General features: G+C 40.8%; 3 protein-coding genes across 5 annotated transcripts; 1 reads left to right on the top strand and 2 right to left on the bottom strand.

The window, feature by feature from the left end:
• Positions 1-53,667: 53,667 nt before the first annotated feature.
• MRPS31 (mitochondrial ribosomal protein S31) lies at positions 53,668-89,400 on the bottom strand. Of its 3 annotated transcripts, none has more exons than XM_066236414.1 (8): positions 89,167-89,400; positions 83,107-83,391; positions 79,433-79,588; positions 77,959-78,099; positions 73,100-73,179; positions 69,330-69,473; positions 54,217-56,252; positions 53,668-53,834 (listed from the first exon to the last, which is right to left on the bottom strand). In XM_066236414.1, exons 1-7 carry the CDS (start codon positions 89,292-89,294, stop codon positions 56,023-56,025), a joined length of 1,164 nt encoding a protein of 387 aa, XP_066092511.1. In that variant the 5' UTR covers positions 89,295-89,400; the 3' UTR covers positions 53,668-53,834; positions 54,217-56,022. The 3 variants fall into 3 exon arrangements, with proteins under 3 accessions (XP_066092511.1, XP_066092512.1, XP_066092510.1); XM_066236413.1 differs by having other exon boundaries at positions 53,670-53,834; positions 79,433-79,591; positions 89,167-89,398; XM_066236415.1 differs by lacking the exon at positions 83,107-83,391 and having other exon boundaries at positions 79,433-79,591.
• A 31,185-nt stretch (positions 89,401-120,585) lies between these two features.
• Positions 120,586-139,880, top strand: SLC25A15 (solute carrier family 25 member 15). Its single transcript, XM_066235007.1, has 7 exons — positions 120,586-120,738; positions 123,251-123,375; positions 127,834-128,092; positions 132,773-132,910; positions 134,967-135,136; positions 136,306-136,464; positions 138,093-139,880. Exons 2-7 carry the CDS (start codon positions 123,321-123,323, stop codon positions 138,215-138,217), a joined length of 906 nt encoding a protein of 301 aa, XP_066091104.1. The 5' UTR covers positions 120,586-120,738; positions 123,251-123,320; the 3' UTR covers positions 138,218-139,880.
• Positions 139,881-144,403: 4,523 nt separating this feature from the next.
• LOC136309361 (phosphatidylinositol 3,4,5-trisphosphate 3-phosphatase TPTE2-like) lies at positions 144,404-249,939 on the bottom strand. The gene is made up of 17 exons (XM_066237532.1): positions 249,925-249,939; positions 247,371-247,642; positions 197,048-197,209; positions 195,638-195,757; positions 194,199-194,298; positions 194,002-194,065; positions 192,821-192,885; positions 187,257-187,317; positions 186,393-186,474; positions 186,198-186,286; positions 174,230-174,291; positions 171,465-171,545; positions 168,836-168,941; positions 156,078-156,169; positions 148,556-148,651; positions 147,212-147,282; positions 144,404-144,518 (listed from the first exon to the last, which is right to left on the bottom strand). Exons 1-17 carry the CDS (start codon positions 249,937-249,939, stop codon positions 144,404-144,406), a joined length of 1,653 nt encoding a protein of 550 aa, XP_066093629.1.
• Between the last annotated feature and the right edge of the window lie 38,419 nt (positions 249,940-288,358).

Genomic DNA, 288,358 nt, shown 5'->3' with positions numbered 1-288,358 from the left:
TATGAGAGATTGTGTCAGACCTACAGAATGTATATCCCTTTTGACCCAGAGAGTCCAGAGAACCAAAGAAGGTTAATATGGCCTTTGTCAGCCAGAGTGCAGGAGATATAATAAAAAAGAAATACCAGAAATTAGAAGGCTTTGCAGGAATGAATATATCCCAGCTCCTAGAAGTAGCCAATAAAGTCTATGTGAACAGGGAGATTACAAGCAGAAAGGAAGATGAGTGCCAAATGCAGAAAAAGGCAGAATTCATAGCCGCAGCTCTTCAGCAGAAGGGAAAAGGAAAATCTCCCCTGTTCGAAAATGGAAAGAAGACAGGCAAGGGCAAGAAAGGGCAGTCAGGCAGAGCTCCCCTGCGACATGATCAGTGTGCCATCTGCTGGGGAACCGGTCATTGGAAAAATGGACGTCCCAACAGGGACAAGGGGGAGGCGTGCTTGCCAGCACCCTGTTCAACATAGCTGGGGGTCCCTCTTGGACTGAGGGCAACCCCACTGAGTCTATGGTCTGCATGGAGGTAGGGGCCAGAAGATAGACTTCCTGATGGGTACAGGGGCTGATCACTCAGTGGTGACACGGCCAGTAGTGCTGCTCCCCACCAGTAAATGGACATTATAGGAGCTACAGGAAACAGGCCGAACAGGCGTTCTATCTGCCCCATAAATGTACAATAGGAGGTCTTGAAGTTATACATCAGTTTTTATACATGCCTGACTGTCCAGTGCCCTATTAGGACATGATCTGCTGAGCAAATTAAGGGCAACTATATCTTTTGCTGACAATGGCCAGCTGGACTTACAGGTGCCTAAGCCCAGGCTTGTTCTAACTCTAACCGTCCCCAGAGAAGAAGAGTGGAGGAGTTTTACTGCCACATCTGGGAAGCCTCCAAGCCAAAAACTAATTCAAAAATACCCTGGAGTCTGGGGTGAAGAAAACCCCCCCAGGCTGGTAATAAACCAAGTGCCAGTACAGATAGAGTTAAAACCTGGGGCACTGCCTGTCAACCAGAAACAACACCCGATTCCTAGGGAGGCTGTGGAAGGGATCCAGGTATATTTATAAAGACTCAAGGAGTACAAAACCATTATCTCATGCCAGTCACCCTAAAATACTTTGCTCCCTGTCAGAAAACTGGGGACCAATGATTATTGGCCAGTACAGGATTTGAGAGTCATAAATGAGGCAGCAGTGACTTTGCACCCAATAGTACCAAATCCATATACACTCCTAAGCCTCCTCCCTGTTCAAGTCTCATGGTTCACTTGCTTGGACTTAAAAGATGCCTTCTTTACTATAAGACTGGCTCCTGAAAGCCGGAAGCTGTTTGCCTTCCAATGGGAGGACCCAGCTACAGGGACAAAGGTGCAGTATGCCTGGACTAGGCTCCCACAAGGGTTCAAGAACTCCCCTACCATCTTTGGGGAAGCCCTCGCTTGGGATCTCCAGAGGTTTCCTGCACAGGACATCGGCTGTGTCCTCCTTCAGTACATGGATGACCTGTTGCTGGGTCATGAGACTCTCCAAAGATGTGCTGGAGGAACGGAGGAGCTTCTGTGTCATCTAGAGGAGAATGGATACAAAGTCTCGAAGAAGAAGGCCCAGATCTGCCAAAGGCAAGTAAAATGCTTGGGATTCATTCTCCAACAGGGGGAAAGGAGGCTAGAGGTAGAATGGAAGCAGGTTATTCAGAACATCCCAACCCCCACCACGAGGAGACAAGTTAGAGAGTTCCTGGGTTCAGTAGGATTCTGCTGTTTGTGGACCCCCAACATTGCAGTACTGGCCAAACCCTTCTATGAAGTCACAAAGGGGGCAGAAAAGGAGCCTATTGACTGGGGGTCAGAACAGGACTGTGCCTTTCAGACTCTTAAAAAGGAGTTACCTGTTGCCACAGCACTAGGTCTTCCTACCCTAGCAAAACCTTTTGTGCTGTATTTCTCAGAGAGAGCAAGACCGCAGTGGGTGTATTAACCCAGGACTTGGGGTCATGGCCTACACTGGTAGCCTACCTCTCCAAGCAACTAGACGGGGTTGCAAAGGGCTGGCCACCATGCTTGAGAGCCCTAGCGGCCATGGCCATGCTGGTGCAAGAGGCAGACAAGCTAACTTTAGGACAAGACCTGAGAGTGCAGGTGCCACGTGCAGTTACTCTGATGAATGCCGAAGGACATCACTGGCTCACTAATGCCCACCTCACTAAGTACCAGAGCTTATTATGTGAAAACCCAAGACTAGTAATAGAGGTGTGTACCACTTTAAATCCAGCAACACTGTTCCCAGTGAAGGAGGGAAAGCCGCAGCATGATTACTTGGAAGTACCTGATGCAGCCGGACTTGCTAGATCAACCCCTAAGTGAGCCCGTCTGGGAGCTGTATGTAGACGGAAGCAGCTCCATCAACTCAAGAAGAGAAAGGCAGGCGGGATATTCAGTAGTGATTCTAACAGAGACTGTAGAGGCACAGCCTCTACCCCAAGGCACTTCTGCTCAGTGGGCAGAACTGATTGCCCTGACTCAAGCCTGAGAGCTCAGTGAAAGAAAAAGAGTGAATATCTTTACAGATTCCCGTTTTGCCTTTCTCACTTTCTAAGTGCATGGGGCAATTTTCAAAGAGAGAGAGGACTCTTAACTGCTGGCGGCAAAGAACTTAAATATCCAGGAGAAATTCTTCAACTGCTGGAAGCTGTCTGGAAGTCAAAATAGATAGCAGTGACCCACTGCCGAGGACTCCAGAAGGGAGGAATGGTAGAAGCCCAGGGAAATGCCAGAGCAGATGCAGAGGCAAAGAGGGCTTCTACCCTGCCCTACCACAAGGGTACTATAGCCCCTCTCATCCCGTGGGCCCCGGAACTTGCACTCAGATATTCCAAGGGAGAGAAAAGGTGGACAGAAAAAGAAGGGGCCAAAGAATTAAAGGCTGGCTGGCTGCAACTGCCAGATGGTAGAGCTGTTCCTCCCCTGTTGGGGCCAGCAGTAGTCCAGGCTTTGCATGCTGCCACCCATCTGGGACAAGAAAAGACAGAGACACTGCTAGGGAGATATTTCTATATCCCTCTCTTGGCATCCCTAGCCAAGAAAGTCAGTCTATGCTGCTCAACCTGCTGCAGAATAATGAGAAACAAGAACCTTCAGTAACCCCTGGTATTCAGTCCTATGGGGCAGCCCCCTTTGAGGATATACAGGTGGATTTCACCAAGATGCCCGAGTCAAGGTTACCAGTTCCTGTCAATGTTAGTGTGCACCTACTCAGGATGGGTAGAAGCCTACCCTACTCAGACTGAAAAGGCTAGAGAAGTAACAAGGGCATTGCTCAGAGAAGGAATTGCAAGGTTTGGACTGCCACGTTGGATAGGCTCTGAAAACGGTTCAGCCTTTGTGGCTAAGGTGGTACAAGGAACAGCTCAAGCATTGGACATCACCTGTAAGCTTTATGCAGCATACAGACCTCAGAGCCAAGGTAGAACGCATGAATAGGACTCTGAAGTTAGGGCTTAGCAAATTATGTCAGGAAACAGGTCTTAAATGGATACAAGCTTTGCCTCTAATATTGTTTAAAGTTTGGTGCACCCACTCCAAGAACACCAGGTATTTACCTTATGAGGTATTATACAATAGGCCTTTCCCCAATATTACATAGCTTACCAGGGACTCCTCGAGAATGAGGAGAAACAGAACTACATAGGCAATTAGAAGCTTTAGGCAAGGTAGCCGGTACCATATCTAAGTGGGTGCTAGATCGGGCTTCAATCAGTTTGTTTGCCCCTGCCCATTCTTTTCCCCCAGGAGACCAGGTGTGGGTCAAGGATTGGAATCCAGCTCCCCTCTGACCCAGGTGGAAGGGACCCTACACAGTGATCCTGATCACTCCCACTGCTGCCAAGGGAGAAGGCATATCCTCCTGGATTCACCATAGCCGCCTGAAGCCTGTGGCCCCAGTGGAGACACCACTGTGGACAGCAGAGACTGACCCTGCCAACCCTTGTAAGTTGACCCTGAGAAGGACAGCATGCCCTGCTCCAGCCACAAACAGGGAGCTGGCTGGTCCATGTATAACTGAAGCCTGAGGAATCTCACCGTGGGGCTCCTTATAATTGGACTCTGGGGAAGGAGGAGAAGTAGGCTCAGAGGACTGTGAACTGTGTATCCATGTCACCAAGGAAGGCCTAAAGGTCTCCAGCACCTTGCTTTTCTATGGCTTCTATGAGTGTGAGGGAACTCAGAGAGGAACCTGTACCTATAATCAGACTCAATATTCAGTGTGTGACACAGGGGATAACCAGCCCTATGTCTGTTATAATTTTACAGATCCTCCTACAACAATATTTGAAATAAAAATAGCAGCAGGAGGATGGGGGAAATGGATGGAAGGACCAACAATAGTCCAGACCAAAGTTAAAGGAAACCCCAGACAAGTCACACTGGGTTTTGATGCATGTGCAGCCATAAGCCAGGCGACATGGGGTGAAGGACAGACCTGTGGGTCTCTCCATTTGGAGAGAAGCTACAGGGTAGAAGAAAAGTATATATGCTCACAAAGTTTCACCTGTGAAACCAGCTGTGTATATTGGTCATGTGTTTTATGGGCAACCTGGGAAAAGGACAGTTCCAAGAAGAGGGAAGTATACCTGAGAAAGGAACATCCCTGTCAAATTGTACTAGCCATGGGTGCAGTCCCTTAGAGCTAGTTATAACCAATCCCCTGGATCCCCGCTGGAGGAAAAATGAGGTATTAACCCTTGGCATTACTGGAGTTGGCCCAAACCCCTATGCCCAACTCATCATCCGGGGCCAGATACAGAACCACCTGGTTTGAGCCTCCCAAGTATTTAAGTGCTTTTATGAAGAAGCAATTAGACACCTACCACCACTCCTGCCAACAACTAAGAACTTGTTCCTCAGGATGGCTGAGGGAATAGCCTATTCCCTAAATATCACTCTTCTATGTATGTGGAACTCTAACAGGGGACAGATGGCATGGGAAGCTAAGGAATTAGTTGCCACAGAGACTAGGCCAAATGTAAGACACCCCCCCCCCCCCGCACCTCTGAGGACAGCCAATGGATTTTAAAACACGCTATCATAGGGCAGTACTGCTTAGCCAGAGGAGGAAGAGATCTGACTAAATCAGTCCGGGAACTGACTTTCCTTGGGCAAGTATTATAATGCCACCTCCAAGCAGAGTGTGCGGTGGGGAAACCAGATGGGGAGAAATCCGTTGGCCAGATTCCCCAAGCTAACTGGAGCCTGGCAGGACCCAGGCAGGGCCAGAGACTGGAGAGCACCACGTGGACTTTACTGGATCTGTGGAAACAGGGCTTATACCCGTCTCCCCAAGAATTGGGAAGAAAGCTGTGTAATAGGTATGATAAAGCCCTCCTTTTTCTTCTTGCCTCTGGTAACGGGAACTGCTCGGCTCCCCAGCTCCCCAGCCCTTACAACGGGTAAAAAGAGAACTTCAGACAGGAGACTGGAAAGATGATGAGTGGCCCACAGAGTGGATAATCCAATACATGTACTATGGACCTGCCACCTGGGCAGAGGATGGATCTTGGGGATACTGTACCCCCATTTATATGTTAAACCAGATTATTCTATTGCAGGCAGTTTTAGAAATCATTACCAATGAGATTGAGAGATCCCTAACCCTCCTTGCACATCAGCAAACTCAGATGAGAAGTGCCATCTACCAAAACAGATTGGCACTAGATTATCTGCTAGCAGCAGAAGGAGGAGTGTGTGGGAAATCCAATCTCAGTAATTGTTGCCTGAAAATAATGACCAGGGCCAGACAGTTGTTTTGGAGCTACGATCCTCACATGCTCTGCCAACTTAATAAATTTTTCCTTTAATAATTGAGTTATCTGAGTGTCTATCCTCCATTGGGTTGCTTCCTACAAGGGAAGAAAGAACCCCTTCCTACTTTTGATATTAACACGGGCCTCTGAATGTGGAGAGAAGCACTCCTTTGAGAAGCTGCTTTTGAAATGGGCATTCCCCACATACACTCGCATTCCTTCAGCTCACATTACTCCAGCTGCAACCACACCCGCCAGATCTAAACCCAGCTCATCTCCTGTCCTGAGCAGCTGAGAGCTTGCAGAGAGCTTTCAACATCTTGGCAGGGACAGAGCACCAAGCCAATAGACACTAGCTGCCCTGGGTCCTGCATTTGATATAAATCTTAACATATTTAGAGACATATTTTCCCCATGCTGATGGTTTCTTCCTACACTACTAAAATTTGTAAAATAAAAAACAAAATGCCACAGGCCACGTTAGAGAAGTAAACGTTCTTTAGGTGTGCAGCATGGCCGAAGGGAAATGCATGGCCTTCCTTTCCCCTCTCATTCCTATGGAAATAAACAGTCTAAGAAACAGAGTACTCACTTTTTAGGACCAGGTGTTTATTTATCTCATGGTGCTGGTTGTAGAGAGCCAGGCCCCAAGAAGTCCAGCCTGCCAACATTAATGTGGCACCGACAGCCAAGAATGTCATCTGGGTATTGCTCACCATATACTCTTTTTTTTTTTTTTTTTGACAGAGACAGAGAGAGTCAGAGAGAAGAACAGACAGACAAGAAGGCAGAGAGATGAGAAGCATCAATTCTTTGTTGCAGCATCTTAGTTGTTCATTGATTGCTCTCTCATATGTGCCTTGACTGAGGGGCTACAGCAGAGTGAGTGACCCCTTGCACAAGCCAGTGACCTTGGGCTCAAGCCAGTGACCTTGGGCTCAATCTAGCAACCTTTGGGCTCAAGCTAGCAACCATGGGGTCAGTCTATGATCCCATGCTCAAGTCAGTGACCCCATGCTCAAGCTGGCAACCTTGGGGTTTCGAACTTGGGTCCTCTGTGTTTCAGTCTGGTGCTCTAACCACTGTGCCACTGCCTGGTCAGGCACTCACCATATACTCTTGCCAGGTCAAGTGGATGACTCAATGATCCATGCCCAGATTCTCAGCATTCAGAAAGCTATTATAATCTAGGATTTTAAAGTCACATATTCTAGAGCAGTGGTAGTCAACCTGGTCCCTACTGCCCACTAGTGGGCGTTCCAGCTTTCATGGTGGGCAGTAGTGGAGCAACCAAACTATAAATAAAAGGATAGATTTAACTATAGTAAGTTGTTTTATAAAGATTTATTCTGCCAAACTTAGCAAAAATCCGACATCAAGTAGTTGGTAAGTAATTATTATTATATGCTTTAACTTGCTGTAACTCTGCTTTATAAATTTTATAAAGTAAAGTTACTTCCCTACTTTATAAATCATCATTACTGTGGAACCGGTGGGCGGTTAGAAAATTTTACTACTAACAGAGATACAAAAGTGGACGGTAGGTATAAAAAGGTTGACTACCCCTGTTCTAGACCATCCAAGTGTACCCCTGACCACGTGCAATTGAGTTTTACCATTTGTTTCAGTTTGGAGGATTCCTACTAATAATTGTCCACAGTTGTTATAGAGTGTCAGAGTGCTAGCATGAATTGTGCCCATGAGACATTCACTGATATGAAACATCTTAAATATAGCTATCACACTGTATTTTTTTTTAATGTTTGATTCATTTTTATTTTTATTTTTTTAGAGAGAGAGGAAGGGAGAGAGCAATACAGAGAGATGGGAACATCGATCTATTTCTGTATGTGCCCTGACCAGGGATCAAAACAGCAACCTCTGCCTTTCTAGACCATGCTTTAACCAACAGAGCCATCCAGCTAGAGATGGAGCTTTCAACATCATGCTGGTTTTTACACAGAACATGTTTCTCTGCAAACTAAGTCATGGTAATTTGTTAGCTTTGATCTTCTAATTGAACTGTTTCTTTCATTTTCTATCATTTTCCTTATTCTTTCATCATTTTCTGATTAATGCTAAGGGGCAAGAGAAAAGACTTTTTTCAAAATATTTTGATAAATTTTTAATATTTAAAAGCAATGTTTTAGTGCCCCCTACTGGTATGTGGCATTAGTAACCATTTGTACAAGAGGTTCACTCATATAGAATAAACTAAAAAAAAAGGATTTGATGAGTCTTTAAAATTTGTTTACTTTTTATAATATCCTTATTTTATCCTTATTTAAGCTTAGAGAGAAGGAGGGAGAGAGAAAGAGAAGAGATAGAGAAATAGAAACATAAATCTGTTCCTGTATCTGCCCTGAGCTGGGATTAAACTTGCAACCCTTGCACAGAGATGATGCTTTAACCAAAGGAGCTATAAAACCAGGGCAATTTTTTTGTGTGTATTTTTTTGAAGTTGGAAATGGGGAGGCAGTCAGACAGACTCCCACATGCACCCAACCGGGATCCACCCAGCATGCCCACCAGGGGGCAATGCTCTGCCCATCTGGGGCGCTGCTCTGTTGCAACCAGAGCCATTCTAGCGCCTGAGGCAGAGGCCATAGAGCCATCCTCAGCACCTGTGCCAACTTTGCTCCAATGGAGCCTTGGCTGCAGGAGGGGAAGAGAGAGACAGAGAGGAAGGAAGGGGGGAGGGGTGGAGAAGCAGATGGGAGCCTCTCCTGTGTGCCCTGGCTGGGAATTGAACCCGGGACTCCTGCACACCAGGCTGACGCTCTACCACTGAGCCAACCGGCCAGGGCTAATTTTTTTTTTTTTACAGAGACAGAGAGAGAGAGAGAGGGACAGACAAACAGGAATGGAGAGAGAGATGAGAAGCATCAATCATCAGTTTTTCGTTGTGACACCTTAGTTGTTCATTGATTGCTTTCTCAAGTGTGCCTTGACTGTGGGGCTACAGCAGACCAAGTAACCCCGTCCTTGAGCCAGCGACCTTGGGGTCTCGAACCTGGGCCCTTCGCATCCTAGTCTGATGCTCTATCCACTGTGCCACCACCTGGTCAGACCAGGGCAATTTTTATAATATCTTAAAAGTAGTACCATATAGCCCTGGCCAGGTAACTCAGTTGGTTAGAGCATTGTCCCTCTGCGCCAAGGTTGCAGGTTCCATCCCCAGTCATGACACATAAAAGAATCAACCAATGAATGCATAAATAAGTGAAACAACAAATGTTTCTCTCTCTCTCTTTCCTCCTCTCCTTCTAAAATCAGTCAATAAATAAAAATTTTTAAAAGAACAAATATTTAAAAAAAAATAAGTAGTAGAGCCTGACAGGGCGGTGGCGCAGTGGATAGAGCGTCGAACTGGGATGCGGAGGACCCAGGTTCAAGACCCCGAGGTCGCCACTTTGAGCACGGGCTCATCTGGTTTGAGCAAAGCTTACCAGCTTGGACCCAAGGTCACTGGCTCGAGCAAGAAGTCATTTGCTCTGCTGTAGCCCCTGGTCAAGGCACATATGAGAAAGCAATCAATGAACAACTAAGGTGTCACAACGAAAAACTGATGATTGATGCTTCTCATCTCTCTTTGTTCCTGCCTGTCTGTCCCTATCTGTTCCTCTCTCTGACTCTCTGTCTCTGTAATAAAAAAAAAGTAATATGAATACTCTACCATTTTTATTATTGTTTATTATATATGCATACTTTAACATTAAATATCTTGACTTCTCAACATCTTTTATTCTATCTAATATTTAGTTTTGGTGGGAAAAAGCTATCAGTTGCATTTTGGAAAACTGGGTCATTTTTACTAAATAAATACACAGAGAGAGAATTTTCCTTAGGTCTTCACAGCCTCTCTGAAACAAAAAGTCTGAAATAAAAAAGTCTTTTTTCTTAGTCTAGAAATAGAATCTTTGTTTCACCTGAGAAAAAGGATAGAAGTAGGCTTTGGGAATGAATGAATCTTTAAAGAAAATTTATGCCTTGGATTTTCATAAACAATGATAAAAATTACAGAAGTGGAAGGATGAATAGCCATTATGACAAAAACCCAAAATCTCTATAAGGATAATAGACAAATACTCCATGCCACATGAGAGGCTAGTGAATGAAAGGACCATTACCATGGACAGGAACCGAGGCAGAAAGGTGGGGTGGGGGTAAGAGGTGGATGATTAATTAAATGTGGAGAAAGATTTTTTTTTTGTCCTTGATAAAGCCCTGCTTTAGACACTAAAATAATTTTTTTTTTGCAACATGGATTTGCACATTAAAATCTTTTTTTTTAAGTTTTTTTTTTAATTTTTATTTATTTATTTATTCATTTTAGAGAGGAGAGAGAGAGGGAGAGAGAGAGACAGGGGGGAGGAGCTGGAAGCATCAACTCCCATATGTGCCTTGACCAGGCAAGCCCAGGGTTTTGAACCGGCGACCTCAGCATTTCCAGGTCGACGCTTTATCCACTGCGCCACCACAGATCAGGCTGAAAATCTTTTTTTTTTTTCCTGTTGTTTGGGTACAATGTACAGCCAACCAGGGCAAAAGGAATCCCACATGGCTCTCTGTCTACTCTGAGCCAGAACTAAGGGGAGAAATATAAGTGAGCATCCAAGCAGCGGTCCACAGCCAGCGGGAGCCTAGCAGTTCCCAGGCCCTTATGGGGAAGACAGACTGAGCTCACTGATTCCAGGGTTTCAACGTGAGTCAGTGATGTGTGGACCAGTTTTTATAAAGCTAGAGGGAAACCAGAGATAGATTCATGTCGAAAATGGGCCCAGTGAAATCATTTCACAATTTTGTGCCAGATTTGCAAAGTTAGCCTTGACAGTAAAATATACTTTCAAAGTATTCACAACAAACAAAGCTTCCCAAGAAATTTTAAGTTGCCCTAAACACTCTTCTGTTAGTTCCTCCAGGAGTTTCTAAGCTGTTTCCAATCTGCATCTTCAATCATGCTTTCCCTCCCTTACTCCAACTTTAATTTTAAGATTCATTAGAGGACAAGCATTTAAAATATATTTGTCATACAGCTTTTATTTATGTCATTTTTTTTACCTTTTGCTTTTAAAATCTAAATGAGAAGTGAACATTTCATCAAGGCATATACTTAAAATGTCCAAAACTTAGGAATGTCAGCGTGTTCGGCCAAAATTTTAATTCTAGGGATTTTAGCTTTAGTTTTAATAACTGCCATTATCAATCATGTGTAACAAGAAAAAATTGCCTTAAGTGACAGCTCTTCTAAAACCAAACCTACCATTATAAGTTTGCAGGAGCTAGACAACCTGAAAACCCATCTTGCCCCAGGGTTCATTTCTCCTTTCTTTTCTTTTCATTTTTAAAAAATTTATTTTATTTTTAATTTTTAGTGAGAGGATGGGAGGCAGAGACATATTCCTCCATGTGCCCAAACTGGTATCCACCTGGCACGCCAACTAGGGGGCAATCCTCTGCCCATCTGGGGCCCTTGCTCTGTTACAACTGGAGCCATTTTTTAGCACCTGAGGCAGAGGCCATGGAGCCACCCTCAGCACCTGGGGCCAACTTGCTCCAATTAAGCCATAGCTGCAAGAGAGGAAGAGAAGAAAGAGAGAGAGAAGTGAGAGGGGAATGGGTGGAGAGGCAGATGGTCACTTCTTTTGTGTGCCTGACCATGAATTAAACCCGGGACACCCACACATCGGGCCAATGCTCTACCACTGAGCCAATATGCCAGGACCCCAGGGTTTATTTCTAATAAAGTCAAAGGCACATTATAAGTTTGACTCAACTTTATATCTCAGATCATAATCTAGGAAAAGGGAAGGGACAGGACAAATTTTTTAATAATTAAGACTATTAACAGCCCTGGCCAGTTGGCTCAGTGGTAGAGTGTCAGCCTGATTGTATGGATGTCCCAGGTTCGATTCCCAGTCAGGGCACACAGGAGAAGCGACCATCTGCTTCTCCACCACCAACCTCTTCCTCTCCTGCAACCATGGCTCAATTGGTTCGAGTGTATCAGGCTGGGCGCTGAAGATGGCTCTATGGAGCCTCCACCTCAGTCACTTAAAATAGCTCTGTTGTGAGCATGGCCCCAGATGAGGATCATTGTCCCAAACGGGAATTGCCAGATGGATCCTTGTTGGGGCACATGTGAGAGTCTGTCTCTCTATCTCCCCTCCTTTCACTTGGAAAAGAAGAAGAAGAAGAAGAAGAAGAAAAAGAAGAAGAAGGCGGAGGAGGAGGAGGAGGAGGAGGAGGAGAAGGAGAAGGAGAAGGAGAAGAAGAAGAAGAAGAAGGAGGAGGAGGAGGAGGAGGAGGGGGAGGAGGACTATTAACATGTAAATCATTCTTACGAAGGAGGAGCTCATATGTACCTGTATTCCATAGTTTGACTAAAATACCTATTCCAAAGGAAAAATAAAAATAGACTGTCACTCATGTCAACTAATGGTCCTTGGTACCAATTCAGTGTCAACAGGTATCCCAAATTTGGGATGTGGTGAAGAAGGAAATATTTTTTCAGTGCAAAATAGCTCAATTGTGGTACAATACAGCTATAAAGAGAGCCCGGCTTCTGTCATGGTTAGACAGATCTGCTCTGCTCCTTGCTGGGTCTGTTCTTCTCTGGCCTGTGCTGGTCTGTTCCATTCAGCTGCCATGGGACATCTTTGATGTTTCAGCTCCAGTCAGTACTGGAAGCAATCAGACAAGAAGAAGTAAAAGGTATCCAAATTGGAAAAGAAGAAGTAAAACTGTCATTATGTGCAGATGACATGATACTGTACATAGAAAACTGTAGAGACTCCATGAAAAAAACTACTAGATCTAATACATGAATTAGGGAAAGTAGCAGGATACAAAATTAATATTCAGAAACCAGTGGCATTCTTATACACCAATAATGAACTACCAGAAAGGGAAATTGAGAAAACAATCCCACCCTTGCCGGGTAGTTCACTTGGTTAGAGTATCATACCACTATGCCAGGGTTGCAGGTTTTATCCCTGACCAGGGCAAGTATAAGAACCAAACAATGAATGCTTAAATAAGTAAAACAACAAATCAGTGTTTCTATCTATCTATCTATCTATCTATCTATCTATCTATCTATCATCTATCTATCATCTATTATCTTCCTCATTAAAATAAATAAATAAATATTAAAATAAAAAAATTTAAATTTAGTTAGTGATTGATTTTAGAGAGAGAGGAAAGAAGGGACAGAGAGACAGGAAGATTGAGATCTCTTGTTTGTGCCCTGATCAGGGATCAAACTGGTAACCTCTGTGCTTCAGGACAATGTTCTAGCCAACCAACTATCTGGCCAGAGCTTAAATAAGACTTAAAATAAGAAAAACAATCCAATTTACTATTGCAACAACAACAAAAATACGGTACCTAGGAATAAATTTAACCAAGGAGGTAAAAGACCTGTACTTAGAAAATTATAAGATACTAAAGAAAGAAATTGAGAAAAATACAAATAAGTAGAAGCATATACCATGTTAATGGATTGGATGAATATAATTAAAATGTCCATACCACCCAAAGCAATCTATAGATTCAATGAAATGCATATTAAAATGGCAATGGCATATTTTATAGATATAAAATTAATATTTCAAAAAATGTATATAAAACCAAAAAGATCCTGAATAGCCTCAGCAATCTTGAGAAAGAAGAACAAAGTTGGAGGTATCATATTACCTGATATAAACTATACTACAAGTCCATTGTAGTGAAAACATCCTCATACTATCATAAGAAAAGGCATATAGCTTAATGCAGTTGTTCTCAAACTTTTTGAGGTCGGGGTGCATTTAAAATCCTACAAATAATTGTAGGTGCACTATATACAAATTTCTGAAAAATATGTTATAATAAGACAAATATTAAAGAAAAAAATAAAGTCCAAGTGTACTTTTATAGTAATTAAATGAAATAAATATAAAAAATTAAATTTATTTTGACATTAAAAACATTTTTATGTTACATTTTTGTTATACTTTTTAGAATTCGTAAAAAAGAGGGGTTAAAAATTTAAAAAACGACAAAAAAGTTATCTTTTTATACATATAGATCTATTCTTAATAAGATTTAGTAAATTTGGCAGGTCCCGGCATGAATGTGTTAAGTTTTTTCATTCTTATGTTTATGAGAAACATGAGCCTGATGTGTCCTAGTGATTTCTTCAATGTTTGGTCATATATTTGAAAGGCAAACTCTCATTTCCTCATTAATACATTGAAGAATTCCTCTTTTTTTACTCTTAATTGTGGTGAGCGCAGAAAACCCCTACCATACATATCATCTTAACTTTACACCAAACAAAGGATAGAAGAAACTTGCCTCCAGTCTTTCCCAGGAACATGGGGGGTAGTGTAAACAATCCAGCAGCACAGCTTAACAGCCTTTTGCAACCTAATCAGGCAAGTGAGGTGGGGGGGTTGGGCAGACTGTTAGCTTACAGCCAATTCCTCACACCTCTGTCCTCCAAAAATCTAAACTCCAAAAACCCTTTTGGTTTTTTGGTCCCCAACAGGCACATATTTCTCTGGAATGCCATAGGGCACACCTAGAAATCTTCTAAGGCACACCAGTGCGCCCTGGTGCACACTTTGAGAACCACTGGCTTAATGGAACAGAACAGAGAGACCAGAAATAAACCTACATCTTTATGGTCAATTAATATTTGACAAACGAGACAAAAGCATACAATGGAGTAAAGACAGTCTCTTTAATAAATAATGTTGGGAAAATTGGACAGCTACACGCACCAAAAAAAAAAAGAAAAAAAAAGATGAAACTAGATCACCAACTTATGCCATACACCAGAATAAAATCAAAATAGATAAAAGACTTAAATGTAAGTCATGAAGCCATAAACATCCTTAAAAACACCCCACAAAAACCAGACAATAAAATCTCAGACATCTTGCGGAGCAATGTTTTTGCCAGTATTTCTTCTGGGGCAAAGGAAACAAAGAAAAAATATAAATAAATATGACTACATCAAACTAAGAAGCTTTTACAAAGTAAAAGAAACCATCAACAAAATGGAAAGGGAACCCACTGAATGGGAAAATATATTTGCAAATTACACATCTGATAAGGAGTTAATTTACAAAATATATAAAGAATTTATAAAACGTAACACCAGGAAGACAAACAACCAATTAAAAAATGGGCAAAGGAGCCTGACCAGACAGTAGCAAAGTGGATAGAGTGTCGAACTGGGATGCAAACGACCCAGGTTCAAAACCCCAAGGTCACCGGCTTGAGCGCTGGCTCATCCAGCTTGAGCATGGCCTCATCAGCTTGAGCACTGGGTCGCTGGCTTGAGCATGCGGTTACTCACTCTGTTATAGTCCCCCCCACTTCCCTGGTCAAGGCACATGTGAGAAAGCAATCAATGAACAATTAAGGTGCCATCACAAAGACCTAATGCTTTTCATCTCTCTCCCTTCCTGTCTGTCTGTCCCTAACTGTCCTTCTCTCTGTCCATCTCTGTCACACACACACACACACACACACACACACACACACACACACACACACACAAAGGGCGAAAGAACCCTAGGGTGCTTAGTAGATAGAGCATCATCCTAACATTCCAAGCTTGTGGATTTGACCCCAGGTTTGATCCCAGGTTAGGGCTGGGATCAATCAATAAGTACACAACTAAGTGGAACAACGAGTTGATGCTTCTCTCTCTCTCTCTCTCTCTCTCTCTCTCTCTCTCTCTTTCAAATCAATAGGAATTTGTTTTTCAAAAAAATGGGCAAAAGACCTAAATAAACCTTTCTCCAAGGAGGACATACAGATGGCCAATAGATATATGAAAAAATTGCTCAACATCCCTAAGCATCAGAGAAATGCACATTTAAACCACAGCAAGATATCACTTCACACCTGTCAGAATGGCTGGCATCAATATATCAACAAACAAGTGCTGGCGAGGGTGTGGAGAAAAGAGAACCCACCTGCACTGCTGATGGAAATGCAGACTGGTGCAGCCACTGTGGTAAACAGTATGGAGATTCCTCAAAAACTTAATGATGGAACTGCCTTTTGATCCAGTGATCCCACTTCTGGGAATATATCCTAAGAAACCCATAACACTAATTTGAACAAATATATGCACCACCTATGTTCATTGCAGTGTTATTTACAATAGCCAAGATCTGAAACAGCCCAAGTGCTCTTCAGTGGATGAGTGGATAAAAGAGCTGTGGTACATATATACACAACAAAATACTACTCAGCTATAAAAAAAAAGTATGCCCTGGCCGGTTGGCTCAGTGGTAGAGCGTGCAGGAGTCCTGGGTTTGATTCCCGGCCAGGGCACACAGGAGAAGTGCCCATCTGCTTCTCCACCCCTCCCCCTCTCCTTTCTCTCTGTCTCTCTCTTCCCCTCCCGCAGCCCAGGCTCCATTGAAGCAAAGATGGCCCGGGTGCTGGCCCCGGCGCTGAGGATGGCTCTGTGGCTTCTGCCTCAGGTGCTAGGATGGCTCTGGATGCAACAGAGTGACGCCCCAGAAGGACAGAGCATCGCCCCCTGGTGGGCATGCCGGTTGGATCCCGGTCGGGTGCATGCAGGAGTCTGTCTGACTGCCTCCCCGTTTCCAGCTTCAGAAAAATGCAAAAAAAAAAAAAAGTAAAACTTACCTTTTGCAACAGTCTGAATAGACCTGAAGATTATTATGCTAAGTGAAATAAATTAGTCAGTGTAAGACAAATACAATATGATCTCACTTATATGTGGAATCTAATAAAATAATAAACTGATGAACAAAATAGAAACAGAGGCAGGGTCACAGGGAACAGACTGCCAGCTATCAGAGGGGAAGGGGTTGAGGGACTGGATGAAGGTGAAGGTATTAAGTCAAACAAACATATATAACACATGGCTGCTAGTGGTTTTTTTTTTAATTAAAGATTTTATTTTTATTTTTAAAAATTGAATTTATTGGGGTGATACAGGTTAACATAATTATACAGATTTCAGGTGCTCAGTTCTACAATGCATCTTTCTATACACATTTTACTGATGTTTATTCTATCCATGAACATGGTATATGCTTCCACTTGTTTGTATTTTCCTTGATTTCTTTTTTTTATAAATAAATTTTATTAATTTTAATGGGGTGACATCAATAAATCAGGGTACATATATTTAAAGAAAACATGTCCAGGTTATCTTGTCATTCAATTATGTTGCATACCCATCACCCAAAGTCAGAATGTCCTCCGTCACCTTCTATCTAGTTTTCTTTGTGCCCTTCCCCCTCTCCCTCCCCTCTTGCTCCTTCCCTCTTCTTCTATAACCACCACACTCTTGTCCATGTCTCTTAGTCTCGTTTTTATGTCCCACCAATGTATGAAATCATGCAGTTCTTGGTTTTTCTGATTTACTTAGTTCACTCAGTATAATGTTATCAAGATCCCACCATTTTGTTGTAGATGATTCGATGTTATCATTTCTTATGGCTGAATAGTATTCCATAGTGTATATGTGCCTTATCTTTTTTATCCAGCCTTCTCTCTATATATTTTTTACAGTGATTAAAGCCTTTAAGCAAACTCTTGGCCAATACAACAAGAATCCATAAAAGAGTAGTGTCCTTAACATGTTCACCAAGTCCAAGTTGGCCCCAACACCATTCCAGATCCCTGTGAATGCAACCCAACCCTAGTTCAGTATGTTAGGAGCTGTCACAAGGAGCAGGAGTCCAGGAAAAGTCCGCATGGCACTGGAATTGTTGTTACAATTCTATACTTTGCAGCTCACATCCAAGTCCCAGTGACCGCTGCTTCTAGCTGGTAATGATTTAGGTAGACTGGAAAAGCCATCTGCAGCATGTGTGGAGATAGAGCCTCTGTTCTCCTTTGCCTGGAGAGATGAGACCAGGTTGCTTTACCTGGAGCTCTGTGACTGTGGCTTGGTAAAGAGAACCTTGGGATACACTAAGCTGGGTGGCAAAGGTAAATTCACAATAGAAGTTGGCAAAAGGGGGAGAGAGAGCTCTAAATTAGGAGTAGGTCCTGGCCTGAAATATGAGTGGGGCATTGAGGTAGGAGGAATAAAGGAAACACTATATATTAAACAAAGCAGCAGAAAATAGGACTATCAACATCCACAACAGAGATTTTTGAGGGAAGAATAAAAAAACCTGACTATTCAGGCAAGACATAGTTAAGTGGCCCTTGTGCAAATGAGATCAGTTTACCTGCTTCTTGGAATAAATACCCTAGGCTCGTCCATGGTGTCGTAGATGGGGCTGACAGCCCTGGGCACCTTCAGCCTTCAGTGGCAAACCCCAGCATTCTGGGCAAGGTTAGGTCATAGGTGGCTGGAGCAGGGCTGGAAGAGACTGAACCCTTCCTTAGAGGAGCGAGGGGGAAGTCTACCTTCCAGTGTCCCTGTTTCCTCACAGCAAAGGCATGTAAGCCTGGTAGGCTTTAGCTCAATGACCTTATATTCACTATTGAAGCAGGACCCAGATGGATTCCTATGAGACCCCTTTGGGGCGTTGGAGCCTTTAAGGGCATATCCTAAAAGCTGGTAGTTCACCTGATCTCTATTGGGCTTTTCCTGCCTCTTGGTACCTTAAAAGCCATGCTCAGAAGATCTTGCTGAGGGGTTTGAGTATCCCCATTCACCTATATAAACCTTTTCCATATATCTGGAGCTATTTGGAAAAATACAAAACAGTGTTTTAGCTGGATCAAATAAAAGAAGGTAGAAGTTGGCAGGAGAAGAAGATTTGGCATCTTCTATTCATCGGCATTCAAAAGAAATTTAAACATTTTTAAGTAAAAAGCATGATATGGTAGACCCATAGGAGTTCCAGGATATGACTCCCCCTTTTAAATTTTTTTAAATTGACCTTAAAATATTTGCTGGGTATGCTTTAATAATACCTTGACTTTAAAGATTGTAAGAAATACCCATAATTTGAAAGGTTTGACAAGATACAGTAAATGCTTTTGCTACATATGCAGGAGCATTGTCAGTTTTAACCAGTTTAGGAAATCCAATAATAGAGAAATGCATACAGACAATGAGCTATAACCCGCTTAGCAGCCTCTTCTGTTCTGGCAGAGGTTACTATGTATATAAATCCAGAATAAGTATCCACTGTAATGTGGACATAGGGCTGTTTGCCAAATGAAGGTATATGAGTAACATCCATTTGCCAAAGTTGTCCTGGTAGGAGTCCTTGAGGGTTAACTCCAAATGAAGGGACAGATTGTGGTATAGGACCCCTTGGACAGGATTTACCAATCTGCTGTGCTGCTTCACAAGAAAGTTGAAGCTGTTAACACAGGGCTGCAGCGTTCTGGTGATGAATAGTATGAGACTGAATTATTTGACCTGTCATGGTTGCTCCAAATAAGTTTCTTTTGGGTAGCTTGATCAACAAGGGCATTCCCTTGTGCTAAGCTCCAGGGAGCATGGAGTGAGCTTGAGTATGTCCTATAAAACATGGAGCTCTATGTTGACATACAAGTCTTTGAAGAAGGAGGAACTGTTGGAATAGTTCATCCACAGTTGTTCCTAAGATAGCAGTCTTTATAGTGGAAACAACCATAAGTAAATATTTGCTGTCTGTATATAGATTAAAGGAGGAATATGGCAAATGCTGAAAAGCCATGATAATGGCGTATAATTCTAGTCTTTGAGCTGATTTTAAGTTGACTGTTTCAGTATAAAGTTGTCCATTGATTTGCAAAAGCGATTTGCCATTTAGTGGAAGTTTCCCAGAGCCATTGTTGTTGATCCTTTGAAAAAAGGAACAACAATAATTTTGAGGCTCAAAACCTATGAGCTGTAAGGGTCACCTATGCCCCTTGATAATCAAGGAGGCGACAAGATCAAAATATGGAAGTGTATTTCATGGGCTATTAGATGGTTCAATGTGCCCAAGCTGTAGCTGCTCTTGTACCAATCGAGCAGCTGCCCTAAGCTTCTCCTGAGAAAGGGGCCATTGATCTACCCATACAGGATTATCTGATTTCTAAGTAATTGGGTCTGCACAATGCATTATTGGGGTAGCAGGAGCTCCCAAGGCCCCTATGCTAAATTTTGATATCCTAATCCACACCTTCTGGTATTGGGTGCCATTTCTATGGGGGTGAGAATTCCTCGCTGTTCTTTCCCTAGTCCCTTAGTGGGCAAAAATTCCCGATCAGGCATCTGAGTACTGATTAAACCATTAGGACTGACAAGCAACACTCCCATATTTTTCAAAACATCTCTATCCCACAAATTAACTGGCCATCCAGGGAGCACATAAGGCTTAGAAAATCCAGAATGGCCTTCTTAATCTTCCCAATGTAAAAAACTAGAACTTTGTTGAGGGGATTTACTCTGCCCTATACCTTGTAATTCTGTGGCTGCTGTATGAATGGCCAGGAAGGAGGCCAATGTAGCTTAGCAATAACAGATACATCAGCTCCAGTATCTAAAAGTCCTTTAAATTTATGCCCTTGTATTGTTAGTTCCATTTCAGGGCATTCCTGACCTATTTTTTAAAATCCAATTGGCAAAATCAGAGGAGTCAAATCGCTAATTTTCTTGAGGCGCCTTTTGCAGGATGTGGCCTGAGAAGCAGAATTAGCATCCTTATACTATTCCTCTAACCGCCTGAATTAGTCCTGAGACAAATTCTTTTTTTTTTTTTTAATTAATTTTAATGGGGTGACATTGGGTAATCTGGGTACATATGTTCAGAGAAAACAGCTCTAGGTTATTTTGACATTTGCTTATGCTGCCTTCCATCACCAAAAATCCAATTGTCTTCTGTCACCTTCTAACTGGTTTTCTTTGTGCCCCTCCTCTCACCCAACCCCCTCCCTCTCCTTCCCCCAACTCCGTAACCCCCACACTCTTGTCCATGTCTCTGAGTCTCATTTTTATGTCCCACCTATGTATGGAATCATATAGTTCTTAGTTTTTTCTGATTTACTTATTTCGCTCAGTATAATGTTATCAAGGTCCATCCATGTTGTTATAAATGATCCGATGTAATCATTTCTTATGGCTGAGTAGTATTCCATAGTATATATGTACCAAAGCTTTTTAATCCACTCGTCCTCTGACGGACACTTGGGCTGTTTCCAGATCTTTACTATTGTGAACAATGCTGCCATAAACATGGGGGTGCATTTCTTCTTTTCAAACAGTGCTATGGTGTTCTTGGAGTATATTCCTAACAGTGGGATAGCTGGGTCAAAAGGAAGTTTGATTTTTAATTTCTTGAGGAATCTCCATACTGTTTTCCACAGAGGCTGCACCAGTCTGCATTCCCACCAGCAGTGCAGGAGGGTTCCCTTTTCTCCACATCCTTGCCAGCACTTATTCTGTGTTGTTTTGTTGATGTGCGCCATTCTGACTGCTGTGAGATGATATCTCATTATGGTTTTAATTTGCATTTCTCTAATGATTAGTGATGTTGAGCATTTTTTATATGCCTATTGGCCATCTGTATGTTCTCTTTGGAGAAGTGTTTATTCATTTCTTTTGCCCATTTTTGGATTGGATTGTTTGTGTTCCTGGTATTAAGTTTGACAAGTTCTTTATAAATTTTGGTTATTAACCCCTTCCCAGACGCATTGTCAAATATATTCTCCCACTGTGTAGTTTATCTTTTTATTCTGTTCTTATTGTCTTTAGCTGTGCAGAAGCTTTTCAGTTTGATATAGTCCCATTTGTTTATCCTGTCTTTTAGTTTACTTGCCTGTGGAGACAAATCAGCTGTGGAGACAAATATTGCTGCGAGAGATGTCGGTGAGCTTACTGCCTATGTTTTCTTCTAAGATGCTTATGGTTTCATGGCTTACATTTAAATCTTTTATCCGGTGACGTCACGGAAATGGCGCTGTGAGCAGCGCGTTCAACAGCTCTCCCCTAAATCACAACAAATTTATCAACTAGAAACAGAAAAATTTATCCTCGGAGCATTCCGGAGTTCCACACAAACTGATAGCGAAAGGACTGTTATCACTTGAATCTGAGAGACGAGGGTGTGGAGGAATCTACCACAGGGACGTTCTTTCAAACCGCAAGGAAGTCCGCCTGTGGTGAGTCAGCCCATATACTTGGGAACCGCGAGCCGCTGCGAGCGGCCGAAGCGAGCCGCCACCGCGAGCCCCCGCGAACAGCCGCAGCGAGCCGCCGCCGTGAGCCACCGCGAGCAGCCGCGCGCGCCCGGTCCAGTTGAGCACCGCTGACGTTCCCAGCGGCCCGCAGACTGTGAGTGGGGGTCGCCAGCCACCGGTGCCCGGAGCGCCCCATTCGCGCGCCCAGGGCGCCCTGCTGGCCCGCACACCCAGGGGCTCCATTATCCTGCGCCTGGTGCGGTCCAGCCGCCAGCGGCGAGCGGGAGAGGCTTGGGAGATTCTCTCCGTGGGCGGGGCACCTCACCCAGCCATTCAAGCTAACAATCAAGCGTTGGGGGAGGGGCGCGCGCAGGCAGCCTAAAATACCTTCGGAAGCACAGCTGCAACCCAATCACTGAAATTAGCTTAACCCATAAAATCTGCGCACCCTCGGTTCTAATTGATAAGATCTCTCTCAATTCAGCGTTCCAAGACAAGAGGCATGATATTTTTTAGTGCCTCTCGCTAAAGGGGCGGGGGCAACTTCTGATTAATAGAGCCTCCATATTTAGGGATAAACGCTAACAAGAAGGACTTGGCAGATAATAAGGTCTATACTACACTAGTCGTAAGCAGAGACTAGTGCCTCTTCTTCCCTGCAAAAACAGGCTACAAAGTGTGGAAAGCCTGGGTTGAGAGGTCCAACTAAATGATAGGCGCTGAACAGTCACCTTGACAACAATTGACTCCCACCCCCGCCTGATTAAACTGGAGGCCCTGACTGTCAGAGCCTTTCCCAAAGCCTTGCACTGAGTGGGGATAGAGTGGGGATTTCCCAGCTCTTTGAGCCTCTTACTCCCCAGGCAGAAGCAGTTGCAGCCTTGTAGCTGGATCACCAGGCTGCTAATTCAGAAAGGAGGGACTAGGAGAGAGAATCCAGGAAAGCAAACTCTCTCATCGTTGGACCCTGCAAATGCCAACAAGCCTTTACTTCCAGCAAGACTAAAGCCAATTATATGACATTGCCATAGAATCCCATCAACTGCAAATCCCTACCTAAGAGTGACACAGGGGCAGAGCCTGGGGTACAGAGTCACCGACCAGGAAGAGGGAGAGAAAAGAAAAAGGAAGAAGTTAACCTCTCAAAATCAAGAAAAACCCACAGACTTTACAACTTGATCCACTATTTTTTTGTTGTTGTTGTTGTTTGTTTCTTCTATCTTTTTGCCTTTATTTCCTCCACCTCGGTCCTTCTATTCTCTGCCCATCTTATGCTTCCCCTTTCTTGAACTACACTACCCATGAGTGTTGCATTTTATTTTTCTTCTTCATCCTCACCCTCCTTTAAGGTTATACTCCAAAACACTTAACTCTCACTCTCTCCTCTTTTTTTTTTTGTCTTGCTTTATTTTGTTTTTTTCTCTTCCTATTTTATTTCTTCCTTCGTTTTTCTCTTTTTCTTATTTTTTCCTTTCTATTCGTTTTTTCTTTTCTCATTTTACTTTCCTCCCATATAATCCTCAATCACGAACAAATTAGTTAATTTGGGACTCAAGGCTTTTTTTTGGCTTTATTTCTCTTTTTTGCTTTTGTTTTTATTTTTTTTTTCTTGTTTGTTTATTTTTGTGGCATTTTGGGTCCTCCCAACCCAAGGTCTCCATTGTATTTAGTCTTCGCTCCACTTAATACAACAGATTTTTACTTATTATTTTTATTTCTTCTTCTTTATTATTCTTTTTTGGTCCTTTTTTCTGGTTCCCTCTTATCCCTCTCATTATATCTCTTAGTTGACCATCACATACAAGCAAATCATCTTATGCTTGTCTAAGATTTTCTTCCTTTTTTTTTTTTTGCATTTAGTAGGTCCCTACTCCCTTTTTTTTGCCCCTTGAACTCTTCACCCCAAATCAGGCCCTCCATTATAGGCACAATATTTCCCTGAGGAGGAGAGAGGAGGGAAAGAGAAGAGAGAAAAAAAGGGGGAAATAATAAATTATTACTGTTTTTTTTTTGTGGGGTGTTTTACCTTTTTTTTTTTTTTTTTTTTTACTTTTTACTCTTTATTAATTCTAATTAGTGCTATCAATAAGACCACCCTCAGATGCCGATAAGAAAGAGGAAATCGAATATTATGGATACAAAAGAAAGAGAGGTAACACAAATAGATGTGGAAAAATCTATGGAGAAAAGACTTAACATATTGGAAGCTTTGGAGCTAAATGACAGAGAATTTAAAATAGAAATCTTAAAAATACTCAGAGATATACAAGAAAACACAGAAAGGCAATATAGGGAGATCAGAAAATAACTCAATGAACACAAAGAATATATTACCAAGGAAATTGAAACTATAAAAACAAATCAAACAGAAATGAAAAACTCAATTCACGAGCTGAAAAACGAGGTAACAAGCTTAGCTAACAGAACAGCCCAGATTGAGGATAGGATTAGTGAAATAGAAGACAAACAACTTGAGGCACAACAGAGAGAAGAAGAAAGAGACTCAAAAATAATAAAAAATGAGAAAGCCCTACAGGAATTGTCTGACTCCATCAGAAAGAATAACATAAGAATAATAGGTATATCAGAGGGAGAAGAGAAAGAAAATGGAATGGAGAATATACTCAAACAAATAATAGACGAGAACTTCCCAAGCCTGTGGAAGGAACTAAAGCCTCAAATTCAAGAAGCAAACAGAACACCAAGTTTTCTTAACCCCAACAAACCCACTCCAAGGCACATCATAATAAAGATGACACAAACCAATGACAAAGAAAAAATTCTCAAGGCAGCCAGGGAAAAGAAGAGTACAACATATAAAGGAAGGCCTATTAGATTATCATCAGATTTCTCAGCAGAAACTCTACAAGCTAGAAGAGAGTGGACCCCAATATTTAAAGCCCTGAAAGAGAGGAACTTTCAGCCAAGAATACTATACCCATCAAAGCTATCCTTCAAGTATGAAGGAGATATAAAAACATTCACAAATACAGAAAAGATGAGAGAATTTATCAACAGAAAGCCCCCACTCCAGGAAATACTAAAGGGGGTTTTCCAACCAGATTCAAAGAACAGAAGAAAACAACACCACAAGTAACAGCTCCACCAAGAACACAATAAAACCAAACTTAAACTGTGACAACAAAGGAAAAAAAGGAGGGAGAGGATGGAGATTAACAGTAGCAAAGGATGATGAAGTGCAGAAATACTTATAAGATAGGGTACTACAATGAATATGGTAGGTACCCTTTTCATTACTTAATGCTAACCACCCTTAAAAAAACCACCACAAAAACACTTGACTTAAAAAAGGTAGCAACAGAGGAAAGAAGTATGGAACACAAACAAACAAAAACAAATGATAGAAAAACAAAAGAGAAGAATCAAACTAGATACAAAACTAACAGAAAGCAATTTATAAAATGGCAGTAGGGAACCCACAAGTGTCAATAATTACACTAAATGTAAATGGATTAAACTTACCAATAAAAAGACACAGAGTAGCAGAATGGATTAAAAAAGAAAATCCAACTATATGCTGCCTACAAGAAACACATCTAAGCAACAAGGATAAAAACAAATTCAAAGTGAAAGGCTGGAAAACAATACTCCAAGCAAACAACACCCCAAAAAAAGCAGGCGTAGCAATACTCATATCTAATAATGCTGACTACAAGACAGAAAAAGTACTCAGAGACAAAAATGGTCATTTCATAATGATTAAGGGGAAGTTGAATCAAGAAGACATAACAATCCTTAATATATATGCACCAAACCAAGGAGCACCAAAATATATAAGACAGCTACTTATTGACCTTAAAACAAAAACTAACAAAAATACAATCATACTTGGAGACCTCAATACACCGCTGACGGCTCTAGATCGGTCATCCAAACAGAGAATCAATAAAGATATAGTGGCCTTAAACGAAATACTAGAACACCTGGATATGATAGACATCTACAGGACACTTCATCCCAAAGCGACAGAGTATACATTTTTCTCTAGTGTACATGGAACATTCTCAAGAATTGACCATATGTTGGGCCACAAAGACAATATCAGCAAATTTAGAAAAATTGAAATTGTACCAAGCATATTTTCTGATCATAAAGCCTTGAAACTAGAATTCAACTGCAAAAAAGAGGGGGAAAAACCCACAAAAATGTGGAAACTAAACAACATACTTCTAAAAAATGAATGGGTCAAAGAAGAAATAAGCGCAGAAATCAAAAGATATATACAGACAAATGAAAATGAAAATACGACATATTAGAATCTCTGGGATGCAGCAAAAGCAGTAATAAGAGGAAAGTTCATATCACTTCAGGCCTATATGAGCAAACAAGAGAGAGCCGAAGTAAACCACTTAACTTCACACCTTAAGGAACTAGAAAAAGAAGAACAAAGACAACCCAAAACCAGCCGAAGAAAGGAGATAATAAAAATCAGAGCAGAAATAAATGAAATAGAGAACAGAAAAACTATAGAAAAAATCAATAAAACAAGGAGCTGGTTCTTTGAAAAGATCAACAAAATTGACAAACCCTTGGCAAGACTCACCAAGGAAAAAAGACACAGGACTCAAATAAATAAAATCCAAAATGAAAGAGGAGAGATCACCACAGACATCATAGATATACAAAGAATTATTGTAGAATACTATGAAAAATTATATGCCACCAAATACAACAATCTAGAAGAAATGGATAAATTCCTAGAACAATACAACCTTCCTAGACTGAGTCATGAAGAAGCAGAAAGCCTAAACAGACCAATCAGCAGGGAGGAAATAGAAAAAACTATTAAAAATCTCCCCAAAAATAAAAGTCCAGGCCCAGACGGTTATACTAGTGAATTCTATCAAACATTCAAAGAAGACTTGGTTCCTATTCTACTCAAAGTCTTCCAAAAAATTGAAGAAGAAGCAATACTTCCAAACACATTTTATGAGGCCAACATAACCCTCATACCAAAACCTGGCAAGGATGGCACAAAGAAAGAAAACTACAGACCAATATCTCTAATGAATACAGATGCTAAAATACTAAACAAAATACTGGCAAACCGAATACAACAACATATTAAAAAAATAATACATCATGACCAAGTGGGATTCATCCCAGAATCTCAAGGATGGTTCAACATACGCAAAACGGTTAACGTAATACACCATATCAACAAAACAAAGAACAAAAACCACATGATCTTATCAATAGATGCAGAAAAGGCTTTTGATAAAATACAACACAATTTTATGTTTAAGACTCTCAACAAAATGGGTATAGAAGGAAAATATCTCAACATGATAAAGGCCATATATGATAAACCATCAGCCAACATCCTATTAAACGGCATAAAACTGAGGACTTTCTACCTTAAATCAGGAACAAGACAGGGTTGTCCACTCTCTCCACTCTTATTCAACGTGGTGCTAGAAGTTCTGGCCAGAGCAATCAGACAAGCAAAGAAATAAAAGGCATCCATATCGGAAAAGAAGAAGTAAAGCTATCACTTTTTGCTGATGATATGATCCTATACATCGAAAACCCGAAGGACTCCACAAAAAGATTATTAGAAACAATAAACCAATACAGTAAGGTCGCAGGATACAAAATTAACATACAAAAGTCCATAGCCTTTCTATATGCCAACAATGAAATATTAGAAAACGAACTCAAAAAAATAATCCCCTTCACGATTGCAACAAAAAAAATAAAATACCTAGGAATAAGCATAACAAAGAACGTAAAGGACCTATATAATGAAAATTACAAAGCATTGTTAAGGGAAATCGAAAAAGATACAATGAGATGGAAAAATATTCCTTGTTCTTGGATAGGAAGAATAAATATAATCAAAATGGCCATATTACCCAAAGCAATATACAAATTTAATGCAATTCCCATCAAAATCCCTATGAGATTTTTTAAAGAAATGGAACAAAAAATCATCAGATTTATATGGAACTATAAAAAACCCCGAATAGCCAAAACAATCCTAAGGAAAAAGAATGAAGCTGAGGGCATTACAATACCTGACTTTAAACTATATTATAGGGCCACGATAATCAAAACAGCATGGTATTGGCAGAAAAATAGACACTCAGACCAATGGAACAGAATAGAAAGCCCAGAAATAAAACCACATATATATGGTCAAATAATCTTTGATAAAGGGGCCAACAACACACAATGGAGAAAAGAAAGCCTCTTCAACAAATGGTGTTGGGAAAACTGGAAAGCCACATGCAAAAGAATGAAACTCGACTACAGCCTGTCCCCGTGTGCTAAAATTAATTCAAAATGGATCAAAGACCTAAATATAAGACCTGAAACAATAAAGTACATAGAAGAAGACATAGGTACTAAAATCATGGACCTGGGTTTTAAAGAACATTTTATGAACTTGACTCCAATGGCAAGAGAAGTGAAGGCAAAGATAAATGAATGGGACTACATCAGAAGTAAAAGTTTTTGCTCAGCAAGAGAAACTGATATCAAAATAAACAGACAGCCAACTATATGGGAACTGATATTTTCAAACGACAGCTCAGATAAGGGCCTAATATCCAAAATTTACAAAGAACTCATAAAACTCAACAACAAACAAACAAGCAATCCAATAAAAAAAATGGGAAGAGGACATGAACAGACACTTCTCCCAGGAAGAGATACAAATGGCCAACAGATATATGAAAAGATGCTCAGCTTCATTAGTTATTAGAGAAATGCAAATCAAAACTACAATGAGATACCACCTCACTCCTGTTAGATTAGCTATTATCAACAAGACGGGTAATAGCAAATGTTGGAGAGGCTGTGGAGAAAAAGGAACCCTCATTCACTGTTGGTGGGACTGTAAAGTAGTACAACCATTATGGAGGAAAGTATGGTGGTTCCTCAAAAAACTGCAAATAGAACTACCTTATGACCCAGCAATCCCTCTACTGGGTATATACCCCAAAACCTCAGAAACATTGATACGTGAAGACACATGTAGCCCCATGTTCATTGCAGCACTGTTCACAGTGGCCAAGACATGGAAACAACCAAAAAGCCCTTCAATAGAAGACTGGATAAAGAAGATGTGGCACATATACACTATGGAATACTACTCAGCCATAAGAAATGATGACATCAGATCATTTACAGCAAAATGGTGGGATCTTGATAACATTATAAGGAGTGAAATAAGTAAATCAGAAAAAAACAAGAACTACATGATTCCATACATTGGTGGAACATAAAAATGAGACTAAGAGACATGGACAAGAGTGTGGTGGTTACCAAGGGTGGGGGGGGAGGGAGGACATGGGAGGGAGGGAGGGAGAGAGTTAGGGGTAGGGGGAGGGGCACAGAGAACTAAAAAAAAAATCTTTTATCCATTTTGAGTTGATTTTTGTGAATGGTGTAAGTTGGTGGTCTAGTTTCATTTTTTTGCAGGTAGCTGTCTAATTTTTCCAACACCATTTGTTGAAGAGGCTGTCTTTCCTCCAATGTATGCTCTTACCTCCTTTGTCAAATATCAGTTGTCCATAAAGGTGTGGGTTTATTTCTGGGTTCTCAGTTCTCTTCCATTGATCTATATGCCTGTTCTTATGCCAGTACCAGGCTGTTTTGAGTACAATGGCCTTGTAGTATAACTTGATATCAGAAAGTGTGATACCTCCCACTTTATTTTTCCTTTTCAAGATTGCTGAGGCTATTCGTGTTCTCTTTTGGTGCCATACAAATTTTTGGAATATGTGTTCCATATCTTTGAAGTGAGTCATTGGTATTTTAATAGGTATTGCATTGAATTTATAAATTGCTTTGGGTAATATGGACATTTTAATGATGTTTATTCTTCCTAACCATGAGCACAGTATATGTTTCCACTTGTTTATATCTTTCCTGATTTCTTTTATCAATGTTTTATAATTTTCTGAGTACAAGTCTTTAATCTCCCTGGTTAAATGTATTTCTAGGTGCTTTATTTTTTTGGTTGCAATGGTAAAGGGGATTGATTCCTTAATTTCTCTTTCTGACAGTTCATTGTTAATGTATAAAAATGCCTCTGATTTCTGAGTTTTAATTTTATATCCTGCCACCTTGCTGAATTCATTTAGCAGGTCTAGTAGTTTTTTTACTGTGACTTTAGGATTTTCTATATACAATATCATGTCATCTGCAAATAATGATAGTTTTACTTCTTCTTTTCCAATTTGGATGCCTTTTATTTCTTTTTCTTATCTGATTGCTGTGGCTAGGACTTCCAGAACTATGTTGAATAAGAGTGGTGAAAGGGGGTGCCCCTGCCTTGTTCCTGATCTTAAGGGGATTGCTTTTCATTTTTGCCCATTGAGAATGATGTTGGCTGTGGGTTTGTCATAGATGGCCTTTATCATGTTGAGGTATGTTCCCTGTATTCCCACTTTGCTGAGAGTTTTGATCATGAATGGGTGCTGGATTTTATCAAATGCTTTTTCTGCATCTATTAAAATTATCATGTGATTTTTCTCCTTCCTTTTGTTTATGTGATGAATCACATTGATTGATTTGCAAATATTGTACTAGCCTTGCCTCCCAAGAATAAATTCCACTTCATCCCGGTGTATGATTTTTTTCATATGTTGCTGGATCCGGTTTGCTAATATTTTGTTGAGGATTTTAGCATCTAAATTCATCAGGGATTTTGGCCTATAATTTTCTTTCTTTGTGTTGTCTTTGCCTGGTTTTGGAATCAGAATTATGCTCACCTCATAAAAGGAGTTTGGAAGTCTTCCTTCCTCTTGAATTTTTTGAAATAGCTTGAGAAGGATAGGAGTTAGTTCTTCTTTGAATATTTGGTAGAATTCACTTGTGAAGCCATCAGGCCCAGGACTTTTCTTTTTTGGGAGTTTTTGATAACTGTTTCAATCTCATTTGTTGTAATTGGTTTGTTTAGGTTTTCTTATTCTTCCAGATTAATTTTTGGAAGATTATATATTTCAAGGAATTTGTCCATTTTGTCTAGGTTGTCTAGTATTTTGGTGTACAGTTCTTCATAGTATTTTCTTACAATATTTTGTATTTCTGTTGTGTCAGTTGTTATTTCTCCACTCTCATTTCTAATTTTATTTATTTGAGTCCTCTCTCTTTTTTTCTTGGTGAGTCTGGTTAAAGGTTCATCGATATTCTTTACCTTTTCAAAGAACCAGCTCCTGGTTTCATTGATACTTTATATTGTTTCTTTAGCCTCTATTTCATTTATTTCTGCTCTGATCTTTATTATTTCCTTTCTTCTACTAGCTCTGGACTTTACTTGCTGTTCTTTTTCTAGTTCTTTTAGATGTAGGGTCAAGTTGTTTATTTGAGTTTTTTTCTAGCTTCTTGAGGTATTCCTGTAATGCTATGAACTTCCCTCTCAAGACTGCATTTGTTGTGTCCCATAAATTTTGAGTTATTGTATGTTCATTTTCATTTGTTTCAAGGAAATTTTTTATTTCTTCCTTGACCTTATTGTTAACCCATTTGTTATTTAATAACATGCTATTTAGTTTCCAAGTGCTTGAGTGTTTTTTAGTTTTTCTATTGTAGTTGATTTCTAGTTTCATGCCATTGTGATCTGAGAAGATGGTTGATATGATTTCAATCTTCTTAAATTTGTTCAGACTCGTTTTGTGTCATAGCATGTGGTCTATCCTAGAGAATGTACCATAAGCACTTGAAAGGTATGTATATTCTGCTGCTTTGGGGTAAAAGGTTCTGAAGATATCTATTAAATTCAGTTGATCTAGTGTGTCCTTTAAGTCTGCCGTTTCTTTGTTAATTTTCTTTCTTGAGATCTACCCAGTGATGTTAGTGGGGTATTAAAATCTCCTACAATTATAGTATTGTTGTTGATCTCGCACTTTATGTCCATCAAAGTCTGCTTTATATATTTAGGTGCTCCTATATTAGGTGCATAGATATTTATAAATATAATGGTTATATTTTCCTTTTGGATTGCTCCTTTTATCATTATATAGTGACCTTCTTTATCCCTTACTATAGTCTTTGTTTTAAAGTCTATTTTGTCAGATATAAGTATTGCTATCCCAGCTTTTTAAAAAATTTCATTTGCATGAAATATTTTTTTCCATTTGTTTACTTTCAGTCTATGTGTGTCTTTTGCTTTGAGGTGGATCTCTTGTACACAGCATATGTATAGGTCCTGTTTTCTTATCTATGTAGCTACCCTATGTCTTTTGATTGGAGCATTTAATCTATTTACATTTAAGTGTATTATTGATATGTTGTTGTTTACTGCCATTTTATTCTTTAATTCTACGTTATTCTTTTACTAGATCCCCCCCCCCTTTGTTCTGTTTACAACAGGCCACTTAACATTTCTTGCCCCATTGGTTTGTTTGTAATGAATTCCTTGAGTTTTTTGGGGAGTTTTTGGTCTGGGAGGCTTTTTATTTCTTTTTCAATTTTAAATGATAGCCTTGCTGGATAAAGAAGTCTTGATTGTAGGTTCTTGTTCTGCATTACTTTAAATATTTCTTGCCATTCCCTTCTGTCCTCTAATGTTTCTGTTGAGAAGTCAAATGTCATCTTTATGGGGGTTCCTTTTTAGGTGATTGAGTGCTTTTCTCTTGCAACTTTTAGTATTTTCTCTTAGCTTTGGTATTTTAATTATGATGTGTATTGGTGTAGGTCTCCTTGGGTTCCATTTTAATGGGATTCTCTGTACTTCTTAAACTTGTGTGACTTTTTCCTGCATCAATTTAGGGAAGTTTTCAGCTATGATTTTTTCAATCAGGTTCTCTATTCCTTGTTCTTTTTCTTCTTCAGGAACCCATATTATGCAGATGTTATTTCTCTTCATGTTGTTACAGAGCTCTCTTAGAGTTTCCTCAGACTTTTTGATCCTCTTTTCTTTTTGCTGTTCTGCTTCTGTGCCTTCGTTTGTCTTGTCCTCTAACTTGCTGATCTGATTCTCTGCTTCATCCAGCCTGCTTTTAATTCCTTCTAGCGTAGTCTTCATTTCTCATATTATGTTTGTCATTTCTGTCTGGTTCTTTTTTATTATTTCAAAGTCCTTTTGGATACCAGTTATCTCTTTATTTAGGTGCTCATTTTGTTCATCTATTGTTGCTCTAAGATCCTTGAACATCCTAACAATCATTATTCTAAACTCTTCTTCTGGTATCTTGTTTATTTCCATTTCTTTCAGTTCTTTTTCTGGGGATTTCTCTTGTTGATTCATTTGAATTGTACATTTTGTCTTCCCATTTTGTCTCTGTATAGATAGATACCACTCTAACTATGGTTGTTAGGTCCTGAACTGATGCTCTCTGTATCTGGCTGCTGGATGTACCAGCCCTGCACCTCCCTGGCTGGAACCTGGCACAGACCATTTGGGGTCACTGCTTTTGACTGACTTTTAGCAACCTTCTTGGAGCTACAGATGACCCAGAATTTGTGGTTGCCTCTGCTGGGCCCTGATGCTGTTGTAACTATCAGCTGCACTCTTAAGCTGGCTTTTATCTACTCTTGGCCAGTGTTTATAGCCTCTCTATTCCTGATGTGAGGTCTTTCCACCAGCCCCCCTCAGCCTCCACCTCCTCAGGCATTCGGGTACCAGCATGGGCTCTTGGGCCACAACTGGCATGAGGGACTCCTTGCCTCACTGGGCTCTGCCCCCCATGGGTGTGTGTGACCCCTCTTTCGGCTCTACCTCTCTTCTTCACAGAGCAGGCCACCAAGCTCCACCTTTTACGGGTGCTTGGGCTGCCCCTCTGGGCTCTGCCCCTCCCACCCCCACAGGCATGCAGGAAGCCTCTCTGGGCTCTGCCCCTCGCTATCTCCATGTGGACCACCTGGCTCCGCCCCCCCGCTGGCGTTCAGCACCCCTTCCCGGGCTCCACCTCCTGCAGGCGTGCAGTTTGCTACACTCTGCTGGGGTCCGCCCTGCGCAGGTGCAGGGGATGCCTCTCCCCATAGTGTTTCATCCTCATGGGGTGCAGGAGGCCTCTCTGGGCTCTGCCCCCCCCACCATGTGTGCTGCCTTGCTGGGCTCTGTCCTGACCACTGTGCGGGCCAAGTGCCGCTGCCTCAGCTAGGCCCTCCCACCCTTTGGAGGGTACTCAGCAGGTTGACGGGGACATGTAGCCTAGACCTCAGCACTCAAATTCTGTGTCCTTGATGAGCCCCTTGCTTCTAAGTGTCTCTCTGCACTGACTAGAGGAGAGCCTCTGTTGTGTGGGATCATTGCTTCCCTTTGCTGGCTTGGTTCTCCTAGGAAGAATGGGTACTTTAGGTTTGGGGAGTGACCCAGTACAGCCGTTAGGGTGGCTGTCCCCCACAATATCTCCCTCTGCCTTTGAGACTACACTCTCCTCTTGCAACTCCAGTCCTCTTGGCGCTCCCTGCTCCCAGAGCCCCGGGTAAGTGGCTGTGAACAAGGTTTTCTGTGCAATTTCTTTAAGATGGAGCCTGGGTCTAAGAGTTCTTTCTCCCTCTCGCAAACAGTAACTCAGCCCTTCTTTCAGCTAACTACTCTCTGTATACCTCCTCTAGTCTCTGGGGATCCAGGCTTGGGCTCCAGTCCTAGGGCTGAAGGTCCACAACTCTCTCGGAAATCCACCCTGCCATGAGAGACCCTCTGGGCTGCCGCTCACTCTTGGGAGTGGGACAGCCCTTTCTGTGTCTCTGCCTTTTCTGCCAGCTCAGTGTGGTTCCTTCAGTCATGCTTGGTTATAGATTTCTCTTAGTTTAGTCCAAAGTTGGTTTTTCAAAATGATTGTTTCTAAGTTAAGTTGTAATCCACTTTGGTTCTAGAAAGTGGGAATTGCAACATCCACCTACTCCATTGCCATTCCCCCCCCCAAGATTTTATTTATTGACTTCTAGAGAGAGGAGAGAGAGAGAGGAAAGGGGAGGATCAGGAAGCATCAACTTATAGTAGTAGTAGTTGCTTCTCATATATGCTTTGACTGGGTAAACCCAGGGATTTGAATCAGCCATCTCAGCATTCCAGGTTAATGCTTTATCTACTGTGCTACCACAGGTCAGGCATGGCTGCTAGAATTTTTAAAATTTTATTTATTTGGTTTAGAGAGAGAGAGAGAGACAGACAGACAGAAACATTGATCTTTTCCTGTATGTGTCCTGACCAGGGATCAAACCAGCAACCTTTTCACACTAGGACAATGTTCTAATTAACCAAGCTATCTGGCCAGGGCTGTTTTAGTTTGTTTTAATTTATCCCAGTTAGCCACAGGGAACCCTTTTTGGTAGGTGTCTTCTTTTTCAGAGTCCACACTTACAAACATATTATGGCTTATTCAGTCTTGAGTGGGGATATAGGAACTTGTTGTATTCTTATTATTTTTAAACAGGTGATAAGGCTTCTAATAAAAATTAAACTGGATGATGCTATAGGGCAGGGATTGTGAACCTATGGCTCGCGAACCAGATGTGGCTCTTTTGATGGCTGCATCTGGCTTGCAGACAAATCTTTAATAAAAAAAATAATAACGTTAAAAATATAAAACATTCTCATGTATTACAATCCACTCATTTCCTACCACTCATGTTCATGGTTGCAGGTGGCTAGCGCCAATCACAGCTGTCCTGCAGGACAACACCAAATTTTTATTGGATAATGCGTAATGTACACGGGTCGTTGTATGGCTCTCATGGAATTGCATTTTAAATATGTGACGTTCATGGCTCTCTCCACCAAAAAGTTCTCTGACCCCTGCTATAGGGGCTGAAAGGAGATTTCATTTTCTAGTTTTTTATTGATTTTTTTTTAGGAAGAGAAAAAAACATTGATTTGTTTTTCATTTATTTATGCATTCATTGGTTGATTCTTACAGGGGATGAAGCCTCAACCTTGGTGTATTGGGACAACACTCTAACCAACTGAGCTACTTAGCCAGAGCTGGAGAAATATTTTATTTTACTTATTTTTATTTTTTCCTGAATTTATTAGCGTGACTAGTTAATAAAATTGTATAGACTTAAGATGCAAAATTCTACAATACATCATCTGTATACTGTGTGTTCACCACCCCGTCAAAGTCTCATTTGATCACTGTTTATCCCCCTTTTACCCTTTTCCACGTCCCCCACCCCTTCTCTCTGGTAATCATCACACTGTTGTCTGTCTATAAATATTTTTTCTTTGCTTAATCCCTTCACTTTTTTCACCCAGTCCTCTAATACCATCTGGAACATTTTGTTTTAAAGCAGCTAGGAAAAGTCACAAACCCTGATGTAAGAAGCATTTTCCCTGACATTCTTCATGCTGAGTTCTACCACTGAGTTAGAGAAAACCCAGGGTTATATAGGTGTTCAACCAGAAACTCACTGAAGCTTGTTTACACAATGGTGAAGGCTATAGTAGAGAGATATAAGAGTTAACACTTAGTCCACACTTACTACGAGCCAGGCGTTGTCCTAAGGACTTTCTTTGTATTATACAACACATCAGAACATTCCTGCAGAGGAGCAATAAATTTACAATAATATCAAATGAGGAAAGTAAGGCAGAGAGGTGTTAAGTAATATATGTACAGTGACATGGCTTGTCATGGAGCCAGGCTTTCCATGTTGGTGACTGATCTAAGTGTAGTGTGGTGCACTGACACTTGTCACACCACCCTGTCCAAGCAGTGGGGAGGCCAAGGCCAGTCTGCAGGGAGCAACCAACACTAAGTTGTGCCTTTCAGGGAGTGGTAAAGAATTTCCCATTGAAAGAAGGGCAAGGCTTCCTGAACGGAGGGAACAACACATGGAAATGTACAAAAGTGTAAAGGCGCCATTAATCAATGCAGAGCTATGAAAAACTTTTATTTGGGGAGGGAAGAGGAACTTTTCTTTAAAATAGAAGATTATCAACAGTGTGTTTTTAAAAATGACCACTCTGGAGAAATAGCGTGATCTATTTTGGGCTCTTTTAGTTATGCATGTAGTTTAAGCAAATTTATCTTCACTGCTCTTGGGGAAGACAGGTGTGCTTCAGGAGGACGTGCAGCCTCCTGCTCTTATCTTCTTGTAGGACTGCGCTTCCATTAGGGAAGCCCTTCTTCCCTAAATCTGGATTTAGCCTGTTCTGTGTTTATAGATTGTAGGATGATCTTACAGACTTGAATGTGCTGGGCAGGTGTTTGTAAGGGTGGTGAGGACTCTGAGGGTGACCTGGAGGTCTGCTCCTGTCCTTACCTGGGCTGGAGGTGAGACTAGGAACAGGGTTGGGCAGCCCAGTATATACTGAGCTGATCTGTCAGTGTCCCTGCAGTGGGAGAATCAGGAAAACTGATCTGAAAGAGGGAAATATTTCAGGATGAGAAAGTAGGTGAAGGCTTACATATATTGTGATAGTTTAAGAAGATCTTATTCTGTTATAATTTCAACATTTATTGAATTTTAACTCTGCCAGCTAGTATGCTAGCTATTGAAATGAACAAGACACATTTTGGAGAGTTTTGCTAAGAAAAAAAAAAGTTAGTTCTTAGCTCTACTGTTCAGGCCACTGGTTTGGTAGTTATGGTTGAGGCCAAGAAACACCCAAGTATTGCTTCCTGGGAACTCCTCCTACAGATGATAAGTGGGAACCCGAAAGAATTTAAGAAAAAAATACAAAGGATGATGAGAAAGGGCTAGCACAAATGAACTTCTCTTAAAAAAATAAAATAAAATATTATATATATATATGGCTTGACCATTGATAGAGCAGTAGACATCACACCGAGGACCCAGGTTTGAAACCCCAAGGTTCCTGGCTTGAATGCAGGTTCACCAGCTTGAGTGTGGGGTTGCTGGCTTGAGCATGGAATCATAGATATGACCCCATGGTAGCTGACTTGAGCCCAAAAGTCACTGGCTTGAGCAAGGGGTCACTGGCTCAGCTGGAGCCTCCCAGTCAAGGCATATGTGAAAAAGTAATAAACAACTAAAGTGCTACAACTACAAGTTGATGCTTCTCTTCTCTCTCCCTTTCTGTCTGTCTCTGTCTCTCTCTCTCTAGAAAAAGAATAATAAGAATAAGAATAAACTTCATCTAAAGAGTAATTTTCATAGTACACATTAAAAACCACATCATCCTCTTAAGTATGGTGCCAGCTGGGTACTGGAAATATTGAGGGGAATACTTTGTAAAGTACATGACTATCTAAGCACGATGCTGTACACCTGAAACTAATACAAAATAATATTGAAGGTAAACTGTCATTGAAAAATAAAATAAAATAAATATATAAAAACTACATTATTTTTATTAAAGCAAGGCTGAGGACTTGAATATTTTTCAGAATTTCCCCTAATGATGGACTGCTTATCATGTAACTCAAGTGCTTTTATAAAATGTTGAACTGTTTTAAAAACTATTTGCATTCTATTTTTCTTCTTTCATCTTCTGAGTTGAAGATGAAATTGAATTCACTGTTGTTCATTCAGTAAATAATTCTTACCTGCTGAAGCTACTAACTGATGTAGAAGAGGAACATGAGACAGTGGAAGGGTCCTCGGTCTGATGTCCAAGGTCTGATCTCAGCTCAGCTATTAATGAACTATAAAACCATAAGCAAGTTACTCCCTTGGGCCTCAAGTTGCTCCAGCTATAAAATGAGAATTAGGAAAAGATATTTGTCTTTTTCAGTTTGGGGATTTTGTGGGACATACTTCATAATTCCTGACTCCTGTTAGTTGGGCCTTTACCTCCAAGTTAGGCTAACAGCTTTGATGTAGACATGACCCATGAATGTAAAGGCCAGTTTGTAGCTTAATATGTCAGTGCATTAATTAATCAAAGTCAATTTATGTGATGGAAGTAATTGGATTCTTAATTTTTTATATTTCATAAAGTTTAAAAAGATCTTAATCTTATTTAGATCTCTTGATTTTACAAAGTAATGAATTAGCAGCAAGCTGTTTGCATATAATGAAATTCAATTGATCTAAATCAGATACTTCATTTTAGGACATTTCAAACTCCCTTCCCATGTAAGCATTTTCAGCAGCCAAGGGTATGGCAAACCCGATTCCTCTCCTTCCTTTTCTTTTCCTGACCAGCTAGGTGATGGTATGGAAGATGGAGATATACCCAGTCAGACATCCATGGCCTATCTAAGTCACCAGTTCCAGGATTATTACAAGCTGACCTAGAGTCTACAATTTCTTTATGCTGGCAATGACACTGGAAAAATGACTTCTTGATTGCTCTTTCTTACTTACCAGCCCATTAAAAAAAACTTTTGATTTGTTGTTGTTATTGCTACTGTGACATTAGCTCCTCTGAGCGCTCTGGCTTTAATTCCCCAGCCCCATCAGTCCCAAATAGCTCCAATGAATTAGTCCCTCAAACTATTTGATTGTATTGTTATTTCTCCTTTTTTTTTATTTTTTTTATTTTTTATTTTTCCGAAGTTGGAAACGGGGAGGCAGTCAGACAGACTACTGCATGCGCCCGACTGGGATCCACCCGGCATGCCCACCAGGGGGCGATGCTCTGCCCATCCAGGGCATCGCTCTGCCGCAATCAGAGCCATTCTAGCGCCTGAGGCAGAGGCCACAGAGCCATCCCCAGCGCCCGGACAAACCTTGCTCCAATGGAGCCTTGGCTGCGGGAGGGGAAGAGAGAGACAGGGAAGAAAGAGAGGGGGAGGGGTGGAGAAGCAGATGGGCACTTCTCCTGTGTGCCCTGGCCGGGAATCGAACTCGGGACTCCCGCACGCCAGGCCGACGCTCTACCACTGAGCCAACCGGCCAGTTAAGCTCTAATGATTTGTCTTTTCTTTTTTTTTTCTTTTTTCTTTTTTTCATTTTCTGAAGCTGGAAACAGGGAGAGATAGACAGACTCCCGCATGCGCCCGACCGGGATCCACCCGGCACGCCCACCAGGGGCAACGCTCTGCCCACCAGGGGGTGATGCTCTGCCCATCCTGGGCATTGCCATGTTGTGACCAGAGCCACTCTAGCGCTTGAGGCAGAGGCCACAGAGCCATCCCCAGCGCCCGGGCCATCTTTGCTCCAGTGGAGCCTTGGCTGAGGGAGGGGAAGAGAGAGACAGAGAGGAAGGCGCGGCGGAGGGGTGGAGAAGCAAATGGGTGCTTCTCCTGTGTGCCCTGGCCGGGAATCGAACCCGGGTCCTCCGCACGCTAGGCCGACGCTCTACCGCTTAGCCAACCGGCCAGGGCCTTGTCTTTTCTTTTAAAAATTTTTTATTAGACTTAATGGGGTGTCACTAGTTAATAAAATGATATGTTTCAGGTGTACAATTCTATAACACATCATCTTCTATTACCATTTATTTCTCCTTTACCCTCTTCTACCTGTGCCCCACCCCCTTTCCCTCTGGTGATCACCATACTGTTGTTGTCTGTGTCTATGAGGGTTTTTTTGTTTGTCTGTTTGTTTAATCCTTTAATCTTTATCACCCAGCCCTCCAGCCCCCACCCCTCTGAAACTAATGATTTTTCATCTAAACATTATCACTCTGAATTTCCTATGTTTGTGGTCATCCCGTGAGCAGATCTCACTAAACTCAAATGAAGAAATTACTATTCTATTTACTCCAGATTATCCATATAATTGTTCCTAAAATCTATTCTTGAGGGCCACTGAAAAAAAAATACTTGGTTTTGGAGTTGTTCATCTAGGGTTTATATTATTTGCAACCTTGGGAAATGTATTCAATTCCTGTAAGTGGGAATAATACCTATTTTAGAGAATGTTCCAAAAATGCACATGAAGCACACAGCACCAGGCCGATCAGCAGAAAAGGACCCTGTCAGTAGTGGCTATGATGACGTGAGCCACGATGAAGGAGATGGTAGTTATTAGTGCAAGAGTGAGCATCCAGCGCCAGGGACAGCACCCTTTCCAGCTTTCCTGTGCCCTTGGCGAACATCTGATCTTTCCTGGGTGGTATGCAGTCCTCTGCTTTGCCTGAGAACAGAGCATTCCTCCTTCAAATGGCTGAAAGGTCTTTATTAAACACTTTATCATATTTTTAAAATGTATTATTGTGGTAACATATATAGAACATAAGATTCAGCATTTAACTACTTTCAGTGTCTAGTTCAGGGGCATGAAGTACCTTGACATTGTTGTGCAACCGTCAGCACCATCCATTCCCAGAACTTTTTCATCTTTCCAAACAGGAACTCTGGACCCAATAAATAATGACTCCCCATTCCTCCTCCTCTCAGCCCCTGGCAGCCACCATTCCACTTTTTATCTCTGTGGATTTCACTATGCCAGGTGCATCATATACATGGAATCAGATAATGTGTCCTTTTGTGACTACCTTACTTCACTCAAGCATCATGTCCTCAAGGTTCATCCATATTGCAGCACATGTCAGAACTTCCTTCTTAAGGTTGAACTGACATATGTAACACATTTTGTTTATCCATTCATTCGTTGATAGACATTGGGTTATTTCCCCTTGTTGGGTATTTTGACTTGATTATATTTTACATTCTGCAGCAATTTATACCTTTCTTTTCAGACATATTAAGTTTCATCAAACTAAAATACTGAATTCCAGGAAGAGAATTATTAAAGAATTTTTATTTTATTTTTGGCCATTTACTCATTTTTTGGGTGTCCACGAAGACTGGGATTTCTAATTCTGTGCTGTGATAAACAGACAATGTAAACCATTTTTTTCCGCTTTCCTTTTCCTAAAGAGAAAAATAGTATTTTTCAAAAAATATAATCATGTCAGTTTAACCTAATTTAATAAATAATAAGGAGAGCAGATTAAAGGATAACTCAAGAATTGGATATTTACCCTTAAAACTATGAGAAAGGATGATAAATAGTGTGCCTCATCTGTTCCCAACTTCTAAACCATTTACGAGACAGACAATAAAGAGTGTGGCATATAGAGAAAAGAATATTATTTTTATCATGAACAAAGCTGATTTTGGAGAATGTAGCTTAATTTATCTCTGTGAGCAAATAGCCCTTCGAATTCTGCACCCCAGAATGAAGCAGATCTACCCAGCCATTTACAGAAAGTTCTGGCCTGAGACAGTTTTCCTATAAGAGAGAAGCTAAGAATTTCAGCCATGTTCTGATGAAATGTTTGTCTTTTGTGCCCACAACCTACTTTTCTCCCTTGGTACTTGTCACAGTGTATAACAATGGAATCTTTAACTTTCTGTTTCCCATGAGCATGTTTTATTCCTCTTGCTTTTTACTCACTTAACTGGTTTTACTGAGCACCTATTTGGGGCCCAGCAATGTGCCAGGTTTGGAGCACATGGGCTCAGAAGGGTGACAGAAGCTGACACAACCCCTAACCTTAAGGAGATCAAGATAGGGAAATATTGTAAAGGAAACAGAGTGCTGTTAGACGATAAGAGGGAAGAACGATTTAACAATCAGGGAGAGAAGGCTTTTTTGGAGAAGTGACATTTAAGATGACACCCGAAGACCAGGGAATGCCTCTCCAGGGAGGCATTATGTCCACTAGAGGCCCAGTATGTGGCAGAGCTCAGGAACAGCTTAACGAATGAATGAATGTGATAGATTTGAAACATTTCACATGCTATACAAGTAGTGCACAAGTTTTAGTCATTATCAGTTTGTTGCTATGGGAGTATCTCCTTTCATTCTGTTTCTTTGGGACACCCAAAGGCAGAACATAGAGTAGTACATTCATTAAGGGCATCTGTTAATTTGGACAGAGCTGGGCTCCTTCTCTGCAGGAGTGAGCTTAAGCTGTGCTTAAGCACAGAGCCATCAGAGGGCAAGTCTCCCATTCCAACCTCTCCCTGTCCCCATTTCTGCCTGCAAAAGCAGGAGTACACTACATAGTGAGGAAAATAGTGAGGAAGGGACTGTTTATGGATATTGAATGACAAGAAAAATACTATCCATCATTAAAAAATGTTTTGTTTCAAGGTAATGATAACTAGATCTGAAACCATAAAAGGAGCCAGCTGCCATTCCCAAATAAATGTTGAGTTGTGAAAAAAATTGTGTGTCCTTCCTGACATTGGGGGCCTCGTAGGAGTACAGAGAAAGAAAACTGACATTATTTTTGCAGAATACACATTGGCTCAGCTCTAACACCTGCCTATAAATCCTGTGAGATGGGAATTATAATTATGATTTACAAAGGAGCAAACAGGCTAAGAGATTAAGTTGTGTTCTCCCAATCACCGCTCATAGTGACATGGAGATTTGAATTAAGTTTCTGACTTCAAAGCAGAGAAGAAAGCAGAAGACAGGAAAGAAAAATACAGGGAGGGTACTGTAGAATTGTCAAGTTAAGGACCAAGCAAAACAAGGTCAGAGCATTTCCCTTTGCTTCCTTGTCCTCTGAACTGTTCAACAAATAGTAGGGCACGCAAAACTAACAATTTATTTCAGACTGGCTATTGCATTCCGTTTTAAAAGCAAGACAGAAACATTACATTTGTCAGAATTAAAATTGGTAAAGGTAAACCACTATCAGATATACAAAATGCTCCCTCTTAGGGGAACTACTTCTGTTTTCTAACATTTTGAGAAAAAATATTGAATTTATTGGGGTTACATTGGTTTGCAAAGCCATACAGGTTTCAAGTGCACAACTCGACAAACCATGCTCTGCACACCGCGTCATGAGCCCGCTGCGCCTGGCGCTGTCTCTCTGTCCCCATTCCCCCCGCCTCTGCTTGCCTCCCTCTACCCCCACCCCCTTCCCCTCAGGCTATCATCACACTGTTGTCTGTGTCTCTGTGTTACGCATGTATGTTTTTGGCTCTAACATTCTGTACTATGTTCAAAAGGAGCATCCATATTCCATTCATCATAAAGATGCTACTGAGATCTTGGAAAACATTAGTCCTTCATTTCTTTTACAACTAACAGGATTTTCTTAGGAGGCACTAAATCACAAGCGTAATCCAGCAGCTATGTGCTTTCCCTAGTAATTGTTTAGTCTTTGGATTACTATATTCTAGAAAGCAGGTTTTCTTCAGACTCTTAATCCTTGGTTAGAATAAAATTTTCCTAATTTAATAGTCAATTTGCATACATGTATAAATGCATGAAATTTAAAAGCAACTTTAGGATTAAGAGGGTTTTGTTGTTTTTGCATAATTTAAAGCAAATCATTCAAGCAAATTTTAGAGCAATTTAAAGAATAGTAACAAGGCAAAAACCTAAGAATAATACTATTTAGAATGAAGTGTGTAAATGGCCAAATAAAGGTTGTTCTTAACATCATGGTCTCAACTATGGAGGTCATCTTTTAAAACTATGGCTAAACTCTGCAGATCTTTCAGTTAGCATTTTCATTCACTCTTTTAAATATTAGGAAATGTTGTTACATACAAAAAAATATCTGTAATATAATCTTTAAAGCAAAATAATAAAAGTCATTTGTAAACCTACCATGCAATTTGGGAGGTAGAATGTACCGTTAAAACTCCCTCTTCAACCCCATAGCCTATCTCCCTGCCTCCCTGAAATATAGCAACCCTATACTTTTCTTTATAATCACATTAATTGTTCTAAGCAATATATTCAAAATTCAGTGTTTGACCTTATATATAAATGGTATAATACTGCATGCATTGTTTTACAACTTTTCACTCAACATTTTCTGAAATTTGTTAGTGTATATAGTTAATTTTAATCATCTTAACTTCTATATAGTGTTCCAATGCGTGAATAAATAGCAATTAATTTTATTTAAAATTCTTTGTTTTAAATACAACTGACTTAAAATTATTTTTGTACAGTGTGAAGCAGAGAATCCACTTTTCTCCTTCTTAATAACCAATTGTGTTAACATTATTTATTAACTATTCAGTCTTTCCCTATGGATTCGCAATGCCACCTTTGTCATGCACCAGGTTTCGGTATACTAACAGGTCTATTTCTGTGTGCTCAGTTCTGTTCTATCCGTCTGTCCAGCTTTCCCTGTACAATGTCCTGCTGTTTAATTATTATAGATTCATGTCTTGATTGATAGCTCATGAGGCAAAGCAACTTTTTTTTCCTCATCTTGTCTTCTTTTTCAGGAGTATTTTGGTTCTTCTTTTTTTGTTTGTTTGTTTTTCTTTTTTCTATGATTTTATCAAAATTTGGGAAGTTGCATGAATAACCCCGCTGGCATTTTTAATGAAATTGCATTAAAGCTGTTGATAGATTTAGAAAGAATATATCTTTATGATAGTGAGTCTTCTTATCCATTATTTTTCATTTAAAAAGTATTGACGCCCTGGCCGGTTGGCTCAGCGGTAGAGCGTCGGCCTAGCGTGCGGAGGACCCGGTTCGATTCCCGGCCAGGGCACACAGGAGAAGCGCCCATTTGCTTCTCCACCCCTCCGCTGCGCTTTCCTCTCTGTCTCTCTCTTCCCCTCCCGCAGCCAAGGCTCCACTGGAGCAAGGATGGCCGGGGCACTGGGGATGGCTCTGTGGCCTCTGCCTCAGGCGCTAGAGTGGCTCTGGTCGCAACATGGCGACGCCCAGGATGGGCAGAGGATCGCCCCCTGGTGGGCAGAGCGTCGCCCCTGGTGGGCGTGCCGGGTGGATCCCGGTCGGGCGCATGCGGGAGTCTGTCTGACTGTCTCTCCCTGTTTCCAGCTTCAGAAAAATGAAAAAAAAAAAAGTATTGACTTTATTGGGGTGACATTGCTTAATAAACTTATGTAGGTTTCAGGTGTACAATTCTGTAACACATCATCTCTACACTGTGTGTTCACCACCCAAGTCAAGTCCCCTTCCATTACTATTTATTCCCCTTTACCAAACTTTTCTACCTCCTCCACCTCCTTTATTCATGATTTATGAACTTCTTATTCATCTTACTCAAATATTTCTTATCTACTATTTCACTAAAGTTTTAAAACATTTCCTTCGTAAAATTCTTACATATCTTTCATTAAGATTTTATTCATGAGGGATGACGTCAGAGTAATGGCGGAGTAGGAAGTGATACCGATAAATCTCCCCCAAAACTCAACAAGATCTTCAACCAGAAACAGAAAAACCTATACTTGGAGCTTCCAGATTCTTCGCAATACACCCAAAGGTATGATTGAGTGAAAAATTGGCTAAATATATAACCAAACCCCGAAGGAAATAGGGAGTAAGAAATGCTCCGCCTTCCTCACTAACCTAAACAGGGCGGCTCTCTCTGGTAACTGTGAATATAGAAACTGAGGCGGGCAAAGGGGGTGAATAGATCCAGGCCGCCGCAGCAAAAACGGCCGAACCAGGCTGTGGCTCAGAGATCCAAGCCGAGGAAAATCTGATCCTGTGGCAACCCGGGCAATACAAGCTAACACTCGCGCCAAACCCAAACAAAGAAAGACAAGCGGAGCGGCCATTTTACCCGGTCTCCTGGTCGGTGCGCAGTTAGTGGAAGAGAGATTTCTTCCTAAGCCGCGGAAGTGGGTGCCCGTGTTGCCCCGCGGAGAGGCAGGGTCAGAGGCCTTTCTGTGGGCTGAGGGCAGAGTCTCTGGGCAGCCCCAGCGCCCTGGGAAAGCCACGCACGGGAGGGAGTGAGAACTAATCCCAACGGTGGAGATTTTCCGTGCTGGAGGCTGTTTCACTCAGAGGGAACTGCGGCCGGCCTCATATCCTGGTGTGCGCGCGCAGATAAGGAGTGAGCGATTCCTCCGAGTGCCTCCGCAGTGCGCGCCCGTGTTATCGCACAGAGGGGCAGAGTCAGGGGCCTTTGTGTGGGCCAAAGCGGAATCTCGGGCCGCCCCAGCGCCTTGCAAAAGCCGCGCACGGGGATGGAGCGAGACTCAATTCCAACGCTGCAACTTTTCCCTGCGGTTGGGGGTTTCACTCAGAGCGTGAGACTGCTGGCCGGATATCCTGGTTGCAGACAGTGAGTGAGAGTTTCCTCCAAGCGCCCCGGAAGTGGGCGCCCACTTGTGTTACCGGATAGAGTGGCAGAGCCAGAGGTCTTCGAGTGGGCGGAAAGCCCGCCTGATTATGCTAGCAGCTCTGACTGACTGAGCCTTACCCAGAGCCCTGTGCTGAGTGGAAATAGAGTGGGGAGTTGCCAGCAATTTGAGCCTCTTACTATCCAGGCAGAGGCAGCAGCAACCCCATACCTGGACTATCAGGCTACTAATTGAGGAAGGAAAGACTAGGAGAAAGGCTCCAGGAACACGGACTCTCTCACTGTCGGAGCCTATAAATGCTAATGAGACTCGACTCCCAACGAGAATAAAGCACAATACATGACATTGCCATAGAGACTTATCAACTGCAAACCTCTACCTGAGCGTGCCAAAGGGGCAGAACCCGGGGTACAGAGTCACTGACCAGGAAGAGGGAGAGAAAAGAAAAAGCAAGAAGATAACCTCTCAAAATCAAGAATAATCTGCAGACTTTATAACCTATCCCATTTTATTATATTTGTTCGTTTGTTTCTCTTATCTTCATTCTTGAGACTTTTTTTTCCTCCTCCAATTTGGCCGATTAACTCTCTACCGGTCTTACTCTCTCCTCTCCTTGAACTACACTACCCATAAGTGTTACATCTCCCATTATCATTTCTCTTCTCTTCCTTTCTCTCTATGAGGGTTGCACTCCAAAACCCTTAACTCTCTCTCTCTCTCTCTCCTTTCTTTTTTCTTCTTTTAGTGGTTCCCTCTTTTTTTCTCTCTCTCTCTTTCTTTTCTCCCTCTATATTAGTTTCTTCCTTTCTCCTTTACATCTCCTCTCATTCAAACCTCAATAACAAACAAATTATCTTATCTGGGACTCAAACCTATGTTTGTGGCATTTTGGGGGGTTTTTACTTCACCTTTTTAACTCACTAGCAGTGCTCCCATCCCTGGCTCTCCATATTATCTAGTTCTTGTTCCACTAAATACAATAGTAAGTTTTTAATTTGTCCCCCCATTTTTCCATTTTCCTCTTATTCCTCTCATCATAACTCTTAGAAAACCAACACCTAAAAGCAAATCATTTTATTCTTGACCCAAATTTTTTCCTTATTTGCTTTTTGTGGGTCCATACACTCTATTTTTTTTCTTTTTCCCTTTTTTTTTTTTTTTTTCTTTCTCTCTTTTTTGCCCCTTTATTACTTTTCCCCAATTCAGGCCCTCCATCACAGGCATTGTTTGTTATAACTCACAGTCCACCACAAGATTTTCTCAAGAAAGAGGGGAGAGGAGAGGAGAGGAAAAAAAGAGGGGGGGAATAATTTCCTTTTTTAAAAAATTTTTATTTTATTTTATTTTTCTTTATTTCATTATTTTTTTTTTAAAAAAAACAACTCTTTTCGATTTGTTATTTTTTTATTTTTTTTTAACTTTTTATTCTTTATTAAATCTCATTAATACTATCAACAAAACCACCCTCAGATGCCATTAAGGAAGAGAAAATCGAATATAATGGATACAAAAGAAAGAGAGGTAACACAGCTAGATGAGGAAAAATCTATGGAGAAAAAATTTAATATATTGGAAACCTTGGAGCTAAATGACAGAGAATTCAAGATAGAAATCCTAAAAATCCTCCGAGATATACAAGAAAACACAGAAAGGCAATATAGGGAGCTCAGAAAACAACTCCATGAACCCAAAGAATATATGTCCAAGGAAATTGAAACTATAAAAACAAATCAAACAGAGATGAAAAACTCAATTCACGAGCTGAAAAACGAAGTAACAAGCTTAGCTAATAGAACAGGTCAGATAGAAGAGAGGATTAGTGAAATAGAAGACAAGCAACTTGAGGCACAACAGAGAGAAGAAGAAAGAGACTCAAAAATTAAAAAAAATGAGATAGCCCTACAAGAATTATCTGACTCCATCAAAAAGAATAACATAAGAATAATAGGTATATCAGAGGGAGAAGAGAGAGAAAATGGAATGGAGAACATACTTAAACAAATAATTGATGAGAACTTCCCAAGCCTGTGGAAAGAACTAAAGCCTCAAGTTCAAGAAGCAAACAGAACTCCAAGTTTTCTTAACCCCAACAAACCTACTCCAAGGCATATCATAATGAAATTGACACAAACCAACAGCAAAGAAAAAATTCTCAAGGCAGCCAGGGAAAAGAAGAATACAACATATAAAGGAAGGCCCATTAGATTATCATCAGATTTCTCAGCAGAAACTCTACAAGCTAGAAGAGAGTGGACCCCAATATTTAAAGTCCTGAAAGAGAAGAACTTTCAGCCACGAATACTATACCCATCAAAGCTATCCTTCAAATACGAAGGAGAAATAAAAACATTCACAGATACAGAAAAGATGAGGGAATTTATCATCAGAAAACCCCCACTCCAGGAATTACTAAAGGGGGTTCTCCAATCAGATACAAAGAACAAAAAAAAACAGAGCCACAAGTAAAAGCTCCAAGAAGAACACAATAAAACCAAATTTAAACTGTGACAACAACAAAAAGAAAGGGGGAGAAGACGGAGTTTAACAGTAGCAAAGGACGATGGAGTGCAAAAGTACTCACAAAATAGTTCGCTACAATGAACAGGGTAGGGACCCTTTTCATTACTCAAAGGTAACCACCATTGAAAAAACCACCACAGAAGCACATGAGATAAAAAAGATAGCAACAGAGGAAAGATGTATGGAATACAACCAAATAAAAACAAAAGATAGAAAAACAAAAGAGAAGGATCAAACAAGACACAAAACTAACAGAAAGCAAGATATAAAATGGCAATAGGGAACTCACAAGTATCAATAATTACACTAAATGTAAATGGATTAAACTCACCAATAAAAAGGCACAGAGTAGCAGAATGGATTAAAAAAGAAAATCCAACTATATGCTGCCTACAGGAAACTCATCTAAGTAACAAGGATAAAAACAAATTCAAAGTGAAAGGCTGGAAAACAATACTCCAAGCAAATAACATCCAAAAAAAAGCAGGTGTAGCAATACTCATATCGGATAATGCTGACTACAAGACAGGAAAAGTACTTAGAGACAAAAATGGCCATTTCATAATGGCTAAGGGGACACTGAATCAAGAAGACATAACAATTCTTAATATATATGCACCAAACCAAGGAGCACCAAAATATATAAGACAGCTACTTATTGATCTTAAAACAAAAACTGACAAAAATACAATCATACTTGGAGACCTCAATACACCGCTGACGGCTCTAGATCGGTCATCCAAACAGAGAATCAACAAAGACATAGTGGCCTTAAACAAAACACTAGAGCACCTGGATATGATAGACATCTACAGGACATTTCATCCCAAAGTGACTGAGTATACATTTTTCTCCAGTGTACATGGATCATTCTCAAGAATTGACCATATGTTGGGCCACAAAAACAATATCAGCAAATTCAGAAAAATTGAAGTTGCACCAAGCATATTTTCTGATCATAAAGCCTTGAAACTAGAATTCAACTGCAAAAAAGAGGAAAAAAATCCCACAAAAATGTGGAAACTAAACAACATACTTTTAAAAAATGAATGGGTCAAAGAAGAAATAAGTGCAGAGATCAAAAGATATATACAGACTAATGAAAATGACAATACGACATATCAGAATCTATGGGATGCAGCAAAAGCAGTGATAAGAGGGAAGTTCATATCGCTTCAGGCATATATGAACAAACAAGAGAGAGCCCAAGTGAACCACTTAACTTCACACCTTAAGGAACTAGAAAAAGAAGAACAAAGACAACCCAAAACCAGCCGAAGAAAGGAGATAATAAAAATCAGAGCAGAAATAAATGAATTAGAGAACAGAAAAACTATAGAAAAAATTAATAGAACAAGGAGCTGGTTCTTTGAAAAGATCAACAAAATTGACAAACCCTTGGCAAGACTTACCAAGGAAAAAAGAGAAAGAACTCATATAAACAAAATCCAAAATGAAAGAGGAGAAATCACCACGGACACCGTAGATATACAAAGAATTATTATAGAATACTATGAAAAACTTTATGCCACTAAATTCAACAACCTAGAAGAAATGGATAAATTTCTAGAACAATACAACCTTCCTAGACTGAGTCAAGAAGAAGCAGAAAGCCTAAACAGACCTATCAGTAGAGAAGAAATAGAAAAAACCATTAAAAACCTCCCCAAAAATAAAAGTCCAGGCCCTGACGGCTATACCAGCGAATTTTATCAAACATTCAAAGAAGACTTGGTTCCTATTCTACTCAAAGTCTTCCAAAAAATTGAAGAAGAAGCAATACTTCCAAACACATTTTATGAGGCCAACATAACCCTCATACCAAAAACAGGCAAGGATGGCACAAAAAAAGAAAACTACAGACCAATATCTCTAATGAATACAGATGCTAAAATACTAAACAAAATACTAGCAAATCGAATACAACAACATATTAAAAAAATAATACATCATGATCAAGTGGGATTCATCCCAGAATCTCAAGGATGGTTCAACATACGTAAAACGGTTAATGTAATACACCATATCAACAAAACAAAGAACAAAAACCACATGATCTTATCAATAGACGCAGAAAAGGCTTTCGATAAAATACAACACAATTTTATGTTTAAGACTCTCAACAAAATGGGTATAGAAGGAAAATATCTCAACATGATAAAGGCCATATATGATAAACCATCAGCTAACATCATATTAAATGGCACTAAACTGAAGGCTTTCCCCCTTAAATCAGGAACAAGACAGGGTTGTCCACTCTCTCCACTCTTATTTATTGTGGTACTAGAGGTTCTAGCCAGAGCAATCAGACAAGACAAAGAAATAAAAGGCATCCATATCGGAAAAGAAGAAGTAAAGGTATCACTTTTTGCAGATGATATGATCCTATACATCGAAAACCCCAAAGAATCCACAAAAAGACTACTAGAAACAATAAGCCAATACAGTAAGGTCGCAGGATACAAAATTAACATTCAGAAGTCAATAGCCTTTCTATATGCCAACAATGAAACAACTGAGAAGGAACTCAAAAGAATAATCCCCTTCACGATTGCAACAAAAAAAATAAAATACTTAGGAATAAACATAACAAAGAATGTAAAGGACTTATATAATGAAAACTATAAACCATTGTTAAGGGAAATCGAAAAAGATATAATGAGATGGAAGAATATACCTTGTTCTTGGCTAGGAAGAATAAATATAATCAAGATGGCTATATTATCCAAAGCAATATACAAATTTAATGCAATTCCCATCAAAATTCCAATGACATTTTTTAAAGAAATAGAGCAAAAAATCATCAGATTTATATGGAACTATAAAAAACCCCGAATAGCCAAAGCAATCCTAAAGAAAAAGAATGAAGCTGGGGGCATAACAATACCTGACTTCAAACTCTATTATAGGGCCACGACAATCAAAACAGCATGGTATTGGCAGAAAAATAGACACTCATACCAATGGAACAGAATAGAAAGTCCAGAAATAAAACCACATATATATAGTCAAATAATTTTTGATAAAGGGGCCAACAACACACAATGGAGAAAAGAAAGCCTCTTCAATAAATGGTGCTGGGAAAACTGGAAAGCCACATGCAAAAGAATGAAACTGGACTACAGTCTCTCCCCCTGTACAAAAATTAACTCAAAATGGATCAAAGATCTAAACATAAGACCTGAAACAATTAAGTACATAGAAGAAGACATAGGTACTCAACTCATGGACCTGGGTTTTAAAGAGCATTTTATGAATTTGACTCCAATGGCAAGAGAAGTGAAGGCAAAAATTAATGAATGGGACTACATCAGACTAAGAAGTTTTTGCTCAGCAAGGGAAACTGATAACAAAATAAACAGAAAGCCAACTAAATGGGAAATGATATTTTCAAACAACAGCTCAGATAAGGGCCTAATATCCAAAATATACAAAGAACTCATAAAACTCAACAACAAACAAACAAACAATCCAATAAAAAAATGGGAAGAGGATATGAATAGACACTTCTCCCAGGAAGAAATACAAATGGCCAACAGATATATGAAAAGATGCTCATCTTCTTTAGCTATTAGAGAAATGCAAATCAAAACGGCAATGAGATACCACCTCACACCTGTTCGATTAGCTGTTATTAGCAAGTCAGGTAATAGCAAATGTTGGAGAGGCTGTGGAGAAAAAGGAACCCTCATCCACTGTTGGTGGGAATGTAAAGTAGTACAACCATTATGGAAGAAAGTATGGTGGTTCCTCAAAAAACTGAAAATAGAACTACCTTATGACCCAGCAATCCCTCTACTGGGTATATATCCCCAAAACTCAGAAACATTGATACGTAAAGACACATGCAGCCCCATGTTTATTGCAGCATTGTTCACAGTGGCCAGGACATGGAAACAACCAAAAAGCCCATCAATAGATGACTGGATAAAGAAGATGTGGCACATATACACTATGGAATACTACTCAGCCATAAGAAATGATGACATCGGAACATTTACAGCAAAATGGTGGGATCTTGATAACATGATACGAAGCGAAATAAGTAAATCAGAAAAAAACAGGAACTGTATTATTCCATACGTAGGTGGGACATAATAGTGAAACTAAGAGACATTGATAAGAGTGTGGTGGTTACGGGGGGGAGGGGGGAATGGGAGAGGGATAGGGGGTGGGAGGGGCACAAAGAAAACAAGATAGAAGGTGACAGAGGACAATCTGACTTTGGGTGGTGGGTATGCAACATAATTGAACGACAAGATAACCTGGACTTGTTATCTTTGAATATATGTATCCTGATTTATTGATGTCACCCCATTAAAAAAATAAAATTATAAAAAATAAAAAAATAAAATAAAAAAAAAGATTTTATTCATTTATATTTTTCATGCTATTATCAATGACATTTTAATTATATTCTATCTGCTTTTTGCCAATATATAAAAATGCAACTACAAATTGCTAAATTCTTCTATTAATTCCTAAAATTTACAGATTTTTGTTTTCTACAAAGGCTAATAAGTTTTCTTTCTTTCTATATTAATTATCTGTTGGTACATAACAAATTACCTCAAATTTTGTGGCTTAAAATAACAGACCTTTAGCCTAGCGTGTGGAGGACCCGGGTTCGATTCCCGGCCAGGGCACACAGGAGAAGCGCCCATTTGCTTCTCCACCCCTCCGCCGTGCTTTCCTCTCTGTCTCTCTCTTCCCCTCCCGCAGCCAAGGCTCAATTGGAGCAGAGATGGCCCGGGCGCTGGGGATGGCTCTGTGGCCTCTGCCTCAGGCGCTAGAGTGGCTCTGGTCGCAATATGGCGACGCCCAGGATGGGCAGAGCATCGCCCCCTGGTGGGCAGAGCGTCGCCCCTGGTGGGCGTGCCGGGTGGATCCCGGTCGGGCGCATGCGGGAGTGTGTCTGACTGTCTCTCCCCGTTTCCAGCTTCAGAAAAATGAAAAAAAAAAAAAAATAAAATAACAGACCTTTATTATCTTCCGGTTTCTGTGTGTCACTTACCTGCACACCCTGTTCAGGGTCTCACAAGGCTGCAATCAAGGTATCAGCCAGGTTGTGGTCCTTTTTAATTTTAATTTTAATTTATTTTTTTACAGAGACAGAGAGAGTCAGAGTGAAGGATAGACAGGGACAGACAGACAGAAATGGAGAGATGAGAAGCATCAATCATTAGTTTTTCATTGCGCATTGCGACACCTTAGTTGTTCATTGATTGCTTTCTTATATGTGCCTTGACCATGGGCCTACAGCAGACCAAGTAACCCCTTGCTCGAGCCAGCGACCTTGGGTCCAAGCTGGTGAATTTTTGCTCAAACCAGATGAGCCCACGTTCAAGCTGGAGACCTCAGGGTCTCAAACCTGGGTCTTCCGCATCCCAGTCCGATGCTCTATCCACTGAGGCACCGCCTGGTCAGGTGGTTGTGGTCCTTTTTAGAGCTTATAGTCCTATTCCAAGAATCACATGGCTTTTGGTAGAAATTACTTATTTGAGGTAGTAGAACTGAGGTCCTTGTTTGTTGCTGGCTGTCAGTTAGCTGGTGGTCGCTCTCAGATCCTAGTAGTCCCTGTAGTTCCTTGCCGTGTGGCCCGTTCACAAGCCTTCTTACACCATGCCAGTCTACTTCTTCAAAGATGGAAGAATACTCACCCAAATCTTATATAACTCAATGTGATCACAAGACTGACTAAATAATTTCATTACTGTTGCCCAGAACATAACCCAATCAAAGGAGCAACTACAACCAACCTTGGCTATACTCTATCTGCTAGAAGCAAGTCTCAGGTTCAGCTCACACTCAGAGAGAAGATGTGATTCACTGGAGATTACCATAGAGTAAATTTTTAATACCAATAGCCCAACAGCTTCTTTATTTCTTTTTCTTGCTATACTGCACAGGCTAGACACATAATGTAGAAAATAAATTGTCTTATTTTAAAGAAAATGATCTAATGATTTACCATAAAGTGAGAGGAAGGGAGACATGTAAGTTTTTTTATAAATGTCACTTATTAGGTTAAGGAAGGTCTACTTCAAGTTTTCTAGTGTTTTGGTTTTTTTAAAGATTTTATTTATTGGCCCTGGCCAGTAGGTTCAGTGGATAGAGCACTGGCCAGACATGCGATGTCCTGAGTTCAATCCCTGGTCAGGGCACACATGAGAAGTGACCATCTACTTCTCTTCCCCATCTCATAGCCAGTGGCTTGATTGGTTTGAGTGTTGGCCCCATGTGCTGAGGATAGCTCGGTTGATTCAAGCATTGACCCCAGACAGGGGTTGTCAGGTGGATTCTGGTTCGATTCCCAGTCAGGGCACACAGGAGAAGAGACCATTTGCTTCTCTCCCCCTAACCTCTTCCCCTTTTCTCCCTCTTCCCCTCCAATAGCCAGTGGCTCGATTGGTTTGAGGGTTGGCCTGGGTGTTACGGATAAACTTTTGGTCCAAGCGTGGGCCTGAAGCACTAAAAATAGCTCAGCTGATTCGAGTATCAGTCCCAGATGAGGCTGCTGGGTGGATCCCGGTCAGGGTGCATGCAGGAGTCTGCCACACTGTCTCCCTTCCTCTCACTTAAAAAAAATTACTAGTTAAACCTATGAATGCTGATAATTCTTTTCATGCAAGAATATTTTTCAGTTGCCACTATATATTTTTAAACAATTTGACCATTCAAATCAGATGTAATAATTAATATAATATAGGTAAACTTTTAGTAAAATTTTTTTATTTGGTTATAATATCAATCTCCAACAGTTTGATATAAAAATTTCCATGGTCTTCAATTGAACTGTATGCCACTTTCTTTTAGAATGTCCTTTTTCTGATTAAAATAATTTTTAAACCACTCAATGTGTTCCACTTTCTGTTTAACACTCAGATACGGGTTTTTGGAAAGGCCACAGGTCACCAGCTCCATGAAGTGGCGAATTGGTCCTTGTTGTGGAAAATCTTCCAGGTGTTTATCCAGAAATATATGTTCATGAAATTCTGAACCATCATCATCAAAACCTAAAAAAATGAGACAAAATATATTACATTATATTTCTGAATGTAAAACCTACATTCAAATAATTCTTAGGTCATAGAGGAAATCTCAAAGAAAATTAAAAAATACCCCACAGGATTGAATGAAAATGTAAACACAACAAATCAAAATTTGTGGGACACAGCTAAAACAGCACTGAGCAGGAATTATATTATATAGCGCTAAAGGCACGCATAAGGAGAGAAGTCTCAAATAAATCATCTAAGTTCCCACCTCGAGCACCTAGTAAAGTCTAAAAGTTAACGTTTATGTAATGTAGAATTACAATTAAAGGCATAAACTTTGAAATCAGACCTAGATTTGCTTACCAATTTAATAACTGGGCAAAATAATTAACTTCTCTGAGCACCAGTTTCCTCAGGCATAAAATAAAGATTAAAACAGCATTCTTCTTCATGGTTTTTTGTAAATATGAACTAGACACAAAGCTTATACAACTCTTAGCATACTGTAAATATTCAAAGTGAAGCAGCCATTACTGCTAATACTATATTTTAATGTATAAAACCACCACTAAGGAAATAAAGCTGTACTTAAAAAATATTTAAATAAAACAAGATGGAATCCTAAAATATGTTCTAGCAGCCCACAGGAAGCCAAGATAAGACAGAGAAATGAGAATTTGAGAAAATGAACAGAAAACAAATAAAACTGGAGACTTACTTCTGAAAAACTCAATAGTTACTTTAAATTTAAATGAGCTAAATATACTAATCAAAGGACAGAGATTGGCAAAGTGGATATATGGTATCAACAAGAAACTCACTTCAACAGGAAGGTTGAAAGTAAAAGGATGGTGAAAGATACCATATTTATTCATGTATAAGACATTACCATGTATAAGATGCACTGTAATTTTGGGGCCCAAAATTTGAAAGAAAAAAAATACATAAAGTTATTGAACTCAAGTTTTATTCATCATAAAATTTATACAACTCCTCATCACTTTCAAAACTCTGATCCATTAGCTTGTCCTCATCTGTGTCTGATGATGAATCAGTCTTCAACAATGAGCCAAAAACAAGTGCAAAAAAATGGGAAACACAAGTAAAAAAATCTACAACCACTGTATAAGATGCACCCAGTTTTAAGACCCCCAATTTTTTTTTTTAAAAAAGGTGCATCTTATACATGGAAAAATACAGTGTATCTTGCTAGCATTACTTGAAAAAGAAAAAAGAAAAAAGAAAGCATGAGTGGCTATATGAATATTAGATAAAGTAGACTTCAGAGCAAAAAAAATTACTAGAGCAAAAGAGAAATATTACTTAATTAAAGGGTAAATCCACCAAGAAGAAATAGCATCTGAATTATTTATGTACCAAACAACAGAGTTTCTAAATATATGGAAAAAAAAGAATGGAAATAAAAATAGAAAAACTCACAATTATAGTTAGGTATTTCACTGTAAGCAATTTAGAAAACCACCAGGTAGGAAATTAGCAAAGATATAGAACTGAACAACCACCAGGATCAAATTGATGTCTACAGAACGTTCTACCAAACTATGGCAGAACAGAAATTCTTTTCAAGAGTCTAGGGAACACTCACCTAGCTAAACCATATCCAGAATCACAAAATAAACTTCAACACAGTTAACATAATTGAAATAATACATAGTAAGTACTCTGATCATAATGGAATCAAACTAAAAGTAAGTAACAGAAAAGAACAGAAAAATCTTCTACCAGTTGGGAATTAATACACATATAAATAATTCATGGGTCAAAGAGGAAATCTCAAAGGAAATTTTAAAAAATCACAGAATTGAATAAAAATGAAAACACAATGAATCAAAATTTGTGGGACACAGCTAAAACAGTGCTGAGGAGGAACTATATAGCACTAAATTAATGCATAATAGGAAAAGTCTCAAATTAATCATCTAAGCTCCCACCTCGAGCACCTAGTAAAAGAACAGCAAGATCATCCTGAAGTGAGCTAAAGGAAGAAAATAATTTAAAAAAACTGAGGATGGGGCACAAGATGGCAATGGAGCAGGTAGACATACAAACTTCCAGCTCCCAGAACCAAAGTGGATTACAACTTAATTTTAAGAACAATCATCTGGAAAAAAAACTGGACTAAACTAAGAGGACTCTTAAACCAAGGATCACTGAAGGAGCCACACTGAGACTGGTAGGAAAAACAGAAATGCAGAGAGGGCAGCCCAGCTTCCAGGAGCGAGCGGCAGCCTGGTGGGACTCAAGTGGCGGGAGCAATACTAGCAAAGGGAAGCAGGTCACCAGTCAAACAGAAGTTCTCCTGCTGCAGTCAGAGCAAAGAATCGCTTAGAAGTAGGGAGCCATCAGGGATATAATATTGAGTGCTAAGGTCTGAGCTGCAGCGCCACCCCCACACTGCTGAGTGGTCTCCGGAGGGCGGGTGGCAGCAGGACGCAAAAGCGTGGTCCCGTGGGGAGGGGTGAAAGCCGGGGCTGGCTGTCACTGCGGCCTCTGCGCGAGTGCAGTTCTGCCTGTGGGGGCAGAAGCCAGGGCGGCTGTGACATAGGCCCTACACAAGGGCAGTCCTGCCATGCAGGGGTGGAGGCCGGGGGCAGCCACGGCAGCGAAAGGGGCACATGAAAGCAGTCCAGCATGCTGTCCTGCCCACAGGGGCAAGGCGAAAGCCAGAGAAGAGCTGAGACTTGCGGCTGGACACAGGAGTGCAGTCCCGCCTGTGGGGGTGGGGGGTGGAGGCAGGGGGCTGGCCAGGGCTTGCAGCCCAAATGCATAAACATGGTCCCATCTGCGGGGGCTGGGCAAAGGCCGGGGGCCAGTCAGGGCTTGCAGCCCAGGCACACAAGTGCAGTCCCACCCTCGGGTGTGGTGCGGAAGCTGAGTCAGCCAAGGCTTGCAGCCCAGGCACACAAACACAGTCCCACCCATGGAGGCAAGGTGGAAGCCACAGCAACTGCCTCAGTGGGCCGATACCGGCAACGCCCATGCTCAAATGTCCAAGGCAGCTGAAGAGGGGGTGGTGGGCCTTCAGACAGACTACACCTAGGGAACACAGAGGCCATATCCATCAGACTCCTGTGGCCACACCATTCTTATACACAGACAAAATGGGAAGGCAGAGAAATGCAACCCAAATGAATCAACAAGAGAAATCCCTAGAAAAATAACTGAATGAAATGAAAATAACCAAATTACTGGATGCAGAGTTTAAAATAATGATTGTTAAGATGCTCAAAGATCTTAGAGCAACAATGGATGGACACAATGAGCACCTAAATAAAGAGATAGCAAGTATAAAAAAGGGCTTTGAAATAATAAAAAAGAATCAGTCAGAAATGACAAATACAATATCAGAAATGAAGACCACACTGGAAGAAATTAAAAGAAGGATGGATGAAAGCCTGACCTGTGGTGGCGCAGTGGATAAAGCGTCGACCTGGAAATGCTGAGGTCGCCGGTTCGAAACCCTGGGCTTGCCTGGGCAAGGCACATATGGGAGTTGATGCTTCCAGCTCCTCCCCCCCTTCAAAATAAAAAAAATTTAAAAAAAGCAGGATGGATGAAACTGAGGATTGAATCAGCGAGTTAGAGGACAAGATAAACTAAAGCACGGAAGCAGAGCAGCAAAAAGAAAAGAGGCTGAAAAAGTCTGAGGAAACTCTAAGAGAGCTCTGTGACAACATGAAGAGAAATAACATCCGCATCATAGGGGTTCCTGAAGGAGAAGAGAAAAAACAAGAAAGAGAGAATCTGATTGATGAAGGAAAAAAAATCATACAAGTTCAAGAAGCACAGAGAGTTCCATTAAGGATGAACCCAAAAAGGCCGACACCAAGACACATCATAATTAGAATGCAAAAATTAAGAGATAAAGAAAGAATACTAAAAGCTATAAGAGAAAAGCAGAGGAGCCCACATAAGGATAACATCTGACTTTTCAACAGAAACACTTGAGGCCAGAAGGGAATGGCAAGAAATATTCAAAGTAATGCAGAACAAGAGCCTACAATCGAGACATTCCTATCCAGCAGGCTATCACTTAAACTTGAAGGAGAAATAAAAAGCTTCCCAGACAAAAAAAAACCTCTAGGAATTCATTACAACCAAACCAATGCTACAAAGTAATGTTAAGGGGCCTGCTGTACACAGAACAAAGGGGGAAAAATCTAGTAAAAGAGGAATGTAGATTTAAAGAATAAAATGGCAGGATCTGGCTGGTTGGCTCAGGGGTAGAGTGTCGGCCTGGCGTGCAGGGGACCCGGGTTCGATTCCCGGCCAGGGCACATAGGAGAAGCGCCCATTTGCTTCTCCACCCCCCCCTCCTTCCTCTGTCTCTCTCTTCCCCTCCCGCAGCCAAGGCTCCATTGGAGCAAAGATGGCCCGGGCGCTGGGGATGGCTCCTTGGCCTCTGCCCCAGGCGCTAGAGCGGCTCTGGTCGCGGCAGAGCGATGCCCCGGAGGGCCAGAGCATCGCCCCCTGGTGGGCAGAGCGTCGCCCCTGGTGGGCGTGCCGGGTGGATCCGGGTCGGGCGCATGCCGGAGTCTGTCTAACTGTCTCTCCCTGTTTCCAGCTTAAAAAAAAAGAAAAGAAAAAAAAGAATAAAATGGCAATAAACAACTACATATCAACAATAACCTTAAATGTAAATGGATTAAATGTTCCAATCAAATGACATAGGGTAGCTGTGTGGATAAGAAAATAGGACTCGTACATATGCTGTCTACAAGAGACACACTTCAAAACAAAAGATACACACACACACTGAAAGTAAAGGGATGGAAAAAAGTATTTCATGCAAATGAAAAGGATAAAAAAGCTGGGGTAGCAATATTTATATCAAAATAGACTTTAAAACAAAGGCTATAGTAAGGGATAAAGAAGGTCACTACATAACAATAAAGGAAGCAATCCAAGAGGAAGATATAACAATTATAAAAATCTACGTACCTAACATAGGAGCACCTAAATATATAAAGCAGACTTTGATGGACGTAAAGTGCGAGATCAACAGCAGTAATATAATAGTAGGGGATTTTAATACTCCACTAACATCACTGAACAGATCCTCAAGAAAGAAAATTAACAAAGAAACGGCAGACTTAAAGGACATACTAGATCAACTGCATTTAATAGATATCTTCAGAACCTTTCACCCCAAAGCAGCAGAATACACATTCCTTTCAAGTGCTCATGGTACATTCTCTAGGATAGACCACATGCTAGGACACAAAACGAGTCTCAACAAATTTAAGAAGACTGAAATCATATCAAGCATCTTCTTGGAACACAATGGTATAAAAACAGAAATCAACTACAATAGAAAAACTGAAAATCACTCAAACACTTGGAAACTAAATAGCATGTTATTAAATAATGAATGGGTTAACAATGAGATCAAGGAAGAAATAAAAAATTTCCTTGAAACAAATGAAAATGAACATACAACAACTCAAAATTTATAGGACACAGCAAAAGCAGTCCAGAGAGGGAAGTTCATAGCACTACAGGCATGCCTGAGGAAGCTAGAAAAAGCTCAAATAAATAATTTAACCTTGCACACAAAAGAACTAGAAAAAGAACAGCAAGTAAAACCCAGAGGAAGTAGAAGGAAGGGAATAATAAAGATCAGAGCCGAAATAAATGACACAGAGGCTAAAAAAAAAACAATATAGAGGATCAATGAAACCAAGACCCATGTCCCGGCTTCCACCTGTACCTCCAGGTGACAACACCATGCATTCCCAAAGATTGGCAGTTTACTTTTTGGAGATATCAAAATGAAAAAAGAAATGTCACTGAATTGATCCCAGAGGAACTAAGTGAAGGTCTGTATGCTGAACGGTGAGAGAACCTCCTATGTCCTTCCCCCAGAATTCTCAGCGCACAGCCAGAGCCTGCTGTAGCCTCGCCTCAGGTCAGGTGTTGAAAGACTTCTCACTACTAGAAATACGGAGTTGTGATGGTCTCCAGATTGGTTCCTTCCAGTCCTCTGAAATGAAGGCCAGGGATTAACAAGTCCCAACCCCACACACATATCCAATAAACAGCGTTTTATGTCTTATTCTAAAGTAAAAATAAACATCCTAAGGACAGCAGACATTTTAGGAAAGCCTCTAATATAAGTGAGAAATACCTTGGCAGAAACTGACACTGACCTACCCAAATTCCATTTTACCTTTTTTTCATAGTAGGAGAACTAAAAACTTGTGCACATCTATTCAGCAACATTACTTTTCCAGCCCCTTTTGGATTAGGCATGGCTACATAATTATATTTTCAGCAATGAAATATGAACAGAAATGACATGTGACATTTCAGCTAGAGCCTTTAAGTTAGTGGAATTGCTTATACTGCACCCTTTCCCCCTTCTTGTGAGCCTGAGCACAACGCTCCTGTAAATATCTTTAATCACACATGAGGACAATACCCTACGGGAGGGAAAAGAAATAAAATGGAAGAAACCTGGAACCTTGGATAACACTGTGGAGCATGGCTGCTTACTGACCTGGAACTTGAACTATTAGATCAAATTTCTATCCATTCCATACATGGTATCTCAATGAAATAGCAGCTACACCTAATCAAACTCTGAAACAAACAAAAACCCTTTGAGGAAACTAAAAGCATGTGGACAGGAATAAAACAAAAATCTAATATGAAGAATAATAGCAATTTTTTTAAAAAGGGAGTTTAGATATATGATAGCAAAAAACAAAAACCCCAGAGAAAGGTTGAACACTGAAGTTAAGGAATGTTCTCAGAGCATAGAACAAAAAGAGAAATAGAAAAGAGAGAGACTGGGAGGCTTGAATCATCAAATAACAAAAGAAAAAATTTAAAATATCTACAATTGAAAAATAAAGTTCCTAGGTTAAAGAATCCCATGGTGTCAGGAAACATGATTTTAAACAAACAGAATCCCTTACCAAGGATTGTTCTGAAGCTTATGAAATTATAGTTATACTGATATAAACAATGACTATAGATCTAACAGGAATTGTGAGACATCTATATTGAGAGGATGAGGAGAAGACACAACTCTAGGTAATATCTAAAACAGATAACAGAATTAAGCTCTTAATTTAGAAAAGCAAAGAATAAAACAGCCAAAAGATTGAAAGAGGTTGGCTCTGAGAATAGGAAAGTTATTACTTTATACAGTGTGTCCGTAAAGTCATGGTGCACTTTTGACCGATCACAGGAAAGCAACAAAAGATGACAGAAATGTGAAATCTGCACCAAATAAAAGGAAAACTCTCCCAGTTTCATACCTATTCAGTGCAGTTCTATGCGGGCTCATGCACAGAGTTTTTTAGGGCTCCTTAGGTAGCTATCCCGTACAGCCTCTACAGACTCATCACTGACTGATAGCCTACCAGAATGAGGTTTCTCCACCAAACTGTCGGTTTCCTTCAACTGCTTATCCCACCCAGTAATGTTATTCCTATGTGGTGACGCTTTGTTATTAACGCGCCAATATTCACGTTGCACTCTGGTCACGGATTCAAATTTAGCGAGCCACAGAACACATTGAACTTTCCTCTGTACTGTCTACATCTCGACTGGCATGGCCGTGGGCTGCTCCGCTGTATACACGGTGTTACGTCATCATCTGCGCATGGGCACATGCTGCCACATCATCCTACAGAAACTGGGAGGGTTTTCCTTTTATTTGGTGCAGATTTCACATCTTCTTTTGTTGCTTTTCTGTGACCGGTCAAAAGTGCACCATGACTTTACGATCACACCGTATTATAAATTTTATATTAAACTATAAAATTACTATCACTTAAAAAAATTAAAATTAAAAAGAAAAGAGACAGACTGGGAAACAATATTTCCAACTATGTAACAGATAAAGGATAAAAGTCCTTAATGTTTCAAGTTCCTACATCTTATAGAACAATCCAAAAGAAAAAGCCAAAGGATGTGAAGAGGTAAATCACAGAACAAATATAAAATAGCCAATAAATATACAGAAGGATGCACAATTTGGTTAGTAAATGGGAAATGCAAATAAAAACATCAACGATATCACTTTTTGCCCTGGACATCTATCTGAAAGAGTAATAAACAATCAGCACTATGTAGAGTATAAAGAAATAGGATTTTCAAATAGTTGGTTGGAGGGTCAATGGGTTCTTTCTAGAATAGAATGTGTCAATATTTATTGCAATTTAAAATCTATTATTTGACCCTTCTAGGAATTAAAGGTACTCAAACATGTACCGAAGAACAAATATAAAAGGATTCAGAACTATAGCTCCGTCTATCAACAGGAAAATTATAATAAATTTAGTGTATTCTTATAATGGCATACTATAGAACTATTAAATAAATGTGAAATAGTTCTACTTTATAGAACTATTAAAATGAATAAAGTTGATCTCCGTGTACTGACAAGAAATGTTTCCAAGACACACTGCTAAGTAAAAAAAAATGCTGCAGAACAATATATGCATAGGACTGTCCCATGTAGGTCAAAACAAAACAACAGGGAAGCATGCAACTGCCAGTTAAAGTGGACCAACGGGACACACACCAAACCACTGACAATGCTTGTTTCAGGAAGAGGAAAGAAGTAAGGTAAAGTATACTCCCTATTCTTTTATATTATTTGACTTTTTCACAAGTAAATTTTAATATCTTTATGAAATTTAAAATATCTTTTTAATAAAAAAGAAACATAGTAAAGAGAAAATGAGAGAATGGAAATTAAATACAGGAAAAAAATTCCATATGGTATACAATCAACTAAGGTGACAGGTTAATTCTTTGTCTAACTAACTTAATTCGGCTTTACATATTACCAAATGCATAAAATATTACTGAATACAGCTAAAAATAAGTTGTAACAAATAAAGTGTAAATCTAGTTAATAGCAATAACCAATTGGTTTTTTTGTTTGTTTGTTTGTTTTTAGTGAGAGGAGGGGAGGCAGAGACAGACTCCTGCATGGGCCCTGACCAGAATCTACCAGGCAAGCCTACTAGAGGGTGATGCTCAGCCCATCTGGAGCATTGCTCCTTTGCAACAGAAGCCATTTTTTAGCGCCTGAGGCAGAGGCCATGGAGCCATCCTCAGTGCCCCAGGCCAACTTGCTCCAATCAAGCCATAGCTGCAGGAGATGAGGAGGAGAGAGAAAGGAAGAGAGGAGAGGGGGAGGGGTGGAGAAGCAGATAGGTGCTTCTCCTGTGTGCCCTGACAGGGAATTGAACCCAGGACTTCCACACACCAGGCTGACACTCTACCACTGAGCCAACTGGCCAGGGCCAATTATTTTTGACAAGGCACAGAAGCAAATTCAGTCATTTTCACTATAAACTGTTTCCACTGCTACTTATTGTATGTTCTAATGCCAGTCTTTCCAAGTACTCAATAGGTCCTAAGTTGTATTGAGGGGAGTGACCAAAGTGAGAACCTTTCCACTGTTCCATTCATGTCTTTCCTTCAGATAACAACTGTCTTAAGGAGTTAGAAATGAGAGCCCTCCCCTTCCAACTCTGAAGCATCAATAACACTATATGTACAGTGTATATAGATACTTCTCACATTTATCTCCACAACCTGACCAAAAAACAGACCCCCCTCCCTTTTTTAGAAATTAAGCTCTGGCTGGGTAGCCTAGCTGGTTAGAGCATCATCCCAAAAAATCAAGGTTGTAGGTTTAAATCCTGGTCAGGGCACATACAAACAAGAATTAACCAATAAATGCATAAATCAACACTTCGATGTTTCTCAAAAATAAATAAAAATAAATAAAGTTTTTTAAAAATTAAGAAAAAAACTAAACATTTTCCGCCTGACCTGTGGTGGCGCAGTGGGTAAAAAGCATCAACCTGAAACGCTGAGGTCGCTGGTTTGAAACCCCAGACTTCCCTAGTCAAGGCACATATGGGAGTTGATGCTTTCTGCTTCTCCCCCCTTCTCTATCTGTCTCTGTCTCCTCTCTTTAAAATGAATAAAATAAATAAATAAACAAACAAAAAAAACCCTAAACATTCTCCAAAACCAGGTGAAAGTTAAGATAAATTCCTTTGGAGTTTGGGCACTCAAGACCTTAATGAATTTAAGCATTTTACTGTTGATCACAATATACCACCAATTCATGCTTTCCTATTATCTTTTTTGGTGGTTTCTAGAAAATACACAATATCCTTGCTAATATTTAATAATTTTTAAATGTTATGATAGAGCCTGGCCTGTGGAGGCGCAGTGGATAAAGCATCAATCTGGAATGCTGAGGTCACTGGATCAAAACCCTGGGCTTGCCTGGTCAAGTCACATATGTGAGTTGATGCTTCCTGCTCCTTCTCTCTCTCTCTCTCTCTCCCTCTCTCTCTCTCTTACACACACTCTCTCTCTTCTCTCTAAAATGAATAAAATCTTTTAAAAAAATGTTATTATAGTAGAGAACAGAAAATAGTTACAGCAGCAAATCCACTCACAATATTGTTGCTGTAGAAACCAGGATAATGATGGTGATGATGCTTTACTTGTATAATCCCACTTGTTTCTAAGAAGAATCCCATAAAAATCAGTTCTATTATTATTCCCATCATTTTATAGTTGAGGGAGGCAAGGCTTAGAGAGATTAAGTTTATAACTCATTCAGGAACTTGAACTCCTCTAACCACTACACTTCACTATCTCTCCTAAATACAGTCACACATGATTTTACCTCAGTGCTGGATTTTAAAATTATGTGTTTAAACATGAAGACTTAGAACACCCAAGTTTCATTAAATAATGAAATCGTTCCTTAATATCACACATTGTATTTTGCTAGTTTTTTGCTCCATTTAAAATACTATGATTATACAGCAGAGGAAAGGAGCTAATATTTATTCATATGTATTACAGGCCAAGAACTGTGCTGAGCAACTCAATTAATTTCTCTTACTTAACTCCTACATTCTCCCAATAAGGTATCTTTAATTTTACAGATGAGAAAATAAGGTTCAAAAGGTTAAATAGCTTCCTCAAAGGCAAATGGCTAATAATCTGCAGAGCTTGGATTTGTACTCAGGTTTGCATAACTGAGAAGTCCTCACTTATTTTTCTTTTCTTCTTTACTCTGATACCTTACAGAATATAGAAACCATAAAACTTTAAGAAATATAATTGTTGTGTAATGAAATACAGTATGCTATATTACCACATATATTATAAAATATACAAAATATAAGAATTTGCTGCCTGACCAGGTGGTGGCGCAGTGGATAGAGCATCGGACTGGGATGCGGAGGACCCAGGTTCAAGACCCCAAGGTTGCCAGCTTGAGCACGGGCTCATTGGTTTGAGAAAAGCTCACCAGCCTGGACCCAAGGTCACTGGCTTGAGCAAGGGATTACTCGGTCTGCTGAAGCCCCATGGTCAAGGCACATATGAGAAAGCAATCAATGAATAACTAAAGCGCCACAATGAAAAACTGATTATTGATGCTTCTCATCTCTTTATGTTCCTGTCTGTCCCTCTCTCTGACTCTCGCTCTGTCTCTAAAAAAAAAAAAAAAAAAGAATTTGCTAAAGAATTTGTCAGTCTCTATATTTATATGTCTTATATTTATCTTCGAAAAAATAAGTATTTCTGATATTCAAGATTCCATTCTACTTATTAATCCAAATAAGTGAAAGGTTATAAAAAAATTAAAATATTACAGTAAGAGCATAAAACTACAAATATGGATTACATTTTCCCAATAATTAATGAGATGTTTGCAACTTCTAATCTTAACATAAAAGCAAGTGAATCTCTTTTAATTGAAAAAACAACTATAGAATTCACTGAAACCAATGACAACATGGTTGCAATAAAAAATAAGTAGCACAGTAACAATGCCTTCCTTTTGATTGTAGAAGAGGTGACATCTCCAGAAAAATTTCCAGGAAAGTAGATAGTTATTTCATTACCACTTCAAAGCACCTATGCACAGCCAAAGAGTTCCAAAGAATTTCAAAGCCTCTTAACATTTTCACTTTGAGTGGCTTTGAGTACAAAAACCTTGTATTTCATCAATGCAATGGTTTTATAAATAAAAGATACCAGCATAAGACTTTAAGAGTTGTAATAGCCTGGCCTGTGGTGGCGCAGTGGATAAAGCGTCGACCTGGAAATGCTGAGGTCGCCGGTTCGAAACCCTGGGCTTGCCTGGTCAAGGCGCATATGGGAGTTGATGCTTCCAGCTCCTCCCCACTTCTCTCTCTCTGTCTCTCTCTCCCTCTCTGTCTCTCTCTCCTCTCTAAAAATGAATAAATAAAGTAAAAAAAAAAAATTAAAAAAAAAAAAAAGAATCAGAAAAAAAAAAAAAAAAAAAAAGAGTTGTAATAGTCTCCAGAATTGAAGTACAATCTCCTGCCAGTATTTAGTGTATCAGAAGATTTACCAGGCAATCTTTTGCATAGTAACTAGAAAACCATCAGCACTGACGGCTCTCAACACTTTTTTTTTTTTTTTTTTTTGCATTTTTCTGAAGCTGGAAACAGGGAGAGACAGTCAGACAGACTCCCGCATGCGCCCGACCGGGATCCACCCGGCACGCCCACCAGGGGGCGACGCTCTGCCCACCAGGGGGCGATGCTCTGCCCATCCTGGGCGTCGCCATGTTGCGACCCTCCTGGGTGTCGCCATGTTGCGACCAGAGCCACTCTAGCGCCTGGGGCAGAGGCCACAGAGCCATCCCCAGCACCCGGGCCATCTTTGCTCCAATGGAGCCTTGGCTGCAGGAGGGGAAGAGAGAGACAGAGAGGAAGGCACGGCGGAAGGGTGGAGAAGCAAATGGGCGCTTCTCCTGTGTGCCCTGGCCGGGAATCGAACCCGGGTCCTCCGCACGCTAGTCTCAACACTTTTTAGGCACAGAAATTCATGGCACATTTTAGACATATAATTTTACTACTTTATTTTTCTTACCAAACATTTAGAATTAACTGAAATTCTAACATTCTTTTCAAAAATACTGTCATTTCTTTGAAGACATTATGAAGATAATATCTACACAAAGTCTGAAATTCATGTAAACATCTAGACTCTATAACTGAACATCTGCCAGATTTAATTTCAATCTCTGGTGTTGAGACTTACCTGCTTCATTGTTAATCGGGAACTCCCACAGTTTCCCCTCTTTCGTCCACTGGATCATCTCTTCAAAACCATTTTGAAAGGGCTGTTCACTGACTGCAGCTAACTGCTTAGCAAATTCCACATCCCAAAGTGAAGGTGCTGTTTCTGTATAATAAAAATATTTCACACAAGCACAAGTCAATGTCAGTATCTTTCTTTTAAAAAATGTTATAATCAACTGAGTTGGTACAACATGGTCGTAACTTAAAGCTCATAATTAAACTCAAAGGTCACTCTCTGAGAGCTAAAACTGAAACAGAAATGATATATAAAAACTACAACTACAGTATTTGCAAGCCTTAACTTTTACTACAGTGCTATATAATGAATCAACCCCTAAAGTCTCACTGCCCCCTTCCACTGGAAAAAAGAAATGTGCATTTTGTTTAAAAATATTTTTATAAAGGTGAATATTTTTTATATATACAATGTGTAATTATGATCATTTTTTTTTTGTATTTTTCCAAAGTTAGAAGTGGGGAGGCAGTCAGACTCTCGCATGCACCCGACCAGTATCCACCTGGCATGCCCAACAGGGGGCAATGCTCTGCCCAAATAGGGCATTGCTCAGTTGCAGCTGGAGCCATTCTAGTGCCTGAGGCAGAGGCCATGGAGCCATCCTCAGCGCCCTGGTCAACTTTGCTCCAATGGAGCCTTGGCTGCGGGAGGGGAAAAGAGAGATAGAGAGGAAGGAGGGGGGAGGGGTGGAGAAGCAGATGGGTGCTTCTCCTGTGTGCCCTGGCCGGGAATCGAACCCAAGACTTCCACACACTGGGCCAACACTCTACCACTGAGCCAAATGGCCAGGGCATAATTATGATCTTTAAAATCCAGCCTGCTTATCTTTATTTTTAGTCTGTTAAGATTAGTCACTATAAAGACCAAAGAAAAATTAATATAATTATAATGATAATGATTATACTATCAATAGTTACTGAATGCTTACTCTGTGCTAAATGCTTTTGGTGCATTAATTCATCTAATCCTCATAACCAGCTCCTTATGAGTAAGGTAGTATAATATTAGCTTATAAGCATCATCATATTGCTTGTTTTGGAAATTTAAAACATCTTTCACGAATGAGTCATACTCCCACCAGTCACTGCGGGTGGGAATGTAAAATGGTATAACCACCTTGGAAAATAGTTTGGCAGTTTCTTAAAAAGTTAAGAGTACATGTATCATGCAACCATCTTCTGCCTAAATATTTACCCAAAAGAGAGCATATGTCCATACAAAGACTTATATATGAAAGGTCATGTATGACCATGCCTGACCACACACTGATACTAGATAATAAGCATGTTGACCTAGAACATCTGATACAGAGACAAGATCACAGTAGTTAGGCTTATCAGCCACATCTACAGAATAATCATAACAGTAAAATAATTATCATGGTCATATTTTTTAAATTCATTCAGTGGACACTGATCAACCTATGTCTTTCCCATGATGATCATCACCAGCATCATCATTATTATTAATGCTAACTGCTGCAACTATTTGTTGAATGGCCACTGTGATCCATCATTGTGCTTGACACTTTACCCCATAAAATCACTGAGATGTGTGTATTAGCCCTTTTTTATAAGTGGGGAAAGGGAAACTCAGAGAGGTTAGTATGGAGAATCTGAAGTTGAATAATCCAGATACCCAATACCAAATATCTTTCCATTAAGCTAAACTGCCTCTGAGCTCTAGATTACTCAAGGATAAGTATCAGAGTCTATGACTATATTCCTTTGTAGCACTGGTAAGAACTTAGTGGGGAACAAAATGTGGAAATCATGGGACACAAGGATTCATTCATTTGGTCAATAAATAATTACTGAATGCCAACTATAAGTCAGGCATTACTTTAGGAAGTAGGGAAACAACAGTAAATAAATGCTAAATTTATGTTTGCACATTATTGCTATTCTTGTACTTAACTGGGGACAAATGACATTCTTTAGACTCATGCAAGTATAGCTTATTAAAACAGTACCTTCCTTAGAGTAAATTGACATAAATCTGTGTATTGTTTTCCTTATTAAAATATAATTACTTTATATTGTTTTATAAACTACATATAACTTCAGTACTTCCTTGCTAGCTAATTTCAGTTTTAGGAATAAGATTTTTGATTTTAAAAAAGCAAGCTGTCTCTTTCAAGAGTCCAAGTGCCTCTTCTGGCTGTTCATTAGATCAGCAACAATGGTTGCCACGACAGCAGATTCCCTTTTTGAGGCAAGCTTAACAGTAGCCACTTCAACAGGGGAGAGGTGACACAGCCCCGTGCCTGTGTTTCTTTTTCGCCTCAAAGGACAGATGCAGTCTGTACAATACAAGGGGCAGGGAGTACTCTCTCAGCTCGCCCTCAATTACATGAACAAACACCGACTGAATTAACTTCTTCCCTCTGTGGATATATACTTTTAGCTTATTTGTTCAAAAAAGGATTTAGATTTAAGATAACTAATTCCTATTACCTATAAGCCATTTGGCTAGGTGTTGCTGGGTACAAAAAGATAATGAGACCTTGCTGCAAATAGCATGAGTTTATTGAACAGTGGGAAAATCAAATATTTATATAAGTAAATGACAGAAAGTTTAAATGAGCCATTGGAGGCTGGCCTAGGAACTTAAGCATCAAATATAAAATTATTGGCCCTGGCCAGTTGGCTCAGTGGTAGAGCGTCGGCTTGGCGTGCAGGAGTCCTGGGTTTGATTCCCGGCCAAGGCACACAGGAGAAGCACCTATCTTCTTCTCCACCCCTCCCCCTCTCCTTCCTCTCTGTCTCTCTCTTCCCCTCCCACAGCCAAGGCTCCATTGGAGCAAAGTTGGCCCAGGCACTGAGGATGGCTCCGTGGCCTCTGCCTCAGGCACTAGAATGGCTCTGGTTGCAACAGAGCAGCGCCCCAGATGGGCAAAGCATTGCCCCCTGGTTGGCATGCCGGTTGGATCCCAGACGGGCGCATGCAGAGGAGTCTGTCTGACTGCCTCCCCGTTTCCAACTTCAGAAAAATACCAAAAAAAAAAAAAAAAAAAAAAAAAAATTATATATATATAATTATTTCTACCAAGGTCTACAAAGCTAACTAACAATCTTTAGAAATGGAAGTTACTTGTAAGCTGAAGATCATCTATATTGAATTTCTTCATTTATCAGTATGTCAAATTTAATGCCAAGCAACAGGACACTATTGTTTTTCTTTTTATTAGACTTAAAATAGTAAATTTTAAAGATCTGACTAGTTGCTCAAACAAAAGAGAAAGAAAAGAGAACAGACTGTGTTAAGAAAAACGTACTACAAGTCTGCTAAATATATTCCCCAAACGCTTGTCTTCCTGTTTCCTAAGCAATCACTAAAGCAGTAAGTTACTCGTATAAATGCCATCTCCTTGTTCAGACAGTAAGTTACCTTAGGGCAGAAACCAGCTATGTTTCCGTAAGAGCACACAGGAAATGGTAGGAGATCATTAATGTCCTACCCTAAACTAATAGCCAATCTACGGCTCTGGATTCATATGGCCTCGTCTCCCACTGTCTCTCAGAATGCAACATTTCAAGAGGAAAATCTGACTGAGGCTAGACATGGCAACAAGTACATTCATAAGCAGGATCCAGGTCAATAACAGGAAGGAATATTCAAATACCTGATTATTATGCAATTAAACATTAAGGATGTTTTTGAAAGACAAAATTTTTCTATATCTGAGAAATAGTGCTTTTTACTTAACAAACCTGTTTCAGGTGCTTCTTCAGTAGCTGCCTGAAGATCAAAAATATTAAGTCTCTTCCCCTTGAATATATTTTTCCTAACACTAAAAAAGAAAAAAAAAATTAATGAATATTTTTATCACTGTCAATAAAATGTTTATGAGGAAAATTTTATATAAAATATTCAATGCAGATATTAAAAATAATTCCACTGACTGACACCAGACCTTTAAACTTGAGAACCCCCTGAAGACTAGCTGAACAGAACTCCTGTAACTAAGGATGTAAAGGAGCAGCCTTGGTGATACCACCAGCAGGAGTGGTGGAGATGAGAAACAGCTGATCTCACACCCATGTGTGTCAGTTAAGAATTCAGAGGGATGACTCGGATGCAGAGGTCCTCCCTGAGAGATGATGCGTTCCAACCCCACACTGGGGCCCCCAGCCTGGACCACTAGTGCCAAGAGGAGTGCGCACAACATCTGGCTGTGAAAATCAGCCAGGATTCTGTCCAGGTGAAGGGGAGGGCTGTTAAGGAAGAAATCCCAGGCACTCTTCTTAAAAGGTCCACGCACAAACTTACTCACTGAGGAACTCACTAGCTTTGTGCTCCAGTGTCAGGGACAAATGGGGAAGAATTGAATTGTCTGGCTTCAAGTTGTAGACTAGAGTTCTCTCCAGCCCTAAAAGTGCTGGCAGGTGCCACTGTCCCTTTGCTGAGCACTCTCCAACCCAGCCTGTAGGTGCAGGCTGGTGCCACGTATGAGTCTCCATCACACTCGCTCACTCTGGTGATTCCTTGTGAACCCACGCCACCCAACATGTGCATAGAGCAAAACCTCTTCCGTCACTCACAAGCAACCAGCCTCAGCCCTTGCTATGGACTTCCAGTCAATCTCTGAGAGGTCCCAACCAAACCCTAACCAGGGAGAGGCCAGTTTTGGTGTGCCCTGTACCTCTTCTAAGTGGCCCCCAGACTGGCAATAGCGGCAGCTAGCCTCGAGCTTCAGTTCACAGCATGGCGTCTCCCAGGCACCTCCAAGCCCAGCTCACTTTGTAGGTCCTACCAAGTAGCTTTGGGATTGGATACAGGTAAGAGCTGAGCTGGGCCTCCACCAGAGCCCTACCCAAGAGGCCCTAGAACCAACACACAGCTGGCTTCTGACCACACCAGAGCACCACCCAATTAGCTCCACAAATGACACATCCAAAGGGTGGGCACAGCAGACACCAGAGCCCTGCTATAGCAAATCCCACTCCATAGGGTCAGCCCCCAAACAACAGCTCATTCACTGTAGTCATGGCCAGTGCTCACAACCAGTCAGCCTGCGGGTCAATCCCACCCATCCACTGATATGCAACAGCAATGAAGGCTTACTTACCACAGAAGGGCACACAAAACTCACACAAGGCACATTTCTGAAGCACCTGGCTCAGGTGATCAGGAAGACTATGGCCAGTGGGACTCAAAGGACAGCTACGACATAAGGCCATGCTGCCAAGACTGGGTGATGAAGCAGATCTACCTAATACACAGAAACAAACAGAGGAGGCTGCCAAAATGAAGAGACAAAAAGAACATGTCCCAAGTGAAAGAAGAGAACAAAACTTCAGACAAAGAACTAAACAAAACAGAGACAACAATCTATCAGATGCAGAGTTCAAAACACTGGTTATAAAAATGATCAGTGAACTCGGGAAAACTAGGAAAACTCAGTGAGAACTTACACAAAAAGATAAAAGCCTTAAAAAAGAACCAGTCAGAAATGAAGAATACAAAAATGGAAACAAAGACTACATTAGATGAACTCAATAGCAAATCAGATAAAGCAGAAGATCAAATCAGTGATTTGGAATATAAAATAGCAGAAAACACTCAATAGAACAGTAGAAAAAAAAATTTTTTTAAAATAGAGTATAGCTTAAGGGACCTCTTGGACAACAAGAAGCAATACAACTTTTATATCAAAAGGATACCAGAAGAGAAGGGATTGAAAACCTATTAGAAAAAATAACGACCGAAAACATCCCTATCCTGGTAAAGCCAATAGACATACAAGTCCAAGAAGCAGAGTCCCAAACAAGATTAATTCAAACAGGCACACAAATACACACATATACACACACACACACACACAACTGTTAAAATCATCATCTGTATTAAAGGCAGAAAACACTTCATGTTTATTTACAAATTATAATTATAAACAACTGCACTGATAAGCAAAACATTTCCACCTACAAACCACTTGTTCTATAATTTTAAAATAATGATTAACTTTTTTTACAGAAGTATTTTTAACTCTTAAAATTAATGTCAGAGAGGTAACTTTTTCTTGTGTATTTTAATCAACTGCTTTATGCTTTAATCCACATGTATACTTGAGTACATTTACAGGCAGATTAAAACCAGTTTATGAAATTCCTGACCAGGCAGTGGCACAGCAGATAGAGCATCGGACTGGGACACCGAGGACCCAGGTTTGAGACCCCAAGGTCACCAGCTTGAGTGCAGACTCACCAGCTTGAGCACTGGGTCGCTGTTTGAGTGTGGGGTCACAGACATGATCCCATGGTTGTTGGCTTGAGCAAGGGGTCACTCACTCTGCTGTAGCTCCCCCCTCCATCAAGGCACATATGAGAAAGCAATCAATAAACAACTAAGGTGCTGCAATGAAGAATTGCCTCTTCTCATCTGTCTCCCTTCCTGTCTGTCTGTCCCTATCCGTCCCTCTCTCTGTCTCTGTCACAAAAAAACAAACAAACACACAAACAAACAAAAAAACAAAATCAGTTTATAAAGGGAACATTAGTTTTTAAAATAATTTTGAATTATTTTCTGGATCAAATTACTTTTTCTACTAAATTAAACTGAAAAATGCAAATACCATATTAAAATTAGACAAGGTGATCTCACATCGCACATTTTTCTCTAGCGGGTTCCCAAGTATTTGTAAGCAAAGGCATTTATTTTCCAGAACCATCCTCAGTGCTTTGCATTCTTTTCCCCATCCAGCAGTCCTTCAACTTCAAGTCAAGGAACAGGATGATAGATTAAATTATCTTTACTCACAGAAAAGAGGGAATGATTCAGCAAAGTATGGAATTTGAAAAGCAAATGTTAAAGAGGAAGGGAAAGAAATGCGTGTTTGCTGTGCCCCTGCTACACATACATGTTTCTTTCCTATTCGTCAAGAAAGACATTTAAGCTAGGCTTCACTTTCAGCATTTTATAGATGGGGAAACAGACTGATGGGGCTTTGAGGGTCCCCAGTCACAGAATTAGTCAATGGTATAGTGCCAAGATTTTGAGGTAGGCCAGGGTGACTCCAAAGCCAGTGCTCTGTGACTCACACCTCTCCATCTCTAACTAAAAACATCAGCCCAGGGTGGGATTGTCTCAGGCTATCACAGCCCAAGTCAGAGCAGGTGAACCACTTAGTACCAGTGCTTCCCCTTACTCTAGAGTCCTTCAGTCATTTATGTTGTTGTTGCTATTTTTGTTTGTTTGTTCTTAGCAAGAGTGAGCGAGCGAGAGATAGAGAGAGACAGAGACAGGAGAGAGAAGAGAAACATAAACTCATAGTTGCAGCACTTTAGTTGCTCACTGAATGCTTCTCCTCATACATGCCTGGACCAGGGGGATCCAGCCGAGCCAGTAACCCCTAGCTCAAGCCAGTGACCTTGGGTTTCAAGCCAGTGACCACGGGATCATGTCAATGATCTCACACTCAAGCCAGAAACCTCAGGGTTTTGAACCTGGGTCCTCAGCATCCCAGGTCGACTCTCTATCCACTGTGCCACCACCGGTCAGGCCTTTAGTCAGCTTTCTAACAGAGTCATTACATGCACATAAACCCCTTTCTTACATTTTTAGCTTCTCCCTTGCTGCCTTCTAGTTTTTAATGATAGCTAATACCATTAAAAATCAAACTATTATATAGTATTCTGATGTAGTTGCATGGAATTATCTCAAAAATGGATTCAAAGAAGATTCAACTTAAATATTCTTGAGAAATGTTAAGTAAAACTCTAATATACATTCTAGTTTATGTCATAGCTATAAAATCACTTTAAATTAGTAATCCAAATAATCTTCCAAAGTCACTGTAACCTCTTGAACTTCCTTTAATTGCTGACTATCTTTTCTGATCTTTTTGTACAAACTAGTTACCTGTAAGAACCTAACTGAAATTGCTGAGATATTTAAAATCCATAAAATATATATCAAAAACATTCTATTACTGAGCATATCTGCTCTAAAGTTGAGTTAGTTTTTGTCAGACAATGCTAAATATCTGGTCCTCATCCCCAATTATCACTTTATGGGCTTGGGAGAAAAAACAGAAACTTTATGTAAATATAAACAGCTTTCTATTATAAAATATGTAAGGCATAGCTTAGCATTTATAAGAACTGCAAATTGCTAAATTTAAATTGATATGAACAATCTGCCATTTTTTAATGGATGTTTTTTCTTTGATGGTGGGTTATTTCTCTAGGTATGCAGAAAGATAATTAGAGAGATGAAAAGGGTATATGAACATACATAGCTAGGCATAAATCAGAATGAATATATACGCTTTTCTCAAAATGTTCATTTGTTCAGAATACAGTCAGCTCTACTTATTTTAAATCAGGTGACCTCTGTTTCCCACAGGTAGAGGTAAGGCAGGGCCCATTTTGAATTTATGTTACAGAAAAGTATAGGAATGCTAATCTAAAAACACCTTTTCCTCTCTAGGAAATGGTACACGGAGAGTAAGGAGACGGATATAAACACATCCATAGTGCTTAGATACCTAACAGCAACAATATGCACAGAGATAAAACAAACCTATACTGAAGCAAACAAAACCAAATAGACTGCAAAGTTTCAATACCTTTTTCTAAGATCCATAGTCTTCTCTTGGTCAGCATAACTGTCAGATCCTTCATCAAACTGAATCTGATGAACTGGTCTTGTACTAACTCTAGCTGTGGTGGACTTGGCAACTTTCATATCTGATATTATGTTACTGAAACTGAAATAAAAAAATCAAGTGTATTACAAATTTTACCTATGGAATAGCAGAAACCACGATTCATATCACTTAACTTTTATTTCACTTCTATGCAGTTCTACAACATAAAAAGTTACACTTAAATAAAAGGTTATGTCACATACTAACATTTGCATTCCACAGACCACTAGACTTGTTTCCTTTTTTAAAGATGGTCTTCCAGTGTGTTCATTTCAAACCTAAATCAAGTGTCACTTATGTAAAACTACCAACATCTAGAGCAGTTGATAATCAATATCTATATACTTATAACATAGATTGAAAAACTAAAGTTAAAAGTTAGCCATATTTATTTGTTCAAATACAATAAATGACTTATCTGATGGACAATCTAGTCATCTGTATTTTTCTCACTTCCTGAGATAAATCTTGCACACATGCTCACTCAAGACCACTGACTTAGACTGCTCTGCGAGACAGAGCAGCGCCACCTCTGACTTCATTTCAGCAGCAGGGGGTTTAACCTGGCATAAAGCAATGAGAGACGAGAGAAGTGGAAAATGTCAGCTAAAACTTAATATTATGGGGGAAAAGATAACAGGTCTGAAGATGATCACACTGTGCATAAAACTGGAAAATCATCTAATTGAAAAGAAATAAATCTTCTCAGAGAAACAGTCTTATTATTTATTTACTTTCAATAACATTATTGAATTTGTCATTTCTTTTTCAGGAATAAGAAATAGGTAACTTCTGAAAAGAAAAATTTAACCACTCAGTTGGTTTTTTTTTGTTTTTTTTTTGTATTTTTCTGAAGCTGGAAATGGGGAGAGACAGTCAGTCAGACTCCTGCATGCGCCCGACCGGGATCCACCCGGCATGCCCACCAGGGGGCGACGCTCTGCCCCTCCGGGGCGTCGCTCTGCTAGGACCAGAGCCACTCTATCGCCTGGAGCAGAGGCCAAAGAGCCATCCCCAGCGCCCGGGCCATCTTTGCTCCAATGGAGCTTCGGCTGCGGGAGGGGAAGAGAGAGACAGAGAGGAAGGAGAGGGGGAGGGGTGGAGAAGCAGATGGGCGCTTCCCCTGTGTGCCCTGGCCGGGAATCGAACCCAGGACTTCTGCACACCAGGCCGACGCTCTACCACTGAGCCAACCGGCCAGGGCCTCAGTTGGTTTTTTAAAAACTGTAATCTTACTTAAGTTTAAAAAAATACAAAAAACCAAATTGCTACTATTCCATTTATGAGGCACATCTTACATATAAATGAATATATCATATAGATTCCTCATCAGTTACATAAAAAAGCCTATTTTGAGAAATTGGCATTACCGACATAACTCTGATTCACTGACCTAATTTTCGGTCTTTCCCCGTCTTTCTGTGCCCTTGAGTCCTCCTCATGCTGCTGGAGCTGCCTGAGCAGCTCTGACTTGGTCATCTGCTTGTCAAATGGGAGAGAATCTGCCACAGCAGATGCGGCAGCCACCAGTTCAGGACTCAAGGACTCACTTCTGAAAAAGAAAATAAAAACAAATGAGAAAGGAAACAGAGGCCTTACTTATTAGGCCACTAGTAAAATGATTTTTTCAGAGAAAATATTTTTTGTTTAAAAAAAAAAGTATCATTCAATTTCTGACAAAAATCAACCTTTTTTTTTTTTTTTTTTAATTTTTCTGAAGTTGAAAACGGAGGCAGTCAGAGACTCCCGCATGCACCCGACCGGGATCCACCCGGCATGCCCACCAGGGGCAATGCTCTGCCCCTCTGGGGCATCGCTCTGTTACAACCAGAGCCACTCTAGCGCCTGAGGCAGAGGCCACAGAGCCATCCTCAGCACCCGGGCCAACTTTGCTCCAGTGGAGCCTTGGCTGTGGGAGAGGAAGAGAGACACAGAGAGGAAGAAGAGGGGGAGGGGTGGAGAAGCAGATGGGCGCTTCTCCTGTGTGCCCTGGCCAGGAATCGAACCCAGGACTCCTGCATGCCAGTTCAACGCTCTACCACTGAGCCAACTGGCCGGGGCCAAGAATTCTTAAATATTAGGTGTCAGTTTTATATAAACTTAAATGTGGAATGAATAGTTGCTGAAGCACAACACTAACTTAAAAATCATATTAAGGTGGAGGCACTGTATTTATCACTATAATAAAATACTGCCATTTAAACTACACCGCAGCCCTGGCCGGTTGGCTCAGCGGTAGAGCGTCGGCCTAGCGTGCGGAGGACCCGGGTTCGATTCCCGGCCAGGGCACACAGGAGAAGCGCCCATTTGCTTCTCCACCCCTCCGCCGCGCTTTCCTCTCTGTCTCTCTCTTCCCCTCCCGCAGCCAAGGCTCCATTGGAGCAAAGATGGCCCGGGCACTGGGGATGGCTCTGTGGCCTCTGCCTCAGGCGCTAGAGTGGCTCTGGTCGCAACATGGCGACGCCCAGGATGGGCAGAGCATCGCCCCCTGGTGGGCAGAGCGTCGCCCCTGGTGGGCGTGCTGGGTGGATCCCGGTCAGGCGCATGCGGGAGTCTGTCTGACTGCCTCTCCCTGTTTCCAGCTTCAGAAAAATGAAAAAAAAAAAAAATAAAATAAAAAATAAACTACACCGCAAATGCTAAAATATCACTGATTGCACTTATAATTAGTGAAATATAATACTCTTAACAAGTACAAGTAATTACAATATTTTGAGGACACCACATAAGCTCAGAGCACTGATCAAAGGAAGTCAAATAAAATAGTTATAAACAACATGCTAAAAATTTATTCTAGGTGGAATTTCTCAAGTAATTATTACAGTCTCTGTTTAACTAAAAACTGATATTTAGCCCCCATTAATTCAGTATATCCCATATGTTCTATTTAAAACACTGTTTTAGGCCCTAGCCTTTGTCTCAGTGGATAGAGCATCAGTCCAGTGCATGGACATCCCAGGTTCAATTCCCAGTCAAGGCACACAGAAGAAGTGATCATCTGCTTCTTTCTCCTCTTTCTCTCCCTCTTCCCCTCAAGCAGCCCATGGGCTCAATTGGTTCAAGCGTTGCCCAGGCACTGAAGATAGCTCCATTGGAGCACATCATCCTCAGGCACTATAAATAGCTCAGTACTTGAGCATTGGCCTAACATGGGGTTGCTGGATGCCTCTTCTTGGCACAGGCATCTCCCCTTATCTTACCTAAAAATAAGTAAATAAAATTTTAAAAAGGTTTTTAAATTTTAAATTAAAAAATTCTGCCAGGATGTACAGAGCTATGATTCAAATCTAGGATATAATTATTGTTGACCACTGCCCACTACTTCCCCACACACCTGCACTGTTAAAATGAGTATACAAGTTTGCTGCAAGTCTGTCTAGCCTTCAGAAAATTCATCAAAAGAGCAGAACAATGGACAAAATCCACATACATAAAACAGATTACTGAACAGTGATCATTAAATGATGTAAACTTTGTAAATGATATCTAATCATATATAATAGTAATTGTTTCACTTTGTAAAGTTCCACTTTACAAAAGGCTTAGCATAGGTCTCACATACCCAGTTTTTAAATGCACTTAAGATGATCTGTTTGCAGATACTTAGTTTGTAGTTTTTCTAGAACTGTTTCATGTCTCTATTTTATAAATGGATGAATATTTTACATAATCGCAAATCTATGAATCCATTTTGTTCCCTGAGACACTGGTAATAGTAAAGCATAGCATTGTCTAACATTACTCCTTTAGCTCTGCTAAATCCTGGAAGAGAAGCAATGAGGCACACAAGTCCTTCTCTGAGAGGTATCTGTCCCGCAGGGAAGGTAAATCAAACAAGTGGAAAATTAAGTAAAAATGTAGTGTTTTTTTATTTTTTTCTTTTATTTTTTTTTCTTTTTTTTTATTTTTTGCATTTTTCTGAAGCTGGAAACAGAGAGAGACAGTCAGACAGACTCCCGCATGTGCCCGACCGGGATCCACCCGGCACGCCCACCAGGGGCGATGCTCTGCCCACCAGGGGGCGATGCTCTGCCCATCCTGGGCGTCGCCATGTTGCGACCAGAGCCACTCTAGCGCCTGAGGCATAGGCCACAGAGCCATCCCCAGCGCCCGGGCCATCTTTGCTCCAATGGAGCCTTGGCTGCAGGAGGGGAAGAGAGAGACAGGGAGGAAGGCGCAGCGGAGGGGTGGAGAAGCAAATGGGCGCTTCTCCTGTGTGCCCTGGCCGGGAATCGAACCCGGGTCCTCCGCACGCTAGGCCGACGCTCTACCGCTGAGCCAACCGGCCAGGGCCTGTAGTGTTTTTTTAAAATGTTAGTGACAATATAAAAAAGAGTAGAGAGAGATAAAGGTTTTAACAGACTAATTAGTGTTCAGTCGATATATAATCTATATACACAAAGGAGAAATGGGATCAGGGACAGGAGGGTTAGGAAAAGCTTTGCAGAACCAAAGCTGTTGTTGGATTCAGAAGGCAGACAAATGTAGACAGGTAAAAAGAAAATGGATTTATCAGGCTGCAACAAAAGTATAGAGGAAGATGAATTTAGGGAAGAGTAAGTGCTCTGATTTGAATTTGAAGAAACATTTGCAAATAGACTAAAGATTTAACATTTTTATTTTCTAAAAGAAAACTTACTAGAGTTTCAAAACTTTTTTTTTTTTTTGTATTTTTCTGAGGTTGGAAACGGGGAGGCAGTCAGACAGACTCCCGCATGCGCCCGACCGGGATCCACCCGGCATGCCCACCAGGGGACGATGCTCTGCCCATCTGGGGTGCTGCTCTGTTGCAACCAGAGCCATTCTAGTGCCTGAGGCAGAGGCCATAGAGCCATCCTCAGCGCCCGGCCAACCTTGCTCCAATGGAGCCTTGGCTGTGGGAGGGGAAGAGAGAGACAGAGAGGAAGGGGGTGGGGGAGAAGCAGATGGGTGCCTCTCCTGTGTGCCCTGGCTGGGAATCGAACCCGGGACACCTGCAGGCCAGGCCGACGCTCTACCACTGAGCCAACCGGCCAGGGCCAAAACTTACTTTCAAAAAACATTCAAATTGTAATATAATTTACTTACCTCCTCTTTGGGGGACCTTTTGTATCTTTTTGAAGCCTGCCAGTTGTATCCTCCAAATTTTTACTTGGTCTTCTGCCTGGTGGCTTTGTTGTTTGCACATTCACTGTGCTTACTTCAACTTTCATGCCCTTAATAATATTTAACAAGCTTTTTTTTGTAGTCTCCTTTACACTGTCTTGGCTCTCTGCCTGCTTGGAAATCTCAGGGGTAGGAATGGACTTCCCATCTTTCTTGCTATACGTCACATTGTTAGTGCCAAAATATCTTTGGGTGTTATTTCTTGTCCTGAAAAGATGTATTAAAGAAAAATTAAAAATACAATGCAAACTAATAAAGGACTCAAAAAAACTTTTCTTTTTTTGACAGAGGGAGGGACAGGGACAGACAGACAGGAAGAGAGAAACGAGAAGCATCAATTGCAGCTCCTTAGCTGTTCAGTGATTGCTTTCTCATGTATGCCTTGATGGAGGGGGCGGGCTACAGCAGAGCAAGTGCCCTCTTGCACAAGCCAACAACCTTGGGCTCAAGCCAATGACCTTGGACTTCAAGCCAGTGACCTTTGGGCTCAAGCTAGCGACCAGGGGGTCATGTCTATGATCCTACACTTAAGCTAGTGACCCCTTCCTCAAGCTGATGACCCTGTGCTCAAGCCGGAGAAGCCCATGCTCAAGCCAGTGACCTTGGGGTTTTGAACTTGGGTCCTCCGCGTCCCAGTCCAACGCTCTACCCACTGTGCCACCACCTGGTCAGGCAAAAAACCATTTCTATGTGTTTTTAAATTTTTCAATACAAGCCCTTCCCCTTTTCGTATTATTTTTATTTTTTGACACTTTTTTTTTTTTTTTTTTTACAGAGACAGAGAGAGTCAGAGAGAGGGATAGATAGGACAGACAGACAGAACGGAAAGAGATGAGAAACATCAATCATTAGTTTTTCATTGCGACACCTTAGTTGTTAATTGATTGCTTTCTCATATGTGCCTTGACTGTGGAGCTACAGCAGACTGAGTAACCCCTTGCTTGAGCCAGCGACCTTGGGTCCAAGCTAGTGAGCTTCGCTTAAACCAGATGAGCCTGTGCTCAAACTGGTGACCTTGGGGTCTCGAACCTGGATCCTCCGCATCCCAGTCCGACGCTCTATCCACTGCGCCACTGTCTGGTCAGGCTCGTATTATTTTTTTTTTTTTTTTTTTTTTTCTTTTTTCATTTTTCTGAAGCTGGAAACAGGGAGAGACAGTCAGACAGACTCCCGCATGCGCCCGACCGGGATCCACCCGGCACGCCCACCAGGGGCGACGCTCTGCCCACCAGGGGGCGATGCTCTGCCCATCCTGGGGGTCGCCATGTTGCGACCAGAGCCACTCTAGCGCCTGAGGCAGAGGCCACAGAGCCATCCCCAGCACCCGGGCCATCTTTGCTCCAATGGAGCCTTGGCTGCGGGAGGGGAAGAGAGAGACAGGGAGGAAAGCGCGGCGAAGGGGTGGAGAAGCAAATGGGCGCTTCTCCTGTGTGCCCTGGCCAGGAATCGAACCCGGGTCCTCCGCACGCTAGGCCGACGCTCTACCGCTGAGCCAACCGGCCAGGGCTCGTATTATTTTTAAACTGAGGTATAATTGACATTTAATGTCATATTAGTTTCAGGTGTACAACATAATTAAATATTTGTATATCACCATTATAGAACTAGTGCTTTTTATGATTGTTGTTAACCATAATGACAGCAATTTAACACATATTAAACATATACTATGTGCCATGATGGCAAACCTTTTTATAAAAACTGCCCACTTTTGCAGGGCTGGTCAACCTGGTCCCTCCCGCCCCAGGTTTCATAGTGGGCGGTAGCCCGGAGCAACCAAAGGTGCAGCACCACGACTGGCCCACCAGGAAAGCTGGAACACCCACTAGTGGGCAAGAGGGACCAGGTTGACCAGCACTGCAAAAATGGGCGGTTTTTATAAAAAGGTTCGCCATCGTGGACTATGTGTCTAGTCTTATACAACATTTTTTGGGTAAATTTTTTCATATCCACGTCAACTCCATAAAGGAGGTTTTTTTTTTTTTTACAGAGTCAGAGAGAGGGACAAACAGACAGGAACGAAGAGAGATGAGAAGCATCAATCATCAGTTTTTCATTGCGACACCTTAGTTGTTCATTGATTGCTTTCTTATATGTGCCTTGACCGTGGGCCTTCAGCAGACCGAGTGACCCCTTACTCGAGCCAGTGACCTTGGGTCCTAGCTGGTGAGCTTTTTTTTTTTTACCACATGAGCCTGCGTTCAAGCTGGCAACCTCGGGGTCTGGAACCTGGGTCCTTCCGCATCCCAGTCCAATGCTCTATCCACTGCACCACCGCCTGGTCAGGCCATAAAGAAGGTATTATCCCCACTTTGCAGGTGAGGGAACTGGAAACCAGAGAAGTGAAGTAACTTCCCAAGGTCATAAAGCTCAGAGCTCACTAAGGCCTATGACACATGGATGTGCCACAAATGGGTTGCCAATGTGCTGAGTCTGATCGCCCAGTCCTTGGGATGGCTGGGAGAGGTCTAGGACTGTGGGTGTTCCCATCTGTTGCCTCCTTCCATTCACCTCAGGGTTTGGTACAAATATAATTTTTTATGTGCTTCATGACATTTAAAAAATGTTGCAAAACACTGACATGATTAATAAATTTCAATTTATTATTCTCAAATTTGGCTGACTGCCAAGGCCCTGCTCTTAATATCATATAATAATACTTCTTTAAAAAGTCATAATTAAACAACATAAAAATAAAGAAACTATTATCTAAGAAAGGTTACTTTCTTTTAAAATAATTCTGAGTGTTATGCTAATCTGGTCAACTTTCTCAGGAGCTAGGTGCCATTTAACCAATCACCATTTGTAAACTAAATCTAAAATGAAACAGAAAAAAGAATATTTTGATATCCAATATTAAAGAACTTTAAAAACTAATGACTGTGTTAGTTTCAGTAAGAGATTAGTGTATAAAAAGTCATTCATTAAGTTAGTGAATATCTACTTTGTGCTGGGCACTATACTAGGCACTGATGATATATTAGTAAATAAGAATTTTTATTGTTCCTCTCTGGAAGCAAACAGGACAGAGCACTGTTTCTCAAACTTTAAAATGCATAGGAATTTCCCTAGAAAACTTGTTAAAACACAGATTCTTTGGCAACACCAAGGAATTGTGATTCAGTAGCTTTGGGAAAGGATTTGAGAATCTGCATTTCTAACAAGTTCAAAAATAATGTTGATGGTGCCTGTCAGAGGACCACATTTGAGTAGCTGTTACTGAAATCCTTAAAATCCAAACAGTTTTATTATTCCTCTTTTACAGAAGAGACTGCTGCTGAAAGAGGTTAAGTTGATTCTTAACCTTTAGAGGTCATCTGAATCACCTGTAGCAGTGGTCCCTAACCTTTTTTGGGCCACGGACCAGTTGAATGTCAGAAAATATTTTCACAGACCGGCCTTTAGGGTGGGACGGATAAATGTATCACATGACCGAGACAAGCGTCAAGAGTGAGTCTTAGATGGATGTAACAGAGGGAATCTGGTCATTTTTAAAAAATAAAACAGGCCCTGGCCGGTTGACTCAGCAGTAGAGCGTCGGCCTGGCGTGCGGGGGACCTAGGTTCAATTCCCGGCCAGGGCACATAGGAGAAGCGCCCATTTGCTTCTCCACGCCCCCCCTCCTTCCTCTCTGTCTCTCTCTTCCCCTCCCGCAGCCAAGGCTCCATTGGAGCAAAGATGGCCCGGGCGCTGGGGATGGCTCCTTGGCCTCTGCCCCAGGCGCTAGAGTGGCTCTGGTCGTGGCAGAGCAACGCCCCGGAGGGGCAGAGCATCGCCCCCTGGTGGGCAGAGCATCGCCCTGGTGGGCGTGCCGGGTGGATCCGGGTCGGGCGCATGCGGGAGTCTGTCTGACTGTCTCTCTCCATTTCCAGCTTCAGAAAAATACAATAAATAAATAAATAAATAAATAAATAAATAAATAAATAAAACATTGTTCAGACTTAAATATAAATAAAACGGAAATAATGTTAAGTTATTTATTCTTTCTCTGTAGACTGGTAACGGTCCGCAGCCCGGGGGTTGGGGACCACTGACCTATAGAGTTCATTTAAAACTTAGATCCCTAAGATTCTTAGTTGGTAAGTTTGGAATAGGGTCCAAGGATCTGTCTGCACTCAACCAAGACCCAGGTGGGTTCTGATGCAATTGATCTCAAAGACCCTGCATCAGCCCCTGGGTTAGATACTATATATCAGGTTTTCAAAGCCAGCAAATGGTAGTGCCAGGTTAGGGACCCCTTAACAAAAAGATTAAAATGGAGACTGACCTGTGGTGGCACCATGGATAAAGTAGTGATCTGGAATGCTGAGGTCACAGGTTTGCAACCCCAGGTTTGCCAGGTCAAGGTACATATGAGAAGTAACTACTTTGAGTTGTTGCTTCCTGCTCCCTACCCACCCCATCTCTTTCTCTGTCTCTAAAATCTTAAAAAAAATAAAAAAGAAAACGGCTATTTCCAAAAATGCTGAAACAAACTATTTGAGCTGCGTATAAAAATGCCAGAAGGTAATACATCAGACACTTAAAAATTAAAATGAAAAACTCATTGCATAACTAGTATCCTCATAATCAGTACGAAGGACCCTCATTATAATATTCAACATATGATATTACTCAACTTAGGAAAACGCTCTAATTATCATTTCACATGTGAACATTAAATTAAAGTAAGGGTAAACAGAAAGGTGGCAATCAGGAAAAAGAGTATCACTTATAGCCTGTATGTCAATGTTTCCTTCCAAGATTGCTATAGTACCATGGAATGTATATTTATACCAGAAAATATCATGTATAGGAAGTAACTCCTTAACACTAAAATAATAAAACTCTAGCTCTAACCTCCCACTTGAGCGTGTCTCCGAGAGCATCTCCTCAGCACTTCAAATGCCACACATCCAAAAACACACTCAAGAATTTCTCTCGCAGACTGACTTTCCCTTTTTCACCCTTCTGTATTGAACGGGCTCTTACTATAAATAGATATTATTGTATTCCAAAAACTAGGACATGTTTTAAAAGCTTTCTCAAAGCTGTTGCTCATTCCTCTGTTAACATTAGGTGTCCTAAGCCTTCAAGGCAGCCAGCTGAGATCTTTGCTCAGACTGTCCTACACTTATCTCATCGTATGCCACATCCTGTCACTTCTGCCTGAGCAATTTTGCTCCCCCATCCAGCTACAACTTCCCGTTCTTATTGCTACCTGCTTCAGTGCTGTGCTTACCAGAGTGACCCCACATCGTACTGCACGGATTATACACAGAATTAAGTTTTCACAATCATGAGGATTCTCAGAGAACAAATACCGACATCAAATAAGCCACAACTCCTTTTCTTGCCCGGCTAACTAACTCTAACGCTTGGTCCGCCTTCAGATTATTTCAGATTTCTTTTCCAGAAAGGATGCTCTGAAACTCTCCTACAATAGTTCAGTGTCCCTCTTTGCTCACCCAGCAACTACTTTTTCAAATTAATAGAGCATTCCGTGCTAGCTATACTATCTCGGCTATTACTCTGCTTGAATCGCAGCTTTGGTGCAAGGATAAGCTAGCTCCGTGATGGCAGGATTTTAACACTAGTGCTGCCACACCGTCAGCACTTTCGACAGTAAACGACAGAATAAATGGAGGCAGAAGTGGGATCATCACAGCCTTGGGAGGCAAAAAATTAAACCTCGGCCTGGAGCCTGTGTAAAACTAGCGGAGAAGTGGTAGGAGGACGAGGCGCGGTGTGTCGCAGACAGAGCACAAGACAGCAGACCGGGAAAGTGACCGGCGCTGCTTCCCACGGACACCATGACCTTGGGCAAGTCATTTTATCTTTCTGGGATTTCCCTTTCCTCAGATGTAAAGTAAGGCAAAGGCTTCTAGGACCCCGCGGGTTACAATAGCGGCCTCAGGAAGCCGGAGAACGGTAACTGAACAGACGGCCAGGGCGCGGAGTTGCAGGAAGACCCGTGAGGCCAACGGCGCTGAAAGGCGGTACCTGAACGGTCCGTGCAGGGCCCGGAGCAGCACAATCACAGCCGCTGACGACGCCTCCGGGCCTCCCGAGCACAAAGGGAGGCGGGAAAGGGGGCAAAGGGGTAGGATCGCAGAGACCGAAGGCAACATAACCCAGAAAGAAACTGAACTGTGAACGGCACTAACGTGTCATCGATTAAACACGTCCCCTGCCTCTCTCTCTTCCGGTCCTCCGCCAGACGCGTTCCTTCCGTCATGTTCCGGGTGGACAACACAGTCCAGAAAACTGTGTTCCGAGCTCGCCGGCGGCTCCATCCTCGCGGCGACACCCCTGGAGTCCGCGATGGGGTTCAGCCAGGGCACGGAGGCCGAGGCGGGACCCAGACCCGGGAGCCAGGGCAGTGGAACGAGCGATGGGCTGTGCGAACGCTGCAGACGGCGCCAGTTAGATGAGGCGGAGAACTGACGCTGGCGGGCAGTGTTTAGGGTCAAAAAGCGCTCTCCATAGTCTTAGTAGGATCATGGCCACCAAGGAGATTTAAAAAGGAAGTTACTAGTAGGACAAGCTGCCCGATAAATTAGTATATCTTTTAAGTCTATATTCTTGAGGTAGAGTCAACACGAGATATGTGTTTTATGTTTCAGAACTGGCTTTAGAGATAAAAAGATGCAAGAGAAAGGCTCGGCAGTATCCTGCCCCAGCACAGCGGCGAACACAGACCCAGAACGCAGACGGTGGGGTGGGGCGCTCAGGTCTGGGGCGCATGCGCACGGGCCCTGCCAGGGATGCGGGCGAACGCCCTGCCGCCGAACCTCTAGCCTAGGATGCCATGCCAGCGGTTGAATGTTGTCATCCACGTTTTCCCTGTCGTTTCAAACAACAGTCAATATTGCTAGTAACATTTCTGTGATGCTAAAAGCACAGTTTACATTGAGCCGATCTTGCTCAGACTCAACTGGTCCTGATAGAACCTTTGTGACAATTCTAAACACAGTACACTTTTTTTAAATTAAAGGATAACTTAAATACAGAAAAGTGCATAAGTCGTAAAGGTTTTGATGAAAACGTGCTAAATGAATCATCACAGAGTTAATCCGCCATCTTAAAACCACCACCCAGATCAAGACAAAAATCTTACCAAGGAATACAGTATGTACTTAGTTTGATATCACTTGATATCCAGTGGAAAATCCATCCTCAGTACAATAAAGTCCATCAAAATCACACTTAATACTTTGTGATTTTTGATTTCTTATATATTCCTCAAAAAAATTTTTTTTAAGTTGGAAAAGGACTCTGAAACTTCCATCTCAGTTCTACAGTTTCTCTGGGTAAGATCCTGTCCCAATCTTCATGATCTTAATCAACTTTAAGGCAGTGCGGACTCTGTAAATTGCCCACCTGCTGTATGAAAGAGGAGAGGCTGTACCCTATATGAGTGTGCCCAGCTGAGGGTCAGAAGGCGGAGACTGAAAATTGGCCTTGCCCTACTATCTGCCCCTTCAACTAGCCTTCATTGATTAGCCTGGTTAAAGTAGCCTCCTGGCAGGGGTTGCTGTTGACCACTAATATCCTTTATCCTTTCTTCTGGAATTTTAGCTGAACACATGGCCACAGCAGCAGAGACTACATTTTCCAGCCTCCTGTGCAGATAGTTATACCTGCATCTAATCAATAGAATGTGAATAGAAGTGCTGTACCTTAAAAATATATATATTGGCATGCATTCCCCACAAAATTTTTCTTCTCCTCTTCCTAGTTGGAATACAGACAAGATGATGGGAGCTAAAGCAGTTAGGGAATGAAGAGAGAAGAGATTGCAGAGATGAGGATGACGGAACCATCCTACCTCCTTCCTCACTACCTCCTCTAGACAGTTAAAAAGAAAAAAGGAGAAAACACTTCTGTCTTATTTAAAAGTAGTTTTTGTTACAAGTAGCCTACTTTGTATCTTAACTAAGGTACCTCAAAACTTTGTTTATTTTCTACAGACTGGTTATCTTGCTCTGCGTTCCATGAAGGATTGGACTTTGCCTTATTCGCTGCTGCAATCCTAGTTCCTAGAACTGTGCCTGTCATAATAGATGTTAAAAAATATTTGGTAAATAAATTATTTCCAAGTACAAAGGAAAAAAACCAGGTGCAGATAGTTTAAGTAATTTTCACAAGTTCATACAGTTAGTAAATAGCAGAGCTAGGTTCAAACTCACAAGGAGCTAACCTTCTTGTCCATTCCGGAATACCTGAGGGTTGTTTCTGCCTTCAGTAATGCATAAAAATCACATGCGGGTGGCTGCCAGCACAGTGTATTGAGTAGCTCAGACACTGACTCAGTAGGTCTGAATCTGAGAGATTAACAAGCACCCCGGTGTAGGTGGTCCTCAGACAAAGCTTTGAGAAACACTGAAATGACCGTAGGGCTTCTTGTTTGTTTGTTTTTAAAATTATTCCTAGCTATGCATACATATAAATGAAAAGTGAAAGAATTGGTGCAGGAACAGATTATTATTTGGGGTAATAGCAAAGGCAATATGTTAAGTAAAAGGAGACAAACCCAAGAGAATGTATGATTCCACTTACCGGTATACGACAATGTAAAGAAGACAGCTATAGGAACAGAAATCAGATCAGTAATTACCAGCGGCTGGGGATGGAAGAAGGTGACTGAGTATTTAGGAGTGTGAGGAATCTTTTGGGGCTTATTGAAATACTCTGTATCTTGACTCTGTGTATGGCCTTTCACGCTTATCAAAACTCACAGGCCTGTACATCTAAAAAGTGTAAATTTTTTTTTTTTTTTTCTGAAGCTGGAAACAGGGAGAGACAGACAGACTCCCGCATGCGCCGGACAGGGATCCACCCGGCACGCCCACCAGGGGGCGATGCTCTGCCCATCCTGGGAGTCGCCATGTTGCGACCAGAGCCACTCTAGCGCCTGAGGCAGAGGCCACAGAGCCATCCCCAGCGCCCGGGCCATCTTTGCTCCAATGGAGCCTTGGCTGCGGGAGGGGAAGAGAGAGACAGAGAGGAAAGCGCGGCGGAGGGGTGGAGAAGCAAATGGGCGCTTCTCCTGTGTGCCCTGGCCGGGAATCGTAAAAAGTGTAAATTTTATGTATGCAAATGATACCTCAACAAGCCTGACTTTAACAATAAAGATAATCATTAGAGTAGTTCTCACTGGCCACAAATTAAACCACAGGAGGACAATATATATATTTTAAAAATAATAAGTCTGTCTTTAGAAAAACTTGAACTTATGCAATTGTCCAGAATAGTAATTTATGGAAGGGACAAAAATGTAAAGTGAAGGTAGAAAATGTTTTCCTCCTCTTTTCCTTTTGTTTTTGTTTTTTTGACAGAGACAGAGAGAGTGGCAGATAGGGACAGACAGGAAGGGAGAGAGATGAGAAGCATCAATTCTTCATTGCTGCACCTTAGTTTCTCATTGATTGCTTTCTCATATGTGCCTTGACAGAGAGGGGCTGGGTGGCTACAGCAGAGCAAGTGACCCCTTTCTCAAGCCAGCGACCATGGGTCATGTCTATGATCCCATGCTTATGCCAGCGAGCCTGCGCTCAAGCCAGGTGAGCCCACGCTCAAGCTGGCAACCTTGGTTCGAGCCTGGTCCTCTGCGTCCCAGTCTGACGTTCTAGCCACAGAGCAACCACCTGGTCAGGCTGCTCCTTCTTTTCTTCAAGCATTAATTTACCAATCGTTATCTTCCCAGTGCCCCCTTGAAACATACTTTTTAGAACAATGTGTCTTTGGCAAGAGGCAGCAAATTCAATAAAATGGGTCCTGATATACATCAGTGACTTTGTCCTAAATGTCTTATGAAATTCAACACTAATTAACTTAAGCCTTCTGTGAAAATGAAAAAACAAAATCACTCTGTATTCCAGTTTATGTCTGTACCAATTGCTACGTAACAGATGGCTCTAAAACTTAGAGGCTCAAAACAACAATCTATTACCTCTTGTGGTTCTGGGTCTGACCGAACTTAGCCAAAGGCTCCTGCTGAGGGTCCCATATGGGGCTGCAGTCGGATAACAGCTAGTCTGAACTGGATGTCCAAGATAGTTTTTCCCTCACATAGCTGACAGCTTATCTGGAATGTCAGCGTAAATAGCCCCCCGCCCACAGCCTCTGAAGGGCAGCAAAATATGCGACCCAAAACATGCCACTTTGATATAAGGCTAATATTGAGATGTAAGCCTTTGAGAAGAAGCAAATACAGGGTAGAGGGAAAAGTAGGCTTACACTTGTTTGTATAGAAAATAATACAATAAATATGTATTCCCCCATGTATAAGACGCTCCCATATATAAGACGCAACTTAATTTGGGGGCCCAAAACTTGAAAAATGAATGTATTACATAAAGATACTGAACTCAAGTTTTATTTATCATAAAATTTATACAACTCATCACTGTCAAAACTCCCATCCATTAGCTTGTCCTCATCTGTGTCTGATGACGAATCACTGTCTTCAACAATGAGCACAAAAACAAGCACAAAAAAAGTGGGAAATGCAAGTAAAAAAAACTACAACCACGGTATAAGACTCACCCAGTGTTTAGGCCCAACATTTTTCATAAAAGGGTGCATGTTATATATGGGGAAATATGGTAATAAATAATACAAGAATAAATTGTGTTTCATGTACTCAGAACTGTAAACCTACTTTTGCCCAACCCTGTCTAGACAAGAAAAGCTCTCTCTGCCCTTCTACTATATGCCTAAAAGTGAAACATAAATTTATAAAGTTGTTCCCTCTCCCTTCTCTACCATAAAAAACAAAAGTAAATTACTGAAGACAAATTGAGAGCCTTATCAACCCAAAGATAGCACTAAAGGAATCTACATAACCAACTTTACTAACCAGCCTTATCTTAGTTGCCCCATACATTTGCCTTCCCATAGTTTGCTACCCTAGGAACTCCAAGTCCTTTGCCTTAGCCCTGTCACTTCTCTAAAAATGTATGGTTCTTTTGTTAAGATGCTATATAAACCCAGGTTCTAACTGCCTTTTTGAGTTACTCATCTCTGAGTGTGCCCATGAAGTTCAACTGACAACATACAGGTAGATATGTGTGTGTGTGATGCTTGTGTTAATATATTTTTATTTATTATTCTCTTGTTAATCTGTTTGTTGTCAGTCTAATGTACAGGGTTCTGATCAATGAACCTAAGATGGGTAGGGGGGAAAAAAGGTTTTCTTCTTTTGAACTTCTTTACCTGGTTTGCTTGGGCTTCCTAACAGCATAGCACCTTAGGGTATTTGGATTTATTACAAAGAAGCTAGTTGGCTTAGATAGAGTGAATGCTCTACAAGGCTCAGGCTAAAGCTTCAAAGCTTTCTGTGATCTAGCATAGAAAGTCATAGAACATCACTTCTGTGACATTCTATTTGTGAAAAAAGAGTCATAGGGACAGCCCAGATTCAAAGGAAGGGGACTCTACTTCCCTTCAAATACCAGGAGGAGTGGCTCATTGGGTACCATCTTTGGAGACTTACACATTCTAGAAAACTTTTAATCCTCTAGTCACTTTATCAGTCTACACTGCTGTCGCTGTTGTTGTTTTTAATTTTCAACCATTTTAATGATCTTTTAAAAAAATTTCATATTTCAGTTTGAATAAAATTTTTCAAAGAACTGCCACATACATTATTTAATTTCATCATCATGGTAACTATTGAGGCAGAGCAAGGATTTTTATCCTCAATTTACTAATGGGAAAAAAATGAGCTTCAGAGAAATTAGGTGAGTCAATCAAGTTGTATGACCAGTAAGTGTCAGCCCAGAAGCCTCCTGACTCCTCAGCAAGGTTCTCTCCCTGTCTTCTTGCCTGCTTAATGGCATGTTTGTGTTTCCATTGGCATCATTCCAGTCTGAATGTTGAAGTTCAGCTGACAACATACAGGTGCTGTTGTCACCAAAACCATGCTTCTGACATTAGTGTGGTAAGACAAATTAAAAAGAGCAAAGGAAACTTTAAAGACTTGTTAGAGAGATTTTTTCCTTTTTTAAAAATGTATTGGGGTGATACTGGTTAACAAATTTATACAGGTTTCAATTCTATAACACATCATCTGTACACTGCATTGTGTGTTCACCATCCCAAGTCAAGTCTCTATTCAGTACCATTTATCCCCCTGTACTCACCTTCACCTCTCCTCACCCCTTCCCCCTGGCAGTCACCACACTATTGACCTCGTCCATGATTTTAAAAAAATTATTTATTTAGTGAGCGGAGGGGAGGCAGAGACAGACTCCCACATGCACCCAGACGGGGATCCACCCTGCAAGCCCACTAGGGGGTGATGCTCTGCCCATCTGGGGCCCTTGCTCTGTTGCAACCAGAGCCATATTTTAGCACCTGAGGCAGAGGCTATGGAGCCACCCTCAGCACCTAGGGCCAACTTGCTCCAATTGAGCCATGGCTGCAGGAGGAGAGGAAAAGAGAGAGAGAGAGAAGCGAGAGGGAAAGGGGTGGAGCAGCAGCTGGGCGCTTCTCCTGTGTGCCCTGCCTGGGAAACCAGTCAGGGATCCCAGGACATCCATATGCCAAGCTGACGCTCTACCACTGAGCCAGCTGGCCAGGGCATGTCCATGATTTAAAAAAATATTTTCCACCGATTTGAAAGAAAAAGTGATAAAGGGAGAGAGAGAAAAGGAAGCATCAAGTGGTTGTTCCACTTAGCCGTTCCATTTACTTGTGCACTCATTGATTGTTTCTAGAACCTACCCTGACCAGAGATAGAACTGATGACCTCATCACACCAGGACAATGCTCTATTCACTGATTCACCTAGCCAAGGTCCATGAGATTTTTCTCTCCTTATTTTTCCTTTTTTGCTCAATACCTCCACCCTCCTCACCTAACATCTCCCCCCCTCAACAACTTGACAGCTCTCTATCAGTCTCTTTTTTGCTTATGAGTTCATTTTGTTCATTAGATTCCACATGTGAGTGAAATCATGTGGTACTTGTTTCTCTCTGAATGGCTTATTTCACTTAGTATAATGCCTTTCAGGTCCATCCAGGCTGTTGCAAAGGGTTAAAATTTCTTCTTTTATGTGGCCGATAGTATTCCACATGCCCAATTCTATAACACATTTCTGAACACTGCATCGTGTGTTCATGCCCCCAAGTCAAGTCCTCGTTCATCTTCGTTTATACTCCCGTACCCTCCTCCACTTTCCACTTCCAGGAATCAGCACACTGTTGTCCGTGTCCATAGTGTTTTTTTTGTCCTTTTTTGCCCTATCCCTCTACCTCTCTCTCCCACTTCACCCCTGACAGCTGTCAGCCTGCTCTCTATATGGGTCTGACTCTATTTTGCTCAACAGTTCATTTTGTTCATTAGATTCCACATACATGTGAGATCATGCACCTGTCTTTCTCTGACTGGCTTATTTCATATAGCATAATATTCTCCAAATCCACCTATGCTGTTGCAAAAGGTAAAACTTCCTTCTTTCTTTTCTTTTTTTTTTAATTATACTGTCACAGATCTTTTTTTTTTTTTAACAGGTACAGAGAGAGAGAGTCAGAGAGAGGGTTAGATAGGAACAGAGAGATAGGAAAGGAGAGAGATGAGAAGCATCAATCATCAGTTTTTTGTTGCGACACCTTAGTTGTTCATTGATTGTTTCTCATATGTGCCTTGACCGCAGGCCTTCAGTAGACCGAGTTACCCTTTGCTTGAGCCAGCGACCTTGGGCTCAAGCTGGTGAGCTCTTTGCTGAAGCCAGATGAGCCCGTGCTCAGACTGGCGACCTCAGGGTTTCGAACCTGGGTCCTCAGCATCCCAGTCCAACGCTCTATCCACTGCACCACCACCTGGTCAGGCTAGACTTCCTTCTTTCTTATGGCTGCGTTGCATTCCATTGTGTAAATGTACCAAAGCTTTTTTATACACTCATCTACTGATGGGCACTTGGGATAATTCCAAAACTTGGCTATTGTACATAACACTGCAATGAACACAGGGGTATATATGTATTTATTAATAAGTGTTTTCAAATTTTTCAGGTTGATAGCCAGAAGAGTGATTGCTGGGTCATATGAAAGCTCTATTCTCAATTTTTTGGGGAAATCTCCGTACTGTTTTACATAGAGGCTGTACAATTTGCATTCCTACCAGCGGTGCACAAGGTTCCCTTTTCTGCATATTTTCTACAATATTTATTATTTCTTGCCTTTTTTCTATTAGCTTTTCTAACAAGTGTGAGGTGGTATTTCATTGTAGTTTTGATTTGCATTTCCTTTGTAGCTAGCAAAGATGAGCATCTTTTCATATAGTTCTTGGTCATCTGTATGTCTTCTTGGGAAAAATATCTGTTCAAGTCCTCTGCCCATTTTTAAATTGTATTGTTTGTTTTTTTGCTCTTGAGTTGTAGGAGTTCTTTATATATTTTGGATATTAGTCACTTATCAGAGGTATCATTTGCAAATATCTTCTTCCATTTGGTTGGTTGCCTTTTTGTTTTGCTGTGCAGAAGCCTTTTAGTTTGATGTAGTTCCACTCATTTACTGTTTTGCCTTTACCTCCTTTACTTTTGGGGTCAGGTTCACAAAAACCGATCTGAGAGCAAGGTCTATAAGTTTAGTACTTATGTGTTCTTCCATGTATTTTATTGTTGTGGGTCTTTAATCCATTTGAGTTAACTTTTATCTTTTGTTTCTGATTGCTCTTTGTCTCCATTGTTTCTTTCCCCTTATATTTGTCTGCTATTTTAGTTTTTGTGGTATTCCATGATTTTCCTTATGTTTCCTCTTTTTTATTTTATGTGTCTCCGTTCCAGATTTTTGTTTTGTGGTTACCATTAGGTTTGTACAAAAGACACTTTTATGCATACAACAGTCTTTTTTCTTCTGACAGCATCTTATCTCTGTTTTCCTGTGCAAGTTTAGTCCTTTTCCTCTCCTCTTTTATGCATTTCTTGTCATAAATTATCCCTTTCAATGCTGTGCACTCATTTCCAAATTTTAGTAGCTATTGTCTTTTTTTTAAAGTGATATTTATCTCTTTTAATACTTATTCTATATTTAAGTGTTTAATAGCCTATTCTGAATAAAAATTGGGATTTTCTTTTTTAAAATAAAATGAATTTTATTGATACATAATTTATGTACAATAACTTACACACATTTTAAGGCTACAGACCAACAAGTTTTGACAAATAGAAACCCCCATAGAACCACCAGTGCCATCAAGACAGAATATTTCCATCACTCCCCACACTTCTTTTGTGACTCTTCTCGGTCAACTTCCATTTCTGAATTCCTCTCTGACCCGTCTGACTCATTTGCATTCTCCCATTATATATATATTAGATTTGTAATTTCTAGAGTGTACTATAATGAAGTATGCATTTTTAAAAATGGGGACAGAGAGAGAGAGAGAGAGAGAGAGTCAGAGAGAGGGATAGATAGGGACAGACAGACAGGAAAGGAGAGAGATGAGAAGCATCAATCATCAGTTTTTCATTGCGACACAGTTGTTCATTGATTGCTTTCTCATATGTGCCTTGACCGTGGGCCTTCAGCAGACTGAGTAATCCCTTGCTCGAGCCAGTGACCTCGGGTCCAAGCTGGTGAGCTTTTTGCTCAAGCCAGATGAGCCCATGCTCTAGCTGGCGACCTCGGGGTCTTGAACCTGGGTCCTCGGCATCCCAGTCCAACGCTCTATTCATTGCGCCACCACCTGGTCAGGCTGCAGTACTATGTTTTGCAGATATCAATAGTTCATCTGTTTTCATCAATGAGTAGTATTTTATTCTATGTATATACTATAACCTTTTTTCTTTTCTTTTCTTTTTTTTTTTTTCATTTTTTTGAAGCTGGAAACAGGAGAGACAGTGAGACAGTCAGACAGACTCCCACATGCGCCAGACTGGGATCCACCCGGCACGCCCACCAGGGGCGATGCTCTGCCCACCAGGGGGGCGATGCTCTGCCCATCCTGGGCGTCGCCATGTTGCGACCAGAGCTACTCTAGCGCCTGGGGCAGAGGCCACAGAGCCATCCCCAGCGCCCGGGCCATCATCTTTGCTCCAGTGGAGCCTTGGCTGCGGGAGGGGAAGAGAGAGACAGAGAGGAAAGCGCAGCGGAGGGGTGGAGAAGCAAATGGGTGCTTCTCCTGTGTGCCCTGGCCGGGAATCGAACCCGGGTCCTCCGCATGCTAGGCCGACGCTCTACCGCTGAGCCAACCGGCCAGGGCTATAACCTTTTTTCTTTAAAAATTTTTCCAGTTTTATTGAGGTATAATTAACAAATAAAAATTGTGTATGTTTCAGGTATACAACATGATTTTTTTTCCTTTTTTTACTTTATTAATTTTTAGAGAGGAGAGAGAGTGAAAGAGAGAGAGAGAGAGAGAGAGAGAGAGAGAAAGGGGAGGGAGGAGCAGGAAGCATCAACTCCCATATGTGCCTTGACCAGGCAAGCCCAGGGTTTTGAACTGGCAACCTCAGCATTCCAGGTCGACGCTTTATCCCCTGTGCCACCACAGGTCAGGCAACATGATTTTTTAAAATTAATTTTTTTATAGATTTCTCTCTTTTCCAGTTTTATTGAGAAATAATTGACATGCATCACTGTATGAGTTTAGAGTATACAGCATGCTGGTTTGATTTACATATATTGTGAAATGATTACTACAATAAGTTCAACTAACATTTAGCTTCTTTTGTATATACAATTTAAAAAAAGAAAAAGTGGCCTGACCTGTGGTGGCGCAGTGGATAAAGTGTCGACCTGGAAATGCTGAGGTTGCCGGTTTGAAACCCTGGGCTTGCCTGGTCAAGGCACATATGGGAGTTGATGCTTCCAGCTCCTCCCCACCTTCTCTCTCTGTCTCTCTCTCTCTCCCTTTCTCTCTCCTCTCTAAAATGAATAAATAAAATTTAAAAAAAAGAAAAAGGAAATAATTTTTTTTTGAGAACTCTTAAGATTGAACTCTTTACAACTTTCCTATATAGCATACAGCATTGCTAACTATAGTCATCATATTGTATATTACATTCCTAGTACTTATTTTTCTTATAACTGGAAATTGGTACCTTTGGAGTACCTAGGACTTAATTTCAATAGTAAATCAGGTATATTCATGGATTGCTTTCTCTCACTAAAATGCTTCTATCTCTGGTGTATTGACACTAAAACAATCTATAATTGCAAAAGGCTTGAATAAAAGGTACTATTTAAATTTTCCCTTTTGACATAAGCATTAGAGATGACCCTTGAATGACCCTAATACAGTGTTTCCTAACCTTTTTTGTGCCATGCCCCACCTTAACCTTTCTAAAGTTTTATGTCCCCCCCCCATGTAACATACATAATTTTTAACATTAAAAAATTGATTTGTTCACTTAATAAACATAAATGATAGGTTCTAGGAAGAAATCACTATGAAATTGTTAACAAAACACAGTAAGTAAAATTTCAAAACATATAATGAAAAACAGAAATTTAAATTCCAAATAATTTTAATACAGATTTTTCTATATTAATTTATTATTTTAATTTAGTGTGACCCTTGCGCTTGATGCTTGCTGCACAGAGATTTTATATTAGGTTCCAATTTGGTTAGCTTTAGTCTCAAGTCTTCACGTTGTGTTATATCCAGCCAATTTCTTTTTTTTAACCAGTAAATCATTTATAGCATTAAATCTACATTCAGCTAAAAATGAAGATGGAAACGGTAGCAATAGTTTTCTTGCACATTTGGTTGAATTTGGGTATTTGATTTCTGTTTCTTCACAAAGCCATGCCATCGCTCCTTTGATATTAAATAAAGCTTTAACTGAGTCATCATTTTGCAATTCTGCGAGTTCTTCTAGATACTGCATATTTGATATATCAGACAAATCCACTAACATTGGCTGCATCATCCATGTTGGGAAATCAATTTGTTTTAAATCAGAAAATCTTTCTTTTAAATCAGCCGATAGAATATTCAAATGATTGACAATAACAAGTAAAGCGGTATCAGTTACTTCACATTTTTGGAGCCAATGAAACTGTTTAAAGTTTTTGTTGTTAATATGTTTCTGACATAACTCAATATTGGTAATGAAACCAAATATCTTTGCTTTTGCATAGACAAGAGTTTTATTTGTTCCTTGAAGTTGCTTATTTAATATATTTAGTTTTTCAAAGATATCGGCTAAATAACTCACAAATGCTTTACCATCTATTGTTAACAGATACTTCATTTCAGGTTTGTCGCTTAAAAAATCACTAAGAGTATCAAACAGTTCCATAAATCTTTTCAAACAGTTTCCTTTAGATAGCCATCTTACTTCAGTATGAAGTAAAAGTCTCACATGGTCTTCATTTTGTTCTTCACAAAATAGCTTGAAAAGACGCTCACATTTGGCACTAGCTTTAATAGCATTAACACACTTTATTACTGTATGTAATACTTCATTCAGAACAGGCGAGATGTTTTTAGCTACCAAGTTTTCCCTATGAATAACACAATGCACAAGAACCATTTCTAGATTCGCATCTTTCATCAATTTTAAGCAGCCATTTTTCTTGCCTATCATATTGGGAGCACCATCTGCAGCACAAGATGTTATATTTTTCATTGGTATATCATTGACATCTAAGTAGTTTTTTAGCTTATTATATATATCTTTGGAGGTAGTGGTGCTTTCTAATCTTTTACAGAACAACATTTCTTCAGCAAAATGTCCTTTATCAATATATCTTATGTAAGTTATCAATACTGCTTCACTGTCTCTCAAAGTTGATTCATCCATTTGCAAGGAGAATTTTCTTGTTTTCAGCTTTTCAATAAGTTGTTTTTCAATATCCTCACTCATTTCGTCTATTCTTCTGCTAACAGAATTGTTACTGAGTGGCATAGCTTTTACATCTTTGTCATCTTTTTCAAGAACCGTTTTAAGAAATGCTGATATTGACGGTTTTATTAAATTCTCTCCTATAGTGTGATTTTCTTCAGTTTTAGCGACGAATAAAGAAATTTGATAACTAGCCTCAAGAACACAATTATTAGTTGAAGTATGAGCAGTAAATAGAGACTTTAATGTTGTTCTTTTTTCAAAATTTTTCTTTAAAGTTTTAAAGTAACTCAAATCTGAATTAATATGAGCACTATGTTTCGCCTTCAAATGCGCCTCAAGATGACGTCGTTTCATTGATTCGTTGGTCAAGCATTTCTGGCATAAAAGACAAAAAGGAATCCGCTCATCGTGAACAGCGGGTATGAACCCAAATTTTAAATATTCCTCCAAATATTGACGAGTTTTTTTTCTTGCTTGCACCACTCATTTTACTATGGGCTATAATAAAAATAAGATCAATTAAAAACTAATATTCAAATATGTGTTAAAATATATTCAATGTGACATAGAGTAAACGTATACTAAAAATTCATATTTATTTAAATGTATATAACACATTTACTACACTACCACCGCAAATCAAAAGGTATCTATATTTTTTCCACTTGACAAAATTTTCTGGAAAGTTATGCTTCTAAAATTAAAATTGTGCATGCACTATTATAGCCCCAATAATATTTATAAAATATTATTGCTTTCTAGCCCCGATGCAAGAAGTACTTAATAAGGAGTTTAATATTGATAAAAATAAAATCAAATACTTACCAATTATATCTATACAATAGATATATGTATATTTATTAAATCAACGAGCTTTTACAACAGTTTTGACTGACACTTATTTCAAATTAACACCAACTGAATGATGTGAAACACTACAGAAGTTGCGATGGGCCAATTAGGTGAGGATAACTGCATTGTTTAGCGAGTTTTTAAAACGTCCGGGGTTCCCTGTGGCAGACTGCATGCTCCACGGTGAACCCAGGATGAAGTTTACTTGACAATGCCAATCACCTAGTTGATATTTTGGCCTCGTCAAACGAAATTATACTTAATAATTATTTACCGCAATTATTTAAGGATTGCATTTTTTGTTAAATTTGGCACTGATATCTAGCACTGCATTTAAATGGCCCGGGGTGAAAGAGTTAAAGTCGTGTCGAGTCCATTTTCAAATTGCCCCCCTTAACTATCGAATTGCCCTCCTGTGGGGCATGGGTACCACGTTGGGAAACACCGCCCTAATATATAAGGACATGAGGGTAGTGTCCCTAATTCCATTCTGTCATTAACAAAAACTTGTTAAGCTCCTGGTATGTGCTATTAACTAAGACTATAAAGCTAAAGAGAAAATTAAATTTTCCTTACTCTTGAATAAGTATGAAAAATCACTATAATTTGATATGAATGTGCTTTGATAGCCATATATATGGTGGCAAAAAGGGTAACTAAAAGACTAAAAAATAATAATAATAAAAAATAAAAAAAAAATAAAAAAATAAAAGAAATGAGTAGGATCACAAAATGGTAATACTAGAGATAAAAGTTAACAAAATGTCCTCGATTTTTTTTCAAAGGGTAAAAAAAGAAAGCATGTCTGCTTATGTTTATGTTCATACTGAGGCTCATCATTGGCTCTCAATTATTATTATTATTTTTTGTATTTTTCTGAAGTGAGAGGTGGGGAGGCAGAGAGACAGACTCCTTCATGTGCCTGACTGGGATCCACCTGGCAAGCTCACCACGGGGCGATGCTCTGCCCATCCAGCGCATTGCTTTGTTGCAACCAGAGCCATTCTAGCGCCTGAGGTGGAGGCCATGGAGCCATCCTCAGCACCCAGGAGGCACAGCTCAGCCAACTTTGCTCCAATGGAGCCTTGGCTGCATGAGGGAAAGACAGAAATAGAAAGAAAGTAGAGGGGGAAGGATGGAGAAGCAGATGGGCGCTTCTCCTGTGTGCCCTGGCCGGAAATTGAACCTGGGACTTCCATACACTGGGCCAACGCTCTATTGCTGAGCTAGCCAGCCAGGGCTAAATGATTATTTCTTATTAGGAAATGATATTAAGCCTGACCAGGCGGTGGCAGTGGAGCCTCGGACTGGGATGCGGAGGACCCAGGTTTGAAACTCCTAGGTCACCAGCTTGAGCAAGACTCATCTGGTTTGAGCAAGGCTCACTCACCAGCTTAAGCCCAAGGTCTCTGGCTTGAGCAAGGGATCACTCACTCTGCTGTAGTCCCCCGGTCAAGGCACATATGAGAAAAACAATCAATGAACAACTAAGGAACCACAATGAAGAATATATTTAAAAAGTCTGTATGCTTACATCTTAATATGCATGACCAGGTTGGCTGACCAGGTAGGCTGCAGAAGTGTTTGGGTTTCTTTTGTGCAAGGTTATCTATAATTGTTTGTTTTAGCATGGAGGCAGGAGTGGAGAGCATACCTTCTGGATTCAAACAGAACAGATTCCTCTTTCACTGGTGAGCTCAGACTTGCATAATGAGCTCCAGTCTTCCATTCTCTGACACACATACTCCTAATACCATCAAACATTTTCATCTGATATGAATTCTACTCCCTTCCCTAACATTGTCTTTCTTCTTCAGATATGCACCAATATTTTTTGAATGTTCACAGTGAAACTGAGTACCCAACACTCAAATATATACAGGAGATAGCAGGACAGGTGACAGTAGCTTCATTTACATATTATTTTCTAATATAAGGTACCTCACTGAGAAGAAACAAAGATGCCAACACAGCCTAACTGGGCAAGATCTTTTCTTGTTATGGTTTGCCAAGTATTGTTCCCTTTCTTTCATCCTGTTTTTGTTGTTGTTGTTGTTGCTAGGAAGAAAAACCAACCATATTCCAGTGAAAGAATGCAAGTTTAGCATTGGAATAACCTGTTCATTTAATAGCATGTAATTTGAACTCCAGAACATTCCTTAGACTTCAGCTCTCTGACTGTAGTTTGTGCTCAGATAAGATTCAGAGGAAAGGAAACACTAAACACACAATGATTCCGTCTTTACTTTCCCATCTCCACAGTCTTCCGAGCCTGGTCTGAAGCAAGCTGACAGCCCTGCATGGACATGCTCCTAGAGACCATTTGCATCCTGAGCCTGGTCTTCTCCTTTTTCCTCATTGAGCCATTCTAGAGTCCCAAACATTTTCACCCTAAGATGCTATAGAATTCCTGTCTTTCTAGCATTGAGATAATCTTTGAGACTTTTCTAAATAGCACAAATAAAGTGTTACAACTTCTTATTCTCTCTAACAATCAAGAGCAGAACAAGTGATAAAAGGAGGTGCCACCGAGCTCTAAAATTTAGTGACTTCTGTGTTAATGCATATGAATGATGGATTACTATGTGTGTTTTTCTAATAATCTAGGTAGCCATGGTCACCACTGGAGACTATCATCAGTTATCTGGGGAGGACGTGAGGGCTTTTTTTCTCCATGCTACTATAGCTTGCTTTTGAAATTCAAGTGATTGGCCATATGTACATTCCTAGAGGTCAGTCATGTCTTATAAACTATGTTTGTATGTTATCCATTTAGTTATCTTTTGTGGTTCCCCAACTTCCAGATTAAGCTTTAAAAATGTAAATTCCCAACCTTGGCCTAACTGTTCACAGAAGGTCAGATTCTCACTTAGGCAAGGAAGTTCAAAGGAAAACAATACTGTACACCTATGTCATCATCAAGAAATTCACAAGAAACACACTAGAAGAAGGAATAACGCAGGCCCTTCAAGTGAACCTGGGACATGGATCTGGGCACAGAGTGGTAAGCACAGGCTCTTTAGGCATTTGTTTTAAAAATACATCTTTCTCACACCAACAGTGAAAAATACATAAAAATACTCCCACTAAATTCAATCTCAATATACTCAACCTAGCCACTAATTCTTTTTTAAGAGTTGCCATTTCCTCCTTGTCTGTCTGTCTTTCACCTTAATCACAGCTTTGTATCCTTTTGTCTTTTTGTTTCAATAAAAGAGCATCTTTTAGCATTTCTTATAATGTAGGTCTTATAGTGGTAAATTCTTTTAGCTTTTTTTGTCTGGAAAAGCCTTTATTTCTCCTTCATATCTAAAGCACAGCTTTTCTGGATATATAATTCTTACCAAATTTCTCTTTTCATATTTTGATTACACTTTCTCCTAGGGTAGCATTCCTTTTGACAAATCGGATGACAATCTAATGGGGTTTCTTTTATAGGTTACTATTTTCTTTCCCCTGCTTACCTAAATAATTCCTTTTTTTGTTTAATTTTTTATTTTTATTTTTTTACAGTGAGAGAGTCAGAGAGAGGGATAGATAGGGACAGACAGACAGGAACGGAGAGATGAGAAGCATCAATCATTAGTTTTTCGTTGCACATTGCAACACCTTAATTGTTCATTGATTGCTTTCTCATACGTGCCTTGATTGCGGGCCTTCAGCAGACCAAGTAACCCCTTGCTTGAGCTAGTGACCTTGGGCTCAAGCTGGTGAGCTTTTGCTCAAACCAGATGAGCCCGCACTCAAGCTGGTGACCTCAGGGTCTTGAACCTGGGTCTTCCGCATCCCAGTCTGATGCTCTGCCACTGCGCCACTGCCCGGTCAAGCTGTTTTAATTTTTGACAGATTCATATAACGTGCCTTGGAGAAAGCCTTTTTATATTGGGATAATGAGGTGTTCAATTAGCTTTTTGGATTAAACAGTCCAGTTCTTTATATAGGTTTGGGAAGTTCTGGTCATTATTTGTTCAAATAAGCTCTCTGTTCCTTTCTTCCTCTCTTTTCTTTCTGGCATACTCATTTTCCTTATAGTGCCCTTTCTAATAGAGTCAGAGAGTCCTCATAGAGTTTTTTCATTTATTCTTTAATCCTCTCTTCTTCTATCAGAGTCATTCCTAGACTTTTATCTTCAATATCACCTATTCTTTCCTCTATCTGATCTGTTCTATTTCCTAAGCTTGTTAATTCATTCTTTATCTCATTTATTGAGTTCTTCAGGTCCAGAATTTTTGTCTGGTTCTTTTTATAGTTTCAATCTTATTGGTGAAGTCCTCTTTTAGTTTGTTGATTTTTATTTCTGAGCTAATTGAAATGCTTTTCTGAGTTTTCTTGTATCTCATTTCTTCAGAGCTGCAATCTTGAATGTTATGGCATTTAAGTCACAACCTTACACGTCTTTATTTTCTGGAGGTTTTAAATTTTGTATCTGACCTCCCTTTTTTCTCCTTGGTTGTTCATTATGCTTGACGTAGTCTTTCTTTGCCTGGGAATTACTGTATTTCCCCATATAAGATGTACCCTTTTTCAAAAAATTTAGAGTTTAAAAACTGGGTGTGTCTTATACAGTGGCTGTAGATTTTTTTTAACTTGCATTTCCCTCTTTTTCACGCTTGTTTTGTGCTCATTGTTGAAGGCAGTGATTCGTCATCAGACACAGATGAGGACAAGCTAATGCAGGGGAGTTTTGACATTGATGAGGAGTTGTATGAATTTTTTGATGAATAAAATGAGTTCAATAACTTTATGTAATAGATTTTATTTCAAATTTTGGGCCCCAAAGTGAAGGTGCATCTTATACATGGGAGTGTCTTATACATGGGAAAATATGGTAATATATTGAACTCTTAAAGTACAGTACTGTTGTTTTGCTTTTAACGGTTTAGCAGGTTGATAAGTAGAGGTCTTTCTTTTGTTCTCCATTAGGTGGCGCTATTGTGCAAGTTTTTGTTTTCTCGTGCCTGCATTACTGGGACTTCTGGGATCTCAGTGGGGCAATGTCACCTGGGCCATAGAAAAATGCCCTATATCACCTGAGGATGTGGGTGTCCACTGTACAACCAGGTCACCTTTGTCTCAGGGCACCATCCTTGTGGTGGGGTGTGGTGGGAAATGGGGCTCTGGACCTGTAAGTTCCCAGTGCTACCTCCTTAAAACCAGAGGTTGCCAGCTGCTTTGTACTGTCTGAGGTGTCCCAGTTGCCTCTACTGAGTTCCAGCATAAGGGATTGGGGAGGGGTAAAATAAAGAATACTTTAGAAGAAATCAACAGAAAGTTAGATGAAGCAGTGATTTAGAAAACAAGGTAACAGTAACCACTCAAGCGGAGCATCACAAAGAAAAAAGACAAGAAAAATGAAGAAAGTCTAAGGAACTTCTGGGACAACATCAAGCATAACAACATCTCCATCATAGAGGTGCCATACGGAGAAGAGAGTGAACAAGGGATGGAGAATCTGTTTGAAGAGGTAATGGCTTAAAACTTTCCCAACTCTGTGAAAGAAAATGTCATACGAGTTCAGGAAGCACAGAGAGTTTCAATCAAGATGAATTCAAGAGACCCACACCAAGACATGTCATAATTAAAATGCCAAAGATTAAAGACAAAGAAAGAATCTTAAAAGCCAAAAAAGAAGAGCAAATAGTTACCTACACAGGAGCCCCCATAAGGTTGTCAGCTGATTTCTCATCAGAAACACTTCAGGCTGGCCATGGCTGGTTGGCTCAGTGGTAGAGCATTGACCCAGCATGTGAATGTCCGGGTTTGATTCCTGGTGAGGGCACACAGGAGAAGCAACTATCTGCTTCTCCACCCCCCCCTTCTCTCTCTTCCTCTCCCACAGCCATGACTTGATTGGTTCAAATGCATTGGCCCTGGGCACTGAGGATGGCTCCATGGAACTTCAGCCTCAGGCACTAAAAATAGCTCAGTTGCAAGCATGGCCCCAGTTGGGCAGGGCATTGGCTCCGATTGCCAGGTGGATCACAGTCAGGGTGCATGCAGGAGTCTGTCTACCTTCCCTCCTCTCACTTGGAAAAGAAGAAGAAAAAAAGAAAGACAAATACCATATTACTTTACTTATATGTAGACTCTGAAGAACAAAATAAATGAACAAATAAAATAAAAACAGATTCACAGATACAGAGAGCAAACTGATGGCTGCCAGAGGGGAGCAGGACTGCGGGGACTGGGTGAAAAAGGTGAAGAGATTGATTAGTACAAATTGGTAGTTAGAAAATAGTTACATGGATATAAAAGTAAAGCAGAGAGAATACAATCAATAATATTGTAGTAACTGTATATGAGGCCAGGTGGGAACTGGAAATGGGGGGAGGCACTTTGTAAAGTATATGATCATCTCACCACTATGCTGTACATCTGAAACTAATGCAAAATAATAGTGAATGTAATTGAAAAATAAAAATTTAAAAGGAATACAAAGAATGCCTTTAAATCCCAATAAGCAAAAGCTTCCTGTAGGGAGTCACCTATATGATTACCTCTATAACTTGGATTAATGAACTTTAATTAAAATGCCCTGAGTGTGAATGGTGATGTAAATGTAATCCTTGCTGCAAACATAGAGAAGCAGGTTTCTTTAATGAAAACACTAAGAAACTGTGTGAGTGACCTTTGTGCAAACACAAAGAAATGCATGTGAACAGGCTTTAGGAAATTAGCCTAGAGATTTATAGATTGCCCCTTCCTTTGTGCTTGTTAATTACTGTGCAGTGGTCCCTCACCTATCGCGGGGTTAGGTTCCAGAACCCCCCGTGATAGGCGAAAATACACTAAGTAGCAGCCTTATATTTATTATTTCTGTATATTTTAAGGTTTTACAAACCCCCCCCACACTCATAAACATTTCTCATACTGTTATTAACCTTTCCCACACTTATTTTGCTTATTTTACTGCAAAAATAATTAAAACAATAAATATAGAAAAATAACTATATACTGCAAAATCCCACGATATAGCAAAAAATCCGTGATACAGTGAGACCATGGAAAGGGAACCACGATATAGTGAGGGATGACTATATAGTCAAGGAGAAAGAATGTATTGACTGAAACTAGCCCTTTTTCTTTTTTTTAATAATTATTTTAAATTTTATTCATTTTAGAGAGAGAGACAAAGAGAAAGGGAGGAGGAGCAGGAATCATCAACTTCTGTATGTGCCTTGACCAGGCAAGCCTGGGGTTTCGAACTGGCGACCTCAGTGTTCCAGGTCCACGCTTTATTTACTGTGCCAGGCTCCCTCTTCTCCTGACAAGAGTTTGTGTCTTGAGCAGTTTTCCGCACAATGCTGGTAGTTCCCAGTGGGCTGGAGGACTACAACTGTCACCTTAGCTGAGATCATTTTCTTTTTGCTGCCTGCTCTCTCAAATTATGCCCTCAGGAAACTGCTTCTCCACCTGAATTAACGTGCAATGACCCTTGGAGGCACTTGTAATGTTCAAGTGTCCCTGGAGACAGAAATAATCTCATGTTGAATAAAATATTTTATTGTGTGCGCGCATGCACTGCCCCCTCCCACCCCACCAAAGACTACAAAGGATTGAAATCTGAATGTGCGATTCCGTCATACCTCTCCCCATCATTCAAGACCCCTATTCCAAGCCACCATTGTCTTGAGAATTGACTATTGTAATAGTCACCTAACTAGCTTCTGTCTCCTATTCTTAATCTCTTAAAATTGTTTCTTTACCTCGTTCCAAAATGATTGCAAATAATTCAGATCATCTTTTCACCTGTTTAAAATCCAAAACTGCACATAGAACCCTCTCCCACCCCCTGAGAGAGTAAGATTTCACAATCGCACCAATAAACCCAACATAGCCAGAAACACTGAGCAGATTAAGCGCCATTTCTGGTGATAGAAGGACAGAAGTATATAGTTTGTCTCCTTCATGACCCCAAACTGGGAAGACATTTCTATTACACAAGAGTGAGGGCAGCTGACATACTTGGCAATGCATTCTGTAGATGTTTTGAGCTAAGGAATACAAAATCTTTAAAGAGAGAGAGAGAGAGAGAGAGAAATCTTATCTAATGGGATTGATGCAGGGCAAAGAGCTAAGTCTAAATGCCTTGAATGGCCAGCCTCACCCACTGCTTTGACCTCCTTCTCTATCTCTCTCCTCACTTTGCTCACTGCATTCCAGCCACTTGGTTTTTCTGTCCTTTGCACAGGCACAACGCAGCCTCACTTTACGTCTTTCAGCTTTGCCGTGGAATATTCTTTTTGCCTGGAACACTCTTCTTCTTCTTTTTAATTTTTAGTGAGGGGAAGGGAGGCAGAGAGACAGACACCCGCATGCCCCCTGACTGAGATCCAACCTGCAAGTCCAGTAGAAGGCGATGCTCCGCCCATCTGGGGTGTTGCTCTGTTGCTTAGCAACCAAGCTCTTCTTAGCACCTGAGGCAGAGGTCGTGGAACCATCCTCAATGCCCCGGCCCAACTTGCTCTAATCAAGTCATGGCTGCAGGAGTGGAAGAGAGAGAGAGAGAGAGAGAAAGGAGAGGGAAAAGGGTGGAGAAACAGATGGTCCCTTCTTCTGTGTGCCCTGACCAGGAATTGATCCTGGGATATCCACATGACAGTCCAACACTTTACCATGGAGCCAACCAGCCAGGGCCAATACTCTTCTTTAAAATTGTCCCATGATTGGTTTTTCCCATCTTTCTAATTGAGCTCAACACTCCCACTCCATCACATTGCCAAGTTGTGTTGCCTTCCCAGCAGGCACCACTATCTGACATAACCTTCTTTCATTTTCATTCACTTAATACATACACTTGGGTTATAGAAGGGTACAGACAGACAAGCTTCCTGCCTCGTGGGGCTTGCAGATCTTGCCAATCCTGTTGTTTGCTTATTTATTGTCAACCTCCTTCATTAGAATATAAGCTGTGTGAGAGCAGGGGCCTTGTTCAGACTTTTTCACTGCCTTATTCCCAGAGTCTAGAACAATGCCTGGCATATTATTTATGGTCAGTCAATATTTGTTGAATAAATAAACAGATGCTTATATTTTTACTAGTGTGCACAGAACAATATATTAATTTTGTTTTGTTGTGACAAACTTAATTCATTTAGTTATTAACTATTGATATAAACAATGAGGCAAATAAGAAACTTATCAATTATTTGAATGAAGGTGGTAGAGTTGGGTAGTATGGGAGAGATTTAGAGCATCAATTGGTAGAACCATATTTTCCCCCCTTTCTCACTCCAGAAGACTTATTGTAATCATCCAGCATCAAGAAGACATGCTGGGATCTTCCCTGCAGGCATCGGACGCCAGAGTGAGCATGCCCTAATCTCTAGGTTATATTGCAAATATACTGGCCCTTTCAAAGAAGGGATGCATCCCCTTATTCTCCTATTTTTTTTCAGTGATCATATCTGTGTGTGCTTGCTCAGAATAATCAGTTTTGTAAATGTACCTTTTAAGTGTTTATAGATTACTAAGTGTCTAGTGGCATTTATAGAAAGACTAAGTAACTTACCTAAGTTTATACACCTACTAATAATAGAGCAATTTTCTTATAGACCTGTTCTCTTAACTGCTAAACTATCTTGTCTGAAAAAGAGCTCAGCCATTGAATTACTTGTTGAGCACCACACTGTGCCAGCACCTGTTCCAGACCAGTGATGTTCAGCAGGAATTTCAGTGATCCATTTCCGCCCGCCCAATATGGCAGCCACTGGCCACATGTGGCGACTGAGCAGTGAAATGTGGCTACTGCACGAACCACTGCATTTTAAATTTTATTTATTATATTTATTGTAATGAAATTAAAGAGTGATATGTAGCTAGGGGCTACCAAAGTGGACAGTATAAGTCTAGATCCAGGGAAATATGTTAAAAATAAAGATCCTTGCCTGACCAGGCGGTGGCGCTGTGAATAGAGTGTTGGACTGGAATGCTGGGGACCCAGGTTTGAAACCCCAAGGTTGCAGGCTTGAGCACAGGCTCACCAGCTTGAGCATAAGGTTGCTGGCTTGAGTGTGGGGTCATAGACATGACCTCATGGTCACTGGCTTGAGCCCAATGTCACTGGCTTGAAGCTCAAGGTCACTGGCTTGAGCAAGGGGTCACTGGCTCTGCTGTAGCCCCCTGGTTAAGGGACATATGAGAAAGCAATCAGTGAACAACTAAGGTACCACAATGAAGAATTGATGCTTCTCATCTCTCTTCCTTCTTGTCTGTCTGTCCCCGTGTGTGTGTGTATGTGTGTGTGTCTGTGTGTGTGTCACTTAAAACAAACAAACAAATATCCTTGCTGTTGTGGAGTTTACATTTGGGGGTGAAGGTAGAGGTGAGAGAGGAAGAGACAGAATAACAAGAGACATAATAAGTACATGATATAGTCTGTGATATGCTACAGAAAATGAAAAATACGGCAGAGTAAGGAGGAGCTAGGCCAGGGGTCCCCAAACTTTTTACACAGGGGGCCAATTCACTGTCCCTCAGACCATTGGAGGGCCGGACTATAAAGAAAACTATGAACAAATCCTTATGCACACTGCACATATCTTATTTTAAAGTAAAAAAAACAGAATGGGAACAAATACAATATTTTAAATAAAGAACAAGTAAATTTAAATCAACAAACTGACCAGTATTTCAATGGGAACTATGCTCCTCTCACTGACCACCAATGAAAGAGGTGCCCCTTCTGGAAGTGTGGTGGGGGCCGGATAAATGGCCTCAGGGGGCCACATGCGGCGGGCCGTAGTTTGGGGACCCCTGAGCTAGGCTGTAATTTAAAATAGGGTGGTCAGACCAACCCTTGAACTTTCAGATCCTTTCATTCTGATAATTCAGTTTGATCCAATTTCAACTCCAATGTCTCTCCTCCCCTACAGAGTTCAGTTTCTTGAGAACAGGGCAGGAAGAGGATAAGAAAGAAAAGATTGCCCTTTGAACTGGCCTTGCTCTGGGTCCAACTGATGCTGGTAGTCTCTGCCCACGTGAGACTCCTCAGAGACCATGGTGTGCAGTGTTCTAGAGGGGATGGTGTGCAGGTTTGCCCCAGCCCCACCCGCTCGGTGGAGGAGCAATCCCTCAGCCAAGGTCAGCCATGCTTCCAGGCTGCTGTCATTAGCTCACTCCGTGCCCTCTTCCGGGTATCACTTCCTCTGGCTCCCAGGAAAGCCCCAGGGCTCCTCCTCTTCCTGTAATGCAGTGGGTCTCAAACATTTTGAAGTCCGGGCACATTTAAAATCCTACAAATAATTGTAGGTGCACTATATACAAATTTCTGAGAAATACATTATAATAATTTAGTCAAATATTAAAGAAAAAAATATAAAGTCCGAGCATGCTTTTATGGTAATTAAACAAAATAAATACGACAAAATTAAATTTATTCTGACATTAAAAAACATTTTTGTTACAGTTTTTGAGTTATGCTTTTTAGAATTCTTAAAAAGCCTTTTGCAACCTAATCAGGCAAGTGAGGTGCGCAGTTGGGCAGACTGTCAGCTTACAGCCAATTCCCCATATCTCTGTCCCCCAAAATCTAAACTCCAAAGACCCTGTTAGTTTTTTGGCCCCCAACAGGCACATAGTTCTCTGGAATACCATAGTGCACACGTGTAAATCTTCTAGGGCTCACCAGTGCACCCTGGCGCACACTTTGAGAACCACTGCCGTGCCTGACCAGGCGGTGGTTTAGTGGATAGAGCGTCAGACTGGGATGCGGAAGACCCAGGTTCGAGACCCCGAGGTCGCCAGCTTGAGTGTGGGCTCATCTGGTTTGAGCAAAAATTCATCAGCTTGGACCCAAGGTCACTGGCTCAAGCAAGGGGTTACTCGGTCTGCTGAAGGCCCGCGGTCAAGGCACATATGAGAAAGCAATCAATGAACTAAGGTGTCACAATGTGCAACGAAAAGCTAATGATTGATGTTTCTCATCTCTCCGTTCCTGTCTGTCTGTCCCTGTCTATCCCTCACTCTGACTCTCTCTCTGTCTCTGTAAAAAAAAAAGAGAGAGAGAACTACTGTTGTAATGGATCTTCTCTTCCATGTAGAGCCACGGGAACTGCTGCGAGTCCCGCTGCCCTTCTCCAGGCCGCTGTCTCTTTAACCCAGCACTTCAGCTGTCCCAAGACACACACCATGCTCTCTCTAGAAACCCTCATCATGCTAAACTGCCTGGACAGTACACACAGCTGGAGAGAGAGCTAAACGTCTTCCCCTCAGTGTTTGGTGACTCCAACGATTTTGTGGAGAGGAACAGGCCTCTCGACACAAGCCCTGCACTGCTCCTGCCCCCTACAATTTGCTGCTGACTAATGAGAAAAATGTCCCCCAGCCACCTGATTGATTCCTCTGTCAGTTCAGGCTGTGAAACAGACCCTGGGCATGGAGGGTCAGGCTGACGGATGACTGGCCACAGGTTCCTCTTGGTTAACTCTACGAGGAGGTGTTATCAACCCACCTGTGGTGGCTTTCTCTAGAATGCATGGTGTTTAGGATCTCTTTCTCTGAGCTTTGAGCCTTCACACCAGTTTGGGACAAGAGAAGTCCTACTCAGCATCCTCTCACACTTTTTGGTGTAAAATAGCAAGTGTAATTTTTAACCATATATGAAATGATAGGATACAAAATCTATCATTTTAGATTTTGATACAATAGAAAGCCTTTCTTTATAATAGAAAGCCTTTCTTTGGCTGTCTTGTTGGGTTCATAGAAGGGGATTCTCTATAAGAGGACAGTGTGAAACTTCAAATCAACCACTTATCACAGTGACCAAAATACATGTGAGAAGAAGGCAGATTTAAGAACTGTACGGTACCTGACCTGTGGTGGCGCAGTGGATAGAGCTGAGGATGCTGGTTCAAGGCCCTGGGTTTGCCCGGTCAAAGCACATACAACAAGCAATTAATAAACAACTGAAGTGAAGCAACTATGAGTTGATACTTCTCGCTCTATCCTCACCTCCTCATAAAATCAATAACTAAAATCTTTAAAAAAACAAAACAAAACAAAACTGTAGGATTGAGACAGTCTAGCATGATGGTTCAAAGACAACTGCCCTGCCATCACTTGTGCTGCCTGCTCCCCTCTGGTTAACAGTGACAAACTATGAGCTGCTCCTCCAGACCTGATGGTCATGTCCCTGGGCCGAGGCAGCACTTCTTTGGCCGATCAAGCTGAATATGAGTGCATGTTGCTTCTGAAAACGCAGAGAGAGGTATCTGATTGTTTTCATGTGTGAAGATGAGAAATGAAAAAAATAACCTGAAGGAGAAAAGTTATTCATATGGTACTTCTGATAAGTTTGCATTTCTACTAAACAAACCATTACAAGGGATTTTGTAGCTTCAGAAGAGAAGGCAGACAGAAATGGCCTCCTAGTTTTTAAATGTTTAGGAAATGCTTGTCATGCCGACTTTGCATTATTAATCTGGTGAGTGTGAAAGGTGCACGAATTTGGTAATGTTTTTCACTTCTTTTATTGAGACATATTCTTGTTCATTCTATTTCTTAAGCCACATTTTATTACCAATTTCAAAACCAGTTTTGATATTACAGCTAAACGAAAGCATCATCTATAGGTGTGGATGTGGCTCTAAGAGTTAGTAACTGAATATTTCCTGTATTTAAAGCAAATTAGCCTTTAGAAAGTATCTACTGCAGATAGGCACAGTTGTAGGAAAAGATGCATGTGTGTGTGAGAGAGAGACGACTGCATATGCCTGCAATCATACTAGTAAACCACAAGAGTGATGCAACTCAACAGATTTATTCAATGATTCATTTCAACAGATAGTGCCTAAACACACCACAGGCAAGGCTCCTGGCCAGACAAGGAGTAACTCTCAGTAGGAGACAGTGAGTAGATCTAGTAGATTCAGGATCACTGGAGAACTCAGCCAGTGGCTCTTCCCTCACTCCAGTCCCCTGCCCCCTTTCCCAGCAGAGCCAGACTGCCACATCACCTGAATGTGCTGCTCTGCTCCACACCTCATGCCTTTTGCATCTGCCATTTCCTCGGAAAGGAATGTTTGGTCTGTCTACGGCCATACCACCCTGAACGCGCCCGATCTCGTCTGATCTCGGAAGCTAAGCAGGGTCGGGCCTGGTTAGTACTTGGATGGGAGGAATGCTTGGTCCTTCTGGTATGGGCATGTGTCCTGTTTTCTGGCTGCTTGCCCCTTCTGAAAACCTTGCCCATGATCAGAGAATTTCCTGACAAGTGAGTTCTGCCTCTACAAGCCGGAAGCCAGAAATCCCAGCCCCTTTGCAGGGTACAGGCAGGTGACCCTTGCTCCTTCTATCAGTTGCATCTACATATCAACTTGGAAATGAGCAACACAAGGCAGTGGGCATGGCATAGAAATGGCTTACCAGGGAAAGCTGGTGAGGAAGTGCCCTGCTTTGGAGGAGCAGTAGCTAAGAGGCAGGGACCCTCGTCCAGCAGGGACAGTGGCGCAGACTCTGCCATCTGGAACTCTGCAGGAGCTGCAGCCGTGGTTTCCACGGCTGACCTGTCCTGAGTGGGCTTGGGGACTTGTTTCGGGAGGTCATTCAGGGTGCTCCATTACTCATTCAGTGGTCATGAATATCACTCTGTGTCCTTCCGTGCTCCATCAGCCAGAATTAGCATCTGTTGGTTGCAACTAAGAGCCCTAAGTCGTACATCAACAGACCTTTTATCCCTTTCTAAAAAGGCCACTTACCTTTCAAAACTCACTGTGATATGGGGCTCTCTTGGGGGCCTCCTCTGAAACCCTCTTTTCCATCCTCTGCTCACACTCTTCTCTGGGAGGCCACACCACCCACACCCCTCTTGCCACATACCATCCCCAGATTGTAGCGATTTGTCTCCTCCTCCTCCACTGGACTGAGGTTTCTCTGAGGCCAGCCACTGTCTCTTTCATTTCTGTGTTTCCAGCACTTAGTTTGGGTCGACAGAGCCTCGTTCAATGAAAGTTACATCGGCTGCCAAGAATATTCTCTGGGAGTTGAAATTGTGTAATCAAAGCATTTTTCCTTCTTTTTCATCAATTAAAAGTACTCTTGAATCAGAGATTATTTGTTTTTAAATTATTTGTAACTCCAACTAGCACTTTGTTAAAAACACCCACACAGTCTGAGGGCCAAAATCCTTCAAGTGGTGAAATTATTTCTCCTTTCAGTATCATTAACCTGTGCATTGTGAAATTCTGTTGAAATAGCAAAGGCTCCTTCTAGCCACTCTGCCTGTCCCATCACCTTTGTCCTATGTCACACCCGCCCCTTCATCACAGAGCCAGCTGCAGTGATGCCCCTGGATTGTGTAATCCCAAGTGCAGCAAACAGCTACCCAGAGCAAAGAGACCAGGGCATTGATCTTTCTGCAGTTTTGAACCCAGACCTGAAATACTATTTGACCTTCCTACATTGAGAGCAGTGATTAATCTAAAATTCGGTTCTCAAGAGGACATCAGATTCCTGGGCAATCACCCTTAGGACAAGGTTTGCATGGACACTTTCATGACTCAGGGGCCACCAATCAGTTCTCTGAGCTGAGAGATGTTAAACTTTTTGACATTTGTCCATTTGTTTCTCTATTCCCAAAACAAAGAGAGCAGAGAGAGCCATTGCTGTAAGCAATTTCAAGCTGCTGAGGTGATTTTTATAAAATATTATGGAGAAAGATTTATTTCATGAGAAAGAACTTCTAGTTCTTGCTTCTAAGAGGAAGCCTTCTGGAAGGTATTATTGTATAGCGGAGTGCTTAAGAACGTGAACCTTGTTGAACAACTAGAATCGAACGAGAACTAGAATTGGAAAGAACTTGGATGAATCTCAACTCCTCCCTTTGTAGCTGTACAATGCTGGGCAAGGGCATTGTCCCTCTAAGCCTAGAGTCTAAGGCTATTTCTTCACCAGTATCATTCACAGAACAGCAAGCAAAACAGCAAGCACAGGAAAAACGCACGAGAGCTTGTGCTAAACAGTCAACTCCTGTAGAATAGGAATTAAAATTCCGCAGGGAAGTTTCCTGCTTGCTTCTCAGTTTACAGACTAAATTAAGGCTGAAGGTGATAGATACGTGAATTCCAAACTGCCCTCTTGATGTTCCGCTTATCTGCCTGACCTCACCCTTACTTACTGGATAATGGGCTCTGAGGCAGAAGAGTTCCAGAAAGCTGATCAACCTCCCCAAGAAGGAGCATTCCAGAAAGCTGAAATCATAAAACCATAAAAGGGAACATACCAGAACTTTTGACTCAGTATCCCCTCAGGCTCTCCCAAACGCTATAAAATTCGCCTCTAGTCTGTAACTGGCGCTCTTCTCCCCCGAGAAGTGCCCAGCAAGGTTCCTTTCTTCCTTTTAATAAAGCCTGTTACTCTGGTCTTTTCGGACTCCCATGGATTCCAACAGAAGGTTGTTGAGGAAAGATGAAGAGAAGAAATGTGGAAGGCCTGGGGGATGTGAACAGTTTGGGAACAGAGACAAGTGAAGTGTGGGCAGTGAGGGGATGACTGAGCCAACGGGGATCTGCAGTGGCAGGCAGCACACGAGGAACTGCTCCCAGAGCAGGCAGTTCAAAGGTAAGGTCGAGGGCTTTACTAGGTTAAATGACTCACTAAAGGTCACACAGGGGTGTTTAGGAAAATGTCCTGTCTCCAAGTACAGAGCTCCTTCTAATCTATTAACAGGAGATCTGGGTCTGTCTTTAATAAACCTTCCTCCAAGCCTTGTTTCCAGTTTGCAAAAGCCACCAGACCAGGTGACACTGTACATCCCTCAGGTCTCCAGGATGTTGTAACAGGAGGTTATGTTCCTGGATCTGCTTCCCACTAGGTGTGTTACATGTTACTTTGGGCAAGTCACTGAAATGCCCTGGCTTGCTTCTATAATTAAGTTTTGTTCTAGAAGCCCGAGTTCCCAAGTGCTGATGCTGTAATGACAGTTTTATGCCGTTTTGACACGAGCCCCCATTTATTGTGAGTGTGGAGTCTTTCATAGCACCTCCTCCCTTGGGGAGGTCTATCCAGTTGTGTAGCATGTCAGATATTCAAGCTCTCCCAAATCAGTTACACTGGTAATAGTCCAACACCACACACAAACAGGGCAGAAAACTAAAATAAAAAAACTCCCTCTCGTTTTAAGGAAGAAAATCCTATGTAGAAATGAAGCCTGAAGCAAAGCAGTCCGCAGGCTGTGACTGAGTGTGACACTGAGCAGCTCCAGAAACAGATCCGGACCCTTGACTGTGTCTTAGAGCCCTAAAAAAATTCCTTTACTCTGGCATGCAACACCTTCTTTGAGCAGTGCTCTCTAATACATGGCCAGAGCCACAGTAATAGCCTAAAGATCAGAGAGGCGGACTTGGACTTCTAGTTTTCATCAGTGGCAGAATGGAAAATGTTTTTTCCCCACCAGCAATAGTGAATTTATTTTTAATCACTTCCTTTCCTTTTGTACTCAATTACAATGTAAAATTAAGGCCTCCAGCCCCGAGTCCCAGCAAGGTTAGCCACCCTGAAGACTTGTCAGTTCTCCGACACCTTACACCTCCGGCCCCTTCCCCCGCCTGAGTTCTGCGGGAGCCGGCGCACAAAGGGCCTCCGGCAGCCTAGGGGACCGCAGGCCATTCGGCAGCCGAGGCCCGTGAGCGGCCACCCGGCGACCCCCAGCCCCGCCCGGGCCACGGCGCCCAGCAGCCCGCGGCCTGTGCGGGCTCCGCGCGCCCCCGCCCCGCCCCGACTTCCGCTTCCCGCGGCGCCGCCCGCCCGACCGCCGGAGCGCGGGCCGCCCCAAGGCCGCCCGCCTCGGGCACCCGGCGGGGCGGGGCGGGACGGGGCCGCCCCGTGGCCCACGTGGGGGTTAAGCGGCCACCCCCGTCGCAGAGCGGGAGGTGACTGCGGGCGGCCGGAGCCAGACAAGGACACGGTCGGCGGGCGCGGCGGTGAGCGCAGCCCGGCCTGGCGCTCGCGGGCTGCAGGGAGCCGGCGGGAAGCGGGGAGCGGGCGGGCCTCCGTGGCGGGGCGGGTGACCTCCCGGGGCCGCCGGGATGGCAGCCGGCCGGCGCACGTGCTCGCGGACCCGCGTGCACCCCGGGCGCGGCGGAGACGCGGGGGCTGCGCGGCCTCCTCCCTCCGGCGCTCACCTGCCGGAGGTGTTGCCCGTCCCTGCTCACGCAGAATCCTGTGGCCTCGGGGCTCCTGCCGTCTGCGCCCCTGCGCCCGGGACGACCCAGGCGCTAATGAATGAGAGGCCCTTACAGATTGCTGGGCAGAGCTCGCGAGCGTGTCAGAGCCGGGGACAGAAAGTTGAAACTCGTCTTCTTCGGCTGCCTCTCGTGCGGACGGGGAACCGAGGCCCCGGGGAAGAGTGCCTCGTTGGCGGCTCAGCGGCGAGGCTGGCTGGCATCCCAGCGCCCTTATGCCCCAGCCCCAGGAGCCGATGGACAGCGGCCTCTTGCTGTGCCATGTTGCACTGTCAGCGCTGCTGTCTCTCCTGAAGTCAGACCCTGGTGTCGTTTAAAGGAGAGTAAAAGGACCCTGAAAGGGTTCCGTTTTTATAGTCCAGGTGGTACTGAAGGCTTACCAATCAGTTTTAACTCCCGCTGATCAGTCTTGCTTCTGTCAAGCCGTCTTCTTCAAGCCAAAGCTACGCATGACTCGAATCCATTGCCCATATTTTCTGACTGAATGTGTTCATTCCTATCACTATTTACTAGCCTAATAATTCTACAAGTAGTTGTTTGTAGGATTTGATGTGTATGAATTCAGGTTACCTAAAGGGGTTGGAGTCACAGTGACATCGTACGATCTGCTGTGCCTTTCTTTACTTCTAAGAAAGCGATGTCCATTCTGAGAGGAAGGATTGCACTCAGAGGCCACACTGGATGTGCCCTGTTTGTGTGATTTCTCCTTGATACACATCCAAGTTATCTAACTCCGGCCTCAGTTTTCCATCTGGGAAAAGGGAGAGATTAGATTAGGACCTTGATATCCTTCTCCAGACACTGGATGGCCACCACCTTATCAATCTTAATAATTGGTACTGCCCCTCTGGGCCTATCAATAATGTTAAATGGTGTCTTGTGCTTCAAACCTTATTGCTTTAAGAACTATTTTGGTTGTTGCTGGTTTTAAATTTTTTTTGTAAAGAAAGTTAGATTCTTGGTGTCTGATTGTTGGCAACCTTCTTCAAGTGGTTGAAAAACATTTGGTGATTAAAATTACTTTCTGCTGACATTTTGAAGACATTGGTGTTCCATCAATAACCCAGCCAACCCACCCCCTCCTGAGGGGTGGCCTGTGTGGGACCACACACAGATCTTCAGTGTAGGGAAGGATGAAAACTGTTCCTTGTAGTTAACAGATACATCGCTTACATAGTTTAAAAACCATTCAGAATTGGTTGCTGAATTGATTATTTTTCATGTTAATGGGTCATCTTGCCTTTTTTAGTCCATATTAAGTTCATGCCTCAGCCATAGTTGATTTTTTTCTAAAGGTACAGGAGTAAATGCTAGTTTTTACACTGAATCAAATTTTCCAGGAGAGAGGCCTAGTTATTTGAATATTTCACAGGTGTCCCAGGTCATTTTTATTGAGCAAATTTGGGACACAAGGGAGCGGGTGTTGCTTCTCAAAGTGCGCTTGGTGGTCGGGAATTATCAGCATGTCGACTGGCAGCATTTTTGGTCTCATTGGAGGCCTAGCAGTCAGAATCTGCATTTCAGCAAGGGTCCCAGGTGAATCTTGTGCACTTTACAGTTGAGAACCTTGGTGGGGGCCGTGATGACTATAACTGATGTTTTCTGCTCTGCTTGGTAGTTGTTCATTCTAAGAATTTGTGGTGCATGGTCACAGATCAATATCACATCTGTCCATGTGGTTATTTGTATTATAATAATAATACTTTCATTATTCACCTTGTGTAGGTGGGGATCTCTCCGGCTTAGGGGCCCAAGGGGCCACCCTGCTGGCATTCAGACCCAGGCATGTGTCACTGGCAGAGCTCCTAACCTCTTTTTTTTTCCAGACTATCTGTTTTGTGACGTTCTCCAAGGGTCCCAGCACAGGCTGCTGTCTGAAATTAGAACTGAGCCTAGTTGAGTAATGGTTCAACTTAGGCTTCTGAAAACTAGTTTGATGTGGCTGGCTCACTTATTCGGCGTTTGTTTCTAGGTTTCTGAAAGATTATATTGAAGTGCCCTTCACTAGTGGCTGTAGCATTGATACTCAAGGAAGGCTTTTGATCTGTGAGCTTTTTGTGAGGATGCGGTAGGCGGGTTAAAAGGGAGGCCAGTCACTAAGCCACACTGACATCTTTAGCCTTCTCCCTTTGGAGCAACCCAGAGCTAATTTCCCAGCTCCCAGAAGTTCAGGTCCAGTAACGCAGCAGCGGGCCTGGAGAAAGGGAGGCTACCGAGGCCTGTCTGATGATGAACTCTTGTCTCTTCCCAGGGATATGAGGCACCTGTCATAAGCTTTAGGAAGTTGCCTTCCAGAGAGCCCAGCAGAGGTGTGGGCAAACATGAAGTCCAATCCTGCCATCCAAGCTGCCATTGACCTCACTGCCGGGGCTGCAGGTAATCCTGGACAAAGCTCTGTCCTCTCCTCCACAGGCACCTTCTACAGTGAGATCGAGAGAGGGCGTGGGGAAAATACTTCCTTTCTCACCCCAAAATCAGTATGGTGTAACTCAGAATGAATCCACTTAACGGAAGTGTAATTCTGAGTTCTAAGCACAGAGTAGTTCCCATTATATTTAAACTGTATGAGTTGGGTTACAGGGTAGGAAGGTCCCAGTTTATAGCTGGGAAACATCACACTTCAGAGCTGAAGTCCCTTGTCCTTTGTCACACAGCTGGGATATGCAGGTGACTTGGGATTCCACTCCAAGCCTGGCAGTCTTCAAAGCCCTTGTAGTGTAAAAATAACACTGTGACATCTCTTCACGGAATCCCGTTACTGTCCTTACTACCAGGGAAAGAGAAGAGGGCAGCCTTTAGAATTGCCTTCAGTAAATGAGACCGGCAGTCACTGTAGTGTTAAGCCCAGAAAGGTAATGTGAGGCCCTAGGATTTTCTGGGGAATGATGCAGACTGTGGCCCCACAGGGCACAGGTAAGTACTCCCCGGCATAGCTTGGAACAGGCCACTCTTTAGAAAGCTCACCTCTGCTAGGCCTGATGCAAAGGACAGAATGGGAAGCGGGTGGTCAGTAACTTGTTCTCCAGATCCGTTTTATGTTGGGGCTGGACGAGCACTCGAATGCTCAGACTCCTCAGATGAAAACATTGGTTTACCCTTGCCTCCCACACCGATTGTTGTACTGGGTCGCTGCTCCTAAAGCTGGAGAGGCCAGGGGGGTGGGTCGCCCACCATCCTCTTTCTCAGTGGAATTTGTGGCTCAACAGATCAAGTGCCTTCAGATGGCCACCTACTATTCTCATCCTGTCATTCTCTTCATTGCGAAAAAGAAATTGTGCTTAAGAGAAGAACAAAGTCTTTTCCCATGACCAGAAGGCCAGGGTAAGCTAACGAAGGCTAGAGACAGCATGTGGCAGGCACTGATAAGAAGTGCAGGGCGAGGTCACCAGCTCCCAGGTCAGAGACCCCAGGAGTGCCCCGCCCCCGCGCCCGCTGAGGGCCTGTTGCCTTTTGTGTGCCTTTGGGACAGCCCCTCGTGCTGCTGTGGAGTCCAGCTGCAGCCCCTAAGGCCCCGTGCCCACCCCCTTGCCCATCCAGACCGCATTCAGACACTGGCAGGGAAACAGTGGAACCACTTGGTCTCTGCAGTGGGCGGATATTTAACCACAAGAGAGATTCTCAGCTTTTGGAATTACTGCATTTCCCATGTATAAGACGCACCTTAATTTTGGGGCCCCAAATTAAAAAAAAAATCTATTACATAAAGTTGTTGAACTCAAGTTTTATTCATCATAAAATTCATACAACTCATCTCTGTCAAAACTCCCATCCATTAGCTTGTCCTCATCTGTGTCCTCAGCTGAAGATGAATCACTGTCTTCAACAATGAGCGTAAAAACAAGTGTAAAAAAGGGGGAAATGCAGGTAAAAAAACTACAGCCACTGTCTAAGACACATCCAGTTTTTAGACCCCCAATTTTTCAAAAAATGGTGTGTCTTATACATGGGGAAATAAGGTAAACGTCCTCTAGTCAGTCAGTCTATCAAAGATGTCAGATCTATTGTGATAGAGTTGAAAAGCTTACCTTTTCCTAGAAAGGCATTTGTGTGCCACATTTATAATTTACAGTGAATTTTAAAACTATAAATTGCAACCATATGGTAAGGAGTCTGGTGTGTAAGGCATTTGTGGTGCTGCCTTTTTACAATAGTGTGAACATGTATGGGCTTTTATGCATGGTAACACTTACTTTTCTTAGTCACTGTGGGTTGGTGTTTCTTCCTGCCCTGGAAACACAGCATCACTCTTCTGTGATATAGCACTGCCCTGGGCTGTGTGACTCCCTAGAGCAGGGGTCTCCAAACTCTTTACACAGGGGGCCAGTTCACTGTCCCTCAGACCATTGGAGGGCTGCCAAATACAGTGGTCCTCTCACTGACCACCAATGAAAGAGGTGCCCCTTCCAGAAGTGCAGTGGGGGCTGGATAAATGGCCTCAGGGCCTGTTAGAGCATGCTTCTCTGCAGATGTTCTGTGTTTTCTCAGCCTGATGAGGGACTCCTGGGCGATGAACAGAGGAGGTTCCCGTTAGTGACCTAAGAACTCCCTTTGAAGAATGCAAATAGCAAGCAACCACCCACTGGGGAGAGGTCTCAGTCTTCAAACAATGGAGCTAGAAGGGCCTTTAGAGACCAGGGCCTAACGCTCATTGTGTTTATAGAAAAGAGGCCGGATAGATTTGTTTGAGCTTGTACAACTTGATGGTGTAGACAAGGTGAGGACCTTAGCTGCTTGGTTCTTTGTCTGGTTCGGTGGCCTCTTTGAGTTAAGACTACGAGCGGGCCAGCAGTACTCCTGGAGGTGGGTTAGTTTGAAGCCTTCACCACCCCAGCTCTCTACATGGGCTTTGGGATTTCTGCTGGACAGGAGCAGAGGGCCCGAGTGTTTTTGTGGACACAGCCCACTCATGGAAGTGACTAGTGTGTAAGAGCAGAGCCACTCGAAGTCCCAGGTGATGTGGGTGCAACACACACAGGTTCTTCTGTGTCTCTTTTTTAAGCGAACCTCCCCTCCAAATAGATTTTTAGTCCAGCTCCTCAAATGGGAAGCTGGTACTGTTGCTGTGAGCAGTGACTGCGGGCTCAGATCCCAGACAGGCTCGAGAGCCCGGGCAGCTCGGATGGGGAAGGAGCTGAAGAAGATGGTAACTGGGTCCTTATTGCCATGAGGCAGCGTGCATCTCAGAGGTTTAGCTGCACCAAGGGCAAACCTGGGATAGCAGGTCTGAGAGCTATAGAAGTACGCATTCCCTACTTTGGCTGCTCTGTTGCAGTATGCCTTGTTTAACTAGCATAGTTGGGGGATGTGGCACTTTAGATCATGGAAGTTTATTCTCTCAAATGCCAACATTACAAACAAACCAAAAGCCTTTTTTGATTGGAATATTTTGAAAATGATACATTTCTCTGCCTCGTTAAGCTGAATTTTCACTGACTGCATCCAGAAGGGGTTGAGGTCCTCACCTCACTGTGGATGGCCCAGGTAATGCTGGCTGTTGAAAGTCTGCCCTCCCCGTGAGCTGTGTTCACTGCCCGATAGATTTCCTCAGCCCCTTGTTATTTGCTGCCGCAACTACATCAAGGACCAAAAAGCCACACCAGCAACCTTGGTAAAGTGTAGAGTACATCATGGTGTGAGTGTCTCTCCTGCAGAATAAAACTCAGGGCCAGTTGTGATGCCGAAGAGAAGATGCAGAGGCAATTTCCTTGTGTTTAAGGAGCATGAGATGATCAGAGGTCTGACTCTAAGCAAGTGGAGGACGATTTAATTCCTGTCAATTATTCATAGCTTCATCGACTTGGTAGGTGTCTGAGGACCTGCCAGGTCCTCATGGTTGGTGCTGGTGTTCAGAATAGTCGTCACCCACTGAAGCTGGGCCACCCGTTGGAGAAGGGCACCGTGAATGCCTCAGCAGTATCACTGGCGTGCTATTAACCACTTGTTGTGTAGCAGCCATTATGTGGCTTCTCATCCATTGTTATATTTGATCCTTACACCTACCCTCCTAGGAATTGAGACTGTCAGGTTTCATTAGTTATTGAGGATCTCAGCAGAGCCAGGCTTCAAGCCCAGATCCCTTTTGGCAGCACTGCTGGACACATGCCGCACCTTTGTGTCCAGTGGCTTTGATGCTGAGCATACAGCAGCCCCTCTACCATGGGAGCTCCTCACGGCTGCAGCTGGGTGGCATACAGCAGCCCCTCTACCATGGGAGCTCCTCACGGCTGCAGCTGGGTGGCATACAGCAGCCCCTCTACCATGGGAGCTCCTTCATGGCTGCAGCTGGGTGGCATACAGCAGCCCCTCTACCATGGGAGCTCCTCACGGCTGCAGCTGGGTGGCATACAGCAGCCCCTCTACCATGGGAGCTCCTCACGGCTGCAGCTGGGTGGCATACAGCAGCCCCTCTACCATGGGAGCTCCTTCATGGCTGCAGCTGGGTGGCATACAGCAGCCCCTCTACCATGGGAGCTCCTTCATGGCTGCAGCTGGGTGGCATACAGCAGCCCCTCTACCATGGGAGCTCCTCACGGCTGCAGCTGGGTGGCATACAGCAGCCCCTCTACCATGGGAGCTCCTTCATGGCTGCAGCTGGGTGGCATACAGCAGCCCCTCTACCATGGGAGCTCCTCACGGCTGCAGCTGGGTGCTGGGTGCGTGTGTTGTTTACTGGACCAGGTTAGAAGGTTTGGGGGAGCAAGAGGTCAGACTGAGCCAAGTCGGAGGTCAGTGCCGGGGTAGGCTGCCTGTCCCTCACGTCAGCGGGTAGTCAAGGCTGCACTCTGAAACACAGCTGTAGACTTGTGCTACAGAAGACTTCTGTGCTGTTGGCAGGGGGCACGGCATGTGTGTTGACCGGGCAGCCCTTCGACACGATGAAAGTGAAGATGCAGACGTTCCCCGACCTGTACAGGGGCCTCACTGACTGCTGCCTGAAGACCTACGCGCAGGTGGGCTTCCGGGGCTTCTACAAGGGGACCAGCCCGGCGCTCATCGCCAACATCGCCGAGAACTCGGTGCTCTTCATGTGCTACGGCTTCTGCCAGCAGGTGGTGCGCAAGGTGGTCGGACTGGACAAGCAGGCAAAGCTGAGGTGAGCTGAGGACACTGGCGCGCCTTCCTTAATAAACAACACTGCTCTGTCATCAAGATTTTTATGATACTTTATGGAGAAGAATGTTTCTTTTTTTTTTTTAAGACTTTATTTTTTATTTATTTTATAATTCTTTTTTAGATTTTATTCATTTTTAAAGGGGGGAGGGGAGGAGCAGGAAGCATCAACTCCCACATATGCTGCGACCAGGTAAGCCCAGGGTTTTGAACCAGGGACTTCAGCGGTCCAGGTCAATGCTTTATCCACTGGGCCACCACAGGTCAGGCCAATGTTCCTTTTACAAAAATAAGTACTCCTCACGCCCATTATGAATACTTTGTAACTGAATGGGAATTCTCACTTGCATTGCACCAGAGGAAGAGTGCCAGCCATCCATAGGGAGCGCCCCGAGGCAGGGGGAGTCTCGGAGACTGCTTTCCTCAGGCTGCGGGGGCGGGGCTGCTTCTCCTGGGGGCGGGAGCGCTGGACAAGAACCATGGCTGCAGCTGTGACCCACGCTCTTGGTTCTACTTTATTAGCAAAAAGAAGAGGCTTGGAAGAGGTCGCCTGAACCAAATAGGTTTGAGGAGGAACATGGAATTCTAGGAAGGGTCAGAGCATCTGAGAAAGGAACAGGTGAACCTTCTCTGACCAGGTCTGCCACAAACATCAAGACTGGCTTGTGTCCTGCCATCCTCGGTTACTGATTATACAAAGTCTATAAAGAACCTAGAGACCGCTGGTATGTTTAGCCATGCCTCCTTTGAATGTTGATACAGTTGAAATAAAACCGTTAGATCGGCCTCATGAAAGGGCAGGCCTATTGGTGGTTTTGGTAGGAATTTGAAATCCCGTTGTAACTACAGGTCCTAGATGACTAGAGTAGGTTTCTTCTGTACAGAAATGTTTTCCTGGATGTGCCTAGAAGCCTTAAGATATTCCCTTTTATATGCAGGAATTCTGTCTTGATGGTTGGAACCTGCTTTTTAGAAGTTAGGGGCTGGATGAACCCACCCAGGGCCAGAGTCTATGGGGGGCTGCATGCTGATCCTAGGGCCCTCCCACACAGAAGGGTCAGGAAAAAGAGGAAGTGATGAAATAAGCAGGGGATAAATGGGGAGAGTGAGGTTTCCCACAACAGAGACTACAACCTGTTGTGACTGTAGCTCCCCCCTCGAGGGAGGGCCCCTGTACTGAGGAGACCTGGGGCGGAGGCCTCCAGCGCCCTTAGGTGCCCACAGGGGGAAGACCAGGACACGGGAGCAGTTACGAGAGATGCGGGAGGAGCTCCACAGCAAAGCACCGTCCTGTCTCCCTTGGCCCCAACCGGCACTCTGTTCCTTTTTGAACTCAGAGTGTTCTTTTTCATCTTGGAAAACAATTTGCTTGGCACCTGATGGGGAAATGCCCTCTTAGAGTTGACAGAGCTCCGAGGGGCCCTCACCAAGGTCCTGGGAGAGGAGCAAAGCGGGTGTTATGTTTCACAGACGAGGGAGTGAGGGGCAGATACTGACATGCTCAAGCCCACTGCGTCAGGACGAGAAAGCTAGGACCCCAGCAGTGTCTTCTGAGCCCCCACCCAGCATCCCAGCATTCCCTCCGTAAGACTACAGCTGGGACTGTAGCTTGGGGGGTTTTGTATGGTTCAGATCTAGAGGAAAGATTAAGAAGTGGAGCAGCCAACATAAAGAACTGTTTGTGAGATTTTCTGCAGTAATTCTGTAAATATTTGTTCTAACTTTGAACACTGCCCGGAGTGGTTCTCCTTTGACTTTGTCTGGAGGGTGTCACAGCAGGCATGTTCGGGTACATTGTTTGTCCAACAGTTGATAAACAGTTGATTCTTACAAAATCCCATCCTATGCCTGTTGCTCTTTCAGTTCCAGCTCTAAATGCTTAGACCAGGGGTCTCCAAACTTTTTACACAGGGGGCCAGTTCACTGTCCCTCAGGCCATTGGAGGGCTGCCAAATACAGTGGTCCTCTCACTGACCACCAATGAAAGAGGTGCCCCTTCCAGAAGTGCAGTGGGGGCTGGATAAATGGCCTCGGGGGGCCGCAGTTTGGGGACGCCTGGTTTAGACCCTAGGCACAGCCTCCTTCAGGGTGCACTGGTAGAGGAGAGTGCTGATGAAAAGAAAGCCAAAGTCCACTGCTAATAGGATCTGGCCTTGTTACATTGTAACAGCACATCCAGTTGTTTGTGCAGGCTTGCCAGCCATTGCTGCACCTGAGCTGAATGGGCGGCTCCGTTTACCGATGCCACCTTTGTTCCAGTAAACTTGGCAAACTGGTTAATGACCTTGCTTGACTGTTGCCTGTCAGCAGGTTGACAGTCCTCATGGGAGGCCGAGTATGGGTCCGCCTGCTGGATGAAAGGCAGCAGAAACCATTTTTCAGGTTTGGTTTTGACAATCGGAAGCAGGAACGGAGCTGGAGGGGATGGAGAAATGGAGTGGCAGGCGGTTGGCGCACCCTGGAGCGCTGAGCGCTTGCACAGCCATGTGCTGGCCGCTCTCCTCTGGAAATGGTCTGATGTCCAGTTCTCTAACATCAGAAGGACGTTTGATTCCTCCGGAGACAGAGCCGCTCCACGCCAGCCTCTTGACACCTGACACCACTGTACACCCATCCAGGTGCCAAGGCCAGGCCACTAGGGGTTAGGATATCAGGGTGGGACTGAAGGTGGCCCTTGATTTGACACTAATGTTTGACATGAGTTTATCTGACCATTGGTTTATTGTAACTTTTAGGACAACTGAATGTGGTAGGTCTGGGAAGCCTTTGCTCCTGGTTTGGAGAAAGGTCATAAGGGGATCTCTATCCTTGGGGCAGTAAGCTGAGGGGCTACTACCCGTGGGCTTCGGGAAACCTGTGAGTGGTGCTGGTTGTCCCGTGAAAATAGGATTCTGGCTTTAAACGGGCGAGTGTCAGGAGCCAGTTGTCCTGCTGTGAGTCCTCCACGTGCCAGTGGTGCTCCCATGATGAAACACTGTCTCAGGGTTGGAAAGGGTCACCTTTTTGACCCATGAACTGTCAGAGAAATCTTCCTAACAGTGTGTTCCTTAGACGTTCCCCCATATTCTTTTTTTTTTTTTTTTTTTTTTTACAGAGACAGAGAGTCAGCAAGAGGGACAGATAGGGACAGACAGACAGGAACGGAGAGAGATGAGAAGCATCAATCATTAGGTGTCGTTTTTCGTTGCGACACCTTAGTTGTTCATGGATTGCTTTCTCTTATGTGCCTTGACCGTGGGGCTACAGCAGACTGAGTAAACCCTTGCTCAAGCCAGCGACCTTGGGTCCAAGCTGGTGAGCTTTGCTCAAATCAGATGAGCCCGTGCTCAAGCTGGTGACCTTGGGGTCTTGAACCTGGGTCCTCCGCATCCCAGTCCAATGCTCTATCTACTGTGCCACCACCTGGTCAGGCAACTTTCCCCCATATTCTTGAACTCTGTTGAATTCCAGTTTCACAATCCTGCTGGTGACAGTGGCTGGTGGTCCTAAACAAGAGGAGGAGGCGAATACTTCCCTGTTTGTATTCATGTGCATTCATTCACACCTCCATTTATACTTCCAGCTTAGCCACTTTCCCTGCAGCCGCCAAACTTGCTGACTCACACCGGCTTCACCTTCGCCTTTGTGCCCTCTGCATTGCTGAGGTCAAGAGGCCATCAGTTGACCTGGGAAATCTTTTTGGAATGAGCAACGTTTTGGTTAAAAATTTATTCTGGATTTTCATTTGTGGAAGTTATTATGTGTTGCTCCAGGTTGGATTTTGGGCTTGCAGGGATGGTCCTCAGAACCTAGACTTATTTAAAGCTCAGTGACAAATACACTGAAGCATTAATAGTGTGTGTTGTAGGGTGGTGGGACAATAGGAAATATTTTTCCTCCTGTCCATGTTTTGTTTTGTGTGTCACTGCGTGCCTTACTTCTGGCTGCTATAACTAAATACCATTGACTTGTTGGCTTAAACAACAAACATTTGTTTCTCAAAGTTCTGGAGGTGGGAAAGTCCAAGATCAAGGTGCTGGCTGATTCAGTGTCTAGTGAGGGCCTTCTTCTCGGCTTGCAGAGGGACAGCTCCTTCCTGTGTGCTGCATGGCAGAGACCGTGCAAGCCAGCTCTCTGGGCTCTACTGATACTGATAAGAGAACTAATCCCACCATAAGGGCTCCACCCTCATGACCTCATCTAAATGTAACCACTTCCCAAAGGCCCCTCCCACTTCAAATAGCATCACATTGGGTTAAGGCCTCAACATAGGAACTTGGGATGGGAGACACATTCAGTCCAAAGCACTGTGACCAATAAAAAGAGCATGGACTTCATAGTCAGCAGAACTGGGTTTGAATCCTAGCACTGCATGCGACTTCTCTGACCCCCGTCTCGCGGGCCAGAGAACATCGCCTGGGAAGCGTTCTGAATAAAGCTTTTATTATTCCACTTAGGAGCTATGTGACTAGGTACATTATCTTCCCCATATAGGCATTGGTATATTGCTGTCGACCTCCGAGGGTTGTGGAACCCTTAGATGAAACGGCGTGGGCAGACTCCCCGTGGGCACTCGTTTCTGACCTTTTGTGCTGCTCCCTCTGCCCCGGAGTGCCTCAGCGTGAGTACTGAACGAGTGGAGAATGGGCAGGTAACTGGTCTCCTGTGCTTGTGGTCCTTCCAGTGATCTGCAGAACGCCGCTGCCGGATCCTTTGCCTCCGCGTTTGCCGCACTGGTGCTCTGCCCCACCGAGCTCGTGAAGTGCCGGCTGCAGACCATGTATGAGATGGAGACGTCAGGAAGGATAGCCAAAAGCCAGAAGTAAGCACCCGAGGCACAAACAGTGGGTCTCTGTTGCCTTAGGGTATTGAGTATTTTGCAATTTTATACTGTACCAAAATTAAATAGTAGATAGAAAAACAGATTTATTTACTCCAAAATATGGTGTTTCTAGACCTTTTCCTCCCTACCAGTCAGAGGATAATTTTCTAAACAGACTGTGATGGTTGGACCCACTACCCCTCCCAACAGATATTTAACAGCTCCGAAAGGGAGAAGCCAGGAGTTATACCCCTTTCGGCCTGTCGTGTGCCTAAGGCATGATCCCCAACCACGCTGGAGAGCACATGCCAGGCAGCCTGGGCACTGAGAACTGAGCCTTCACAACTGCTCATTTGGACTCAGAGATGAGTATTTGATGCCCGTTCCCAGGATTCACATGGGTGTAAAGGCTGATCAGCCCAAGTCTTAGTGGTAATTTTCTTAACCTCCTCCCTACTCCTTCAGGTTTAACTACAAAGGGCCCAAGTTCTGAAAACTCTCTGAAACACTTGTAAGCATAGCTCTCTACAATGATCAAGTCACTCTCCAAGTCAGTTTTAAAAACAGAGTCTAGTTATTCTGAGACTAATATATACAATATGATTTACTTGAATTGAAAAGTAATTGATTATCTTTGTTAATCTCAAATTTTGCTTTTTAAAATCTTAACCCTGGTGGATGACAGTTCTGGTGGTAGGTATTGCTGTGGTTCACTCGGAGCCTGTCCATCTGCTGGGAAGAAACCGTAGACTCCCCCCCCCCCCCCCCCCCCAGTGAGGACAGGGTTGGTAACAGAACCCTGTATCCTGCAGCCTCGAGATTCATTACAGCCAATTTGAATCTAGTATTCATAGCCAGAGGTCCCAAAGTATAAGTCTTTAAAACGTTTCATTGAAATATATACACCCAAAAGTCATAAAGTAATCACAAATGAAATGTTTTTATAACCAGTGGCCAGATTAAGAAATAGACCATTAACGGCACCTATAAAGTTGCCCTTTTGTCCTTTGAAAGTAGTGTAAGGAATGTTAAAAGGTTAGACCCAAAGGACTTAGGTAAATGGACACCTTGCACAGAAGTAAATAGCGGGTGACTGTATTTTAGGCCTAGCTGGGCTTACACAGGGGCATGTGGTAGTTCGGGGTTGACTCAGATCGAAAGGCAGGCTAACTGTGTGCAATCGGATTGCTCTGTCATGTTTGCATTACAGAATGAGGGCGGGGTTGCTGGAAGAGACCTGGCTAAGGGGTGATGCCTGAGGAGCCTTCTGATGTCCTCAGAGGGAGATAATCGTGAGAAGAAGGTAGTCCTTACCACCTCTGGGCTCGATCCTGCACTGGCCCAAGCCAGGTCACTTGAGAACGCAGTGAGAGGCTGGGGGAGTGTGTGGGTTCTAGCTGTCACTGGAGGGAGAAAGCCCGCCATGGCCAGGCCATCAGGAAGAGAGGAGAGCCCTGCGTCCTCTGCTGCAGAACTCGGATCTACTTGAAATAAAAAGTGTTGCATACCTGCCTCTCTAAGAACTAAATTCTCCGTGTTTGCCTTATAGGAACTCGTAGCTCACTGCATAGAATTTCTTCGGTTTTGTCTTCAAGTAACATTTATTTCCTTGCTCATTTCTCTACATTAACACAAAACCAAACAACCCTAAAACACCTGAACAAATTTTCCCAAAATACCAGGTCCAAGATTGAGGGGATGGGAATCGGGGTAGGTAGACTACCATTCATTCTTGCTGGGTTTGGATACTCCTTACTGTAACTTCACTTACTCACTGTTATAAAAAGGGGGGTTCCAGCTCTTTTACATTGTTGATACTATGACTTCTAGAAATATAGTAACCATTTTAATAAAATTTCTTTACCATAGAAGAGTTCAGGTGATACAACTTGTCATAGAATAATTGCTCTCTAGACATAGTTCCTTCCCAAAGAAGTCTCTTATTCTCAGAGACTGCTTATAAAATCAGCGGGTTCCTTTCTAGAGCTTAATCTGGTCTGTTGATTGAGTGCTAATCCAGGTTGTCTTTTAACACACTCTCTCTGTCTGTCCCCAGTACAGTTTGGTCCGTCGTGAAGAGTATTCTTGGAAAGGATGGCCCATTGGGCTTCTACCATGGACTCTCAAGCACTTTGCTTCGAGAAGTACCAGGCTATTTCTTCTTTTTTGGAGGCTATGAACTGAGTCGATCGTTTTTTGCGTCAGGGAGATCCAAAGACGAACTAGGTACGTGTATTCACGCTGGGTTGATGGTGTCAGCTTTCCCCAAGTGCAGTTCCTGCGATTCCGCACACTCTGCCCACCTGTGGGGGTGTACCTGCCCTGGGTTTCCACATGCTGGGGAGCCACGTGGCCCTGCAGTTGCCGGCACCTTCCTCTGAGCTTGCTGATTTCCTCAGGACAGGCTGGAGCAGTCATCCCAAACCTCTGCACTGGAAGAACATTTGTTCATTTACTGGCTCCGTTTTGGGGGTGAGGAAATACAGCAATTCCTTCCCTATAGGGAGGGAATCAGCAATAAATGGGAAATCACCTATAAATTATCTTGTAATAAGCTTAAAACTTGGTAATAAACCTTGATAGTGTTTTGAGAGCAGTGAAATTTATAGTTCTTTTCCTTTTAGCTGCTTGACACAGTAAATCAGTGTTTGGCTTATATGAGTGGTATTCCTTTTTTTTTCTTTTTTCCGAAGCTGGAAACGGGAGGCAGTCAGAGCCTCGCTGTGGGAGGGGAAGAGAGAGACAGAGAGGAAGGAGGGGGGGAGGGGTGGAGAAGCAGATGGGCGCTTCTCCTGTGTGCCCTGGCTGGGAATCGAACCCGGGACTCCTGCACACCAGGCCGACGCTCTACCACTGAGCCAATTGGCCAGGGCCCCTTTTTTTTTTCTTAAATACCTCCCTTCAGTGGTTTGGAATTATTCTGGGATTAGTCAAGCTCCGAGACTTCACTATTGTGTTTAATAAGACAACTTTGGTTTTTCATAGTAAAGGAAGAATCAGGGATGTTTGGGCTTTAAAATATTAAAATACTTCAGGATAAGAAAGTTGAGAAAAAGACCTGTGTTTCAGTGGTCTCCAGCCTCACTCCCCCTGGCCGGGCACCTGCTAGCTCCATGCAGAACAGCCCTCTGGAGGAGGGGGCAGGATGGCCTCAGTGCCACAGTGCCCAGCCTAAGTGTGACCCTCACTGAGGCTCCGGTCCTGGCGCGATGGGGCAGACTCAGACCACCACACGGAATCTGTGTGCTCAGCGCCGTGATGGTTGCCTCAGAGAGCTGTGCTCCACAGCAAGAGCGGTTTTATTTGTACCTACCTGCAGCCACTGCCTCGACCTCTAAAAACATCACGTCAGCTGTTCTTGAGACAAAATGCTGTTTGCTGGTTTTCTTCCCTAGGCCCTGTCCCTTTGATGTTAAGTGGTGGAGTTGGTGGAATTTGCCTCTGGCTTGCCGTTTACCCAGTGGACTGTATCAAGTCTAGAATTCAAGTTCTTTCCATGTCCGGAAAGCAGGCAGGGTTTATCGGAACCTGTATCAGTGTTGCGAAAAATGAAGGTGAGTCTGCTCAGTGCACAGACGGAGTATGTGTGTACACAGTGCTTGGGCGTTTCGCTGCTGGTCTCGTTGAGGGGTAGCTGACGTATAACTGCCCTGCCTCCCCCCACTACCTCAGGCCCCTTTTCTAGCACTATATATTAACCCATGTTTGTGCATGTTTCCAACCCCCTTTCTTTAGCTTGCTTTTATTATTCTCGAGAATATTTAAAGTTCTTATTTCTAACCCCTGAGTCGGGTACCTGTCAGGATTCTTTGTTGTGAAAGCCTGGAGGGAATTATTAAAATATGGACGTTGTTGAGGGGACAGATGTTTTGAATTTAGCATGGCTTGTTTTATATAACACAGATATTTTCAGAAGATGACCCTAAGAGAACCACTAAAGGATTTAAAAGCATGTGCAACATCCTTAATCCTGACTTTCTGGAATTAAAAATGCAGTAAGCAACTTCTGAAGGTGATTTCCTGTAAATTTTTAGAGGGATATAGGAGGATGAAGATTTTTTACTTAATGTTTGTATAAAGCCAGTCTTATGCTACTAGTGAGTGAAGTCCTGTCCTTCCAACATCTACTATGCAACTTAAAGCTTCAGGTGCCAACTCCTCTATCTGGATTTTTAAAAAGAGAGAGAGCACAGTAACAGTATGCAGAACCTGTTCGATTTGTGTCCCAAACAGAGCACAGACATTTTTTTTTATTCATTATAGAGATGGGAGAGAGAGTGAGAGAGACAGAGAGAGAGAGAGAGAGAGAGAGAAGGGGGGAGGAGCAGGAAGCATCAACTCCCATATGTGCTTTGACCAGGCAAGCCTAGGGTTTCGAACCAGTGACCTCAGCGTTTCCAGGTTGACGCTTTATCCACTGCACCACCACAGGTCAGGCCCGAGCACAGACATCTTGTACGTATATTACTAACAGCAACCCTTCTTTAAATTTACATAATACTTCATAGTTTTACAAAGTACTTGTACCTCCCTCATCTAATTGGATAGGTTAATTCATAGCCACCCTGGGCAATGCTAAAACTAGCTGTGGGGCTTGAACTTCAGTGCTCTTTCCACTGTCCCTATGCCTTTTGGTCTTCGCACCCCAGGGGAAGCTGCAAGACTGCTCACTATGGCTCTGCTTGCCTTCTGTCTGCCTGTGTGAAGCCTCAGTTCTGCCAGCTCCATCTACCAGGAGCTGACCAGGCATGGGACTGGTGTCTGTTTCCTGAGCCTCAAACAGCTTTGCTGGGAGACCTGACATTGTTCAGTTTCCTGGAGTCTACTTAGTTCCATTAGTCCAAGGAAACCTGGAAATGAGTCCTTTCTTCAGTGTTGTTGTTTTTCCTATTGATTTGAGAGAGAGAGAGAGAGAGAGAGAGAGAGAGAGAGAGAGAGAAGCATCAACTCATTCTTCCACTTAGTTGTTTCATTTAGTTCCATTGGTTGCTTCTTGTTTGAGCCCATGACCTCAGCATGCCAGAACGATGCTCTATCCACTGACCCACCTCTCCAGGGCCACACATTAGTTTTTAATGCTATTGTATGGATTTGTAAGCATAAAAATATCTGTGCTATGCAGCTTCATGGGCTATCTGTAAGGAAGAGCGTCTCAGTCTTTGCTCATCATTCTGTCTTCTAGGAATCCTGGCCTTATATTCTGGACTGAAACCTACTATGATTCGCGCGTTCCCTGCCAATGGGGCACTATTTTTGGCCTATGAATACAGCAGGAAGTTGATGATGAGCCAGTTTGAAGCGGACTGAAGTGTTCTGGCGAACCTAGGTCCAAGTCCTAGTGTTTGAGGACGATCGTTCATCTCAGGGCTTCTTGGAGTACAAGACCAATGGAGAATTATTTTTATTTCAGAGCTTTTTCTTGTCTTCTGTTCTTTCACCCCAAATCCTAAACTTTATGGAAGGACCTCTATTATATATTATTTAATTTTTGCCCAATAATTGTATTGAAATATAATAGTTGCTGCTCTTATCCTCAGTCGGACATACAGGGTGAGCCTGTGGCCCTCGGTATCTAATCAGAAAAAGTTAAATATAGTTAGATCAGGGGTTTTGCATAAACCTGTATGTAGACATGTGGTTTCAATGGTTGTGTGTTGTGAATGAAGCACAATATTATTCTGTGTTTCAGATCACACCAGAAAAACAGAGGTAACTATATTTTGTGAAGATGATTATAGATGATTACTTAACCCCTCCTAGATATAGGGTCTCTTTTAAAATCAGCTTAACACAGAAAGTATACCAAGTGAAAACCAAAATACCCATCTAGATTTTAAAGAGAATATACCTGTATACTGATGTGTATACAGGTATTCCATGTTTCTGATTTAAGTTTCAGGGTGGGCATCTTGGATTTTTCCAAGATGCTCTACTGTTAAAATACAAGTGCCATTCATTTTTTGGGTGGGATCATTTTATACTTTCTGACATATTGTTGGGTGTGGCCAAAGTATCAGGCCCTTGGGAAGCTGTGTGGCATTCACCTGTGTGGCATTCACCTGTGCCAACTTCCATTATTCTCTCCCAAAGAGCTTCCCCTCGGCTGGTCGAGGAAGGGTCTGAGGACCACGCTGTGCTACTACACTTTGTGAGGATCTTGTGGTCGACAACAGCCCTTACCTCTGTCTCTGGGTCTTGGCCTGGGTGGGATTCCAGAGTCCTCTTTGGACAACGCTCTCAATTGCAAATCCATCCAGGGAGTCGAGTGCCAGGGCCCTAGAAGCCCTATTCCCTGTCTGGCGGCTGAGGGACAGTGCTTGTGCTGGAGCGCTCTCCTCAGCTCTAGACGGAATGCAGTGTTTGCTCTCCGCCGTGAGTCATGTCAGGGCTGCCCCCTGACCCAGTTTTTCCTGGGTCCATAACTCCGTCATGCTTCTTTCATGTTGCAGCCTCATATTTGGGTACTGGCTGTCTTTGAATTTTAATGACGGTATATGGGGTGTGACTTTATAAAGCAATGAACAAGAAAAACCATTTTTATTAAGCTATGCCCTGTGCAGGTATCTGACTGCCACAGACTTGGGGATGGCTGCTGTTCTTTGGCCGTCTGAGTGGTACTTCATTTGAATGGGCTAGAAATGGCCAAAAAGTGGGACTGACTTCCTGTAGGAAGCGAACAGGATCCGAGTTCACAGGGTATCTCACCCTGTGACAGTCGACCTCACATGTCCTCCTTTAATGGTTTAATAAAATATCTTCAATAGAAACAGTCTGAGGCAAGTAAGAGTGAGAGTAAGGAATGGAAAGTCAGAGGAATTTATTTTTCATTCTATTTAAATCATGGTTCAGTATCTGGGTATAATTTGTGCCATTTCAGATCTGTATGTACTCCAGACAAAAATATGGCAACTTGAAATACTGTGTTTAGAGAAATTCTAGTGTTCTATATCATTAAATTATTTGCCTAATATTTGAATATATGAGTTCTTTCTATACACTGTTATTATGAAACTTGGCTCACTAGAATCACTATCTCCTCCCACCAGGCTGTGGATGTGATATGTCTGATTTGGCAGGATGCCAATTCTTTTGTTAGAAAAGAGTTAAACTTCTTGCTATTAAGTTTTGGATAATTCTATTCCAGGTTATTGAATTCTGTTTAAGAAAACTAGTAGAATTCTGATACATTCTGATATAACTTTCTTGTGTTCGAATAATTGTTCACCTTGGGTGGTCAGAAAGCAGCCCCTGGGGGACCCTATGCTATGGCAACAGGAAGAGAACCCCAACTGTATCTCCTTATTTCAAAAAGCAAGATTCTTAAAAACTGGAGTTTGCCACTATTGAGAAACAGATCTCACTCCTCACTGAGCCAGCGAAGGATTTTCTCCCAATCAGTTAAGTGCCTGATTGGCACTCTGGATTATTGTGGCATGAATTTTAAAGGAAACAGTACCGCACTGGTTTCTGTAACACAGATTAACAAAATAGTGCAGTCACAGCATGGAAGGAAGTTGACAGCACGTCCTCAAAGAGGCCGCCTGCTGGCATGACCATGATAGCAGCTCCGGCAGTTCCGAGCTCTACTCCCACCTGTGCCACTTTGACACCCACCAGCCCTTCTCTGATTAAAGTATTGCCCTAGTTCCCCTTTTTTAAAAAAATACCTACTGTGGCAACCTCCAGGATTTCTGGGCTACCTTCTCGGTGGTTAGTGGTTAGTGTGCTGGTTACCACATTGCTTAGTTGGAATGCTCTGCCCCCAAACCCCAAACCCAATCTCCCCCATGCAGACCATTCTGTAGAGTGCAAGGTTTTTCAGGAATGAATATTGTGTGTTTTAGCAGAGGCACTGTTTATTACCCAGTGGACTGTATCAAGTCTAGAATTCAAGTTCTTTCCATGTCCGGAAAGCAGGCAGGGTTTATCGGAACCTGTATCAGTGTTGCGAAAGATGAAGGTGAGTCTGCTCAGTGCACAGATGGAGTATGTGTGTACACAGTGCTTGGGCGTTTCCTGCTGGTCTTGTTGGGGGGTAGCTGACGTATAACTGCCCTGCCTCCCCCCACTATCTCAGGCCCCTTTTCTAGCACTATATATTAACCCATGTTTGTGCATGTTTCCAACCCCCTTTCTTTAGCTTGCTTTTATTATTCTCGAGAATATTTAAAGTTCTTATTTCTAACCCCTGAGTCAGGTACCTGTCAGGATTCTTTGTTGTGAAAACCCGGAGGGAATTATTAAAATATGGACGTTGTTGAAGGGGACAAATGTTTTGAATTTAGCATGGTTTAGTTGATATCTTTGTTTCCTGATGAATTGAACTTGGTCTAGATTGTTGACAGCCTTGCCAATCAAATGAGGATAATTTCAATAAAGCCAAAATAGAAGTGTTGAAGGACAACTTTGGCCTTAAAGTACAGTGGCAGTTATAGAGAACATATGAGTTTGACCCCAAAGCAAGGGTGGTAAAGGCAAAAATAAATGAATAGGACTACGTCAAACTAAACAGCCTCGGCACAGCAAAAGGGACCCACAACAAAACAAAAAGGCAACCAATCAAACTAGATAAAGAACTCACAAAGCTCAGCAACAAACAAGCAAACAATCTAATTAAAAAATGGGGAGAGGACCTGAACATATACTTCTCCCATGAAGATATATAGACAACAAAGATATATGAGAAGATGCTCATCTTCATTAGCTATTAGAGAAATGTAAATCAAAATTATAGTGAGATACCACCTCACACCTGTTAGATAGGCTGTTATCAACAAAACAATCGCAAGTGCTGGAGAGGGTATGGAGAAAAGGAACCCTCATCCACTGCTGGTGGGAATGTAAACTGGTATGGCCATTATGGAAGAAGGTATGGTGGTTCCTCAAAAAATTAAGAATAGAACTACCATATGACCCAGCGATTCCTCTCCTGGGTATATACCCCCAAAACTCAAAATCATTGGTACGTAAAGACACATGCAGCCCCATGTTCACCCTATTATTCACAGTGGCCAAGACATGGAAATCAAAGTGTCCCTCAATAGAGGATTGGATAAAGAAGATGTGATACAGCCTGACCAGGCAGTGGCGCAGTGGCAGGGGTCCCCAAAATTTTTACACAGGGGGCCAGTTCACTGTCCCTCAGACCATTGGAGGGCCGCCACATACAGTGCTCCTCTCACTGACCATCAGTGAAAGAGGTGCCCCTTCTGGAAGTGCGGGGGGCTGGATAAATGGCCTCAGGGGGCCGCAGTTTGGGGATGCCTGGAGAGCATTGGCCTGGGACATAGAGGACCCAGGTTCAAAACCCCAAGGTCGCTGGCTTGAGTGCAGGGTCACTGGCTTGAGCATGGGATCATAGACATGATGACCCCATGGTCACTGGCTTGAGCCCAAAGGTTGCTGGCTTGAAGCCCAAGGTTGCTGGCTTGAGCAAGGGGTCACTTGCTCTTCTGTAGCCACCCAGTATATGAGAAAGCAATCAATGAACAACTAAAGTGCCGCAACAAAGACCTGATGCTGCTCATCTCTCCCTTCCTGTCTGTCTGTCCCTCTCTCTGTCGAAGAAGAAGGAGGAGGAGGAGGAGGAGGAGGAGGAGGAGGAGGAGGAGGAGATTTGGTACATATATACAATAGAATACTACTCAGCCATAAGAAATGATGCAATATTGCCATTTATAACAACATGGATGGACCTTGAGAACATTATACTAAGTGAAATAAGAAAATCAGAAAGAGTGAAGAACTATATGATTTCACACATAAGTGGGATAAAACTGGGACTCGTGGACATAGATAAAAGTGAAATAGTTATCAGGGAGTAGGTATAGGTGGGGAGGGGAATAAAGTGGGACAAATAAATGGTAATGGAAAATGATTTGACTTTGGGCCTGACCTGTGGCAGCACCGTGGATAGAGCATCAACCTGGAATGCTGAGATCGCCGGTTTGAAATCCTGGGCTTGCGTGATCAAGGTACATGCAACAAGCAATCAGTGAACAACTAAAATAAAGCAACTATGAGCTGATATTTCTTGTTCCCCCTGCCTCTGCCTTCTCTCTGTAAAATCAATTAATTAAAAGAAAAAGTGATTTGACTTTGGGTGATGGGCACACAATGCAATAAACTTACCTGAAACCTATGTACTCTTATTGATCAATGTCACTCCATTAAATTTAATTCCTAAAACAAAAAATAAAAGGTACAGTGGCAGTGAAGGTACTTATAATAAAACCATACCTGGTACCAAAGAGAAAATGATTCCCCATGAACACAGGACCAAGTGATGCTTATAATGAAAAGGTGACCTTTCTTCACAGAGTTCCCCAAGCTTAAATGAAGTCAGTTCTTAGTGGGGGAGGGGGTGGATTTTATTTTATTATTTTTATTAAGTGAGAGGAGGAGAGGCAGAGACAGACTCCCACTTGTGCCCTGACCAGGATCCACCTGGCAAGCCTCCAGGGGGTGATGCTGTGCCCATCTGCAGCATTGCTCTATTGCTTAGCAACCAAGCTATTTGTAGCATCTGAGGTGAGGCCACAGAGCCATCATCAGCACCCACGGCCAACTTGCTCCAATTGAGCCATGACTGTGGGAGGGGAAGGGAAAGAGAGGGAGAGAGAGAAAAATAAAGGGGGTGGGGTAGAGAAGCAGATGATCACTTCTTCTGTGTACCCTGACCAGGAATCGAACCTGGGACATCAACACACTTGGCTGACACTCTACCATTGATCCAACTGGCCAGGGCCAGGTGAATTTTAAAATAATCTAGATCCCCAGGAAAATACTTCAATACTTCCTTTGACTTCACTTGTGATGTTACACAAAAGCAGAAGTTCCTGAAGATTCTTTATTTTTCACATTTATAAGATCCTGCGCTCCCCAATGTCTGGGTGTGTGAGTGACTAAAGGAAGCTTGTCATGCCCGTGCAGTGCTAGGAGAGTAAGAGAAACAACTTGTGTTGGGGTGGGGGCTTCTCCCTTACTCTTCAACTTTTCTGGCTTGAAAGCAGTCTTTGTTGCCAATCTGTTATTTGTTAGATTGTGAATCAAATGGAAGAAGAAAATAGAAGTTACCATTCTTCTGAAATTGCAAATGTAAAACAAAGCAGGGAATAAATACTTGTCGGAAAATATATAAGTAAATGAAACAAACTAACAGTATTGGGGGAATCACAATTCTTAAATACCTCAATTATTTTGATAGAGTTTTCTTTAAAGTTTTTTTAAAGTGATAACTAATGTTCCCATGTACCGTGTCCAAATTTCTCAATACAGTTGAAAACTGTGTGAAGTATAATCCTTCAAAAAGGAAAAAGAAATCACCATTGACATTTTCCCTTCTATTAATATATATTTAATAGATTTTTCAAGAACATATGTACATATATGTAAATATAAGTATACCAGTAAGGGAATAGGTTTTGAAGATATAAACATGAAGCAGGGATTGGGAAGAATATGATTCCATCCTAACGGGGGAGCTACACTTGATCAGATACCAGCTACAACTTCATCAAAATATATTTCAACTGCAAAATCTGGACGATAAATTTTCCATGTTTTTGCTTTATGAGGATTATCCAATTTATCTCTTGAAAGATAAAGCCTAGAATAGAAAAAAAAATTACATTTTAGGGCTTACAAAAAAGCCGTTCAGTAAGGCACACTTGTTAAAAGTTTCTAAAAAGATTTCCTGGCCACGCCTAGTCTCCGCCCCCTTTCCTGTGTTTCAGCATTCCAGGAGCCGGTGCTCCCACTTTCCTAGTGAGATGCAAAAATCTTAATCTTCAGTAACAACATGTTACTTTTAAATTGCCCTTTATGGAATTAAAGACATCTGGGTTTAATAAAGTAAGTTTCTATATGTGTCAGAAGTCAGCCAGAGAGACTATATATGTGATAAACCAGTAATAAAATAGTGTCTTCTAAATCAGTGGTTTTCAACCTTTTTACACTTGGGGACCAGTGAAAATAGGAGAATTATTTCAGGGACCGCTAAGGCAGAAATCGCCCTGAGCATAAGCGAATTCAACTAAGACCACTGGGACTGTCATCTTCATACAACTTCAGGGTGGTTAACTCCTTCGCACCAGTGCGAGGACCAACCAGCACCAGTCCTCGGACCCGCAGTTGAAAAACACTGTTATAAATGATGAAGTTGGCATCTTCATGTGATTAAAAATCTTATAACTGCCCTGGCAGGTTGGCTCAGCGGTAGAGCGTCGGCCTAGCGTGCGGAGGACTCGGGTTCGATTCCCCGGCCAGGGCACACAGGAGAAGCGCCCATTTGCTTCTCCACCCCTCCGCCGCGCTTTCCTCTCTGTGTCTCTCTTCCCCTTCCGCAGCGAGGCTCCATTGGAGCAAAGATGGCCCGGGCGCTGGGGATGGCTCCTTAGCCTCTGCCCCAGGCGCTAGAGTGGCTCTGGTCGCAACATGGCGACGCCCAGGATGGGCAGAGCATCACCCCCTGGTGGGTGTTCCGGGTGGATCCTGGTCGGGCACATGTAGGAGTCTGTCTGACTGTCTCTCCCTGTTTCTAGCTTCAGAAAAATGGAAAAAAAAAATCTTATAACTAATAGAAACAGCTCTACCAAGTAGTATGGAAATTTGAATGTTGAAGAAATCTTTAGAAATGTGTAAAAGTGAGAAGGAGAGTGATCTAACTTTTGCCTCGCCAAAGGAAAAAATTTAGTTAGAACCACTTCTGAGAAGTATCACTCAATGAGTCTCCATCCAAATGTCTATTTGAGGGACTTTGCTCTGTCATGAGTCAAAGTTTATTGTTTGTATACATCCGGGTAAGAAAACTGGTAAGAAATTCTTAATCAATCCCAAGTTTACTCTTTCAAAATCCATTAAATGTGTATTATATGTGTGTAGGTTATATGTTCAACTTACCATTGCCTTACTGGACTTGATGCAAGATTAGATGCAGTTCAGATTTGAAGAATGGGTTAGGATTTATGTAACGAAAACTATCAACTCATACCACATGCAATCACAGACACTTCAAAACTCGCCTGCAGTGTGTGTGTGTGTGTGTGTGTGTGTGTATGTTTTGTATTTTTCTTAAGTGAGAAGTGGGGAGGCAGAGAGACAGAGTCCTGCATGCACCCGATGGGATCCACCTAGCAAGCCCACTAGAGGGCAATGCCCTGCCCATCCAGGACATTGCTTCATTGTAATGGGAGCCATTCTAGTGCCTGAGGTAGAGGCCATGGAACCATCCTCAGCACCCAGGCCAACTTTGCTCCAATGGAGCCTTGGCTGCGGGAGTGGAAGAGAGAGATAGAGAGAAAGCAGAGGGGAAGGGTGGTGAAGCAGATGGGAACCTCTCCTGTGTGCCCTGGCTGGTAATTGAACCTGGGACACCCACACGCTGGGCTGATGCTCTACCACTGAGCTAACTGGCCTGGGACCCTGCACAGTTTTTTTAATATTAACTTCTTTTGTATTGGGTGGTATGGTGATACTGATAGTCTCAATTTTTCAGCACCATTGAACAAATATGTAAAGTGGAGAACTTCTAAACTCAGGAATCTGAGTTTCCAGATATGGCAGAAGGTCCTTTGGAATAATAACCTTCAAATCAATTAATACTTACCTTTTTAAAAGTGGTTCCCAATTTAGTTATAAGTAATCATTTTTGAATGGGAGACTATTTATGAGGGTTTTTTTTTTAATTATAAGGGGAAGTTTATTTAGAAAGTTACAGAAATAGTAGAAAGGCCCTTTGAGCTAAGGAGAAAAGGGGAGAGAAATATGCACTGAGGGATGACAGAGGGGGGGGGGAGCCGGGTGTGCTCCAGAACAGAGAGTGTGTTACTGATGATTTTTAAGTTGTCTTCATGGATACTTACCATGTCTTATTACTTTTGCCCTAGATGTATATGTCTCAGTCAGCTCTTAAACTAGCTGAAGCGCTCTCAGATCATGCTTTAGTTTGGCACAGAATTTGTAGTGGTCAATCATCAGTAGATCAACACACACTGAGGACCTGTCATATTCAAGGTACTGAGCAGCCTCAAACTTCCCTGGGAGGCATTTCTTACCACACTCAGCATCTGATTACAATACATCTTAATTTATAACACAGTCATATGGCATAGACCTTAGGGATAATGCAACAGTTGGTCTCAAGAATAACCATATTTTTAATATAACCAGATTAAGATAAGTATGTGAATGAAGAATGAAGAATGGTGACTTAAGGATTTTTTGGTTTCTGTAAATTGAGCTTACACCTTACACAGACATTGAAGATAGGCTGTCTCTACTGGGTTATATCATAAACCATACCTGTTATTTTGTATAAAAGATGTGTGGAACCAAAAGAAAAATGGACAGTTGTCATAGTATTTAGGAAGACCCTAAAAATACATGGTTAAAAAAAAGGGTTATTTTTTCACAATAAAATTGATACCAAGAACTAATCATTCTAAAGGGATTAAAATCCCTTCATTTATAATTTATCAAACAACTATAGCCATTGAATGTGCAACACTGTAGTCTATAACATTACACTAAGGACACAAAGGAAAGGCTTTAATTGATTGCTGTTTCTATCAAAATTTTCAAGGAAATGTATTTTTTTCTATGATGGTTATTTATAAATTTTAATCTGGTTTAGATAGTGCTAAACAGAATCTGCTAAGGACCTATGTGTATTAATGCACAAATACATCATCCATTTCTACAAGGAGCTTCTATTATATAACTAACTGTCTATTGATGATGATGGAAATACCTAAAGTTTTTGAAAGTGATTTCATTTCACAGCCCTTGAAAATCATAAAGGCCAGATACTACCAGCATCCTCTGGGCCAGTGCCCCTCATCAGTGTGTAGAGGCCAATGATAGAGAGAGAGCTCAGACTGGCTCCATTATTCAAGGGGTAACTATCCAATATGGGGACTGCACAGGTCACTTGCTTCAACACATTTACCAACACAATACTTAGTAGATTCTTCTCCCAAAGGGAGTAGGCAGGTGCTAAAGGAGGGCCCGGGCATAAGTTTGAAAGTGATGGACATACTTTCTTATTGGACGTTTTGGTTTATGATTCAGTAAGAAAATGAACTGAAACTATTGAGAGTTAGAAATGTGTTAAATACAGCGTAATGCCCACACGTAACATTTTATGACTGGTTGATATAAATTATACTCGTGATACTCAGTAATGACAACAGCAGACATTCTTATTTTTCATAAAGTATTAGATTAAAAATACCATTTATAATGTAGTATATATCAATTCAAAGGAAAGTAAAATTTTCACATTGAAGTATTTTATACGTCATAGGGAACCATGTGTTTTAAAGAGATAAAAAAATGTGATCACTGCTATACAGTAAAACATACCTTTGTCTTTTTTTATATCTTAGTTTTTGTATTATTCATGTGAAAATCAATACATGAAAACTGTGCAGAATTTAGAAAAAACAAATGAGCAAAAGTGTTCAATTACATATGTTCTTTTTTTAAAAAAAAAGTTATGGATCTGACTTGTGTTTGTCTTCCTCCCTGGCTAAGCGTTGACATCTCTCGTTTCCCTTGTTGGAATATGAGGCAAAGGAAACTCCAAACCAGAATCATTCAACAGGCTAGACAGGAATAACAGTAGGTTGTTTCCTGGTTACTCACCGAGGAAGACAGGAACCGCACCTTCACATCATCACAGAGAGGAGGACAGTTGCTTAGATTAATTATTACGCTGTCTCTTTCGATATCATGAACTATCTGTGAATAAACACATGGAATTCAGAAAATGAGACAATGAGATAGCTGATAACGAAATAACTATAACAGTGAAGTTCATGTTTACTCTTTGCCAAGTACTCTCGGTCTCATAGCCCTATCGACCTGTATAAACAACTGTTAATCATTTCTATAAATGTGATACTGTTGTCTACATTTCTTTTTTTATTAAATTTTTAAATTTAGTGTGTTAATATGGATTCAAGTGTCCCACTCAATATGGATTCAAGTATCCCCTTACCCCCAAACTACACGCCCCCCATGACACCCTCCGCCCCTTAACTCCCTCCATCCCTTCTCTCTGGGATTTGCTGTCCTGTTATCTGTATCCCTGTGTTATGTATATATAATTTCACTAGTCCCTTCACCTTCTCTGATCTCATCCCCTCACCCCTTTTTTCTCTGACAGCTGTCCCTCTGCTCCCTGTGACCCTGCTTCTGCCTCTATTCTGTTCCCAGTTCACCTTGTTCATTTAGATTCCACATATGAGTGACATAATACAATATTTTTCTTTCTCTGCCTGGCTTATTTCACTTAGCATAATAATCTCTAGGTCCATCCACACCATCATAAAAGGTAAGATTTTCTTCTTTTTCACAGCTGTGTAGTATTCCGTTGTGTTATGTACCACAGCTTTTTTATCCACTCGTCCACTGGTGGACACTTGGGCTGTTTACAGATCTTGCTATTGTAAACAATGCTGCAATAAAGATGGGGGTGTATATCTTTTTTGAATCAGTGTTTTGGGATTCTTAGGATATATTCCTAATAGTGGGATAGCTGGATCAAAAGGCAGTTCCATTTTTTATTTTTTGAGGAAATGCCATACTGTTTTCCACAGTGGTTGTACAAGTCTGCATTCCCACCAACAGTGCAGGAGGGTTCCCTTTTCTCCACATCCTCACTAGCACTTATTCTGTGTTGTTGATTTAATGAGCACCATTCTGACAGGTGTGAAGTGGTATCTCATTGTAGTTTTAATTTGCATTTCTCTTATGATTAGTGATATTGAACATTTTTTCATGTCCCTATTGGCCACCTATATGTCCTCTTTGGATAAGTGTATATTCAGGTCCTTTGCCAGTTTTTTAATTGGATTGTTTACCTTCCTGGTGTTGAGTTTTAGAAGTTCTTTATAAATTTTGGTTATTAACCCCTTATCAGATGTATTGGCAAACATGTTCTCCCATTATGTGGGTTGTCGTTTTATTTTTTTAATGGTGTCCTTTGCTATGCAAAAGCTTTTTAGTTTGATATAGTCCCAATTGTTTATTTTGTCCTTTATTTCACTTGCACATGGAGATATATCAGCAAAGATATTGCTGTGAGAGATATTGGAGGGTTTACTGCCTATGTTTTCTTCCAAGACTTTTATGGTTTTGTGACTTACATTTAAGTCTTTTATCCATTTTGAGTTTAGTTTTGTGAATATTTTAAGTTCGTGGTCTAGTTTCATTTTTTTGCAAGTACCTGTCTAATTTTCCCAACACCATTTATTAAAGAGACTGTCTTTACTCCATTGTAGACTCTTAACTCCTTTGTCAAATATCAATTGACCATAAAGTCGAGGGTTTATTTCTGGGTTCTCTGTTCTGTTCCATTGATATGTATGCCTATTCTTCTGCCATACCAAGCTATTTTGAGTACAATGGCCTTGTAGTATAATAACTTTATATCAGGAAGTGTGATACTTCCCACTTTATTCTTCATTTTCAAGATTGCTGAGGCTATTTGTGTTCTTTTTTGGTTCCATATAAATTTTTGGAATATTTGTTCTATATCTGTGAAGTATGTCATTGGTATTTTAATAGAAATTACATTAAATATATAGATTACTTTGGGTAGTATAGACTTTTTTAAAAAAAGATTTATTCATTATAGAGAGGGGAGAGAGAGAGAGAGGGAGAAGGGGGAGTCGCAGGAAGCATCAACTTCCATATATGCCTTGACCAGGCAAGCCCAGGGTTTTGAACCAGCAACCTCAGCATTTCCAGGTTGACGCTTTATCCACTGCCCCACCACAGGTCAGGCATAGATGTTTTAATGATGTTTATTCTTCCTATCCATGAATATGATATATACTTCCACTTATTTGTATCTTGATTTCTTTTTTCTACATTTCTTAACAGGCCAATGTGTTTGAGCATTATGGTGGGGCACTGTTAAAAAGCAAAGTATTTAATTTTCTATCAGAGTTTCACCAAGTAAACATTACTGTCAAGTGTGTGCATCATCTGATTTTCATATGTTGAGAATACACTATGAAGCTCAATTTTAAAGCTGGCATTCACATTCAAAAAAAGCAATGCATAACTGGTCCTGTTTTTTGTCAAAATGTTATTTTTGGATGACATCACACATAGGCCTTGTTCATAGCAGCCTGAAAGATGAAATGACCAAATAGCCCAAGTTTCTGGAATGAACAACTTGAAGCTATACTAAGCTCTTCTTTGTTACTGATTCACCCTTGTGTATTAGTGCTACCCCAATGAGAGAGGTCTATGCTAGGCGCTGTGAAAAATACAAAAGAAGGTGAAGACTTGGTTGGTAATTCAGGGAGCTATACACTAAAGGAATGAGAGTAGAGCCCTGGCCAGTGAGCTCAGTCAGTTAAGAGCGTGGTCCCAAATTGACAAGGTTGCGGGTTCTATCCACGGTCAGGGCATTGAACAATGGGAAGCAACCAAAGAATGTATGACTGAGTGGGAGTGGAACAACAGATGGATACTTCCCTTCCCCCTCCCCTCTCTCTCTCTTCCTCTGTCTCTGAAAAGAAAAATTAAGCCCTGGCTGGATAGGTCAGTCAGTTGGAGCATCTCCCAGAGTGTGGAGTTGCTGGTTTGATTCCCTGGTTAGGGCACATACAGGAGCAGCTCAATGTTCCTGCCTCTCAAAAAAAAAAAAAAAAAAAAAGGTAAAATGGCACATAATTATGTGTGAAGCTGTATTATGAAGACTGAGTATGTTTCATAGAGGTTAACAGGAGGTGTAGAATGAGAAAGCTTCACTGAAGAGGCAGAAATTGAGTTGCACGTGAAAGGACTGTATAAATAGGCCCTGGCCGGTTGGCTCAGCGGTAGAGCGTCGGCCTAGCGTGCAGAGGACCCGGGTTCGATTCCCGGCCAGGGCACAAAGGAGAAGCGCCCATTTGCTTCTCCACCCCTCCGCCGTGCTTTCCTCTCTGTCTCTCTCTTCCCCTCCCGCAGCCAAGGCTCCATTGGAGCAAAGATGGCCCGGGAGCTGGGGATGGCTCTGTGGCCTCTTCCTCAGGCGCTAGAGTGGCTCTGGTCGCAACATGGCGACGCCCCGGATGGGCAGAGCATCGCCCCCTGGTGGGCAGAGCGTCGCCCCTGGTGGGCGTGCCGGGTGGATCCCGGTCGGGCGCATGCGGGAGTCTGTCTGACTGTCTCTCCCTATTTCCAGCTTCAGAAAAGTCAAAAAACAAAAAAAAAACAACAACAACAACAACAAAAAAAAAAGAAAGGACTGTATAAATCAGTGTTCTCAACTGCCAGTCTATGGACTGGTCCACCAGGAAATCCGTGCCAGTCTGTGAAAGAGGTAACCACTCTGATGTATGAAGATTATAGACCCAATGATCTTAGTTGAATTTGCTTATACTCAGGGTGATAGCAGTCTCCGAAATAGTTCTCATATTTTCACCAGTCCCCAAGTATAAATAGTTTGAAAACCACTGTTATAAATCAATAGGAGTTCTGAACAAAGAATCCAGTTCAAACAGGGGGTTGGGGAAGGGGGGTTGGGGGAAGAGGAAGAAAGACCAGCAAACACATGAAGCAGAAATTAGAAGGTTCTATTCCAAGGGCTATGGGGTCCCAGTCTGCTTGGAAGGCAGTCTGAAGGTCAAGTTACTGATGGAAATGAACTCAGGTATCATAGGGCTACATCTTGAGAAATCAAGAGCCAGGCAAATAAGAATAAAGTTTTTGAAGAGTATGGCAGGGTATTTCCTATGGGACAAGGTGGCCTGATAATTATTTTAGGTAACATTTACTTAGTAATTTATAGCTTACAAGGCAACTTTGCATATATTACCCAATTCTACTCTTATAATACTTGAAATGTTACCTTTATTTTACAGATAAGCATCTTGAGAGAAAGATATTAACTGTCTTTGACTATGGGTGTACAGTGTGTCTTCTGCTCTATCTACATCTTTCCTAATGAGAGCAGTATTCATGATGCATATTGTAGGACTCTGTATGCTGCATTGTATAAGGAGGAAAAAAAAGATAAGGAGATGATTGTGGAAGTCTAGGTATGAGCAAAAAATCCTGGACTAGGTAGCGGCAATAGGAACAGAGAGAAAGGGAGTGAAGAAAGCTTTCCAAGGTAAAATCAGCAGAATTTAGGAGGCCAAGACGAAGAGACTATCAAATGTAACACCAAATGTGGGGGGTCCCAGTGAGAGAATGCAGGTGCCATTTACAGAGGCAGAAGAAAAGCTCATTTGAATAATATTGATTGATTAGGTTTTTTCTTTTTATTGAATTTATTGGGGTGATTGGTTAACAAGATTATACAGATGTCAGGTGCACAATTCTACAATGCATCATCTGTACACTGTACTGTGTGTTTACCACCCCGTCTCTGTCCATCACCATTTATCCCCCTATACCCTCCTCTACCTTCCCCCACCTGTTCACCACACTGTTGTCCATGTCCATGAGTTTTTTCTCTTTCATTTTCCTTTTTTGCTCAATCCTTCCACCCCACCCTCCACCCCCAGCCCTTATCTTCGACAGCGGTCAGCCTGCTCACTTCTCTATATATTTGTCTCTGTTCTGCTTGTTAGTTCATTTTGTCCATTAGGTTCTGCATATAAGTGAAACATGGTATTTGGTACTTTCTCTAACTGGCTTATTTCACTTAGCATAATGCTTTTCATGTCTATCCATGCTGTTGCAAAGGTTAAGATTTTCTTTTTTCTGCAGAGAAGTAGTATCCCATTGTGTAAATGTGCCATAGCTTTTTTATCTACTCATCTACTGATGGCACTTTGCTTCCAAATCTTCGCTATTGTAAATAACACTGCAGTGAACATAAGGGCGCATATATTCTTTCAAATTCGTGTTTTGGGTTTCTTCGCATAAATTCCCAGAAGTGGAATTGTTAGGTCATGATGCAGTTCCATTTTTAACATTTTTTTTAACCTTTTTTTTTTATTTATTTATTATTCTTTTTTTTTTTTTTTTTTTTTTTTTTTTTTTTTTTAAGAGAGGAGAGAGACAGAGAGAGGAGAGAGAGACAGAGAGAGAGAAGGGGGAGGAGCAGGAAGCATCAACTCCCATATGTGCCTTGACCAGGCAAGCCCAGGGTTTCGAACCGGCGACCTCAGCATTTCCAGGTCGACGCTTTATCCACTGCGCCACCACAGGTCAGGCCCATTTTTAACATTTTGAGGTAACTCCTCACTACCTTCCACAGTGGCTGCATTGATCTGCATTCCCATCAATAGTGCACGAAGGTTCCCTTCCCTCTGCTTCCTTGCCAATACTTGTTTGTTGATTTATTGATGATAGCCATTCTAACAGGTGTGAGGTGATTTTGGTTTTAATTTGCATTTCTCTGATAACTAGTGACTGAGCATCTTTTCATGTCTATTGACCATCTGTATGTCCTCTTTAGAGACTTGTCTATTCAGGCCCTTTGTCCACTTTTTTATTGTAATGTTTGTTTTTTTGATGTTGAGTTTTATTAGTTCTTTATAAATTTTGGATATTAACCCCGTATAGATGTATCATTGGTGAATATGTTCTCCCATTCAATGGGTTGTCTTTTCATTTTGTTGATGGTTTCCTTTACGGTGCAAATAACTTTTTAGTTTGATGTAGTCCCATTTGTTTATTTTTTCTTTTGTTTTCCCTGCCCGAGGAGATGAATATGATGAATGTGTTTGAATTTAGGAGCAGAGACTATCCATGTTGTAGCTCTTACGTCTACCGCACATTTATGAGTGGGTGCTCATAAATGTGCTGAGTGAATAAAAGAAAACAATTATAGTTTAAAGCAGAGGAATGGATGAGTGGAATCAAGGAAGAGTATGTGCAGAGGTAAGAACAGAAAGCCAAGAATCAGGCCTTGGTGAGTGCCCTCAGTTGGGGAGGGGCAAAGAAGGGAAAGAAAAGGTGTTGGAGAGGTGATATGAGAACTAGAGACAAGCCTGAGATAGTTTTAAAAGTTTATATTTCCTAGACCCACAAAGGAAGCTTTCTTATTGTTTCAGAAAGTGTCTGTAGTCTTAGGTGTTTCTTCAATATTTAAGAAAACACTGATAACCCAGTCCCATTGCTTTGGGGTCTTTTGCAATGTCATTTTCTTTTCTCATAGTAGAGCATCTGAGTTAGAATCATTTTAAGCATTGCTAAGTCTAAAGATTCCTAGGTCTCATTCCAGATATCCTAAACCATACTTATGGGGTGCAACCTAGAAATTGGTATCTTTATAAGTTCCTAGGTCATTGTTATGCATATTAAACTTTCAGAATCAGTGTCATATAATAAAATTGACTGAGAAGAAAAGATATGGCTAAATATGACCAGACACATAAATTTAAAACTCTCATGGGTCCATGGAATAGGTGTGGCATGTAGAAAAGTGAAAACCAAAGCACCACTCTGAACTGAAAGTAAGTGTGTCTGTAAAGTCATGGTGCACTTTTGACCAGTCACAGGAAAGCAACAAAAGATGATAGAAATGTGAAATCTGCACCAAATAAAAGGAAAACTCTCCCAGTTTCATACCTATTCAGTGCAGTTCGATGTGGGCTCATGCACAGATTTTTTTAGGGCTCCTTAGGTAGCTATCCTGTATAGCCTCTACAGACTCGTCACTGACTGATGGCCTACCAGAACGGGGTTTCTCCACCAAACTGCTGCTTTCCTTCAACTGCTTATCTCACCGAGTAATGTTATTCCTATATAGTGGTGCTTTGTTATAAATGCACTGATATTCATGTTGCACTTTGGTCACGGATTCAGACTTAGCGAGCCACAGAACACACTGAACTTTCCTCTGTACATCTCGACTGGCATGGCCATGGGCTGCTCCACTGTATACATGGTGTTACATCATCATCTGCGCATGCGCACACGCTGCCACATCATTCCACAGAAACTGGGAGGGTTTTTCTTTTATTTGGTGCAGATTTCACATTTCTGTCATCTTTTGCTGCTTTCCTGTGACCGGTCAAAAGTGCACCATGACTTTACGGACACACTGTATATTCTGGAAAATGCTATGAAAACACTATTTTGAACAATGAGTTTAATTTAGCTCTGACTTGCATTCAAACCATGGCCTCTCTGTGGTGAGGGTTTGGGGAAGTCAACAAGCTGATTTGACATTGAACTTTAAAATAATGCTTTTTCACATGCTTTCCCTTACCCTACAGTTTTCAGAAGCAGAACAGAAAAAGACAATCTTTTGGTCTATTATTATTTGTACTTCTAGATCATTTCCGTTGCCTTTTCCAACACCTGAATGAAAAAAAAAAGAGCAAAGATCAAAATGTCTTACTTCTAACATTATGAATTAAAAAGAGAAGATATCCCAGCTAACAGTGTACAGTCGTCCCTTGCCATACCTTGGTTCACTTTTCACGGTTTCACTGTATCATGGATTTTTAAATCATATTTATCTAATTTTGTATTGTGGATTTTTTGCAATATCACAGGATTTTGCGGTGTATAGGTATTATTATATATTTATAATTTTTAATTATTTTTGCGGTAAAATAAGCATTTTTTAGCCTTAAAGATAAAAAACCGTATAAAATATAAAAATATTTATTAAACATATTAAAAGTGTGACGTCACGGAAATGGCGCCGTGAGCAGCGCGTCCGACAGATCTCCCCAAAATCACAACAAATTTATCAACTAGAAACAGAAAAATTTATCCTCGGAGCATTCTGGAGTTCCACACAAACTGAAAGCGAAAGGACTGTTATCACTTGAATCTGAGAGACGAGGGTGTGGAGGAAGCTAACTACCGCAGGGACGTTCATTCAAGCCGCGGAGGGAGTGTGCCTGTGTGCTATCAACAAGACCACCCTCAGATGCCAATAAGAAAGAGGAAATCAAATATTATGGATACAAAAGAAAGAGAGGTAACACAAATAGATGTGGAAAAATCTATGGAGAAAAGATTTAACATATTGGAAGCCTTGGAGCTAAATGACAGAGAATTTAAAATAGAAATCTTAAAAATACTCAGAGATATACAAGAAAACACAGAAAGGCAATTTAGGGAGATCAGAAAACAACTCAGCCTGACCTGTGGTGGCACAGTGGATAAAGCGTCGACCTGGAAATGCTGAGGTCACCGGTTCGAAACCCTGGGCTTGCCTGGTCAAGGCACATATGGGAGTTGATGCTTCCAGCTCCTCCCCCTTCTCTCTCTCTCTGTCTCTCTCTCCTCTCTCTACCTCTCTGTCTCTCTCTCCCTCTCTCTCTCCTCTCTAAAAGTGAATAAATTAAAAAAAAAAAAAAAAAAAAAAAAAAAAAGAAAACAACTCAATGAACACAAAGAATATATTACCAGGGAAATTGAAACTATAAAAACAAATCAAACAGAAATGAAAAACTCAATTCACGAGCTGAAAAACGAGGTAACAAGCTTAGCTAACAGAACAGCCCAGATAGAAGATAGGATTAGTGAAATAGAAGACAAACAACTTGAGGCACAACAGAGAGAAGAAGAAAGAGACTCAAAAATAATAAAAAACAAGAAATCCCTACAGGAATTGTCTGACTCCATCAGAAAGAATAACATAAGAATAATAGGTATATCAGAGGGAGAAGAGAAAGAAAATGGAATGGAGAATATACTCAAACAAATAATAGATGAGAACTTCCCAAGCCTGTGGAAAGAACTAAAGCCTCAAATTCAAGAAGCAAACAGAACACCGAGTTTTCTTAACCCCAACAAACCCACTCCAAGGCACATCATAATAAAGATGACACAAACCAATGACAAAGAAAAAATTCTCAAGGCAGCCAGGGAAAAGAAGAGTACAACATATAAAGGAAGGCCTATTAGATTATCATCAGATTTCTCAGCAGAAACTCTACAAGCTAGAAGAGAGTGGACCCCAATATTTAAAGCCCTGAAAGAGAGGAACTTTCAGCCAAGAATACTATACCCATCAAAGCTATCCTTCAAGTATGAAGGAGATATAAAAACATTCACAAATACAGAAAAGATGAGAGAATTTATCAGCAGAAAGCCCCCACTCCAGGAAATACTAAAGGGGGTTTTCCAACCAGATTCAAAGAACAGAAGAAAACAACACCACAAGTAACAGCTCCACCAAGAACACAATAAAACCAAACTTAAACTGTGACAACAAAGGAAAAAAAGGGGGGAGAGGATGGAGATTAACAGTAGCAAAGGACGATGAAGTGCAGAAATACTCATAAGATAGGGTACTACAATGAATATGGTAGGTACCCTTTTCATTACTTAATGGTAACCACCCTTGAAAAAAACACCACAAAAACACTTGACTTAAAAAAGGTAGCAACAGAGGAAAGAAGTATGGAACACAAACAAACAAAAACAAATGATAGAAAAACAAAAGAGAAGAATCAAACAAGATACAAAACTAACAGAAAGCAATTTATAAAATGGCAGTAGGGAACCCACAAGTGTCAATAATTACACTAAATGTAAATGGATTAAACTTACCAATAAAAAGACACAGAGTAGCAGAATGGATTAAAAAAGAAAATCCAACTATATGCTGCCTACAAGAAACACATTTAAGCAACAAGGATAAAAACAAATTCAAAGTGAAAGGCTGGAAAACAATACTCCAAGCAAACAACACCCAAAAAAAAAAGCAGGCGTAGCAATACTCATATCTAATAATGCTGACTACAAGACAGGAAAAGTACTCAGAGACAAAAATGGCCATTTCATAATGATTAAGGGGAAGTTGAATCAAGAAGACATAACAATCCTTAATATATATGTACCAAACCAAGGAGCACCAAAATATATAAGACAGCTACTTATTGACCTTAAAACAAAAACTAACAAAAATACAATCATACTTGGAGACCTCAATACACCGCTGACGGCTCTAGATCGGTCATCCAAACAGAGAATCAATAAAGATATAGTGGCCTTAAACGAAACACTAGAACACCTGGATATGATAGACATCTACAGGACACTTCATCCCAAAGCGACAGAGTATACATTTTTCTCTAGTGTACACGGAACATTCTCAAGAATTGACCATATGTTGGGCCACAAAGACAATATCAGCAAATTTAGAAAAATTGAAATTGTACCAAGCATATTTTCTGATTATAAAGCCTTGAAAGTAGAATTCAACTGCAAAAAAGAGGGGGAAAAACCCACAAAAATGTGGAAACTAAACAACATACTTCTAAAAAATGAATGGGTCAAAGAAGAAATAAGCGCAGAAATCAAAAGATATATACAGACAAATGAAAATGAAAATACGACATATCAGAATCTCTGGGATGCAGCAAAAGCAGTAATAAGAGGAAAGTTCATATCACTTCAGGCCCATATGAACAAACAAGAGAGAGCCGAAGTAAACCACTTAACTTCACACCTTAAGGAACTAGAAAAAGAAGAACAAAGACAACCCAAAACCAGCCGAAGAAAGGAGATAATAAAAATCAGAGCAGAAATAAATGAAATAGAGAACAGAAAAACTATAGAAAAAATCAATAAAACAAGGAGCTGGTTCTTTGAAAAGATCAACAAAATTGACAAACCCTTGGCAAGACTCACCAAGGAAAAAAGGCACAGGACTCAAATAAATAAAATCCAAAATGAAAGAGGAGAGATCACCACAGACATCATAGATATACAAAGAATTATTGTAGAATACTATGAAAAATTATATGCCACCAAATACAACAATCTAGAAGAAATGGATAAATTCCTAGAACAATACAACCTTCCTAGACTGACTCATGAAGAAGCAGAAAGCCTAAACAGATCAATCAGCAGGGAGGAAATAGAAAAAACTATTAAAAACCTCCCCAAAAATAAAAGTCCAGGCCCAGACGGTTATACTAGTGAATTCTATCAAACATTCAAAGAAGACTTGGTTCCTATTCTACTCAAAGTCTTCCAAAAAATTGAAGAAGAAGCAATACTTCCAAACACATTTTATGAGGCCAACATAACCCTCATACCAAAACCTGGCAAGGATGGCACAAAGAAAGAAAACTACAAACCAATATCTCTAATGAATACAGATGCTAAAATTCTAAACAAAATACTGGCAAACCGAATACAACAACATATTAAAAAAATAATACATCATGATCAAGTGGGATTCATCCCAGAATCTCAAGGATGGTTCAACATACGCAAAACGGTTAACGTAATACACCATATCAACAAAACAAAGAACAAGAACCACATGATCTTATCAATAGATGCAGAAAAGGCTTTTGATAAAATACAACACAATTTTATGTTTAAGACTCTCAACAAAATGGGTATAGAAGGAAAATATCTCAACATGATAAAGGCCATATATGATAAACCATCAGCCAACATCATATTAAATGGCATAAAACTGAGGACTTTCTACTTTAAATCAGGAACAAGACAGGGTTGTCCACTCTCTCCACTCTTATTTAACGTGGTGCTAGAAGTTCTGGCCAGAGCAATCAGACAAGACAAAGAAATAAAAGGCATCCATATCGGAAAAGAAGAAGTAAAGGTATCACTTTTTGCTGATGATATGATCCTATACATCGAAAACCCGAAGGACTCCACAAAAAGATTATTAGAAACAATAAACCAATACAGTAAGGTCACAGGATACAAAATTAACATACAAAAGTCCATAGCCTGTCTATATGCCAACAATGAAATATTAGAAAACGAACTCAAAAAAATAATCCCCTTCACGATTGCAACAAAAATAAATAAAATACCTAGGAATAAACATAACAAAGAATGTAAAGGACCTATATAACGAAAACTACAAGGCATTATTAAGAGAAATAGAAAAAGACACAATGAGATGAAAAAATATTCCTTGTTCTTGGATAGGAAGAATAAATATAATTAAAATGGCCATATTACTCAAAGCAATATATAAATTTAATGCAATTCCCATCAAAATTCTTATGAGATTTTTTTAAAGAAATGGAACAAAAAATCATCAGATTTATATGGAACTATAAAAAACCCCGAATAGCCAAAACAATCCTAAGGAAAAAGAATGAAGCTGGGGGCATTACAGTACCTGACTTTAAACTATATTATAGGGCCACGATAATCAAAACAGCATGGTATTGGCAGAAAAATAGACACTCAGACCAATGGAACAGAATAGAAAGCCCAGAAATAAAACCACATATATATGGTCAAATAATCTTTGATAAAGGAGCCAACAACACACAATGGAGAAAAGAAAGCCTCTTCAACAAATGGTGTTGGGAAAACTGGAAAGCCACATGCAAAAGAATGAAACTCGACTACAGCCTGTCCCCGTGTACTAAAATTAATTCAAAATGGATCAAAGACCTAAATATAAGACCTGAAACAATAAAGTACATAGAAGAAGACATAGGTACTAAAATCATGGACCTGGGTTTTAAAGAACATTTTATGAACTTGACTCCAATGGCAAGAGAAGTGAAGGCAAAGATAAATGAATGGGACTACATCAAAATAAAAAGTTTTGCTCAGCAAGAGAAACTGATATCAAAATAAACAGACAGCCAACTAAATGGGAAATGATATTTTCAAACAACAGCTCAGATAAGGGCCTAATATCCAAAATTTACAAAGAACTCATAAAACTCAACAACAAACAAACAAACAATCCAATAAAAAAATGGGAAGAGGACATGAACAGACACTTCTCCCAGGAAGAGATACAAATGGCCAACAGATATATGAAAAGATGCTCAGCTTCATTAGTTATTAGAGAAATGCAAATAAAAACTACAATGAGATACCACCTCACCCCTGTTAGATTAGCTATTATCAACAAGACAGGTAATAGCAAATGTTGGAGAGGCTGCGGAGAAAAGGGAACTCTCATCCACTGTTGGTGGGACTGTAAAGTAGTACAACCATTATGGAGGAAAGTATGGTGGTTCCTCAAAAAACTGCAAATAGAACTACCTTATGACCCAGCAATCCCTCTACTGGGTATATACCCCAAAACCTCAGAAACATTGATACGTGAAGACACATGTAGCCCCATGTTCATTGCAGCACTGTTCACAGTGGCCAAGACATGGAAACAACCAAAAAGCCCTTCAATAGAAGACTGGATAAAGAAGATGTGGCACATATACACTATGGAATACTACTCAGCCATAAGAAATGATGACATCAGATCATTTACAGCAAAATGGTGGGATCTTGATAACATTATTCGGAGTGAAATAAGTAAATCAGAAAAAAATAAGAACTACATGATTCCATACATTGGTGGAACATAAAAACGAGACTAAGAGACATGGACAAGAGTATGGTGGTTACCAGGGGTGGGGGGAGGGAGGACATGGGAGGGAGGGAGGGAGAGAGTTAGGGGGAGGGGGAGGGGCACAGAGAACTAGATAGAGGGTGGCGGAGGACAATCTGACTTTGGGCGAGGGGTATGCAACATAATATAATGACAAAATAACCTAGACATGTTTTCTTTGAATATATGTATCCTGATTTATTGTCATCCCATTACCATTAATAAAAATTTATTAAAAAAAAATAAATAAACATATTAAAAGTATATTAAACCAAAATAAAGCCTTAAAATATATATAAGTAATAAAATAAATATAAGGTCGGTACTTTGTAGATTTTGCCTATTGCATGGGGTTCTGGAACCTAGCACCTGTGAAAGACAAGAGACCACTGTATTAATATTGAATCATTTGGGTTTGCTTGAATTTTTTCTTTGAAAGACAAGGCTTCAAGCCCATTCTGTCTCCTAAAGCAAACTTGATGAGGCTGGAGGAAAGAAAAAAAAAAAGAATTATAGTTCAGTTTCTAAGCTTCACCTTTCTAGGAAAAAGAAATTTGGGAAAGTAAATTACAACTTTTCTTGCTAATGTGTTGCTTTCTTCAAACTTCAAATCATGATGTTTTATAGTAACAGTCTAAATTCCTTTCCCTAGCTCCCAGAGAGCAGTTTCTGTAAAAGTATAGGATACTCAAACATTTTTGTGGTGTTCATTCAGTATATAGTTACAGACAAATAGACAAATGGTTTCTTGTCCTTTTTTTTTTTTTTTTTTTGAGAGAGAGAGTGGGAAAGAGAGAGATAGAGAGGGACAGACACACAGGAAGGGAGAGAGATGAGAAGCATCAACTCATAGTTGAGGCACCTTAGTTGTTTGTCGATTGCTTTCTCATATGTGCCTTGACTGGGGGGCTGCAGCAGAATGAATGACCCTTTGTTCAAGCCAGTGACCTTGGGCTCAAGCCAGTGACCTTGGGTTCAAGCCAGCAACCATGGGGTCATGTCCATGATCCCATGCTCAAGCCAGTGACCTCACCCTCAAGCCAGATGAGCCCACGCTCAAGCTGGCAACCTTGGGGTTCTGAACCTGGGTCCTCAGCATCCCAGGCGAGGCCCTATCCACTGTGCCCCTACCTGGGAAGGCTCTTGTTCCTTTTTTCAATTCAAACGACCCACTTATTTTTAGCATTCTCTCAAAGAGCTAGTTTCTCAAGCCTCAAGTTAATTTTTATTGCCTTCCTCTCAACCCCACATACTTCAGTTAAATATGCACAGAACAGGCCCTGGCCGGTTGGCTCAGTGGTAGAGTGTCAGCCTGGCGTGCAGGAGTCCCGGGTTCGATTCCTGACCAGGGCACACAGGAGAAGCACCCATCTGCTTCTCAACCCCTCCCCCTCTCCTTTTTCTCTGTCTCTCTCTTCCCCTCCTGCAGCCAAGGCTCTATTGGAGCATAGTTGGCCCGGGCGCTGAGGATGGCTCTGTGGCCTCTGCCTCAGGCGCTAGAATGGCTCTGGTTGCAATGGTTGCAACAGAGTGACGCCCCAGATGGGCAGAGCATCGCCCCCTGGTGGGCATGCCGGGTGGATCCTGGTCAGGCGCATGCAGGAGTCTTTCTGACTGCCTCCTTGTTTCCAACTTCAGAAAAATCCAAAAAAAAAAAAAAAATGCACAGAACTAATGGTACAGAACTAAAACAAATAGTCTAATAAAGTTATATATTAATTATTCTTGGTCATTCACTCATATTATGTTTTTTTGTTTTCATTTGTTTCTACTAACAAGATTATTAAGCTTGTCATAGGAATCATGGTTTCTTTGCCTCAGTTCCCTCAGTACCATTCTGGCTGCAGAACTACTTTCTCCTGATGTCTACCAGAAATCAGTGAAATATAGAATTCAACGAAGTCAAATACTTGTCATGCGATAAGAAAAGGACATTTACTTACAAGCTTAAATTAATTCCCACACATTTAAAATTTTTTAATTGCATGATTTAAAAATTAAAGGTAGAAAAGACACGAAGTGAAAAGGCTCTGTCTCACTCATCCCACACCTATTTCTTCTCCACCCCCAAATAGATAACTACTGTTATTAATTTCTTGTTTTATTCATACGCCATCAAATATACAGAACCCACCCCAGGTTTTACAAACACGTATGCACACAAATATGAATACGTATTTATCTCCCCTGTTTACTGGACAGAAATTGTTGCATACCATAGCACTGTCCTGTACCTTGCATTTTTAAAACACGTCAAAAGTTGTTTAACTCATTTATTAAGAAAGAAACAGTATAATGTTATAGCTAGCTCTAAGTGCAGCACATTTATAGGCAGATAAGGAATGATGAAATGAATTTACAAATAGACACAAGTGGGTTGAAAATCAGTTGCATTCCACTGGATACTACTAATTTGCATTTTTTTTGTATTTTTCTGAAGTAAGAAGCGGGGGTGGGTGGATGGGTGGGTGAGAGGCAGACAGACAGACTCCCGCATGCGCCTGATCAGGATCCACCCGACATGCCCACCAGGGGGCGATGCTTGGCCCCTCTGGGCTATTGCTCTGCTGCAATCAGAGCCATTCTAGTGCCTGAGCCTTTGCTCCAATGGAGCCTTGGCTGTGGGAGGGGAAGAGAGAGATAGAAAGAAAGAAGAGGGGGAAGGGTAGAGAAGCAGATGGGTGCTTCTCCTGTATGCCCTGGCTGGGAATCAAACCTAGAACTTCCAAACACCAGGCCAACACTCTACCGCTGAGCCAACTGGCCAGGGCCAATCTGCATTTCTATGTACAAAAATTATGTACATGATTATCAGTTTTCTACCACTTACAGAATTGTAGAACAGCTCGAAGACGTGACCGGTGGGGTCAACCCAGAAGGGTGCCCTCAACACTGTCTATTTCAAAGTCTTCCACATGTTTCTCTTCCCACCCCCTTTCTGCCGTGGTCATAGCAATCTCAAAGGAGGGATATTCTTATTCCAAAAGAATGCCAATGCCATTAGGTTTGGCCTGAGTATTTTTATGGGTGCAGCAAGAACTTCAACTTACCCTGTAGGTCTTTTTACATTGGCTCTGTAAGCCTAGACCCCCATTACATTGAACAGCTGTGGTGGCCACAACACTCTACTTGGAAGTCTTTGAGTAACTGCAACCTGGACTTGTAAAATCCTCTATTTCCTGTTAGCCTGACAGTAGGAAACCAAACCCATGACCCTCTTCATTCGCTTTCACCCGCAGTACTTAGAAATGTGGGTGAGCTCTGCTGTTCTCCACTTCTGTGCCTTACATTTTAATTAAACAGTGTCTCCACAGAGTTTGAATAAAACTCAAAATAGTAAGAGAGAAGTTACAGTGATAGGATATGATAGCAGATTCAGACAGCAAATGAAATTCTGGAACTTATTAAAAACACTTTTTTTTTTTTTTTTTTCCATTTTTCTGAAGCTGGAAACAGGGAGAGACAGTCAGACAGACTCCCGCATGCGCCCGACCGGGATCCACCCGGCACGCCCACCAGGGGCGACGCTCTGCCCACCAGGGGGCGATGCTCTGCCCATCCTGGGCGTCGCCATGTTGCGACCAGAGCCACTCTAGCGCCTGAGGCAGAGGCCACAGAGCCATCCCCAGCGCCCGGGCCATCTTTGCTCCAATGGAGCCTTGGCTGCGGGAGGGGAAGAGAGAGACAGAGAGGAAAGCGCGGCGGAGGGGTGGAGAAGCAAATGGGCGCTTCTCCTGTGTGCCCTGGCCGGGAATCGAACCCGGGTCCTCCGCCCGCTAGGCCGACGCTCTACCACTGAGCCAACCGGCCAGGGCCAAAAACACTTTTAAGCTTAGGATTTAGAGAAACTGTTCCTGTTTTCATTGTTCATATTAGAGAAATGCATTAAAAGTCCATTAGACTAAATGCCTGTTTGCCTGACTGGAATAGTTTAATATGCATAGAATTTTGTATAGACACTGTTATTTCCATTATTAACAAAGAGGCAGAGTATAAATTCAAGTACAATATGGGTTCTCACACTACTAAGTTGGTTTTATATTTGGGCTATATTTCTGATTGGAAGAAACTGCTCCAACAGCCACCTCTGTTGCCTTCCTCACTGCAGAACCAAGCAGTCCAGCTCTATTTGCAGGGGGAGCAAGGTACTGGTGTTCCCTACTTTCTACCACCTGCTGGACAGCCTGCCTCATCCCTGAGGAGGCCTGACAGAGCTGGGTTTCCACGAGGCTCCCCTACAACTCTGTCCCTACATAAGTCCCATACACCCCGTGACTCTGTCATGACGGTCTTTGTAGAGGAATGCCATCTACAAAGCCTTTTCACAAACAGCTGTTCACATATACGAGTTGTATATAAATCCAAAATAGGCTGTGTTTCATGGGTCTGCCTGAACAGTGCTTGTTTAGAAATCTAGACCAAAATTTCCCACCCAGGCAATGCTACTGAGTTGAAATTGTTTTCAGAAGCCAGAAACCTGTGTAATCTGTTTTTGGTAATCTATTAAAATTCTTCACCACCAACAATTGGTGGTGATTTGGGTGTGTGTGTGTGGGGGGGTGTTTGTGTGTAAATAAAGTATTTTTTAAAGTATTTTATATTTTGACTACCAATTTTAATTCATTTTCTGACTTTGTAGTTTTATTTTTTATTTATTTATTTATTTATTTTTTGTATTTTTTTCTGAAGCTAGAAACGGGAAAGACAGTCAGACAGACTCCTGCATGCACCCGACCTGGTTCCACCCGGCACGCCCACCAGGGGCGCCGCTCTGCCCACCAGGGGGCGATGCTCTGCCCCTCCGGGGCGTCGCTCTGCCGACCAGAGCCACTCTAGCGCCTGGGGCAGAGGCCAAGGAGCCATCCCCAGCACCCGGGCCATCTTTGCTCCAATGGAGCCCTGGCTGCGGGAGGGGAAGAGAGAGACAGAGAGGAAGGAGGGGAGGGGGGTGGAGAAGCAAATGGGCGCTTCTCCTATGTGCCCTGGCTGGGAATCGAACCCGGGTCCCCCGCACACCAGGCCGACGCTCTACCGCTGAGCCAACCGGCCAGGGCTAGTTTTATTTATTTTTAAAGGATTCTTTTATTTCTGAAAAATTGAATGAAATGTTAAAAAACAGATGTTTAGATCTAATTTTTATGTGACTCCTCAAAAAGCTGAACACACTAGGCTGTCCGGGTGGATGCCAACTCCCAGGCATCAAAACGCTCATGAGAAGCCAGCACTCCACCCTCCCGTGGCCCACGGCCTGGCTGCTGTCTCATGGGCCTGCAAGCCCCGCCCTGAGTCGCCCCTCTGAGGGGAGAATGAGGTACAAACCTAACAGCATCCCTTCCATGTGGACAGGTCCCTGCTTTCCCACTTGCCCTCAGGGTGAGCTGTACAGGAATGCACAGTGGGTGACAGAGAAGTATGGACATGAGATTTGAGGCTAGCTTCCTCTCTACACCTCCTATCTTTTCTTCCCCAGAGATGGACAATCTGATGGATTTTCCGGCTTCCCTGGGTGATGGATCTATTAAAATCTTTTGAAGTTCATAAGGACTTTTATTCCTGGTAATAACTGGTAACAGCTAGGGAACTGAAAGAGTCCCGGTTTTTCCCAGTTCTTCCTGTATTTATGTAAATTCAGGTAAAGAAGACCTAAGTGGTGAACTCTAGAAAGCTTTACTTGACCCAGAGGCTGGACAGGGCCCGGCCTCTGTCTGCCTCTGACACTATGGTCAGCTCTTTATCTATATACTGATTCCTTTCCTCTGCTGACCACCCAGGGATTTCTTAAGGGCAAAGAAACACTAGCCTGAGTCTGGGTCCAAAGCAATTACTTGGTAGTTATTTGTAAAAAAAAAAAAATCGTGACAATCAAATTCATTAGTAGTTCAGGTATTTAAGCATCTCAATGGAGCTGCTGAAGGTGAAGGAGCTACATATAGGTGGAGGAGGAGGGAAAGGGAGACTGGGGTGCTAAGCAGAGGCGGATTAAGGTCGGTTGAGGCCCTGGGCACAGAAGAAAATATTGGGCCCCTTAAAAAAAGAGAGAGAGACAGAGAAAATAAAAATACATGTTAATCATATTTTTAAGTACATAAATAATATTTTGTACTATTAATGTTAAAATTGCACATATAAAACCAAACTTGGTATCATTAAAAAAAGTGTCAAGTTGGGGTTTTGCGGGGCACCTCAGAAGTCAGGCCCATGGCGCATGCCCAGTGTGCCCGCCATTAAATCCACCTCTGGATGAGGGAGGAAAAGTCTCTGAAAGGTGGTGATGTAAGAAAGGGATGTCTCTGCCAAGACACACTGGTCTAGAGGTAAGGGTGAGTAGGAAGTGGTCTCCAGGACTCACAGGTCCTTCTCTCCTCAGTCAGAGGTTCTACTTTGAAAAGCTCTACCCCCAGATATCAGTGAGAACATGAGAAGAGGGAAGGAGATGGAGCACCCCAGTGTAATGATGTTAAAGAGATGACATCTAAGGGTCAGTATACAGCCACAGCACCACTGGGCTGGCAGCAATCCCGGGCGGGGTTCATGTGTGAGGATACGAAACAAGGCAGCTCCGAGTTTGGGGTTGTCTATGTACAACTATAAGCAAAATTCTCCTAAATTGTAAGAACATTGGCCCCACTACCCAATCTTCCAACAATACATAGAGCACTTACCCTGAATTGAATAAATCACAAATTTTTTTATCGTAAGTAGTTTTCTTGGAGGGAGAGTCAAGTTATAGATATTTTTCACGTCTGCAAAATATCCAACATATCTATTCTGAGGGAAAAAAAAAACAAAAGCTTTAAGTGGAGATGAAAAGTCTAAATTCAACATGTCTGTGTTTTCTTTTCACACAGAATTTAAGGGGAGAAATTAAGTAAGGACACATTAATTGGTTGCCATTCTGTAACTATGGATTTTTGCGAATGCTGCCCGATGACTGAATAGCTACCTTAGAAAAAAGTGCTCTGGGGAGATAACAAGAAAGGGGCCAGGTGTCGCTGACAGGCTGCTGTGACTAAGAGTGCTGTGGATGAGAACCAACAAAACTGCTACATCTCAGCAGGACGCAGTTCACCGCTGCCTGGAACAAGCCTCTCTAAGGGAGGAAGTTCAGCTGTGGCCGAGTACAAGGAAAGGGTATAGCTTGGTGGCAAGTAGCCTCCCGGGCCTGTAAGGGTGGGCAGGTGGAGAACTCAGTGGAAAGCCCCCCATAGGCCTGCGGGGCTCCGTGTCCTCTTGTCTCTGCCAGCTAGCGTTTCTTCACTTTCCTCTTCCCCAGTTCCCATTTTGCAAGGCAACTCTGGGAAGTCTCTTAGAGTAAGGCACGCTGCTCACTCTGCTTAAAGAGTTCTGGCACTGAATCAACTGGACCAAAAAGTTCACCGACTCCTTGCCACCCATTGGAAGAGTTAATAAAGTTAACTGACGTACTCTCCACCAGAAAGGGCCAGTAAAGAAAGAGGCTCATGCAAGTTCTTAATTCAGCGGTGGGTGAAATGTCGTCCATATAGGATAGCCCGCAGTGCAGGGTCCAAACGTGACAGTGTCTGAGAATGACCACCTCACGCAGAAGGCTCGCTCCTGGGGCCTTGCCAACACAACTGCTGACACCAAGGCCCTGCACTGGATCAGAAGAGTTTCTGTTGTAGCTAGACTGTGCCAGTTCTGGACCGAAGTTACAGAAACTATGCAGAGATGCAGAGGAAATGGGGAAGGGAAGACGTACAGGGAGAGTCCTTGAAGGTTATAGCTAACCCCCCCCCCCCGCCCCCACACGCCCCTGGCTCCTGACAGTGACAGTCCTTCTTCCCCATAAGACTCAAACAGAGCAGGGCTCTCGTGCACTGTGCTGGCTCTCTTCCTTCTCCTGCCGCCCCAAACAACAGGGCCCACGGCAGGAGTTCATGCGGCCGGCATATATTTAGCAGGCACTTGCTCCAAACAGAAGAGGTGCTATATGGGGTACTTTGGGACACCAGGGTAGAAAGATGAGTAAGATATGAGCTTTGCCTGCAAAAGCAATAGAAGAGTCACCATTTCAAATAACTAGAGAATAATGTAAATTAGAGTAGTCCCGAAAAGAAACACCGAAGGCTAGAGGACCTGAAAGAGCAGGAGACTCCTTCAGGCTGGGAAGGAAAAGGGGCTCCAGGAAGGTCCCACATGAGCAATGGCACGAGGGTTTAAAGTGCTGACAGGTTACAGCTAGTGACATTGGTGCAGTAACCAAAACACTCCCAGCAAACAAAATCCTGGGCTCTGCGGCTTCCCAGCTGAATTTTACCATTCAAAGTAGAACTAATGCTTATCTTTCTCAAATGGTTCCAAAAAGTTCAAGAGGAGGGAAGACTCCCAAGCACATTTTACATAACCAGCATTATTCTCATTCCAAAAAAAGAGAAAGACACGACAAGGAAAAAAATTATAGGCCAACGTCCCTGATGAACATTGATGCTAAAAATTCTCAACAAAATATTATCAAACTGAATCCAGCAATACATGAAAGGATCATACACCATGATTAGAAACAACATATGCACCCTATGTTCACTGCAGTATTATTTACCACGGCCAAGGTTTGGAAGCTGTCCACGTGTCCATCAGTAGATGAGCGAATAGAAAAGCTATGATACATTATAAAATGGAATACTACTCAGCCATAAAGATGAGGGCAATCTTACCCTTTGCAACAGCATGGATTGACTTGAAAAGCATTACGCTAAGTGAAATAAACCAGCCACAGAAAGACAAGTACCATATGATTTCATTCATGTGTGGAATCTAATGAACAAAATTAACTAACAAGCAACAGAGAGACAGACTCATAGAGAGCAGGCTGACAGCTGTTGTCGGGTGTGGGGGAGTGACTGGGTGAAGGAGAGATAGGGATTGAGCAAAAAGAAAAGGAGAGAGAGAGAGAGAGAGAGAGAGAGAGAGAGAGAGAGAACACAAGGACGCAGACAACAGTGTGATGATTGCAAGGCGGGGGAAGGTAGAGGAGTTTATTGGAGATAAATGGTGATGGATAGAGACTTGACTTGGCAAAGGGAAAAAATAAAATAAAAACCTGAAGTAAACTGGGAAACTGTGCTCAGGGGAGAAGCTATGGCTACCTTGCAAAGCTCAGGCTGCAATGGAGGTGCTGCCCTTGGCCTCCGGGAGGGACCCTGGCATGTCACAGGGCACCCATGGGCTGCTGCCTGACCACTAAGGGAGAAGTCTAAGCTAAAACCAAATGACAGGTGTTGCTCTTAACCCACTTCCCCAGAGGACCCCTTTTTTAATAAGAAAAGTTACCTGAGAAGGAGTTTCTACTCCCTGAAATTTAGTACTGGTGGTTTTATCCGTTCGTCGTTTTCCAAAATAATGAAGGCTGTCCTGTAGAAATAGGGACAATCCAATCATGGCTCATCTATACTTGCCTCTCCTGTCTAGGGCATTCTTAAAATTTCTAAGTGTACATACTTTCCAGAGTCAGCAGTCCTTGGGCAGAGGCTACCCAAATGAGGAAATTAACCAAGCCACATCAAGGTCAGCACTCATTCAAAGATTCATAAAGATGTGTGATTTTAGAGCTGGAAAGACCTTAGAGATCAGATCACCTGGTTTGTCTTCCTATGTTTCCATTTTACATATGGAGAAGACTGAGACCCCCAAAAACCTAAGTGACCTGTCCTGGAGATGGAGGCAGCCACAGAGGGCCAGCCCAAGCCAGGCTCTCAGCCCAAGGCTCCAGGAAGATGGCTTTCAAACTCTTTATTGAAAAAGCTGCAATCCACATTAATCAAGTTAGGAGATGCACATGCGCGCGCGCGCACACACACACACACACACACACACACACACTCACACACACAACTAAAACAAAAATTTTTTTTTTTCATTTTTCTGAAGCTGGAAACAGGGAGAGACAGACAGACTCCCGCATGCGCCGGACCGGGATCCACCTGGCACGCCCACCAGGGGCGACGCTCTGCCCACCAGGGGGTGATGCTCTGCTCATCCTGGGCGTCGCCATATTGCGACCAGAGCCACTCTAGCGCCTGGGGCAGAGGCCAAGGAGCCATCCCCAGCGCCTGGGCCATCTTTGCTCCAATGGAGCCTTGGCTGCGGGAGGGGAAGAGAGAGACAGAGAGGAAAGCGTGGCGGAGGGGTGGAGAAGCAAATGGGCGTTTCTCCTGTGTGCCCTGGCCGGGAATCGAACCCAGGTCCTCCGCACGCTAGGCCGACTTTCTACCGCTGAGCCAACCGGCCAGGGCCTAAAACAAAATTTTACAAAACAACATTTACCTTTTATATTTCCTAATCTATTCCATAAGGTGCACTTTTTTTTTCTCCCAAAAGTGGAGGGGGAAATGCTCATGCATATTATGGAGCAAAAAATACGGTATTTTATTAAATATTAACTGTCCTCAAACAGTGATTTTCAACCTTTTTCATCTCACGGCACACATAAACTAAGTACTAAAATTCTGTGTCACACCATAGAATATTGTATAGGTTTTGCCGATCTGACAAAAAAAAAATTAGGTATAATTTTGATTCTTTCACACCAGATGGCTTTTGTTGTGTGGCTGTTGACCTGTTTTTATTTGAAAATCTAAGGGAAAAGAGGTCAGTGCTCCTGACTAAATAATCAGGTATTGCATGTTTTAAAAATTCTTGCAGCTAAAAAATAGAAATATTAAATATTTAAAAATTTAAAAAAAATTCTTGCGGCACACCGGTTGAAAATTGCTGTCCTAGAACATACATTTTCATAACCTGTGCTTCTCAAATTAGAAAAAAAGGTGATGATGGAATTAGAATGTTGGACATTGTGCATAACCCACAGCTTCTCTCTCTCTCTCTCTCTCTCTCTCTCTCTCTCTCTCTCTCTCTCTTTTTTGTATTTTTCTGAAGTGAGAGGTGGGGAGGCAGAAACAGACTCCCGCATGCACCTGTCCAGGATCCACCTGGCAAGCCCACCAGGGGGCAATACTCTGCCCATCTGGGGCATTGCCCTGTTGCAACCGGAGCCATTCTAGTGCCTGAGGTGGAGACAATGGAGCTGTCCTCAGATCCTGGGCCAACTCTGCTCCAGTAGAGCCTTGGCTGCAGGAGGGGAAGAGAGAGATAGAGAGGAAGGAGAGGGGGAGGGGTGGAGAAGCAGATGGGTGCTTCTCCTGTGCGCCCTGGCCGGGAATTGAACCAGGAACTTCCACACACCAGGCTGACACTCTGCCACTGAGTCAACCTGCCAGGGCCTCCCACAGCTTCTCTTAACTCGAATGTAGGCTAAATGAGGAGCAGAGCTATTGAGTGTGTGTCCTGTATATGGTTAACTTCTCAGCAAGATCATGGCAGAAAAAAGACTGATAACCCTGATTTAAGAAGTAGAAACAGCCCACTCTGTCTTCTTAGAAATTTCCAAAGGGCACAGAACTCACAGAGATTGACTAGGCAAATATAACACTGGGCAGAGACTTTGTTCTGTGTTGTTAAGCACCACCTCTTATCTACCTAGCACTTCTGAGGGTCAAGGTCCTTTAGAAAACTTACCTAATCAATCTTCATATTTTCTTGTGTGAAAGGAGGAAGTCCCATAATTGGTCAGAGTAGGGTCACACTGAAACAGGTGAAGCATCTTGATTGCTGAACTCTTTTGCACTTGCATAACTCAACCTTTCTAACCTCACCTTAATCTTGCCCTTGTTGGGTCTTGTCTTTATTTAAAATGTTGATATTGTATATACTTCATAGATTTTTTGCATTAATTTTGATATTGCACTAGAATCTTATGTATATTAACTGTGAGCATTTTGGCAGTCTTTTACATTTATGCCCAAGGTTGAGTGCCTCACTGACTTCACCCTAGTCCTGGCCCAGAGTAAGAGTTATCTTGATCAGCTATAACTAATGCAAGTCAAACAAAGAAATGCGAAAGAGGTTTTCTAATAGCCTCTCCAATTACAATTTTACTAAGTACCATGACTCAAAGAATCATCCTATCCTACCAGTGACATTTCAGAACTAGCAAATTCAGTCAGCATAAGATAAGTGTGTAATAAGATCTTTCATACCTCTGCAGTCCTGAATATTTCAAGGGCAATAAGGCAGGCACAAACCATAGTTCCAGTTCTTCCTAGAAAAGAAAATAAGTTAGCTCATGACCATTGTTCATGGTAGTACATGGTATAAAAATGCTCTCAGAAATATTCAGAGGTCATTTTGAATTGATTTTCTTTCATTCTTTCATTCAAGCACTTTTCATTGAAAGTGCTTGATAAGAAAATTGCAAGTCAGAAATAGTTGAAGCTGTGTCATTGCTCTGAGGTTCCCAGGACTTCTTCCTACCATGTACATACACGCACCTGTGCTCGTGTGTACTGTTCTTGAGTCGCTACTACTGGGACTGCAGTCATTGGCAGAGGCAATCAGCTCTGCTCTAGAACTCTGACACTAAAGGGTTACTCGTCAATTAGGAACTAAATACATACCCTGTTTTTCTAACATCAATAAAAGAACATGGTTAGAACACAAAATGCCAACCAGCATTTGCAATACCCATTATTCCTTCCATTTTAGTTAAAGTTTGTATGTTACAAAATATCTATAAAAGTAGAGAACAGTATAAGGAACCCTCATATACCTGCTCCTAAGATTCTATAATTATCATATTATATTGTTGTGTACTTGTTTAATTTCTCTCTCTTCTTTTTTCCATTCTTCCCTCTCTCCCTCCTCCATCTTTCTCCCTCCCCCACCCCACCAAAGCATTTTAAAACAAATCCTTGATTGCCTGACCAGGCGGTGGCGCAGTAGATAGAGCGTCAAACTGGGATGCAGAACACCCAGGTTCGAAACATGAGATCACCAGTTTGAGCACAGGCTCACCAGCTTGAGCCCAAGGTCGCTGGCTTGAACAAGGGGTCACTCGCTCTGCTGTAGCCCCCTGGTCAAGGCACATATGAGAATACAATCAATGAATAACTAAGGAGCCGCAGCAAAGAACTGATGGTTCTCATCTCTCTCCCTACCTGTCTGTCTCTGTCACAAAAAATAAAAAATAAAAATAAAACAAATCCTTGATTTCATGTCATTTTATCCTCAAAGCCCCTTATGTTTTATTCCAATTTACATTTTTGACCTGCCATACAAAATCTGAGTTAAAAAATATGTTGCTTTTTTATGTCTACAATATCGGTGGTAGCTCTTGTCTTACCAGTATATGTTGAACTTATTTTATATAATTCCAAACTTATCCTTTTACCTTAAGATGCACTCTATTTTCTAGTCTATCCTTTTTAAATGTACTACTAAACTTACTTTGCCAACCGTAGTTTGAAAATCACTGTTCTAAGTCAAGTACTTCCAAAGAGGACTTTGTACCACCCCATGCTATGATAAATAAAAGCTCCTTAAAAACTGGCTTTCAGTTGTGTGTAGATTGTTAATGTTTCAGTTTTGGAGGACATCTCTGGGTCTCTGTAATTCTGGTGTTGTCCCCGTGAAAACACTTTTGCAGATTTGTATTCTTGTGGCTATGGATAATACAACTGCAGACACAGTAAATGCCCTCTCATCTAGTCACATCAGGTATAGCAGAGAATCATAAAAATGATATTGCTGGCCCTGACCAGTTGACTCAGTAGTAGAGTGTTGACCTGGCGTGTGAAAGTCCTGGGTCCAATTCCTGGTGAGGGCACACAGGAGAGGCAACTATCTGCTTCTCTACCCCTTCTCTTCTCCCTAACTTCCCTCCAGCCTACCTCCACAGCCAGTGGCTCAATGGATTCAAGCATGTAGACTCCAGGTGCTGAGAATGGCTCTATTGAGCCTCTGCTTCATGCACTAAAAACAGCTCAGTGGCGAGGATTGGCCCCAGATGGGCAGAGGATCAGCCCCAGACAGGGGTTGCCTGGTGGATCCCGGCCGGGGTGCATATGGGAGTCTGTCTCTGTATCTCACCCTCCTCTCACTTAAAAAAAAGATATTGCTTATTTTCACTTAAAACTTAAATGTATATTTATTCACTGAACTTCTCCTATTGGACAAAGGTTTTGGAATTCTTTCTTGGAAAGGCCAGACCCATAGCATAAACCATGGCATCATCTATAATTTCTAGTTTCAGATCTTGAAAGCAATCTAGGTGCAGAACCTTCCAGATTTCACTACTGGAATTTTTCTCCCAATGTTTTACCTTAGTCTTACTTGCTATTAATCCAGGTGCAATTTTGGTTGTACTACTCAATTTCATTTAATTTTCTTGAAACATTTAACTTAGGTTTTATAAAACTATACCTTTTTCAAAATCTACATGATACTTGATTATCTGACATAAGTATAATAATAAGTAGAACAGGCAGACACTGGTAGAAGCACAAACACATAGGCTTACTAAAGAGAAGCTTACTAGCTGCCATTTGTTAACATGTTAATAGACACCAACAGGTGAGTTTACAAAGGGAATGGAGAGCATCATATAATCCAGCAAGTTGGTTAGATGGGAGTCGGTAGAGAGTTTTTGTCATCCTGAGGTCTAAAGAAGCATCTTGCACCTCTAAATGTAATGCAATTCTCGGCTTTCATAATGATAATAACTAAAATTCTGGTAATGCTTTAAAGATCTCATATAGTCTTTCCAACAACTCTGTGAGATAAATAACCCAGCATGAGAAAGGAGAAACTGAGGTTTTGCAAGTTTAAGAAACTTTCACATAGTCAGGTAGCAAAACATCTTAATGCCAGCTTATATGATGTTTCACAGCAATTCTTAAGCTTTACTTTTTCAGGCTATGTCCATTACCCCTGCCTGCTAAGTAGAATTTACATGCTCAATTCTTGAATCTGTAAGCAAAGCTACTGAGCTGATTTTCCAGACACGAAGACTGGTAAGTGTATGTGTATACGTTGCATGTATCACCATCTAATACATACCATTTTTTCTTTGTAAACAATAGACTGTGGTCTCCATGGGAGAAGTGCATATGTCTGCTCAGTACACTGTCATATACCCTGCATCAAGACAGTACCTGGTGTTCAATACATGAATGAATGAACATATCTGCCCTTTCAATTTATCATGACATCCAGTCCCACAACAATCCTTTTTCTCGTTATTCTTTTTTACTTCCTCATCCACTTAGGTGCACAATGAACAATATCACTATTGGCTTTACCAGTACTGAATAACACTGTTTCCCTTGCTTCTGGGCCTTTGACTGTATCCACTCTGTCAAAGCCTAACACTTGGGTTAATGTGGGCACCCACTTTCTTCATTCCTACATCAGAAAGATAAAGCCACCACATATACACAGACACTAGAGATGCAGATAACTACTGGAGAAAAAACACACAACTTTTCATATCGGTAATAACATCAATTAATAGTACAACATGTAAGCTGGGCCTCAATGCAGCCAAGACACGTCCATATGTTGTTTTCAGTTTCTTGTCCAAGTTCTCGTGGAATCTAGTTAAAATTTTCCCTGTATTCAACCCAACCACCTTCCCTCTGACTCTGTCTGTCTTCTATTTCTTTCTTTACAGAGGCGAGACCTCCCTTAACTTGTTGCTTCCCTGAGTCCCCCCTGTAGGCTTCCCATGGTTACATCTATCCTTACCCCTTCCCTTGAATCTCACATGGAAGGAGTTTCACCTCTTTAAAAAAAAAAATAAAAAAATTTTTGTTTTTACTGATTTCAGAGAGAGAGAGGGAGGAGAAAAATGAGAAGCATTAACTCATAGTTGTTTCACTTTAGTTGTTCATTGACTGCTTCTCATATGTTCCTTGACCAGGGGGCTCAAGCCAGTGTGACCTTGGGCTCAAACCAGCCACTTTGTGCTTCAAGCCAGTGACCTTTGGGCTATAGGTAGTGCCCTTCAGGTCATGTTGATGATCCCACGATCTAGCCAGCAACCTTGTGTTTAAGTTGGCAAGCCCACACTCAAGCCAGTGACCTCGGGGTTTTGAACAGAAAACCTCAGCATTCTAGGTAAAAAGTTCTATCCACCATGCCACCACTGGTCAGGCAGGAGCTTCTCCTCCTTAATCCAGCCAGATACTCCACTTGGGTTCTGGATCACATCCCCTTCTCTTGATCAGTGTCTTGACTTTATCAGTCTTCATTTTTCTGCTTCAGTCTCTCTCTCTCTCTCTAATTCCTTACCCTTGGTAAATAAACATAGGTCCCCTCACTCTATCTTATAAAAAACACTATCAGCCCCAAATGCTTAAACAACTAATTTTTCTCTGTTTTTTCACAGCAAGCTTTTTATTTTATTATTATTATTATTTTTTACAGAGACAGAGAGAGGGACAGACAGGAACAGAGAGAGATGAGAAGCATCAACATCAGTTTTTCGTTGGAAAAAAAACACCACGGGCCTTCAGCAGACCAAGTAACCCCTTGCTCGAGCCAGCAACCTTGGGTCCAAACTGGTGAGCTTTTACTCAAACCAGATGAGCCTGCGCTCAAGCTGGAGACCTCAGGGTCTTAAACCTGGGTCTTCTGTATCCCAGTCCGACACTCTATCCACTGCACCACCGCTGGTCAGGTGCATAGCCAAGCTTTTTGAATCCCTAGTCTACACTTGATATTGCCATTTCCTCCTTATTGATTCTGATACCTACCATTTATTCACTGTTTACTATGTATCACATGTTCTACTATACATTTTAATATGCATTAACTCATCTTAGTTTTATAATAATCCTTGAAGGCAGGTATTACAATTCCCATTTTACAGATGGGAAAACTGCGGCTTAGAATGATTCCAAGTGGTTTAAAAATAGTCTTAAGATCCAAATCAGGGACAATTTAATATTAATAATCCTGCTATGTCATAATAATATACAAACTTTGAAGAACACAGTTCTACAGCATTTGTACGTTTATTATGGCTTTTCAGTTTTATCTCAAAATTCTATCTTACAGATGTTACTATTTATCTCTTAAAAGTAGATTTCACAGTTGATATGTATAAATTTATGAAATCAATCAATCAATTTATATATCTTAGTTCTGAGCTCTTTTGTGTCTTTTTCCAGACACCTACAGGCTTGCTTGACTGCCCTGTTTTCTTCAGTATTTCTTCACTGTAACTGGGTCACTGTTTTTGGAGTTTCCTTTGCTGGAATTTATATTTTCTTCATTTCAGGTATTTTGGTATTTATCTGGCAAACTTGGCAAGGAAGTTTCTCTTCCACCATTTTTTTTATAAGTGAAAACTGTTTATTCTAGTAAATAAAAAATTCTAAAGACTTTGCCTATAAGTGTCCTGATAATAATAAATGGCCACGATTTGCATTAGAGTTTAGTAAATCTAACAAAGATGATTAAGTTAAAAAGACTATAACTCAAGATGGTGGTTTGAACACCAAAAGTAGATTGGAAAAACCCCAACCTACTCTTATTGATCAATGTTATCCTGTTAAAATTTAATTTTCTAAATAAAACTTTTTAAAAAAAATAATAAAGTTATTAAAAGGCAAAAAAAGAAAAAGGAAAAAAAAACCCAACCTCCATATCAAATACATGGAAATGATGGAGAAAGAAACATGGCTCAACTAAAAAAAAGGCAAGAAAGACTCAGAGGATCAGAAATGGGGAGAGGAACCAAACTGGTAAGTGGCAGTCAAAGTCAAGAAACTCAAAATAAACTATTATAAGGAAAAAAGGGATGACATAATCCACAAAATGCAGGAAAGGAGATAAAAAGAAGCACAGAAAAATTGTGACAAATATAAAAGACATAATTGAATGCCACAAATAAGTCCAAATATGTCTATAATCATAATAAATACATTAAAAATGTATAGATTCTGATATTGTATTTTTAATAATACAAATACATGCTGTTTCAAGAGACTTAAACCAAAATGATACAGAAAGATTGAATGCAAAATGATGAAAAATTTATAACACAACTTCCAATGAAGGTGCCAGAGCAGGTAAAAGCTGTGTTCACATACTCCCATAATTACATTAAAATTACAACTATAGACCAATCACCCTGAAGAATCATCTGAAGACTACCTGAACAGAACTTCTCTAACTAAGGATATAAAGAAAAAGCCACGTCAAGATTAGTAACAAGGATGGAAATGAGAAACAGATTGGCCCCACACTCATGTGTAGTGTTTGAGAATTGGGAAATGTACTTTAGCTGTAGAGCTACTGAAGAGCAAGGAGTTGCAGCCCTATACCAGGATCTTGGCCTGGAGCATCAGTACCAAGAGAAGAAGTCCCCACAATATCTGGCTGTGAAAAGCAGCAGGGTTTCCATCTAGATGAGATGGAGGGCTGCTGGAAACCCAAGCATTCTCTTAAAGGGCCCAAGCACAGACTCACTCTCCCACAAACACTCATCCTAAGCCCCAGAAAAGGGACAACAGCTTGAAAAGTGCCAGTGACATATATGTAGGAACTGAATTGTGTGGCTTCAGGGAGAGGACCAGAAGAGACTGAAGTGATGGCAGCTGCTGTTCTTGTTTTGAACCTGCCTCCCACCCAGCATGCCAGCAGAAGTAGGCACCAAATCTGAAACCACTTGAATCTGGTGAATACTCTTGCCCCACCTTGGTGACTCCTTCACAACACCCAATTTACACACTGTCTGAGCTCCTTCAGTGGCTAACCTTCATGGGAAGCCAGCCCGCGCCAGCGCTGCAGACTTATCTGAAGACTCTCAGGAGTCTACAGGCCCCAGGCAGGTAGCAGCTGGCCTTGGCATACCTCTTGCTGAGTATGCCTCAGCTGAGTGGTCCCAGGACCAGCACCAGTAGCAGCTGACCTTGGTTCACAGTGTGACCTCTCCCCTTATGCTGTACAACTATAAACAATCTGCATGATATGAATAAATTCCTAGAAACATACTATTCTCCCAAGACTGAATCAGGAAGAAACAGAAAGTCTGAGCAGATTGATAACTGCTAATAAAATCGAATCAGTAATAAAAAAAAAAAACACCCAACAAACCCTGGCCGGATGGCTCAGTGGTAGAGCGTCGGCCTGGCATGCAGGAGTCCCAGGTTCGATTCCTGGCCAGGGCACACAGGAGAAGCGCCTATCTGCTTCTCCACCCCTCCCCCTCTCCTTCCTCTCTGTCTCTCTCTTCCCCTCCCGCAGCCAAGGCTCCACTGGAGCAAAGTTGGCCCGGGTGCTCAGGATGGCTCCATGGCCTCTGCCTCAGGCGCTAGAATGGCTTTGGTTGCAGCGGAGCAACGCCCCAGATGGGCAGAGCATTGCCCCCTTGTGGGCATGCCGGGTGGATCTTGGTCGGGCACATGCGGGAGTCTGTCAGACTGCCTCCCCGTTTCCAACTTCAGAAAAATACAAAAAAACCACAAACAAACAAAAAAGAACACCCAACAAAGAAAAGCCCTGGATCAGATGGCCTCACAAGTGGACTTTACCAACCATTCAAAAGAAGAATTAATGTATTCTTTTCTAACTAGTCCAAAATATTGAAGAGGGAGAAGGCTCCTGAACTCATTTTACAAGACCAGTTTTACCTTGATATCAAAATCAGACAGAAAAATACAAAAAATTAAAATTACAGGCTAATATCCCTGATGTACATAGATCAAAAATCCAAACCAAACTATTAGCAAACTAAATTCAGCAATACAATAAAAAAGTCACATGCCATGATCAAGTGGAGTTTATTTCCAGGATGCAAGGTTGGTTTAATATTCACAAATCAATTAATGCTATATGCCACATAAACAAAGTGAAGGATCAAAATCATATGAACATATCAACAAATGCAGAAAAATCTAACATCCAATTATGATAAGAACCCTAAGAAAAGACCATATATAAAAAAACTGACAGCTAACATTATATTAAATGGCGAAAAGCTGAGAAATTTTTTCTTTCTATTTTAATTTTATCTTTTTCAATTACAGTTGACTTTCCCCATGCACCTTTTTTCTTTGCTGATTCGGTTGTATGTATACCCTCTTATTGTAATAATTCATAGGCATAACTATGACTACAGGCTGAGTCCTATGAGCGTTCCGGAAAATCACTGAATCTGGCAGATGTGTCTTGGGGACCTCTGATACAGATGGTGGCAGAAGTGTGATTTACTGAAATAACCTTGGCTCACTGAAGTACGGCGAAAGCACTGTTTGTGAAAATAAAGAAGGAATGAGTACAGAAGTATGACGCGTTTGTGGGAGGTCAAAGGTATCTGTGGAATTGAACATGATAGACCCAACTACGTGAGAGTCGTCTTGCTGGCTCTCCTGGCCAGTCTGGCAGGGCTGGCTGAACTGAGGAAAATGGGCCATGCAGGGGATGACATTAGTTTTTATTTCCTCCTCTAGGTAGAAGGAGAGAAGACTCAAACATGCCTAAAGGTTAGCTTTCAGTGGGCCCCCAATGCTAAAAGTTTGCATTTCTCTTTTTGCTACACTGGACAAAAATGGTTAAATCAGTTCCAGCGTGAAGCAGAGTTTTTATTAAACAGTGGAGGAAGAAATTAAAGGTAAAAAACTCTCTAGCTTTTACTGAGCAATCATATCCGTTGGTGTTTCTCAAACTTCAATAGCATATAACTCATCTGTGGATCTAATTAAAATGCAGATTCTAAAGCAGTAGGTTGGAAGTGATCATGAGGTTTTGCTCCACTAACTGGCTCCTAGTTGGTGCCCATGCTGCTGGCTAATAGACCATCCTCTGACTCTAGATCACTGTCTCAGAACCAACACAAAGAAAAATCAGTCATAAAATATGGCTGAAACTCTTAGATACTAGCTAATTTAAAATATAATTTAAAAATAATCCTGATTTTTTTAAAAAAAAATTACTTCTACATAATCTCTGTGTTTAAAAAATTGTGGGATATTTGGAATTACTTAAACAAACTAATAGAATCATCATAAATTATTCAAAACTAAAGAAAAACAAAAGCAGCACCTATAAAATAATTGCAAGTTAGCTAAAGCAGTATTAACAAGAAAATACATACTTTAAATGTATAGATAATAAAGTTTAAAAATTACAATTTGATTAGCAAAATTTTTCATTCAAGAAAGTAGTAAAAGAAAACAAGTACTGTATACTCAAAACAAGTAGAAAAATGATGTACATATTAAAGCAGAAATAAATGAAACATAAGTTAAAATAGAATGCTTAATAACATTAACCATCAGGGTATTTACCAAGAAACAAATATAAAATCTCTTATAAAACTGATTTTACAAGCCCTGGCTGGTAGGCTCAGTGGTAGAGCATCTGCCCAGTGTGTGGACGTTCTAGGTTCAATTCCTGGTCGGGGCGCAAAGGAGAAGTGCCCATCTATTTCTCCACCTCTCTACCTCTCCCCTTCTCCCTCTCTCTCCCTTTCTTCTCTCCTCCTGCAGCCATGGCTCAGTTGGAGCAACTTGGCCCCGGGCTCTGAGGATAGCTCCATGTCCTCTGCTTCAGATGCTTAAAAAAAAAAAAAAAAGGCTCCGGTTCCAACAGAACAAGGGCCCCAGATGGGCAGAGCATCCTTCCTAGTGGGCTTGCTGGGTGGATCCTGGTCAGGGTGCATGTGGGAGTCTGTCTCTGCCTTCCCATCCTCTCACTAAATTAAAAAACAACAAAATAAAAAAAAATACCCCCCTCAAAAAACACCTCCTGATTTTATAAAGGGAGACACAGATATTAGAAATAAAAATGAGGGCAAAATTACAAACATAATAGAAATATAAAAACACTGCAAGAACATTTGTATCATCATTTTAAAACTTAAATTTAAAAATTCAGATAAAAATTTTACTCTAGAAGGGAAAACCTGAATAGAACAATAACATTACATTAAAAATTATATTTAATTTCTCATCACCACCCCCCCAAAAGGACAAGATGAGATTTCTACCAAATCCATAAGGAAGGAATAATTTCTGTCTTTTATAATTTCTTAAAAACAGTAAACAAAAGAATATTCCCCAACTCATTTAATAACACTAGTATAATTGATCCTCAAAATGCACAAATATAAGGAAAGATAACTTTATACTACTCTCATTTGTGAATATAGATGTTAAAAATGAATTTTATATCTTCAGAGTGAATCCAGCAATATAAAAAATATATATCATAGAGTACCATTTTTCTCAGGAATGCAAGGATCATCTTATACCAGAAATCTATATTAATGCAATCTATCATATTCAAAGATTAAAAGACATACCTTGCAATCATCTCAAAAAGTGCAGGAGAAAGCATTCACTAAATTTCAGTATATATTCATAATTTGAAAAATAAAGAAAAACTAAGAAATTTCCTTAACTTGATTTGATGAAAGGAATCTACCAAAATAGCTACCAAGTACATTATATTATCTATTAAATATTGATAGTACTTCCTTTAAAGCCAAAAACTACAGAAAAATTTACACTATTCATTGCTTCTATTTAACACTGTATCAAAACGCTTTGTCAGTGTGTTAACATAAGTAGAAGAAACAAAATGTGGAGGGATAAAAACAGAAGAGACAAATATTCATTATTTTCAGAATAGAAAAATCCAATTAAATCTGAAGACTAACTCCTAAAACTAATAAAGGAGTTCAGGAAGATTACTAGATACAAGGTCAACATAAAAATTTTAAAAAAATCAATAGCTAAATAAATCTTTAGGGTAATTGCTAAAGTTTTAGAAAATGAGTATATGACTTCCAAGCTAATGATAGTGAGTGGGAAAAAGGACTTACATTGTAAAAAAATCAATCAAACCAAAATAAAATGACATTAAGTATATAGAAGATTTGAATAACACAATTAACCAATGACCTAATGGGTGTATTTAGAACACTGTTCATATCAATGCACAATAAATACTCTTTTCAAGTATACAGAAAACATTTGATAAAATTGACTAAATTCTGGGCCATAAAACTAGTCTAAACAAATTTCAGAGAACTAACAGAATACAAAGTGTTCTCTCTAACTACAATGCAATACACCTGGAAATCAATAACTAAAAGATAATTTAAAAATTCTCATATGTTTGAAAATAAAAGTACATTCCTATGTAACCCATGGGCAAGAGAAACAAATACAGTTGAAATTAGAAAATATTTTTAACTAAATAATAACAAAAACATATAAAAATGTATGGAATGTAGTTAAAGCAGTTCTAAAATTTATAGCTTTAAATATTAAACAGAAAAGAGAAAGGTTAAAAATCTATGAGTTAATTACTCAATTCAGCCCTGGTGGTTGGCTCAGTGGATAGAGTGTCAGTGGGGCATATGGATGTCCCAGGTTCAATTCTCAGTCAGGACACACAAGAGAAGTAACCATCTGTTTCTCTCCCCCCCTCTCTCTTCCCCTTCTTTCCCTTTCGTCCTCCCACAGCCAGTGGTTCCATTGGTTCCAGCATCAGCCCAGGGCACTGAGGATAGCTTGGTTGGTCTAAGTGCATCAGCCTCAGCACTAAAATAGCTCAGTTGTCAAGCAATGGAGCACCAACCCAGATGGGCAGAGCATCACCCTTAGGGGGGTTGCTGGGTGGATCCTGGATGGGGTACATGCAAGAGTCTGTCTCTCTGCCTCCCCTCCTCTCACTTAATAATAATAAAAAATTTGCCCTTACTGAAACCAACTTCTTTGTATCATTATACTATAAATATTTCAGATAGTTTTTGGTTTATGAAATAGCATTGCTATTGGCTCCTTTAACCTTAAAGGGGTCTTACAAAGTTGAAGAAAAATCTTAAGTAAAATTAAAGTGCTCTGACAGTTTCTAAAGTTAAACACAGTTTTTATTTTGACTGATAACTTTGGTAAATCAAAAATGAAAAAACCCAAATAGTCAATAATGAAGAAAAAATATGCTCAATCTTAATTTTTTATGCCTGTTTTCTTTCCTTCTTTCCTTTTTGTCTACATCCCTCTTTCATTGTTTTCCTTTAATTTTGAAGCCAATATTTTAAAATGTTAACAAATATTAATACTGATTAATAGCAGTGTGTACCTTGTTCTTGTACTTTAATATATTTTTCTAATTTCTTTAGAAAAAGAGAAATAAAAAGAAACATGTTTTTACCTTTGCCTCCTTTACAGTGAATCACCAGGATGTTTTTTTCATCTCGAGCCATCCAATCCTGTGCTTCTTTGGAAAACTCCACCATTTCACTGATTTCAAATGTAAGATTTTTTAGTTGAATTAAAAGACTTTCCAAAATAATCACGCCCAATGTATTTAGCTCTGTTTTAACAGCCAACTTGGCATAACTCTTACCTCAGAGTGGGGACATTGTGATCATCAATCATGATTCGATGTACTCTATAATGGAAATACTTAGGATCATAAGCTCTTTCACCTAAAATAAATGGTACATAGGTCATATCTCTATACCTAACATAGTAAATTGTCAAGCTATGAGTAAGTTACACTTTTCTATTAGAAATTTCTCAGTTGCCTTTAGAGGACTTTCTGACTGGCTCCTGCTACACTAAAAGAAGCTTAAGGGTCTCAAAAACATAAGGGGAGTAGTGGTTTGTCCATCTTGAGTAACTTAAGTCCAACTTATTTTGATTTGTTTAGTAGGCCTTTTTATTTTCTTGCAGACTACTTACTAATATTATGCTAGGGTAGACACCACAGAATAGAAGCAAATGTGGCCAACAAAAATACTTGTCTCCTGAAAATGTCTAATAAACAGGAAGAGGAAAAATCAAGAGAGACAGAGTAGTAAGTTGGAATGTAATGTTTTCTACAGGGTTTTGTTTTACTTTGTATAGAGCCCTACTCTCCTCACACCCCACTCCTAGTGGGTTCAAGAATACATTTGTTGAATTGTCTGTCTTCAATACACAAACTGGCAGGAAAAACAGAAATATTTTCCTAAACCTAATATCACTAGAGTAGATCCTTCCTAACACAGTTCTACCTCCACTCCAGCTTCCTGCCTGCTACACAGGGCATTTGTGTGGGTGAGCTATCTTTTCTTACCAAATAGGGCCAGCACAAGATGAAGATTTCTCAACTCACTTCCTACCATTACCAAATACTTATTAAATAAAATGTAAAAATGAATCATCCTCTTATGTACAGTGATCTGTTTTCTATATGTAGGAGCAAAGTATCTAGTCATGTACCTACTGCAAAGATTGTAGACTTGATAGTGGTTTCGATGCTTGGTATCCAGGAACCGCACAACTTCCTAAGAAAGGTGAACACATGTCACATGTCTTACATATATCCGCATGGCACCAACACACCCATTTTCTAGGAGTAACCTAAAATGGTTATTTCCTTTCATTCACTTGTCCTTTACTTAGCACTTTATATGGGGGAATCAGGAAATATGAGGTTATGTACATTCCAAGAAATATCTAACCCACTGATGATTGTTTTCAAATATCCCACAAAGTTGTGCTTGACCACTCTGACTGTCTCTACTATAGATATATATTGCTTAAGCTACTAGAAAAGGAAATTAGATGGTTAACTAGCAGTAAGTAAATTTGTTTCAAATCATTAATTCACAGTAATATATAGTTCTTATATATTATATATAGATCTAAATCTGAATCGACATTTCTTTTATTATTTATTTAGTTATTTTGTATTTTTCCAAAGTGAGAAGCAGTGAGTGGGGCAGGGGGTGGGAGGCAGACAGACAGACTCCTGCATGCACCCAGCTGGGATCCACCCAGCATGCCCACAAGGGTGGATACTCGGTCCCTCTGGGGCGTTGCTCTGCTGTAATCGAAGCCATTCTAGCGCCTGAGGCAGAGGCCATAGAGCCATCCTCAGCGCCCAGGCCAACTTTGGTCCACTGGAGCCCTAGCTGCAGGAGGGGAAGAGAGAGAGAGAGGAAGGAGAGGGGAAGGGGTGGAGAAGCAGATGGGCACTTCTCCTGTGTGCCTTGGCTGGGAATTTAACCTGGGACTTCCACATGCTGGGCTGATGCTCTACAGCTTAACTAACCGGCAAGGGTGAAGTTTCTTTTATTTATTTTTTGTCTTTTAATAATTTTCTTTAATTTTTCAGTAACAATTGTCATACAATATTATATTAGTTTTAAGTGTACAACCCAGTGATTGGACATTATACAAGTGATCATCCTGATAACTCTTGTGCCCATCTGACACCATACCTCTTTATTACAATATTATAGACTATATTACCTATGCCATTGTTTTTCAACCACTGGTTTGCAGACTGGTCTTCCAGAAATTTCGTGCCAGTCAGGAAAGAGTTAACCACCCTGATGTTGAATGAAGATTATAGATTCAGTGACCTTAGTCAAGTTCACTTATGCTCTAGGTGATTTCTGTCTTAGTGGTCACCTGAATAATTCTCCTGTTTTCACTGGTCCCAAGTGTAAAAAGGTTGAAACCACTGACCTATCCTGTACTTTACTTCCCCATGACAATTCTGTAATCTGTACTTCTAAATCACTTAACCATTTTCACCCACCCCTTCAACACTTCTCCCATCTGGCAATGGTCAAAATGTTTTCTGTAGCTATAAGTCTGTTTCTAAATAAACATGTCATTTACATAATTATCTGGATATTAAAATCTTCTTAAAAATTATTTAAATAAATAAATGCAAAAACAGGTATAATTATTTGTATATGCAAGATAGAAAAAGATAAACACAATATATTAAATTTTAGGTAAGTGGTGGTAATATGGAGACTTTTTTGGCTCCTTCATGATTTCTACTTTCCTAAAATGAATATGTAAGTGTGTACATGTATATACATATAATGTGTATATATGTATAACTTTTAAAATAATAAATAATAAATAGTGATTTATTTTTATTTATTGATTTTAGTGAAAGAGGAGGAGAGAGAGAGACAGGAACATCAATCTGTTCCTGTATGTGCCCTGACTGGGTATTGAACCAGAATCCTCTGTGCTTCAGGGTGATGCTCTAACCAATTGAGCTATTTGGCCAGGGCAACAGTGATTATTTTTTAAAATACAGTTACGATGACCACATTAATATATGTCAGAAAACTTATCCATCTGAAACACACATGCATGTGTCTCTATGCAACAAAAACAACTATCAAATGGTTCAAAAATTGATTAGTAGAGTAACCCTCAGAGCAATGTCTACTGCTGGCCCTACCCTGTTAAACTCAGCACCACAGGGAGAAGGAAGTGCTGCTCATAGCTGAGATCTTCAGAACATGTCTCTTGGGAGTCTCTTGTCTCTGATGGGTGCTGAGTGGTTTGGCTGGTTGTGAAGCAGGGCGGAGATGAAGTGCTTGACCTCCTCCTGCAGACTTAGCCAGCTCTACCTTCACCAATGAACCTTTTGATCTGTTCTCCCAAGCCCTGGTGGCTCTGCTTTCCTGAGCTTCCTCATACAGAGGGCATAGCTGGATGCATCCAACCTGAACCTGAGGCTTGCCCCTCCTGGGGGTGCTACAGTTGGATACTCTGACAAAGATTTAGTGGTATGGCTCTAGAGTAGGGGTCACATTGTCCTCATTGAGTGCCTGACCACAGGGTCCCCAAGTTGGGGGCCTGCTGATTTCTCAACAGAAACATTTCAGGCCAGAAAGGATGTGTATAAAATATTCAAAATGATGAAAAGCAAGGATTTACAACCAAGGCTGCTTTATCCAGCAAGGCTATTGAAGGCAAGTAAAGAGCTCCCCAAACAAACAAACAAATGAACAAACAAAGCTAAAGGAGTTCATTATCACCAAACCAGTATTGCAAGAAGGAAATATATATATAGAGAGAACTATAAGTATAAAGAATAAAATGGCAATAAATAAGTACGTACCGATAACCTTAAAAGTAAACAGAGTAAATACTCCAATCAAAAGATAGTTGATGGGTAAGAAAACATGACCTGTATATATACTGTCTACAAAGATCTATCTTAGAAAAAAGATAAACACAGACTAAAAGTGAAGGGATGGAAAAAAATATTCCATGTAAATGGAAACAAAAAATAAGGTGGGGTAGCAATACTTTTATATCAGACAAAGTAGACTTCAAAACGAAGTTCTGTAATGAGACAAAGAAGGTCACTACATAATACCAATGGGATCAATCCAACAGGAGGCTATAACCTTTGTAAACATTTATGTACCCAACATAGGAGCACCTAAACATATAAAGAAAATCTTCATGGACATTAAAGGGGAAATCGACAGCAACAGAGTCACAGTAGGGAGTTTTAACACACGGATAATCTTCCAGACAAGAAATCAACAAGACAACAATGACCTTAAGTGACACACCAAATTGGATGGAGTTAATTGATATTTACAGAACATTTAATCCCAAAGCAGCAGAACATACATTCTTCTCAATAATACATTGAACATTTTCAAAGATAGACCATATGTTAGGGCACAAAATGAGTCTTACCAAATTTAAGAAGATTGAAATTAAGTATCCTTTCTGACCACATGATATGAAACTAAAAATCAGTTACAGGTCTCTAACAAACAATCTGACTTTACACCTAAAGGAACCAAAAAAGAACAAACAGAATTTAATAAGTGAAAGGAAAAGAATTATAGAAACCAGAGGAGACATGAACAAAGTAGAGACATGAACAAAATAAAGTTCTTTTAAATCAATGAAACTAAGAGCTGGTTCTTTGAAAGGATAAAGTGGACAAACCAGCAAGACTAAACAAAACAAACAAGCAAAAAAAGAAACAAAAAGGAAATAAGAGAGAGCCCAAATAAATAAAATCAGAAATGAAAGAGAAGAAATTACGACGAACAACATGGAATACAAAAAAATTATTTAAAAATACTAAGAACATTTATATGCCCAAAAATTGGACAATCTAGAAGAACAAGATAAATTTATGGAAGCACACACTCTTCCAAGACTAAACCAGGAAAATCCAAACAACCAATTACTAGCAATAATAAAATTGATCTAGTAATAAAAAAAACTCCCAACAAACAAAAGCCCAGGAATGGACAGCTTCACAGGTGAATTTTACCAAACATTTAAAGAAGAATTAATATCTATCTTTCTCAAACTACTCCAAAAAACTGAAGAGGAAGAACCACTTCCAAACTCAATCTACCTGGATACCAAGTCCAGAAAAAGACGCTACCAAATAAATAAATAAATAATAAAAATTAAAAATTAAAAACCAATATCCCTGATGAATATACATGCAAATATACTAGAAAATTGAATTTAGTAATACATTAAAAAGATTATACAACATGATCAAGTGGGATTTATACCAACAATGCAGGAATGGTTTAATATCCACAGAACAATTAATGTGAAACATCATATCAACAAAAACAATATAAAATCATATGATAATCTCAATAGACGTAGAAAAAGCATTTGATAAAACTCAACATCCATTTATGGTGAAAACTCTTGGCATAATGGGTATAGAAAGCTGTATATGAAAATTCCACAGCTAACATCATATTTAACTATAAAAAGCTAAGTGCTTTTCCTCTAAGATCAGGAATAAGACAAGAATGCCACTTTCACCACTATTATTCAGTACAGCACTGGAAGTCCTAATCACAGCAATCAGATTGAAAAAGAAATAAAGACATACTAATTGGAAAGGGAAAAATAAAACTGTCATTATTTGTAGATGACATAACACTATATATAGAAAACCCTAAAGACTTCACCAGAAAACTATTAAAAGTAATAAATGAATTCAGTAAAGTTGCAAGACACAGATCCAATATATAGAAATCTGTTGCAGGTCTATATACCAAAAAAGAATGATCAGAAGGAAAAATTAAGAAAGCAGTCCCATTTACAACTGCATCAAAAAGAATAAAATACTGTACCTAGGAATACATTGAACTGAGGACATAAAAGACCTGTACTTGGAAAACTGTAAGACATTGAAGAAGGAAACTAAAGGGGACACAAACAAATGGAAGGATATATCATGCTCATGGATTGATAGGATTAATGTCATTAAAATGTCAACACTGCAGAAAGCAATCCTTACCAAAATACGAATGAAATAGTTTTCTCAGCACCAAAAAAGTAATCAAGTAATCCTAAAACTTATGTGGAATCACAAAAGACCCCGAATAGCCAAAGCAACCTTGAGAAAGAACCAACTTGGAAATATCACACTTCTCTGATAGCAAACTGTATGGTATGCCATTAAAAACAGACAGATCAATGGCACAAAATAGCCCAGAAATGAACTCTCACTTACATAGTCAATTAATCTACAACAAAGGAGGCAAGAATGTACAATGAGGGAATGACAGTCTCTTCAATAAATGGTATTGGGAAAACTGCTTGTGGGATCCTTGCCACCGCCACAGTGTGCAAAAGCCTGAACGAGGCTGCTGGAAATTGAGACATCACATGGAGCCATCCAACCCATCCTCAGATGCCCTGTTGGTGCCTGAAAGTAGATGAGTCAGCCCAGCTGAGATGAACTGAGCCTGTCTGCAATCACTAGGAGCACCCAGTTAAAGCCAACACAAATTCACAAACCATATGATCATGAGCTAAGCAAATGGTTGCTGTTATAAGTCACCAAGATTTTGGGTGGTGTGCAACACAGCGAAAGCTTATTTATATCAATCAATTATAATTTTTTACCTGGATGAATAAATTTTTAGGAGACTATTTCCATCTCTGGGCCAATTTAAACTTAAAATTCCTCTGTCTATGGTTACTGAGAAATATGAGCATTTGTCAGGTAAATATTCTTACCTGAATGGGGTTCCTATAGAAAGACTCCTTTCCAGAAGAGGGAAATGACATGGCAATGATACGTTCTGGAAGTCAGGAGAGTTACAACTGTGTCATCACAGATCATAAGTAATATACGAGAACTTAATTTACATACAATCAGATTTTTTTTTCACACACACACACACACACACACACACACACACACAAAACTTTCAGGGTTGAGAATGACAGAAAAAAAGCTAGCCAACCCTAAGAATAATCAAGATAATATATTAAATTACCCAATACAATGACCATTAAACTCCCCTGTGTTCCCAGCTCAATTGGTTCCAGCCGTAAGAAACAGATTTGTGCTGACCTCATTCTGGAGCTCCCCCTGTGGTGGGAATTAAAATACTGCCACTTGTGACAATATGGACGGACCTTGAGAATACTACACTAAGCGAAGTAAGTAAATCAGAAAAAGCTACGAGTGATATGATTTCACAGATAGGTGGGATATAAAACTAAGACTCATGGACATAAAGACAAAAGTGAAGTGGTTACCAGAGGGAGGGGTTAGGAGAGGAGGGGCATAAAGGGGGCCAAATATACATTAATGGAAAAGTATTTTGAATTTGGGTAATGGGCACACAATGCAATGAACAGTTCACATGCTATGGAAATGCATACTTTAAATCTATGTGTTCCTATGGACCAATGTCACCCCATTAAATTTGAAATAAATTTAAAAAAATAAACACCCCCAAAAAATTATAAAAAAGAGAGATCTGGGCTCCAGTGATGGCAAAAACTCCCAGGATGCTTTCCAGGACTCCTGGCTCAGAATCCTGATATCTACAAAGCAATGACATTATTCTCTGGAGTTCTGGGAAAAGAACAGATTTCCTTGGGATCCCTGGGACCTAGAATAACTACTAGAATTCAATAAATTCTAAATCAAACAAATGAAGTCAGCTGAAAACCATTCAACTTCCCGTACTGTAACCAAGTAGACCTAATTTGAGATGATAAAAATACTGTCAGGGTTAGAACTACAAATATGTCACACTACCACAGTGGCATCCCTCTTCATGGGTAAAGAATGCTTTGAAGGAACATGTCTTAGACAAGGCAAGAACAAAATAAATACATAATTACTCACATACAAGAAAAATGTGAAATTAATATACATAAGTCAACAGTTAAATTTCACAAACCAGTAACATAAGTCAGGTCTAAGTCAAATCCGTCTTTCTTGTATCGTTGTTTGTTTTCTGAAACCTGAGCATTTAAAACAACCATTAATTTGTAAAACATTAATCAGCACAAAAGTAGAGATCATTATATATAACACTTGCCAGTATTTCCTAAAACAACATTTTTTCTGAATCATAAACATGTTTTGCTCACTTACCATCTTTCTGGCCAGCTTTTCAAGATGTCTTTTTTGGTAAACCAGATGAAAAATTCTCATCAGAATGATAAGTCGTAGAGCTCGAAATAAAAATACCAATCTAACAATAAATTAGAACGATCAATTTTCGCTTCAGAAACAGGATCTGTCCATAGAAACTGAATTTAGAGCAGTGGTTCTTAACTGGGGGTAATTTGCAACCCCGACCTTCCCACCCGGGCACATGGGGGACATTTGGCAATGTCTTCAGACAGTTTTGGTTGTCACAACTGTGTGAAGAGGTGGCATGTGCACCAGTGGATAGAGTTCAGGAAAGCTGCTAACTACCTATGCACAGGACAGCCCCCATAACAAAGAACTTCTGATCCCAAATATTAACAGTGCTAGAGCTGAGAATCTCTCGTTTAAAGAAACAGTTGTATGATGGACACTCAGAATTGACGGATTTAACTTTTGTCGTTTAAGATGAGTATTTTTCAGTCTTTTCCCCATCTATACAAACTGAGGGTTCTTGTTACTTCCATCGGTAACAGAAGTTCACTGCAGCTGCGAACACATCAGGCAGGCAGCAGGCTGAGATACTTTCCAAGCGAGCTAGTGGCTATCTTTCCTGACATCAGAGAAAAACACAATGGCAGAGAACGAATGGTTGGACTAGTGCTTCCCTAACTTGACTGTGCATACTGATTCCGTAGGTCTAGAATGGGGACTGAGGTGCTTCTCTTGTTCAATTTTTGGAGAGCTCTTGGGCAATGCTGATGCTGCTGGTCAGACGACCCTTCTGGCTCCAGTTACTTTCAAACAACTTTAAAAGTCTATCAAATAATGTCAGGTCTCATTGAAACCTGGGAAGCTAGAGTGCAGAAAGAAGCAAGCTGTTTGAAGAATGAAGAAGCCCAGTGAGCCACCCAACATCTTCACCCCAGTGCACATTCACTCTTCTTTTCCTCATGCCAGAATAGGGAGAGGGAGAAGAAGAAAAAGCCGTCAGTGTCTCGTTCACCTTTTAGTTTCCTAATCCCTAACCATTCTAACTTCACCTCAGTTTTCTTCCTTGTAAATACACCACACTGCAAGTGTGTTGCTATTTGTGTCACTTAGTTTGATGTCCCGTTTGCTCCTTTCTAGAGAATTATCATTGGAATCACTCAAATTTCGAATATGCTCAAATCAATATTCTCTTGTAGAAAAACCTAGAAATTTCATGTGCAAGGAATTTGTGATTGAAGCTTCATTCAGCTAAAGGTACTTAGTGTATACACCCTTCGTGGAGCCACCAAGCCTATAATTTCCAAGTATGTAGAAATTTATCAGAATATTTCACTTTCAAGAAACTTACCTGACACAGAATCAGGAGCTAAAAAGATTACCCAGAATGACAGCCACAGAAAATGAAGGGGGGGGGAATATTTGAGAGAGATAAATCCTATGTTTCTTACCTGGGGATATCTTTTAAAAGCTCAAAGTCATTAAAAGCATAATTGAAATCAATTAGCAGAGTCATCACAATAATGACAGCATCTATGGAATTAAGTAAATCAGAAAAATATGGTTGGATCCTATAACACAAAACAAAAGAAATATAAGTTGATGCTTCCCAAAGAAGAGATAGGGATATTTTTTAAAACAAAAGTTATTTGATTAAATCCTCATAAAGAATTCTACTTTAATGAATGATTTAAAATTCATTTTCTAAACTAGACTAAGGGGACAATATTCATATTCATTATTTTATATATATATATATTATATATATAATATATATATATAACAAGAGCATCGACATGGCAATTTAAGCATAAGATATAGCCAACCATTGAACAAGAAGCAAGCACTGCCTTCACATAAGTGCAAGGGAAAGGGAGGACATTTGGCAGTACTATTGGGTAATGGAGGCTGAACACGACACAGTTTAGAGTCTTAGACCAATTAGAGCTGTGAAGTATGTAAAAGAGGAGCTGGAGAGAGAGAGAAGGGTCCACTGCTTTGACCTCCAAACTTATTGTCTGGCTTTGTACCCAGAGTAAAATCCCTGATGAAAGCTGAACTTCTGTCCACTGCACCTTCCTCCCCAAAACTGATACTCCAGCCAGCGTCAGGCACCGGTGCTCCAGGGAAAGCTTTTCCCAGTTCTGGGCAGCCCTTTTAGCCTCTGAGTTACTGGGCGTGGGCACTGTCCTTAACTCAAAGCATGAGGATAGATCAGCAGCAAGGGAGACTAAATGCCTTCTGAAATGCTCTGTGTGAAGCGAGCCTTGGGAATTTAGTCCCTGACCCCCACAGCAATCCAGCTCCAAGGCGTGGCTCATCCTATGAACCTTCTTAGAAAGCCAGCAAGCAGAGAAAATCAGCTGCTGCCTCAGTCTCAACACTCACTGATGCCTCAGATCTTTTGTCTACCTTGACAAAGGTTTTTTATTTCTTCTGAGGTAGGGGTTGTTCATGGTCTATTACCAGCTTTTATTTAGATTCAACTATTAATGAAATATTAACATCTATACAGACTTCATATATACATTTCTCTCAATACTTTGCATGTAGACACATTCCTGTCTGAACCCATTTTGCAAACCTTAAAGTGGTTTACCTGCTGAAAAAATCATCTATAATAGAATACATTGTCAGAGCGTGGAGTGCCAGTGGCAAAAATAATATTAAAGCACAATCTAGTAGAAGTTATGATTTGGGTTATTGTTTCTCTTGTGGACCATGCCTTCCAGGAGAATTATTTAAATAAAGAGGGACCCATTTGCCTGGATTGATTTGGATATTATTTGGGGGATATTATATGCTTTACATAGCAGTAAAAAATAGCTTTATGTGCTTATATAAATATTAATCAAACTTACCCTTCTATATATACTTGAAGAAGAATATCTATTAAAAAAAATAAAGCAACAGATAAAGAAATCAGACGATATTCCAAAGGAATATACTTTGTGCCATCGGTGACAAGTAGGTCAATAATGATTAGGGACACATCCACAAAGACCAGCAAAACGCCGAATACTCTACAACAAATAAATCAATCAATAGACTCAAGATAAAGCAGTTTTCACCTCTATAGTTAAACTACATTTAGGCCAATAATATGATTTTTAAAAATGTCATTGTTTAGGATTAAACCATGCAGTTGTAGGGGGGACTGTGTTGCCTTGGAATCTGAAAAATAGTTACTCAGTTTTCACTCAACAGAAGCAGTTGATAGGAAGACAAAATTTCCACCAAACCACTTCATATTATCACGTCCTTTCATCATAGACACACCAGGTCAACACTCCAAAATAGAATAGGTGAACTGAATTAAAATTAAATGTATCCACTTATAAACTATTCTTGAAATTTGAGAATTTTATAAGGAGTTTCTACCAATTTCTCATACTAATTAAAACCTTATTAATCTTGATAACTTAATAGAATTTACTAATAAAAACCAAGTAAAATCATGACTAATATAAGCCCATGACTAATAAAAGACTATTTTAGCCAATAAAATTTTTTTATCAGTGAGATTTCACATATTAAGAGATGCTTTTGGCCCTGGCCGGTTGGCTCAATAATAGAGCATTGACCTGGTGTGGATGTCCCAGGTTCAATTCCTGGTCAGGACACACAGAGAAGTGCCCATCTGCTTCTCTACCCCTTCCCCTCTCGCTTCTCTCTGTCTCTCTTCTCTTCCCCTTCTGCAGCCATGGCTCTATTGGAGCAGGTTGACCTCAGGTACTGAGTATAGCTCCATGGTCTCTTCCTCAAGTGCTAAAAAATGGCTCTGGTTGCAATGGAGCAAGGGTCCCTGATGAGCAGAGTATCTCCCCCTAGTGGGCATGCCAGGTGGATCCCAGTTGGGGCACATGCGAGAGTCTGTCTTTGCTTCCCTTCCTCTCACTAAAATTAAAAAAAGGAGAGAGATGCTTTTACATTGGTACATAAAGACACATGCACCCCCATTTCATCACAGTATTAGTCACAGTGGCCAAGACATAAAAACAACCAAAGTGTTCCTCGATAGATGATTGGATAAAGAAGATGTGGTACATATATACAATGGAATACTATTCAGCCATGAGAAATGATGATATATTGTGATATATTGCCATTCACAACAACATGGCTGGACCTTGAGAACATTATAGTGAGTGAAATAAGTAAATTAAGAAAAAGATAAGAATTATATGATTTCACACAAAGGTGGATATACCATATTTCCCCTTGTATAAAATGCTCCCATGTATAAGACACACCTTAATTTTGGGGCCTGAAATTTAAAAAAATGTACTATATAAAGTTATTGAACTCAAGTTTTATTCATACAACTCCTCATCACTGTCAAAACTCCTATCCATTAGCACGTCCTCATCTGTGTCTGATGACCAATCACTGTTTTCATCAACGAGCGTAAAAACAAGCACGAAAAAGTGGGAAATGTGAGTTAAAAAATCTACAACCACTGTATAAGATGCACCCAGTTTTTAGATCCCAAATGTTTTGGAAAAGGTGTATCTTATACATGGAAAATATGTTAAAAAGGAGACTCAAGGACGCAGATAAAAATGAAGTGGTTACCAGAGGGAGGGGTGGGGGAGCAGAGTAAAGAGGGACAAATATACAATGACAGAAAATGATTTGACTTTGAGTGATGGGCACACAATACCATCAACAGTTTAAATGCTATAAAGATGTTTACTTTAAATCTATGTACTCTTATTTATTTATTTATTTATTTATTTTTCCAAAGTTGGAAGCTGGGAGGCAGACAGACTCCCGCATGTGCTCTACTTGGATCCACCCGGCATGCCCACCAGAGGGTGATGCTCTGTCCTTCTGGGGCGATGTTCCATTGTGGCTGAGCCATTCTAGCACCTGAGGTGGAGGCCATGGAGCCATCCTCAGTGCTCAGGCCAACTTTGCTCCAATGGAGCCTTTGGCTGCAGGAGGGGAAGAGAGAGACAGAGAGGAAGGAGAAGGGGAAGGGTGGAGAAGCAGATGGGCACTTCTCCTGTGTGTCCTGACCAGGAATCGAACCTGGGACTTCCACACACCAGGCCGATGCTCTACCACTGAGCCAACCGGCCAGGGCCAACCTATGTACTCTTATTGACCAATGTCACCCCCATTAAATTTGATTTCTAAATAAATAAATTTTAAAGAGATGCTTTTAGAACAAGCCTGGGCACATGAGAAAAAATTCAATTTCATAAATACATACATGATTGAATACTAAAATACCTCCTAAGCCTTTCTATTACATTTTTTACTTTGAAGTCTTTGTGTTTTTATATTTTTACTTATTGAATTCATTGGGGTGACATTGGCTAATAAAATTACATAAATTTTAGGTGTGCAATTCTATCATACATCATCTGTATGTCGTATTGTGTGTTCACTACCCCAAGGCAAGTCTCCTTCCATCACCCTTTATCCCTGGTTACTCTCTCCCACCTCCCCCACCCCTCTTGCCCTCATGGAATCACCGTACTGTTGTCTGTGTCTATGAGTCACTGGGGGTTTCTGGTTAATCCCTTCACCTTCACCTTTTACATCCAGCATCCCTCCCCTCTGAGAGCTGTAGTCTATTCTTATATCTACGAGTCTCCATTTTGTATGTGTTTTTTTTTATTCATTAGATTCTACATATAAGTGAGATCATATGATACTTGTCCTTCTTTGACTGACTTATTTCACTTAGCATAATACTCTCCATGTTCATCCATGCTGTTGCAACAGGTAATATTGCTTTCTTTTTTATGGTTAAGAAATATTCCATTGTGTAAATGTACCACAGCTTTTTTAGTCACTCATCTGCTGATGGACACTTAGAATGCTTCAAAATCTTGGCTATGCAATAAACATAGAGGTGCATATATTCTTTCAAATTATATTTTAGGTTTCTTAGAACATATTCCCAGAAGTGGGATTGCTGGGTCATAAGACAGTTTTTAATTTTTTTTTTTTTTTTTTTTTTTTCTGAAGCTGGAAACAGGGAGAGACAGTCAGACAGACTCCCGCATGCGCCCGACCGGGATCCACCCGGCACGCCCACCAGGGGCGACGCTCTGCCCACCAGGGGGCGATGCTCTGCCCATCCTGGGCGTCGCCATGTTGCGACCAGAGCCACTCTAGCGCCTGGGGCAGAGGCCACAGAGCCATCCCCAGCGCCCGGGACATCTTTGTTCCAATGGAGCCTTGGCTGCGGGAGGGGAAGAGAGAGACAGAGAGGGAAAGCGCGGCGGAGGGGTGGAGAAGCAAATGGGTGCTTCTCCTGTGTGCCCTGGCCGGGAATCGAACCCGGGTCCTCCGCACGCTAGGCCGACGCTCTACCGCTAAGCCAACCGGCCAGGGCAGTTTTTAATTTTTTGAGGAAACTCCATACTGCGTTTACAGTGGCTGCGCCAGTCTGCGTTCCCACCAAGAGCGCACAGCATTCCCTTTTCTCCACATCTTCGTCAGCACTTGTTGTTTGTTGATTTACTGGTAGCCAAGTTGACAGGTGTGAGGTGACATCTGATCATGGTTTTAATTTGCATCTCTCTGATGATTGGTGACCTTAAGCATTTTTCATGTGTCTATTGACCATCTGTATGTCCTCAATGGATAACTGTCTATTCAGGTTCTTTGCTAATTTTTTTAATTGGATTGTTTGGTTTTCTTTTTTGTTGAAGTTCTTTGTATATTTTAGATGTATCATTGGTGAATATGTTCTCCCATTCAGTGGAATTTCTTTTTATTTTGTTGATGGTTTGTATTGCTGTGCATAAACATTTTACTTTGATGTAGTACCATTTGTTCATTTTTTCCTTTGTTTCCCTTGTTGGAGGAGAGACATAAAAAAATTTGATATGAGAAATATCCAAAATTTTATTGCCTATAATTTCTTCTAGGATTTTTTATTGGTTTTGGTCTAACATTTAAGTGTTTGATCTATTTTGAGTTTATTCTTGTGTACGGTATAAGAAGGTGGTCTAGTTACATTTTTTTGCACATATTTGTCCAGTTTTCCCAAGCCATTTATTGAGTTGATTATTTTTACCCCATTATATGTTCTTGCCTATTTTGTCAAATAATAATTTACCATTAAGGTACAGGTCTATTTCTTGACCCTCTATTTTTTTCTGTTGATCTACATGTCTATTTTTATGATTTGATTACTATGGCCTTGTAATACAGTTTGATATCAGGTAGCATGATTCCTCCAACTTTGGTCTTCTTTCTCAAGATTGCTGTGGCTATTCAGGGTCTTTGTGTTTCCAAATATATTTTTGGAATATTTGTTTTAGTTCTGTGGGATATACCATTGTTCTCTTGGTAGGAGTTGCACTGAATTTATAGATTCCTTTGGGTAGCAGGGACATTTTAATGATGTTAATTCTTCCTATCCAAGAACATGGTATATGCTTCTATTTATTTGTATCTTCATCAATTTCTTTCTTCAGTGTCTTATAATTTTTCATGTACAGGTCTTTTACATCCTTGGTTAAATTTGTTCCTATTCTTTTATGCAGCTATAAATAGGTTTTCTTAGTTTTAGTTTATAAGAGTCCACTACTGGTGTATAAAAATGCAATTAATTTCTAAATATTTATTTTGTATCCTGCTACCTTACTGAATCCTTTTATTAGTTCCAGTAGTTTTTTTGTTAGATTTTTAGGGTTTTCTATATACAGTATTATGTCATCTGTAAATAAAGACAGTTTTATTTCTTCCTTTCCAATTTGGATGCCTTTAATCTATTCTTCTTGTCTGATGGCTGTGGCTGGGACTTCCAGTACTACATTAAATTAAAAGTGGTAAAAGCACACAAAGAAAACCAGATAGAAGGTGACGGAGGACGATTTGACTTTGAGTGAGGGGTATGCAGCATAATCAAAGGTCAAAATAATCTGGAGATGTTTTCTCGGAACATAGGTACCCTGATTTATCAATGTCACTGCATTAAAATTAATAAAAATAAGATAAAAAAGAGTTGTGGGAAAAAAAGAGTGGTAAAGCGGACATTCCTGTCTAGTTCCCAATCTTAAGGGAAACGCTTGTTTACTGCTCACAAAAATTAGGAGATATTTTATAGCTTCATGTTCATTTTGAAATATCCCCTAATTTTTGTGAGCGGTATAGTTTTTGCCCATGTTAGCTGTGGGTTTTTCATATATAGCCTTTAATACGTTGAAGTATGCTCCCTCTATTCCCATTTTGCTGAGAATTTTTATCATAAGTTGGTGTTAGATTTTTATCAAATGTTCTTTCTGCACCTATTGGTATAACATTCAATTTTGTTTATGGGATGTATCACATTTATTGATTTGTGGATATTGTACCAATCTTGCATCCCCAGAATAAATCCTACTTGATCATAGCATAATGATCTTTTTATGTATTGCTGGATCCAATATTCCAATATTTTGTTGAGGATTTTAGCATCTGTGTTCATCAGAGATATTGGTGTATAATTTTTTTTCTTTGAAGTGTTTTTATCTGGTTTTGAAATTAAGATAATGTTAGCCTTGTAAAAGAGTTTGGGAATCTTCCCTTCTCTTGAGTTTTTTGAAAAAGTTTAAGAATAGGTGTTAGTTCTTCAGCTGTGAAGTCATAAGGTCCAGGACTTTTGTTTGTTGGGAATATTTTTATTATTGTTTCAATTTCACTATATGTACTCTGTCTATTTAGATTTTATGATTCTCCCTGATTCAGTTTTGAAAGATTGTATGTTTCTAGGAATTTATCTATTTCTTTCATATTGTCTATTGTTAGTATATAGTAGTTCATAATATTTTCTTAGAATCCTTTGTATTTCTTTGGTGTCAATTCTTATTTCTCTTTTATTTCTAATTTCAATTATTTGAGTCCTCTTCGTTTTTTTCTTGATGAGTCTTGTTATGTTTTCTTTTTCTTTTTTCCTTTTTAGCAAGAGAGACAGAGATACAGACAGAGAAACAGACAGCATCAATTCATAGTGCCTCACTTTTAGTTGTTCCTTTTCTTTTCATACATGCCCTGATGGTGGGGGAGGGGATCCAGCCCAGCCACTAACTCCTTTTTTTTTTTTTTTTTCTTTTTGTGACAGAGACAGAGAGAGGAACAGATAGGAACAGACAGGCAGAAAGGGAGAGAGATGAGAAGCATCAATTCTTTGTTGCAGCTCCTTAGTCTCCTAGTTGTTCATTGATTGCTTTCTTATATGTGCCTTGACTAGGGGGCTACAGCAGAGCAAGTGACCCCTTGCTCAAGCCAATGACCATGGGGTGATGTCTATGATCCCATGCTCAAGTCAGCAACCCGGTGCTCAAGCTGGTGAGCCCCCACTCAAGCCGGATGAGCCAGTGCTCAAGCCAGTGCCCTTGGGGCTCCAAACCTGGATCCTCAGCATCCCAGGTCAATGCTCTATCCATTGTACCACTATTGGTCAGGCTTGATGAATTTTGTTAAAGGTTTGTCAATCTTGTTTGTTTTCAAAGAACCAGTTCTTGCTTTCATGATCATTTGTATATTTGAAAGACTCTTTTATTATTTCTTTTTTTTCTTCTTTTTCAAGTGCGAGAAGGGGATGCGTGTATGCATCCCTCTTTCACTTATTTCTGTTCAGATCTTTATTTCCTTTCTTTTACTTTGTGCTTTGTTTGTTCTTTTTCTAGTCCCTGTAAGTGTCAAGTTAGATGATCTATTTTAGAATTTTTGTTGTTTTTCTTTTGAGGTAGGCCTGTAATGCTAGTTTTTTTTTCCCCTTTCAGGATTGCTTTTGCTGTGTCCCCTAAACTTTGGGTTATTGTGTTATTTTCATTTGTTTTAAGGTATCTTTGATTTCTTTCTTGACATATTATTAACCCATTTATTATTTAGTAACATGTAATTGAGCCTTCATATCTTGGTGTATTTTTCAGTTCTTTTCCCTTTGTAATTGATTTCTAGTTTCATACTATTATGGTGAGAGAAGATGTTTAATATAATTTCTATATATTAAAAAAATTTTAAATGAGAAGAAGTGAGACAGTGAGACAGACTCCTGCATGCCCCATGACCAGGGTCCACCCAGTAACCCCTGTCTAGGGCCAATACACTCCTATGTTGGGTGCATATATATTTACAAGGCTTATATCCTCTTGTTAGATTGCTCTCTTTATCATTATACTTTCTCTCTTACTATAGCCTTTGTTTTAAAGTCTGTTTTGTCAGATATAAGTATTGCTACCAGTTTTTTAAAAATTTCTATTTTCATGAAATATCTTTTTCCATCCCTTTACTTTTAGTCTGTGTGTATCATTCATTCTGAAGTGGACAGCATATATGGGAATCCTGCTTTCTTATCCATTCAGCAACCCTATGTCTTTTGATTGGTGCATTTACGCCACTGACACTTAAAGTGATTATTGATAGGTACATATTTATTGCCATTTTATTTTTTTTCCTCTGGTTTTGTTCTTTTTTCTTCTTTCTTCCTCCTCCTTCTTCTTCCTTCTCCTTCTGGCAGGTCCTTTAACATTTCTTATAATACTGGTTTGGTGGTAACAAACTCCTTTAGCTTTTTCAAGTCTGGAAAGCTTTTTATTTCTCCTTTAATTTTAAATGATATCACTGATGGATTAATTTTGTCTTTGTTTTAGGTCCTTGATTTTCATCACTTAGAATATTTCATATTAATCCCCCTGACCTAAAATTTTTCTGTTGAGAAATCTGCTGTTAGTCTTATGGGAACTCCCTTATAAGTAAGTAACTGTTTTTCTCTTGCTGCTTTTAAGATTCTCTCTTTTTCGTTAACCTTTGCCATTTTAATTATGATGTATCTTCTTGTGGGCCTCTTTGGGTTCATCTAGCTGGGGATTCGCTGCACTTCCTCAACTTGTATATCTTTTCTCTTCACCAGTTTAGGAAAGTTGTCAGTCATTAGTTCTTGATCATTTTCTCTCTCTCTTCTCTTTCTGATACCCCTACCATGTGGATGTTGTTACATTTCATTATTTCCCTGAATATCACTTAAACTATCCTCATTTCTGTAGATTGTTTTTCTGCTCTGATTGGGTGTTTTCTGCTACCTTCTGTTCCAAATCGCTGGTTCAATCCTGTTTTCATCCAACCCACTATTTATTTCTTCTAATTTATTCTTCATTTCTGACTGGGTCTTTTTTATGGTTTCTATATCCTTTTTGCTGTTGTAGTTCTAAGTTTCTTTCTTTTTTTTTTTTTTTTTACAGAGATAGAGAGAGGGATAGATAGGGACAGACAGACAGGGAGGGAGAGAGATGAGAAGCATCAACCATCAGTTTTTCGTTGCGACACCTTAGTTGTTCATTGATTGCTTTCTCATATATGCCTTGACCGTGGGCCTTCAGCAGACCAAGTAATCCCTTGCTCGAGCCAGTGACCTTGGGTCCAAACTAGTGAGCTTTGCTCAAACCAGATGAGCCCGCGCTCAATCTGGCGACCTCAGGGCCTTGAACCTGGGTCCTCCGCATCCCAGTCTGATGCTCTATCCACTGTGCCACTGTCTGGTCAGGCTCTAAGTTTCTTGAGCAACCTTATAACCAATTATTTTGTCTTTATATCTGAGAAATTGCTTACATTATTTCATTTAGCTCTTTTTCTAGAGATATCTCCTATTCTCTCATTTGGGGCATGTTATTTTGTCTTCACAGTTTGGCTGCCTCTTTGTGTTGGTTTCTATGTATTAAGTAGGTCTGTTACGACTCCCAGTCTTGGTCAGGTGGCCTTATATAGTAAGTGTCCTTTGAGACCCAGTGGCACAGTCTTTTTGATCACCTGAGCTGGGTGCTCTAGGAATGTCCCTTGTGTGGGTTAAGTGGGCCTTCCTGTTGTAATTGAGTCTTGATTATTATTGGCCCATTCATGCATGGACTGTGAGGATCAATCTGGATGACAGTGTATGAGTTGCTGTGCAGGTGCTGACCACACAAAGCAGAATTTGCCTCAGCAGGGTTTGATGCTGCCAAGACCTTCCTTTGCATATGCCACTGTGAAGCTAGTTGATTCATGCTCTGATGATGTTTAAAGCTGGCCACTGGGTGTTTTTTTTCTGGGCTTCAGGAATACCTCTGATGCAGGCCAATGTGAGATGTAGCCTTTGACAGGCCCTTGTCAACCTGTTAGGAGCTATGAACATTCCACTGTTTGTGACTGCCTCTTCTGGGCTTGCATGTGCTCAGGAAGAACAAAATTGAGCAACAAAGCTGGTTTTTACCAGTACTGGGCCCAGAGACAGGTCAGCAAAAGTCCCAAGGTGCCCCAAGATCTGCCTGCCAGCTGCACGTTAGGATCAGTCACTGAAAGAGCCTCTAGGGATAAATGGCATTCAACAGATTTGTCCAGATTCAAACTTGGTGCCAGTGCTGTGTCTGAGGTTACTCAACAAATGTCACAAGGTATACATTTGTGACAAGTCTAGCTGACACCTGTTGGATGCTCACTGACCTTTGTAGTGGGAGTCATCAGGATGAAGCCAGTAGTTTATCAGATCCAAACAGATCAAGATTTGCCCGTGTGAAGAGGGGATACTGCACTAGCCAAGTGTGAAAAAAAAATGTCCCCCATCTTAGAGTCACACAACTCAGTATGTCCCAGAGTCTGCCTGGCGACCAATCTCAGCAGAGCAGAGCCACCAAGAGTCAGAAGAATAGGGCTAGTGGATCTTCCATGAGGGGGAGGTGCCAGTCAAGCTTGGGAGTAGGTGGGATATGTGGACCCCATCCCAAAGCCATGCAACTCAATCCATCTTGGATTCTGTCCAGCCTTTGGCAAGGTGGAGCCACCAGGAGTTCAGAAGGTGGTACTATTGTGAGCCCAGAGATTGGGGCTAACAGATCTCTCAGGAGGGGAAGGTATTAGGTTCACAGGAAAGTGGTGGGGATGATTCCTGTCCCAAAGCTACACAGCTCAAGTCACTAACACCCCCTGAGTCTGCCCGGACTTCTACACCCCAATCCAGGCAGCTCCTCAGCAGGGCACAAGCTCTGTAGAATGGGAAAGCTGGGAATCAGAGGATGGGGCTTTTATTTTTTTAACTAAATGTAAAAATTTTAAATGAGTCTCCTGTATGTTTTAAACATGTTCTCTATAAATTGATTATACCATTTGTATAATCTATGAAAAGAAATTAATCTTCAAATTATTTTTAATTGCCATACAAATTAAAAAGCAAGTATATTATAGTATATAATATTACTATCATGTTGAGAATAATCCTAAGTAGAATGCTTCCATAATCAAGAAGTAATTCTAGACAAATAAATAAGCATTTAATAAAACACATAATTATAGAATTTTAAAATGCATGCTTCATTACTTTTACTTTTACAGATAAAATTTTTAAATGCATGCTTCATTACTTTTACTTTCCCAGAAAAAAAATGTTAATATATTACTTTTAGACTTAGGCAAATGTCATTTCTTCACAATACATTCAGCTTAAACTAAAACTCCAATATAAATTATATTAAGTTAAATGGGGCACAGGGACTATTTAGCAACACACTGACAGTGGACATTTTTTTTTCCTCCCAGATATTTTTGTTAAAAAATTGATATTTAATTACCTCCTTTCCTAGGGTCTCACATACCTCAACGTAAAGGATGATACAATTAAGCATATAATTTTCTTAATCTTGCTGCTGCAAAAAAAAATTAAAAATCAAATTCCAAAGTTTATAAATTTTTTCCAACAAGTAATATGAATTTACCTAGTAAACAAAGGCCTTTGTAAATATAATTCTTTAAAAATTCTCCAGAGGTTTCATAACAAATTGCTTTTTACTAATAACTAAATTTTTCACCTTTTTTCTCATGATACCTTTTTTCATATGTGAAATATTTATGAATAAAATACTAAACTTGGGATGTTTACTAACTTCTCTCCTGCCTGTAAAGCCCAACCCCAACTTGATGATAACATTAAAGTAATAATAAACTAAAGCAATATAGCATGGAGACAGAAGGCAATTGTAGGAAATATCTGTGTTCCAGCCCTCCCATCATTGAGCTGTGGGATCCTGGGCAATTCATCAAACCTTGCAGACCTGTGTCCACAGCAACAAAATAGGAACTTTAAGGATGAGTAGGAAGTAAATGATACTCTTTTCTTCTGATATTCATCTACTGAAACAAAATACCCCCAAGAATATCATAGTGAACAAGAGTCACATTTGAGGATGGAAGTACACTCTGGAGAGAAGGAATTTTAGTAAGATAATTTCAAAGGAGAAACATCCTAGCAACTGTATTCTATCTATTAACAGGAGAAGGAGAGAGAAATGGTGCTGTGAGGAGTGTGACCAACAAATCTCCCCAAAATTTCAACAAGTTCATCAACCAGAGACAGACAAATCTATCCTTGGAGCGTATGGAAGTTCCACACACTGAAGGCGAAGGTAGGATCGAGCGAAAAATTGACTAAATATATAATCAACTCTGAAGGAAATAAGTCGGACAAAGAAACACTCTGCCTTCCTCACTAACCTGAGCAAAGGCTGCTTTCACTTGGAACTGAGAGTCGGGGGTGGGGAGCTAAGGGTGTAGAGGAGGCTGGGCTGTGGCACGGACATTCGTTCAAGCCGAGGAAAGAGTGTGCCTGTGGTGAATCAGCCCACGCGCGCAACCACCTGTGCGCCAGGAGCAACCGCCTGCACCACGAGCAGAGGCTGCCAGCAGCACAGGGGGAGTGCGCAAAAGCAAACTTCCCTATGGCCAAGCTTCTCTAGGCAGGTGGGGCGCCTCACCCAGCCATTCAAGCTAACAATTAAGCATCGGGGGAGGGGTGCGTGGGCAGCTTGCAGTCCTTTCTGGAGCAGATCGGTGGATCCAATCGCTGAAATTAGCTTAACCCAGTCTACTCACCTCCCAACTGACCTACTCAGCTCTAATTGACAAGATCTCTTTCAGTTCAGCTATCCAAGATAAGAGGCGTGATATTTTTTAGTGCCTCTTGCTAAAGGGGTGGGGGCAACTTCTGATTGACAGAGCTTTCATACTCAAGGACATACGCTAAAAAGAGGGACTTGGCAGATGGTAAGACCGCCTGTACTGCAGGCAGCAACTAGGGCATCTTCTTCTCAGCCAAAACAGGCTACAAAGTGCGGAAAGCCTGGGGAGAGTGGTCCCACAGAGTGCTAGGCGTGCTGAACAGGCCTGGAGGCTCATAGAAAGTCACCTTGAAAGCAATTGGATCCCAGCCCCGCCTGATTACGCTGGCGGCTCTGACTGCCAGAGCCTTACCCAGAGCTCTGCATTGAGTGAGGATAGAGTCGGGATTTGCCAGCTCTTTGAGCCTCTTACTCCCCAGGCAGAGGCAGCGGCAGCCTCAAAGCTGGATCATCAGCCTGCTAATTCAGGAAGGAGAGACTAGGAGAGAGGCTCCGGGAAAACGGACTCTCTCATTGTCGGAGCCTGCAAACACTAACAAGCCTTGACTACCAATGAGACTGAAGCCAAATATATGACATTGCCGTAGAGTCTCATCAACTGCAAATCCCTACCTAAACGTGCCACAGGGGCAGAGCCTGGGGTACAGAGTCATCAACCAGGAAGAGGGAGAGGAAAGAAAAAGAAAGAAGTTAACCTCTCAAAATCAAGAAAAATCCACAGACTTTATAATTTGTTCCACTATTTTCTGGTTTCTTTCATCTTCTTAACTTTATTATTATTATTTCTATTTCCTCCACCTTGGTCCTTTTATTCTCTGCCTGTCTTACTCTTTCCTTTTCTTGAACTACACTGCCCATAAGTGTTACATTTTATTTCTTTTCTTCTTCCTTACTCTCCATGAGGGTTACACTCCAAAACACTTAACTCTCTCTCTTTTTGTTTTTTTTCTTTTTTCTTCCTTTTCTTTTCCCCTTTTTCTTATTTCTCCCTTTCTATTAGTTTCTTCTTTTCTCCTTTTACTTTTCCTCTCATTCAATCCTCAATCATGAACAAATTATTTAATTTGGGACTCAAGTTATTTTGGTTTTTTGTGGCATTTTGGGTGCTTTTTACTTCACTTTTTAACTCATTAGCATTCCTCCCAACCCAGGATCTCCATTCTATTCAGTCTTTGCTCCACTTAATACAATAGTTATTTTTTTCCTTTTTCCTATTTCCTTCTTATCCCTCTCATTATATCTCTTAGTCGACCATCACTTACAAGCAAATCATTTTATACTTGACTCAAATTTTTTCCTTTATTGCATTTTGTGGGTCCCTACTTCCTTTTTGCCCCTTGAACATTTCCCCCCAACTCAGGCCCTCCATTATAGGCAGTTTTTGTTCCATTTAGCATAATATAATTCACAGTTCATCACAATATTTTCCTAAGGAGGAAGGGAGAGGAGGGGAAGAGAAGAAATAAAAGGGAAGGAAATAATAAACTATTATTGGGGTTTTTTGCGTGTTTTTTTTCCAAATTTTTTTTACTTTTCTTTTTTACTTTTTTTTAAACTTTTTATTCTTTATTAATTCTCATTAGTGCTATCAACAAGACCATCCTCAGATGCCATTAAGAAAAAGGAAATCGAATATCATGGATACAAAAGATAGAGAAGTTACATAGATAGATGTGGAAAAATCTATGGAGAAAAAATTTAATATATTGGAAACCTTGGAGCTAAATGACAGAGAATTTAAAATAGAAATCCTAAAAATACTCAGAGATATATAAGAAAATACAGAAAGGCAATTTAGGGAGCTCAGAAAACAACTCAATGAACACAAAAAATATACTACCAAGGAAATTGAAATTATAAAAACAAATCAAACAGAGATGAAAAACTCAATTCATGAATTGAAAAACAAGGTAACAAGCTTAGCTAATAGAACAGGCCAGATAGAAGGTAGGATTAGTGACATAGAAGACAAGCAATTTCACGCACAACAGAGAGAAGAAGAGAGAGACTCAAAAATTTAAAAAAATGAGAAATCCCTATAGGAATTGTCTGACTCCATCAAAAAGAATAACATAAGAATAATAGGTAGCCTGACCAGCCGGTGGCGCAGTGGATAGAGCATCGGACTGGGATGCAGAGGACCCGGGTTCAAGACCCTTCATATCACTTCAGGCCTATATGAACAAACAAGAGAGAGCCCAAGTGAACCACTTAACTTCACACCTTAAGGAACTAGAAAAAGAAGAACAAAGACAACCCAAAACCAGCTGAAGAAAGGAAATAATAAAAATCAGAGCAGAAATAAATGAAATAGAGAACAGGAAAACTATAGAAAAAATTAATAAAACAAGGAGCTGGTTCTTTGAAAAGATCAACAAAATTGACAAACCCTTGGCAAGACTCACCAAGGAAAAAAGAGAAAGGACTCATATAAACAAAATAGAAAATGAAAGAGGAGAAATCACCATAGACATCATAGATATACAAAGAATTATTGTAGAATACTACAAAAAACTATATGCCACCAAATTTAACATTCTAGAAGAAACGGATAAATTCCTAGAATAATACAACCTTCCTAGACTGAGTCATGAAGAAGCAGAAAACCTAAACAGACCAATCAGCAGGGAGGAATAGAAAAAAATATTAAAAACCTCCCCCAAAATAAAAGTCCAGGCCCAGACAGTTACACTAGTGAATTCTATCAAACATTCAAAGAAGACTTGGTTTATATTCTACTGAAAGTCTTCCAAAAAGTTGAAGAAGAAGCAATACTTCCAAACACATTTTATGAGGCCAACATAACCCTCATACCAAAACCTGGCAAGGATGGCACAAAAAAAGAAAACTACAGACCAATATCTCTAATGAATACAGATGCTAAAATACTAAACAAAATACTAGCAAATCGAATACAACAACATATTAAAAAAATAATACATCATGACTAAGTGGGATTCATCCCAGAATCTCAAGGATGGTTCAACATACGTAAAACGGTTAATGTAATACACCATATCAACAAAACAAAGAACAAAAACCACATGATCTTATCAATAGATGCAAAAAAGGCTTTTGATAAAATACAACACAATTTTATGTTTACGACTCTCAACAAAATGGGTATAGAAGGAAAATATCTCAACATGATAAAGGCCATATATAATAAACCATCAGCTAACATCATATTAAATGGCACTAAACTGAAGGCTTTCCCCCTTAAATCAGGAACAAGACAGAGTTGTCCACTCTTATTTAATGTGGTACTAGAGGTTCTTGCCAGAGCAATCAGACAAGACAAAGAAATAAAAGGCATCCATATCAGAAAAGAAGAAGTAAAGGTATCACTTTTTGCAGATGATATGATCCTATACATCGAAAACCCCAAAGAATCCACAAGATACAATAAGCCAATACAGTAAGGTCGCAGGATACAAAATTAACATACAGAAGTCAATAGCCTTTCTATATGCCAACAATGAAACAACTGAGAACAAACTCAAAAGAATAATCCCCTTCATGATTGCAACAAAAAAAATAAAATAAAATACTTAGGAATAAACATAACAAAGAATGTAAAGGACTTATATAATGAAAACTATAAACCATTGTTAAGGGAAATCGAAAAAGATATAATGAGATGGAAGAATATACCTTGTTCTTGGTTAGGAAGAATAAATATAATCAAGATGGCCATATTACCCAAAGCAATATACAAACAATGCAATTCCCAGCAAAATTCCAATGACATTTTTTAAAGAAATAGAGCAAAAATCATCAGATTTATATGAAACTATAAAAAACCCCGAATAGCCAAAGCAATCTTAAAGAAAAAGAATGAAGGAGGGGGCATTACAATACCTGACTTCAAACTATATTATAGGGCCACGACAATCAAAACAGCATGGTATTGGCAGAAAAATAGACACTCAGACCAATGGAACAGAATAGAAAGTCCAGAAATAAAACCACATATATATAGTCAAATAATTTTTGATAAAAGGGGCCTACAACACACAATGGAGAAAAGAAAGCCTCTTCAATAAATGGTGCTGGGAAAACTGGAAAGCCACATGCAAAAGAATGAAACTGGACTACAGTCTGTCCCCCTGTACTAAAATTAATTCAAAATGGATCAAAGATCTAAACATAAGACCTGAAACAATTAAGTACATAGAAGAAGACATAGGTACTCAACTCATGGACCTGGGTTTTAAAGAGCATTTTATGAATTTGACTCCACAGGCAAGAGAAGTGAAGGCAAAAATTAATGAATGGGACTACATCAGACTAAGAAGTTTTTGCTCAGCAAGAGAAACTGATAACAAAATAAACAGAAAGCCAACTAAATGGGAAATGATATTTTCAAACAATAGCTCAGATAAGGGCCTAATATCCAAAATATACAATACAAAGAACTCATAAAACTCAACAACAAACAAACAAACAATCCCATAAAAAAATGGGAAGAGGACATGAACAGACACTTCTCCCAGGAAGAAATACAAATGGCCAACAGATATATGAAAAGATGCTCATATTCTTTAGCTATTAGAGAAATGCAAATCAAAACTACAATGAGATACCACCTCACACCTGTTCGATTAGCTATTATTAACAAGACAGGTAATAGCAAATGTTGGAGAGGCTGTGGAGAAAAAGGAACCCTCATACACTGTTGGTGGGAATGTAAAGTAGTACAACCATTATGGAAGAAAGTATGGTGGTTCCTCAAAAAACTGAAAATAGAACTACCTTATGACCCAGCAATCCCTCTACTGGGTATATACCCCCAAAACTCAGAAACATTGATACGTAAAGACACATGCAGCCCCATGTTCATTGCAGCATTGTTCACAGTGGCCAGGACATGGAAACAACCAAAAAGCCCATCAATAGATGACTGGATAAAGAAGATGTGGCACATATACACTATGGAATACTACTCAGCCATAAGAAATGATGACATCGGATCATTTACAGCAAAATGGTGGGATCTTGATAACATTATATGAAGCGAAATAAGTAAGTCAGAAAAAAACAGGAACTACATTATTCCATATGTAGCTGGGACATAAAAGTGAAACTAAGAGACATTGATAAGAGTGTGGTGGTTACGGGGGGAGGGGGAAAAGGTAGAGGAAAAGGGGGAGGGGGAGGGGCACAAAGAAAACTAGATAGAAGGTGATAGAGGACAATCTGACTTTGGGTGATGGGTATGCAACATAATTGAATGACAAGATAACCTGGACTTGTTATCTTTGAATATATGTATTCTGATTTATTGATGTTGCCCCATTAAAATAATAAAATTATTTTAAAAAAAAGGAAAAAAAATAAAAAAAAACAACAACAAATACCAGGATAAATTTAAATTGTAAATGTACTTAGGTGGGACATAAAAACGAGACTAAGAGACATGGACAAGAGTGTGGTGGTTACCAGGGGTGAGGGAGAAGAGGGAGGAAGAGGGGGGAGGGGAGGGGCACCAAGAAAACCTGATAGAAGGTGACAGAAGACAATTTGACTTTGGGTGATGGGTATGCAACATAATTGAATGACAAGATAACCTGGAGATATTTTCTTTGAACATATATACCCTGATTTATTAATGTCACCCTATTAAAATTAATAAAAAAAGAAAAGAAAACCAGTCTATACCCCTAAAAAAATAAAAATAAAAAAATAAATAAAAATAAATAAATAAATGTACTATATTCTGTACATGAGAGACTGAACTAAAATGAGAGTTTGAAAATAAAGAGATGGAAAAATATGTTAAATCTGAAAACATTAGAAGTTGTAATATAAATATCAAAATTAAATTCAAAGCAAAAATATTAACTAGGACCAAGACTTATTTTATATTCATAAAAGGCAGGCCCTACAGAACACTAACAAAGCCATGTTGAACATGGGTAGGATCTGTATTAAGGGCAAGTCCTGTCTTTCCCAATGGACACTTTTTTTTTTTGTACAAATGTTGAGGGCAGGCATGTGGTCATACTCAAAGCATAAAGGGCATTGGGATGATTCCTTGGTTTTTCTGCCCTCACCCTTGGGCTCTGGCTTTTCTCCCCAAACCATCCACAATACACAAAGCTACTACATTCCTGCATTCTAGGATAAGCTCAGGTTGAAGAGAGTCGAGTCAGGCTATAGCTGATTCCAACATAGGTTAGCTTATTTTCTACTGGGGTTTGGAAAAGAAACTCCAAGGTACCTTGGAGAATTCTTTACCTGGATTGGTCCTCAGGGAATATATTTCCCACAAGTGCAAAGTGATGATAACAAGCATAGGATCTGTGTGTCTCTGGTCAAATATTATCTGTTCTTAAAAATTTATATTGAAATAGTTTCTATTATGCAGAGAATACAGGTATTATAAAATTATATATAAAATATTTAAAGAAATTCATTCTGTAACAAAATACAAAACACTTTAACATACTCTAAAATATAAAAAATATTTAGGCTACATTTTCTAACTACTAAGTAATTAAATCATTATACCGGGAGATAATGACATACCAAGTATTCAATTGCATTTTATCACTACAGAAATTAAAAGGTACTGTACAATGTACAGCATACATAACAACTTAGATTCAATGGAGATATCACTTGAAAGATATAAACCAGTGGTCCCCAACTCCTGGGCCGCGGACCTGTACTGGTCTGTGGGCCATTTGGTACCAGTCCACAGAGAAAGAATAAATAACATGAAATGTTGTCAGAATAACAAACTTAAATACAGCCTGAATAATGAGGACATGCTCGTTCCTCCTTTAACTTAGTCCAATAAATATTGTAAGTTCGACAATTATATTTTAAAATGCCACAGTTTTTATGCCAGTCGCATAATTTTATTTTGTGCATTTATCCATCCCACCCTAAAGGCTGTTCCGTGAAAATATTTTCTGACATTAAACCGGTCTGTGGCCCAAAAAGGTTGGGGACCACTGATATAAACTACTAACATTTGTTCAAGAAACAGATAACCTGAATAGTTTAAAAGATAATATTTTTTAAAGAAATCAAACTTATAGTTTAAAAGTTTCCAACAACAGCAAAAGCAACAATATCCAATCCTAGGTGAATTAACTGGAGAATTCTACTAAGTTTTTATAGGAATAAATAGTGCCAATTCTAAACAAACTCTTTTAGATATGAGAAGAAAAAGGATTACTTCCAAACTCATTTTAGGAGACTGGCATTACTTTGATTCCAAAACCATTAACAACAATGCATGACAAGAAATTACCAACCAATATCTCTCATGAATATAGATGTAAAAATACTAAACAAAACATTAGCAAATTGAATCCAGCAATATAAAAAAAATACATTATGATTAAGTACAGTTGTTCCAGGAACTAAAGTATGGTTCAACATTCTAAACTGAATGTAACTGACAAAATTCTAAGATGGTGACGGAGTAGGTGGACATTCCAACTGCCACCTCCCAGGACCAAGTTGGATTACAACTAAATCGAACAATCGTCTTAAAAAACCGACTTCAGAGTAATGAAGAGGAGTCTATAACCAAGGAACACAGAAGAAGCCACACCAAGACTGTTAGGAAGGGCAGAGATGCAGAAAGAAATGAACACACTGAGGGTCCAGAGGGGCTCTCACTGCAGGGAGGGTCCCCCTGAGAGGTGTGGGTCTTAAGCTCCAGGCCTGGTGCCCCAGCCTAGAGCCCCTGAGCCTAGAAGAGGTGCCCACACAGCATTTGGTGGTGAAAAGAGCCGAGGTTTCTATCTGCAAGAAAGAGATGGAGCTCTCAGGGTTGTAGGTTCTGTCTTAAAGGGCCAGCACAGAAAATCTCATTCGCAGCCACTTACCCAGCACTCTGGTAGAGGGAGGGCTGAGAAGACTTGAGTCACATGAGGAGAGTGTGAAGTTGGTGGCCTAGGGAGAGACACTGTGGGGAACGGCCACCGGAACCCCTATGCTGAGTCATTCTCCAATACTGCAGGTGCCATATTTCTTGGGTGGAGCAGTCCCCTCCCTGAGGCATCAGCCTGGGGGACAGCAACTGCCCCACCCTCAGAAGTCTCTCCTGTCCCAGTCTAAGGAGACTGAGCCATTCTGAGAAGTCAGCCAGGAAGCAGGGGATGCATCAGTGACTCAGTTTTCTGGTGTTGAGGTCAGAGCTTTCCCCTGCATGCTCCCAAGTCTATGCCTGGTGTTTCCACCTCATGGGAGACTCAGTAGAAACTTTCCAGACTGAGGGAAGAACACACCTCTGGATCTCAGAGGCCACACCCACTAGACTCCTGGGGCCACAACCTATTGAGGTCTGTGAAAAAATTCTGGACAGACTGACACCTGAGGCCACCACACCCACCACCCTGCCTAATCCCTGAATTGCCCTAGGCTTTGGACTCCACCAGAGGTTTTATTTCAGTGGCTGAGCCTAACAAGCAGCTAGCAGACAGAGACTGCAGGAGGCAAAGCTCAGGGAACCTTGGCCTTTTGCTGACCTTCCCCCAAGGCCAGTGTGGGTAAAAGCCAGCTTAGGTGTGGGCCCACGTGCACTTGGGCTTAGCAGAGACAGCCACAAACTCTATTCCTTGTAACTCCCAGAAGGTTTCTGAGGGCCAGTCACAGGCAGGGTCCTGCACTGGTCTGCACTGGGTTCCTTCCAGGGATGTCCAGGGCCAGCACAACCAAAGGCCAGCTGCAGAGAACATTGCTTCAGGACCTAATGACTCTTGCTGGTGATGTGTCCTAAGGGAGGGCTCATCAGACACTGGGCCCAGCTGACGCGAGTTCTGCTTTCTGTGATCAGCACTTGTATTGGCAGTTCACACACATTGGACAGGGTGGAGCTTCACAGTTGGCTGACGAGGGTGCTGGTGTGATAAGGTGCCAAGGAACTGTAAAACTCAGTATTGGCAACTGTTGGTCAAATAAGTTTGTAAATATGATATATATGTTTGCTCGCTTATAGTTTGCACTGGGTGTGGGGGACAGGCTGTAAGCAGGCAGGGTCATTATAGCCTAAGGCTTAGTTTTAAGACTAAGCCTTCCCACCCTAAATGACTTTGTATCAGAGACTTCTTTGTTTGTATATTGGATTAAAGATTTGTATTTCTACACTATAAAATGGGGCAGACCAGGAGCTTGCTCTCTCTTGGTTCCTAAGATTAGCATTAGAGAAGAGAGCAGAGAAAGGAAATCAGAGAAAGGCCACATGGAGGAAAGGAGAAGCAGCCAAGATGGCAGAGTGCCAAAGGAGAAGCCAGTTTGTGCAGAGTTTGTGCAGAGAGAAGAAGATGGGGAACAGAGGTGAATAAGGCTGATGAGGTAGAAAACTTTGATTCTAGGAAACTCAGATAAGTCAGTGGCTTTGGGAGCCCTGAATAGAAAGAGGAGTATTTTCCCACTGTGTGTATTTCTTGCCCAATGGGTACAAGCTAGTTCTTTTTTTTTTTTTCCAGAGACAGAGAGAGTCAGAGAGAGGGATAGATAGGGATAGACAGACAGGAACGGTGAGAGATGAGAAGCATCAATCATTAGTTTTTCATTGTGACACCTTAGTTGTTCATTGATTGCTTTCTTATATGTGCCTTGACCGTGGGCCTTCAGCAGACTGAGTAACCCCTTGCTCGAGCCAGTGACCTTGGGTCCAAGCTGGTGAGCTTTTGCTCAAACCAGATGAGCCCGTGCGTGACCTCGGGGTCTCAAACCTGGGTCTTCTGCATCCCAGTCCGACGCTCTATCCACTGTGCCACCACTTGGTCAGGTGGCCCACCAGTTCTTGGCTCCATTGTTTCATTACCGTCTGTCTGAATCAAATGCAAACCTGCATGGGCCAGGTGGCTGTGATGGTGGCCGTGGCTACTGGTTTACACCAACCTCAGCTGCCCTAACCCAACAACCTTGCAACCTGTATAGGGCTTGGAGGGGTGAGGCCAGTCTGAGCCCACACTGCAGTCTTACTACAGAAGACTCTGTGGGAAGTCCAGGCAGCTGCAAGAGGAGGTGAAGCAGCTGAAAAGTGGAGGCAAATCTTACAGAGCTTGGATCTTTTATGGAGCTGCTGTCAGCTCTAAGCAGGAGGAAGCTGATTGTTATACACAGGTTGGCCCTTCCACACTACCCAGGAACAGAAAATGCAGACACAAACAGTGAACAGAGCAGTAGCTCCAGACAGCCCATGGCTGGTTACAAACAACTGCTAACACCAACCCATACCTGAACCCTGCCGAAGAGGACCCAGAACCAACACAACCAGTAGTGGGTGGCAGACCACACCAGACTAGACTCAGCTAGCTACACAAGCAGCACGCCCAATTGAGGTGTCCAGCAGGCACTAAATACGCTCAGTAGGGCAGACACTGCACAGCATTTAACACACGTGATCAAGGTTGACCCTTAGAGCCAGCCAACCTGAAAGTTAACTCCACCCGAAAAAGGGCCAACTGCATTGGAAGCATATACTGTACTCATGGATAGAAAGAATTAATAACATTAAAATGTCTATACTATCCAAAAAAATCTATAAATTCAATGCAATTCCTATTAAAATAACAATGGCATATTTCACAGATATAGAACAAATATTCCAAAAATTTATCTAGAATGAAAAAAGAACATGAATAGCCTCAGCAATCTTGAAAATGAAGAATAAAGTGGGAGATATCACACTTCGTGATATCAGGTTATATTACAAGGCCACTGTAATCAAAATACCTGTTATTGGCATAAGAACAGGCATACAAATCAGTGGAATAGAACATAGAACCCAGAAATAAACTCACACCTTTATAGTCAATTAATATTTGACAAAGGAGGCAAGAGTATACAATGGAGTAAAAACAGTCTCTTTAATAAATGGTGTTGAGGAAACTGGACAGATACATGCAAAAAAATGAAACTAGACTACCAACTTACACCATTCACAAAAACAAACTCAAAATGGAGAAAAGACTTAAATGTAAGTTTCAAAACCATAAAAATCCTAGAAGAAAACATAAGCAGTAGGCTTTCAGACATTTCTGATAGCAACATTTTTGCCAATATATCTCCTTGGGCAAGTGAAATAAAGGACAAAATAAACAAATGGGACTATATGAAACTAAAAGCTTTTGCACAGCAAAAGACACCATTAACAAAATAAAAAGACAACCCACTCTACTGGAGAACATATTCACTGATATGCCTGATAAGGGGTTAATAACCAAAATCTACAAAGAATTTCTACAACTCAACACCAAGAAGATAAACAATCCAATCAAAAAATGGGCAAAGGATCTAAATATACACTTCTCCAAAAAGGACATACAGATAGCCAATAGGAATATAAAAAAATGTTCAATGTCACTAATCATCAGAGGAATGCAAATTAAAACCACAACGAGGCCCTGGCCAGTTGTCTCAGTGGTACAGCGTCGGCCTGGCATGCAGGAGTCCTGGGTTTGATTCCCGGCCAGGGCACACAGGAGAAGCGCCCATCTGCTTCTCCACTCCTCCCCCTCTCCTTCCTCTCTGTCTCTCTCTTCCCCTCCCGCAGCCGAGGCTTCATTGGAGCAGGGTTGGCCCGGGTGCTGAGGATGGCTCCATGGCCTTTGCCTCAGGCGCTAGAGTGGCTCTGGTTGCAACAGAGCAACACCCCAGATGGGCAGAGCATTGCCCCCTGGTGGGCATGCCGGGTGGATCCCGGTCGGGCATGCGGGAGTCTGTCTGACTACCTCCCCATTTCCAACTTCAGAAAAAAAAATACAAAAAAGCGCCCACCCCACAATGAGATACCACCTCACACCTGTTAGAATGGCTCTCATTAAGAAAGCAACAAACAACAAGTGCTGGTGAGCATATGAAAAAAAGGAAACCTTCCTGCACTGCTGGTAAGAATGTAGACTTGTGCAGCCACTATGGAAAACAGTATGGCATTTCCTCAAAAAATTAAAAATGAAACTGTCTATGGCCTAGCTATCCCACTTCTAGAATATATCCTAAGAATACCAAAACACTGATTCAAAAGAAGATATGCACCCCCATGTTTATGGCAGCATTGTTTACAATAGCCAAGATCTGGAAACAGCCTAAGTGTCTACCACTGGATGAGTAGATGAAAAAGCAGTGATATATATACACAATCAAATAGTATACAGCTATTAAAAAGAAGAAAATCTTATCTTTTATGATGGCATAGATAGATCAGGAGATTTTTATGCTAAGTAAAATAAGCCAGGTAGAGAAAGACAAATATCATATGATCTCACTTATATGTGGAATCTAATGCACACAATAAACTGAAGAACAAAATAGAAACAGGGGCAGGGTCACAGGAGCATTAGGACAGTTGTCAGAGAAAAGTGAGGTAGGGGATGGGATCAAAGAATGTGATGAGATTAGTCAAATTATTTATACATAACATATAGATACAGATAGCAGGACAAGTTCCAGAGGGAAAGGGAGGCTGGCGGTAGGGGGAAGGAGGGGAGTGGAAGGGGACTGGAAGAAGACTTTGGATGGGGCACGGAGGGCATGATGTGGGGGGTTGAGAGTGTTACATTCTGTGGGTTACTTGAAACCATGTTAACATAAAAAATTAAAAGATTTTAAATAAAAAATAAATTTTAAAATATTAAAAAATAAAATGATGTAACTCATCATGTAAATAGACTAAAAAACAAAACACATAATTATCTCAATAAATGTAAACAGTTTATAAAAAAATTTAACATCCATGCATAATAAAAAAAATTTTAGTAAACTAGGAATAGAACAGAACATTCTTAACCAGACAAACAGCATATACAAATACCTAACTAATATCATTTTTAATGGTGAAAGACTAAATGTTTTCTCCAAAAAATTAGGAATTTAGAATGTCACTTTATATTTCTTCTATTCAAAATTGTATTGGAAGTGCTAGTCAACGCAATAAAATAAAAGAAGGAAATAAAAAGCATATAAACTGAAAAAAAGAAATAAAAATCTCCCTATTTGTAGATAACATGCTTGTTTATCCTAGATAATCTCAAGGAATCTATAAACAAGGTAATATAACTAATAAGTGCACTTAATAAATTTACTGGATAAAAGGTCTATATATAAAATGCAATTATATTTCTATACTAGCAATAAACAATTGAATAAAAGAAATGTAAGCAACTGCACCATTTATATTGAAAACAAAATCCATAAAATATTCTAATATAAATTAACAAAATATGTGCAGGATGTATATGCTGAAAATTATAAAATATGATAAAAGAAAACAACTTAAAGATAAAAGACATTCTTTGTTCATATATTAAAAGACTCAATAGTGTTAAAATGTTAATTCTCTTCAAACCAGAGATCTATAGATTCAACATAATCTCAATTTTAAAAAATCATCATAGCACAATTTTTTGTAGATGGTGACAATCTGATTCTAAAATTTATATGAAAAGACAATGTGATACCACTATCTGGTTTGTTTTATTGAGGAGTTGTATTGCCTAAGAATAAAAACATTTCGCTAAGTTTGACAGAATAAATCTTTATAAAACAACTTACTATAGTTAAATCTATCTTTTTATTTATACTTTGGTTGCTCCACTACCACCCACCATGAAAGCTGGAACACCCACTAGTGGGTGGTAGGGACCAAGTTGACTACCACTGCTCTATAATTTTTTTTTTCTGAAGTTGGAAACGGGGAGGCAGTCAGACAGACTCCCGCATGTGCCCGACCAGGATCCACCCAGCACGCCCACCAGGGGGCGATGCTCTGCCCATCTTGGGGCGTCGCTCTGCCACAATCAGAGCCATTCTAGCAACTGAGGCAGAGGCCACAGAGCCATCCTCAGCGCGCAGGCCAACTTTGCTCCAATGGAGCCTTGGCTGCGGGAGGGGAAGAGAGAGACAGAGAGGAAGAAGAGGGGGAGGGGTGGAGAAGCAGATGGGCGCCTCTCCTGTGTGCCCTGGCTGGGAATTGAACCCTAGACTCCCGCACGCCAGGCCGACGCTCTACCACTGAGCCAACCGGCCAGGGCTCTATAATATAATTTGAAGTCAAGAAGTGTGATACCTTTGACTTCATTCTTCTTCCTCAAAATTGCTTTGACTATTCAGGGTTTTTTATGGTTCCATACAAACCGGATAATTTTTTGTTCTATTTCTTTATAGAATAACATTGGGATTTTGATGGGGATTGGATTAAATTTGTATATTGCTTCGAGTAATCTGGTCATTTTAGCCATGTTGATTCTTCCAATTCATGAATATGGAATATTTTTTTCTATTTTATTGTATATTTTTCAATTTCTTTCAATAATGTCTTGTAGTTTTTAGTATATAGGTCCTTCATGCCCTTTGTTAAGTTTATTTATTTACTTATTTATTTGTTGCAATTGTAAAAGGAATTGGGGGTTTTTTTTAGTTCATTTTCCGAAGTTTCATTGTTGGCATAGAGAAAAGCAGCAGACCTTTGTATATTGATTTTGTATCCTGCAACTTGACTGTATTGGTTTATTGTTTCTAATAGTTTTTTGGTAGAGTCTTTGGGGTTTTCTGTGTACAGGATCATGTCATCTGAAAAAAGTGATACCTTCACTTCTTCTTTCCTGATGTTAATGCCTTTTATTTTTTTCTCTTGCCTGATTGCTCTGGCTAAAACTTCCAGAATTATGTTGAATAAGAGCAGAGACAGTGAGCAGCTTTGTTCATTCCTGATTTTAGAGGAAAAGCCTTCAGCTTTTCACCATTCAGTATGATTTTAGCTGATGGTTTGTCATATATGGCCTTTATTATCTTGAGGTACTTTCCTTCTATTTCAATTTTATTGAGTGTTTTTAACATAAAGTGATGTATCTTATCAAATGCCTTTTCTGCATCTACTGATAGGGTCATATGGTTTTTGTTCTTTGCTTTGTTCATGTGGTGTGTTATGTTGATCAATTTCCATATGTTGAACCATCCTTGTGTTCCTGGAATGAATCCCACTTGATTGTGATGTATTATTTTTTTAATCTGTTGTTGTATTTGATTTGCTAGTATTTTGTTTAGGATTTTTGCATCTCTATTCATTAGAGATATTGGTCTGTAGTTTTCTTTTTCTGTGTTGTCCTTGCCAGGTTTTTTTTTGTTGTTGTTTTGTTGTTTTTTTTCTGAAGTTGGAAACGGGGAGGCAGTCAGACAGACTCCCGCATGCGCCCAACTGGGATCCACTCGGCACGCCCACCAGGGGGCGATGCTCTGCCCATCTTGGGGCATCACTCTGCCGCAATCAGAGCCATTCTAGCACCTGAGGCAGAGGCCACGGAGCCATCCCCAGCGCCCGGGCAAACTTTGCTCCAACGGAGTCTTGGCTGCGGGAGGGGAAGAGAGAGACAGAGAGGAAGGAGAGGGGGAGGGGTGGAGAAGCAGATGGGAGCTTCTCCTGTGTACCCTGGCCAGGAATCAAACCCGGGACTCCCGCACGCCAGGCCGACGCTCTACCACTGAGCAAACCAGCCAGGGCCGCCAGGTTTTGATATGAGGGTTATGTTGGCTTCATAAAATGTGTTGGGGAATATTGCTTATTCTATTTTTTGGAAGACTTTGAGAAGGATAGGTACCAAACCTTCTTTGAATGTTGGGTAGAATTCACTAGTATAACCATCTGGTCCTGGACTTTTGTTTTTGGGGAGGTTTTTGATAGTTGTTTCTATTTCCTCCCTGCTTATGGGTCTGTTTAGGTTTACCACTTTTTCATGGCTCAGTCTAGGAAGACTGTATAGTTCTAGGAATTTATCCATTTCCTCTAGGTTGTTTAATTTGGTGGCATATAATCTTTCATAATATTCTGCTATGGTCTTTTGTATATCTATGATGTCTGTGGTGATTTCTCCTCTTTCATTTTGGATTTTGTTTATATGAGTCCTTCCTCTATTTTCCTTAGTGAGTCTAACCAGAGATTTTATTGGTCTTTTAAAAAAACCCAGCTCTTTGTTTTATTAATTTTTTCTATACTTTTTTTGGTTGTCTATTTCATTTAGTTCTGCTCTAATTTTTACTATTTCATTTCTTCTGCTGACTTTGGGTTGCCTATGTTCTTTTTGTAGTTCCTTAAGGTGTGATGTTAGGTTGTTTAATTGGAATCTCCCTTGTTTCTTGATACAAGCTTGTAATGATACAAGCTGTCTCTTATTACTGCTTTCACTGCACCTCAGAAGTTTTGATATGTCGTGTTGTTATTCTCATTTGTCTGGATAAGTCTTTTGATCTTTACTTTTATTTCCTCTTTGACCCAGTCATTTTTCAGAAGTATGTTATTTTATTTCCACATTTTCATGGGTTTCCTTGCTTCATTTTGGCATTTGAATTCTAATTTTAAAGATTTATGGTCAGATAATTTGCTTGGTATAATTTCAATCTTCTTGAATTTGTTGAAATTGTTTTGTGGCACAACGTATGGTCTATCCTTGAAAATGTTACATGAATGTTATAAGAAAATGTATAATATGATGTTCTGGATAAAATGTTCTGGATACATCTATTATGTTTATTTGGTCTAGTGTGTTGTTTAAGGCTGATATTTCTTTATTGATTTTCTGTTTGGGTGATCTAGCTAAACTGTCAATGGTTTGTTGAGTTCTCTAACTATGATTGTGTTTTTGCCTGGTTGTTTTGTTGTTGTTGTTGTTATGTTAGAAATGTCTTACATATTTTGGTGCTTCCTGATTCAGTTCACATAAATTAAGAAGTATTATGTTTTATTGATATAGTGTCCTTTTTATCATTATGAAATGTCCATCTTTGTCTCTTGTTATTTTTCTTGTCCTGAAATCAGTATTCTCAGATATTAGTAGGGCAACACCTGCTTTTCCTTGGGTATTATTTACTAGGAGAATCATTTTTCAACCTTTCACTTTGAGTCTACTTTTGTCCTTGCAGATTAGATGTGTCTCCTGGAGGCAGCATATAGTTGGATTTTGATTTTTGATTCAATTTACTACTCTGTGTCTCTTTATTGGTGAGTTCAGTCCATTTACATTTAGGGTAATTATTGACACATAAGGATTTCTTTTTGCCATTTTATGTTTTGTTTTCTGATAGCTCTGTGTCTCCTTTGATTCTTTTCCTTTGTGTTTCTGTCAGCTGTTTTTGTTTGGTGGTATTCCATACTTCTTTTCTCTGTTTCCCCTTCTTTAAGCTATATGTTTCAGTATTGGCTTTTTCATAGGTGGTTACCATTAGGTTATGAAGAAACAATTTTTTTTTTAAAATAAATTTATTTTTTAATTTTTTTATTGAGGCAACATTGGTTAATAACACAAGTTTCAGGTGTATGCCATTATAACTTGATATCTATATGCATTATAGCATGCACACCAGGGCACATATTTTTATGATGGTTCATGACAGAGGTTCAGAGATAGAGCAATGGAATCCAATCTATACACAAAGTAAGCATACAGCTTTGACCTCATTTATGATACTTGTAGGCAGATAACAAAGTAATCTGATCACATGGCAAGTGCGTGATTCCTTGGTTGGTTCTCTATGATGATAACCAGAATGTAGGACGCTGAATGAGTAAATGTATTTGCTGTACATTAAGTTATGAATGGTTAGGGTAAAGATGGGGTCATGAGACAGAGAGGTGAGACATTAGAAACTGTGGATGAGGAAAATATAGACTGAATACATTTTTAAAAACCTTTTTCATTAAATTTATTGGAGTGATATTATTTAATAAGATTATATAGGTTTCTAGTGTATATTTCTATGATACATGATCAGTATATTGTATTGTGTGCACACCACCCAAAGTCAAGTCTCCTTCCAAGAACATATATTTAACCCCCCCTTTAATATCTCCAGCACCCCTTATCTCTAATAACCACCGTACTGATGTCTGTGTCTATGAGTTTTTGTTTTTCTTGTTTGTTCATTTGTTACTTTCAGTTTTTTTTAATATTAATATCTTTTATTAAATTTAATGCAGTGACATTGATAAATCAGGGTACATATGTTGAGAGAAAATATCTCTAGATTATTTTGACATTTGATTGTGCTGTATACCCCTCCCGCAAAGTTAAATTGTCTTCTGTCACCTTCTATCTGGTTTTCTTTGTGCCCCTCCCCTCCCCTAACCCCTCTCTCCTTCTTCACCCCCTCCCCCCTCCCCCAACCCTCCCGCCCCTGTTGCCATCACATTCTTGTTCATGTCTCTGAGTCTCATTTTTATGTCCCTTCTATGTATGGATTCATCTCAGTTTTTTTTCTGATTTACTTATTTCACTCCGTATAATGTTATCAAGGTCCATCCATGTTATTGTAAATGATCCGATGTCATCATTTCTTATGGCTGAGTAGTATTCCATAGTATATATGTACCAAAGTTTTTTAATCCACTCGTCCTCTGACGGACACTTGGGCTGTTTCCAGATCTTCGCTATTGTGAACAATGCTGCCACAAACATGCGGGTGCATTTCTCCTTTTCGAGCCGTTCTATGGTGTCCTTGGGGTATATTCCTAAAAGTGGGATAGCTGGGTCAAAAGGCGGTTCGATTTTCAGTTTTTTGAGGAATCTCCATACTGTTTTCCACAGTGGCTGCACCAGTCTGCATTCCCACCAGCAGTGCAGGAGGGTCCCCTTTTCTCCACATCCTCGCCAGCACTTATTCTGTGTTGTTTTGTTGATAAGCGCCATTCTGACTGGTGTAAGGTGATATCTCATTGTGGTTTTAATTTGCATTTCTCTAATGATTAGTGATGTTGAGCATTTTTTCATATGCCTATTGGCCATCTGTATGTCCTCTTTGGAAAAGTGTCTATTCATCTCTTTTGCCCATTTTTGGATTGGGTTGTTTGTCTTCCTGGTGTTGAGTTTTACAAGTTCTTTATAAATTTTGGTTATTAACCCCTTATCAGACGTATTGTCAAATATGTTCTCCCATTGTGTAGTTTGTCTTTTTATTCTGTTCTTGTTGTCTTTAGCTGTGCAAAAGCTTTTTAGTTTGATATAGTCCCATTTGTTTATCCTGTCTTTTATTTCACTTCCCCGTGGAGATAAATCAGCAAATATATTGCTCCGAGAGATGTCGGAGAGCTTACTGCCTATGTTTTCTTCTAAGATGCTTATGGTTTCACGGCCTACATTCAAGTCTTTTATCCATTTTGAGTTTATTTTTGTGAGTGGTGTAAGCTGGTGATCTAGTTTCATTTTTTTGCAGGTAGCTGTCCAATTTTCCCAACACCATTTGTTAAAGAGGCTGTCTTTACTCCATTGTATTTCCTTACCTCCTTTGTCAAATATCAGTTGTCCATAGAACTGTGGGTTTATTTCTGGGTTCTCTGTTCTATTTCATTGATCTATATGCCTGTTCTTATGCCAGTACCAGGCTGTTTTGAGTACAATGGCCTTGTAGTATAACTTGATATCAGGAAGTGTGATACCTCCCACTTTATTCTTCTTTTTTAAGATTGCTGAGGCTATTCGTGTCCTTTTTTGGTTCCATATAAATTTTTGGAATATGTGTTCTATATCTTTGAAGTATGTCATTGGTATTTTAATTGGTATTGCATTGAATTTATAAATTGCTTTGGGTAATATAGACATTTTAATGATGTTTATTCTTCCTAACCATGAGCACGGTATATGCTTCCACTTGTTAGTATCTTCCTTGATTTCTTTTATCAATGTTTTGTAATTTTCCGAGTACAAGTCTTTAGTCTCCTTGGTTAAGTTTATTCCTAGGTACTTTATTTTTTTGGTTGTAATTGTGAAGGGGATTGTTTCCTTAATTTCTCTTTCTGACTGTTCATTGTTGGTGTATAAAAATGCTTCTGATTTCTGAGTATTGATTTTATATCCTGCCACTTTGCTGAATTTATTTATCAGGTCCAGTAGTTTTTTGACTGAGACTTTAGGGTTTTCTATATACAATATCATATCATCTGCAAATAATGATAGTTTTACTTCTTCTTTTCCAACTTGAATGCCTTTTATTTCTTCTTCTTGTCTGATTGCTGTGGCTAGGACTTCCAGGACTATGTTAAATAAGAGTGGTGAAAGGGGGCACCCCTGCCTTGTTCCTGATCTTAAGGGTATTGCTTTTAATTTTTGCCCATTGAGTATGATGTTGGCTGTGGGTTTCTCATAGATGGCTTTTATCATGTTGAGGTATGTTCCCTGTATTCCCACTTTGCTGAGAGTTTTGATCATGAATGGGTGCTGGATTTTATCAAATGCTTTTTCTGCATCTATTGAAATTATCATATGGTTTTTCTCCTTCTTTTTGTTTATGTGATGAATCACATTGATTGATTTACGAATATTGTACCAGCCTTGCCTTCCCAGAATAAATCCCACTTGATCATGGTGTATGATTTTTTCCATATATTGTTGGATCCGGTTTGCTAATATTTTGTTGAGGATTTTAGCATCTATATTCATCAGAGATATTGGCCTATAATTTTCTTTCTTTGTGTGGTCTTTGCCTGGTTTTGGAATCAGAATTATGCTCGCCTCATAAAAGGAGTTTGGAAGTCTTCCTTCCTCTTGAATTTTTTGAAATAGTTTGAGAAGGATAGGAGTTAGTTCTTCTTTGAATATTTGGTAGAATTCCGTTGTGAAGCCATCGGGCCCCGGACTTTTCTTTGTTGGGAGTTTTTTGATAACTGTTTCGATCTCCTTTGGTGTAATTGGTCTGTTTAAGTTTTCTGATTCTTCCAGATTGATTTTTGGAAGAGTGTACGTTTCAAGGAATTTGTCCATTTCATCTAGGTTGTCTAGTTTTTTGGCATACAGTTCTTCATAGTATTTTCTTACAATATTTTGTATTTCTGTTGTGTCAGTTGTTATTTCTCCTCTCTCATTTCTAATTTTATTTATTTGAGTCCTCTCTCTCTTTTTCTTGGTGAGTCTACTTAAAGGTGCATCAATCTTGTTTACCTTTTCAAAGAACCAGCTCCTAGTTTCATTGATCCTCTGTATTGTTTCTTTAGCCTCTATGTCATTTATTTCTGCTCTGATCTTTATTATTTCCTTCCTTCTACTACATTTGGGCTTTACTTGCTGTTCTTTTTCTAATTCTTTTAGATGCAGGGTTAAGTTGTTTATTTGAGCTTTTTCTAGCTTCTGAAAGTGTGCCTGTAGTGCTATGAACTTCCCTCTCAGCACTGCTTTCACTGTGTCCCATAAATTTTGAGTTGTTGTATGCTCATTGTCATTCGTTTCTAGGAATTTCTTTATTTCTTCTTTGATCTCATTCTTAATCCATTCATTATTTAACACCCTGCTATTTAGTTTCCATGTGTTTGAGAATTTTTGAGCTTTTCTGCTGTGATTCATTTCTAGTTTCATGCCGTTGTGATCGGAGAAAGTGCTTGATATGATTTCAGTCTTCTTAAATTTGTTGAGAGCACTTTTGTGCCCTAACATGTGGTCTATCCTAGAGAATGTACCATGAGCACTTGAAAAGAATGTATATTCTGCTGCTTTAGGGTGAAAGGTTCTGAAGATATCTATTAAATCGAGTTGATCTAGTGTTTCCAATAAGTCTGCTGTTTCTTTGTTAATTTTCTTTCTTGAGGATCTATCTAGTGATGTTAGGGGGGTATTGAAATCCCCTACTATTATAGTATTGCTGTTGATCTCACCCTTTAAATCCATCAAAGTCTGTTTTATATATTTGGGTGCTCCTATATTGGGTGCATAGATATTTATAATAGTTATATCTTCCTGTTGGATTACTCCTTTTATCATTATGTAGTGGCCTTCTTTATCTCTTACTATATCCTTTGTTTTAAAGTCCAATTTGTCTGATATAAGTATTGCTACCCCAGCTTTTTTTTCATTTCCATTTGCATGAAACATTTTTTTCCATCCTTTTACCTTCAATCTGTGTGTGTCTTTTGTTCTAAGGTGTGTCTCTTGTAGACAACATATGTATGGGTCCTGTTTTCTTATCCACGCAGCTACCCTATGTCTTTTGATTGGATCATTTAATCCATTTACATTTAAGGTTATTATTGATATGTAGTTGTTTATTGCCATTTTCTTCTTTAAAGGTGTATTCCTTTTTCTTTTTTTTTTTTTTTTTTCTGTATTCTTTTCCCACTTTATCTGTTTACACCAGGCCCCTTAATATTTCCTGCAGCATTGGTTTGGTTGTAATGAATTCCTTGAGTTGTTTTTTGTCTGGGAAGCTTTTTATTTCTCCTTCAATTTTAAACGATAGCCTTGCTGGATAAAGTAGTCTTGGTTGTAGGTTCTTGTTGTGCATTACTTTGAATATTTCTTGCCATTCCCTTCTGGCCTCAAGTGTTTCTGTTGAGAAGTCAGATGTCATCCTTATGGGGGCTCCTTTGTAGGTGATAACTTTTTTTTCTCTTGCAGCTTTTAATATTTTCTCTTTATCGCTTAGCTTTGGTATTTTAATTATGATGTATCTTGGTGTAGGTTTCTTTGGGTTTCTCTTTAATGGAGTCCTCTGTGCTTCTTGGATTTGTGAGAGTTTCTCTTGCATTAATTTAGGGAAGTTTTCAGCTATGATATGATTGAACAAAGTCTCTATCCCTTGTTCTTTTTCTTCTTCTTCAGGAACCCCTATGATGCGGATGTTATTTCTCTTCATGTTGTCACAGAGCTCTCTAAGAGTTTCCTCTGACTTTTTGAGTCTTTTTTCTCTTTTCTTCTCTGCTTTCATGCCTTCATTCCAGTTGTCTTCTAACTCACTGATTCGATCCTCTGCTCTATCTATCCTGTTTTTAATTCCTTCCATTGTGGTCTTTATTTCTGATATTGTATTTGTCGTCTCCAACTGATTCTTTTTTATACTTGCTATTTCTTTATTTAGGTTTTCAAACTCCCCCTCCATTGTTGTTCTAAGATCCCTAAGCATCCTTACAATCATTATTTTGAACTCCGCATATGGAAGTTTGATTATTTCCATATCACTCAGTTCATCTCTCGAAAGTGTCTCTTGTGGTTTCATTTGGATTGCACTCCTTTGTTTTCTCATCTTCTTCTTCTTTTTTTTTTATTTGTAGAGTTGATTGAGTCTAGGCTTGGTGTTGTCTGCCTCCAGTTTTCAGTTGTGTTATTTTTAGGTCTTCGTGGGTTGGTATCAGCTATTATTTGTAATCCACTTTCGGATTTGGGCAGCTTTGAAGTCTTGATTTGTTTGTTTTCTTAACAGGTGATAGTCTTGTTAACTGATCTCAGCAGGGGGCTTCCTTGAAACTGTATCCAGGAATGCTGTGGGTGTAACCTGAGATACTGAAGGTCTCTTCCTCCAACTAATCTCACTGGGGGCAGGGTTTTTTCTCTCAGCTTCAGTAGGGGGAGGTGTATCTCAGATCTCCATGGAGACCTGAGTTACTGCCCCTCCTCCCCACTTCTTGTTTTCAGCTGTGTCTTGTTGTGCTGATTGGAGCTGGATAGATGTCCGGAGATCTCTGATCCGGAAGCACTTCAGCTCTGTTTTGTGAAAGGTTCAGTCTCTCCCCCAGCTATGGCCGCCTCCAGCACGAATGAGTCAGCTTGTTTATTTTGTTTCTTGCATACCTTAGCCCCTCACAGTCTGTCCCTCTCCCTGTCTTTTCCACTTGGGAGATAAGCTGGTCTTTTCAACCCACCTTGCTCCCTGGTCGCCAGGTAAGTGGCTGTGAGCAGTAGTTTCTGCTCTTTTTCCTCTGTGAAATCCTCTCTGGGCTCTCAGCCTCACCCCCCTCCTTCCCTTCCTGTAAACAGAGGAGATTCAGGCACTCCTTACCAGGATTATTGTGGCTTCCTCTTTGCTCCTTGGTTTTTGAGAGCTGTTCTTGCAGTTCAGTGTTGGTTTTTCATGCTGATTTTTTCTAAATTGATTTGTATTCCAGTTTGGTGTTGAGAGCTGGGTGTCTGTGCATCCGCCTACTCCGCTGCCATCTTCTCTCTCTCCTAACAACAATTTTTTATATATACAAGAGTCCTTTGTCTTATGAGTGCTTCAGACTTTTATTCTCTCCCTTTTATGTTTTTGTTGTCACAGATTATCCTTGTTTATATTGTAACATTGTTGGAGCTTTTACTTTGTATTATTTTTTCTTTGTAACTGGTAGAATAACCCCTTTGAATATTTCCTGCAGTGTTGGTTGTCTGGTGATAAATTCCCTCAGTTTCTGTGTGTCTGTAAAAGTTTTTGTTCTTCCTTCACATATGAGGATAACTTTGATGGATATAGTATTCTTGGCTGTAATTCCTCTCTTTCAGTACTTTGCATGTTTGGGTCCACTGCTTTCTGGCTTATAGTTTCTGCTGATAAGTTTGATAATAACCCTAAAGGGCCTGCCTTTATATGTTATGTTGTTCTTTTCTCTAGCTGCCTTGAGGATTCTTTCTTTGTCATTGATTTTTGGCAGTTTTATTACAATATGCTAGATTCAGATCATCTATAATCCAGAGACACATGCACCACTGACAACCCCAGATGTTACAGAATAACCTTAGATCCTGTATCTAAGACCAGGTCAATACCAGGATTCCTATTGGCCAAGAAACTCAGATGTCTCTCGGTGATAGTGCAACTAGGCTGACTACTGAGAGCTACCCAGGATTATGAGATTCTGACCATAAAAAAGACCAGTAAGGGAAATGAGAATTTAATTTCAGTTCCTACAGGTTCAAATCTTACAAAGCTTATATTACTTTAGCTCCTTACTTCATACTACATCAGAATATTTCCTTTGGCTTGTAAAGTAAACCTGTAACTCCACTGTGTTCTGGTGGTTGCTGGATTCCCTCCTTCCTTGATTTAATTGGATAAAGTACACACTTTTACATTATTGAGTGATGAGCTATGTTTTGGGGTGGGTAGAGGGTGGGAGATTAATTGATTGTTTTGGCACCACTTTCTTGAACATTTTTGTTACCTAGAGTTTTGGTTGCATTGAACATGTAACTTGTAACACATATTGATTTTTTTTTATGCAACCTTGTATTTTAGGAGCACCCACACAGCCATGTGCCATGAAATGCACATGTTTGATGAGTTTTCAGTAAATCTAATTCTAAAATCATATTTTAAATATACTTAGGGAGATACAGAAAGATGCCCCTAAATAGATTGCTTTATAAAGACAATAATAATTTTCTGAATTATTTCAATTCAGGATTTTTAGAAATTATATTTTCACAAAATTAGACCCTACCCCCCAACCCCACCCTATGGCTCCCTGCCTAGAGGAAAAATAGCAGTGAGCAAACAGTGCTTGCCTTCTGAAGACACCTGGTCCCTCCTGCCTACGTTTCTGCTAAAGGCTGGCTCGTCCAATGCAGCTGTCAGGTGCTGGCCACTCTTCTCTTGTGATGAGGAGAACCTGTCCCAGGTTCTAAGCTGGCTAGGACTTGAACTATAATGCTGAAGTTGAAGAGTCAAGGTGGGTCTCCATTGGAGAACTAGCAGAGGGGAAGGGACTGTGTTGTGGTCCACCCATGACGAGTCTATTACGGGGTCTCGAACGGGAAAAGGTATGGAATTGAATAAATGATAGTCAGAGACTTAAAGATATATACATACAGATGGGTTTGGGAGGATGGCATGGAGAACAGTCTCTACTGTTCCTGAGCCGTAAAATGGCTGCTCCCAAAAGCATATCCGTCTTTATTCAGGGAAAAAATGTGGCCCATTAGCAAAATCAGTTGTTTCCAAGACAACTCAAAGACAACCCCCACCATACCATTCAAATCTAACTTTACACCAATAAGACACTAGTTTCCAGAGAACATGGGTGGGACAAGTGAGAATCAGGTATAGCTCTTTGTTAACTAGGAATGTGAGGTGGAGGTTGGGCCCAGCACCTCTGTCCCCAAGATATCCAGATTGCAAAAATACCCTGTTTATATTTCAGTCCCCAACAGGACTGTCCTCCAGGGAACTACCTGAGGCCAACTTGGAGTGAGGGTGGTCCCTGCCTCATTCCAGAAATCATATTCCCAGTAAACCCATGTAAAGCATTACAATTATGCCTGGAACATAGAAAATGATGCAGGCTAACCATCATTATTACCAGTGTCATTATTATTACAGTGTGTTTCAAGATAGATTTGGCTTGGGTTGTTTTTCCAAAGTAGATTTCCATTTTATAGAACTGAGGGGTGGATTTTGGAACCAGTAGTTAAATAGCCAATGAAGGGGCAATTTGACAACCTTGGGATTGATTTCACAAGTCATTTCAGATCATCTACGTCCTCCTTACTCTTCCTAAATAGTCAGAACTAGCCAAGTTCCGGCTCGGCTGGTCCAATGTACCTGACCTATCGCTGTCTCCCGAGCCCTGAAGTAGTGATGAACACCTTGTTGTGTATTCATCCAATGCACTGTTGGGAGTGGGATGCAGCCAGACTGCTAAGTCCACACCACCCTACATTTAGGCTTCAGAAATCTTATTCCGAGAGTGTACAGCTTGTGTAGCATTCTAGATTTCCAGAGGAAAGTTTTGAACAGAATAACCCAGACCCAGGTGTGGGTAATTTAAAGCCTGGGTAAAATGGGTCAGAAAGAGCCCAGCATATTCAGATCTGAATCCTGGCTGGGGAGATGTGGAAGGTTCAGTGCAAGTGTTTACCGCCCTGGTGCCTGGGGCTGTGGGCAGCCCAGGTTCGTTCCCCCTCCCTGTCTCCTCCCCTTACCTTCTCCCTTCTCCTCATACATATTGATATTTTAAAAAAACTTTTGTTTCCTGATAAGGAGAATAATGTTAATGATAGTACCTACTGAGAGAGTTGTTCCAAGGCCATGGAAGAAGATCTAAAGAAATGGAACTGACTTGGCAAACTGGCTGACATAGATAATTAATTAGTGCTCATTGTTGTCATCCTCATTATCAATCAAAATCATCTGTCATACTCCAGGACCCACCTTATTAATTAGGTGGAAGAATGAACTACTCATTAAAGGCCATAATAAAAGAGATCATAGAAAAGGAAATTCATGGGTAATTTAAAGAACCATTTGTATTCATCAGTTTCCCTTTTATTTTCTATGTAAACCTTAGTCAAGAAACCAACAAATTGCAAAAGTGAACACTTAATATGTTCTTCAGCACTATTCACTCTCCAATACTGACATATTAATAGCTAAGAAAGAAGAATGTGCAGTTCGGACACATTCAATTTTAAGAATGTATTATTTTCTTGCTATGAGTACATGGTAAAAATGTCTTAAGACCAATGCAATAAGAAGTACTCTCAGTGAGATTACTCAGAAACAAGTCACAATTAATAAAATTCAACATCTTTTTGTGCTCAAAATTCTCAATAAAGTAGGTATGGAAGAAATATCAACATAATATAAAGACCATATATGACAAATGCACATCTAACATCATATTGAATGGTAAAAGCTCAAAGTTTTTTCTCTAAAATCAAGAACAAGACAAGCATGCACACTATCACCATTTCTTTTAACATAATGTTGGACATCCTAGCCACAGCAATCAGGTAAGAAAAACAGGCATTCAAATCAGAAATAAAGAAGTAAAAGTCGAATTATTTGCAGATGACATGTTAGTGTATATCGAAAACCATAAAAACTCCAACAGAAAAATATTATTCTCAAATGAATTCAGTAAAATTTCAGGATATAATGTCAATATGCAAAAATCTGTTGCATTTGTATACACCAGTGGTCAGCAAACTGCAGTTCACAAGCCACATGTGGCTCATTGGCCCCTTGAATGTGGCTCTTCCACAAAATACCACGTTGTGGGAGCTATCCAGATAAGGAATGTACCTACCTATATAGTTTAAGTTTAAAAAATTTGGCTCTCAAAAGAAATTTCAGTCGTTGTACTATTGATATTTGGCTCTGTTGACTAATGAGTTTGCCGACTACTGGGTACACCAATAACAAATAATCAGAAGGAAAAACTAAGAAGTAGTTCCATTTACCACTGCATCAAAAAATATATAGTACCTAGGGACAAATTTAACCCAAGGGGTGAAAGACCTGTACTCAGAAAAGTATAAGACATTGAAGAAAGAAATTGAAGAAGATATAATAAGTGGAAAGATATATCTTTCTTGCTTAAGAACTGGTAGGATTAATAGTGTTAAAATGTCCTTACTACATAAAGCAATACATAGATTCAATGCAATCCCTATTAAAATACTAAAGGCTCTCACCTCAGAATTAGGAAAACTAATCCTAAAATTTATATGAAACCACAAAAGACCCCCAACAGCCAAAGAAATCTTAAGAAGGAACAAAATATGAGGTATCATACTTTCTGATATCAAACTAAACTATAAACTACAACAATAAAAACAGCAAGGCACTGGCACAGAAATAGACTCATAGACCAATGGAATAGAATATAGAGCCCAGAAATAAGCCTTCACTTATATGGTCAATTAATCTATGACAAAGGAGGAAAGGATCAACAATGGGATAAAGACATTTTTCTCAACAAAAGATGTTGAGAAAACTGGACATATATGCCAAAAAGTGAAACCAGACCACTTTCTTATACCATATACTAAAATAAACTCAAAATAGATCAGAGACTTAATTGTAAGAACTGAAACTATAAAACTTCTAGAAGGAAACATACATAGTAAACTCTTTAACATTACTCTTAAGCAATATCTTTTTGGATCTGTCTCCTTGGGCAAGAGAAACAAAAATAAATGAATAAACAAATAGGATCAAATACTCACAAACGATACATCTAGTAAGGGGTTAATATCCAAACTAAATAAGGAATTCATACAACCTAACACCAAAGAAACCTAAACAATCCAACTGAAAAATGGGCAGAGGACCTGAACAGGTATTTCTCCAAAGAAGACATACAATGACCAACAGACATGAAAAAAATGCTCAACATTACTAATACTATGGAAATGCAAATTAAAACAACAATGCAATATTACTTCACACCTGTCAGAATGACTATCATTAATAAGTCAGCAAATAAGGAGTGTTAGGAAAATATGAAGGAAAAGGATCCCTTGTGCATTGTTTGTGGGATTGTAAATTAGTTCAGCCACTACACAAAACAATATGGATAGTCCTCCAAAAATTAAAAATAGAACTATCACATCATCCTGCAATTCTACTTTTTGGTATTTAGTCAAAGAAAACAAAAACACTACTTCAAAAGATATATATGTGGCCCTGGCCAGTGGCTCAGTGGATAGAGCACTGACCCAGGTGCATGGACATCCTAAATTCAATCCCTGGTCAGGGTACACATATCTCACCCTTCTCACCTTTCTTTCCCTCTTCTCCTCCTGCAGCCAGTGGCTCAATTGGTTCAAGCATGGCCCTGGTGCTGAAGATAGCTCAGTTGGTCCAAGCGCATCAGCCTCAGGTACTAAAAATAGCTTGGTACTCAAGCATTAGCCCCATACAGTGTTGCCGGGTAGATCTTGGTTAGAGCTCATGTTGGAGTCCAGTTTACTATCTCACCTCTCACCTAAATAAATAAACAAACCCCAATATATACACCTTATGTTCATTGCAGCAGTACTAGTAATAGCTAAGATATGGAAGAAACCTAGATATCCATTAATAAATGAATGGATATATATGTACAATGGAATGTTATTCAGCAATAAAAAAAATAAATATCTTGTCATTTGAGACAACATGGATGTACCTAGATGGTATTATTCTAAGTGAAATAGACAGAAAAAGACAAATACTGTATGATTTCACTTATATGTAGAATTTAAAAAAACAAAAGAAATCAATAGTCATAACAAAACAGAAATAGACACATAGATGTAGAGAACAAGCAGACAGTCACCAAAGAGGAGATGGGGAAACGATGGGAATTTTAAAAATTGAAATAAAATAAAAATAAAAATTCTTACAAAAAACCCTTTCATACTTTTCAAATGGTGCTCTGGGAAACCCTAGGGTTTCCACAGAGCTATCCACAAGTAAACTGACCAGTGGTCCCCAACCTTTTTTAGGCCACAAACCAGTTTAATGTCAGAAAATATTTTCACGGACCGGCCTTTAGGGTGGGATGGATAAATGTATCACGTGACCGAGACAAGCGTTAAGAGTGAGTCTTAGACAGATATAACAGAGAGAATCTGGTCATTTTAAAAAAATAAAACATCATTCAGACTTAAATATAAATAAAACGGAAATAATGTAAGTTATTTATTCTTTCTCTGCGGACCGGTACCAAATGGCCCACAGACCAGTACCGGTCCGTGGCCCGGGGGTTGGGGACCACTGGTCTAGAGCAGGGAATGGTAAACTATGGCTCATGGCCCAATCCAGACTGCCAGATATTTTGAAAACTCACATTTTATTGGAATATGCTCGTTTGTTTTTACATACTGTACACAAAGCTCTCACACTTACTGTCTGGGTTGAACAGTTGAGACAGACTATACAGGTGACCCACAAAACCAAAAATATTTACTATCTGGCCCTTTTCAGAAAAGGTTTGCCAACTCCTGTTCTAGATAATTCAGTCTTCCTATTCATATGGTTATATCCTTTAAACAAACAAACAAACAAATAAAATTCCAATGAGCAAAACATTTAATCAGCAAAACATATTTACTTTTGCCCTGGCCGGTTGGCTCAGTGGTAGAATGTCGGCCTGGCATGCAGAAGTCCCAGGTTCGATTCCTGGCCAGGGCACACAGGAGAAGCGCCCAACTGCTTCTCCACCCCTCCCCCTCTTCTTCCTCTCTGTCTCTCTCTTCCCCTCTCGCAGCCAAGGCTCCATTGGAGCAAAGATGGCCCGGGCGCTGGGGATGGCTCCATGGCCTCTGCCTCAGGCGCTAGAGTGGCTCTGGTCACAACAGAGCAACGCCCAGGATGGGCAGAGCATCGCCCCCTGGTGGGCGTGCCGGGTGGATCCTGGTCGGGCGCATGCGGGAGTCTGTCTGACTGCCTCCCCATTTCCAGCTTCAGAAAAATACAAGAAAAAGAAAAGAAAAGAAAAAAAAAATTTACTTTTTACTATCAGTCCCACTGGGTCATAGACAAAATCAACAAAACCAGGAGCAAAACTATATATAAAAAAAATGAGCAAGAAACACAACTGAAGAATAAGTAGCATTCTGCATTTCTCTATTAAAAAAAAAAGACTGTAAAAAATTACACTCTACTATGGATATGTTTATATTTTCAAACTAGAATACTTAATTGTGACAAATTGAATTTTTAAATGCTACTTTTCTGTAAATTAAATTAGAATGATTTATTGTATGTCATTCTCTCTCAGACATTTTAACATTGTCCCATGCTTTTTCATTTTCCTTTGCCTCAGCATAAGCCTTACTGTCCCACAGATAAGAGATCCACCAATATTTCCCTCCTTTCAAACATCAAACTCACTTACTCATATGAATTAGGATAGTCAATGTCTTCATCACCATTGTCAAGCCTGGAGAGTTCTTCTCTTTTACTTTAAATACCAACAAAGGCAAAAACATATTATTAGAGTTTCTTACAATGAATACTGATGTGATCAATTTACCTCAATAACAAGAATTCCTTGATCAAAATATACAGGGTATGGCAAAAGTAGGTTTAGAGTTGTTCATACAGAAAGTAACACAATAATCAATAAATAATAATACAAGAATAAACTCTGTGTTTCACAACTGGAAACCTACTTTTGCCCACCATTTATAATAAACATGACTTAGCTTATTGGAAGTCCTAACTTTTAAGAAATAATTTTAGATCATTGTACACAAATTTCTGCATTTCCATGATAATTCTGAGACTGAATTTCTCTACCCCACATACTCTCAGTATATACCTCACCTTTTACTTGTGGTTTCATCATAGCTTACTGATGTTAGTTGGTTTGGGTCATTTCTAAGGAATTAAAAACATATGATCAGACTCCAAAGGACTCCATAGATTACATTTTTTTTGCTTGAAATTTGTTACAAGTAGTCTTCAATTTTAAACTAGTTGAACTCTAAAAACTATTTCTAAATCAGTAATTTAAAAACCAATATTTCAATTATCCTTAGAACTTGGGCTTTATATTGTTGTAATATAATTAAGAAATATCTTAGGTTTGTCAAAAAGCCTAACAAATCAAGACAAGGACAATTCTTTACTGTTAACCTCAATTCTCAGGTATAAGTGCATTTAGGTTGAATCTACTTCAAAATTCAACTTCAGTTTATAGGTATGCATTGTTCTAGCCTCTTCTAATTTCCTGATTATTAAGTCCTTTCACAGCATCCTTGCTCATCATGTATCATGTGTCTTTTGTGTTCTTCAGCTGGGTTCAAATAACTGCAAGCCTCAGTCAAGGGCTCCCTCCAATGTGATGGTGAGTTTACATTGACAACACCAGCTGTAATGGTAACAGCTCTGGAGGGTGAGGAGCAAGCTCCAGTCTTGATAGCTCCACTGCTCCCTATCTACTGTTACCTCCTAACTGCAAAGAGGATTCTCTCCTCTCCTGGCCCACTGAGGTAGAACCTCAGACACAGGCATTTAGATAGTTTCCCAAGAGGCTACTACTTACTAAAGATCACAAACAAACAATGAGTAAGAAGTCTCCCTTTTATGATCTGCTAGCGCGCGTTTGTGCGTGTGCGTGTGTGTGTGTGTGTGTGTGTGTGTGTGTGTGTCAGAGACAGAGAGAGAGGGACAGATAGGGACAGACAGACAGGAAGGGAGAGAGATGAGAAGCATCAATTCTTTGTTGTGACACCTTAGTTGTTCATTGATTGCTTTCTCATATGTGCCTTGACCGTGGGCCTACAGCAGAGTGAGTAACCCCTTCCTCAAGCCAGTAACCTTGGGTCCAAGCTGGTGAACCTGGGTCCTTCCGCATCCCAGTCCAACGCTCTATCCACTGCACCACCTCCTGGTCAAGCAAATCTGCTCTTCTTTTTTCCACATAGACCCAAAAAGAAAGTTACTTACAGAAGTTTTCAGTCTTTTATTGACATGGATGGTCCCAATCCCTTTTACCACAAAGATCAATCAAGTCAACTCACCCTTTATTGTCATTGTTGTCAAAGGACCCAGAAGAGATATCCATAACTCTTCTAAAGAGTAAAAAAATACAAAAAAACTAAGTCAGACATACTGAAAGGCAATCAAGTTCTTTTGTCTCATAGAGTTTCAGGACATGAAAAGTGAAATCATAAGGAAACATAACAGAAACTAAAGAAACAGTTTTAGAGTATACAGCACTGGGACTCTGAGACAGCCTCTGATCTGCATGTGTGTGCCTGTGCTGTGTAGATCCACTGGAAAGGAGGGAGGGAGGGAGGGAGGGAGGGAGGGAGGGAGGGAGGGAGGGAGGGAGGGAGGGAAAAGGAAGGGAAGGGAAGAAAAGGGAAGGGAAGGGAAAAGGAATATGAAAGGGAAAGGGACAGGAAAGGAAGAGAAGGGGAAAGGAAGGGGGAGGGAGGGAAGAAGGGGAAATAAAGAGAAAGGAAGGGAGGGAGGGAGGAAGAAAGAGAGAATGGGAGGGAGGCAGGGAGAGAGGGAGGGAGGCATAGCATTTATAACTAAACCTGCTTTCTTCTTCCCCATTTTGTCAACTGTCCACACACTCTAAAGTCAATTTGGGAAATGTGAAAGAAATCTAAGAATGTAGGGATGGAGATACAGAAAAATTAAAAATGCCAAAACAATGAATATTGCAATGTCAAGGTCTAGTCCCTGGTCGTTATTTCTTAGAAAAGAAACAAGCAGGTAGGTCAAGGATGGCCTAAATTATGTTTAAAAGGTTTTTCCAAACTAAAAGTAGAGCATGTGTTTAGAATCTCTTTTTCTTTTTCTCTGAATTCATCTAAAAAAAAGAAAAGATATCTGGTTATGTTATCCAAAATCAAGACTTTCTAATACCAAACCCCTGGGTTGGGTAATTTAATCTCTCTACAACTTAATTCCCTCACCTATAAAATAAGACACAGAAAAATGCACTTCATATCTGTAAGCTTCGTAAAAGCATGCTGAATATTCGCCATTTTATAAATACTATTTTTTTTTCTAGGCAGCCCGCACTCTTCCAAATGTTATGTCAAAAATAAATAGTATGTGACAGCAAGATAAACCGATACATATTTACATTTCAAAAACACACTTGCCTGACCAGATGGTGGCGCAGTGGATAGAGCGTTGGACTGGGATGCGGAAGACCCAGGTTCGAGACCCCGGTCGCCAGCTTGAGCGTGGGCTCATCTGGTTTGAGTAAAAATTCGCCAGCTTGGACCCAAGGTTGCTGGCTCAAGCAAGGGGTTACTTGGTCTGTTGAAGGCCCATGGTCAAGGCACATATGAGAAAGCAATCAATGAACAATTAAGGTGTCGCAACGCACAACAAAAAACTAATGATTGATGCTTCTCACCTCTCCATTCCTGTCTGTCTGTCCCTGTCTATCCCTCATTCTGACTCTCTCTCTGTCTCTGTAAAAAAAACAAACAAACACAAAACAACAACAAAACACTTAAAGAGGCCCTGGCCAGTTGGCTCAGTGGTAGAGCGTTGGCCTGGCGTGCAGGAGTCCTGGGTTTGATTCCTGGCCAGGGCACACAGGAGAAGCGCCCATCTGCTTCTCCACCCCTCCCCCTCTCCTTCCTCTCTGTCTTTCTCTTCCCCTCCCGCAGCCAAGGCTTCATTGGAGCAAAGTTGGCCTGGGCGCTGAGGATGGCTCTGTGGCTTCTGCCTCAGGTGCTAGAATGGCTCTGGTTGCAACAGAGCGACGCCCCAGATGGGCAGAGCATTGCCCCCTGGTGGGCGTGCCAGGTGGATCCTGGTCGGATGCATGCGGGAGTCTGTCTGACTGTCTCCCCATTTCCAACTAAAGAAAAAAAAAAACCACTTAAAGAGTCTCATTGAAGTAATACATAAATATAATTTCCTCGGAAAGCTAGTTTATGCACAGACTGAGGAAAAGGGCTGCCAGGGGCTCAGTAGGAGGGAATATTTTAAAATAAATTCTGTTCCTGCTTTTCCCTTGAGTTGCTTGGAGAAAATCACTGCCTTTCTCAGTAGAAACCAACAGCAACTAGATATAGTAAGGATAAGGTGAGGGGAGTATTATAATAGGTTAGCTGATAAAAACAGGCAAATAATGATAGTTTTCTCCAAAGAGGACATACAGATGGCCAATAGGCATATGAAAAAATGCTCAACATCACTAATCATTAGAGAAATGCAAATTAAAACCACAATGAGATATCATCTCATACCAGTCAGAATGGTGCTCATCAACAAAATAACAGAATAAGTGCTGGCGAGGATGTGGAGATAAGGGAACCCTCCTGCACTGCTGGTGGGAATGCAGACTGGTGCAGCCACTGTGGAAAACAGTATGGAGATTCCTCAAAAAATTAAAAATTGAACTGCCTTTTGACCCAGGTATCCCACTTTTAGGAATATACCCCAAGAACACCATAGCACTGTTTGAAAAGAAGAAATGTACCCCCATGTTTACGGCAGCATTGTTCACAATAGTGAAGATCTGGAAACAGCCCAAGTGTCTGTCAGTGGACAAGTGGATTAAAAAGCTTTGGTATATATATACTATGGAATACTACTCAGCCATAAGAAATGATGACATCGGATCATTTACAACAACATGGATGGACCTTGATAACATTATACTGAGCGAAATATGTAAATTAGAAAAAACTAAGAACTATATGATTCCATACATAGGTGGGACATAAAAATGAGACTCAGAGACATGGACAACAGTGTTGGGGTTACAGGGTGAGGGGGGAAGAGGGAGAGTGTTAGGGGAGGGGAGGGGCACAAAGAAAACCAGTTAGAAGGTGACGGAAAACTTTTGGACCTTGGGTGATGAGAATGCAGCATAATCAAATGTCAAAATAACCTGGAGATGTTTTCTCTGAACATATGTACCCTGATTTATTAATGTCACCCCATTAAAATTAATTTTTTTAAAAAGGTATAAAAAAAAAACATGCAAGGGCAGGAGGACAATCCTTGGGCCTTCACTCCGCTACCCACCAATCTCCTTTGCCCAGGAGCTGAAAGGCGGCATTCCCTGACCAGAGGGGTTGCCTATTCCCAATGTTTCATGGTTCCTGAGACTCTCTTTTTTTCCTGGGCACATTACCTCCTCTGATTTTCAGCTTACTGAGAAAAACACACTTTAGGTCCTAGCTTTCAATGAGGGTGACTTATATAATACCTCATCTAAGTGAGGACACTTTTGGAAATGACAGGATGCACATTAATAATTATGCTGAGACAACAGCCACAAATTGTGTTGAGCATAACTTCAGCCCTTCCCTAATACAAGTTACCAGACAGAGCAGCTAATAGCCAAAAGGAAGGTGAGTTCATGTGAACTCATAAGTCCAAAAAATAGATACCTAAGGAGTACGATTACTGAAAAAGAAATACAACAAACTGAACAACATAAACCATCTGAAGCAGAACAATTGCAACCTACCAACTAAGATTTTTAAATAAGTATGAGAAATATGTTTAAAGATATAGAGACTCTCTCATAGAACATACTAGAAAAGAATAAAAAGAAAGAAGGTACAAAAGAAAAGCCAATTGATATCAACGATAAAAAGAGACATCTAATATCTGGATTATAGACATCTAAGAATAAATTTTAAAAAAGAAAATGGGAAAGAAGAAATATTTTTTAAAATAATAAGGATAAATATTCCAGAAAGAGTATCACAGAAGTGACATTTCATTAAACACACATTTAAATGGTATCACTAAGTGCCAGGCACTATCCTGGGGCTTCATATTATTTCAATCGGTCATCATTACAAGCTTTGAGATAGCTACTATTATTATTTATTTTAATCAAATCACAAATCTAAAATACTCATTTATATCTAGCATCCATCATGCTGATTTGTAAGCCACTAATCTCACTGTGACCTTCACTGTGATAATTAACAATGTTTCAGATGTTGATCAAAACAGGACAGCCAGGCCCTGGCCCGTTGGCTCAGCGGTAGAGCGTCGGCCTGGCGTGCGGGGGACCAGGGTTCGATTCCCAGCCAGGGCACATAGGAGAAGCGCCCATCTGCTTCTCCACCCCTCCCCCTCTCCTTCCTCTCTGTCTCTCTCTTTCCCTCCCACAGCCGAAGCTCCATTGGAGCAAAGATGGCCCGGGCGCTGGGGATGGCTCCTTGGCCTCTGCCCCAGGTGCTAGAGTGGCTCTGGTCTCGGCAGAGCGACGCCTCGGAGGGGCAGAGCATCGCCCCTGGTGGGCATGCAGGGTGGATCCCGGTCGGGCGCATGCGGGAGTCTGTCTGACTGTCTCTCCCCGTTTCCAGCTTCAGAAAAATACAAACAAACAAACAAACAAAAAAACAGGACAGCTGAAGCCCTTGTAGTGGCTGTCTCTGGAAACTGGTCAGCACTCCTGGACAAAGTATCTTCCATAAAGGCAATCAGCTGCCCCTAGTGAAGTTTAAAGGGACAGTGACTGGTACATGTATGTTATTGATAGCACATTGGCTAAGCTGTATTTTCAAGAAACTTACAGACATAAGCAACACTTTTAAATTGTGAAGTGGTCAAAATTAATTTACATAATATTAACATTTATTATGAAAAAAAGTAGAATTCCCAATTCTAGTGACAAAGGCTGAGAATTATGCTCAAAACTCAATAAATTTGAGTCTTACTACTTACCTATTATTTTTTTGAAGCATGAGCCAGTGATATAAAGGATTTTTCTTTAACCTTTGCATGGTAGTGTTTACAATTAATTCTAGGAAAAGGAAACCCACATAAGAATTTTATATTCAAAGAGCTTAAAACACATGATATCCCGCAATTAAAGTCACACATAGAACTTATTAAGTATCGACCAGCATTTCCAAAGTGTTGACTACGCAAACATTGGCTCTGCAATACTGTGCAATTTGGTCATTCCTATGGAACATATTCTATATTTGCCCTTGGTATTTTACTTCAAGAAATAAATAAAAATGTTTTTTGAATGTTTAATAAAATTAAATTTAGCTCAAGGACAGGACACTTTAAGGATCACTCACTTGCTATACAAGACCCAGAAAGTGAAACAAAGCCGGTTTCTAAACCAATTTTATATAATCATGGTGATTTATGCAATTTCCATCCTGAAATAGTCCATAGAATAAATCAGAGAAGTGGGAAAGCAAAGACATGTATCCCTCCACATTGCATAGAGCAGATTTATGTCACGGAAGAAAACTGGAAGTCACTGGGACATAAAAAGACATGGCCAAGTTAAAAAGTAGTAACATGATGCCTGTGCCCAGGCAGCCAGAGATGTGCCACCAGCCCCTAAATTCTGGAAAGAAGAGAAAAAATTTAAAAATAGAAAAATATTTTTTCTAACACAGACCAATTTGGGCATAAACTTTGAGTTCCGGGCTTTGGATCCCGTCACCTGCCTGTAAATTCTGTATCTTCAAGGGTTACCAGCTCATACACAGTGGGAGTAGGAATCCCCAAGCTCCGAGCTGACTGCAAAGGTGGCCCTAAGAACAGGCAGGCTGAGGGACAGCTGGGTTTCTGGGGTTTCTCCTCCGGATAGGGTCCCGATTCCTTTACCTGCAACAGGCTGCTTTCGCTTAGACGCTGGGACTTGGAGGGGCTGTGGCCCAGAGGGGCGAGGGAATACAGAAGGACTAGGATCCTGTGACTTTGGTATGACTTTTCCTAAATTGGGAACAAAAACTACTGGAGATCCTGGTTGCAGTTTTCGGTCCTACTGCCTTTCTGGACAATGCCTCTTCTTTCTTCACTTTTTAAATTTTTTTAGTTTTCCCAAACCAACCCTGTTAAAGTCAAATATTGGCCCCATTCCCAGAAAGCAAAAGGTTGTTGTATTTATTGGTCGTACACTGTTGTAGTGCTTCCTTCCCCCAGCTCCGCTTCCCTCAGTGCACAGGGGGTCTGGGAGGTGTCTGGGAGGAGAGTGGGAGGAGAGAGGAACATTCATTAGTGGTTTTCAGAGCTGAGCACAGGGCAAACCATTTTGTCTACGTGGTCCTTCCCTCTACCCTTTCTCCTCCCCCACCCTCCAGTGTACCTCTAAGACGTTATCCTCTTCACACTCTTTATGAGGATGAGAGGGGGAGGGCAACATTAGACAACATGGAGGGCAGAGGTTGGGATGGGACCTCTTGTCTAGAAACTCCCACCCTAGGTCTTTACCTTGTGCTGGTAGTAGCCAATACTGGAATAGAACTCCTGTGTCCATGGCAACCTCAAACAAAAGGTTCCATGTAGTCCTAAGATTGTAGAAGAGTGAGGACTACAACAGACTACAGGGGATCAGAGAACGTGCAGATACTCCAGTACTTCCAGCCTTTTGTACCGTGCATTTTCACCAATGAAATAAAAGTTGGTTTTGCGTCTCATTTGCATAATTGAACAACTTTTTTTGACTTGTCCTTTGTTTTTCTGATCTTCTTATTTAATAAAAAAAATCAAATGCTTCTTTTTTATCACTTCACATTCATTTTGAATAACCCCTAACTTTTGTGAGCAGTATAGAAACAGATCCGGTTCTCCTTAAAGATGATAAACAGAGGGATACCAAGAGCCAAGATCCCAGGATAATGAACTCAGAGCAGACTGTATCACCTGTTACTTTTTCTTTTTCATTTAATGAAGGGAATGCTTCTTACATATTCTGATTCTGAAGAAGGTCACAATCAGCTTTTGCTTCCCTGATAGGTTTGCTCAATGTTTTAAGGCTAATGTTAAATTGAACTGAAATAGGTAAGGTTGATATAGTACTCAGAAAAGAAATATTTCATTTACTTAAGCTATCATTTAATAGGATTGAGAAGAAGCAATCAAATATGACAGGCACACCTCACAGATATTGCAAGTTCAATTTCAGACCACCTCAGTACAGTAAATATTGTAATAAAGTGAGCTACATGAATTTTTTTTGTTTCCCAGTGCACATAAAGCTATGTTTATACAATACTATAGTCTTTTAAGGGTACAATAACATTATGTCAAAAAACCAATGTACATATCTTAATTTAAAAAAATTATTGCTAAGAAATGCTAACCATCATCCGAGCCTTCAGAGAGTTGTAACATTCTTGCTGGTGGAGGATCTTGCCTCAATGTTGATGGTTGCTTGCTAATCAAGATAATGGTTGCCTGGGGGGGGGGGGGGGAGAAGTGGGATCCAAGATGGCAGCAGAGTAGGTGGTCCCCTCTGCAGAAGTTCTTTCAGCTGGAGAGCTCCTGGTCTCAGGGAGGAAGATTGAGAGAGTCTTCCACTGGGACTAATTGTGCCCACCCAGAAGGCAGCTAAGCCCCTCTACAGGTCCAAACAATAGGCTTCAGGAACTCACATTTTGAATGGCTGTGCTCTAAGCCTCTCCTCCTTTCCCAGTGGAACCTAGCCAGTGGGATAGGATATCCAGGACTTGGGCTGGCTGACTGTGAAACTACCTAATTCAATGGCTAAGAGCTGCTGTGCAGGTGCTGACCACAGAAAGAGAAATTCACCTCAGCTGGGTTTGGTGCCTGCAGAGCTCTCCCTTCAGATGTGCTACTGGAAAGAACACTTGAGTCCTGCTCTGATGCAGACTGTAGCTGGCCACTGGATATGTCGGTTCTGGGCCTCTTAGGGGGCAACCTGATTGTTGGTTGTAAAGCCAGGAGCCACGGCCAGGGCCACTATCAGAGCAGCCGCCTGGCCCGTGCAGGTTCGCATTGGATTCGGACAGTCGGTAAAGAAACAACAGAGCCAAGAACTGATGGGCCTTCATCTTTAATCCTAGCTTGCACCCGGCGGGCAAGTAAAAACACACACTGGGCTCCAAAACCCAATCACATTCAGTGCTCACAAAGCTACTGATTTATCCGAGTTTCCTAGAATCAAAAGTTTCTAGCTCACAAGACTCACTCTCCTCAGTTCCCCATCTCCTTCCTTACACCAGATACAAACTCTGTACAAACTGGCATCTCACCCAGCACTCCGCCATCTTGGCTGCTTCTCCTGGCCTCCTCCACGTGGCCTTTCTTTGCTCTCTAATGCTAATCCCAGGAACTAAAAGGGTAAGCTCCCGTTCTACCCCTATTTTATAGTGTAGCTTCACAACCTCTAATCCATTATACAAAATAGGGAAGTCTCTAATACAAAGTCACTTCTCTGAGGCATGATTGGATTGTACCACCCCACATCAAAAAAGGGTAGGAAAGGCTTAATCCCAAAACCAAGCCCCAGGCTACAAGGATTCTCATCACACATTAATATCACCTGGGCGATGGCCTCCTCATGGGCAACGTCATCTTTAACAAAGTGAGCATAATATATTTTATCTGCCCAACATTGGTCAAATAAGTTTATAAATATGATTGTAAGGCCAGTATCCACGGCCACCATCACAGCCACCTGGCCCATGCAGGTTCGCATTAGATTCGGGACAGACGGTAATGAAACAACAGAGCCAAGAACTGGGGAGCCATTAACTTTAATCCTAGCTTGCACCTGGCGGGCAAGTAAAAACACACAGTGGGCTCCAAAACGCACTCATTCAGTGCTCACAAAGCTACTGAAAACTTGACTTTATCCAAGTTTCCTAGAATCAAAGGTTTCTAGCTCACTAGCCTTATTCACCTTTGTTCCTGTAAAGCCAGGAGCCAAGACCAGGGCCACTATCACAGCCGCCCGGCCCATGCAGGTTCGCATTGGATTCGGACAGTCGGTAAAGAAACCATGGAGCCACAAACTGGTGGGCCATAGCCTTTAATCCTAGCTTGCACCCGGCGGGCAAGTAAAAATACACACTGGGCTCCAAAACCCAGTCACACTCAGTGCTCACAAAGCCACTGACTTATCCGAGTTTCCTAGAATCAAAGGTTTCTAGCTGTAAAGCCAGGAGCCAGGGCTAGAGCCACTATCACAGCAGCCTTCTGGCCTATGCAGGTTCACATTGGATTCGGACAGTCGGTAAAGAAACCATGGAGCCAAAAACTGGTGGGCCATAGCCTTTAATCCTACCTTGCACCCGGCGGGCAAGTAAAAATACACACTGGGCTCCAAAACCCAGTCACATTCAGTGCTCACAAAGCTACTGATTTATCCGAGTTTCCTAGAATCAAAGGTTTCTAGCTCAACAGCCTTATTCTCCTCAGTTCCCCATTTCCTTCCTTATCCCAGATACAAACTCTGTACAAACTGGCATCTCACTCAGTACTCCGCCATCTTGGCTGCTTTTCCTGGCCTTCTCCACGTGGCCTCCTCCCGCTGCTGGCTCTATTCTCTCTGCTCTCTCATGCTAACCTCAGGAACCAAGGGCACAAACTCCCACTCCGTTCCCATTTTATAGTGTAGAAATCCAAACCCTTAATTCAATATACATAATGGGGAAGTCTCTAATACAAAATCACTTCTATGAGGCATGATAGGATTGTACCACCCCACACCAAAAAGGGTGGGACAGGCTTAATCCCAAAACCAAGCCTCAGGCTACAACAATTCTCAACACACATTAATATCACCTGGGCAACGGCCTCTTTAACAAAGTGAGCATAATACATTTTATCTGCCCAACACTAGCTCACCAGCCTTATTCTCCTCAGTTCCCCATCTCCTTCCTTATCCCAGATACAAACTCTACACAAAATGGCATCTCACTCAGCACTCCGCCATCTTGGCTGCTTTTCCTGGCCTCCTCCACGTGGCCTCATTCTGCTGCTGGCTCTGCTCTCTCATGCTAACCTCAGGAACCAAGAGCCCAAGTTCCTGCTTCGTCCCCATTTTATAGTGTAGAAATCCAAACCCTTAATCCAATATACATAATAGGGAAGTCCTAATACAAAGTCACTTCTCTGAGGCATGATTGGATTGTACCACCCCACACCAAAAAGGGTGGGAAAGGCTTAATCCCAAAACCAAGCCCCAGGCTACAACGATCCCCAACACACATTAATATCACCTGGGCGATGGCCTCTTTAACAAAGTGAGCATAATATATTTTATCTGCCCAACAGTTCCCCATCTCCTTCCTTCTCCCTGCACAAACTCTGTACTAACTGACTTCTCACTCAGCACTCCACCATCTTGCTGCTTCTCCTGGCCTCCCCCACATGGTCTTTCTCTGCTCCTCTCTAATGCTAATCTCAGGAACCGAGAGAGAAGCTCCTGTTCTGCCCTCATTTTATAGTGTAGAAGTCAAAACCTTTAATCCAATATACAAATAAGGAAATCTCTGATACAAAGTCACTTATCTGAGGCATAATGGGATTCCTCATGAGAGAGCACCACCCTACATCAAAAAGGGTGGGAAAGGCTTAGTCCTAAAACCAAGCCCCAGGCTACAAGGATCCTGCCTGCCCACAGCCCGCCCCAACACACATTAATATAATCATGCCCATTCCAAGCAAGAAGGGCAACTAATATTACTTGGGTGGTGGGCTTCCACGTGGGCAGCACCATCTTTAACAAAGTGAGCATAATATATTTTATCTGCCCAACAATGATATATATGTTTGCTCGCTTATAGTTTGCATTGGGTGTGAGGGACAGGCTGTAAGCAGGCAGGGTCGTTATAGCCTAAGGCTTAGTTTTAAGACTAAGCTATTCCCCACACCCTTGACTGATTGCATGATGTGGGGTGGTGCACTCTCATGAGGAATCCCATTATGCCTCAGATAAGCGACTTTGTATCAGAAACTTCCTTGTTTGTATATTGGAATAAAGGTTTTGATTTCTGCACTATAAAATGGCACAGAACAGGAGCTGTTCTCTCAGCTCCTGAGATTAACATTAGAGAGGAGAACAGAGGAAGGCCACATGGGGAGGCCAGGAGAAGCAGCCAAGATGGTGGAGTGCTGAAGGAGAAGCCAGTTTGTGCAGAGTTTGTGCAGAGAGAAGGAGATGGGGAACAGAGGTGAATAAGGCTGGTGAGCTAGAAACCTTTGATCCTAGGAAACTTGAATAAGTCAGTAGCTTTGTGAGCACTGAATGAGTGGGTTTTGGAGCCCAGTGTGTGTTTTTACTTGCCCGCCGGGTGCAAGCTAGGATTAAAGTTAATGGCTCACCAGTTCTTAGCTCTGTTGTTTCTTTACCAACTGTCCAAATCTAATGCCAACCTGCATTGGCCAGGCAGCTCTGATGATGGCCGCGGCTACTGACTTTACACTGGTGCAGACCACTGTAGGACACTGCTCATGACTGGCCCTTAGCAGCCTTCTCAGAACTACAAGCAAACCAGAGTTTGTGGTTGCATCTGTTGGGCTTCGGTGCACATGGAAATACCAAGCCACATACCTAGGCTAGTTTTTATCCACACAGGGCCTGGGTGAAGGTCAGCAAAAGACCAAATATTTCCTGAGAATTGCCTTCTTCAGCCTGTGTCTGCTGGCTGCTTGTTGGGCTATGCACTGAGAAAACCTCTGGTGGAGTCTAGAGCCTGAGGCAATTCAGCGATTAGAGAGGGTGGTGGGTGTGGCTCCCACCCTTCGGCCCCAGTGTCAGTCTGTCCTGACTTCTTTCACAGACCTCAGTCGGATGTGGCCACCAGCAGTCTGGTGGGTGTGGCCTCTGAGACTCAGAGATGTGGTCTGTCCACAATCTGGACAGTAGTTTCTATTGAGTCTCCCATGAGGCAGAAGCACCAGTCATGTTCTCGTGAGAGTGAGGGGAAAGCTCGGGCTCAATGCTCCCTGCTTCCTGGCCGCTTACTTCTCAGAGCGGCCCAATCTCCATAGGGTGGGGCAGGTGAGACTCCCAAAGGTGGAGCAATTGCCCTTCCCCAGGCCACATGGAGGGGACTGCTCTGCTCAAGAAAGACGGCAGCTACAGTATTGGAGAATGACTCAGCACAGGGGTCCGTGGCCATCCCCCACCATGTTTCTCCTGGAGTCCACCAAGTTCTTGTTCTCCTCACAGGACTGTAGTCCTCTCAGCCCTCCCCTGCCAGAGCCACGGATAACTGCTGTGAATGAGATTTTGTGCACTGGCCCTTTAAGATGGAGCCTGCATATCTGAGAGCTCCATCTCTTCCTTGCAGACAGAAACCTCAGCTTTTTTCACCCCAAATTCTGTGTGGGCACCTCTTCTAGGCTCTGGGGCTCTAGGCTGGGTGCCTGGCCTAGAGCTTTGGACCCACACCTCTGAAGGACCCACACCACCTTCCTGCAGTGAGAGTCCCGCCACCCTCTGCCCCACTCACTCCTGGGAGCGGGGCAGCCCTTTCCATGTCTCTGCCCTTCCTACCAGTCTCGATGTTCCTTTTTCTGTGACACCTTGTGTATAGACTTCTATTCATTTAGTCCTAAATTGTTTTTTCATGATGATTATTCTTATTTTATTTATTTATTTACTTTGTTGTTTTAGCGAGAGAGACACTGTAAAGGAAGAAGCCACGGCTACCATCACAGCAGCCTGGCCCATGCAGGTTCGCATTGGATTTGGACAGTCGGTAAAGAAACAACGGAGCCACAAACTGGTGGGTCATAGTCTTTAATTCTAGCTTGCACCTGGCGGGCAAGTAAAAACACACACTGGGCTCCAAAACCCACTCACATTCAGTGCTCACAAAGCCACTGACTTATCCGAGTTTCCCAGAATCAAAGGTTTCTAGCTCACCAGCCTTATTCTCCTCAGTTCCCCATCTCCTTCCTTATCCCAGACACAAACTCTGCACAAACTGGCTTCTCACTCAACACTCCGCCATCTTGGCTGCTTCTCCTGGCCACATGGCCTCTTTCTGCTCTCTCCTCTAATCATCCCAGGAACCAAGAGGGCAAGCTCTCATTCTGCCCCCATTTTATAGTGTAGATTCCAAACCTTTAATCCAATATACAAAATAGGGAAGTCTCTAATACAAAGACACTTCTCTGAGGCATGATTGGATTGTACCACCCCACATCAAAATGGGTAGGAAAGGCTTAATCCCAAAACCAAGCCCCAGGCTACAAGGATTCTGCCTGCCCCCAACACACATTAATATCACCTGGGCAACGGCCTCCACGTGGGCAGCGCCACTTTAACAAAGTGAGCATAATACATTTTATCTGCCCAACAGACACAGAGAGGGGGACAGATAGGGACAGACAGGCAGGAAGGGCAATGAGAAGCATCAATTCTTCCTTGTGGCACCTTAGTTGTTCACTGATTGCTTTCTCATATGTGCCTTGACTGGAGGCCTTCAGCAGAATGAGTGACCCCTTGCTCAATCCAATGACCTTGCACTCAAGCCAGTGACCCTTAGGCTCAAGTCAACGGCCATGGGTCATGTCTATGATCCCACACTTAAGCCAGCAACCCCATGCTCAAGCCAGCAAGCTGGCACTCAAGCCAGATGAGCCCGTGCTCAAGTCTGTGACCATGGGGTTTCGAACCTAGGTCCTCTGTGTCCCAGGTCCACATTCTATCCACTGTACCACTGCCTGGTCAGGCTGACTGTTCTTATATTTAATTATAACTCCAGTTTGGTCCTGGGAGGTGACAATTGAAATGTCGCCTACTCCATCACCATCTTAGAATCCCCCAATTGATCTTATTTATAGTTTGATGAGTTATGCAATTATCCTTCTAGCAACAAATATTGAACTCATAAGAATAATAATATACTGTTATTTGTGTTAGCTATTAGACAAAAATGAATCCAAAGCATTAATGAATAGCAATATTCACATTAGGTTTGCGCACTCACTGTTTTCATAAAATATTGCCAAATATGAACACAACTGAAGTGTCCTTTCATAGATGACTGGATAAAAATGTGGTACATAAATACAATGGAATACTACAAAGCATAAGAAAAAATGAAATATTGTCATTTGTGACAACATGAATAGATGTCGAGAATATCATGCTAAGTGAAATAAGAGAGCAGAAGTCAAGAACCATATGATTTCATTCATATATGGAATATAAAATGAAAAGCAACAAATGAACAAATAAGACAAACAAAAATGCATAAACCCAGACAACAGTTACCAGAGGGAAAGGGGGGTTGGGTAGTAAGGGAGTGGTAATGGCAGGTTTGACATGGGTGTCAAACACACAAAGCAGTCTATAGCTGATGTAGTATAGAACTGTACACTTGAAACCTATATAACTTTATTAACCAATGTCACTCTCCCCCCCAAAATATGTATTGTTAAGGGAACAACTACTAATTCATAATAAAGTTATAGGCTAAAAAAAGACCATTGTGTTCTTATAATGTACAGCAAGTGTGAACTTAAAATTAAACCTTCTTAAATCCCCATATGAAAGCATTATAATTCATTTACTTCATTTTTATGATGCTAGTCTTTCTCCACTCTGTCATATTCAATTTTCTTTTATCAGCATAATACATCTTATATTTATATATATGTATCTATTTACATCAAATATGTTTAATATAATATTGCTTAAAGTTTAAAAAAAAAGTTTAACACATGACTTTTTGTTGAAGCATATCATTATATAATACTGAAAATATTTATCCTTAGTTTGTCTTCATGAAAAACCAAGATGTATCACATTTAGCTAAGCATACAACAGTAGAGTATACATGGAGTGTGTGTAGTAACTGTATTTGCTTATTTTTCTTTTTTTCTTCTCCCTTGTTTATGAATATCTGTATCTACTGTTGCTTAGATTCTGTAGGAAATACTCTCAAAAGTGAGACTGCTAGGTGAAAGAATATGTACATTTAAGTTACAAAACATAACAATAAAATGAACATCCTCGAACCTAGCACCTCACACAGCATTAAAACATTTCTAATCTCATGGAAGCTACTGGAGGTTTCTCTCTGACCCATTCTCCTTCATCCACAATGTGACTGCTCTTCTGAAGGTTATGTTTATACCCCCTTGCTTTTATTTATAGTCTAGATAAATTAGATAGATAGATAGATAGATAGACCACCAGCCAGACAGACATTTACCTCAACCCTATTATTTTGTTATATTTATTTTTAAACTTTATAAAAAATGGGCATCATGATGAAATGGTATTTATTTTGAAGCATGTGTTGATCACTAAAAACCACTCGATAAATATTAAAGAAAATTACTGGGATAGTCTGCATAGTTTACAAAAATGTTATTCTTTAAAATAATCCAAGTAACATTCTGCATTAGTAAATATGAGTGGCTCTTTGATTTAAAAGTAGTGAAAGATTAGGATAATTGTGAATGACTTTCATATAGTCACATTATTTTCCAGTGGCACGAGACTGTCCAGATATGTAGAAATGAGTTATTTAGGAAGAATAAACTTCACAGTGTGTTTCTTATAGTCAGATATCTTAATTGCTGTATTTCCAATTTGTTTCAGTAGGTGGAGATATGAGGCATAATAATTACAAATGCCTTCAAAAGAGAAAAAAATAACTTGACATTTTGAGAAAACAATTATCTGTGGAAGAGGAGCCATCTCTTATAAGATGTCGTTTTAAAGGTTATGTCTCCCATGTAACGAACTGTCAATTCCAGGAAGAAATGTTTGCTGGGGATTGACAGTGTTTGGTTTACTAGTCAACTAATTTAACTAGTTTGCTAGTTAAAACCAGCTCATCAGTGAACTCCTTTGTTTATTTGCCCACTCAGTTGTTCATCTTTCTCGTTCATCAGCCAAGCATTTATCAAGCACCTAGTGCGTCCAACACTGTTAGGCATTAAGGATATAGAAATAAGGAAGAAAAAATTCTCAAGGAGTTCACAGTCTCAGTCAAGGAGGGAGATAAGTGTATAAACTACCAATGAGAGTACATCTGGGCAGAACTGTTGAATGGGTTCAAGGTTCAGTGGTAGCTGGCTATTACTGAGTAAGAAGAGATGCCTAAGCTGAGTGTTAAAGGGAGTAGTTCAGAGATAGTCCAGGAGGGGAAGAAGGCTACAGCAGCGACACAGACAACACTTGGGGAAGGCCTGGACTCAGTGAGTCCCTGTTGGGAAAAAGGAGATGAGTGTACTCGCTGTGGAGGAGAGAGAATTGTTTGGGCTAGAGGATATGTCCTAGGTTGTGTAAGTTAAGTACTGGAGAGGTTAGGATGAAAACTTAACATGACTGTGAGAAATTAAAAATAATTTTAACAAAGCACCTCTACTCCTATCTTAAACTGTAAACTGCCTTCCCACCCTTTCCCCGTTCTTGAGACCTCGCCCCTTTCTCTGTTTACTCTGGCATGTGAACTAGTTCTCTCTACCAAATGACTCGGCCTTGCAGTTAGATTTGCGCTGACACATGTTAAATTTCCTGTAAAAGTAAGAAACTAGTATGTCATCTCTCTTTTTCTCTCTCTCTCTCTCTCACACACACATAGGGACAAGGACATAGAAAAAACAAGGTGTATTGTCACTTGTAGAAAATTATAAATAAGATATAGAATACTTATACATATAGTAGAAAAACAATCTCACACTCCTAACAAATCCCAAGAAACTACACTTGTTACCGTTACGTGTTCTTAAATCTTGGAATGGAATATGGGTTTTACTGCAGGTACTTAAGTCATGATACATACTCATCTATCTGGAATCATTTTCTTAGTTGTTTTTAAGTTCTATTATTTTAAGCAAAAGACAAGAAATCTAGACTTTTTAAGTTTCTGTTTTCAGTCTTCCTTTGAAATTCCACTGTGAACTTAACTCTGTTTTCATTTAACATCCATACTTTGAATTTTATCCACCCTAACACAGAGTGTAATAGTACGTACGTACCCATGAGTATCTGAGACTCAGGGAGTAGCAGGCTTACCAATGTCAATCATCTCGGAGAACTGCTGGAGGCACTTTAAGAGAGAAAGAGAAAAGCTGATGTCACAAGGAGCACCTTCCCATAGGCTGAGTGGACCAAGTGCCAGAAGAAGAAAAAAACACGTGAAACTTCAAAATTTCTGACTTGCTTTTGAAGCTTTTTGGATTAGCACAGTGGTAAAGTGAAAGAATTTAGATGTGTGTATTCGTGATCCCATTCAAGGATTCTCCCAGCCTTCCCATTCGTATCTCCATCTGCATCCTACCATCTCTTTCCACATCTATACCCTTGCCTACACTCAAATCCACTTCGATATTTCTTACCTTCCTGTCACCACACCCCTGAATCATCAGAGTGGCACAAAGAGAGCAGATGGAGGACAGTGGGAGTAACTACAAGGCAGTGTTGGATGACTATAACAAACTCAAGTCCAAGCTCCTCCTATCTTTGTAGTATATTTCTGAGAAAATTTATAAAGTGCTGAAGTCAAAATTGTGTAAGATGTAACATGAGCTGATAGAAGAAATATAAGAGGTGTATATCAAAAGATCTTGGTTCATAGGTTCCTTGGAGAAGTGGTTGATTCCAGGGCTGGTTAGGGAAAATTTAATTGAGCCCAGAATATCTTATGTCAGGAAATAAGAAGGACTTCCTTATAACAACAAACAACTGCAAAATGATGAGATATGACTACAGGAGCCAACCTAAAGGAATTCCCAATGGCCACAGTTAGAACAATTTGAGAAACAAAATAAATAATGATGGTGGTTTATTATAATCCATAGAATAAAATAAAGATCCATGAGTCCATACATATAAATATAAATAAATTACAAAATCACTACTAGGCACACATCACAAAAATAATTCAGGCAAGATCCACTGATAGATACTAAAATCCCTCAGTGGAAGTTTGAGGAAAAATAGGGCATTAGCATAGTCTCAATGCATATTTACCAAGATATTTATCAATTTTAAAAGGAAAAACAGCAAGTTGACAGTGAAGAAACCTGACAGACACCATCTTCACTGAGTGATCATGGTTAACATCACCAATGATAGGACAAATCAATATCGTGTACTGAGAAGGACACTTCACTTCTGTGGTATTCTTGCCAAAATATACATGACCTCAATCTAGTCCTGAGACAATGTCATGCAAACTCCAATTAAGGGACAGTCTACAAAATACCTGACCAGTACTCAAGGTGTCAAGGTCCGGAAACACAAAGACTGAGAAACTCTCCCAGACTAGAGGAAACTATGGAAACTTAATAACAAAGTGTGACATTGCATTCCAGATTGGATCCTGGAATGAAAGAGTGGGGGAAAAAAGACCCTGGAAGGAAAGCTAATGAATTTCAAATAAGGTCTGTAGTTTCAGTAACAGTACTGTATCAGTGTTAATTTTTCAGTTTTGATAACACCATGGTCATGTAGTTGTTAACCTTGGGGGGGGGGGTGCTGGATGAAGGGTATACTTGAACTCTATATACTATTTTTAGAAACGTTTTTATAAATCGAACATTATTTAAAATGAAAAGTTTTGCCCTGGCTGGTTGGCTCAGCGGTAGAGCGTCGCCCTGGTGTGCGGGGGACCGGGGTTCAATTCCTGGCCAGGGCACATAGGAGAAGCGCCCATTTGCTTCTCCACGACCCCCCTCCTTCCTCTCTGTCTCTGTCTTCCCCTCCCACAGCCAAGGCTCCATAGGAGCAAAGATGGCCCGGGCGCTGGGGATGGCTCCTTGGCTTCTGCCCCAGGCGCTAGAGTGGCTCTGGTCGCGGCAGAGCGATGCCCCAGAGGGGCAGAGCATCGCCCCCTGGTGGGCAGAGCATCGCCCCTGGTGGGCGTGAAAGGTGGATCCCAGTCGGGCGCATTCAGGAGTCTGTCTGACTGTCTCTCCCCGTTTCCAGCTTCAGAAAAACAAACAAACAAACAAACACTAAAATGAAAAGTTTTTCTTTAAGAATTTGTTTCAAATCTCTGCTCTTGCCTTTGTTAGTTCTGTGATTTTCCTGGGCCTCGTTGTCCCTGCTAAACGGGCAGTTAGGATGGGTGATCACTAAATCCATTCTTGAGAATGCAGAATTGCTCTGGGTATCCATCGAGTCTGAGTTTGCCTTCCTCTCACTCAGCAGGCCAGATGACCGCTGATCGGCAGTTTTTTGAGGGGGTAATCTTTAAAACCATTGTGACATGGTATTTGCAGGTAATCATCTCAGCAGTTCAAGTTTCCAGTTTATGGCAGAATAATAGAGGACTGGGGAATTGTCTGTCGCCAGCTTGTCAGGGAGTCAGAAGCTGCTTTCATAGATATTGTGCCAACAGGAAATTCACTCACCCAAAAGTATAGCTAAAAAAAGAGAATCTTAGTTTAGAAGAAAACATAAAAATAGAATATTACTAGTTAAAGAGGAGTGGAATTATAAGGGTTCATGTCATTTCAAAGTTTCATTAATGTCTTCACTGTTTAGAATTAAAAATATACCTGCCAAAAGAAAATTTTTTTAATGGTTGTACTTCTAATAGATAAGCATATTGTTGAAACTCGCCACCTCTGTAATCCTAGCATCTAGGAAAAATGTCCCAGGAATGCTCGGCAGTTAGAAAACAAATCAGCTTGGCAGTGTTCATTTCCCTTGATATCCTCCCACACAGCCACATATGCATTTCTTCTAACCACTGCGGACATTCCAGGCTTGCTTTCCCCTTCCAACAGGACCCGCCTACCTCCTGTTCTCATTCTCTTGTGGGTCCTCAGTGCCTGTAGATACACTGTATCTAGTTCAAGCATGAATCTGAGCTCAAGGAGACAAATACCTCAGACTAGAAGGAGGGATACCATTCTCCCTATGCTTCCAAGTTCAGCAAGGTTTTCTTGAGTTGCTGACAGAAAGTTTTATCCTCTTGACCATTCCGCCCTGTTCTCCGTCTCAAAGTTCTACTCATTAAGATTCTCCTCCAATGCAACAAAAACAAGTGTTTTTAATATTTTGCTCCACTTGACAGATTTTCTAAGTGTTAACAGGAAGTTGAGTGTTTTAAATTTACTGAAAGTTTTCTGCAACCAGATCTCTGTAAACACCTAGAAAATGAGGTTTTCTAGAATTTGGGTTGTTTCCAGCCTGGTGCTATTATAATAATAAAGTCATATGATTATTTAAGTATTTTAAAGGTTATCTTTTTATTTATTGATTTTTTTTTTCAGAGAGAGAGAGAAAAAACATAGATTTGTTGTTCCACTTATTCATGCCGTCATTGGTAGATTTTTGTAAGTGCCCTGACCGGGGAGCAAACCTGCAACCTTGGCGTATCAGCCATAGTATTCCATTGTGTAAATGTACCACAGCTTTTTAATCCACTCATCTACTGAATGGACTGCTTCTAAATCTAGGCTATTGTAAATGAAGCTGCAACAAACACAAGGGTGCATATATTCTTTCAAATTAGTGTTTTGGGATTCTTAGGATATATTCCTAGAAGTGGCTGCACCAGTCTGCATTTCCACCAACAGTGCACAAGGGTTCCCTTTTCTGCACACCCTCACCAACAGTTGTTTGTTGAATTATTGATGATAGCCATTCTGACAGGTGTAAGGTGATATCTCATTGTGGTTTTAATTTGCATTTCTCTGATTAGTGATGTTGAGCATCTTTTCATATGTCTATTGGCCATCTGTATGCCCTCTTTACAAAAGTATTTATTCAGGTCCTTTAACCATTTTTAAATTTAGATTGGCTTTTGTTTTTCACTTTGTTGTTGGTGTTGAGTTTTAGAAGTTCCTTATAAATTTTGGATATTAACCCCTTCTCTGATATATCAATGAATATGTTGACCCATTCAGTGGGATGTCTTTTCATTTTGTCGATGGTTTCCTTTGCTGTGAAGAGCTTTTTAGTTTGGCCCTGGCCAGTTGGCTCAGCAGTAGAGCATCAGCCCAGTGTGTGGAAGTCCCGGGTTCGATTTCCGGTCAGGGCACACAGAAGAAACACCCATCTGCTTCTCCACTCTTCCCCCTCTTCTTCCTCTCTCTTCTCCTCCTGCAGCCAAGGATCCATTGGAGCAAAGTTGGACCTGGGCACTATGGATGGCTCCATGGCCTGCACCTCAGGCGCTAGAATGGCTCCTGCGGCAATGGAGCAATGCCCCAGATGGGCAGAGCATTGCCCCCTGGTGGGCATGCCAGGTGGATCCCAGTTGGGTGCATGTGAAAGTCTGTTTGACTGCCTCCCTGTTTCTAACTTTGGAAAAATACAAAAAAAAAAGAGCTAATGTAGTCCTGTTTGTTTATTTTTTCTTTTGTATCCTGTGCTCAAGGAGACATATCAGAAAAAAATACAAGAAATGTCTGAGATTTTACTGCCTATATTTTCTTCTATGTATTTTTATGGCTTCAAATCTGATATTTAAGTTTTTCATCTATTTTGAATTTATTCTTGTGTATGGTGTAAAAGGTGGTCTTGTTTCATTATTTTGCATGTATTTGTTCAATTTTTCCAACACTATTTATTGAACAGACTATCTTTACCCCATTGTATGTTTTTGCCTCCTTATCAAATATTAATTGAACATAAAGCCGTGGGCTGATTTCTGAGCCCTCTATTCTGTTGCCATGATCTATATGTTTGTTTTTATGCCAGCGTCATGCTATCTTAATTACTATGGCCTAGCAGTATAGTTTCATATTAGGTAGCATGATTCCTCCAATATTTTTTTTTTTTTTTTTTTTTGTATTTTTCTGAAGCTGGAAACGGGGAGAGACAGTCAGACAGACTCCCGCATGCGCCCGACCGGGATCCACCCAGCACACCCACTAGGGGGCGATGCTCTGCCCATCTGGGGCATTGCTCTGTTGCAACCAGAGCCATTCTAGTGCCTGAGGCAGAGGCCACTGAGCCATCCTCAGCGCCTGGGCCAACTTTGCTCCAATGGAGGCTTGGCTGTGGGAGGGGAAGATAGAGACAGAGAGGAAGGAGAGGGGGAGGGGTGGAGAAGCAGACGGGCACCTCTCATGTGTGCCTTGGCCAGGAATTGAACCCGGGACTCCTGCACGCCAGGCCAACGCTCTACCACTGAGCCAACCGGCCAGGGCCTATAGTTTTCTTTCTTTGTAATATCTTTAACTTTTTTGTCTGAAAATGTCTTGATGGAGAATTTGATTTGGTATAGAATACTTCATTGAAAAACATTTTGCCATTACATTTTGAAAGATTTGTTTCATTGTCTTACTGACTGCAGAATTGCAGCTAAGAAGTCTGGTTCTGAGTCTATATCTGTATACATTTCTTAGCCAGTCATCCTGTTTTGAGCCCTTATTCTCCACCATTGCTCTCTCTGGTATCTGGTGCTGCCAAGTCCTGAGCTTTTCCCAGTGTTCTCTGGAGCATATTAGTTTTTCTCATTGGTCTTCCTTTCTTAGATTTAAGTTTCAGATTACTAAATCAATTACCATTCTTCCATGTGGAGTGACCATGAAAATACTTAAGCACTAGGACAGCATGAGTACTGAATGGACACTGCCTACATAAGTAACCAAAGAGTCATATGAGTGTGCACTGCTGAGTTCCAATTTCTTTCCTCTGAAGCTTTGGTAATATTTCTTGTTTACCATTGTATTCTTTCCCATTCTCTTGTCCTTAGGTGTGTATATCTCTTAGGATTCCTTCACTATCATTTTGGTGGGATTTCAGCATGAGAAAAAATACATACATATGTTTAAAGACTATGTTTAAAGACTATGTTTACCCGAAAGTCTACAAGATACTCTATTCTATTATCACACTTAATCCTTACATCAACCTTTTGTGAATGGTATTATTAGCTTGATCAAACATAAAAAAACTGAGGTAAGCATCTCTCAAAGTCCATGAATATAATGTCTATAACCCTCTTTCCATATTACTATGCTTTCCCTCAATCTTCTGCAATCTATGTGCTTTTCCTTTTTTCTTTCCTTTTCTTTTTCTTTTTTTTATTCAGTGAAAGGAGGGGAGGCAGAGACAGATTTCTAAATGTGCCCCAACTGGGATCCACCCAGCAATCCCACTAAGGGGTAATGCTCTGCCCACCTGGAGCATCACTCTGTAGCTCAGCAATCGAGCTCTTAGCACCTGAGGCAGAGGCCGAGGAGCCATCCTCAGCACCTGGGGCCAACTTGCTCCAATCAAGCTATGGCTTCAGGAGGAAAAGAGAGAGAAAGAGAGAGAGAGAAGTGAGGCAGGGACAGGTGGAGCAGATGGGAGCTTCTTCTGTGTGTTCTGACCAGGAATTGAACCCAGGACATCCACATACCAGGCCAATGCTCTACCACTGAGCCTATCTGCCAGGGCCTCTATATGCTTTTCACAATAGATCAGTTCACTTATAGAAAAAGCACTTGGGGTAGCTTTCCTGAATTCCACCCTAGACCTACTCAATCTCCACCTCCAGGAAGCTAGGGATTGGGTTTGCATTTTAAACTAGTTCCCCAGAAAATTAGGGTTCCAAGACATTTTGAGAAGCACTGCTCTAGTTACTGTATGTGTTTCTCTAAAGCATCCCTTACTAGCCTAATCTCCTTTTGTTGTTGGGTGAGTTAGGTAGAGAGAGCTTGAGAGTCCGAACTGTTAGCCAGTAATATTATAAAAAGCATCTCAGATAATTGAAGGGCAGTATTGAAAAGTAAAAAATCTGAGTTGCTTTTCTAGTAGAGAATATCTAAAAATGCTACCATAAAAATATCTAAATACGCTATGACAAATGGCATATTTTTTAAACTTGATGACTAGGATAAAAAATAAGTCAAATACTAAGGGGACCAGAACATACTCAAAAGCAAATTCAATGATAAGTTAATGTTTGCACTGACCTGAATGGCTGGAACATCCCAGGGAGCTAAGAGATAGTGCCTGAGGACTGAGCAGGTAGAAATCAGGCTGTACCCCCATATAAACTCAAACTGCAGAGGAGACTTCAGTATTCATACCAATGCTACTTGTGAATCTGTTAGAAGGGATCATGAGTAAATTTGCTGTGAGCTCTTTGTCAGTTGATTATCCTCAGCAACCCTAGAAGCTGCACATCAGAGAGGCAGCTACAACACAGGGGTTGTAAATGTGAGGTCTGGAGGAAATTGTATAGGGTATGATTTTTTTTTTTTTAGGTGAGAGGAGCAGAGATAGACTCCTATATGGACCCCGACCGGGATCCACCTGGCAACCCCTGTCAGGGGCTGATGCTCAAATTAACTGAGCCATTTTAGCACCTAAGGCTCACATACTCAGAAAAATAGAGCTATTCTCAGTGCCCGCAGCCATGCTCAAACCAACTGAGCCACTGGCTGCAGGAGAGGAAGAAAGAGAGAAAGGGGAGAGGAGGGGGAGAGAAGCAGATGATCGCTTCTCTTGTGTACGCTGCCTGGGAATCAAACCTGAGACATCCATATGCCAGACCAATGCTCTATCCACTGAACCAATAGGCCAGGGCCTAGGGCAGTGGTTCTCAAACTTTTTGAAGTTGGGGCACATTTAAAATCCTACAAATAATTGTAGGTGCACTATATACAAATTTCTGAGAAATATGTTATGATAATTAACTCAAATATTAAAGAAAAAAATAAAGTCCAAGTGTGCTTTTATGGTAATTAAACAAAATAAATACAACAAAATTAAATTTATTCTGACATTAAAAAACATTTTTATGTTACTTTTTTGAGTTACTTTTTAGAATTCATAAAAAAAGAGGGGTTAACAAATAAAGAAATGACAAAAAAGTTATCTTTTTATATATATATAGATACATTCTCAGTAAGATTTAGTAAATTCGGCAGGTCCTGGCGCGAATGTGTTAAGGTTTTTCATTCTTGTGTTTATGAGAAACATGAGCCTGATGTGTCTTAGTGATTTCTTCAATGCTTGGGCATATATTTGAAAGGCAAACTCTCATTTCCTTGTCAATACATTGAAGAATTCCTCTCTTTTTACTCTTAATTGTGTTGAGGGTAGAAGAAAATCCTAATTCACATAAATAAGATGTTGAAAATTGTAGTAAAATGTTCAAAGCTTTTTAAGATATTGCCACATATTCTTCTTTTATAGAAATTCAAAAGGCTTCAAGAGACAATTCCTTATGTTTAATCATCAATCCAAAACCCCCACCATACATATCATCTTAACTTTATACCAAACAAAGGATAGAAGAAACTTGCCTCCAGTCTTTCTGGGGAACATGAGGGGTAGTGTAAACAATCCAGTACCACAGCTTAATAGCCTTTATTTATTTATTTATTTTTTTGTATTTTTCTGAAGTTGGAAACGGGGAGACAGTCAGACAGACTCCCACATGCGCCCGACTGGGATCCACCCGGCACGCCCACCAGGGCGATGTTCTGCCCTTCTGGGGCATCACTCTGTTACAAGCAAAGCCATTCTAGCGCCTGAGGCAGGAGCCACAGGGCCATCCTCAGCGCCTGGGCCAACTTTGCTCCAATGGAGCCTTGGCTGTGGGAGGGGAAGAGAGAGACAGAGAGGAAGGAGAAGGGGAGGGGTGGAGAAGCAGATGGGTGCTTCTCCTGTGTGCCCTGGCCAGGAATCGAACCCGGGACTCCTGCACATCAAGCTGATGCTCTACCATTGAGCCAACTGGCCAGGGCCAGCTTAATAGCCTTTTGCAAACTAATTAGACAAGTGAGGTGGGGGGTTGGGCAGACTGTTAGCTTACACTCAATTCCCCACCTCTGTTCCCCAAAAATCTAAACTCCAAAAACCCTGTTAGTTTTTTGGTCCCCAACAGGTACATATTTCTCTGGAATACCATAGTGCACACCTGGAAATCTTCTAGGGCACACCAGTGCGCCCTGGCACACAATTTGAGAACCACTGGCCTAAGGTATGATCTTGACTCTGTCATTTACTCAGTGTGACTTTGAACAAGCTCTTTAACTGCCCTGGGTCTCAGTGTCCTTGTCTGGGGACATTTAGCTCACAAAGCTGGTATAAATATTAAATGGTTTAATGCAAGTCAAGTGCCTTCACCAGAGCCTCACGCATAGCAAGCTTTCAACAAATGTTATCTGGGATCTCGTGACAGCAAATGCTAGTAGACTAGCCTCTTTGGACTTACCATTTAATGTCAAAATCACACCCACTTATCTAATATTTAGAAATACTGGTAAAAATATTGACAACTTATTTCTCTAACATCTATTAATTAAGGTGACCAACTTTTTTACAATGAAAAGGACAAAAATAAATTGAAGAAAACAGTATCATAAATAAAAAACATTTTATTCATTGCAACAGTAATACACTATAATATGATAAATGCATAATAAAAACATATGTAATATTTTATATTATAATTATGCTTACATACCTATTAAATTTTAATAATAATTGTATGAATTAATATTTGTATGTCAATGTATCATCTTGTAACAATATATTGGAAATATCTGAACTAGAAATATCCTTCATATTGAATTTTACGGCAAGTGCTGCAGAGGATCAACATTCAATCTCGATTTCTCACTTATCCAAAAATCATTAGTAATTGAAAAAACTCTTTCAACTGCTGCATTAGTTCCAGTGCAGCACAATGTAAATTGAACAAGAATAAATAATTTTTCACATGAAATATGTTCATTTTTGAAATGGCTGAATATTTCCACCCATCTTTTATCAATTTTGACGTGTTCATTTTCCCATTGTATTAATTTTTCAGAATTTAAATATACATTCAGTCTTCTAATTTCTTCAAAGACATAATTGTCATCTATTTTGATGTCTGGCATTTCTTTAGGTAAAAACTCAAGACAAGTGCCTGACTAGGTGATGGCGCAGTGGATAGAGCGTTGGACTGGGATGTAGAGGACCCAGGTTTGAGACCCCAAGGTCGCCAGCTTGAGCGCGGGCTCATCTGGTTTAAGCAAAAGCTCACCAGCTTGGACCCAAAGTCGCTGGCTCGAGCAAGAGGTTACTCGGTCTGCTGAAGGCCCATGGTCAAGGCACATATGAGAAAGCAATCAATGAACAACTAAGGTGTCGCAATGCGCAATGAAAAACTAATGATTGATGCTTCTCAACTCTTCGTTCCTATCTGTCTGTCCCTGTCTATCCATCTCTGACTCTCTCTCTTTCTCTCTCTGTTAAAAAAAACAAACAAAGAACTCAAGACAAGATTCAATATCTGTCCAATATACTTGCGATGAAGTAAAAAAGTACCACTGAAAGCTGTTATTTCCCGTGATGTTTGTTTTAGACCATTCTTCGATATGTTGAAAACATATCTGGTAGAAATTCTGCACCTCTTTGATAAACTTTTCTGCTATACCCAGATTTGATTCCTCTAAGTCTGACAATTTTCTTTATAATTAAAGGAAGAAATTTTTCTTCAAAACAAGATTTATACTGAAAAATAAAGTCATTCAAAATAAGACTAACTTCTGTAGCTGAAATGTGTTCACATTCAGTCTTTTGGATCATTTTGTGAAAATAGATGCTTGATTATGTACAAAATATATTAACATCTCAGATAATTTATTATTGAAAAACAATTCCAGGATTTTAGGACATTTGTCTAAACTTAAAAAATATTAATGGAGAGGCTCAAATAATTGTAGAACAAGCTCTATAGCAGGTGTTAGAGTAAGCCATCTAACTTTAGAATATCCTAAAAGTTTTTGTATTCAACATTTGGTTCTTCACAAAATTGCTTTAAAGTAGCAACACAAATGGTAAAATGACTAAAATGCAAATAAATTGTAGTTTTTATTATTTCTACATCAATTGGCATAGCACATGACACTGTGTTGATTGCATCTGACAAAATATGTGCATTACAACCTATTCTTAGTATTTTCTTTTGGAGTAACTCTTCTTATTTTACATACACATTATTCACCCCTTTGCGTCTTCACCCACCAAAATTTGTATTTGTATTACCAGCCGTTAGTGCAACAACTTTGGATTTCAAATTGTTTTTATTTATTACTCTGTATAGATGGTTTGACAAAATTTCAGAAATTTCGCCCTCAGTGGATTCTAAATTTAAATTTTTTACTTGAATGCCCTTGGTAACATTAAAATATCTTACTATTATTGCATACAATTTAATTTCATAATGACTTGATGCATCAGATAAAATCGTTACAAATGCTGCCATTTCCAAGTCCCCTGTATTTTGTCACAGTAATTTTTAAATACTGATTTCAAAATAGCCTCGCATTTTGTCCCGGCATATGAAAATTTTGCATTGTGAAACTTTTTCAATAATTTAGTTGTACAATTCATATTATAAATATTTTGATTGTGAATTATGGTGTGAAATGCAAATGTTCCCTCCATTGCAGTCAACTGTTTTTCATCTTCAGACTAATTTGAAGTTTTAAAAAGTTACTTTACAACTGGAAGCTGCTGCATCTAATGATTGCTTACGTTTGTTGGTGGTCAAGTGTTTCATTATTGCTGCTCTGCCCCCAACTGCAATACAAAATTCTCCACTGCAAATATTGCAGAAAACAATGGTATTTTCTTTGATATGAGGAATAGAAATTCTTTTTCCAATTTATCATTGGTATTTTCTCTTTTTTAATTTTTCCATCCCTTAAATAAAATTAAAAATTAAAAATAAAATATAGAGCTACACAAATGATGCAAGCACATTAGGAATTGAAAATGTTACATCATGATAGGTGAATTTTCCAGAAGCTAAATTAACCAAACTAAATATCAAACAAACTGACTAATTTGGAGATATATTTGAGTGTATTTATCATTTTCTAATTAAAAACATGTTTTATGCAACTATATTTAATCAAAATGCATTATTAATATATATTGTTTGAGGTTAGATTTCCACTTTAAAACTTGAATTTTGGGAAAATATTTGTAAATAAAATTATATGTATTTAGAAACTATTAAATAGATAATAAATTAATAAAACATGAATTGTGCTTACCTGTCTATGATTGGATATTCACTGAGAAAGAAATAATCGTGAGTCTACAATGTCGTATGTGCCGTGTCGTGTTTCAGTAAGAAGTACACAAAGCCATTTGCACGCTTTGTATATCGCACACTCTCTCAGGGTCTCCCTTGTGGAGCACATGCGTCTCATAATTGCATCTCACCACACTGTACTGATCCTTGATGAATCATCATATCAAATACAAATACGTCACATCACATGCAATGGATCGACTCTACATTGATCAAATATGGACATTTACAGATTAGTCTTCCAATATCAAAAAGGAGGACACTTTTTGAGGGTAGATGGAACTTACAAAAGAACGACTGTCCTCCCTAAAGGAGGACAATTGGTCACCTTATATTAATGCTTTAAGTATATAGATTGTACATAGCCTTGCAGCTACTTCTTCATAGAAACATATTTCCACGTGTTAACTTCAGGGCCTAGTTTAATCCAACTAGAGCAGGGGTCGGGAACCTTTTCGGCTGAGAGAGCCACGAATGCCACATATTTTAAAATGTAATTCAGTGAGAGCCATACAATATGTTTAACACTTAATACAAGTAAATGTGTGCATTTTATGTAAGACCAACACTTTTATAGTACAATAAGTCTCTGAATTCTTTTTAATAATGTTGTTATGCTATTGCTAACCAATGATGAATAAAGTACTTCTTACCATTAATGTGACTTCTGGTGCTGCATGGTTTTGCTGATGGCTTTGTAGTCTGGTTGATACGTGGTGAGGTTAAGCTTCATGCAGGCGTTGAGACTTCCATCTGTTAAACGTGATCGTAGGTTGGTCTTAACATTCTTTAGATGTGAGAAAGACTGCTCACATGCTTACATAGAGCCAAACATTGTCAGTACAGCAATACTCACATACTGCAGTGTGTGGTATGTGACAGGAAGCATGTTCCAAGTTTTGACAATCAGCTGGTCCACGGGCTGAAGTTTTTTCATTTCTCCCCACTTGTGTTTGCTCACCAACTCTGCTTACTCTAGTGCAAGTCTTTCCAAATCTTCATTCAGTGGCTTGAACTTATTCACCCACATGTATGAGGCCTTCAGGTCAGCAGCTTGTAGCTCAAAATCTGATGGAGACACCGGGGATGTAACTCAGGTCGGCGCTGTCCACTGTACACTCATGTGGATGGGTGATGAACTTAAAAAGACTAGTGCACTCATGAAATTCTCCAAAGCCCGCTTTGAATGACTGTAGGAGATTAGATGTGAAGCCTGCTAGCTGCTGGAGATCAAGATGTTGAGCAGAGTCACTTGCTGTGCATGCATCTTTAAACTCTCCCAGTTTTTCAAAGTGTAGTAAACAACCTGTTTCAATGCCGGCAATGAAGAGTTCCAGCTTGTTTTCAAATGCAAACATTGCTTGTTGAAGGGATAAGACTGTATTTCCAACGCCTTGCATTTTCACATTGAGCTGGTTCAGATGTTCAGTCATGTCCACGAGATAGTAGAACTTCAGGAGCCACTCAGTGTTAACTAACTCAGGATGCTCGACGTTTTTCATTTCAAGAAAAGTCTGGATTTCGCTCAGACAAGCTGCGAAACGGCTGAGCACCTTTCCTCTTGACAACCAACACACATTGCTGTGCAGAAGCAGACCAGGATAATTATTCCCAACTTTATCCAGCAGTGTTTTAAACGCGATCATTTAAAGCTCGGGCAACAATAAAGTTGACCACCCGAATGACCAGCGACATCACCTCACCAAGCTGCTCGCCATACATCTGAGCACAAAGCGTCTCCTGATGTAGGATGCAGTGAAAACTTAGAATGGGTTTCTTTTCATGTTCATGAAGAAGCGCTACGAAGCCTCTGTTTTTCCCCATCATGCACAGAGCACCATCAGTACACACTGAAATAAGTTTATCCATCGGTAGATTTTTTTTCTTCAGTGAAAGACTTGAATAAATCCCCTTCTCTCGTTGTCTCTTTCATAGGCAAAACAGCAAGACTTTCCTCACATAGCGTGTCACCGACAGCATACCTTGCAATCACGCTGAACTGGGATAAATGGCTTACGTCTGTTGACTCATCCAAAGCGAGAGAAAAGAATGGTGTTGCATTTCTGTCGTTCACTTGTGTTGCCTCAATTTGATTTGCCATCATGATGGTACAATCATGAACAGTTCTTGCCAACAGAAGCATGTCTTTTATTCATTTGATTGTCTTGTCTTTATCCGAAAAGTCGTCCAAAAGTTCATTGGCAACATCAAGCATGAATGTTTTGGCATACTCCCCATCTGTGAATGGCTTTCCGTTTCTCACAATTGCTAAAGCACCAGCAAAGCTAGCCGAATTCCAGTCACCTTATTGGGTCCAAGCACGGAGTTGCTGCTCACTAGCTTGCACTCTGCACAGTAGCTCTTGACATGCTTTCTTCCTGCTGTCCCCCACTAGATATTTAGATGCAAATATAGTATGGCGTGTGTCAAAGTGCCGTTTTATATTTGACCGTTTCTTGATGCAATTTTACTATTGCATATTAGACACACTGCAAAACCTGCTCTCTCCACAAAGGTGAATTCCTCTGTCCATTCCTGCTAAAAAATACGATACTCCTCATCTTTTTTACTTTTAGCCATCTTCTTCGTCAAAAAGGTTTCTGCGATTAGCTAGCTGACTACTTGATTAAAAGGAGGGAAGTTTACTTCCTGAGCTCACAACAACCCATGTACATTACGTATTATCCACTAAAAATTTGATGTTGTCCTGGAGGACAGCTGTGATTGGCTCTAGCCACCCTCAACCATGAACATGAGAGGTAGGAAATAAATGGATTGTAATACATGAGAATGTTTTATATTTTTAACGTTATTTTTTTTTTATTAAAGATTTGTCTGCGAGCCAGATGCAGCCATCAAAAGAGCCACATCTGGCTCGCGAGTCATAGGTTCCTGACCCCTGAACTAGAGCTTCTTATCTAGTTCCTTCTTATCTTCTTTTCTCCTCTGCTCCTGTTGGCCCACGAGGGCCAACGGCAGAGATCCGACCTCAGCATGACTTCTAGACCATTCCAAGCTCAACCATTCCCCGGTCCCATTGCTGGGACGTGTTATTGTATTGGCTTGTTAAATTCTTCCAGACGTTCTGCTTTGCCAAGCCTGTATAACTTTTACATTAAGTCAACAAACAGCTGTTGGTTTTTATAGTCACCACACCCTCCCAAACTCTAGAAAAAAAAATTCCCTGAAAGTAAATTCTGTGTTTAAAAATTGTTTTTAAATGGGGAAAGAAAAAAAGCTCCTTCTTTCACTTCAGTTGTGTCTCATGGGATACTCCATCTAAGTAATAGCACTTTGGACAGTTTACCCAGCAGAATAAATGTATCCTGCATTATTTCCATTAATTATTCACCAATATCATAGGCTTGACAGGAACACCCAAAACAAAAAGCAGTGTTAGGGATCTGGAGATTTAGTCTTAAACCAGATTTTAAAATATTTGGAAATTAAGTAAAATTACTCATTAATGTCTTTCTTTGTTTGACTCATATAACTTACAAACAATCACTATTTACAAATATCACCTTAGGAATCCTGAGGATCAGTTTGTTTTTAAAAAGTAAGGTCAAGCAAACTTCCTTGTCATAATGTTACTGTTTTACAACTATGATCATGGAACTCATAGAAAGTTCCTGTTACCTCTCATTGTTTAGAAAAAGATTTTTCCTATAATATCTCAGACTTGAAATCTAAATTTTTTTTGACATGCAAAACCAAAGATTAATGTAATGAATGAAGGAGCCATGTTACCGATTGAGAATGTGGCACAAAAGCAACAGAATTGTGTTCTAATAATGGGTGGCTCAAAACAGCCAAAGTTCAACCGACACAAAACATCACTCTGCTTTGATTTGCTTGAACATGAAGTTCCAATGGAAAATGTTCACTGTGGGGATTGTGCTGGGAGAACAACATCTGGACTCAGCAACATTAGAGTAGAAACAGATGCTGCCTTCATGGGAAGAGAGCTGTGACTCTTCTGATGGAAGCTGTTCATCCCATGTTTTCCCCCTTGTTTTCCTAATAATAATAACAACTAGGAAAGCAAAGAAATTATTTACATGGCACTATCTAATTAGCTTCAAAAATATTTCATAGTTCTAGAACTCTCCAGAGAAACTGTGCATTAGTATCACAGGATACTATAGGACTAAAATGTCGAATGTCAATCAAAGTGTCAATAAAGATCCCATTGTTGTCTTTCTACCAGAAATATTTTATTGGATTTTGGATGCAAGCTCATGCTTCATTTGCTGTCTCCACCAACCCCACTGCTCACCTTTAAAGGTAAATGGCTATGACATACTTTTTAATATTTAATATATATAATATACATTATATATTTAATATTATATATATTTATTTTTATATAGTTATATATTTATAAATATACTTTGGAGCTCCACTGTCTAGCTTCAAATCCTGGCTCAGAGCTTCACTAACTGTGCCCTTGGGCAAACAAGTTATTTAACATCCTTGTATATCACTTTCTTCAATCTGTAAAATGAGAATAATACCTTATACAATTAATGTGAAAGTTAAATAAATTAACTTAATACATGTAAGCATTTAAAACAATGCCAGCACATTGTGGGCACTCAATAAATGTTAGCTGTTTTTATTATCTTCTAATTTGCAGCAAACTTCCTTCAGGCTGATCTTTTATAGATTATAAAATTATTATCCTGCTTTTTAGTGTCCAATGTGACAGGAAATCATGTGTTGCCTGAGGGACGAGGGGACTGAGGACATGGTGCTGGCATCAGGAGATTTTTTTCAACTCAGTGACAGTTGTGTGCCCTTGAGCAAGTCCTTACTCTCTGAGCCTCTATGGCTGTGCAAATTCAATGAGACTTCATGCACTTATGCACTTAGACGGCTACTTAAATGTCCAGAAGTGCTTCTTGATATTGGAAAAAATGCTTTTCTGTAAGACCCTCTGGGAAATGACTATAATGAGCCCTGCTTTAAGGGTCAACAAAACCCTTAAGAGAGATCATATTTTTTAAAAAAAACCCCAATGCCCATCAGTTCCAAAAGATGGGTGAAACCAATTTTGAAGAGGAAATTCTAATTTCAGGCCCACCTGGCACCCAAAGACGATGCTCTGGCTCCTGCTGCTGCTAAGCCAAGGCTTCCTGTCTGTGGGGGTCTCATGGGTTACATAAATGAGCAAATCAAGGCCATGGGATTTTTAGCAACAACTGTGGAAAACTGGATTGCATAGGCCTCACCAAAGATGACTCAAATGAATTTTTTTTTTGGTCCAGAACTCATCTGTAGGCCAAAGTCAGTCCTCAGGTAACCAGACATCAGCTTCTGTTTTTGTTTTTCTAATTGTATTCCTAACTGAATGGGATTTACATTTACTGCTATTTAGCCTTTCTTTTGCAGTTTTATGCAGTTCTTTGCTAAACTACTCTTACTGAATCCCTACGTATTTATTCAGGATTGCCCTTTCTCTTCCTCCATCATCTAGCGATGATGCTACAGACATACATATCTCACAGCTGTCTGCAGTAAAGCACTGCTAAAGGGATAGAGCTATCTGCCCCTAGAGTTCATTAAAGCTATGTCCAGTGGAGTAACTAGAGTCATTCAACATTCATTTACCAGGTGTTTAGAGAGCACCTACTCTGAGTGTAATCAAACAACACAAAGGCATCTAGGCACGTTCTTCCATTTTTTCAGCTCCTCCTTCACTAACAGCAAATCACGTTCCTACCTTATTCCTTTTGGTAAACTGATATCTTTTATTTATCAGAAGCAGAACAGAGTTTCCTTGTTATTTACTAGTAAAATCACAGCAATCTGCTCCTAATGTTGCCATGTCTGAGCTTCCTCGAAAGTTCTTCTGAACTCTATTCAAGTTGCCTCAGCCAGCGTACACGAAGCCCAGATACTCTGCTTCACCACCTGAAGAAGGTTGTGAGGCTTTTTGCCTTCTGGGGTTTGCAGTCTAAAATAACCACCTGCGCCTCTGGGAGACATAGAAGAGATACACAGAACTGTGACTGCACTTCAAACACCAGACAAAACACAGGCTGATTTGAAATGGTAAACATAAATTGGTTGTCACAGCATAGTCAGCCATGGCTGTTACCTTAGTTCCACTTACATTTTTTGTTTGCTCTCAGAACTCAGATTGTTCTCATTTTACAGTTAAAGAAACTGAAGCTTGACTAGATAAATGTCCCACAAATCCACACAGAAGCAGAGAGACAAGAACAAGCTCCTGACTTGGCAGGTCACGCTCCACAGTGCACACAGATGACTTCCTCCTTTCTGCACTAACAATTGCCCAATGCCGGGCCACACAGACAGTGTTTTAAGAACACACTGAATTAGGATATCATGTTAAGTTGGAGATGATGATGATGATGATTAGTTTTTATGTTCAATTTAACAAATTTGGTTAAATGACATTTCTATGCCAGCCACTACCCTGAGCAAAGATGACTTTCTTGAGGAAGACAAATATATGAAAAACAATTACTGTGCTGTTATCTGGTCTGCAAGAAGTACATAATGGTGGAAGGGGTCACAGAAGAGACTCCTTGTTTCTGCCCAGGGATATCAAGGTGGGCCTAAGTAGGCGTTCACCAGATGGACAAGGCATGGAAGGGCATCTCTTCTTGGGAACAGCATATACAAAGTTTAGGAGATGAAACAGAGTATGGTTTCTTTAAGGAACTACACACAGTATAAGGATATTTGTGTCAATGTAGGAAACGTGCCAGATCTTAGAGGGCCTTCTGAACCGTGCTGAGAAGTTGGGTTAATTTTTGTTGACAGTTAGGAAGCACACAGAGACAAGAATTTTGAGTGAATTTTATAACACAATACTCCAATGATATATTTACATATTCTAAAGACAAAAAATTTTTGAAGATATCTTAAATTTCATCCTGTACTTTCATTTTGAGTTGCAATTGTAGCATTTCTTTTTTAGGTGAGAGGAGGGAAAATAGTGAGACAGACTTCCACAAGTGCCCCAACTGGGATCCACCTGGCAACCCCTGTCTGGGGCTGATGCTGAGATCAACTGAGCCATTTTTAGCACCTGAGTCTGATGCTTGAACCAACTAGCTATCCTCAGCACTGGGCTGATACTTGAAGCAATCAATCCACTGGCTGCAAGAGGGGAAGAGAGAGAGAAGCAGATAGTTGCTTCTCTTTGTGCTCTGACCAAGAACGGAACCTGAGATGTCCATATGCCTGGCTGATGCTCTATCCACTGAGCAGCCAGCCATGGCCACAAATGTTACATTTTTTAGATTATTTTGTGTGTATTAAAGGATAAAGCAAATAACTATTTTTAGGAACCAAGAGGTTTTTTTGTTTATTTTGTGACAGAGACAGAAAGAGAGACAGACAGATAGGAAGGGAGAGAGATGAGAAGTATCAATCTTCATTGTGGCACCTTAGTTGTTCATTGATTGCTTTCTTGTATGTGACTTGATCGAGGTGGGGATGGGGAAGCTACAGCAGAGCGAGTGATCCCCTTGCTCAAGCCAGCAATCTTGAGCTTCAAGGCAATGACCTTTGGGCTCAAGTCAGCAACCAGGGGGTCATGTCTATGATCCCACGTTCAAGCCAGCGACCCCATGCTCAAGCTGGCTATCCTGCGCACAAGCCGGATGAGCCCCCGCTCAAGCTGGAAACCTCGAGGTTTTATACCTGGGTCCTATGCGTCCCAGTACAATACTCTATCCACTCCACCACCACCACAGGCTTAGCACAAGAAAAAAGGCATACAAATATAAAATCATTAAGTTAAGAAAAATTGTAATGTTAAAATCTGAATTAATCTGTGTATCAAATGACACAATCAACAACTAAAAAGACAACTTCAAAATGGAAGAAAATATTTTTTAATTATATATCTGATAAGAAATTAATATCCAGGATATATATATATTTTTTAAGAACCTCCTAGCCCTGGCCAGATAGCTTGGTTGGTTAGAGCCTCATCCTGAAGCACATAGGTTGATCCCCAGTCAGGGCACATACAGGAAAAGATTGATTTTCCTCTGTCTCTTGCTCTCTCTCTCTCTCTTTTCCTCTTCCCGACCTTCCTATCTCTCTAAAATCAGTAAAATAAATATTCTTTATAAAACTCCTGAAACTCAACAACACAAAACATAACCTGATGTTAAAAACGGCCAAAGAAATATACATATGGCTGACAAGTATATAAAAAGGTGTTCAACATTATTAATCATTAGGGAAGTACAAATCAAAATCACATTGAGATATCACCTCACATCAATCAAGATGGCTACTATTAAAAAAAAAGAAAGAAAAGGAAAATGTTGGCTAGGATGTGAAGAAATTGGAATATTTGCACACACTGTTGTTGGAAATATAAAATGGTGCAGCTGTTATGGAAAACATGATGTTAGTTCCTAAAAAAAATTGAAAATAGAATCACCAAATAATTCAGCAATTCCATTTCTAGGTATACACGCAAAAAGAATTAATAGCAGGGTCCTGAAAAGGTATATGTACACCCATGTTCATAATAGCACTCACTATTCACAATAGCCAAGAGGTGAAAGCAATCCAAGTGCCCATCAACTGATTAATGGATAGGCAAAATGTGTTCTATTCAAACAATGAAATATTATTCAACCTGGAAAAGGAAGGAAATTCTGACACATGCAACCACATAAATAAATAACACTTTACTTCTGTTAAGTAAAGTAAGCCAGTCACAAAAAGACAAATAATGCATGATTCCACTCATATGAGGTACCTAGAGTAGGCAAATTCATAGAAACAAACAAAAAAACCCAGAATGGTGGTTACCAGGGGCTTGGGAAGAATGAATAGTTGTTTAACATGTATAGAGTTTCAGGTCTGCAAGATGCAAATTTTCTGAAAATTGGTTGTACAATAATGTGAATATATTTAACATTACTGAACTGTATAGATAAAAATGGTTAAGATCATTTTACAATGTTTAAAAAGCTGAATCAGAATAGCACTATAAGCTCATAATTAAAATATAAGGTCTACCAGAAAGTTCTGTCAGTTTTTGGAATAAAACAAAATAAAATTTTTTCTTACCGTCAATAAACTTTATTAAATAATATAATTGCCATTATTATTAATGATTTCTTGCCAGCATGAGGGCAATTTGTATATCCCATTTTTGAAAAATGTTTTATCTTTTGATGTGAAAAATTGAACTAGTACTTGTTTGATATCTTCTTCATTTTTGAATTTTTTGCCCTTCAAAAAATGTTGTAAGGACAAAAACAAGTGATAGTCAGAGGGTGCTAAGTCCGGGGAATCTGGTGGATGTGACAGACGTGCTTCTGTAGCATTCCTTCCTTGTTGAAATTCGTAAAAATTACAGTGGCGTAAATGAACTTTATCAGTAGCCATGGGTACACTATTGCTTCACACATAAGACTAACGTGAATCAACTTTGTTTTAGTTAATTTGCTACGTCAGTATGTATACATTAAGTGATAAAAATAGAGAGGCACACATGCGCCAAATAAACGTGCTTACGTGTCGAAACTTGTGATAGAAACGGACAGAACTTTCCGGTAGACCATATATATGTCTTGGCCATATATATATATATATATTTATTTATAAACACACACACAATATTTAGTGTTATCCTTTGAAAGGGCCAGAAGCAATGGCACCCTTGATCTTGGTTTCTAAAACTATTTCCTACCAAAAGGAATCAAAACTCATTAAAGAAATGGCCGGTGGCCCTGGCCAGTTGGCTCAGTGGATAGAGCATTGGCTCAGCATATGGATGTATAGATGTCCCAGGACTGATTCCTTGTCAGGGCACACACGAGAAATGACCGTCTGCTTCTCTCCCTCTCCCGCTCTCCCTTCTCACCCTCTTCCCCTTCCACAGCCAGTGGCTCAATTTGTTCAAGCATTGGCCCCAGTGCTGAGGATAGCCTGATTGGTCCCAACATCAGCCTCAGATGCTTGAATAGTTTGATTGATTCAAGCATCAGCCCCAGACAGGGGTTGCTAGGTGGATCCTGGTGGGGGTGTGTGGTAAGACATATGGGGAGATAGTGAGACATATCTTCCCTCCTCTCATTTAAAAGAAAAAGAAAGAAAGAAAGAAATGACTGATATCAGCTCTGGACAGAGAAACACAAGTTGAGCCTTTTTTTTTTTTTAGAAATTAAATATAATGTGGTGACATTGGTCCATAAGAACACATTGGTTTTAGGTAAACATCTCTATAGAATTTGAACTGTTGATTGTGTTGTGTGTCCCAAACATCACCCAAAGTCAAACCATTTTCTGTACCATATATTTGTCCCTCTTTACTCCCCTTCCCCCACCCCTCACCCCCTGCCAACCACTTCACTTTCATCTGTGTCCATGTGTTCCAGTTTTGTCTTCTGTCCTGTCCCTGCACTCAGCCACTGCTTTGGTTTAGCACTTCTCTAAGTGCCCCCACCCCCACCTCTCTGCTCTTCCTGGCAGAAGAAAACCCAGACACTCTGGGTTTCTCCCTTCTCCAGAGTCCTGGCAGACAAAAACGCAGACCGACCAGGTTTTTCCCTCTCTCTGCAGCCCCGCCATGAATGCTTCTTATTTTTCACCCTCTGGTCTCTACCTTTCCCACCTTTATTAATGATTCAATGTGCAGGTAGATCTTTCAAGCAAGCCTGTGAGCCCAACTGGTGTTTTTTCACTGAGTTATAGCTGTTCAATTTGTTGAAACTTCAAGGAGAGAAATCAAGGGTATCTTTCATGCTGCCATTACTCTGATGTCATATCGAGCCCAGGACATCTTAATGTGACCAAAAAACAAGAAAGACCAACAAGGATGTGCAAAAGGACACAAGGGCCAGTTTGAAGAGCCTTCCACTGGACAGATTCAAACAATTTGGACAACAGAAGGAATAAATAATTATAAAACATTTAATGTTTAAAAACTCCATGAGTTCATGGAGGGAGATATTGATGAGGGGAAGCTCTACAGAAGAACACAGTTAAAATTTTGGAAAGAATAATAACAGAATATCACCATTTGCTACCTTTGATTAATTGGTCGATTCAGGCAAAGATTATAAACAGAATCTAAAATCATTAGGTAAAATGTTGCTGTGAAGCAAGATATTTACATCTGCTAATGTAGCCCACAGATTATTACAAACATTATTGAACAATTGTGAAGAGTCTGAGCAAACCCTATTTGTAAACTGACAAGGTAGCCTGCTAGTTTCTTAAATGCCTTTAAAGGACATAGACCCCCTGAATTAGTGAGAGTTTATTTCTCATAGTGTATTAGCGCTTTTATGCTGGTTCAACAAAACCCAACCAGGAAATGTTTGAGGCTAGATAATGCCTCAAACAGTGGGTTGTATAACAGTAAAAGAACCCTGAGTTTAGGGAACCCTAATCTTTCCTACTGCATGCCTGCCCTTGGCTGCAGAGAGAGAGACACTATCTCTACCTTCCAAGACTATTTTGCTATCCAAACTTCCTTGGAAAGATAGTTTGGTGGTGGTGGGGGGAGAATGGCAATCAGTGCCTTATTCACAACTTGCACAGAGAATTGAGAGACCCGTGCAAAACTCTCTCCCCATGCATACTACTTCCAGTGGAGTGATCTGGCCATTGACATTGTAATCAAGTGTTCACATTTGGCATCACTAACAATGGGACCCCTGTGCCTCTCAATGTAATGCAACACAAAGCACACAAACTCCCTATGAGTTTTCAGATCAAATTCAATCAAGTCCTTAGACATAACTTCAGGTCACAAGAAATAGGGAATAGAAAAATAAATTAGCACCACCAGGAAGCAATCAGACAAATCCACATTTGACAATGGACTCAGTCAATTAAAAAAAAAAAGCCTAATGAACAAAGTGAACTGAGGAAAGGAATAGAGGCAAAGGCAGGGTCACAGGGACCAGAGGGACAGCTGTCAGAGGGAAGAGGCATGAGGGGATGGGATCAGAGAAGGTGCAGGGATTAGTGAAATTATATATACATAACACAGAGATACAGATAACAGAACAGCAAATCCCAGAGGGAAGGGGGGAGGGAGTTAGGGGGAGAGGGCAAAGAGGGTGTAAACAGGGACATGGGGGTGGGGGGTGAGGGTGTGATATTCAGTAGGACACTTGTACCCATGTTAACACAATAAATTAAAATTAATAAAAAAATTTTAAAAAGTCGATATCATAGGCCTGACCTGTGGTTGCACAATGGATAAAGTGTCAATGTGGAATGCTGAAGTTGCTGGTTCAAAACCCTCGGCTTGCCTGATCAAGGCACATATGGGAATTGATGCTTCCTGACTCTATCTCTCTGTCTCTCTCCTTTAAAATTAATAAATAAAAACAATTTTTTTAAAAGTTGATATTATTTTTTAAAGAATGGTATGTAGAAAGACAATTTTGTATAAAAAATTACATAATCAAGTATAATGCATGAGTCTTGATTGGATTCTGAATCAGAAAAAGATACTTTGGTGAAAGTTGGGGAAAGTTGACATGGACTGAATATTAGATTATTTTAGGGAATTGTTTTCTGAGGTGTGTTAGTAACATGGGTTTTGTAGAAGAGTGTTCTTATTCTTAGAAGATACATTTTGAAGGGTCATGTATATCTGCAATATATTTTTAACTGTTCAGCAACAAACACATTCTCTCTCACACACACACATACACAAACATACACATACATTAGATTAAACTACAGGAAATTGTTTCTACTTAACCATTTTCTATTACAATTTCATATGGCTGGCCCAACCTAATAAATAGACAAATAAAACAAAGATAGAAATGTTAACAGTTGTTGAAGTCTGGTTTTCTGAATATTTAAAATTTTTGTTAATAGAACTTGAAGGCCCTGGCCAGTTGGCTTAGTGGATGTTCCAGGTTTGATTCCCAGTCAGTGCACACAGGAAAAGCACCCATCTGCTTCTTTCTTTGTCCCTCACTTCTCCTCCCGCAGCCATGGCTCAATTGGAACGAGTTGGCCCTGGGTGCCAAGGATGGCTCCGTGGTCTGCACCTAAGGCAATTAGAATAGCTGGGTTGCTGAGCAGTGGAGCAACACCCCAGATGGGCAGAGCATTGCCCCATAGGGGGTTTGCCAGGTGGATCCTGGTAAGGGCACATGCAGGAGTCTGTCTCTGCCTCCCTCCATTCAATAAAAATAGAGTAAAATAAAATAAAAAAATTTTTGAAAGAAAAACAAACAAAATAAGAAAAATATAAGTTTTCCATAAAAACTCACTGAGGAAGTGAATCCTGCCTTTGCCACTTAGTAGCTATATGACAGCAATGATGCCAAGAGCAGATTATTGGCAGGAAGGGGAGTGGAACTGGAGGAGGCTTGGTTCTATGCACATCTGCATGGAACCCCAAGCCCTCACTGTCCAAAAAAGCATAACTCTAAGAACAGTGTACTCGAGCACAAACCTCCTATATACCAGATTTTGGCTCCTAATGCTCACCCACCAGATGCTTTGTGAACTGGGTGAAATACTTACCTTCTCCAGGGACTTAGTATCAAACAGATCTGAAGAATGAAGAGGACAGAGCCATTTAGGATGACTTCCAGACTTCCAGTTGGAGTGAGACCTCAGGAAGAGGAGGCATAAGCATTCCTTGAGAAGTGGGGAACGTATTTCAGGCCAAAGTATTCAAAGAAGAGTAAGAGACCTTCTCTTTAGAACTAGTATGGGAACTTGGAGTCATCTTCTACCAGTATGATTTTTCCTTTCTTTAGCCTCAGAATTCAACTTCTCACTGTTTACCTCCCAGGAACCTGGGGAGGCAGAGGTGGTCCAGGGCAGTGACGCTGGGAGGCAGGGCCACTCTGCCTGCCTGTGGAAGAAGAGGTGTGAGCATTGAGTCACCAGCTCCTGCTGCTGTGACGGGAATTCTACTTCTCTACCTCACTCTCCCCGCCCCCATTGTTTTTGTGTGTGTGTCAACTGTGCAGTTTTTATTTTATTCTTTTTTTTCTATTCACAGAGAAATAAAGGTTTAGAAATTCTTTAAAAATGACTTCTTTCTGTACCCCAAACTGAAGAAATGGCCTAGAGCAATTATGTCTATTTTTCAAATGCTCCATAATGAGCATATATTGCTTTATTTTTGTTTTGTTTACATTTGCCAGTTGATTAAAGGATATTATAAAAGATATATATGAACATTCAGGTGGAAGAGTTGTGCGAGGATGTGGGAATGAGCACAGGGCTTCGGTACCCTGTCTGGTTATGCTACCTTCCCAGCACCTTCACGGGTTCAGGAGCCCTGTGTCCAGAGCTAGGAGCAGAGACCAATATATACTTCTCATTACCAATCACAATGTCACAATTACATCAAATATTTATGCCTCCATTTCTTGTTCCACCAACCCCCTTGTGTCTCCCTAGTTTGTAAGATGAGCATAGAACCAAACATTTAAACATACAGCCGAGTGGATCCAGGGTCCAGGAAGTCAGAGTGCGCATGAGCAGCCCTAGACGGGGTGGGTGCCTTCTAATCTCAGGGCCGTAACTCCTCCATCTTATGAGCCTGTAGTGGGCCTTGAAGGTGTGTACACTGCTCTGTATCCCAGAACCAGGAGCAGGGGTTCAAGGAAGTCCTGCCCAGAGTTAAGGTCATCTCTTGCCCCTCCAGGCATCAGCCCCAAGGTCCGCCTGCTTCCCTTTGCTTCACGCAGGCCTGTTGCTCTGGAAGCCTCCCAGATATTGGCAGTGCAGAAGGGTCCCACACAGAGCAACTTCTACTGAGTCCCTCCAGGCATCAGCCGCAAGGTCTGCCTGCTTCCCTTTGCTTCACGCAGGCTTGTTGCTCTGGAAGCTTCCCAGATATTGGCAGTGCAGAAGGGTCCCACACAGAGCAGCTTCTACTGAGTCCCTCCAGGCATCAGCCGCAAGGTCCGCCTGCTTCCCTTTGCTTCACGCAGGCCTGTTGCTCTGGAAGCTTCCCAGATATTGGCAGTGCATAAGGGTCCCACACAGAGCAGCTTCTACTGAGTCCCTCCAGGCATCAGCCCCAAGGTCTGCCTGCTTCCCTTTGCTTCACGCAGGCTTGTTGCTCTGGAAGCTTCCCAGATATTGGCAGTGCAGAAGGTCCCACACGGAGCAGCTTCTTCCGAGTCCTGCTGTGACATCAAGCCACCGGCAGGTACTGGAGGATGCTAGGAAGTGATTGTGTGATGCTCCCTTTTGTTCTTTTTTTATTTTATGTAGGAATGTTATTCACCACCTTTTCCACTATGAAGACCATGGGAGAAGTGGTGCTGCTTCTGAACAACAGGGATGGATTTCTTTCATAGACGTGGCAAACTTGGTATCTTAGTTTCCCTCTTAGCTTTGGCTGTTTGGAAATTCAGTTAAATTTACAGTCACATGCAGCTCTGATGGCATCCGCTTTATGAAATATCTCAGGCATACAAAAATTACAAAGAATAGATAACAAACATCTTTGTGCTCACCATCCAGCTTCAGATACAAAATGTAATACAAAGGAAACCTTCTGTGTACCCATTCTCCCTCTCCCCCGCCCCATGGTAAACATCTGCCTGGACTGGGGGGTTTCCTGCCCATTTAAAGCAACAGGAAGTTTTCTTCAACTGCATGCATCTGTAACAAACACACAATATTGTTTTGCATGTGTCGAAACATGTAAGTGATTTCATGCTGTATGTATCCTTCTGTAATTTGTTCTGTTTGCTCAAGAGTTCCAATTTGAAACTTACCTGTGTTGACACATGTAGCTCTAGCCAATCTATTTCTCACTGCTGTACAGTATTCTACCATAAGACTAAACAAATAATTAGGTAGCGTTTAAGAACATGGCCCTAGGGCCACACTGCCAGGGTTCAAACTCTAGCTCTGCTGCTTACTGCTGGTTCTGTGATGTTGGGCAAATTACTTAACTTCTGTCTACCTCAGTTTCCTCATCTCCAAAATGCAGGAAAGTATTTTTAAAGCAGTTATATGGTGTAAAGCTCAGAAAGAGCAAAGACATATGAAGTTTTATTTATGATGAACTAGATTTTTTATTTATTTATTTTTTTACACAGAGACAGAGAGAGATTTAGACAGGGACAGACAGGAATGAGAGATGAGAAGCATCAATTATCAGTTTTTCGTTGCGCATTGCAACACCTTAATTGTTCATTGATTGCCTTCTTATACGTGCCTTGACCGCGGTCCTTCAGTAGACTGAGTAACCCCTAGCTCAAGCCAGCGACCTTGGGCTCAAGCTGGTGAGCTTCTGCTCAAACCAGATGAGCCCTCGCTCACGCTGGCGACCTCAGGGTCTCGAACCTGGGTCCTTCCGCATCCCAGTCTGATGCTCTATCCACTGCACCACCGCCTGGTCAGGCTGAACTAGATTTTTTAATTGAGTATATGATTATGTGCTAAATTAAGTTTCTAAGTGCATGCATTTGAATAGATAAAATAAATTTATATCGATCTATGGTAATAAGATGCTGTTTGATGTGTTTGGATAGCAGTTGAGGGAGAAACTGACAACACCGATCACTGCAGGATGGGGCACGCACACCAGCAGCTGAGGGGGCATCCAGAGGAGAGGTGGGCAGTGAGAGACGATCTTCGGAACCGGAATACCAGGAGAAATAGTAACAGTAGACACGACAGGGCAGCTGTGAGTATAAGCCATCCAGATCCCCAAGGAAGAAAACAAAACAGCGTGGGCAGTTTGGGGGTTTGGTTGGCAGCAACACACAGAAGCAAATTTTACTGATAACAGCCATAAGATAGCTCACTGATTAAGAAACCCCTTGGGACACCAATATCCATGGATGCTCAAGTTCTTTATATAAAATTGTATAGAACAGTGTACAGTCAGCCCTCTGCACCCACGATTCCCAAACTCAGATATAAAATACTGTATTTTAGATTTTTCTTTTTTTCTTTTTCTTTTTCTTTTTTTTTTTTTTTTTTTGACCCATGGTTGGTTAAATCCACAGGTGCAGAGCCCGTGGACACAGAGGGACAACTGTACTCTTACTCTTCGATTTCAATGACTGAGAACATTTACATTCTGTTCTGTAACCACATTGAAGTCCTCTGTAGTTTGTCCTTAGGTTAGAGTCTAACAGACAGTAACTTATAAACAGCATTAACACCATGTTTATGAAAACTTTCTTTGCAACAGTACCAAGTGTTTTCTTCTCTGTAATCGGGTTACAATCCTGTGCTGCTCAAGTGCTCAAAATCATGAGGTTTCTTCCCAATGTTTTCTTTCCTTGTTGAAAGAGGAAAACCGTGCCATCTTGTCCATTCCATCTATTGCTTAAAATTCCCCCCATCTTTATTTTTGTAGCCCATTGCTGTCCTATTTTAACTTGATTCATATTTACATTGAGCCTTTCTTATAGTCTTTTAAATTATTTTCTAATTGTTTTTCTTCATTTCATGCCTTTTTTTTTTTTTTGCCTATATTGTATCTTCAAGATCTTCCAACTCTATGTTCTATGACACTCTTTCCTGGATCCCTATTCTTGCTTAGATAAGAACTGGTGGCTAAGTCACTCACACAGCTGACATTCTTGATCATATCTGCTGTTTTCGGAATCCCATGTCTTCCTTATGTTCCTTTATTGTTCTACTGATGGGATACCTTCTCAAATTGCTTCTCAAGAAAAGGTGTAGGGCAAGTACGCTGAGTCTCTGCATATCTGACAATGTCTTCATTTTCCCCTCACAAGTAATA

Source organism: Saccopteryx bilineata, chromosome 6 (genome assembly GCF_036850765.1).
Source record: "Saccopteryx bilineata isolate mSacBil1 chromosome 6, mSacBil1_pri_phased_curated, whole genome shotgun sequence".
Taxonomy (NCBI): domain Eukaryota; kingdom Metazoa; phylum Chordata; class Mammalia; order Chiroptera; family Emballonuridae; genus Saccopteryx; species Saccopteryx bilineata.
Note: the sequence above shows the minus strand (reverse complement) of the source record. Positions and strands in the feature narration are given on the sequence as shown.

Bases quoted from the DNA above. Each gene is read 5' to 3' on its own strand.
- MRPS31 (XM_066236413.1), bottom strand. From the start codon at position 89,294: ATGTTGCCTTCGGTCTCTGCGATCCTACCCCTTTGCCCCCTTTCCCGC. The intron at 73,180-77,958 runs GTATTGAAACTT...TTTCTTTTTTAG, and splicing joins ACTATGGATCTTAGAAAAAG to TGTTAGGAAAAATATATTCA. The intron at 69,474-73,099 runs GTTTGTTAAGTA...TTTATTATACAG, and splicing joins TGAAGAAGCACCTGAAACAG to AAACAGCACCTTCACTTTGG.
- LOC136309361 (XM_066237532.1), bottom strand. The intron at 147,283-148,555 runs GTGAGTAACCAG...ATGTATTTTTAG, and splicing joins TGCGGTTCCTGTCTTCCTCG to GGTCTTCCTAAATACTATGA. The intron at 144,519-147,211 runs GTATGGTTTATG...TTTCTATTCTAG, and splicing joins TCTTTTATACAAAATAACAG to GCTTTATCTTTCAAGAGATA.
- SLC25A15 (XM_066235007.1), top strand. From the start codon at position 123,321: ATGAAGTCCAATCCTGCCATCCAAGCTGCCATTGACCTCACTGCCGGG. The intron at 132,911-134,966 runs GTAAGCACCCGA...GTCTGTCCCCAG, and splicing joins AGGATAGCCAAAAGCCAGAA to TACAGTTTGGTCCGTCGTGA. The intron at 136,465-138,092 runs GTGAGTCTGCTC...TCTGTCTTCTAG, and splicing joins CAGTGTTGCGAAAAATGAAG to GAATCCTGGCCTTATATTCT.